The sequence below is a fragment of the Chiloscyllium punctatum genome, chromosome 28 (assembly GCF_047496795.1).
Source record: "Chiloscyllium punctatum isolate Juve2018m chromosome 28, sChiPun1.3, whole genome shotgun sequence".
In the NCBI taxonomy this organism is placed as follows: domain Eukaryota; kingdom Metazoa; phylum Chordata; class Chondrichthyes; order Orectolobiformes; family Hemiscylliidae; genus Chiloscyllium; species Chiloscyllium punctatum.
In genome coordinates this window covers 36504325-36792682 of record NC_092766.1, presented here as the reverse complement: position 1 = coordinate 36792682, position 288358 = coordinate 36504325, and positions in this window count along the sequence as shown.

The window sequence follows — 288358 nt, the reverse complement described above, 5'->3', positions numbered from 1 at the left end:
CCCTGTTACCCCCCTCACTGTCCACCCATTCTGACCCCTCTCTGTCCCACCTCTCTTCCCCTCTCTCTTCCCCCGTCCTCCCTTTCTGTCCGCCTGTCTCTGTGCCCCTCTCTCTGTCCCACTCTCTCTGCCCCCCGTACCTCCCCTCTCTGTGTTCCCCTCGTCCCCCCCCTCTGTACCCCTCTCTCTGTTCACTCGCTCTCTGTCCCCTCTCGCCGTCCCCCCTCTTTCTGTTCCCCCCTCTGTCCATCCCTTTCTCTGTCACCCCACTCTCTGTCCCCGTCTCTCTCTGTCACTCGTCTTTATGTCCCCACTCCCCCATCGCGCCCTCTATCTCCCCTCTCTGTCCCCATCTCTCTGATCCCCTCTCTCTCTGTTCCCCTATCTGTTGCCCATCTCTATGTCGCCCCTCTCTCTGCCCCTTCTCTCAGTTTCCCCACTTCCTGACCTCTTCTATCTCCCCTCTCTCTGTTCCCATCTCTCTGTCCCCGCTCTCTTTCCTCCTCCTCTGTTCCCTCTCTCTGTCCCCTTCTCTCTGTGCCCCCCTCTCTGTCCACACCTCTCTGTCCACCTCTCTGTCCCGCCTCTCTCTCCTGCTCTCTCTGTCCCCAATCTCTGTCCCCCTTCTCTGTCTCCCCTCTCTCTCCCCGTCTCGTTGGCCCACTCTCTCTCTCCCCTCACTGTTCTCATCCCCATCTCAATGTCCCCCTATCTCTCTCCGCCTTTCTCTGTCCCCCTCTCTGTCCCCCTCTCTCTGTTCTCCAGCGTCCCCCTTTCTCTCTGTACCCCTCTCTCTGTTCACTCTCTCTCTGTTCCCCTCACTCTGTTCCCCTCCCTCTGTTCCACCTCTCTCTGTCTATCCCTTTCTCTGCCCCTGTCTCCGTCCCCCCTCTCTCTGTCCCCTGTCTCTCTGTCGTCCCTCTCTCTCTGTACCCCCGCCCCCTCTCTGTCGCCCCCTCTGCCCCCCTCTCTGTCCCCATCTCTCTGTCGCCCTCCCTCTCCCCTTTCCCGGTTCCCCTCTCTCTCTGTTCCCCTCTCTCTGTCGCCCTTCTCGCTGTTTCCCCCTCTCTGTGTCGCTCGTCTCGATGTCGCCCGTCTCTCTGACCCCCCTCTGTGCCCCCACTCCCTGACCTCTTCTATCTCCCACCTCTCTCTTTTCCCCTCTCTCTGTCCCCCACTCTCTTTCCCAACTCTCTCCCCTCTATCTGTCCTCCCTCTCTCTGTCCCCCTTTATGTCCGCCTCTATATGTCCCCCTCTGTCTGTCCCCCTCTCTCTGTCCCCCTCCCTGTACTCCCTCTCTCTCTGATCCCCCACCCCTCTCTCACTCTGTACCCCTCTCTCTGTCCCCCACTCTCTTTCCCCTCTCTCTCCCCCTCTATCTGTCCACCTCTCTCTGTCCCCTCTGTCTGTCCGTCTTTCTCTCTCCTCCTGTCTCCGTCCCCCTCCCTGTACTCCCTCTCTCTCTGATCCCCCGTCCCCTCGCTCTGTACCCCTCTCTCTGTTCACTCTCTCTCTCTCGCCTTCCTCTGTCCCCCTCTCTTTGTTCCCCTAACTCTCTCTGTCCACCCCTTTCTCTGTCCCTCCTTTCTCTGTCCCCCTCTCTCTGTCCCCTGCCTCTTTCTGTCGCCCCTCTCTCTCTGCGCCCGCCCTCCTCTCCGTCGTCCCCTCTGTCCCCCCTTTCTGTCCCCATCTCTCTTTCCCGCCTCTCTCTCCCCTCTCTCTGTTCTCCTCTCTCTCTCTTTTAACCTGTCTCCGTCGCCCATCTGACTGTGTCCCCCTCTCTCTGTCGCCCGTCTCTATGTTGCCCCTCTCTCTGATCCCCCTCTCTCTGTCCCCCCACTCCCTGAACTCTTCTATCTCCCCCTCTCTCTGTTCCATTCTCTCTTTCCCCCACTCTCTCTCCCCCGTTCTTCTCTCTCTGCCCATCCTCTCTCCGTGCCCCCGTCTCTGTCCCCACCTCTCTGTCCCCCTCTCTGTCCCGCCTCTCTCTCTCCCCCTCGCCCCCTCTCTCTGTCCCCAGTCTCTGTCCCACCTCACTCTGTCTCCCTCTCTCTGTCCCCTATCTCTGTCCTCCACTCTCTGACCCCCTTTTTTCCCCCTCTATCTCTGTCACCCCCTCTCTGTCCCTTCCTTCTCTGTCCCCCGTCCCCCTCCCTCTGCCCCACTCTCTGTCCTGCCTCTATCTGACCCCTCGCTCTCAGACCCCCTCTCTCTCACCCCCTCTGTCGCCCTCTCTGTCCACTCTCTGTCTGCCCACCTCTCTGTGTCCCCCACTCTCTTTCTCCCTCTCTCTCTGTGCCCCCTCTCTCTGATCCCCCTCTCTCTGTCCCTCCACTCCCTGACCTCTTCTATCTCCCCCTCTCTCTGTACCACTCTCTCTTTCCCCCGCTCTCTCTCCCCCCGTTCCCCTCTCTCTCCCCACCCTCTCTCTGTGCCCACGTTCTATCTGTTCCCCCCTCTCTGTCTCTCCTATCTCTCTCCTCTCTCTCTCTCTCCCCCATCCCCACCTCTGTCAGCCTTTCTCTCCTCCCCCCACTATATATCCTCCCACTGTCTGTCCCCCCACTCTCTCACCCCCTCTTTGTCCTCCTCTCTCTGACCACCTCTCTCTGTCACTTTCTATCTCCACCACTCTTTGTCCCCCTCTCTCTGTCCCCCCTCTCTCTTCCCCCTTTTCTCTGTCCACCTCTATCTGTCCCCTGCTCACTCTAACACCTCTCTGTCCCCTCTCTCTTTTCCCCCTCTCTCTTACACCCTTTCTCTTTCCCCCTTTCTCTGCCCCACTCTCTCTGTCCCCCGATCTCTGTTGCCCTCTGTCTGTGCCTCCTCTCTTTGTTCCCCTCTCTCTGTCCCTAATCTCTCTGTCCCCCTCTCCCTGTCTCCCTCCCTCTGTCCCACTCTTTCTGTCCTCCTCTCTCTGTCCCCACTCTCGCTGTCCATCTCTATCTGGCCCCCGCTCTCTGTCCCCCCTCTCTCTGTCCTCCTCTCTCTATCCCCACGCTCTGTCCTCCTCTCTCTCTGTCCTCTGCTCTCTGTCCCGCCCTCTCTCTGACCCCCATCTCTCTGTCCTCCTCTTTCTCTCCCCCGCTATCTCTCCCCATATCTCTGACTTCCACTCTCTGGCCCTCTCTCTCTGTCCCCCTCTCTCTTTCCCCCTCTATCTCTGTTGCTCCTCTCTCTGTTCCCCTCTCTCTGTCCCCCTCTCTCTGTCCCCGACTCTCTGCCCCCATCTCTCTGTCCCCCGCTCTCTGTTCCTCTCTCTCTGGCCCCCTCTTTCTGACCCCTCTCTCATTATGTTCTCCCCTATTTCCCTCACTCTCCCTCCCTCACCATATCTCTGCCTTGCCTCTGTCTCTCACTCTCTCTCTCTCTCTTTCTCTCCGTCTCTCTCTCTCTCACTCTTGCCCTGCTCCTTAACTCTCTCTCCACCTTCTCTAACTCTCGATTCCCCTATCTCGGTCTCTCTTTCTCCCCACCTTGCTCTGTATCTCTCAGACTAAATCTCTCTCCGTTCTGCCCCTCCCTCTCTCTCTGACACACTCTGTCTCTCTGACGTCTCGCTCGTCCACTAATCCAGATGGGGGTGGGGGATGGGGAAGGTTGGTGCTTTGGCTGCATGTGGTTGGATGGGTGGTTTTGATAAGATAGAGAGATATGGGAGATGGGAGGAGGGGGAAAATGGAGCACAGACGGAATTGCGGGAGGGAGGCAGATTGCAGGAGAGAGTGAGTGCAGGGGAGTGGGAAAGGAAAGAGTGGAGGCAGGTGGAGAAATCAGGGTAAGTGGTGTGTGTGAGAGAGAGGGTGGACGAGGGAGAGTGAAAGGGAGAGGTGGTGAGAAAGAGAGAGTGTGCAGTGAGAGAAATGAGGAGAAAGAGTAGGGGAGAGAAAATGTGGAGGTCAGATTGGAGTGGGTGGACAGATGGAGTTAAATCCAGCTCCTGAGCTAAGGGCGCGGTGCCCTCCCCTTTCCTGAGGACCAGTACTTGAGGCTGGGTCTGTCTCTCTCCAGCTCAGCTTCTCCAACACAAAGACACACAACAACATCAGTCACTCTGCTGCTCGGCACGCTTTAATCAATATTTTTATTGTTTACAAATGGAAGTGATGGATACAGTCAGTGGGATGGTACCTTTTGTCACTGGCCCCTGAGTTGTGAGAAACATTGAAATGTTTCCCTGTAACCCCACTGCGGGATAAGGATGGACAAACCAGCTCTACCCTCAGTCTGTTACCATAGCGACCGGCTGCTCCATCGCTGAAAAACTGAACTGAAATGAGAAAATCCCGGATGGATTGATTCATGAGGGAATTTGATGGATGGATGGATTCGGGTGAAGGGATATTTCAGCACATTCTTCAGCTGCTGCCTGAACTTAGTCTGGGTCACGGCATAAATCGCGGTGTTTGTGCAGCAACTGAGGAGCTGCAGCATGAAGCCCAATTCCTGCACAAAGGCATCGAGATACACAGACCGATACCCAATCCACCACATCCGTACCCATATAGAAAACAGCATTAACGTTGACCATAACAGGATGAAATTGGCAGAGATCACAAACAGTAAAATGATGGATTTTTTTCGGATTCTCATTTCAGTGTCAGACTGAACGTCCCCATTGGTGTGAGCGCGGAGTCTCCTGCGGGCTCTGCTGGTCACTAAAATGTGTCTGACGGTGAGAACATTGAGCAGCAGAATCAGGAGAAAAGGGACACACGGGGTTAGAAGGTTGTGGAGAAACTCGATTGTGACCCAGACACTGGAGGATAAAGCAGCGTCTGTTACAGAACAAAACCAGGGCTGGTTCCACAGCCGATACCGAGCCGTAAGCATAAAATACCAGGAAATGTTCTTTAACCAGCTCAGCACAGTCACTGCTCCCAGAACCACAGCCGCCGTTTTCTCACTGCAATATTTACTTTTCAGCTTCTGGCAACAAATGGCCACAAACCGATCAAAGGTGAAAGTGACGGTGAACCAGACAGAGCAGTCAGTGGCTGCATAAAGCAGGACGGCGTGGATATTACACACGGGGACGGAGTACAGGAAATAAAACTGTTCCTCATAAACAATGGGAATGTGTCTCAGGATCAGGTCGAGGATAATGACCAGGAGATCCGCCGCTGCCATGGCCCCCAGGTAACGTCTGACACATGGAGACAATCCACAATCTTTATAAAGCAGGACGTAGATGGTCACTACGTTAACTGTGAGGAAGGAAAACAAACCCATTATCCATCAGCCTGGAGGCAAAGGGACCCGTTTGATCGGGGACCCAGTGAGATTTTCAAATGTGTCCCTGTATTCAGGGATTTATTAAAATAATTGGAGCTGGAATAACAAATGGGAAGGTCGGAATTACTGACAAAAATGTCAGTTTTGGAATGTTGGGGGCAGATCGTTCCAGGGAATGTCAGTTATAGAATATCGGGGGCAGAACGTTTCAGGATCTCTTTCAACTGTCCATCACCTTTCCCCTCTACCCACTCCACCAACATGATGTACTGTGCACAGGCTGCATATCTGTCCAGCACTGGGAGCTACACTGACCACATCATTGCATAATCGATAAACGTCAACCAGATAGTCTGTTCAGCACAGCGACCTGAACTAATCTGTAAACCAGGAGCAGTTACCCTCCCAGTACGTAGGACTGTGTACACCACACCCCAGTGCATTGATCTGTAAACCAGGAGCAGTTACCCTCCCGGCATGTAGAGCTCTGTACACCAACCCATTGCATTCCTCAGTAACACTGTGTTAGATCCCTGCGCAGTATGGGGAAACTTGCAGCCCATGCTGGAAATGATAGGATGTACAGCTCCCACCAATTTACAGCTCCATCTCTCCATTGTTACCCTGACAAGGGGGTGCTGTGGGTGTGAACATCACTGCCAGAGAGAGATGGCGGGGGAATCAGTTTAAATACCGCCACATGGGAGGGGTTTGGGGTATAGACAGAGAGGGGTAGACTGTGAGACAGTATCATGGAAGGATGTGTTCCCAGGTTTCAGAATGCTGAAATGTAGACACTTCGATCGCATCCTGTAACATGAACCTGTCTTGACCGGAATGATGGGAAAAGAGGTGTGAGGCCAGATGAGCATTTGTTCTCCATCTTTGTTAGTGCAATTGCTTTGAACCGAATCTATGACTCATTGGGCAGATTCTAACAATAATTTATCTTTGATTCATTTTTCTTGAGTTTGACAGAGGGTACGTCCGCACGAGGCTGAGCTAATTTCCTGGTGCTATCGGATCGGACTCATCTCATTAACTACCCAGCCCACCCCAAGTTGTTCCTGTCATTCAATACCAGCCCGATTCTCCCACCCATCATGACGGGTGGTACTCACCATCGCCCGGATGCCCCGGGATATTCCGTGATCCGTGGCACTGGTGCCACCTTTAAAAGGCCAATGGGCACACGATTGAGCTTTCTCAGTTCGGTGCTGCCCTGCACAGTTTACCCCGAGCATGGCAGATCATGGGCAATTACACAGCGGTTTGTCGACAGGGGCACGGAGGTCCTGGTGGATGAGCCAGTACAGAATGAGACCATTCTCTTTCCAGAGGAGGCCACACCACCAGACCCACCAAGCATGGTCTGTGCTCACCACCCAGCTCAGTGCAGTATCTGCGGTCTGAAGAAATGCCCAGCAATACAGGACAAGCTTCAGTATCCTTCCCCTTCTTTCAAGATAAGTGTCACCGTATTCTCTCTGCTCCCTCACACTCACTGTATATCTATCATAACACCGACCCCCGAACAAGACTAATGCTCCACCGCTCTCACTGCTGCATGCAGCACCTTCGCCCCCCCCCCCCCCCCCACCTTCCCTCTACTTTACCCCATTCCGCGACACTAATAATGCTGCATGCATACAACACTGTTGACTGACTCATTCCGGACACCTCACCATGACACCGTCCCACACCTACACCAGCACTAACAGCAGGGCCACCCAATCCCACCCTCCCTCCTCCCTTTCTCCCATTCCAGGAGAAACAGCCTGGAATAGGACAGAAAGGGCCAAGCCGGGTTGTGGGGTGCCCAATATCCGTTCCCTCACCACGCTCCCCCCCCCCCCCCCCAGCCATGTGGGAAGGACCCTGGTAGAAGCCGGAGAGGACAGGGACGCCTCGTGTGGAGATTCTGAAACATCCACGTCCCACCGACCGAGTAATGAGCCATGTTTAGTGAAGGGCAATTCTCACTTTAAACCCACTGGCAGCTCCGTCTCCCCCCGGCACAACTTAGAAGCCATGGCCCTGATGCCATCTTCCTTTTGTGTCGAGCTGGTACAAATGGAATCCCCACAGTCTCGGTGGGCAGGAGGGTGGGCTCACAACACATCGTCATCACCACCTCCCAGGAAGGGAGCACCGAATTTCCCTCCTACGCCTCCCCCTGTAAACAGCTCAGATACTGAAACTAATCTGTGATAGTAACTGCTCTCCCCACTTGTCCTGACATCTTCAACTATCTGTGCTCATATACACGCAGCGCCCTCTGCTCCTGCACCCCCTATTTAACGGAATGGCCTGTTTTATATGGTCTTTTGTTGTCTTTCCAACCAAAGTGCATCACCTCACACTGCTCTGCATTGATCCCCAGATGCCATACACCTGAACACTACATCAACGTGTGATTGTACTGTTAGAGTTCCACACTCTCCTCCATAGACTTCAGAGTTCTTGCAGGTTTGGTGCCATCTACAAACATTGAGATTGTTATAGCGTCACAGTTCCCATGCAACAACTGAAATTCTGCGACTCTCACTAGTATGAGCAAGTGTAATACCGCTATATTCCCACAGACAGAGTCGAATAATGACATGCTGTCAATGGAGCAACAAAATTCCTGATACAAACCAGATGGAGTAAATGAAATATTGACAAACCATAGAGAAGAGAATTCCAGATTGGCTCCAAATTTCTGTATTGACATCAGGATATTAATGTCATGAAATCGAAAGTGTGTATGTACTTTTAAGAGAGAGGGAAAGCTGTTCTGAACTGAGAGCTTCCAAGCACCTGTGATATGAGAGGATGGCAGACCCATAGTGTGAATTACAACTGAAAATATGTCACATTTGGCTGTGAAATAGATCCCTGAGGTGGTTGCACCTTGGACAACATTTCGAATTTTACCAATCAGTTTAAATTATGCCACAGGATACTAAAACCAAATTAAGTTTGAATATATTGGTTTTCAGAAGTTGAACCAATGAGATGATCCGACGTTGTGCATATTAAAAATGCAGGCATTTAAAAAATTGCAGACAGAGTAAATGCCATCAACACAGATCCAAGAGATTAGGAAACACTCTCTATCAAAGGTACCTCTTCACATGGAACATATTCGCAGTAAAAAGAAAGAAGGTGACCCAGGGAGATCCATGGCCACAAGAAGGCACACAAACAACAGCTGCTGTGTGATTTTGAAATTAAATGAGTGCAATTATAATAAGTGTCATATTGAAACAGTATATCATTTTAGAGTTGGAGTCGGGTAATAAACAGTTAAGAGAAAGGGGATCTCAGATTTCAGAATGCTTGATGTAAAATGTTCACTATCAGAGTTAAAAAATAAATTGATGTTATTATGTAAACAGTGGAATTTGAGAGTTCTCTGTCACTCGTATTTTAACAGTTTACGAGGCAAATTGAGCATTCCTTTATGTTTAGTTTAATTTACCAGATGAGCTTCACGCCGCGCTCTGACAATTCCTGTGTGTGTGTGTATCTGTGTGTCTCTGTGTGGGGCAGATGTGGCAATCTCTGTGGTGCTTAAAGTAATGCAATGCCACCCTCTGCTGGCCTCCTCACCCCACTGCACCGGCATTGGTAGAGTGTGAAAACGAACAGAGATTCATTCAGAGAGGGGGCGGGAGAGGGCAGCTGCTCACAGCACCATCCAAACTGATGTCTTATCCATGGACTGATCTAAATGTCATTCAAACATTGTAACTGTCCCTGCTTTCACCACTTGCTCTGGGAGTTCATTCCACACATAAGGCAGATTCTGACCAAAATAATTACCTCTCAGGACTTCTGTAAATCTTTTTCATCACACCGTAAAATATCCCTCAGTTTTGAATCCCCAACTCACGGGAAAGGACACCAGCCCTTCAGCTTATCTGCACCCATCTTTATTTTAAAAACCTCTGTAAAGTTACCCCTTAATCTCATACTCTCCATTGAACAGAGTCCCAGTCTACCCAGCCTCTTCTTATCGCTCACTCCCTCTATTTCCAACAACATCCAAGTTAATGTCTGCTCAATCCTCTCCAACTTAATAATATCAAGGTCAGTAATATCAAAGTGAATAATCAAGGTATTTTCTATGGGTGGGGAGACCAAAACTAGACGGTACAGGTTTAAGGTGATAGGGGAACATTTAAAAGTGACCTAAGGGGCAGCTTTTTTACCCAGAGGGTGGTGTGCCTGTGGAATGAGCCGGCAGGATGACCAGACTGGACACAGTATTCCAGAAGAGGCCTGACCAATGTCCTGTACAACCTCAACATTACGTCGCAATTCCAATACTCAAAGGTCTGACCAGTGCAGACAAGTGTGTTAAACATCTCCTTAACCATTCTATCTATCTGAGATGCACATTTTAAAGAATTATACCTGATGGCTTTGGTCTCTGTACTACAACACTGACAAAGGCCCTACTTTAAATTGTATAGGTCCTGCTCTAGTTTGATTTCCCAAATCTAATGCCTCACACTAATTCAAACTAAACTCCATCTGCCAGCCCACAGCCCAGTGTGTGATAATACCACCTCCTCACTCTCCCCCTTTAAAATATCCTCCCCATCTCCAGGATACCTGCACACTCCGGCCTTGAGTTTCACAAAGAACCTGAGCTTGGGTTGCCTTGTGTGGTTTGGGGGAGGAGGGACAGATTGCAGACACAGTCAGTGGGGAGGATAGGCTGGACAGTAATCAGCGGCCTCGTGTCATTTCATTGTTTTAGGAAGAGGGCAGTTGCACGTTAGAGGTGGGTAATAGTGATCGATGTTTGGGACCAGAAATTATGCTTTTTCGTTGTCTGTGGTGTTCAGTGATAACATCTATTCGAAACCCTTCATTGGGCGGACTGTGACTGCAGGATTTCTTTCCTTCATATTGTAGATTACAGATAATAGCGATTGAAGACGTTCATAGTTAATTTCAGTAGCACAACACGTACACTCAATATCCTACAGTTGAGACAAATATCTTGCATTTATTTAACAATACAAAGTGTTTTGTGTAGTTCAGTAATGGTAAGCTGATTATAATAAATCCACACCGAGCAGAAAGCTGGCACTTAAAATATGACCCAAGTCTGGGTATGGTAGTGTAGTTGGTAGTGTCCCTGGCTCTGAACCAGAACTCTGGATTTGATCTTAATTCCTGAACTTGTGTGGTAGTGTTCCTAGCTCTGGACTAGTAGGACTGCATTCAAGTCCTGCCTGTTGCAGAGGTATGTCACAGCATGTCAGAACAGGCTGATGAACAAACACACAGGAGAATACTGTTACAGCTTTATGGGTATTGCCCAGTGATGCTAGTGTCCCTACCTCCGAGCGCAAAGGTCTCGGTGTAAATCCCACAGAAGTGTTTCATGATATATCTGAACAAACTGATTAAACTGGTTGTAGAATTGTGATCTGATGGAGAAAGAAGTGTCAGAATTGAATTTCAGAATTTAGGCTCAGAATGACTGAAAGCACAGCTATTCGTGTTGATTGGAGTCACATCTTGCAGCAGTAGAGGTTTATAAAATCAGAATGGTCATGGATAGAGTGAGTAGCTCGGGGTTTCCCCCAGGTTAGGGGCGTTCAAAACTAGAGGGCATTGGATGAAAGTGAGAGGGGAAAGGTTTTGAAGAGGCCTAAGAGGAACCTTTTCACGCAGAGGGTGGTGTGCATATGGAATAAGCTGCCAGAGGAAGTGGTGGAGGCTGGTACAACTACAGCATGTAAAAGGCATCTGGGTACTGACAGGCCTGCCGAGGTTTTCCAGCAATTTCTGTATTTCTTAAAATGAATGCATTTTTTAAACACAGGTATTCTAAATAAATTAAATATTTTATTTTTGTAATGACGCAGGGGCATATAAACATATTTTCAAATTGACCAAGACCATTTTCTGCTCAGGGTATGTACGAGATGGCAACAATGATGCATCGACATGGAAAAGGGAATGTGATGGAAACATAGTTTGGACATTATACAAGGAGAGCTCACATGATCCAGTTTGGGAGAGGATGACATTATTGTGTGATTCAACTCAGAGAGGGAGACAATGTCATCTTCCTGAGAAGGAATGGCCTATCACACGCTCTCTCTCCCTCATTATTCCTCATCACAGCAATGTGTGTGAGCTAAAAAAAAACACCTATACAGTCATTACCATTCTCATTTTTAAAGAATTCGTGCAGTGTGGAAGCAAGCCCTTCGGCCAAACATGTCCATACCAAACAGTAATCTTGCCAGTCCCGTTCCCTGAGATTTAATTCTGACTAATGCACCTAACCTAGAAATCCCTGAATACGACAGACAACTTAGCATGACCAACCCACCTAATGTACACAGTTTGAGCTGTGGGAGGGAACTGGAGCACCTATTAGAAGCTCACGCAGTCAAAGGGAGAATGTACAAACCCCACACAGATAGTCGCCCGAGGCTGGAATAGAACCTCTGTTCCTAGTGCTGTGAGGTAGCAGTGCTAACCACTGAGCCACTGTGCTACCCTTTGGGTGATTACTGACCAGAATTCATTGGAATCTTCTCACTGCCTAATGCAAAGTGAATTCAGCCAAATCCAACTGTCCCAGGATGAAATCCCATTGCTCGCAGCTTGTGTGAGTAGAATATCTTCAGAAGCTGAATCACATTTTGGACAATCTCTCAATTTTTCATTTTGTCATAAGTTACATAAATATTTGGACAAAGTTCTTTCAACTTCAAATTGCAGAGATTATGTGTGTGTGTGTGTCTCAGCATTTTAAACAGGGAAGTTTTGATTATATATTTGCAATACTCAAAAAGTTAGCCATTCATCTTTCCATCATAGTTTGAGTAACATTGCTCTGGATCATAAACGTTCTATTTGAGCAGATTAAAGAAACTAGCCTGACTTGTTCCTAAAACTGACCCTGACCCAGTCTAAGACCTTTATCATCGGCCATATCACCAACCTGGTCACATTTAACATTTGTTGTGAGCAGTGGAGGGGTGGGACAAGAAAAGGAAACAGTGACCTAAAATGTCGGGGAACTATAGACCGGTGAGCCTGATGTCAGTGGTGGGTAAGTTGTTGGAGGGGATTCTGAAGGATAGGATTTACATTCATTTGGGAAGGCAAGGGGCTGATTGGGGTAGACAACGTGGCTTTCTGCATAGGAAATCATGTCCCATTGATTTGGTTGAGTTTTATAAAGAGGGAAAAAAGAAGATTAATGAAGGCAATTTGGTAGACATTGTCTATATGGACTTCAGCAAGGTATTCATAACATTCCAAATTGGTAGACAGATTAAAGGTTCGGTCACATGGGACACAGAAGAAGCTCGTCACAATTGTCTTGAAGGAAGAGGGATATTTTTCAGACTGGAGGCTTGTGACCAGCAGTGTGCTGCAAGAATCAGTGCTCAGTTCACTGCATTTCATCATTTATGAAAAGAACTCAGATGTGGATATCGGGGCCATAGTTAGTAAGTTTACAGATGACATCAGAAATGTGGTATAGTAGATTATCTCAGAGTACAGCGAGACCACAATTAGATGGGACTAAGAGGCAAGGAGTCACAGATGAAGTTTATTTAGATAAATATAAGCTTTTGCATTTTAGGAAGAAATTAAACACTTAATGGCAAGGTGCTAGGGAGTGTTGTGGAACAAAGGGACCGAGGGCTGCAGGTACATTGTTCCTTGAAAGTGGAGTCGCAGGTAGACAGAGTGGTCCTGAACATATTTGGCACATTTGCCTTAATCAGACATAGCATTGAGTAAAGGGTTTGTGGTGGCATGTTTCATCTGTCCACCGTGTTGGGAAGGCCATTTTAAGAAAAGTGCATACAACGCGGTTGTCTGCTGAAAAGATTTACACTGATGTCCCAGGGAGAGGTTGATTAGGTTGCGGTGTTTCTCCTTGGAGTGTCAGAGGCTGAAGGGTGACATTATAGATGTTTATAAAATCATCAGGAGAATGGATATTCTGAACAGCCACGTTCTGCTCTTCAGGGTAGAGGAGACCAGATTCAGAGGAATAGGTTGAAGGGGAGAGGGCGAATGATTTAGAAGGGACCTGAAGGTAAATGTTTCACACAGAGAGTGTTGTGTGTACAGAAAGTGCTGTCAGAGGAAGTGCTCAAGGCGGTTACGATCACACATTTAAAACGTATCTGGAAGAGGAGAGATATTGGCCAAATGCTGTCAAATGGGACTGGATCAGATTTGATATCTGATCGGAGTGAAAAAGGTTGGACTAACGGGTCTGTTTCTGTTCTGCATGACACTCTGATTCTCTAAGAGGAACGAGGAAAAATTCTAAAATTACCTTTCAAGTGGGAATGCTCTTCACTGGAAGTTTATCATGCCTCTATGTTCACATTGATTGAAAGCTGCATTACTAAATATTTGACAGGAAAGTAAGTCACGGATATTGGGATACAGACAGGAAAGTAGGGCTGAGTCCACAACTTGATCAGCCACAATCGTAGTTCCTGGTGGAGAAGGCTCAAAGTATCTAATGTTCCACTCCTGCTCCTCAGTCCCATGTTTCTGTGTTCCATTCAGCCCCTCATATCTGCTAGACAGTTGGAGGCCACTCACTCCTATAATCTGGTGCACAGAAACAGAGGAGACCATTCAGCCTCTCAAGACTGTCACACACGCTTTGAAGTGATTTGGGAAATGTAATTGGAAAATCCAGGCACAGGTATGAAAGAGGACCCTCATCTCTCCTCACAGAGCTTCCCCTCTCTGCAACTTGGGCTTCATTTGTTGGTCATGCTGTCGACGCAGACTGACTCTGAATACAGCCCATGTACTCACCAGAGATGGCTCACAAAATCATCTGGTCTCCCTGACCGCAATATTCAGTAATTGCATATTTATGACAATAATACTCACTAACCCTCCAATAACAGAATGTGAGAACATCAGAAACAGGGAAAGGTCGTTCACTCCCTAAGCCTGCCTTGCCCTTCACTAAGATCATGACTGATCTGCTGTTGGTCTCAAATCCTCTTTTATACCCAATTCTTCATCGCCCTCAACTCTCTGTCAGGTCCATACCCATCTACCTCTTCTTCAAATACTTTCAGTCGTCTTGCTCCCTAACATTCTTGAGAAGAGAAACCCTGACATTCAATACCATTTGTTTGTAGAAAACACGTGTTGTTCCTATACCATGGCCTATTGATATGGACAAAAGAAGTTGGCTCAAGGGTTCAGGTAAAAATGACTGGCCCAGATATCAAGGCAGTGGTTGGCTTTTGTTGACATCAAGGAGCTTAACAAAACTGGACTTAATGGGAATCAGAGTAACCTCTCCAGTGTTTGGAGTCAAACATGGCACAAAGGAAGATGTTCACCATCTCAGTCCTGAGTCACCTCTGTGCGAAATCCTCAGGGTAGCTTCCTCTTCACAAACAGCTTCAGCTGCTTCATCAATTTCTTCCCGCCCCCACCCTTCGCAAATTAAGATCAGAAGTAGGGATGGTCACTGAAGATTCCACAATGATCAGAACATTTGTCGCCTGTCAGCTCCTGAACCAGTCTCTGTCCATGTGCAGCAAGACCCAGACACCAGTGAGGTTTGTGCTGTTAAATGGTCTGTAACATTCATGTAACAGCACTGCCTGGCACTGCACATTGCCACAATGAAATAGAGTTCATTCAGCAGCTCACCCTGGTTTCACAGGAATATGTGGAAGTCATTCAGCCCATTGACAGTATTAGAGTAGAACAGGGACAGCACATTCAGTGCCTCCAGCCTATTACTCAGGAAGAGAAGGAGTCTAGAGACGGACCACACCCGAGCCCCTCGAAAATATTTGAAGGCGGTAGCCGAGACTCTAATGTTTTCGTATTTTAAAGGATACATGAACTGTCTGTTCCAGATACAATGTGACAGGTCAAACTACTCCGTGTAAAGCAAACGCCATTTAATTAAACACGGAAGATAAAATGAAACCAAAGAAAGAGGAATCTAGAATAACGTAATTCCATTGGGCAACTTAACAGAATAATAGACCGCGGAGCTATTACTAATGAACTCTTCCAATATAGGAAAATCCCATAAACACAGCCCTTGGCAAAAAGGAATATTCAGACACAGATCGTCACGAACATTTCTCCAATCCAGGAATTAACAACAGCAGCAAGAGAAAATTCAGAGAGAGTAGCAGCCAAGAGATAGTCACTGAAGCTTTCAACTCAGTGTAGGCCCGAATATTTTCTGATATTACTGAGAAAACAAAACCCAGAGATCCTAATCTGTGAGAGTTGGCCACACCCATTCAAGCTGCATTAAAATAAACCCAAGGATTCCCTTGCTGTTTACCCAGTGATCTTAACTAGCCAACTCGTTCAATCTCTCTCTTAAAAGAAACCAGGACAAAATAATCTCTTAAAGTTGCAGCAACATCACACTTGTCAGCATATCGAGCTGTCAAACAGGAACCAAGGGTAACTCAATCCGGCCCTTGGCCATGTCCAACCAGACAAGGAAGAAGTCATTCAGTCCTCTGAGTCAATTGCACAGAAACAGAATGAGGCCCTTCAGCACGTTGAGCCACTTATACGGGAACAGGTGGAGGCTATTCAGTCAGTTGAGCCACTTATATAGGAACAGTAGGAGGCCATTCCCACCTCAATGCACTGACACAGGGGCAGAATAGGGTAATTGATGCTGATCCGGATGAATGGCTTATGCACAAAACGTCGACTCTCCTGCTGTGCTTTTCCAGCACACCACTGTCTACTCTGATCTCCAGCATGGGCAGTCCTCACTGTCTCCTAATTGATGCTCTAACATGATGAACAATTGGAGCAGAGGCTGCACAGACAGACTGCTCCACGTTGCACCTCGTGGCGCCATCGCTCATGATACACACATGGGACTTTAACGTGGTTTACTCGCGGTGAGGAAGGAAGCCATATGTCTTGTGTGAAGTCTGATCTGCTGTGCAATCGAGGTTCTACTCTGATCTCCAACATCGGCAGTCTTCAGTGTCTCCAGATTGATGCTCTAATTTGATGAACAAGTGGAGCAGAGGCTGCACAGACAGACTGCTCCACGTTGTTCCTCTTGGCTCCGTTGCTTATGATACACATGTGGGACTTTAGTTTTCTAGTGGTGAGGAGGGAAGCCTTATGTCTTGTGTGAAGTCTCAAGAAGGCATCTTCCATCACCGAGGCGACAGCCTGGTGTTATCTATGTAGGGCGGAAGCTGGTGAGAATAGCTACCTGTTTCAGATGGAAGGTATTGTGGCTGCTGTTGGGGATTGTGAACAGTTTAACGTTCAGTACGGGTTCACACGCCGATTAGATTAGATCATTTACGGTGTGGAAACAGGCCCTTCGGAGCAACAACGCCACACTGAACCGCCGAAGTGCAACCCACACTGACCCATTCCCTACATTTACCCCTTCACCTACCACTGCGGGCAATTTAACTTGGCCAGTTCATCTAACCTGTACATGTTTGGACTGTGGGAGGAAAGCGGAGCACCTGGAGGAAATTCACGCAGACACGGGGCGAATGTGTCAACTCCACACAGAGAGTCGCTTGAGGCGATAATTGAACCTGCGTCTCGGGCGCTGTGAGGCAGCAGTGCTGACCACTGTGCCACCGTGCAGACTTCGCTTGGGGAGAGTTAATTAAGGCATATAAACTATTAGGAAAGTCACGTTCGTCTGATGAATGGACTCTCTAAGTTCAAAAAATGCTGATCTTATTCATGTTGATCTTGTCCAGTGCTTGTCCTATTCAGTGTAACCTGTGTGCCTTACTCTGTCCAAGTCTATTTCCACCCTATGATCTGTCTGGCCATGCTTACTATGATCTGCCTTCACTGCTCATAAATAAAGTGTTTCCCTGTACTGAGGTACACGTGACAATAAATCAAACCAATCAATCCTGGGTAAAGTATGGAATTTCTCACCCTATCAATGTCTCTTTTTGAAATAAGTGATCGCTGCCACTCCTCATGTTTCAGCATCACCATTTCTTCGTCTCTCACAGCTCGACAGATTAAACACTCAGCCAATGTGCCAAAAGCCTTTTTCACTGCCCTGTCTACCTGTAACTCCACTCTTAAAGAACCGTGCACTGAACACCAAGGTCTCTCTGCCCACTACACACTTTAAGACCCTTCCATTCACCATGAAACTCCTACCTTGATTTGAGTTTCCAACATTCAAGACCTCACACGTCTATATTAAACTCCATTTGACATTTCTCAACTTACATCCCCACCTGATAAAGGTCAAGCGGCAATTTCTGATAAACGACCTTCAGCTGGCATCTGTGGCTGTCCTTTCTATTCAGAAAAACCTGTTCTGTCTTAAAGTGACCGGACATGATTTCGGCTTCATAATACCTCCCCCATTCAGGAAAAAAAAAACATGAAACAGCAGAATGAAAAGATGGCTTCATTTCTTTTCCTCTAATTCTTAATCCCATTATTATGAATTACAAAAGTATTAATCTCGGCTATACCATACATATTAACTCTGCACACATAACTAACATTGCAATAAGTCAAATCTTATCTTAACTTTTTCCTTTAAATCTGCGATAACACAACTGCTATCACATTTTAGGAAACACAGCATGTACATTTTGTAAGTTTAAAGTCGGTAAAATAAGACTCCAATGAAATACTCTCATATTCTGTTTTTTAAATATTCAAAAAAATGCGAGAGGTTTGTCGTTGTCCACGATCATCTCTGACAATTTGTTTATCATATAAACATTAAAATATTGTCAGTCCAGTGCGAAACTTAATCATTCTTTTTCAATAATGTAGATGTTGCATTTTTTTCTGGTGGATATTGAGTTTTTTTCGGCAAGTAGCTAATTGGCCATTCAATTCCATCATCATCTTACTGTATCAATACATCTCCGAGCCCTATATCCCGAGCATCAAATGCAATTTTGAAAGGGTTTGAAAATATTTGGTTCAGCTAAAACTGGTGCGGTGATTAATCCTGCTTTAAAATTCTCATAGCCTCCTGGCATTGTTCTGTCCACCACAATTCTGTGTTCTTCTTTAATAAATACAGCAGTGGTGCCAATACGCTGCTGACTTTTGGAACAAACTTTCGATAGAATCCACACGGTTCCAAAAATTGAAGCACCTCTTTCTTCGAGGATGGTCGTGGAAATTCCTCAAAGCCCTTCGTCTTTGTGTTCCATGGGGTCAACCTTCCATGTCCAATGTAATGTCCCAAGAACGTCACCTCTGCCTTCAAGAATTCTGTTTTCTTTAAGTTTATTACCAAGTTTCCTTCTTGTAATCGTTCAACATGGTCTGCCAACTGTAACATGTGAGCTTTCAATCACTTGCTAAAGAACACTACATCATACAGATAAACTACACAATTTGTACGTCTGGCTACAACTCTGTCCTTGAGTCTTAAATGTGTCTGGAGCATTATTCATTCACATGACGTACTCTAACTTTTTTTGTCATCTCCGGTATCTTTACCAGATAGTTGAACTGACTCAACACTTTTTTTTATTTAAAAGGAGCCACTAAACCTGGCTTTGAAGGGATTTCCTACCACTGGTGGCAATACTAACACGTCATCCCCACGGGAAATCTTCAAAGTTTCAGAGTTTTTATCTGCCACCTGCTTCATTCCATGCTATGTCCTCTTCAAGTGCTGTTTAGCTAACTCACCTACTCCATCTAATCTCTCCCCCACCTCAGATACATAATCCTGGTCTGAGATTTCCGATTTCGGTCCTATCAGTTTATAGTTAATTAATTTCAAAGGACCTCTCACTTCATGTACGAATATTAACTCAAAGCAAGTAAAGTGAGTATCTGGGGCATCTCTTTTTTTTTTACAGACATTTTTATAAGAGATTTAACATTTTTACAAGTTTACAAAAATAAACAAAACTCTCAAATACAAACATTAATATACAATTAAATCAAATATACAATAGCCAAAATTTAACAAAAGAAAAAATACCGAAAAAGGAAAAAAACAAAACTCAACTATCTACTAATCTAACCTACAACTAACAAGAGTGTATATTTAAGTCTCTTACATGCTCGGAATGTGTTAACATCAAATGTAACAAAATCCGTATTCGTGCGTGATTCCTCTTCTAAGAGGCCCCGGACCAGCCAGGTTTGTATTCTCAATTAAATAAAAGCCCTTGTTAGGATAGCCGAAAGATCTGTATTTAAGTAATTCAGGAAGGGCTGCCATATTTTATAAAATAACTCGGTCTTTCGGTGCACCATATTTGTAAGGATGTCAAGGGGAATACATTTCATTATTAATCTGTGCCAATTTGAAAGTCCAGGGGGGCCTTCAGCCACCCAGTTCACCAAAATATTTTTCCTTGCACAGAAAGAGAGATTAGAAAATCGTCTCTTCCCGTACATGTCCAGGGAGGGAAAGTTCGAAAAGCCCAAAAGGAGAGATACAGGGTTCTCTTTAATTTCCGTTCCCAAAATTTCTGTCAGGGTACTTGCTACTTTAGTCCAATATCTACGCATCTTATGAAAAGTCCATAGGCAATGTACAAGAGTACCCATCTCTATTTTACATTTGGGACACGTTGGAGATGCTCCTGCCTTAAATTTTGCCAATCGAACCAGTGCTATATGGGCCCTATGAAGTATCTTCCACTGGATAGCCTGGGTTCTGTTACAAATAGTCATTCTTCTAGCGTTTTCCCAAATATCATTCCATATTTCAATAGAGATTTCTAGTCCCAAATCCTGATCCCATGTTTTTAGCTGATTATCCATAACTCCCGATACTTCATCATGTAGTAATAGATAAATAGTACTGACGGAAGATACCCCCACTGGTCGTCGGACACTACATTCGCTATCTGATTTATAAAGACTGTCTAATAACGTAGTCTTCTTCTGTATATAATCTCGAATTTGAAAGTATCGAAAGAGGTCTCCATTTGATTATCCGAATTTCTGACGCAGCTGTTCAAAAGACATCAGGACCCCATCTTTAAATAGGTCCCCTATACATGAGATACCCCTGGATCTCCAGAGTTTAAAAGCGGCATCTGTAAACCCCGGTTGGAATTCCCATGCTCCCACTATCGGTGCATAGGGGGATGTTTTATGTGAATTACCCTCATTTTGCCGCATTATATTCCAAGCATTAATTGTGTTTAGTATTATTGGGTTTTTACAGTGATCTGTAATGAATTTCCTCTTGTCTGAAAATAAGAGGTTAATAAGTGGGTATTTTACTTGAGAGGCCTCGATGTCCAACCAGATTGATTGTGGATCAGACAAGACCCAATCGGCTTTGTAACATAATAGGGAACTTAACTGATATTTCCTAAAATCTGGGAAGTCCAATCCTCCCCTTGCCTGTGGAAGCTGTAGCTTCTTCAGCTTAATGAGGGGCCGTCTATGATTCCAGATAAAGGAACCCAGCCAGCCATATAATTTACATAGAGCCAGCCTCGGCAGCATCACCGGAAGCATTCTCATAGGATACAGGAGACGGGGCAGGACATTCATTTTAATTAGTGCTATTCTACCCAACCAGGAAATTGGAAGGTCACCCCATCGCTGGAGGTCATGCCTTATCCTTTCCAGTAAATGCACAAAATTAGCCTTATATAACTGACCAAATACTCGGGTAATAAAAATGCCTAAATATAAGAAGCCCTCCAGGGACCAACGAAAGGGAAAATGGGATCCGTCCACTAAGTGGGGTGTCATAGCAAGGCCACCCATTGGCATAGCCTCCGATTTTGAAAAATTAATTTTATAGCCTGAGAATGCGCTAAATGTATTAATAACTTGGATTAGGCGAGGTAGGGACATCAGAGGATTACTGAGGAATAGAAGAACATCATCCGCATAAAGGGTAATTTTATGTTTACCTGTACCAATCCTCGGGACTGTTATATTAGGATCAGCTCGTATAGCTTCTGCTAGTGATTTAATTATTAACGTAAATAACAATGGCGAGAGAGGACATCCCTGACGGCAGCCCCTACCCATTATGAAGCTATCCGAACCTAATCCATTGGTAACCACACTGCTTTTGGATCACTATACAATGGTGAGAGCCATTTGATAAATACCTGTCCAACGCCAAACCTTTCCAATGTGTAAAACAAATATGACCATTCAACCCTATCAAATGCTTTTTCCGCGTCTAATGAAACTACTACTCCTGGTATCTTTCCCTGATGACAGGCTTGAATCATATTCAAAACCCTTCTAATATTACTGGATGATCTACGGCCCTTAATAAACCCCGTTTGATCCTCCTTCATAATATGTGGCAGTACCCTTTCTAGTTTTAATACTAACGTTTTAGAAAGGATTTTAAAATCTACATTTAGCAAGGATATTGGTCTGTATGACGTGCAATCTTCTGAATCCTTTCCGTTTTTAAGGATAAGAGAGATATTTGCCTCTTTCAGCGAAGGCAGGAGACAGCCCTGACAATATGCATAGTTATACATGTCCATAAGTAGACCAGCCAATATTTCTGTGAATTCTTTATAGAATTCAGCTTGAAAACCATCTGGGCCCGGTGCCTTACTGCTCTGAAGTTGCCTAATTGCATCAAGTATTTCTTGGACTGTTAGAGGAGCATTTAGGACCGATACCTGTTTCGGAGTTAGGCCCGGAAAGGTCAAAATTTTTTAAAATGACTGCAGCCTCCTCGTCCTGTCTTCACAATCCTGCGATTTATATAACTCAGAATAAAATTCTCTAAAGATCGCATTAATCTTTTTATGATCTTGAGTCAAAATACCGGTACTTTCCTTGATAGACGTAATAGTCTGAGGGGCCTTTTTTTCCTTTGTGAGAAATGCTAATTATCTCCCCGGTTTGTCGCCATATTCATATAACCTTTGTTTTGCAAATACTATTTCCCTCTTAGCCATTTGAGTAAGAGTAGTGTTTAGAGCTGCCTAACAGCCGTAATCATTTGCAATTTAATAATAGAAGGTCTATCAGTGTATGCTGTTTCAGCTGCTTTTAAGCAAGCTTCAAGCAGACGCTGTTGTTCTTCCTTCAATTTTTTCTGGGTCGCTGAATAGGAGATGATCAAACCTCGCATGTAAACTTTGATGGTCTCCCACATCATTGATGAGTTGCTAGCCGTACTTGAATTAATTTCTAAAAAAGTTCTAAATTCTTGAGAGAAGTACTTTGCAAATTTACTATCTTTCATTGGGAAGGGGTTCATACGCCAATGCCGAGGGGATGTCCCATTGTTCCTCGCCCTAGTTTCCATATATACAGCAGTGTGGTCGGAAATTGCTATACTGCCTATTTTACAGGATGATACGGAATTTAAAAAAAATCGAGGGTGCAAAAAACATATCAGTTCTGGTATGACATTAATGTGGATTGTAGTAGAAAGAAAAATCTCTGCCCTGTGGATGAAGACATCTCCATCGTAATTCTCTGTTCAGATCGACCAATTTTCTAGATCTGGGAGATACTTCTGCAGTACTGTTGGGAATCCTATCTATTTCCGGATCCATAATACAATTAAAGTCTCCCCCTATAATTGTATGACGGACACCAAAAGCCATCAATTTTGAAAAGGCTTCCGTTATAAATTTAAAGGGATGTGCCGGGGGGCAGTACAAATTTAAAATCCCATATTCCTCTCCATTTATAAGGGCTTTAATCAAAATATATCGTCCAGGTTCATCTTTTATCTGATTTAGGATTTTGAAAGGGAAATTCTTCCGAACGAGAATAAAAACTCCCCTGCTCTTTCAGCTAAAAGAAGAAAAAAAGGCCTGATCAAATCGACCCTGTCGTAATTTCAAGTGTTCTTTATCCGACAGGTGTGTCTCCTGTAGGAGAGCTATATCAATTCTCTCCTTCTTAAGATTTGATAATATTTTCTTCCTTTTGACTGACGAATTACTCCCCTTGACATTCCCGGAGCACCACTTAAACGACTGATCAGCCATAATCATCCGGGCAAATCCGAGACCTCTCGGGAGGGGAAACCCTATCCAGAACATCCCGAGCATAGAGCATATAAAATTTACAAAAATAGAGGCTCTTTAATACACTCACAACAGTATCCTAAAAAGCTATTTCTAAATAATAAAAAAAATTAAATCATATTTAAGTGGAGATATTCCCCCTTGTGCCCAGGGGGTGTCACTTCCTTTCCAAAAGTCCATCATGTCTTCTCCCAACCAATGCCCCACCGTTGACCCAGGCGCTCCTCAATAAAATGAGGAGAAAAAAGAAAAAAGTGGTTGGAGGGGATATCAACCAAAGCGGGGGGAAAGGCAAACTAACATCCATTATCTCTTACAATTTATCTAAGAGAGTCCAAGAATTCCTTAGCCTTTTCTGGCGATCCGAAGTTATACACGGATCCTTCATTGTTAAAGCACAGCGTCGCTGGGAAGCGTAAGGAGTATTGAATATTTAAGTCCCTTAAACACCTCTTCGCCTCCTCGAATGCCTTCCTCTTTCGGACCAGAGCTGGGGAAAAGTCCTGAAATTACATGATCTTGGATCCTTTATCGGTCATAGCTTGGGGGTCCTTTCCAAGATTTCTAGAAGCCTCTACGAGTATCTGCCTCTCTCTATAGCTCTACAGCCAGAACATGACCGAACATGGGCGCTGGTTCGAGCTGGGCCCGCGAATTGCGACCCAGTCGGCCCATTCCACCCTTACCTGGTCTGATTCAGCTTCAAGATTTAAAAGCTGTGGTAGCCACTGCTCGAGGAATGCTGTAAGCTGGCCTTGCTATTCCCATTCGGGAAGGCCCAGCAAATGAATATTTTTTCGACGACCTCGATTATCAAGGTTGTCAATGTAATTCTGTAATGTCCGGACTCACTGTTCGAGAGTCCGGACCTGATCCACGGCCGATTGTACTGTAGTTTCGGAGGTCGCGGCCTTTAGCTCTGCCCCTCCTATCGATTCGGCGCTCGATTTCCTTAATGTCTTGGTCGTGCTTCTGCAGCGCGGCCGAGAGTGAGTCCCATCGATTTCGGGACTCCTCGCTAAAAGCGTCGATCTTCGCATCCAGCTTGGAGATCATCTCCACAAGGCTTGTCATTGTAGGTAAGTCCCCCAGGGCGGCTGTGGACGCCTCAGCTACAGCTGAGGAGGGTAGGGGAGGGGTTCCTGCTTGCTGAGAGCTGCGGGTCCCTTCCCTTTGGTCATTTTTACTAAATATTAGTCTGTTTAAATGTAATACTTAGCAACTAATTAAATTAAACAGCTATTATGAATGATTTGTTGAGTGTGGTGGGGGTGGGTGACCCACTTTACTCAAGTCTTGGGAAGAGCACTATACACTCAGACTTGCTGGATCGCCGCCATCTTGGTTCCACCATTTGGGGCATCTCTAATGGAAAACAATATAATGAGACACCTTTATTCCAATCATTCTCTGCACCGTGAGAGTGTCAGTACTGATGGAGTGCTGCCCTGTCAGAGGGTCAGTGCTGCGGGATTGTCACACTGCCAGAGGGTCAATACTGAGGGAGTGCTGCACTGTCAGACGGTCAGCACTGAGGGAGTGCTGCAATGTCAGAGGGTCAGCACTGAGGGAGTGCTGCAATGTCAGAGGGTCAGTACTGAGGGAGTGCTACAGGGCCAGAGGGCCAGTAATGAGGGAGTGCTACACTGCTGGAGGTTCAGTAATGAGGGAGTGCTACACTGTCAGTACTGAGAGAGTGTTGAAATATAAAAGGGTAAGTACTGAAGGAATGCTGCACTGCTAAACGGTCTGTACTGAGGGAGTGCTGCAATGTCACAGGGTCAGCACTGTGGGAGTGCCACACTGTCAGAGGGTCAGTACTGAGATAGTGTTGCTCTGTCAGAGGGGTCATTACTGAGCGAGTGCCACACTGTCAGAGTGTCAGCACTGGGGGAGTGTCACACTGTGAGAGGGTCAGCACTGAGGGAGTGCTGCACTGTCGGAGGGTCACATTGAGGGAGTGCTGCACTCTTAGAGGGTCAGTACTGAGGGAGTGCTGCAATGTCAGCGGTCAATACTGAAGAAGTGTCACACTGTCAGAGTGACAGTATTGAGGGAGTGTTGCACTGTGAGAGAGTCAGTACTGAGGGAATGCTGCACTGTCAGAAGGTCAGTACTGAGGGAGTGTGACACTGTCAGAGGGTCAGTGCTGAGGGAGTGCTACACTGCCAGAGGGTCAGCACTGAGGGAGTGCTGCACTGTCAGAAGGTCAGCACTGAGGGAGTGCTGCGCTGTCAGAGGGTCAGTACTGAGGGAGTGCTGCACTGTCATAAGGTCAGTACTGAGGGAGTGCTGCGCTGTCAGAGGGTCAGTACTGAGGGAGCGTTCCACAATCAGAGGGTCAGTACTGAGGGAATGCTGCAGTGTCTGAGGGTTCAGTACTGAGGGAGTGCTGCACTGTCAGTGGATCAGTATGCAAGGTGTGCAGCATTGTCTGAGGGTCAGGACGGAGGAAGCACTGCAATGTCAGATGGTCAGTACTGAGGGAGTGTTGAAATGTCAGAGAGTCATTACTGAGGGAGTGCCACACTGTCAGAGGGGTCAGTACTGAGGGAATGGCACACTGTCAGAGGGGTCAGTACTGAGGGAGTGCTACAATGTCAGAGGGGTCATTACTGAGGGAGCGCTGCGATGTCAAAGGGTCGGTCCTGAGGGAGTGCTGCAATGTCAGAGGGTCAGTACTGAAGGAGTGCTGCACTGTCAAAGGGTCATTACTGAGAGAGTGCAGCACTGTCAAATGGTCATTACTGAGGGAGTGCTGCACTGTCAAATGGTCATTACTGAGGGAGTGCTGGACTGTCAGGGGGTCACTACTGAGGGAGTGCTGCCCTGTCAGGGGGTCAGTCTGAGGGAGGGCTGCACTGTCAAAGGGTCATTACTGAGGGAGTGCTGCACTGTCAAATGGTGATTACTGAGGGAGGGCTGCACTGTCAGGGGGTTACTACTGAGGGAGTGCTGCACTGTCAGAGGGTCAGTACTGAAGGAGTGCTGCGCTGTCTGGGGGTCAGTACTGAGGGAGTGCTGTGCTGTCAGGGGGTCAGTAATGAAGGATTCCTGCAATGTCAGAGGGTCCATATGGGTGCAGCGTTGCACTGTCAGAGGGTCATTACTGAGGGAGCGCTACACTGTCAGCGCATCAGTCTGTGGGATACCTGCATTGTAAGAGAGTCAGTACTGAGTGAGTGCCACACTATCAGATGGGCTGAAAGACCTAGTTTCTGCTCCCATGTCTTGTGGTCTAAGAGGAATATCTGAAATTGTTCAGTATATTTCTGCCTCTGCTTCCTACATACCCTGCTCAGCAATGATTCCCACGTCCAGATTCCAGAGACTATGTTCAAATAGAATATCTTTAATTGGTTATTGAACCTGAAGAGGTACCACCCTCTTTTCCCAGGGATCGAGTTTTTGTTTTATTCCTCAGTTTCCATGTGCTTATCCCAAATGAATCCCACTGCTCCACACTCAGCACAATTGTGTGTTCCTTATTTCTGAGCTTCCCAATGCTAATCCACATCCAGAATGACATCCCACACTCTTCCAAATCGTATCGCAGGCTAATTGCTTGGGAGAGAGGAGTGCTAAGAGGGGAAATAGAATTCTGAAAGTACCTTACAGTGACATTAAGGATGAATTGCTAATGAGAGAAACACAGTGAGAATTTGTGCATGGACCCAGAGGCTACAGTGAATGGATGCATTTTGTCAATGCTCATTGGGACAGGGTTGATATGAAATCGTGGAGATGCTCTGTGATACAATTAAATGAATTAGCATATATATAGAGAGAGATGGTTCTGAGTGGTCTGGCCTTCTTAAAACCCAATAAATCTCCAAAGACGGTGGAAATCTATCTCAGTTTACCGAATGAGGTGATGGAGGAAGTAGCAGGTACACTTGCAAACATTTTCAAATCCCCTCTGGCCACAGGAGAGGTGTCGTCGGACTGACCATGTGGTACTGTTATTCAAGAAGGAGCATGAGACATACCAGGCAGCTACAGGCCAGTCAGGCTAATATCGTGGGTGGGACGTCTGTTGGAAGCAATTTTGGGAGAGAGAATTAATCAGCATTTAAAGAGACTGGAGTTCATGAAGAACAGTCAGAATGGTTGTGTTAAGGGGAGCTCAGGTCTGACCAATGGGATTGCACTTTTTATGGAGGTGACCAGGTGTGTAAATAAGGGCCATACTTTCCTGTCCCCTGCTTGGATGTCAGTAAGGCTTTTATCAGGATCCATATTGGAAACTGATAGTGAACATAAAAACTCAAGATCCAATGAATTTGGCGCAGAATGCTGAGTAGCAAGAAGCAGACAGTGATGGCCCAATTAGAAATCTCTGTCTGTTCATGTCTCACTGTTGGGGTCTTGCTGATGTGGTTGATAAAAAAGATTTCGATTTGAATGGTGGATGGTTAATCATTGGGTTCATGAATGATATGAAGATTGCTTGGGTGATAAATACTGAGGAGGATAGCCTTAGATTACAGAAGGATGTAGATGGCCTTGTCTGATGGACCGATCAGTGGCAACGGGTGAGGTACCTGAAGACTGGAGGGTGATTAATGATGTGCTATTATTGAAGTAAGGCTGCAAGGAACAGCCATTGAACAATGGAGCTGGGAGCCTGATGGCAGTGGTGGGTAAGCTGTTGGAGGGCATTCTGAGAGACAACTTACATGCATTTGGAAAAGCAAGGATTGATTAGGGATGGTCAGCTTGGCTTTGTTTGGAAATGATGTGTCCAACTTGATAGAGCTTTTGAACGGATGACCAAGGAGACAAATGAGAAGGTTTCACATTGGAGGTTGCTTCGTAAAAGTTAGATGAGTTGGCATCCAAGGAGAGAGGACAGCACAGTGCCTCAGTGGTTTGATTCTAACTCCCGGTGATTGTCTGTGTGGAGTTTACACATTCTCTCTGTATCTGTGCGGGTTTCCTCCGGGTGATACAGTTTCCTCCCACCGCCCAAAGATGCCATGGGAAATGCAGCATTACAGGGACAGAGTAGAGGATGTGAGTCTGGGTGCAAAGCTGTTCAGACAGTAAGTGTGGAGCTAATGGACGGAATGGCTTGCTTCGACACTTTAGGAATTCTAAAATTAATCGAGAGAGACAAGTAATGTTCTGGGGACCTGGGCTCCAATCTTGGATAGGGGTGGATGTGGGTCCTTACAGTCTGAAGGGGTTTGAACGCAATCTGAGGGGGGAGCTGGGCTGAGCCCTGAAGTGTTGAGGATGTGAATGTTTTGTGGAGCTACTGTCTACGGGGCTTTGGGGGTTAAACACAACAAAGTGATGCTTTCTTCGGTATTGAGGGAGAACTTTCTGAGGTACTGAGGGAGCACTTTCCGAGGTATTTAGGGAGTACTATCTGAGGTACTGAGGGAGCACTATCTGAGGCATTGAGGGAGCACTTTCTGAGGTATTGAGGGAGCACTTTCTGAGGTTTTGAGGGAGCAATATTTGAGATATTGAGGGAGCACTTTCTGAGGTACTGAGGGAGCACTTTCTGAGGTACTGAGGGAGCACTATCTGAGGAATTGAGGGAGCAATATCTGAGGTACTGAGGGAGAACTATCTGAGGTATTGAGGGAGCACTTTCTCAGATATTGAGGGAGCACGATCTGAGGTACTGAGGGAGAACTATCTGAGGTATTGAGGGAGTACTATCTGAGGTATTAAGGGAGCACTTTCTGAGGTATTGAGGGAGAACTATCTGAGGTATTGTGGGAGAACTATCTGAGGTATTGCGGGAGCACTATCTGAGGAACTGAGAGAGAAAAATGTGAGGTACTGAGGGAGCACTTTCTGAGGTATTGAGGGAGCACCATCTGAGGTACTGAGGGAGAACTATCTGAGGTATTGAGGGAGCACTTTCTGAGGTATTGAGGGAGCACTATCTGAGGTACTGAGGGAAAACTATCTGAGGTATTGAGGGAGTACTATCTGAGGTACAGAGGGAGAACTATCTTAGATATTGAGGGAGAACTATCTGAGGTACTGAGCGAGCACTTTCTGAGGTACTGAGGGACCACTATCTGAGGTACTGAGGGAGCACTATATGACGTATTGAGGGAGAACTATCTGGGGTAATCAGGGAGAACTATCTGAGGTATTGAGGGAGCACTGTCTGAGGTACTGGCGGAGCACTATCTCGTGGTACAGAGTGCAGAGGATAGAAAGGAACAGATGCAATTCCCTGATCATTTCGTCACAGTCCCTGAGGCGCTCTGGTGTCGTAATTTGAAATGGAAGCCACTCCCCATTTCAGAAGATTCAGATCATTTTAAACAATCAGTGAAAAATAACAGCAGCATGTGTCTGAAACATGGTTTGGGGGAAAACTTTCATCAATCTATTGTCAATTGTTGCTTGGAGACGTTTTAGAAAAGCAGGCACCCAAACAGACTAACGCTGTCGATGCAAGAGGTGGTGGACAGGAAGATCCAACAAGTCATCTGTAGCTGCTGTCTGTCTCCCTGGAGCAGTCATCATGTGAGATCAGGGTTCAGTCCTCGGAGAAATCATTTCTTCATCAATACCTCAACCATGCCTTTACAGCCGTGTGTGTGTGTGTGTGTGTAATACGAGTGAGGGTGTGTGTGAGAGAGTGTGTATGTGTGTGAGAGAGAATGTGTCTGTATGTCTATGTGTGTGTGTGTCTGTGTGTCTATGTGTCTGTGTGTCTTATGTGAGAAATAGTGTGAATGTGTGTGTGAGAGAGTATGTGTCTGTGTGCATGTGTGTGTGTCAGTGTGTGTGAGAGGGAGAGTGTGTGTCCATGTGTGTATGTGAGAGAGAGTGTGTCTGTGTGTGTTTGAGGGAGCGTGTGTCTGCGTGCGTATGTGTGTGTGAGAGAGAGTAACTGTGTATTTATGTGTGAGTGTGAGAGAGTGTGTCTGTGTGTCTGTCTGTGTGTATGTGTGTGAGAGAGAATGTCTATCTGTTTGAGAGACAGAGTGTGTGAGAGAGAGAGAGAGAGTGTGTGCGTGCGAGTGAGTGGGTGTGTGATATAATGAGAGAGTGTGTGTGAGAGTGTGTGTAAATGTGAGAGAGGGTGTCTGTGTGAGAGAGAGTGTATGTCTGTGTGTGCGTGAGAGAGAGAGTTCTGTGTGTGTGAGAGAGACTGTGTCTGTGTGAGAGAGATTGTGTGTCTGTGTGTGCGTGAGAGAGTGTGTCTCTGTGTGTGTACGTGTGTGTGAGAGAGAGAGTGTGTGTCCGTGTGTGTATTTGAGGGAGCGTATGTCTGTGTGTGTATGTGTGTGAGAGATATAGTGTGTGCTTGTGTGTGTATGTGTGTGAGAGAGTTGTGCCTGTATGGATGTGTGTGTGAGAGTGTATCTGTGTTTGTGTTTGAGGGAGTGTGTGTGTGTGTGTGTGTCTGTGTTTGAGGGAGCGTGTGTCTGTGTGTGAGAGAGCCTGTGTATGGCGGGGTCCTTTGTTTATGTGTGTGTGACAGTGTGTGTTTGAGGGAGTGTGTGTGTGAGCGTGTCTGTGTTTGAGGGAGTGTGTGTGTATGTGTGTGTGATTGTGTCTGTGTGTGTTTGAGGGTGTGTGTGTGTGTGTATGTAAATAACCAATCTTATTGGGTGCTCATGAATATAAAATCCAACTGCTGTTTCGGGTGAATTGGTCCTTGTGTCTCCAAAGACACAAAGGCTGCAAGAGTGAATTAACTGGGGGAAAGAGAGTGCTGTTCATTCCAGTGGGGATTCATCCAGTAAACCTTCCCCACACACTAACATCCCTCTGGCAATTCAGTGACTAGTCCTGCACACTGAGCTCTAGGTACAAACCAATGTAATGTTACCGTAGTCTTACCAGAGCATGGGACAGCTCCTCATTACAGAGCGGTGTCTGGTGTGGGAATTAAACACACGCTATTGGTTTTACTCTGCATTATAGACCAACTGTCCAGCCAACTGAGCTAACTGACTTCACTCCAGGGGCATGCCCTCTATAAACCAATCATAGCCAGCCTGCACCTCAATAAGAGCCAGGAGCAAGGCCATTCGGCCCCGACTCTAACCCAGAAGGGAGAGCACGGGAAGCTGATGAAGGAAACAAGCCCCTCCTATGTGGCCTTCTGAAATGGAGCTGGAGGACATGGCAGACCTGGCCTGCTGTTTGCTTCCCTGAGACTGGCCTGCTCCACCTTACAGTGAGAGACTGAGGGGAACCTCAAGGAGATTTCACTTCTCACTGAGAGGCTGCAACTCCAATCCAAATCAGGCTGGTTCCCTCCGAGACTCACGGAAGAGTGCAGCACTCTACAGATCAGGGCCTTGTGGAGTCATAACCTCCAGTGTGGGGGCCAAGAGCTGGGAGGTAGTGTTAAGAATATAAGACCATCCGAAATAGGAACAGGAGCAGACCATTCAGCCCCTCGAGCCTGCTCTACTATTCAATAGGATCGTGGATGATTTAGCATTTGATTTGGGATTGAAACCCGGACAGTAGAGAGACAGAGAATCAAATTATTCTGCTATACGGAATCATCAGGCAGGAGCTGGAACCAGAGAGAGTGAACACACACACACACACACACACACACACACATTGTGGGATTCAGGCTGTCTGGGAATTTTACCACAAGATGTGAGCTCTACACTGAGGAGAGACAAAGGCACAAAATGCTAGAATGGGCAGCTGCACAGTCTGATCCCACCGATCTCACTGCTTCCCACTCCCATGAGAGCTCTTATGTATATTTCTGTGTTCCCAGCTGTATCTCCCACATTTTCCCTTCAATCCCTATCTCACACCATCCTCCATATCTCTGCCCTGTTGCCATTTCCCTGCAGATTCCCTTCCTCCAACACTCTGCCCCTTTCACACCCCATCATGTTTTTCAGGAATGTTTCATCATTCAATCTTCCCCAAAACCAACACCTTGCTCATCTCTCTCTGTATCTTTCTCTCAGCTCTGGGGGATCTTGCCGTTCTTGTCTGTAAATCATTCTCATTGCATCACAGCAGCCCCCCCCCCCCGCCACACCCCCCACTCCACTCTCTCAGCTCTATGCTGCTGCTGCAACTCCTCTCTCTCTCGACCCTATATCTCTCCCTGGGTTTTCACTCTTTTGCTGTCTATTTGACCTTCACTCCCTGTCTTTGCCTCCCCTTTTCCCCCTTGTATCTGTCTGACATTGTATTTCTCTTCCTGGGGTTTTACACTCTCTCTCTCGCCCTTTCTCTCTCTGCCTCTCTCCTGCTCTTTTCAGTTCTTCTCACTTTCTCTCCCACCTTCTGCCTGCCCGTCTTTCTCTTATTCTCTCCCTCCCTCTCACTGTCTGTCTACCCATCTCTCTTTCTCTCTTGTAGTTTCTCTCCCTCTGTCTCCCTAGACCTCTGTCCCAGTGACTGGGGAAGGGACATGGGAAGAGTTTGTCTCTGTGTCCTTGGATGCTGTACAGTTAATGCGGGGGATCAACCTTTTCCTGTTCTCTCCCGAACGTTACCCCGACTGTGGGGAGGGGGTTAGTGTAAGGGACATAAAAGTACTTTTCTCATTGAGTCTGAAATGAAGAAAAAGAGAAGGGGAGGGTGACAAAAAGAGAAAGAGAGACATGGAGAGAGTGGGGATGGAGAAATTGAGGAGAGAGAGAGAGATGGACAGTGAGAAACAGGGAGAGGAAGAAGGACACATATGAAGGGAAAAGGACAGTGTGTGTGGCTGGGGAATGGTTGCAGAGTGGGATCTTTCTGTGCATGACAGCAGTCAGTCAAAAGGTGTGTTAGTCTCTGAACCATGTCCTCCAGCCCAGGAGCTGTGGGTCTACATGGGAAGGGGGAGATTGGGAGACAAGGGGGGAGTGGGACAGCCAGAGATGGGAGACTGTTTGATGGGGTTTTGGGGTTGGTGGAGAAAGGAGAGGCTACTGTGAGAGACAGAGAGATTGAGGGAGGGACAGCATGAGACGCAAAGTCTGAGACAGGATGGAGAAGAGGTGTTCAAAGTTTGTGAGAAGATTTGTAGCTCGGGTGCTCGTTGTTGTGATTCTGTTCACCGAGCTGAGAATTTGTGCTGCAGACGTTTCGTCCCCTGTCTAGGTGACATCCTCAGTGCTTGGGATCCTCCTGTGAAACACTTCTGTGTTGGTCTCTCCGACATTTATAATGGTTTGTCTCTACCGCTTCCGGTTGTCAGTTCCAGCAGTCCGCTGCAGTGGCCGGTATATTGGGTCCAGGTTGATGTGGTCAACAAAGTCAGACTAAGACTGAGGAGTTAAAACATGGACAGACTGAAGGGGTGACACTCGTTATTGTGTTTGTTAACACAGCAGACAGCTGGAACTGACAACCAGAAGCGGCAGAGGCAAATCAGTATAAATGTCGGAGGAAACAGCACAGAAGCGCTTCACAGGAGGCTCCCAAGCACTGAGGATGTCACCTGGACAGGGGACGAAACGTCTGCAACACAAATTCCTAGCTCGGCGAATAGAACCACAACATGGAGAAGAGATCTCCACAGAAAGGATAGTCAGTGAGGCCATTCAGGAGACAATCCTGAGGATCCTGAACAGGACCAGGATCATTTAATGGGGGAGGGGGGAAATGGGCAGAAAGGACTCCATCTGTGGTATAAGCCTTCTATAATTCTGGGACTGGGATCTTGCTGTGCATTTAAACAGCGAGAGGCCAGTCAGTCTACCCAGACTCATTTACCTGCGTGAGAAAGTGAGGACTGCAGATGCTGGAAAGTCAGAGTTACAAAGCGTGGAGCTGGGGAAGCACAGCGGGTCAGCCAGGAGAGTCGACGGTTCTGGCCTGACCTGCTGGGCTTTTCCAGCTCCACACTTTTCCACTCATTTCCCTCTGCCCCAGGGAGTGGGGCTCACAGCAATGTTGGGGGCAGCAAAATATTTGAGGGGAGCTAATTTGGTGAGGTAATTATTTGGGAGGGAAGATATTTGGGAAAGGGGATAAATTTGGGAGAACAGTGAAAATGAAGGGCATAGTATTTTTGAGGGGGGACAAAATTGGATGAGATCTTTAAGGTGATAAATAGCGAAAAACAGAAAGGGAGGGTGAGAAAAAGAGAGAAATGGAGAGTGGGGATGGAGAAGGGGATGGGAGAAAGATGGGCAGAGGTAGATAGGGAGAGGGAGGGAGTGAGAGAAAGAGTGTGTGTGAGAGAGAGACACGGACAGAAGGACAGAGAGAGGGAGAGGAGGGGAAGTCAGACTATGACTGAGGAGTTAAAACATGGACAAACTGAAGGGATGACACTCGTTATTCCAGTTGGTTCCAACTCTCTCTCTCAATGGATTTTCACATTCCCTCTCTCCCATGCCCCTGGGTTTTGCTTCAGCCTGTCTCTCTCTCTCTCTCTTTCTCTCTCTCTCTCTCTCTCTCTCTGATTCTGCTTCTGGGTCTGCAAAACTGTTATCTCTCGCCCTCTCTCTCTCTGGATGGTCAGATGGTCTCTGTCTCTTGCCATGCTGGTCTCCTCAGAAGGCCTCCAGAGATTCAGGCAATCAGTCTGCAGATAAACCCTGTTTTTGTTCATTTCTGGATGGTTTTCCGGAACATTCTATGTTGTGGCCAATTAGGAGAATCCGTTAATATTTTGAAGCATTGCCAATCATTTGGATGGCTTGTTGCTGTTAGTTTCTTTGTGTAGCTGGAGCCGGTGCCTTCCTGTCTGGGCCCTCATTTGTTTCGTGGATACGTCTGTCCAGAATAACTGTTGCCTTTTACATTATGCTGTGTTTGCGCTGTGCCTGGTGTGTGGGTTTTGTGATTTGGGAGATTTCCTTGGCCAATAAAACATGGCTGTCTCTCTGTGTTTTAGCCAGGAGGTTATGACATCTCCCCCAACTCATCCACTTGAATGGAAAGACAAGAAGCTTATGCAATAAATTACAAACCTAATTTTAAAAGCTGGTTATGCTTGTTGTCAGAGTAGCCAGCTGTCTTTGCAAAAGCAATTGTGTACGTTTTCCAAACTGATGGTCTTATAGCTGATAAGTGATATCATAAAATCTTGACAGAACAGAATCAGGCCATTCGGCCCACTGAGTCCACAATGACCCTCTGAAGAGATTCCAACTCAGACCCACTCCCCCAATGATATCCCTGAAACCCTGCATTTCCTATGGCTATTCCAGCTAGCCCGAATATCCCTTGACACCATGGGCAATTTAACATGGCCAATCTGTCGTAATGGCAACTATGGGCAGGAAATCAATACTGGCCCAGCCAGCAACACTCAAACACTGCAAATGAATGAAACTAAGGTGATCACCCGGGGAGTTCCATCTTCCTTCCAGCCCCTGGGGGGTGTATCCAGGCATTATTCACCATGATCGTACCAATCTGTTAGAGCCTGCAATCCTAACCACCGGTATCCCGAGATATATCAAGGTGAGTGCGGTTAGGACCACAGCTGATGTGAGAGGAGCCGAATTCTTGGATAACAGACTATGGGAATGTCATGGTATGACCTGGTCCTTCCCATGTACGTAAATATGGTTCCTGTCAATGTTCCCTCTATCTCCACAATAAGTGGGAGGTAATCATGGTAGCCCATCCAAATACATTTTTGATACAACTCCGATAATTTGGACTTCGTCCGACCTTTGGTCACTTGGGTTAAGTGGAATCCCTCATACCAAGCCCAGGTGTCCCACCGACAGTGTCCTTACAGCTGTTATTAACCCAGCCATTGGTGAGCTGCTGTCACTGATAGTGAGAGACGTTGGTGTGGGTGTTCTCCTGGAACAAATATTTATGCTGTTTGTCAGTAACCCGGGATGGGACTTTCCCTTGGCTGGCCTGCCTGAGCTCCTCCCTCAGCTGTTCCATCATCCCGTTACTGCACAGGGTGTGGTTTCACTGCTCACCATAATCTCTGAATGGGCCGTGGATTATCTGGTTAATCGTGTTGGCGTGACCCTCCAGTTTGGTCACGAAGTGATGGTTAGCCTGATTCTCCACGAGTTGTCCCATGATCTCCTCTGGGTTTTCTGTATTAAGTCTTTCTCAGGCTCATTAGAGAGTTGTTGGGTCAGGATCCTGAGTTTATTCTCCAAATTAGCCAAGTCAGCGTACTGACCAGTAACACTCCTGCCCTGGGGGTGGACTCGTATACTGTGGTTCAATCATTAAGGAGTTCCCTTTTCTTTTGTCTGTTAATTACTTTTCTGGGTTCTGTGTTTTCCCTCAAATATCCCTGTCTTTTGTCCCATTATCCTGTGGGTCAGTTGGGAACATGACTATTTTAATGGGGAAGGACGCCACTCTGATTACTGTATCCCTGATACATTCATTATGATTAGTGTCAGTTTGTGATAAATGTTCGTGAACAAGGAATTCCCTGTGAGTTTAATGCCTAGTCCATTGTGAGAGCCTGGTATGTGTGGGACAAGCTGGGGGAGGAGCCTTCCCTCCTGGTCACAGCCCGTTTTAAATTTTGTTTCTGAGGAATTCTCCCTGGTGGGCCTCCTTGGATATCACTGTCTGAAAGTGACCCCGAGTCCAGGCAGGGTGCTTGGTATCCGACTACCATTCTCAGGCACACCCTACCAATCGCTTCTGATCCCTGAGCTCCTGTCACACAATGTGGAAATCCCTAAAGTCTATTTCGTATTCAGCAATTATTTAGCAGAGAGCCCAAGCCTCATTACGGGCGCGATATTGGGTCGAATCCCAGGTGTCCCTCCTCCTTTCTGAGACATGGGAGACAAAGGGTCTGGCCCTGTTTCTCATCGCTAAGAGAGGTGCAGGTCATAACCCCAAAAATCCAGACAAATTGGACCCAGAGTCTCCGGGTGAAGCTGACCGGGGGAGGGGAGGGGCATTCCCCTGGTTGTTGTTCTGCAGTTATGTAGCGCCTCTGCAGGATATGCCTTATCCTGCCCTCGAGCAGTGAGGATCGCTGCTTTCATCTCATCTTGGATGCCCCTCCCAAGCTATTGGCCCTCAGGGAGGGCTGAATGGCCTGCTGGACTAAGGCACATGGCGATTCATTTGGTTTGTCCCTCAGCGTCCACTCTGTGTATGACAGACTGTCAGTCAATCTCATCCAAACATGTATCTGGGTCAGAGACGGGATCTTTTTTGTGCTGCCCACCAGCTGGGTGGCTGGAATGGCTGTTGTGTACGGAGTGAGACCATAAGCTGCTTTACACTAGGTAACCACATGATTCATGGAATCTGAGTTCAGCTGTGGGTCAGGGCTGGGGACAAAAGGTGCAGTTACCTGGGAGACAGGCAGTTGGAGTCCCCATCTGTGAGCAGGTGTGGATGTGTCACTGTGGGGCCTGTCATTATCTCCCTGGGGAGGTAGAACCCCAAGAGCACACATTATCCCATTCTGGGAGGAGTCCTAATTCCCTAGGGATTGTATTTGCTCCTGGCACCTCCTACTAGGGCCTGATGTGTGTTGCTCCATGTTGCAGGTGTACAGGACCCATGCAGCTGCTTGGAGCTCATACACTGTCCTTCCAGTTTGTCAATGTATCCTGAGGCTGCCTCCCCATCCCCAGAGACCCTCCTTTCACTGGATTGGGCTCTGCCCAATTGGAACCGGAGTAGTCCCATGTGGGTGAGATTTTCCTGCACCCTTCTATCCTGCTCATTGTGTAGGAGACCTAGCTCGGTCACAGCCTGTAGTTTTCCCTGGGGTGACCGGATCCCAGCTGCCTTATCCCAGCCAGGGGTCCTCCAGGCTATCAGCAGTGGAGTGAGCTTTCCAGTTTCCTTCCCCAACTCTCTATGGGCATCTCACCACAGCTCCTGTACCAGGAATCCTTCACTGCAAGGCCAGGCTGGCTTCCTGCCAAATTCTGCAGGACTGTTTCACATTTGTACCGGCTCGTGTTCATGTTGCATTGGCCGCTTCTGGATGATGGGACGCTTAGGTATGTTCATAGAGTTCTACAGCATGGAGACAGGCTCTTTGGCCCAAACTGGTCCATCCACACTAACCCCGTTTCCCTGCACTTGGCCCATATCTTTCCAATACGTTCCTCTCCATGTATTTGTCTAAGTGCATTTTAAATGTTATTAAATGTATCCTCCTTGACCACTTGCACTGGTAGTTCATTCCGTATGTGTACCACCCTCTGGGTAAAAGCATTGTCCCTCAGGTTCCCTTTTAATTGTTCCCCTTTCAACTTAAACTGATGCCCTTTCATCCTTGATTCCCCAAGCCTTGGATAAAGACTGAGTGCATTCACCCTATCCATGCCTCCCATGACCTTATACAACTCTATAAGGACACCCCCTCAGTCTCCTACACATGAAAGAAAATGACCTTGCTTGTCCAACTTCTCTCTATAACTCTAGTTGAGTTCTGTCAATATCCTTGTAAATTTGTTCTGCACTCTTTCCAGTTTAATAACATCCTTCCTATAGCAAGGTGGGTAAAACTGAACACAATATTCCAAGTGCGGCCTCACCAACATCCTGCCCAATTCCAACAGACCTTCCCACCTTCGATATTCCATGCCCTGACTGGTGAAGGGCTCAATGTGCCAAAAGCCTTCTTCACTGCCCTGTCTCCCTGAGTTCAGAGAGCCGTGCTCCTGGAATCCAAGGTCCCTCTGTTCCACCACACTCCTTCAGGCCCTACCATTCACCATGAAACCCCTGTCTTGATGTGACTTTCCAAAATGCTAGATCTCACACTTGTCTGTATTAAACTCCATTTGCCATTTCTCAGCCCAATTCCCCAGCTGATCAAGGCCCTGTTGCAATTTCTGAGAACCTTCCTCACTTATTTTAGTTTAATCTGCAAACTTACTAATCATGCCTTAAACATCCTCATCCAAATCACTGATATAGATGACAAACAGCAATGGGCCTAGCACTGACCAGCTCAGTGGCACAATGGCTCAGTGGTTAGCACTGCTGCCTCACAGCACCGTGGATCTGGGTTCAATTCCAACCTCACAGGATGGTCTGTGTGGGTTAGATCCTGTTCGGGTTAGATTTCCTACAGTATGGAAACAGGCCATTTGGCCCAACAAACCACACCGACCTGCTGAAAAATAACCCACCCAGATCCATTCTCCCTACCCAACATTTACCCTTAACGAATGCACCTAGCAATATGGGCAATTTAGCCCTGCCAATTCATCTGACCTGCACATTGTTGGAATGTGGAGGAAACCAGAGCACCCAAAGGAAACCCATGCAGACACAGGGAGAATGTGCAAACTCCACACAGTCACCCGAGGCTGGGGTCGAACCCCGGTCCCTGGCGCTGTGAGGCAGCAGTGCCAACCACTGAGCCACCATGCCAGACCAACTGAGTTTGTACGTTCTCCCCATGTCTGTGTGGGTTTCGTCTGGATGCACCGGTTTCCTCCCACAGTCCAAAGCTCTGCAGGTCAAGTAAATTAGTCATGCTCAATTGCCGAGAATGTTCCTGGATGTGTAAGTAAGTTGCATTACTCAGGGGAAAATGTAGAGTAATAAAGTAGGGGAATGGGTTTGGGTGGAATAAATTTCAGAGAGCCAGTGACTTGTTGGGCCGGAGGGCCTGTTTCCACAGAGGGGGGATTCTATGATTCAATGACCGCTGAGGCACACCACGAGTCACAGGCCTCCAGTCTGACTGTTACCCTCTGCTCCCTACCATCAAGCCAATTGTGTACTCAGCTTGCCAACGCCCCCTGGATTCCATGCGATCTAACCTTCCAGAGCAAGGTACCATGTGGAACCTTATTAAAGGCCTTCCTGAAATCTGTAGAGTCTACATGTACTGGCCTGCCCTCGTCAAACTTCCTGATCACTTCAATAAAGAACGCTAACAAATTTGTGAGGCATGGTCTCCCATGCACAAGGCTTTGCTGACTACTCCCAATCAAATGTTGTATTTCCAAATGCATGTCTATCTAATCTCTCAGCATCTTCTCAAGTAACTTACTTACCACGGATGTTAGGTTTACTGATCTATAGTTCCCAGGTTTATCTTTGCAGCCATTCTTGAATAAGGGCGCAACATATACTGTCCTCCAGTCTTCCGGGACCTCACCCGTGGCTAACGGTGAGGCAAAAAGATCAGCAGGGACCCAACAAGTACTTCCCTCGCCTCTTGAGGTGCAGTTCAATATGTTTGGTCAGGTCCAGGAGATTTATCCACCTTCATACATTCTAATGCATTCAACACATCCTCTCCTGTGATATGGTCTGACCACAAGAGATCATCACTAACTTTCCCAAGTTCCCAAGCCTTCATGTCCTTCTCCAAGGTCAACACAGAGGAGAAATAACTCCTGCGATTCTGCACAAACATGTCCACTCTGATCCTTGAAGGGTCCTATTTTCTCTCTAGTTATTCTTTTTTCCTTGGGAGGGGGAGATTGCAGTGTTGAGTAGGGATCAGTCAGGGGGGATATTGCAGTGTTGGGTAGGGATCAGTAAGGGAGGGGAGATTGCAGTGTTGGGTAAGGATCAGTCAGGGGGGATATTGCAGTGTTGGGTAGGGATCAGTCAGCGAGGGGAGATTGCAGTGCTGGGTATGGATCAGTCGGGGGGATAGTGCAGTGTTGGGTAGGGATCAGTAAGGGAGGGGAGATTGCAGTGTTGGGTAAGGATCAGTCAGGGGGGATATTGCAGTGTTGGGTAGGGATCAGTCAGCGAGGGGAGATTGCAGTGCTGGGTATGGATCAGTCGGGGGGATAGTGCAGTGTTGGGTAGGGATCAGTCAGGGAGGGGGTGAGTGCAGTGTTGGGTAGGGATCAGTCAGGGAGGGTGTGAGTGCAGTGTTGGGTAGGGATCAGTCAGGGCGGGGAGATTGCAGTGTTGGGTAGGGATCAGTCAGGGAGGGGGAGATTGCAGTGTTGGGTAGGGATCAGTCAGGGAGGGGGAGATTGCAGTGTTGGGTAGGGATCAGTCAGGGAGGGGGAGATTGCAGTGTTGGGTAGGGATCAGTCAGGGAGGGGGTGAGCGCAGTTTTGGGTAGGGATCCCAGAAATGTTCTCGTTCTCACAGTCTCTGGTTAGAGAATTCAAGACTTGACAGATTGCCCTCCTGGTCTCTGTACGTTGAGGTGTTTGTCATGTACAGATGTGTAGATTTAGAGTGCAAATATCACCACAGTGCAAACACTCCCTTGTTGTCACTAAGGGAGTCCTGAATGCTCTGATATACTGCACTTAGTCATAGAGATGTACAGCTTGGAAACAAACCCTTCGGTCCACCTCATTCATGCCAACCAGATATCCTAACCTCATCTAGTCTCTTTTTCCATCACCTGACCTGTATCCCTCTATTCATATACCTGTCCAGAGGCCTTTTAAATGCTGTAATTGTACCAATCTCCACTACTTCCTCTGGTAGCTCATTCCATACACACACCATCCTTTTTGTGAAAAAGTTGTCTCCTTAGGTCCATTTTATATCTTTCCCTCTTACTCTAAGCCTATGCACTCCAATTTGGGACTCTCTCACCCCAGGGAAAAGACTTTGTCCGATCCATACCCCTCGTGATTTTATGAAACTTGAGAAGCCTCCGATGCTCCAGGGAAAACAGCCTCAGCCTATTTCAGCCTCTACCTATAGCTCAAATCCTCCACCCTGGCAATATCTTTGGAAATATTTTCTGAACCCTTTCAAGATTCACCACATTCTTCGTTTGGAAAGAGACCATAATTGCACATGGCGTAACCAATGTCCTGTACAGCCACAACATGACCTCATAATTCCGATACTCAATCATCTGACCAATAAAGGAATGCATGCCAAATGCCTTCTTCACTATCCTATCTGCCTGCAACTCTACTTACAAAGAACTATGAACTTGCACTCCAAGGTCTCTTTGTTCAGCAACGCACCCTTACCATTAAGTAGATATGACGTGCTCTGATTTGCTTTTCCAAAATGCAGTACCTCGTATTTATCTAAACTAAACTCCAACAGCCACTGCTCGGCCCATTGGCCCGTCTGATCAAGATCCCATTGTACTCTGAGGTAACCTTCTTCACTGTCCACTGCACCTCCAATTTTGTTGCCCCCTGCAAACTTGCTAACTATACCTCCTACGTTTGCATCCAAATCATTTATATAAATGATGAAAAGCAGTGGATTCAACACCGATCCTTGTAGCACATCAGTGGGCATAGGCGTCCAGTCTGAAAAGCAACTTTACACCAACACCTCTTGCCTTCGAGCCAATTCAAATGGCTATTTCTCCCTGTATTCCATATGATCTAAGCTTGCTAACTAGTATCCCATGGGAAACCTTGTCAAACACCTTACTGAAGTCCATACAGAACCCGTTCACCGCTCTGCCCTCATCAATCCTCTTTGTTACTTCTTCAAAACAATCAGTCAAGTTCGTGTGACATGATTTTCCACACACAAAACCATTGCTACTTTAAATTTAATCAAACTTTGGTCACTGGCCAGAAAGTATTCCCCCACTGACACCTCAGTCACCTGTCCTCAGTCTGTTATCATTGTGAGAGGCTGCTTCATTGCTGTGAATTTGAATTAAAATGAGAAAAACCTGGACTGACTGGACGCTGCTCCTCCATCAGATAGCGAGTGGGGCAGGATCACAGGACACCGAATTTATAGTAAATTCTGTGTTCCATGATCTTGCCCCACTAACTACCCAATGAAGCTCTCGAAAGGTAGTATACTTCCAAATAAACCAGTTGGACTATAACCAGGCGTTGTGTGATTTTTAACTTTGGCCAGTCCAACACTGCCACATCTATGTCCTCATAGAATCCCTACAGTGTGGAAACAGGCCGTTCGGCCCAATAAGTACACACCAAATGAATTTGATTGATTCACTCATTGATTAGAGTGAAGGGATGTTTCAGCACCTTCTTCAGATGGTGCCTGAACTTTGTCAGGGTAAGGGCAAAAATACTATGCAGCAACTGAGAAACTGCATCATGAATCCCAATTCCAGCACAATTCATGTTGATTCGTAGACCAATAGCCTATCACAAACATTTGGCTCCATATTGAATACATTGTTAACACTAACAGTAACAAGATGGATTTACTTCAGCATTGCATTTCGGTGTCCCTGTGAGACTCTCCACTGGTCTCCTGTGGGCTCTGCTGGTCATTAACATGTGTCTAGTGATGAAATCATTGAGCAGCAGAATCGGGGAAATTGGAAAATCAGGTTTGAATGTGGTGGAGGAACTCAATTATGACCCAGTCTCAAGAGTAATAAACACCGATTGTTATATCACAAATCCAGGAGGTGTTATCCAGCCAATACCGAGCTGGGAGAATAAAATACCAGAAGATGTTCTTTAAACAGCTCAGCACAGTCGCTGTTCCCAGAACAGTTTTCTAACTGGAATATTTAAATTCAGCTTCTGGCAACAAATGGCCACAAATCAATCGAAGGTGAAAGTGATGGCCAACAAGACAGGACCGTCCGCCCCAATATAAAGCATTACAGCATAGATATTACACATCGGGACGCCCAAGAGGAAACTGTGGTGTTTTCAATCAACAATCAGAATGTGTCTCAGGATCAGATTGAGGATAACGACCAGTCGACCTGCCACTACCATGGCCACCAAGTAATGGGTATCACATCGAGACAATCCACATTCTTTATCAAGCAGCATGAAGATCATCACTACATTAACTGTGAGGAAGGCAAGCAAACAAGTTATACATTAATTTGGAGGTAAGGTTACAGTACCTTAATGGTTAGTCCTACTGCCTCACAGCGCCAGTGACGGGGCCTTGATTCCAGTCTGGGTCAACAGTCTGTGTGGAGTTTGTACATTCTCCCTGTGTCTGCATGGGTTTCTACTCAGTACTCCAGTCCGAAAATGTACATGTTAGATGATTGGCCATGGTGTATTTGTCCTAGAGTGACCAGTATTGTGCAGGTTCATTGGATTAGCTCTGGGAAATGCAGGGATAGGATGGGGTGCTGGGCTTGAGGTCAGTGAAGACTTGAGGGGCAACTTGGCATCTTGTGCACTGTAAGGATTCTATTCTGTAACTCTATGCCTCACAGCACATTGAGAAAAGCAGAAAAATCTCTTCATCTCTTTCGCCAATCAAAGTTGCCTAACTTCAGAGAAAACAACAAGTGCCCTCTAGCTATTGTCACAATTTTAATGTTTCTTGCAAGGAGTCACCCATGAAGGAAGCGTTGCTGTAGCTGTTCCCAGTTTTACTGAGATCGCAGCTGGAAGACTGTATGAGACTGTTTTTATCTCCTTGCCTCAGAAAGAATTTAATTACATGAGAAAGTGTATGGACACAGCTCACTTGGTTGATTCCTGGGATGACGAGTTCATCCCATGCGCAGTTTGGATGTATACCCTTTGAAGTTCAGCAGAAACAGACATGATCATACTGAGATATAACTGACCCTGAGAGGACTTCACAGGCTGGATGCTGAGATGATGCATCCCCACATGAGGTTGTGTCGAACTAGGGGAACTGGAGAATGTTTGAAAATGTAGCCTCTTCCATTTCAGACCGAGATAAGGATATATCTGATAATGTGTTGCCCAGAGAGCAGTGAAGGCTGAATTTGATAGATATTTGATCAACTAGACAGCCAGTGCTTATGGGGGCCAGGTTTGAGGGGGTTGAATGGTCTATGTCTGTTCTGATTTGTTGTGCATCATGTCACAAATAGGAGGTGACTTGGTCCAAGGACAATCACTTTAAATGTAAGGGTGCTCCCATTTCAGATTGAGATGAGGATGCTCCTTTGTCCTGAGGGATGTGCTAACTGTGGCATTCTCATCTGCAGGGAGCAGTGCAGATATTCAAGGCTGAGCTCAGTAGCTCCTTGATAGTAAAAGGAGCCCGTGGCTATTGGGAACAGAGATGGACAGGGGGTTCAGCCACAGTCAGATCAGCTCTGGTCTGTCTGAATGGTGTATCAGAGACCGAATGGCCAACTGGTGCTCCTACCTCCCGCGTAATGCCACACAACACGTCTCTGACAGAATTCCTCAAGGCTATTACTGAGGCACAGGAATAAACCATTCAGCCCGTCTAAAGAGTTGCATAGTTACTTGTATTCAGCACTTAGAACGTACTGCACAGTGTACCAAGGAGATGATTTAACTATTTTAAACAACTCCTCCTCATCTGACCAGATTCTGTGTATGTTTAGGGCTTGTCCATAGGGTCTGCATGTTTTAATATGTTGTGGGTGGAAGCTGGAGAAGTGTAGCATTGTGAGGTTATCTGTGGGTTTGCGGTAGAGTGAGGTGCCCATCCTTGATGGAGATACATTTGTCCAAGAATGAGACAGTAGAGATTAGTCCATTGTGAGTGTGATGGTGGGATAAAACTTGTTGATATCACTGTGTAGTTTTATCAGTGACTCCTCGCCATGGGTCCAGAGGAAGAAAATGTCATTGATGTACCTGGTGTATAGTGTTGGTTGGAGGTCCTGCGTAGAGAAGAAATCTTGTTCAAACATGTGCCTAAAGATGTTGGTATATTGGGGTGCAAATTTGGTCCCCATGGTTGAACCGTGTGCCTGGATGAAGAACCTGTTGTCAAAGGTGAAGACATTGTAATTGAGGATAAAACGGATGAGTTGTCGGACGGTGCTCGGAAATTGGCAGTTGTTGCTCGTCTTTAAAGAACTCCCAAACCTCAAACAGGTGAAGGGGTAAATGTAGGGGAATTGGTCGGTGTGGACTTGTTGGGCCGAAGGGCCTGTTTCCACACTGTAAGTAATCTAATCTAATCTAAACTATAGAGGAAACAGAGAGTAATGAATAACGAACAGTACAGCACAGGAACAGTCCCTTCAGCCCACCAAGACTGTGCTCACACTTGATGCCTTCCCAAATGAAAAACCATTTATCTTTTCATGGTCCATATCACTCGATTCCCTACCTATTCAAGAAATTGCTATTGTATCCACCTCCACCATTACCTTTCAGAAGCACATTTCAGGTAGCAATCACCATCGGTGTAAAAAAGCTGTCTCACATCTCCTTTAAACTTTCCCTTCTTACCTTAAATCTATGTCCCCTTGTAATTGAGATGAGTATCCTGGGAAAAAAGGCTCTGACTATCCACAGTAATAGCCTGGGGCTCTGATTGCAAGTGTAGTGATATTATCACAATCCCACTGACTCTCCTGAAGTCAGCACCTTTCAGGGAGAACACACAATATTTCTAGTCAAATTATTTGTGGCAGGAAGAGAATAGGAACCGTTGAATCTGGATAGAACAAAGGTGCAGATGATGGTTTATTCAGCAGCTAGACTGAGACAAAATGGTAGACCTGAGATATTGCGGAGTTGATAGTGAACAGGATTGGTGCAGGAGAGAATATGGAAATAGATATCAGCTTAGAGCCGAAGTACATGTTTGAGTTATACGCAGTTTGATTCCACTTCAGATATTGGCATTAAAATTGTTTGGTTAGGAATAGAGTTTGTGGACAGAAGTCATGGCAACAGCTTCCTTTTTTTCAGTATTTAAATTATGAGGACAGTAAGTTAGTTCAACAAAGTTTATTGAATTCATAGTCAGATAGAAAGACTTACCAGGAATAATAGTGAGGAGAGGATAGAAATCAGCTTGAATCAGCCAAAGCACTCTTAAGGTCCACCCAATCTTGAGGAAGATTGTGAAGACCCAAATGTAAACCCCTGGTCAGTATTGGAACATTCCAGTCTATTGTTCTCATATTCTGGTCCATTGTTGGAACAATCCAGTGCATTGTTCTCAGACTCTGATCTCTTCTCTCCCTCACTCTTGAACTGTTGATCCTGGTTAGTGCTGCAAGTGAAGTTCCTACTGATACTATGTGATAATATTGTAAGACCCCTCCTTATTAATATGAAGTAAACCTTTTCGTGAAATAATTTGATGCATGGAGACTGACATTAACTACAGTCACTGAACGAGCAGGTTCACTTAACCCCATTCAAACCAATTTGTTCTATACCATGGTAAATTAATACATTTGCTCAGTCTGGATGGGATGTCTGAGTGTTTCTGAGGAATGGACACAACAGCAAAGTGATTGATCTTAACTATTTAATGCTCCATAGATAGGGAAGTGTTGTCAGAGGACTGAAGAGTTTTCAATTACCATCTCTTTTCATAAAAGAAGAGACAAACCCTGTAATAAAGAATAGCCAATATAATATAATTAAAATATTGAGGAGACTTCTAGAGTCTACCATTTGGGGAGAATAATTTGTTCCTCAGAAATATTGGATTTGCAAGAAGCAACTAGAATAGAGACACAAATAGAAAACACATGTATAGACAAGAAAGGTCAGTTTATTAAGCTAGTATCAGAGCAGATCAATGAAGATGGTCCTGTAAATTTTCTCAACTAAAATATAATCAAGGGTCATTGTCGTGGAAATTAAATCTACTCAACTATTAGCAGGAGCAAAGAAAGGATCCTTATTTTGAATCTTGCATCATTGACTCACTACGCTACGCCAGATGCCTTAATGCAAAGAGCACTGAAACATTGTACAGATGCTTGCCAGAAAGTGTTCCTTATCACACTCTCAAGGGCAACTCCCTGGTCTTTCAGACATAATGGTTCTTCAGCCTTCGCTGAGTTTTACTATTGCAAGGTCAAGTAGAATGTTTACAGAATTCACACTGAGTTAAGCTGACGGCAACCCTTCATCAAAGCATCGTTTACAAAGATCAGTACAGTGTTGAATTAAAGAAAAGCATTCTCTTTAAATTTCATAGTAAATGGATAATTAATTTCACAATAAATGGATAATTTCCCATTTCATTTTCCCCCTTTTTGTCATTTTATGACATCAAGCCCAACTACAAAGAAATAAAGAGCCATAATAGCTATACATCAAAAAAAGTTTAGGAAACACCAGGCCTTTCCTCAGACACCACCTCCCCGAAACACAGCTTTGTGGTAGTATCTTCCCGTGCTCTGGTGTGCCCTGTACATAGCCCATGTGTGAGCTGCGGCAGCCCCATAACCGTATGAGACTTCTAATCACTACTTGCACTAAATTGGTTCTGGTACTGTCCGATATCTCCTCGGGCCCAGCTACACGCTTGTAATGCCTGGTGTGTACCCACGTGGCTCTTTCTGCGATCTTAACTGCTGTCTGTGTTACAAGGAGCACTTGAAACGGTCCAAGCCACCTGTTCGCCTTCCAGTTGTTCCTCCTGAAGTCTTTCACCACAGTCCAGTCTACAGGTTCGAGATCATGCAGCTTCCCTCCTGCTATCTGGGGTAGTTCTGCTTTCACTTGATTCTGTATTTGAGACAAAAGTGCAGCGAGTTTTATACAGTATCACAACATCTCATCCTCACAGCGGCCTGTTATCTGTCTTACCTTAGGTCTTGGGCCCATTCCTGTGTTGGGCGGTCTACCAAACAAAATCTCAAACGGTCTAGGATTAACTCTTCCTCTCCTCCTCGATCTCATATACATTAGCACAACCGGAAGTGCCTTTGTCCATGTCACCCCTAATTCCTCACAACATTTTGTCAATTTATTTTTTAGGGGAGCATTTTCACTCTCCCCTGCCCCACTACTCACTGGGTGGTAGGCACAGGGTTGTCTCATATATTTTACCAAATAATCACTGATCTGTTGTAAGACATTATTGACAAATGGTGTCCCATTGTCACTATTGATCCTTTCAGGGATGTCCCATCTCAGAATTATCTCAGTTAGCAAAGCCTTGCCTACTGCACTGACATCCTGTTTAGACGTGGGGAATGCTTCCACCCATTTGGAAAACATATCAACTATTACCAGACAATAGCTTTTCACTTCGCTGGGCGTTAGCTCAATGAAATCCGTCTGTAAATGTACTAAAGGTTTTTGGGGTTGGGGGTGTGCTGCATGACTTATCTGTTTTCCCCTTCCCATATTATTAGTGACACAGATAAAACAATATTTCTGGGATTAATAAGTAAATCCCTTAGTGTACCAGTGTGCCAAAATACTGTCGTACGCCCACCCTTTGGACACATGGTCCTTACCGTGTGTCAGTTTGGCATGTAATGGAAATAATGATAGTGGTAGACATAAGATCATTATTTTTTGTGTGAGCTTCACACTTACACACAGCGATTGATTTAGGCAACAGGGCTGCTTCCAGGAGGTCGCAAATCAGGTCGCGGTGTGTGATGGGCTTTCTGGTGGAGGCCAAGAATCCCCTGTGTTTCCACAGGGTTCCATAATCATGTACAACCCCAAAGGCATATCTGCTATCGGTGTAAATATTCACTGTCCTTCCCTCAGCCAACTTACAGGCCTCAGTCAAGGCAATCAGCTCTACTGCTGGCCCTGACAGATGAGAAGGGAGTGATCCCACTTTGACTACCTCGTAGATAGTCACTGCATCATACCCAACACAATCCTGGCCTGTCCCCTTGCTCCTGAATGCTGACCCAACCACAAACAAACTCCATGTCTGGATTCTGACATGGTCAATCCTGCAAATCTGGTCTGGGGCTACAAATTTCATTAGTTACAGCAACACAATCGCGTGGGTCTCTGTCTCCTTCTGTGGGGAGAAGGCTAGCAGGGTTAAGGGCGTTACATCGCTTTATTGTAATATTAGGCGTCTCCAATAACACAGTATTGTATCGGAGCCAACGTGCTGCTGACATGTGTGCGGTCTTTTGCTCGGACAGCAGTCAGGATCCTGCATGTGGGACCAGGAGGGTTAATTCACCACAGCCGACTATATCCCTGGATGCTACAACAGTCGTTTCAGCTGCGGCCACAGCTCACAGGCATTGAGGCAATCCTGCCACTACAGGGTCAAGTTTACCTGAAAAATATGCTACCGGCCTCAATCTTCCCCAATGATCCTGGAACAGCACAGATGTCATGCAGCCACGCTAATCATCTACCGTTTGTACAAAAGGCTGGTTTGGGTTCAGAATCCCCAGTGTAGGTGTAGTTTGGAGCGCCCCTTTTTAATTCAGCAAAGGCACTCTCGGCCTCTGGGGTCCACTCTGGTTCTGCAACCCTTTTCCATGGGCTATGTCACTTAGGAGACCCTCAAGGGTTGTGTAATGTGTGATAAACATCATACAGTAGGAGCACATACCCAAAAAGGAGAGCAATTGTCTCTTCGTGTGAGGCTTTGGAATACTTGCTGGATTGCTTGAACTCTGTCTTGACCAATAGCCTTCCCTTATTCAGATATTAGGTGACCTATGAACTTCACCTGTTGTTGCACAAATTGTAGCTTTGCGAGACTGGCTTTGTGCCCTTCCCGCGCTAGATGGCAGAGCAATGCAAAGGTCTCCTTCCACATTGTTCCTTTGTTGGTGCCGCAGTCAAGCAATCATCTCCATACTGCAGCAGCACTGACCCCGGGATTTGAACAAGAGTCTCCAGACTCCTGCGTAGAGCCACATTCTATATGGTGGGAGACTCGCTGTAACCTGGCGTGAAGGTATATGATTTCCTTTTGAATGAAAAAGTGAACCACAATTGACTATCTGGGTGTACCGGTACACTAAAGAAGGCATTTGTTAAATCCACAACAGGGAACCATTTCCTGTCCGGTGGAATTTGAGCCAATATAGTATAGGGATTGGGAACGTTTGGGGCATGTGGAACAACAGCGTCATTGACAGCCTGCAGGACTTGAACAAATCTCCATTCCTCCGGTTCACCGGGAATGTTTGTCTTTTTGAACGGATAAATGGGGGTTCTCACCGGTGAGTTTTCACAGGGGATTATCACTCCAGCATTTAGGAGGGATTCAAAGACTGGAGTAATTCCTTCTATGGCTTTGGGTTTTAACAGGTATTGTGCTCTGCGAGGACGATACTCAGACTTCGGGGTTATCCTTATGGGCTCACAGCCCATATGAGCCCCATATCATGTTTGCCCTTTGTTCACAACACAGTAGGGACCATTTCTAATCTTGGGTTTGAGACTTCTATTTTCGGGAAACGCCAGGCTATCCCCCTCGGCTTCTCAGGGCGAGCGGGCGTTACCTGGACTGTCCTATCTGCCTGAGTTAGCCAATTTAATTTCTTCTTATATGTCCGCATATCTGCATTTAACCAGATACCCACATCGTCCCTGAAGACCCAACCTTTCATTCTTTGTGCCTTTAGCACTCATGCTCCTCAATCCTACCACCTGTCACTAGACGCCTTCGCCAGTGACACGTGAGACCAGAACTTTCCACATCAACAAGATAGGGTCTACTTGCCGTCACAGATACTTTAGATAAGTTCACACGGATTGCACATCTGTGATAACTCCAATAAAATTCACACAATAACAACTGATCTGGTTTCACCAATCTCCTGAAACAATCCTTCTCCTATGGTTCGTCAGGGCCATCACGGTGTATGTGTTCTTTGCAGTGCAGCATGTCTCCAGCAAGAAAATCGGTGTTAGTAGGATTAACATAGTTAATTGCTTCCAGGGTGAGTGAATTGCTGACTGAACTTTTCTCTCTCTGGATTAATAGCCACTTATAGACATGCATCAGGGGTCGTAGGTCATATTTTACAGCCTGCACTGGGTAAATCGTTTCTTTGAATTATCTGCAAGCCCGTTGGAGTACTGACCAAATCCAATCCCAGTCTCCGTATGAGATCCCGGCCCATCAAATTTAAAGGACAAAATTCCAATAACAAGAAGGAGAATTGGAATGTTTCCCCTTTACTAGAGCTGCAGAAAATCTCTCCCGCACCATGACTCCTGATGCACCCATTGTGTTCAGGAACCTTTCACTCATCTTTATTTGTGTCGATTGTCTAAACGGGCCTAATGTAAGGATTGAGTGTGTTGCCCCTGTATCTACCAAAAAGGGAACTGATGTACTTTCACATAAAACATAGAGGTGGGCATCGACTTATCCACATCATTGTGATATTGGACATACCATCCACACTTTGCAATCTCAGTGCTGAACATTGAGGTGTGGTATGTCTCAGTGTGTGAAAGGTTAGTAGAAGAGATTAGCAAAAGCGAGTCTTCGTTGCCAAGCATAAAGGAAAGAGGCTTACCTGTACCTTGTGGGCTGCCCACGCCTACCTCAGCCTTCCCCTGTTAGTCACCCTCATGTCCCACCTCTAGGGCCGAGTGAGGCTGTCTGTGTGGGCACCGTCTCACCCAGTGGTCCATTGCTCTGCAAACAAAGCACCCGCCAGATCTCCCTCTATCAGTGCCTCTTTTGTGACCTCTTCCTCTTCCGTGACCTCCCCGTCTGCCTCTCTCTCTTCCTGCAGCACCTCCCTCCAACAGCTGGGTGACCATTTGCATCATAGTAAGCTGAGCTTTATGCGTTTGCTGTTCCATCTTTAGTTTCTGATTATCCTTCTCTTGGGTAAGCAATATTTCAGCATGTATTGCATGTTGTTCTATCAAATTCAGCTTTCCCGTGTCCCAGGTCTTTTACCTTTTTCGCTATTTCTTCCTTCTTTCCATTGATGAAGCTGTTCCTCAGGTGTGCCTCATACAGTGTGATTTCTGCAGTCGTTATGTCCTCATGTCGTCTCAGTGCACTATGGGTGTTATGGACTTCAGTGAGGTACTGGGACACTTTCTCACATTCCCATTGTTTTCACATTGCTGTTTTGGTCATGTCTATTCGCACTGGGAATGCATCCCGACAGGCGGTTGCCAGCGCTGCAACAAAAGCATTAAAGTCTCCCTTCTCTTTCACTTGCGGGTTGGCTGCTCTTGCATGGACGTTTGCAGCTGGCCAGGTATCCTTGTGTTTGGTGACATTGGCACCTAGTTTTCATCCCAGGAGACGTCTCATATCTTGTGATGTGGGACGGAACTCAGTACAGAACTTTGTCACTTCTTATTAGCTCCAACCTCGTGTGGGTCAGGCAACTGCCCACAGGCACTTTCCAGATCCGTCATGGTCCATGGCTGGTGGGCCAACACTGTGCGCCCTTCTGGACCTGCAACTTCAACCATTGGGGCTTGCAGAACGACCTGGTTAGATAATCGTACACCAGTGCACTCACGGACTCATCATCCGTCGGGGGGTGATCACGGACAGGCCTTGGATGCCTTTCCATCTTGGAGTGGTCGTCCTTCTTTTGGCCTTCTTGCTTCGGTCTGTTGCGGGTATGGTGGGCTATCGGTGATCTAGCAGGCCCTGAGGTGGTGGTCGCTGACGTGGAACTTTCACCTGGCAGATCCCGTTGGGGGGCTGCAGGTCTCGGAGGGAAGTCATCAAGGTCAGGGTCTGAAACAGATTTAAGACACTGTACAGCTTCTTTAGGTTGTTTCCCACATGGGCACTGGTGGTTGTACGTTTATTTGATCTATCCTTTACTTGAGAATTCCTTTCTCTGATATCAGCCTCAGAATTCCACATACAAGAAGCACTCCAATTCATAGCTTCGATCTTTCCGTCCCTTTTCTCCTTCTCTCTCTCCTCCTACCTCAACCTTCATATTTCCAGCTGATTTTTCCTAAAACGTCCTCCCTCCGGAAAACCACATTCCTTTATCCACGATTCTAACTGCTTTACACATTCTGGGCGGTACTTATTTAGCATGTATTGTATTTTTGGTTGGCTATTCCAAATTTTGTGAGGACTCCCCCTTTGTTTGCTCTTGCCAGAACCCATTTTTAGTGTAATTGGAAAAGTGTTCAGCTCTCTTTCTCTCTCTCTCTCTGTCTCTCACTCTCGTGGTACGGTTATCTTTTCCCTTTTGCCTTGCTTTTACCTCCAGAGTTTCCCCTCTCACAATGAGCACGTCCACCTCAAGGCCTTGGTTTTCGTAAACCAAGAAACCACATACCTGGTACGTCTTCGGTGAGTCCAACTCAGCCAGTGGTGGTTCCAAGTCTAAAACCACCCTTAACATTGCTGTCTCCTAAACACTCTTCAGACAGCAATCCCCTTCCCTTGGGGTTTTACTCTAATACCACGTGAGAGTTCACTGGACCCTTTTCCTGCTGTATTTATTCTCTATGAATGACTCTCTATGTAGGATTATACAAACCATGACTCTTAACCGACCTTAATTGATTTGAAACCCCGGCGCTAGGGCAATCTACAGATTCCCAGTCCTCTCACGCAAAAGGGCCAATTCAGCGCTCGAGATGAAGTGAAAGAACTTCAAGGCGCTGGCACCTGCGCTTCCTGGGAATCTTCAGAATTTCATCCAATCGCGGGATCCCAGGACGAGCCCCCAAGTTTACTGTCATGGAAATTAAATCGACTTGACTCAATAATTAGCAAGAGCAAAGCAAAGGTCTTTATTAAAAATTTTACAAGATTGACCCATTACACTAAGTCAGATGCTCAATGCAATAAGTACCCAAACATTTACACAGACACCTGCCTTATAGCGTTCCTTACCACACTCTCAAGGGCAGAGACTGGGGAAACTCAAGTTGTTAACCTCTCATCCCCTGGTGCTAGATGTAACAATTATTCAGCTTTCGCTGAGTTCGACTATCGCAAGGTCGAGTTGAATGCTTACAGAATTCAAACAGAGATAAGCTAACTGCAACCCTTCATCAAAGCATCGTTTACAAAGCTCAACACAGCATTGATTTAAACAAAGCATTCCCTTTAAACTTTACAGTAAATGGATAATTAATTTCACAGTAAATGGGTAGTTTTCTATTATAGTCACAGTGTGTTCAGAGAGTCAGAGGGTGTCACAATGTGTCTCAGAGAGAGTCACAGTGAGTCAGAGTGTCATAGTGTGTCTCAGGGTGTGTCTTAGAGAGCGTCTCAGTGTGTCCCATTGTGTCTCAGAGAGTGTCACAGTGTTTCAGAGAGAGGCAGGGAATGTCATAGTGTGTCAGAGAGTGTCGCAGTGTGTCAGAGAATGTCACAGTGTGTCTCAAAGACAGTCAGAGAGTGTCAAAGTATATCAGAGAGTGGCACAGTATGTCCCAGACAATGCCAGAGAGTGTCACAGTAGGACTCAGAGATTGTCAGAGAGAGTCGGAGAGTGTCACAGTTCGTTACAGAGAGTGTCAAAGAGGGTCAGACAGTGTAACAGTGTGTCTCAGAGAGTGTCACAGTGTGTCTCAGGGAGTGTCAGAGAGTGTCAGGGAGTGCCACAGTGTGTTTCAGAGAGTGTCACAGTGTGTCTCAGAGAGTGTCACAGCATCTCAGAGAACGTCACCCAGTGTCAGAGAGTGTCACAGTGTGTTTCTGAGGGTCAGACAGAGAGACAGAATGTGTCACAGTGCGTCTCAGAGAGTGTCACAGCATCTCAGAGAACTTCACCGTGTGTCAGAGAGTGTCACAGTGTGTTACAGAGAGTGTCAAAGAGGGTCAGACAGTGTAACAGTGTGTCCCAGAGAGTGTCACAGTGTGTCTCAGGGAGTGACAGAGAGAGTCAGGGAGTGTCACAGTGTGTCAGGGATTGTCACAGTGTGTCGGAGAGAGTCAGAGAGTGTCACAGTGTGTCAGAGAGTGTCATAGTGTGTCTCAGAGAGTCAGAGAGTGCTTCATACAGAGTCAAACAGTATCACAGTGTGTCACAGTCTTTCAGAGAATGTCACAGTGTTTCTCAGAGAGTGACAGAGAGAGTCGGAGAGTGGCACAGTGTGTTTCAGAGAGTGTCAGAGAGAGTCAGAGAGAGTCAGAGAGTGTCAAAACTTGTCACAGTGTGTCACAGTCTGTCGGTGAGTGTCACAGTACGTTTCAGAGAGTGTCAGAGAGTGCCACAGTGTGTTTCAGATCGTGTCAGAGAGAGTCAGAGACAGTCAAAACTTGTCACAGTGTGTCTCAGTCTGTCAGAGAGAGCCACAGTGTGTTTCAGAGAGTGTCACAGTGTGTCTCAGAGAGTGTCACAGTGTATCAGAGATTGTCACAGTGTCTCACAGTCGGTCAGAGAGTGTCAGAGAGAGTCAGAGAGTATCACAGTGTGTCTCAGAGAGTGTCAGTGAGAGTCAGATAGTGTCACAGTTTGCCAGAGAGTGTCACAGTGTGTCTCGGAGATTTTCAGGGAGTGTCTCAGTGTGTCACAGTCTGTCAGAGAGAGTCAGTGTGTCTCAGAGAGTGTCAGGGAGAGTCAGAGAGTGTCACAGTGTGTCTCTGAGAGTGTCAGAGCGATTCAGAGAGTGTCACAGTGTGTACCAGTCTGTTAGGGAGTGTTACATCGTGCATCAGAGAGTGTCAGAATGTGTCACAGTTTGTCACAATCTGTCAGAGAGTGTCACAGTGTGTTGTGTTGTTCCTCAGAGAGGGTCAGAGAGTGTCACAGTGTGTTGTGTTGTTCCTCAGAGAGGGTCAGAGAGGGTCAGAGAGTGTCACAGTCTGTCTCAGATAGAGTCAGATAGTTTCACTTTGTGTCTCAGAGAGAGTCACAGTGTCACAGTCTGTTTCAGAGAGTGTCAGAGAGTGTCACAGTCGTCTCAGAGAGGGTCAGAGTGTGTCACAGTGTGTCACAGTCAGTCAAAGAGCGTCATAGTATGTCTTAGAGAGTGTCACAGTGTCACAGTCTGTCCGAGAATGTGACAGTGTGTTTCAGAGAGTGTCACAGTCTGCCTCAGAGAGTGTCAGAGAAAGACAGAGAGTGTCAGAGTTTGTCACAGTCTGTCAGAGAGTGTCACAGTGTGTTACAGAGTGCATCAGAGAGTGTCAGAGAGTGTCACAGTCTATCTCAAAGCGGGTCAGAATATGTCACAGTGTGTCACAACATGTCAAAGAGTGTCATAGTAGGTCTCAGAGTATGTCAGAGAGAGTCAGAGAGTGTTACAGTGTGTCTCAGAGAGTGTCACAGTGTATTTCAGAGAATCAGAGAAAGTCAGAAAGTGTCACAGTGTGTCTCAGAGAGTTTCACAGTATCTCAGAGAATGTCACAGTGTGTCAGAAAGTGTCACAGTGTGTCTCAGAGTGAGTCAGAGAGTGTCACAGTGTGTCACAATCTGTCAGAGAGAGTCACAGTGTGTCTCAGAGAGTGTGAGAGAGAGTCAGAAGATGTCACAGTGTGTCACACTCTGTCTCAGAAAGTGATCGAGTGTCTCAGAGAGAGAGGCAGGGAGTGTCACAGTGTGTGTCAGAGAGTGTCACAGTGTGTTTCTGAGGGTCAAAGAGAGAGACAGAATGTGTCACAGTGTGTCTCAGAGAGTGTCACAGCATCTCAGAGAACGTCACCGTGTGTCATAGAGTGTCACAGTGTGTTACAGAGAGTGCCAATGAGGGTCAGACAGTGTAACAATGTGTCCCAGAGAGTGTCACAGTGTGTTTCTGAGGGTCAGACAGAGGTAGAATGTGTCACAGTGCGTCTCAGAGAGTGTCACAGCATCTCAGAGAACGTCACCGTGTCTCAGAAAGTGTCACAGTGTGTTTCTGAGGGTCAGACAGAGAGATAGAATGTGTCACAGTGCGTCTAGGAGAGTGTCACAACATCTCAGAGAACTTCACCGTGTATCAGAGAGTGTCACAGTGTGTTACAGAGAGTGTCAAAGAGGGTCAGACAGTGTAACAGTGTGTCCCCGAGAGTGTCACAGTGTGTCTCAGGGAGTGACAGAGAGAGTCAGGGAGTGTCACAGTGGGTCACAGTCTGTCAGAGAGTGTTACAGTATGTCTCAGAGAGCGTCAGAGATTATCACAGTGTCTTAGAGAGGGATACAGTATGTCTCTGAGAGTGTCAGAAAGTGTCACAGTCTCTTAGAGAGTGTCACAGTGTGTCAGAGATTGTCATAGTGTGTCAGATAGATTCAGACAGTGTCAAAGTGTGTCAGAGAGTGCCACAGTTTGTCTCACAGAGTGTCAGAAAGTGTCACAGCGTCTCAGGGGGGGGGTGTCACAGTGTGTCAGGGATTGTCACAGTGTGTCAGAGAGAGAGAGTCAACGAGTTTCACAGTGTGTCAGAGAGTGTCATAGTGTGTCTCAGAGAGTCAGAGAGTGCTTCATACAGAGTCAAACAGTATCACAGTGTGTCACAGTCTATCAGAGAATGTCACAGTGTTTCTCAGAGAGTGACAGAGAGAGTTGGAGAGTGGCACAGTGTGTTTCAGAGAGTGTCAGAGAGTGCCAAAACGTGTCACAGTGTGTCACAGTCTGTCAGAGAGTGTCACGGTGCGTTTCAGAGAGTGTCAATGATAGTCAGCGAGTGTCAGAGAGAGTCAAAACGTGTCACAGTGTGTCACAGCCTGTCAGAGAATGTCACCGTACGTTTCAGAGAGTGTCAGAGTGAGCCACAGTATGTTTCACAGAGTGTCACAGTGTATCAGAGATTGTCACTGTGTATCAGAGATTGTCATAGTGTCTCACAGTCGGTCAGAGAGTGTCAGAGAGAGTCAGAGAGTGTCTCAGTATGTATGAGAGTGTCAGAGAGAGTCAGAAAGTATCACAGTGTGTCTCAGAGAGTGTCACATTGTCTCAGAGAATGTCACAGTGTGTCAGAAAGTGTCACAGTGTGTCTCAGAGTGAGTCAGAGAGTGTCACAGTGTGTCACAATCTGTCAGAGAGAGTTACAGCGTGTCTCAGAGAGTTTCACAGTGTGCTACAGTCTGTCAGAGAAGGTTACAGTGTATTTCAGAGTGTCTCAGAGAGTGTCAGAGAGTGTCAGTGTTTGTCTCAGAGAATGTCACAGTCTGTCAGAGAGTGTTACAGTGTGTCTCAGAAAGTGTCAGAGAGGGTCAGCATTTGCCTCAGAGAGGGTCGCCATTTGTCACAGAGTGTTGCAGTGCGTCTCAGAGAATGACAGAGAGGTTCAGAGAGTGTCATAGTGTGACTCAGAGAGTGTCATAGAGGGTCAGAGAGTGACACAGTGTCTCTGAAAATGTCACCGTGTGTCAGAGAGTGTTGTAGTGTTTCACATGTGTTTCAGAGTGTGTCAGAGAGAGACTGAGAATGTCATAGTGTGTCATACTATATCTCAGAGAGTGTCAGAGAGAGTCAGAGAGTGTCTCAGTATGTATGAGAGTGTCAGAGAGAGTCAGAAAGTGTCACAGTGTGTCTCAGAGAGTGTCACATTGTCTCAGAGAATGTCACAGTGTGTCAGAAAGTGTCACAGTGTGTCTCAGAGTGAGTCAGAGAGTGTCACATTGTGTCACAATCTGTCAGAGAGAGTTCCAGTGTGTCTCAGAGAGTGTGAGAGAGAGTCAGAAAATGTGACAGTGTGTCACACTGTGTCTCAGAGAGCGACCGAGTGTCTCAGAGAGAGGCAGGGAGTGTCACAGTGTGTCTCAGAGAGTGTCACAGTGTCTCTGAGAACATCACCGTGTGTCAGAGAGTGTCACAGTGTGTCTCAGAGAGTGTCACAGTGTGTCTCAGACAGTGTTGAAGCAAGTCAAACAGTGTTATAGTGTGTCTCAGAGTGTCAGAGAGAGTCACAGAGTGACACGGTGTGTCTCAGAGTGTCAGAGAGAGTCAGAGAGTCTCATAGTGTGTCTCAGACAGAATCAGAGAGGGCAGTGAGTTTCACAGTATGTCTCTGAGAGCGTCAGAGTGTGCCTCATAGTGGCAGAGTGAGTCAGAAAGTGTCACAGTGCGTCTCAGGGAGTTTCGCAGTCTGTCAGAGAAGGTTACAGTGTATTTCAAAGTGTGTCAGAGAAAGTCAGTGAGTATCACATTGAGTCGTACTGTGTCTCAGAGACTGTCAGAGTGGGTCAGCGTTTGTCCCAGAGTGAGTTGCAGTCTGTCAGAAAGTGTCACAGTGTGTCTCATAGGGTGTCAGGGAGAGTCAGAGAGAGTCATAGACTGTCACACTGAGTTTCAGAGAATGTCAGAGAGAGGCAGAGCGTGTCACAGTTTGTTACAATCTGTCAGAGAGTGTCACAGTGTGTCTCAGAGAGTGTCACAGTCTGTCTCAGAGATTGTCTGAGAGTGTCACTATGTGTCTCAGATAGTGTGAGAGAGAGTCATAAGATGTCACAGTGTGTCTCAGAGTCAGAGAGAGACAGAAAGTGTCACAGAGATTGTCATAGTCTCTCAGAGAGTGTCACAGTGTGTCTCAGTGAGTGTCAGAGAGAGTCAGTGAGTATCACAGTGTGTCTCAGAGAGTGTCAGAATGTGTCACAGTGTTTCACAGTCTGTCAGAGAGTGTCATAGAGTGTTACAGTGTGTCTCAGAGAGGGTCAGAGAGTTTTACAGTGTGTCTCAGAGAGTCAGAGACTGTCTCAGTGTGTCACAGTCTGTCAGGGATTGTCACAGTGTGCCTCAGAGAGTGTCAGAGAAAGTCAGCGAATGTCACAGTGTGTCATAGACTGTCAAAAAATGTCACAGTTTGTCTCAGAGCGTCAGAGAGAGTCAGAAAGTGTCGCAGTGTGTCTCAGAGAGTGTCACAGTATGTCACAGTCTGTCAGAGAAGGTTGCAGTGTATTTCAGAGTGAGTCAGAGAGAGTCAGAAAGTGTCAAAGTGTGTCATACTGTGTCTCATAGAGTGTCAGAGAGTGTCAGTGTTTGTCTCAGAGAGTGTCACAGTCCATGAGAGAGTGTGACAGTGTGTCTCAGAGATTGACAGAAAAAGTCAGAGAGTGTCACATTGTGCCTCAGTGTCAGAGAGTGTCACAGTCTGTCTCAGAGAGTGTCAGAGAGAGACAGAAGTTGTCACAGTGTGTCTCAGAGAGTGTGACAGTGTCTCAGATAATGTCACCATGTGTCAGATCGCATCGCAGTCGGGCAGAGAGTGTCAGAGAGTGTCACAGAGAGTGTCACAGTGTGTCAGAGAGTGTCAGAAAGATCAGAAAGTGTCACAGTGTGTCTAAGTGAGAAATTGTCACAGTCTGTCAGAGAGTGTCACAGCATGCCTAAGAGAGTGTCATAGTGTGTCACAGTGTGTCTAAGAACCAGTCAGAGACTATCACAGTGTGTCTCAGAGAGAGTCAGAGAGTATCACAGTGTGTCACAGTCTGTCAGATAGTGTCACAGTGTGTCTCAGAGAGTGTCATAGAGAATCAGAGAGCGTCACAGTGTGTCACAATCTGTCAGAGACAGTCACAGTGCGTCTCAGAAAATGTAAGTGAGTGTCAGATAGCGTAACAGTGTGTCTCAGAGAGTGCCACATGTGTTTCAGAGAATGCCCGAGAGCGTCAAAGAGTGTCATAGTGTGTCATACTGTGTCTCAGAGCGTGTTAGGGAGTGTCACAGTCTGTCTCAGACAGTGTCACAGTGTGTCTCAGAGTGTCAGATAGAGTCAATGAGTGTCATAATGTGTCTCAGACAGAGTCAAATAGGTCAGAGAGTGTCACAGTGTGCCTTTGAGAGCGTCAGAGTGTGCCTCAGAGTGGCAGAGTGAGTCAGAAAGTGTCACAGTGTGTCTCAGGGAGTGTCAAAGTTTGTCAGAGAAGGTTACAGTGCATTTCAGAGTGTGTCAGAGAGAGTCAGTGAGTGTCACACTGAGTCGGACTGTGACTCAGAGAGGGTCAGAGAGGGTCAGCGTTTGTCTCAGAAATTGTCACAGTCTGTCAGAGAGTGTCACAGCATGCCTAAGCGGATGATACGAAAGTCGGAGGAGTTGTAGACAGTGAGGAAGGATATGGCAGGTTACAGCGGGATATAGAGAAGCTGCAGAGCTGGGCAGAAAGGTGGCAAATGGAGTTCAATGTAGCTAAGTGTGAAGTGATTCACTTTGGTAAGAGTAATAAAAAGATGGATTACTGGGCTAATGGTAGACTACTTGGTAGTGTGGAAGAGCAGAGGGATCTTGGTGTCCATGTACACAGATCTCTGAAAGTTGCCACCCAGGTAAATAGTGCAGTGAAGAAGGCATATGGCGTACTGGCTTTTATTGGTAGAGGAATTGAGTTCCGGAGTCCTGAGGTCATGCTGCAGTTGTATAAGACTCTGGTGCGGCCGCTTCTGGAATATTGTGTGCAGTTTTGGTCGCCATACTATAGGAAGGATGTGGAGGCACTGGAACGGGTGCAGAGGAGGTTTACCAGGATGTTGCCTGGTATGGTAGGAAGATCCTATGAGGAAAGGCTGAGGCACTTGGGGTTGTTTTCTTTGGAGAAAAGAAGGTTGAGGGGTGATTTGATAGAGGTGTACAAGATGATTAGGGGGTTAGATAGGGTTGACAGTGAGAACCTTTTTCCGCGTATGGAGTCAGCTATTACAAGGGGGCATAGCTTTAAATTAAGGGGGGGTAGATATAGGACTGATGTTAGGGGTAGGTTCTTCACTCAGCGAGTCGTAAGATCATGGAATGCCCTGCCAGTAGCAGTAGTGGACTCTCCCTCTTTATGGGTATTTAAGCGGGCATTGGATAGGTATATGGAGGATAGTGGGTTAGTGTAGGTTAGGTGGGCTTTGATCGGCGCAACATCGAGGGCCGAAGGGCCTGTACTGCGCTGTATTGTTCTATGTTCTATGTTCTATGTTCTAAGAGAGTGTCATAGTGTGTCACAGTGTGTCTAAGAACCAGTCAGAGACTATCACAGTGTGTCTCAGAGAGAGTCAGAGAGTATCACAGTGTGTCACAGTCTGTCAGATAGTGTCACAGTGTGTCTCAGAGAGTGTCATAGAGAATCAGAGAGCGTCACAGTGTGTCACAATCTGTCAGAGACAGTCACAGTGCGTCTCAGAAAATGTAAGTGAGTGTCAGATAGCGTAACAGTGTGTCTCAGAGAGTGCCACATGTGTTTCAGAGAATGCCCGAGAGCGTCAAAGAGTGTCATAGTGTGTCATACTGTGTCTCAGAGCGTGTTAGGGAGTGTCACAGTCTGTCTCAGACAGTGTCACAGTGTGTCTCAGAGTGTCAGATAGAGTCAATGAGTGTCATAATGTGTCTCAGACAGAATCAAATAGGTCAGAGAGTGTCACAGTGTGCCTTTGAGAGCGTCAGAGTGTGCCTCAGAGTGGCAGAGTGAGTCAGAAAGTGTCACAGTGTGTCTCAGGGAGTGTCAAAGTTTGTCAGAGAAGGTTACAGTGCATTTCAGAGTGTGTCAGAGAGAGTCAGTGAGTGTCACACTGAGTCGGACTGTGACTCAGAGAGGGTCAGAGAGGGTCAGCGTTTGTCTCAGAAAGTGTCACAGAGAGTGTCACAGCCTGTCAGAGAGTGTGACAGTGTGTTTCAGAGAGTGTCAGAAAGATCAGAAAGTGTCACAGTGTGTCTAAGTGAGAAAATGTCACCGTGTGTCAGAGAGTGTCCCAGTCGGTCAGAGAGTGTCATCGTGCGTCTCAGAAATTGTCACAGTCTGTCAGAGAGTGTCACAGCATGTCTAAGAGACTATCACTGTGTGTCCCAGAGAGAGTCACATTGTGCTTCAGAGAGTGTCAGAGAGAGTCTGAGTGTGTTACACTGTGTCTCAGAGCGTGACAGAGAGGGTCAGAGAGTGTCACAGTGTGTCTCAGAGAGTGTCAGAGTGTGTCACAGTCTGTCCGAGAAGGTTACAGTTTATTTCAGAGTGTATCAGACAGTGTCAGAGAGGGTCAGCATTTGTCTCAAAGAGGGTCACAGTCTGTCAGAGGGTGTTACTGTGTGTCTCAGAGAGAGTCAAAAGTGTCGCAGTATGTCTCCAACAGTGTCACAGTGTCTCAGAGAATATCACCGTGTGTCTGAGAGTGTCACAGTGTGTCAGAGTGTGTCATAGTTTGTCAGAGAGTTTCATAGTGCGTCATAGTGTGTTTCAGAGAGTGTCAGAGAGAGTCGGAGAGTGTCACAGTCTGTCTTAGAGAGTGTCAGAGAATCCACAGTATGTCTCGGAGAGCATCACAGTGTGTCAACGAGTGTCACAGTCTGTCTCAGAGTGAGTCAGATAGAGTCAGTGTCTCACAGTGTGTCACAGTCTGTCAGAGAGTGTCACAGGGTGTCTCAGTGTGTCAGAGAGAGTCACACAGTGTCACAGCATGTCGAAGACAGTGTCACAGAGCGTCAGAGAGTGTCATAGTGTGTCTCAGAGAGTGTCAGACAGAGTCAGAGAATGTAATACTGAGTCTCAGAGAGTGTCACCTGTCTCAGAGAGTGTCACAGTCTGTCAGAGAAGGTTATAGTGTATTTCCAAGTGTGTCAGAGAGAGTCTGAGAGTGTCATAGTGAGTCATACTGTGTCTCTGAGAGTGTCAGACAGGGTCAGCAATGGTCTCAGAGAATGTCACAGTCTGTCGCAGAGAGGATCACAGTGTGTCACAGAGAGTGACAGAATGAGTCAGAAAGTGTCACAGTATGTCTCAGAGAGTTTTTCCGTGTGTCACAATCTGTAAGAGAAGGCTACACTGTATTTCCGAGTGGGTCAGAGAGAGTCAGACGTTGGCATAGAGCGTCATACTGTGTCTCAGAGATTTTCCGAGACAGTCAGCATTTGTCTCCAAGAGGGTCACCGTCTGTGAGAGAGTGTTATAGTGTGTCTCAGAGAGTGAGAGAAAGGGTCAGAGAGTGTCACAGTGTGTCTAAGAGTGTGTCAGAGAAAGTCAGAGAATGTCACAATGTGTCACAGTCTGTCAGAGAGTATCATAGTGTGTTTCAGAGATTGTCAGAGAAAGTCAGAGAATGACACACTCAGTCACAGTCTGTCAGACATTGTTACAGTGTGTTTCAGAGAGTGTCAGAGAGAGTCAGAGAGCATCACAGTACATCGTACTATGCCTCAGAGGGAGTCAGAGTGTGTCACAGTCTGTCTCAGAGAGGGTCAGAGAGTGTCACACTGTCTCAGAGTCTGTCACAGAGTGTCGGAGTGAGTAACAGTGTGTCTCAGAGTCAGTCAGAGAGTGCCACAGTGCGTCTCAGAGCGAGTCAGAGAGAATCAGAGAGTGTCACAGACTGTCAGAGAGTGTCACAGTGTATCTCAGAGAGAGTCATTGAGAATCCGAGAGTGTCACAGTGTGTCACAGTCTGTCAGGGCGTGTCACAGTGCATCTCAGAGAGTTTTATTGAGAATCAGAGTGTCACAATGTGTCACAGTCTGTCAGGGAGAGTCAGTGTGTGTCTCAGAGAATGGCAGACAGTGTCAGATAGAGTCACAGTTTGTCTCAGAGAGTGTCACAGTGTGTCATACTGTCTCTCAGAGCGTGTCAGAGTGTGTCACAGTCTGTGTCAGAGAGTTTCAGAGGGGGTCCGAGTGTGTAACAGTGAGTCACAAAGTGTCCGAGAGTCAGAGAGAGTTACAATGTGTCTCAGAGAGAGTTAGAGAGTTTCACAGTGTGTGTCAGAAAGTGTCAGAAAGTGTCACGGTCTGTCAGAGAGTGTCATAGCGTGTCTCAGAGCGTGTCAGAGAGGGTCAGAGAGTGTCACAATGTGTCTTAGATAGACAGAGATAGTCAGAAAGTGTCACAATTTGTCTCAGAATGTGTCAAAGTGTGTCTCAGAGAATGTCACAGTGTTTCACAGTCTGTAAGAGAAGGTTACAGTGCATTTCAGAGTGTATCAGAGAGAGTCAGAGAGTGTGACATTGTGTCATACAGTGTCTCAGAGAGTGTCAGAGAGTGTCAGCATTTCTCTTAGAGAATGTCACAGTCTGTGAGAGAGTGTCTCAGTGCGTCTAAGAGTGTTAAATAGAGTCACAGTGTGTCTCAGAGAGAGTAAGAGAATGCCACAGTGTGTCTCAGAGATTGTGAGAGAGATTCAAAAAATGTCACAGTGTGTCTCAGAGTGTCAGAGATAGACAGAGAGTCTCACAGTGTGTCTAGGAGAGTGTCACAATGTGTCAGAGAGTGTCAGAGTGTGCCTCAGAGAGAGTGAGATAAAGTCAGAGAATGTCATAGTGTGTCTCAGAGAGTGTCAGAGAGTGTCACAGTGTGTCACAGAAAATGTCACAGTCTATCACAGTGAGAGAGTGTCACAGTGTCTCAGAGAATGTCACCATGAGTGAGAGAGTGTCACAGTTGGTCAGAGGGTGTCACAGTCTGTTACAGAGAGTGTCACAGTCCGTCACAGTCTGGCAAAGAGTGTCACAGTGTGTCTCAGAGAGTCAGAGAGAGTCAAAGAATGTCACAGAGTGTCACAGTCTGTCAGAGAGTGTCACAGTGTATCTCAGAGAGAGTCAGAGAGAGTCAGAGATTGACACACTCAGTCACAGTCTGTCAGAAATTGTTACAGTGTGTTTCAGAGAGTGTCAGAGAGAGTCAGAGAGCATCACAGGGCATTGTACTATGCATCAGAGGGAGTCAGAGTTAGTCAGAGAGTGTCACAGTCTGTCTCAGAAAGGGTCGGAGAGTGTCACACTGTCTCAGAGTATGTCACAGAGTGTCGGAGTGAATAACAGTGTGTCTCAGAGTCAGTCAGAGAGTGCCACAGTGCGTCTCAGAGCGAGTCAGAGAGAATCAGAGAGTGTCACAGTCTGTCAGAGAGTGTCACAGTGTGTCACAGTCTGTCAGGGAGTGTCACAGTGCATCGCAGAGAATGTCATTGAGAATCAGAGAGTGTCACAGTGTGTCACAGTCTGTCAGGGAGAGTCAGTGTGTGTCTCAGAGAATGGCAGAGTGTGTCAGGTAGAGTCACAGTTTGTCTCAGAGAGTGTCACAGTGTGTCATACTGTCTCTCAGAGCGTGTCAGAGTGTGTCACAGTCTGTGTCAGAGAGTTTCAGAGGGGGTCCGAGTGTGTGACAGTGTGTCACAAAGTGTCCGAGAGTCAGAGAGTGTTACAATGTGTCTCAGAGAGAGTTAGAGAGTTTCACAGTGTGTGTCAGAAAGTGTCACAGTTTCTCAGAAATTGGCAGAGAGAGTCAGAGAATCTCATAGTGTTTCTCAGAGAGTGTCAGAGAGTGCTACAATGTGTCCCAGAGAGTGTCATATTGTTTCCCTAAGAGTTTTACACTGTGTCTCAGAGAGGGTCAGAGTGAGTCTGAGAGTGTCATATTGTGCCCCAGAGAGTGTCAGGGAGAGAGTGAAAGGGTCACACGGTGTCTCAGAGAGTGCCAGAGAGTGTCATAGTGTGTCTGAGTGTCAGAGCGATTCAGAGAGTGTTACAGAGTGTCTCACAGAGTGTCAGAGTACGTCTCAGAGTGTCAGAGATAGTCAGAGAGTGTCACAGTGTGCCTAGGAGCGTGTCACAGTCTGTCACGGTCTGTCAGAGAGTGTCACAGTGCGCCTCAGAGAGAGTCAGAGAATGTCACAGAGTTTCATAGTCTGTCAGAGAATGTCATGCTTTGTCATAATGTGTCTCAGAGCGTGTCACAGAGTCTTACAGTGCGTCTCAGAGAGTGTCAGAGAGTGTCAGAAAGTGTCACAGCCTGTCAGAGAGTGTCGCAGTGTGTCACAGAAAATGTCACAGTCTATCACAGTCGGTCAGAGAGTGTCCAAGTGTGTCAGAGAGTGTCACAGTGTCTCAGAGAATGTCACCATGTGTGAGAGAGTGTCACAGTCGGTCAGAGAGTGTCACAGTGTGTCTCAGAGTGTGTCAGAGAATGTCACCGTGTGTAATCGTCTGTCAGAGAGTGTCATAGTGTGTCTCAGAAAGGGTCAGAGAGGGTCATAGAGGGTCATAGTGTGTCTCAGATAGACAGAGATAGTCAGAAAGTGTAACAGTGTGTCTCTGAGAATGTCACAGTGTGTCACAGTCTGAAAGAGAAGGTTACAGTATATTACAGAGTGTATCAGAAATGTGTGAGAGAGTGTGACAGTGTGTCATACTCTGTCTAAGAGAGTGTCAGGCAGGGTCAGCATATGGCTCAGCGAATGTCACTGTCTGTGAGGGAGTGTCACAGTGCATCTCAGAGAGTCAGAGAGAGTCAGAAAGTGTGTCACAGTGCATCTCAGATTGTCACAGAGTGCCACAGTGTGTCTCAGAGAGTGTGAGAGAGAGTCAAAAAATGTCACAGTGTGTCTCAGAGAGTGACCGAGTGTCTCAGCGAAAGAGACAGAGAGTGTCACAGTGTGTCTCAGAGAGTGTCACAGTGTGTATCAGAGTGTCAGAGAGGAAAGGTAAGTGTCACAGTGAGTCTCAGAGAGTGTCACAGTGTCTCAGAAAATGTCACCGTGTGTCAGAGTGTAACAGTGTGTCAAAGAGTATCACAGTGTGTCAGAGAGAGTTAGAGAGTGCCACAGTGTGTCTCAGAGAGTGCCAGAAAGTGTCATAGTGCGTCTCAGAGAGACTCAGAGAATGTCACAGTGTGTCTCACAGAGTGTCAGAGTGTCATAGTGTGTCTTAGTGAGTGTCAGAGCGATTCCGAGTGTGTTACAGCGTGTCTCAGAGAGGTTCAGAGAGTGTCACAGCGTGTCTCAGAGTGTCAGAGAGAGACAGAGACTGTCACAGTGTCTCAGAGAATGTTACCATGTGTGAGAGAGAGTCTCAGTCAGTCAGAAAGTGTCACAATGTGTCTCAGAGAATCAGAGAATGTCACAGTGTGTCACAGTCTATCAGAGAGTGTCACAGTGTGTCGCAGAGAATCAGAGAATGCCACAGTGTGTCACAGTCTGTCAGAGCGTCTCACAGTCTGTTATGAGAGTGTCACAGTGTGCCTCAGAGAGTGTCAGAGAATGTCACAGCGTGCCAAAGTCTGTCAGAAAGTGTCATGGCATGTCTCAGAGAGTGTCAGAGAGGGTCAGAGAGTGTCACAATGTGTCCTAGATAGACAGAGATAGTCAGAAAGTGTCACAATGTGTGTCAGACCGTGTCACAGTGTGTCTCAGAGAGTATCACAGTGTGACACAGTCTGGAAGAGAAGGTTACAGTGTGTTTCAGAGTGTATCAGAGAGAGTCAGAGAGTGTGACTTTGTGTCATACTCTGTCTCATAGAGTGTCAGACAGGGTCAGCATTTGTCTCAGAGAATGTCACAGTCTGTCAGAGAGTGTCACAGTGCGTTAAGAGTGTCAGAGAGAGTCACAGTGTGTCACAGAGAGAGTAAGAGAATGTCACAGCGTCTCTCAGAGATTGTGAGAGAGATCCAGAAAATGTCACAGTGTGTCTCAGAGTGTCAGAGATCGACAGAGAGTGTCACAGTGTGTCTAGGAGAGTGTCACAGTCTGTCACAGTCTGTCAGAGAGTGTCAGCGTGTGCCTCAGAGAGAGTGAGATAAAGTCAGAGAATGTCATAGTGTGTCTCAGAGAGTGTCAGAGAGTGTCACAGTGTGTCACAGAAAATGTCGCAGTCTATCACAGTCAGTCAGAGAGTGTCTCAGTGTCTCAGAGAATGTCACCATGAGTGAGAGAGTGTCACAGTTGGTCAGAGGGTGTCACAGTCTGTTATAGAGAGTGTCACAGTCCGTCACAGTCTGGCAAAGAGTGTCACTCAGAGAGTTAGAGAGAGTCAAAGAATGTCACAGTGTGTCACAGTCTGTCAGAGAGTATCATAGTGTGTTTCAAAGATTGTCAGAGAAAGTCAGAGATTGACACACTCAGTTACAGTCTGTCAGAAATTGTTACAGTGTCTTTCGGAGAGAGTCAGAGAGCATCACAGTGCATCGTACTGTGCCTCAGAGGGAGTCAGAGTGTGTCACAGTCTGTCTCAGAGAGGGTCAGAGAGTGTCACTCTGTCTCAGAGTATGTCACAGTGTGTCGGAGTGAGTCACAGTGTGTCTCAGAGTCAGTCAGAGAGTGCCACAGTGCGTCTCAGAGCGAGTCAGAAAGAATCAGAGATTGTCACTGTCTGTCAGAGAGTGTCGCAGTGTATCTCAGAGAGTGTCATTGAGAATCAGAGAGTGTCACAGTGTGTCACAGTCTGTCAGGGAGTGTCACAGTGCATCTCAGAGAGTTTCATTGAGAATCAGAGAGTGTCACAGTGTGTCACAGTGTGTCAGGGAGAGTCAGTGTGTGTCTGAGAGAATGGCAGAGAGTGTCAGATAGAGTCACAGTTTGCCCCAGAGAGTGTCACAGTGTGTCATACTGTCTCTCAGAGCGTGTCAGAGCGTGTCACAGTCTGTGTCCGAATGTTTCAGAGAGGGTCCGAGTGTGTGACAGTGTGTCACAAAGTGTCCGAGTGTCAGAGAGTGTTACAATGTGTCCTAGAGTGAGTTAGAGAGTTTCACAGTGTGTGTCAGAAAGTGTCACAGTTTCTCAGAGAGTGGCAGAGAGAGTCAGAGAATCTCGTAGTGTTTCTCAGAGAGTGTCAGAGAGTGTTACAATGTGTCTCAGAGAGTGTCGTAGTGTTAAGAGTGTCAGAGAGAGTCACAGTGTGTCACAGAGAGAGTAGGAGAATGTCACAGCGTGTCTCAGAGATTGTGAGAGAGATCCAAGAAATGTCACAGTGTGTCTCAGAGTGTCAGAAATAGTCAGAGTGTCACAGTGTGTCTAGGAGAGTGTCACAGTGTGTCACCGAGAGTGTCACAGTGTGTCTAGGAGAGTTTCACAGTGTGTCACAGTCTGTTAGAGAGTGTCACAGTGTCTCTCACAGGGTGTCAGAGAGTGTCACAGCAAATTCACAGTCTATCAGTCAGTCAGAGAGTGTCACAGTGTCTCAGAGAATGTCACCATGAGTGAGAGAGTGTCACAGTTGGTCAGAGTGTCACAGCGTGTCAGAGAGTGTCACAGTTTGTCACAAAGAGTGTCACAGTCCGTCACAGTCTGTCAAAGAGCATCACAGTGTATCTCAGAGAGTCAGAGAGAGTCAAAGAATGTCACAGAGTGTCACAGTCTGTCAGAGAGTGTCACAGTGTATCTCAGAGAGAGTCAGAGAGAGCCAGAGATTGACACACTCAGTCTCAGTCTGTCAGAAATTGTTACAGTGTGTTTCAGAGAGTATCAGAGAGAGTCAGAGAGCATCACAGTGCATTGTACTATGCCTCAGAGGGAGTCAGAGGGAGTCAGAGAGTGTCACAGTCTGTCTCAGAAAGGGTCGGAGAGTGTCACACTGTCTCAGAGTATGTCACAGAGTGTCGGAGTGAGTAACAGTCTGTCTCAGAGTCTGTCAGAGAGTGTAACAGTGTATCTCAGAGAGTGTCATTGAGAATCCGAGAGTGTCACAGCAACTTCACTGTCTATCAGTCATTCAGAGAGTTTCACAGTGTCTCAGAGAATGTCACCATGAGTGAGAGGGTGTCACAGTTGGTCAGAGAGTGTCACAGCGTGTCAGAGAGTGTCACAGTTTGTCACAGAGAGTGTCACAGTCCGTCACAGTCTGTCAAAGAGTGTCACAGTGTATCTCAGAGAGTCAGAGAGAGTCAAAGAATGTCACAGTGTGTCACAGTCTGCCAGCGTGTGTCACACGATGTTTCAGACAGGGTCAGAGATTTTCACAGTGTGTCTAAGATAGATTCAGAGAGAGATTCAGAGTGTGTCACTGGGTGCCACAGTCTGTCAGACAGTGTCACAGTGTGCCTCAAAGAGAGTCAGAGATTGTCTCAGCGTGTCTGAGAGTGTCAGAATGAGTCAGAGAGTGTCACAGTCTGTCAGAGAGTCTCACAGTGTATTTCAAAGAGTGTCAGAGAGAGTCAGAAAGTGTCACAATGTGTCATACCGTGTCTCAGAGAGTGTCAGTGAGGGTAGGCATTTGACTCAGAGAGGGTCCCAGTCCGTGAGAGAGTGTCACAGTGTGTCTCAGAGAGTATCAGAGTGAGTCAGAGAGGGTCACAGTATGTCATACTGTGCCTCAAAGAGTGTCAGAGAGTCAGACTGCATCACAGTGTGTCTCAGAGAGTGTCAGAGAGTGTCACAGTGTGTCACGGCGTGTCACAGTCTGTCAGAGAGTGTCACATTGTGCCTCAGAGAGTGTGACAGTGTGTCACAGTCTGTCAGAGAGTGTCACATTGTGCCTCAGAGAGTGTCACAGTGTGTCACAGTCTGTCAGAGAGGATCACAGTGTGCCTCAGAGAGTGCCAGAGAGAGTCAGAGAGTGTCACAGTATGTCATACTGTGCCTAACAGAGTGTCAGAGTGGGATAACGAGTGTGACAGTGCGTCACAGAAAGAGTCAGAGAGTCAGAGCAGATCAGAGAGTGTCACAGTGAGTCTCAAAGAGTGTTACAGTGCGTCTAAGAGAGTGTCAGAGAGAGTCAGAGAGTGTCACAGTCTGTCAGAGAGTGTCACAGTGTACCTCAGAGAGTGTCGCAGTGTGTCTCAGAGAGAGACAGAGAGTGTCACAGTGTGTCACAGTGTGTCACAGTCTGTCAGAGTGTCGCAGTGTGCCTCAGAGAGTGTCACAGTGTGTCTCATAGAGTGTCAGAGAGTGTCACAGTGTGTCACGGCGTGTCACAGTCTGTCAGAGAGTGTCACATTGTGCCTCAGAGAGTGTGACAGTGTGTCACAGTCTGTCAGAGAGTGTCACATTGTGCCTCAGAGAGTGTCACAGTGTGTCACAGTCTGTCAGAGAGGATCACAGTGTGCCTCAGAGAGTGCCAGAGAGAGTCAGAGAGTGTCACAGTATGTCTTACTGTGCCTCACAGAGTGTCAGAGTGGGACAACGAGTGTGACAGTGCGTCACAGAAAGACTCAGATAGTCAGAGCAGATCAGAGAGTGTCACAGTGAGTCTCAAAGAGTGTTACAGTGCGTCTAAGAGAGTGTCAGAGAGAGTCAGAGAGTGTCAAAGTCTGTCGGAGAGTGTCACAGTGTACCTCAGAGAGTGTCGCAGTATGTCTCAGAGAGAGACAGAGAACGTCAAAGTGTGTCTCAGAGAGAGTTAGTGAGTGTCACAGTGTGTCTAAAAGAGTGTGAGATAGAGTCACAGAGTGTCGCAGTGTGTCTCAGAGAGTCAGAGAGAGTCAGAAAGTGTCAAAATGTGTTTCAGAGAGAGTCAGAGAAGGTCACAGTGTGTGTACGTAAGTGTCAGAGAGAGTCATAGAGTGTCACAGTCTGTCAGCGAGTGTCACAGTGTGTCTCAGAGAGTCAGAGATGGTTAGAGTCTGTCTCAGAGAGGTTCACAGTCTGTGAGAGAGTGTCACAGTGTGTCTCAGAGTGTGTCAGAGTGAGTCAGAGAGTGTCGTAGTGTGTCATGCTGTTTCTCACTGAATGTCATACAGAGTCAGACTGTATCACAGTGTGTCTCAGAGAGCCAGAGTGTGTCACAGTCTGTCTCAGAGAGTGACACCGGGGGTCACGGTCTGTCATAGAAGGCTGCAGTATATTTTCGAGTGAGTCAGAGGGAGTCATAAAGTGTCACAGTCTGTCTTTGAGAGTGACAGTGTGTCACAGTCTGTCAGAGAGTGTCACAGTGTGTCTCAGATAGGATAAGAGAGTGTCACAGTGCATCTCAAATTGTCAGAGTGAGTCAGAGAGTGTCCCACTGTGTCTCAGCGAGTGTCAGAGTGTGTCGCAGTGTGTCACAGTCTGAAAGAGCGTGTCGCAGTGTGTTTGAGAGAGTGTCAGACAGTGTCACAGTGTGTCTCAGAGTGTGTCAGAGTGTGTCTCAGAGAGTGTCCGCGTGTGTCACAGTGTGTCTAAAAGTGTCAGAGAGAGTTAAAGAGTGTCTCAGGGTCAGCGAGCATCACAGTGTGTCGCAAAGTATCAGAGAGAGTCAAAGAGTGTCACAGTGTGTCTCTGAGAATGTCTGATAGGATCAGAGAGTGTCACAGTGCATCTTAAAGTTTCAGAGAGTGTCAGAGAGGGTCACAGTGTGTAATAGCCTGTCAGAGAGTGTCACGGTGTGTCTCAGAGAGTGTCTCAGTGTGTAACAGCCTGTCAGAGAGTGTCACACTGTGCCTCAGAGAGTGTCAGAGTGTGTCACAGTCTGTCAGACAGTGTCACAGTGTGTTTCAAAGAATGTCAGAGAGAGTCACAATGTATCTCAGAGAGTGACAGAGTGTGGCAGAGTGTGTCACAGTCTGTCAGAGAGCATCACACTGCGTCTCAAATTGTCAGAGAGGGTCCCAGTGTGTCTCAGAGAGTGTCACAGTGTGTCGGAGTACGTCACGGTCTGTCAGAGAGTGTCACAGTGGGTCTCCATTTGTCAGAGAGGGTCCCAATGTCTCAGAGAGTCTCAGAGAGTGTCACAGTGTGTCACAGTCTCTCAGAGAGTGTCACAGTGTGTCACAGTCTGTCAGAAAAGGCTACAGTATATTTCAGAGTGAGTTAGAGAGTCAGAAAGTGTCACAGTCTGTCTTTGAGAGTGCCTAAGTGTGTCACAGTCTGTCAAAGAGTGTCACAGTGTGCCTCAGAGAGTGTCCGAGAGAGTCAGAAAGTGTCACAGTCTGTCTTTGAGAGTGTCTCAGTTTGCCACAGTCGTTCAGAGAGTGTCATAGTGTGTCACAGAAATTGTCTCAGTCTGTCAGAGCGTGACACAGTGTGCCTCAGAGAGTGACAGAGAGAGTCAGAGAGTGTCACAGTGTGTCTAAGAGAGTGTCAGAAAAATTCAGAGAATGTCACTGTTTGTCACAACCTGTCAGAGAGTGTCACAGTGTGTCGTGCTGTGCCTCAGAGAGTATCAGAGAGTGTCACATTCTGTCTCAGAGAGTGTCAGAGAGAATCAGTATGTGTCTCAGAGAGTCAGAGAGTGTCACAGTGTGTCACAGTCTGTCACAGAGTGTCTCAAAAAGTGTCTTAGAGTCTCACAGTGTGTTTCAGAGAGTCAGAGCGTGCCCCAGTGTGTCTCAGGGAGTGTCAGAGTGTCACAGTCTGACAGATCATGTCACAGTGTGTTTGAGAGAGTTTCAGAGAGTGTCACAGTGTGTCTCAGCATTTGTTGGAGAGTGTCACAGTGTGTTTCAGAGAGAGTCAGACAGTGTCACAATGTGTCTCAGAGAGTGTCACAGTGTGTTTCAGAGAGTGTCACAGTGCCTTGCAGAGAGAGTCAGCGAGTGTCACAGTGTGTCTCTGAGAATGTCCGATAGGATCAGAGAGTGTCACAGTGTTTCTCAAAGTGTTAGAGTGTCAGAGTGTCACAGTGTGTAACAGCCTGTCAGAGAGTGTCACGTTGTGCCTCAGAGAGTGTCACAGTGTGTCACAGTATGTCAGAGAGTGTCACCGTGTGTTTCAGAGAGAGTTAGAGAGTGCCACAGTGTGTCTCAGCATTTGTCGGAGAGTGTTACAGTGTGTTTCAGAGAGAGTCAGAGAGTGTCACAGTGTGTCTCAGAGAGTGTCACAGTGCCTTTCGGAGAGAGTCAAAGAGTGTCACAGTGTGTCTCTGAGAATGTCAGATAGGATCAGAGAGTGTCACAGTGCGTCTCAAAGTGTCAGAGAGTGTCAGAGTGTCACAGTGTGTATCAACCTGTCAGAGAGTGTCACAGTGTATTTCAGAGAGAGTTAGAGAGTGTCTCAGTGTGTCACATTCTGTCAGAGAGTGTCACAGTGCTTTTCAGATAGTGTCGGAGTGTGTGACAGTGTGTCTCAGAGAGTGTCGGATAGGATCAGAGAGTGTCACAGTGAGTCTCAAATTGTCAGAGAGGGTCTAAATGTATCTCAGAGAGTGTCACAGTGACACAGTCTCTCAACGAGTGTCACCTTGTGTTTCAGAGAGAGTCAGAAAGTGTCACAGTCTGGCTCAGAGTGGGTCACAGTGTGTCACAGTCTAGCAGAGAAGGCTACAGTATATTTCAGAGTGAGTCAGAGAGAGTCAGAAAGTGTCACAGTCTGTCTTTGAGAGTGTCTCAGTGTGTCGCAATCTGTCAGAGAGTGTCACGGTGTGTCTCAGAGAGTGTCAGAGAGAGTCAGAAAATGTCACAGTCTGTCTTTGAGAGTGTATCAGTGTGTCACAGCCGTTCAGAGAGTGTCATAGTGTGTCCCAGAAATTGTCTCAGTCTATCAGAGCGTGACACAGTGTGTCTCAGAGAGTGACAGAGAGAGTCAGAAAGTGTCACAGTCTGTCTTTGAGAGTGTCAGAGAAAGTCAGAGAATGTCACAGATTGTCACAACCTGTCAGAGAGTGTCACAGTCTGTCGTGCTGTGCCTCAGAGAGTGTCAGAGTGTCACATTCTGTCTCAGAGAGTGTCACACTCTGTCTCAGAGAGTGTCAGAGAGAATCAGCAAGTGTCTCAAAGATTCAGTGTCACAGTGTGTCACAGTCTGTCACAGAATGTCATAGTGTGTCTCAGAGAGTGTCAGAGAGTGTCACATGGGGTCTCAGAGAGACAAAGAGTGTCCCAGTGTGCATCAGAGAGTGTCAGGTAGGATCAGAGAGTGTCACAATGCATCTCAGAGAGTGTCAGATAGGATCAGAGAGTGTCACAGTGTGTCTAAGAGAGAGCCAGAGAGTGTCACAGTGTGCCTGAGAGTATCACAGTATGTCTCAGTGAGTGGCACAGTGTGTCTAAGAGAGTCTCAGAGAGTGTCAGAGAGAATCAGCAAGTGTCTCAAAGAGTCAGAGTGTCACAATGTGTCACAGTCAGTCACAAAGTATCACAGTGTGTCTCAGAGAGTGTCAGAGAGTGTCACAGTTTGTCTTTGAGAGTGTCACAGTGTGCCACAGAGAGATTAGGAGAGAGTAAGAGAGTGTCTAAGAGAGAGTCACAGCGTGTCTCAGAGAGAGTCACAGTGTGTCTCCGAGAGTGAGAACGTGTCACAGTCTGTCTCATAGAGTGTCACAGTGTGTCACAGTCTGTCAGAAAAGGTTACATGTATTTCATAGTGCGTCAGAGATTGTCACAGTGAGTTCTACTGTGTCTCAGAGAGTGCCAAAGTTGGTCAGTGTTTGTCTCTGAGAGGATGACAGTCTGTGAGAGAGTGTTATAGTGTGTCTCAGAGTGACAGAATGACTCAGAAAGTGTTACAGAGTGTCTCAGAAGGGTGTCAGAGAGTGTCAAAGTGTATCTAAGAGAGTGTCAGAGAAAGTCAGAGAATGTCACAGATTGTCACAACCTGTCAGAAAGTGTCACAGTGTGTCGTGCTGTGCCTCAGAGTGTCAGAGAGTGTCACATTCTGTCTCAGAGAGTGTCACATTCTGTCTCAGAGAGTGTCAGAGAGAATCAGCAAGTGTCTCAAAGAGTCAGTGTCACAGTGTGTCACAGTCTGTCACAGAGTGTCATAGTGTGTCTCAGAGAGTGTCAGAGAGTGTCACACGGGGTTCCAGAGAGTCAAAGAGTGTCCCAGTGTGCCTCAGAGAGTGCCAGGTAGGATCAGAGAGCGTCACAATGCATCTCAGAGAGTGTCAGATAGGATCAGAGAGTTTCACAGTGTATCTAAGAGAGTGTCAGAGAGAGCCAGAGACTGTCACACTGTGTCAGAGAGTATCACAGAATGTCTCAGTGAGTGTCACAGTGTGTCTAAGAGAGTCTCAGAGAGTGTCAGAGAGAATCAGCAAGTGTCTCAAAGAGTCAGAGTGTCACAATGTGTCACAGTCAGTCATAAAGTGTCACAGTGTGTCTCAGAGAGTGTCAGAGAGTGTCACAGTCTGTCTTTGAGAGTGTCACAGTGTGCCACAGAGAGATTAAGAGAGAGTAAGAGAGTGTCTAAGAGAGAGTCACAGCGTGTCTCAGAGAGAGTCACAGTGTGTCTCCGAGAGTCTGAACGTGTCACAGTCTGTCTCATAGAGTGTCACACAGTCTGTCTCATAGAGTGTCACAGTGTGTCACAGTCTGTCAGAAAAGGTTACATGTATTTCATAGTGTGTCAGAGATTGTCACAGTGAGTTCTACTGTGTCTCAGAGAGTGCCAGAGTTGGTCAGTGTTTGTCTCTGAGAGGATCACAGTCTGTGAGAGAGTGTTATAGTGTGTCTCAGAGAGTGACAGAATGACTCAGAAAGTGTTACAGAGTGTCTCAGAATGGTGTCAGAGAGTGTCAAAGTGTGTCTAAGAAAGTGTCAGAGAAAGTCAGAGAATGTCACAGATTGTCACAACCTGTCAGAGAGTGTCACAGTGTGTCGTGCTGTGCCTCAGAGTGTCAGAGAGTGTCACATTCTGTCTCAGAGAGTGTCACATTCTGTCTCAGAGAGTGTCAGAGAGAATCAGCAAGTGTCTCAAAGAGTCAGTGTCACAGTGTGTCACAATCTGTCACAGAGTGTCATAGTGTGTCTCGGAGAGTGTCAGAGAGTGTCACATGGGGTCTCAGAGAGTCAAAGAGTGTCACAGTGTGCCTCAGAGAGTGTCAGGTAGGATCAGAGAGTGTCACAGTTTATCTAAGAGAGTGTCAGAGAGAGCCAGAGAGTGTCACAGTGTGTCAGAGAGTATCACAGAATGTCTCAGTGAGTGTCATAGTGTGTCTAAGAGAGACTCTGAGACCTACAGAGAGAATCAGCAAGTGTCTCAAAGAGTCAGAGTGTCACAGTGTGTCAGAGTCAGTCACAAAGGGTCACAGTGTGTCTCAGAGAGTGTCAGAGAGTGTCACAGTCTGTCTTTGAGAGTGTCACAGTGTGCCTAAGAGAGTGTCAGAGAAAGTCAGAGAGTGTCACAGTGTGTCTCTGAGAGTGTCACAGTGCGTCACAGTCTCTCAGAGAAGGTTACAGTATATTTTGGAGTGAGTCAGACAGAGTCAGAGAGTGTCACAGTTTGTCACAATCTGTCAGAGAGGATCACAGATGTCGTGCTGTGCCTCAGAGAGTGTCAGGGAGAGGCAGAGAGTGTCGCGGTCAGTCTCAGAGAGGGTCAGAGTGTGTCACAGTGTGTCACAGTCTGTCAGAGTATGTCAGAGAGTTTCACAGTCTGTGAGATAGTGTCACAGTGTGTTTCAGAGAGTGTCTCAGTCTGCCTCAGAGAGTGTCAGAGAGAGTCAGAGAGAGTCACAGTGTGTCAAAGAGAGAGTCACAGCGTGTCTCAGAGAGTCAGAGAGAGTCGGAACGTGTCACTGTCTGCCTCTGAGAGTGTCACAGTGTGTCACAGTCTGTCAGAGAGTGTCACAGTTTGCCTCAGAGAGTGTCACAGTGTGTCTCAGAAAGTCAGAGAGAGTCGGAACGTGTCACAGTCTGTCTCTGAGAGTGTCACAGTATGTCACAGTCTGTCAGAGAAGGTTACAGTGTATTTCGCAGTGAGTCAGAGAGGGTCAGAAGTGTTACAGTCTGTCAGAGAGTGTCACAGTGTGCCTCAGAGAGTGCCAGAGAGAGTCAGAGAGTGTCACAGGATGTCATACTGTGTCTCACAGAGTGTCAGAGTGGGTCGCATTTCACAGTGCATCTCAGAAAGTCAGAGAGTCAGAGCAGATCAGAGAGTGTCACAGTGTGTCTTAAAGAGTGTTACAGTGTGTCTAAGAGAATGTCAGAGAGGGTCAGAGAGTGTCACAGTGTGCCTCAGAGAGTGTCACAGTGTGCCTCAGAGAGAGTCAGAGAGTGCCAGAGCGGGTCAGAGAGTGTCACAGTGTGCCTCAGGGAGTCAGCGAGAGACAGAAAGTGTCAAATACTGTCTCAGAGGGTGTCACAGTGTGTCACAGTCTGTCAGAGAGTGTCACAGTGTGCCTCAAAGAGTGTCAGAGAGAGACAGAAAGTGTCACAGTCTGTCTTTGAGAGTGCCTCAGTGTGTCACAGTCGTTCAGAGAGTATGCAAGTGTGCCTTAGAGAGTGTCAGAGAGAGTCAGAGAATGTCAATGTGTGTTTAAGAGAGTGTCAGAGAGGGTCACAGTGTGTATCAGACAGTCAGAAAGAGTCAGAAAGTGTCACAGTATTTCTCAGAGAGTGACACTATGAGATACAATCTGTCAGAGAATCTTACAGTGTATTGCAGAGTGTCTCAGAGAGAGTCAGAAAGTGTCACAGTATGTCTCAGAGATTCAGAGGGAGTCAGAAAGTGTCACAGTCTGTCCCAGAGAATATTACAGTGTGTCACAGTGTGTCAGAGAGTGTCATAGCGTGTCTCAGAGAGTATCAGAAAGTGTCACAGTGTGTCACCGACAGTAAGAGCGCGTCACAGTGTGTCGCAGAGATTCAGAGGGAGTCAGAAAGTGTCACAGTCTGTCTTTGAGAGTGTCTCAGTCTGTCAGAGAGTGTCACAGTGTGTCTCAAGAGTGTCAGATAGGATCAGAGAGTGTCGCACTGCGTCTCAGTGAGCGTTAGATAGGAACAGTACGTGCCACAGTGTGTCTAAGGGAGTGTCAGAGAGTGTCACAGTGTGTCACAGTCTGTCACAGAGTTCCTCAGAGAGTGTCCGATAGGATCAGAGATTTTCACAGCGTGTGTCAGTGTCAGAGTCAGAAAATGTCACAGTCTGTCTTTGAGAGTGTCACAATGTGTCACAGTCTGTCAGAGAGTGTCACAGTGTGTGTCAGAGACTGTCACAGTCTGTCAGTGAGTGTCAGAGCGGGTCAGAGAGTGTCACAGTGTGTCTCAGAGAGAGTCACAGTGTCTCAGAAAATGTCACCGTGTCTCAGAGAGTGTCACAGTCGTTCAGAGAGTTGCATAGTGTGTCACAGAAATTGTCACAGTTTGTTAGAGCGTGACACAGTGTATCTCAGAGAGTGACACAGAGAGTTAGCGAGTGTCACAGCGTGTTTAAGAGACTGTCAGAGCGGGTCAGAAAGTGTCACAGTGTGTCTCCGAGAGAGTCAGAGAATGTCACAGTGTGTCTAAGAGAGTGTCAGAGAATGTCACAGTTTGTCACAAACTGTCAGCGTGTGTCACAGTGTATTTCAGAGTGAGTCAGAGAGTGTCACAGTGTGTCTCAGAGAGTGTGAGATAGACTCAGAGAGTGTCTCAGTCTGAGTGTGCCTCAGGCAGAGTGTGCCTCAGAGAGTGTCAGAGAGTGTCACAGTGTGTGTCAGGGAATCAGAGAGGGACAGGAAGTGTCACAGTGTGTCTCGGAGAGAGTCACAGTGTCTTAGAAAATGTCACCGTGTGTCAGAGAGTGTCACAGTCGTTCAGAGAGTGTCATCGTGTGTCACAGAAAGTGTCACAGTTTGTCAGAGCGTGACACAGTGTATCTCAGAGGGTGACAGAGAGAGTCAGAGAGTGTCACAGTTTGTCTAAGAGAGTGTCACAGAATGTCACAGTTTGTCACAACCTATCAGAGTGTGTCGCAGTGTGTCATGCTGTGCCAAAGAGGCTATCAGAGAGAGTCAGAGAGTGTCACAGTCTGTCTCAGAGAGTGTCAGAGAGAGTCAGCGTGTGTCTCAGAGAGTCAGAAAGTGTCACAATGTGTCACAGTCTGTCACAGAGTGTCACATAGTGTCTCAGAGAGTTTCAGAGAGCATCACAGTGTGTCTCAGAGAGAGACAGACAGGATCAGAGAGTCACAATTTATTTCAGCGTGTCAGACAGGATAAGAGAGTGTAACAGTGTGTCTAAGAGAGTTCAGAGAGTGTCACAGTGTGTCACAGTCTCTCAGAGAGTGTCACAGTGTATTTCAGAGAGAGTCAGAGAGTGTCACAGTGTGTCTATGAGATTGTCAGAGAGTGTCACAGTCTGTCAGAGAATGTCACATTGTGTCTCAGTGAGTTTCACCGTGTGTCTCAGAGAGTCAGAGAGAGTCAGTGAGTGTCACAGTCTGTCTCAGAGAGTATCACAGTGTGTCACAGCCTGTCAGAGAGTGTCATAGTGTGTCTCAGTTAGTTTCACATTGTGTCTCAGCGCGACAGAGAGAGTCAGAAAATGTCACAGTCTGTCTCAGAGAGTGTCACAGTGTGTCAGAGCGTGGAACAGTGTGCCTCAGAGAGTGTCAGAGAGTGTCACAGTGTGTCTATTATAGTCTCAGATAGAGTCAGAGAGTGTCACAGTCTGTCAGAGATTGTCTCAGTGTGTCTCAGTGACTGTCACGTGTGTCTCAGAGAATCAGAGAGAGTCAGAAAAAGTCACAGTCTCTCCCAAAGAGTATCACAGTGTGTCACAGTCTGTCACAGAGTGTCACAGTGTGTCTCAGGGTGTGTCAGAGAGCATCACAGTGTGTCTCAGAAGGTGACAGGCAGGATCAGAGAGTGTCACAATGCCCTCAGAATGTCTGACAGGATAAGAGAGTGTCACAGTGTGTCTAAGAGAGTTCAGAGAGTGTCACAGTGTGTCACAGTCACTCAGAGAGTGTCACAGTGTATTTCAGAGAGAGTCAGAGAGTGTCACAGTGTGTCTATGAGATTGTCAGAGAGTGTCACAGTCTGTCAGAGAATGTCACATTGTGTCTCAGTGAATTTCAGAGAGTGTCACAGTGTGTCACAGTCTGTCAGAGAAGTCTACAGTATATTTCAGAGTGAGTCAGAGAGAGTCAGAAAGTGTCACAATCTGTCTTTGAGAGTGCCTCACTGTGTCACAGTCTGTCAGAGAGTGTGACAGAGTGCCTCAGAGAGATTAGATTACAGATTAGATTAGATTACTTACAGTGTGGAAACAGGCCCTTCGGCCCAACAAGTCCACACCGCCCCGCCGAAGTGCAACCCACCCATACCCCTACATCTCAGAGATTGTCACAGTGTGACACAATCTGTCAGAGAATCTTACAGTGTATTGCAGAGTGTCTCAGAGAGAGTCAGAAAAGTCACAGTGTGTCAGACTGTGCCTCAGAGAGTGTCAGCATTTGGCTCAGAAACAGTCACAGTCTGTGAGAGAGTGTTACAGTGTAATTCGCAGTGAGTCAGAGAGGGTCAGAAGTGTTACAGTCTGTCAGAGAGTGTCACAGCGTGCCTCAGAGGGTGGCAGAGAGAGTCAGAGAGTTTCACAGTGTGTCATACTGTGCCTCACAGAGTGTCAGAGTAGGTCAACGAGTGTCACAGTGCATCTCAGAAAGAGTCAGAGAGTCAGAGCAGATCAGAGAGTGTCACAGAGAGTGTCTCAAAGAGTCTTACAGTGTGTCTAAGAGAGTGTCAGAGCGAGTCAGAGAGTGTCACAGTGTGCCTCAGGGAGTCAGCGAGAGACAGAAAGTGTCACAATCTGTCTTTGAGAGTGCCTCACTGTGTCACAGTCTGTCAGAGAGTGTGACAGAGTGCCTCAGAGAGATTAGATTACAGATTAGATTAGATTACTTACAGTGTGGAAACAGGCCCTTCGGCCCAACAAGTCCACACCGCCCCGCCGAAGTGCAACCCACCCATACCCCTACATCTACCCTTACCTAATACTGCGGGCAATTTTGCATGGCCAATTCACCTGACCTGCACACCTTTGGACTGTGGGACGAAATCGGAGCACCCGGAGGAAACCCACGCAGACACGGGGAGAATGTGCCACCGTGCCGCCCACTTGCCAGAGTGTCAGAGAGAGTCAGAAAGTGTCGCAGTCTGTCTTTGAGAGTCTCTCAGTGTGTCACAGTCTGTCAGAGAGTGTCACAGAGGGTCACAGTGAGTCTGAGAGTTTCACAGGCTGTCTCAGAGTGTCAGAGAGAGTCAGAAAGTGTCACAGTTTTTCTCAGAGATTGTCACAGTGTGACACAATCTGTCAGAGAATATTACAGTGTATTGCAGAGTGTCTCAGAGAGAGTCAGAAAAGTCACAGTGTGTCAGACTGTGTCTCAGAGAGTGTCAGCATTTGGCTCAGAAACAGTCACAGTCTGTGAGAGAGTGTTACAGTGTGTCTCGGAGAAAGACAGAGAGTGCCACAGTGTGTCATACTGTGTCTCAGAGAGTGTCAGAGTGTCAGCATTTGGCTCAAAGATGGTCACGGTCTGTGAGAGAGTGTCACAGTGTGTCTCAGAAATGTCAGAGTGAGTCAGAGAGTGTTACAGTACGTCATACTGTGCCTCAGAGAGTGTAATAGAGAGTCAGACTGTATTCCAGTATGTCTGCGAGAGTGTCAGATAAGATCAGAGACTGTCACAGTCCATCTCAGAGAGTGTCACAGTGTGTCACAGTCCATCAGAGAGTGTCACAGTGCCTCTCAAATTGTCAGGGAGTGTCCCAGTGTGTCTCAGAGAGTCCCAGAGAGAGTCAGAAAGTGTCGCAGTCTGTCTTTCAGAGTGTCTCAGTATGTCACAGTCTTTCAGACAGTGTCACAGAGGGTCACAGTGAGTCTAAGAGAGTTTCACAGTGTGTCTGAGAGTGTCAGAGAGAGTCAGAAAGTGTCACAGTGTGCCTCAGAGAGTGACACAGTGTGTCTCAGAGAGTCAGAGAGAGTCGGAACGTGTCACAGTCTGCCTCTGAGAGTGTCACAGTATGTCACAGTCTGTCAGAGAAGGTTACAGTGTAATTCGCAGTGAGTCAGAGAGGGTCAGAAGTGTTACAGTCTGTCAGAGAGTGTCACAGCGTGCCTCAGAGAGTGTCAGAGAGTGTCACAGTGTGTCTATGATAGTCTCAGAGAGAGTCAGAGAGTGTCACAGTCTGTCAGAGATTGTCTCAGTGTGTCTCAGTGACTGTCACGTGTGTCTCAGAGAATCAGAGAGAGTCAGAAAAAGTCACAGTCTCTCCCAAAGAGTATCACAGTGTGTCACAGTCTGTCACAGAGTGTCACAGTGTGTCTCAGGGTGTGTCAGAGAGCATCACAGTGTGTCTCAGAAGGTGACAGGCAGGATCAGAGAGTGTCACAATGCATCTCAGAATGTCTGACAGGATAAGAGAGTGTCACAGTGTGTCTAAGAGAGTTCAGAGAGTGTCACAGTGTGTCACAGTCACTCAGAGAGTGTCACAGTGTATTTCAGAGAGAGTCAGAGAGTGTCACAGTGTGTCTATGAGATTGTCAGAGAGTGTCACAGTCTGTCAGAGAATGTCACATTGTGTCTCAGTGAATTTCAGAGAGTGTCACAGTGTGTCACAGTCTGTCAGAGAAGTCTACAGTATATTTCAGAGTGAGTCAGAGAGAGTCAGAAAGTGTCACAATCTGTCTTTGAGAGTGCCTCACTGTGTCACAGTCTGTCAGAGAGTGTGACAGAGTGCCTCAGAGAGATTAGATTACAGATTAGATTAGATTACTTACAGTGTGGAAACAGGCCCTTCGGCCCAACAAGTCCACACCGCCCCGCCGAAGTGCAACCCACCCATACCCCTACATCTCAGAGATTGTCACAGTGTGACACAATCTGTCAGAGAATCTTACAGTGTATTGCAGTGTCTCAGAGAGAGTCAGAAAAGTCACAGTGTGTCAGACTGTGTCTCAGAGAGTGTCAGCATTTGGCTCAGAAACAGTCACAGTCTGTGAGAGAGTGTTACAGTGTAATTCGCAGTGAGTCAGAGAGGGTCAGAAGTGTTACAGTCTGTCAGAGAGTGTCACAGCGTGCCTCAGAGGGTGGCAGAGAGAGTCAGAGAGTTTCACAGTGTGTCATACTGTGCCTCACAGAGTGTCAGAGTAGGTCAACGAGTGTCACAGTGCATCTCAGAAAGAGTCAGAGAGTCAGAGCAGATCAGAGAGTGTCACAGTGTGTCTCAAAGAGTCTTACAGTGTGTCTAAGAGAGTGTCAGAGCGAGTCAGAGAGTGTCACAGTGTGCCTCAGGGAGTCAGCGAGAGACAGAAAGTGTCACAGTCTGTCTTTGAGAGTGCCTCAGTGTGTCACAGTCGTTCGGAGAGTATGAAAAGTGTGCCTTAGAGAGTGTCAGAGAGAGTCAGAGAATGTCAATGTGTGTTTAATAGAGTGTCAGAGAGGGTCACAGTGTGTCTCAGAGAGTCAGAAAGAGTCAAAAAGTGTCACAGTATTTCTCAGAGTGTGTCACTGTGAGATACAATCTGTCAGAGAATCTTACAGTGTATTACAGAGTGTCTCAGAGAGAGTCAGAAAGTGTCACAGTCTGTCTCAGAGAGTGTCACAGTGTGTCATAGTGTGTCAGAGAGTGTCTCAGAGAGTATCAGAAAGTGTCACAGTGTGTCACCGACTGTAAGAGCGTGTCACAGTGTGTCTCAGAGATTCAGAGGGAGTCAGAAAGTGTCAAAGTCTGTCTTTGAGAGTGTGACAATGTGTCACAGTCTGTCAGAGAGTGTCACAGTGTGTCTCAGAGAGTGTCACATAGGATCAGAGAGTGTCACAGTGCTTCTCAGAGAGTGTCAGATAGGCTCAGAGAGTGTCGCAGTGCGTCTCAGAGAGCGTTAGATAGGAACAGTGCGTGCCACAGTGTGTCTAAGGGAGTGTCGGAGAGTGTAACAGTGTGTCACAGTCTGTCACAGAGTTCCTCAGAGAGTGTCCGATAGGATCAGAGATTTTCACAGCGTATGTCAGAGTCAGAGTCAGAAAATGTCACAGTCTGTCTGTGAGAGTGTCACAATGTGTCACAGTCTGTCAGAGAGTGTCACAGTGTGTCTCAGAGAGTGTCAGAGAGAGTCACAGCGTGTCACAGTCTGTCGGAGCCTGTCACAGTGTGCCTCAGAGATTCAGAGGGAGTCAGAAAGTGTCACAGTCTGTCTCTGAGAGTGTCACAGTGTGTCAGAGAGTGTCATAGTGTGTCTCAGATAATATCCGAAAGTGTCACAGTGTGTCACAGTCTGTCAGAGCGTGTCACAGTGTGTCTCAGAGATTCAGAGGGAGTCAGAAAGTGTCACAGTCTTTCTTTGAGAGTGTCACGGTGTGTCACAGTCTGTCACAGAGTGTCACAGTGTGTCTCCCAGAGTGACAGATAGGATCAGAGTGGGACAGAAAGTGTCACAGTGTGTCTCGGAGAGAGTCACAGTGTCTAAGAAAATGTCACCGTGTGTCAGAGAGTGTCACAGTTGTTCAGAGAGTGTCATCGTGTGTCACAGAAAGTGTCACAGTTTGTCAGAGAGTGACACAGTGTATCTCAGAGAGTGACAGAGAGCGTCAAAGAGTCACAGTTTGTCTAAGAGAGTGTCAGAGAATGTCACAGTTTGTCACAACCTATCAGAGTGTGTCACAGCGTGTCGTGCTGTGCCTCAGAGGGGATAAGAGAGAGTCAGAGAGTGTCACAGTCTGTCTCGGAGAGTGTCAGAGAGAGTCAGCGTGTATCTCAGAGAGTCAGAGAGTGTCACAATGCGTCACAGTCTGTCACAGAGTGTCACAGTGTGTCTCAGAGAGCATCAGAGTGCATCACAGTGTGTCTCAGAGTGACAGGCAGGATCAGAGAGTGTCACAATGCATCTCAGAGTGTCAGACAGGATAAGAGAGTGTAACAGTGTGTCTAAGAGAGTTCAGAGAGTGTCACAGTGTGTCACAGTCTCTCAGAGAGTGTCACAGTGTATTTCAGAGAGAGTCAGAGAGTGTCACAGTGTGTCTATGAGATTGTCAGAGAGTGTCACAGTCTGTCAGAGAATGTCACATCGTGTCTCAGTGAGTTTCACCGTGTGTCTCAGAGACTCAGAGAGAGTCAGTGAGTGTCACAGTCTGTCTAAGAGAGTATCACAATGTGTCACAGTCTGTCAGAGAGTGTCATAGAGTGTCTCAGTTAGTTTCACAGCGTGTCTCAGAGCGACAGAGAGAGTCAGAAAATGTCACAGTCTGTATCAGAGTGTGTCACGGTGTGTCAGAGCGTGGCACAGTGTGCCTCAGAGAGTGTCAGAGAGTGTTACAGTGTGTCTAAGATAGTCTCAGAGAGAGTCAGAGAGTGTCACAGTCTGTCAGAGAGTGTCTCAGTGTGTCTCAGTGACTGTCACGTGTGTCTCAGAGAATCAGAGAGAGTCAGAAAAAGTCACAGTCTCTCCCAAAGAGTGTCACAGTGTGTCACAGTCTGTCACAGTCTGGCACAGAGCATCACAGTGTGTCTCAGAGAGTGACAGGCAGGATCAGAGAGTGTCACAATGCATCTCAGAGTTTCAGGCAGGATAAGAGAGTGTCACAGTGTGTCTAAGAGAGTTCAGAGAGTGTCACAGTGTGTCACAGTCTGTCACAGAGTGTCACAGTGTGTCTCCCAGAGTGACAGATAGGATCAGAGTGTGTCACAGTGCATCTGAATTTGTTAGAGGGAGTGAGACAGTGTCCCAGTGTGTCTCAACGAGTGTCAAAGTTTTTCACAGTGTGTCACAGTCTGTCAGAGCGTGTCACAGTGTGTTTCAGAGAGATTCAGAGAGTGTCACAGTGTGTCTCAGAGATTGTCAGATAGGGTCAGAAAGTGTCTCAGTGCATCCCAAAGTATCAGAGAGAATCAGACACTCTGACAGTGTGTCTCAGAGCGTGTCAGGTAGGGTCAGAGAGTGCCACAGTGCGTCATAAAATGTCGCAGTGTGTCACAGTCTGTCAGAGAGTGTGCCAGTCTGTCTCAGAGCATGTCAGATAAGATCAGACAGTGTCACAGTGCGTCTCAGAGAGTGTCTCAGTGTGCCTCAGAGAGTCTCAGAGAGAGTCAGAAACTGTCAGTCTGTCTTTGAGAGTGTCTCAGTTTGTCACAGTCTGTCAGAGAGTGTCACAGAGGGTCACAGTGAGTCTAAGAGAGATTCACAGTGTGTCTCAGAGTGTCAGAGAGAGTAAGAAAGTGTCACAGTTTTTCTCAGAGATTGTCACAGTGTGACACAATCTGTCAGACTGTATTCCAGTATATCTGCGAAAGTGTCAGATATGATCCGAGACTGTCACATTCCATCTCAGAGAGTGTCCCAGTGTGTCACAGTCCATCAGAGAGTGTCACAGTGTCTCTCAAATTGTCAGAGAGTGTCCCAGTGTGTCTCAGAGAGTACCGGAGAGTGTCACAGTGTGTCACAATCTCTCAGAGTGTCAAAGCGTGTTTCAGAGAGAGTCAGAAAGTGTCACAGTCTGTCAGAGAGTGTCACAGTGTGCCTCAGAGAGTCCCAGAGAGAGTCAGAAAGTGTCGCAGTCTGTCTTTCAGAGTGTCTCAGTATGTCACAGTCTTTCAGAGAGTATCACAGAGGGTCACAGTGAGTCTGAGAGAGTTTCACAGTGTGTCTCAGATTGTTAGAGGGAGTCAGAAAGTGTCACGGTTATTCTCCGAGAGTGTCATAGTATGACACAATCTGTCAGAGAATCTTATTGTGTATTGCAGAGTGTCTCAGAGAGAGTCAGAAAGTGTCACAGTGTGTCATCCTGTGTCTCAGAGAGTGTCAGAGTGTCAGCATTTGTCTCAGAGATGGTCACAGTCTGTGAGAGAATGTCAGTGTGCCTCAGAAATGTCAGAGTGAGTCAGAGAGTGTAACAGTACGTCATACAGTGCCTCAGAGAGTGTAATAGAGAGTCAGACTGTATTCCAGTATGTCTGCGAGAGTGTCAGATAAGATCAGAGACTGTCACATTCCATCTCAGAGAGTGTCACAGTCCATCAGAGAGTGTCACAGAGCCTCTCAAATTGTCATACTGTGCCTCAGAGAGTGTCAGATAGAGTCAGACTGTATCACAGTGTGTCTCAGAGAAAGTCAGAAAGTGTCACAGTGTGTGTCAGAGACTGTCACAGTCTGTCAGTGAGTGTCAGTGCGGGTCAGAGAGTGTCACAATGTGTCTCAGGGAGTCAGAGAGAGACAGAAAGTGTCACAGTGTGTCTCAGAGAGAGTCACAGTGTCTCAGAAAATGTCACCGTGTCTCAGAGAGTGTAACAGTCGTTCAGCGAGTGTCACAGTGTCTAAGAGAGTGTCAGAGAATGTCACAGTTTGCCACAACCTGTCAGCGTGTGTCACAGTGTATTTCAGAGTGAGTCAGAGAGTGTCACAGTGTGTCTCAGAGAGTGTCAGATAGACTCAGAGAGTGTCTCAGTCTGAGTGTGCCTCAGGCAGAGTGTGCCTCAGAGTGTGTCAGAGAGTGTCACAGTGTGTCTCGGAGAGAGTCACAGTGTCTAAGAAAATGTCACCGTGTGTCAGAGAGTGTCACAGTTGTTCAGAGAGTGTCATCGTGTGTCACAGAAAGTGTCACAGTTTGTCAGAGAGTGACACAGTGTATCTCGGAGAGTGACAGAGAGCGTCAGAGAGTCACAGTTTGTCTAAGAGAGTGTCAGAGAATGTCACAGTTTGTCACAACCTATCAGAGTGTGTCACAGTGTGTCGTGCTGTGCCTCAGAGGGTATCAGAGAGAGTCAGAGAGTGTCACAGTCTGTCTCGGAGAGTGTCAGAGAGAGTCAGCGTGTATCTCAGAGAGTCAGAGAGTGTCACAATGCGTCACAGTCTGTCACTGAGTGTCACAGTGTGTCTCAGAGAGCGTCAGAGTGCATCACAGTGTGTCTCAGAGTGACAGGCAGGATCTGAGAGTGTCACAATGCATCTCAGAGTGTCAAACAGGATAAGAGAGTGTAACAGTGTGTCTAAGAGAGTTCAGAGAGTGTCACAGTGTGTCACAGTCTCTCAGAGAGTGTCACAGTGTATTTCAGAGAGAGTCAGAGAGTGTCACAGTGTGTCTATGAGATTGTCAGAGAGTGTCACAGTCTGTCAGAGAATGTCACATTGTGTCTCAGTGAGTTTCACCGTGTGTCTCAGAGAGTCAGAGAGAGTCAGTGAGTGTCACAGTCTGTCTCAGAGAGTATCACAATGTGTCACAGTCTGTCAGAGAGTGTCATAGAGTGTCTCAGTTAGTTTCACAGCGTGTCTCAGAGCGACAGAGAGAGTCAGAAAATGTCACAGTCTGTATCAGAGTGTGTCACAGTGTGTCAGAGCGTGGCACAGTGTGCCTCAGTGAGTGTCAGAGAGTGTCACAGTGTGTCTAAGATAGTTTCAGAGAGAGTCAGAGAGTGTCACAGTCTGTCAGAGAGTGTCTCAGTGTGTCTCAGTGACTGTCACGTGTGTCTCAGAGAATCAGAGAGAGTCAGAAAAAGTCACAGTCTCTCCCAAAGAGTGTCACAGTGTGTCACAGTCTCTCAGAGAGTGTCACAGTGTATTTCAGAGAGAGTCAGAGAGTGTAACAGTGTGTCTATGAGATTGTCAGAGAGTGTCACAGTCTGTCAGAGAGTTTCACAGTCTGTCAGAGAATGCCACATTGTGTCTCAGTGAGTTTCACCGTGTGTCTCAGAGAGTCAGAGAGAGTCAGTGAGTGTCGCAGTCTGTCTCAGAGAGTATAACAGTGTGTCACAGTCTGTCAGAGAGTGTCATAGTGTGTCTCAGTGAGTTTCACAGTGTGTCTCAGAGCGACAGAGAGAGTCAGAAAATGTCACAGTATGTCTCAGAGTGTGTCACAGTGTGTCAGAGCGTGGCACAGTGTACCTCAGAGAGTGTCAGAGAGTGTCACAGTGTGTCTAAGATAGTTTCAGAGAGAGTCAGAGAGTGTCACAGTCTGTCAGAGATTGTCTCAGTGTGTATCAGTGAGTGTCACAGTGTGTCACAGTGTGTCACAGTCTGTCAGAGAGTGTAACAGTGTATTTCTGAGAGAGTCAGCGAGTGTCACAGCGTGTCTCAGAGAGTGGCACAGTGCCATTCAGAGAGAGTCAGAGTGTCGCAGTGTGTCTCAGAGAGTGTCACAGTGTGTCTCAGAGTGTGTCAGATAAGATCAGAGAGTGTCACACTGCATCTCAAAATGCCACAGTGTGTCACAGTCTGTTAGAGAGTGTCACAGTGCGTCTCAGAGAGTGTCTCAGTGTATCTAAGAGAGTCTCAGAGACTCTCACACTCTCACACTCTGTCAGAGAGTGTCACATTGTGTCTCAGAGAGTTCAGTGTGTCACAGTCTGTCAGCGAGTGTCACCGTTTGTCACAGTCTGTCAGAGAGTGTCACAGTGCTTTTCAGAGAGTGTCAGAGAGTGTAACAGTGTGTCTCAGAGTTTGTCAGATAAGATTAGAGAGTGTCACAGTGCATCTCAAAATGCCACAGTGTGTCACAGTCTGTTAGAGAGTGTCACAGTGCGTCTCAGAGAGTGTGTCAGTGTATCTGAGAGATTCTCAGGGACTCTCACACTCTCACAGTCTGTAAGAGAGTGTCACATTGTGTCTCAGAGAGTTCACAGTGTGTCACAGTTTGTCAGAGTGTGTCACAGTCTCTTTCAGAGAGTGTCACAGTTTGTCACAGTCTGTCAGAGAGTGTCACAGTGCTTTTCAGAGAGTGTCAGAGAGAGTCACAGTGTGTCTCAGAGTGGGTTGGATAGGATCAGAGAGTGTCCCAGTGCATGTCAAATTGTCAGAGAGGGTCCCGCTCTGTCGCAGAGTGTGTCACAGTCTGTCAGAGAGTGTCACAGTGTGTTTCAAAAATGTCAGAGTGTCACAGTGTGTCTTATAGAGAGTCAGAGTGTGTCACAGTGTGTCACTTTCTGTCAGAGAGTGTCACAGTGCATCTCAAAATCTCAGAGTGTCCCAGCATGTCTCAGAGAGTCTCAGAGAGTGTCACAGTGTGTCACAGACTTTCAGAGGGTGTAACAGTGTGTTTCAGAGAGAGTCAGAGAGTGTCACAGTGTGTCTCAAAGAGAGTCAGATAGGATCAGAGCGTGTCATAGTGCGTCTCAAAGTGTCAGCGAGAGTCAGAGAGTGGCACAGTGTCTCTCAGAGAGTGTCAGAGAGTCAGAGAGTGTCAGAGAGTGTCACAGTGTGTCTAAGAGAGTGTCAGAGAGAGTCAGAGCGTGTTTCAGTATGTCTCAGTCTGTCAGAGAGTGTCACAGTGTGCCTCAGATAGAGTCAGAGAGTTTCACAGTCTCTCTCAGAGAGTGTCACAGTGTGTCACCGTTCGTCAGAGAAGTTTACAGTATATTTTAGTGTGAGTCAGAGAGAGTGTGTCACACTCTGTCTTTGAGACAGTCTCAGTGTGTCACAGTCGGTCATAGAGTGTCACAGCTTGCCTCAGGGAGTGTCAGTGGGAGTCAAAACGTGTCACAAACTGTCTAAGAGAGTATCACAGTTTGTCTCAGAGAGTCAGAGAGAGTCCAAAAGTGTCACAGTGTGTCTACGAAAGTGTCAGAGTGTCAGCATTTGGCTCAGAGATGGTCACAGTCTGTGAGAGAATGTCAGTGTGCCTCAGAAATGTCAGAGTGAGTCAGAGAGTGTTACAGTACGTCATACAGTGCCTCAGAGAGTGTAATAGAGAGTCAGACTGTATTCCAGTATGTCTGCGAGAGTGTCAGATAAGATCAGAGACTGTCACATTCCATCTCAGAGAGTGTCACAGTCCATCAGAGAGTGTCACAGAGCCTCTCAAATTGTCATACTGTGCCTCAGAGAGTGTCAGATAGAGTCAGACTGTATCACAGTGTGTCTCAGAGAAAGTCAGAAAGTGTCACAGTGTGTGTCAGAGACTGTCACAGTCTGTCAGTGAGTGTCAGTGCGGGTCAGAGAGTGTCACAATGTGTCTCAGGGAGTCAGAGAGAGACAGAAAGTGTCACAGTGTGTCTCAGAGAGAGTCACAGTGTCTCAGAAAATGTCACCGTGTCTCAGAGAGTGTAACAGTCGTTCAGCGAGTGTCACAGTGTCTAAGAGAGTGTCAGAGAATGTCACAGTTTGCCACAACCTGTCAGCGTGTGTCACAGTGTATTTCAGAGTGAGTCAGAGAGTGTCACAGTGTGTCTCAGAGAGTGTCAGATAGACTCAGAGAGTGTCTCAGTCTGAGTGTGCCTCAGGCAGAGTGTGCCTCAGAGAGTGTCAGAGAGTGTCACAGTGTGAGCCAGAGAATCAGAGAGGGACAGAAAGTGTCACAGTGTGTCTCGGAGAGAGTCACAGTGTCTAAGAAAATGTCACCGTGTGTCAGAGAGTGTCACAGTTGTTCAGAGAGTGTCATCGTGTGTCACAGAAAGTGTCACAGTTTGTCAGAGAGTGTCACAGTCTCTTTCAGAGAGTGTCACAATGCATCTCAGAGTGTCAGACAGGATAAGAGAGTGTAACAGTGTGTCTAAGAGAGTTCAGAGAGTGTCACAGTGTGTCACAGTCTCTCAGAGAGTGTCACAGTGTATTTCAGAGAGAGTCAGAGAGTGTCACAGTGTGTCTATGAGATTGTCAGAGAGTGTCACAGTCTGTCAGAGAATGTCACACTGTGTCTCAGTGAGTTTCACCGTGTGTCTCAGAGAGTCAGAGAGAGTCAGTGAGTGTCACAGTCTGTCTCAGAGAGTATCACAATGTGTCACAGTCTGTCAGAGAGTGTCATAGAGTGTCTCAGTTAGTTTCACAGCGTGTCTCAGAGCGACAGAGAGAGTCAGAAAATGTCACAGTCTGTATCAGAGTGTGTCACAGTGTGTCAGAGCGTGGCACAGTGTGCCTCAGAGAGTGTCAGAGAGTGTCACAGTGTGTCTAAGATAGAGTCAGAGAGAGTGTGTCACACTCTGTCTTTGAGACAGTCTCAGTGTGTCACAGTCGGTCATAGAGTGTCACAGCTTGCCTCAGGGAGTGTCAGTGGGAGTCAAAACGTGTCACAAACTGTCTAAGAGAGTATCACAGTTTGTCTCAGAGAGTCAGAGAGAGTCCAAAAGTGTCACAGTGTGTCTACGAAAGTGTCAGAGAGTGTCACAGTGTATCACAGTCTGTCAGAGAGGGCCACAGTGTGCCTCAGAGAGAGTGCGATAGGATCAGAGAGTTTCACATTGTGTGTCAGTGAGACAGGGAGTGTCAGAAAATGCCACAGTCTGTCAGAGAGTGTAATATTGTGTTTCAGAGAAAGTCAGCGAGTGTCACAGTGTGTCTCAGAGACTGTCACAGTGTGTTTCAGAGAGTGTCAGAGTGCATCACAGTGTGTCTCAGAGAGTGACAGGCAGGATCAGAGAGTGTCACAATGCATCTCAGAATGTCAGACAGGATAAGAGAGTGTCACAGTGTGTGTAAGAGAGTTCAGAGAGTGTCACAGCGTGTCACAGTCTCTCAGAGAGTGTCACTGTGTATTTCAGAGAGAGTCAGAGAGTGTCACAGTGTGTCTATGAGATTGTTAGAGAGTGTCACAGTCTGTCAGAGAATGTCACATTGTGTCTCAGTGAGTTTCAACGTTTGTCTCAGAGTCAGAGAGAGTCAGCGAGTGTCACAGTCTGTCTCAGAGAGTATCACAGTGTGTCACAGTCTGTCAGAGAGTGTCGGAGTGCGTCTCAGTGAGTTTCACAGTGTGTCTCAGAGTGACAGAGAGAGTCAGAAAATATCACAATCTGTCTCAGAGAGTGTCACAGTGTGTCAGAGCGTAGCACAGTGTGCCTCAGAGAGTGTCAGAGAGTGTCACAGTGTGTCTAAGATAGTCTCGGAGAGAGTCAGGGAGTGTCACAGTCTGTCTCAGAGAGTGTCCCAGCATGTCTCAGAGAGTCTCAGGGAGTGTCACAGTTTGTCACAGTTTCTCGGAGAGTGTCACAGTGTGTTTCAGAGAGAGTCAGAGAGAGTCACAGTGTGTCACTTTCTGTCAGAGAGTGTCACAGTGCATCACAAAAACTCAGAGAGTCCCAGCGTGTCTCAGAGGGTCTCAGAGAGTGTCACAGTTTGTCAGTTTCTCAGAGAGTGTCACAGTGTGTTTCAGAGAGAGTCCGATAGGATTAGAGAGTGTCATAGTGCATCCTAAAGTGTCCGCAAGAGTCAGAGTGTCACAGTGTGTCTAAGAGAGTGTCAGAGAGAGTCATAGCGTGTTCCAGTGTGTTAGTCTGTCAGAGTGTCTAGTGTGCCTCAGGGAGAGTCAGAGAGTGTCACAGATTTTCATACTGTGTCTCAGAGAGTGGCAGAGAGTGTCAGCATTTGGCTCAGAGATGGCTACTGTCTGACAGAGTGTCTCAGTGTGTCTCAGAGATGTCAGAGTGAGTCAGCGAGTGTCAAAGTACGTCATACTGTGCCTCAGAGAGTGTCAGATAGAGTCAGACTGTATCCCAGTGTGTCTCCGAAAGCGTCAGATAGGAACAGAGAGTGTCACAGTGCTTCTCAAAGTGCCGGAGAGTGTCAGAGAGCATCACAGTGTGTCACAGTCTGTCTGAGAGTATCACAGTGTGTGTCAGAGAGTGTCAGATAAGATCGGAGAGTGTCACAGTGCGTCTCAGAGAGTTTCTCAGTGTGTCACAGTCTGTCAGAGATTGTCACATTGTGTCTCAGAGAGTGACAGACTGTATCACAGCATGTGTCAGAGATTCTGAGAGAATCTGAAAGTGTAACTATCTGCTAGAGAGTGTCACAGTGTGTCACAGTCTGTCAGAGAGTGTCACAGTGCTTTTGAGAGAGTTTTAGAGAGTGTCACAGTTTGTCTCAGAGAGTGTCAGATAGGATCAGAGAGTGTTACAGTGCGTCTGAAATTGTCAGAGAGGTTCCCAGTGTGTCTTAGAGAGTGTCAGAGTGTGTCACAGTTTGTCAGAGAGTGTCACAGTGTGTATCAAAGAATGTCAGCGAATGTCAGTGTGTGTCAGAGTGTGTCACAGTCTGTCAGAGAGTGTCACAATGCGTCTCAAATTGTCAGAGAGGGTCACAGTGTGTCTCCGAGACTCTCAGAGAGTGTCACAGTGTGTTTCAGAGAGAGTCAGAGAGTGTCACAGTGTGTATCAGAGAGTGTCATAGTGCATCTCAAAGTGTCAGCGAGAGTCAGAGAGTGTCGCAGTGTGTCTCAGAGAGTGTTGGATTGGATCAGAGAGTGTCCCAGTGCATGTCAAATTGTCAGAGAGGGTCTCGCTGTGTCGCAGAGTGTGTCAGAGTGTGTCACAGTCTGTCAGAGATTCTCACAGTGTGTTTCAAAGAATGTCAGAGAGTGTCACAGTGTGTCCTATAGAGTGTCAGGGTGTGTCACAGTGTGTCACTTTCTGTCAGAGAGTGTCACAGTGCGTCTCAAAATCTCAGAGAGGGTCCCAGTGTGTCTCAGAGAGTCTCAGAGAGTGTCACAGTGTGTCTCAGCATGTGTTGGATACGATTAGAGAGTGTCCTAGTGCGTGTCAAATTGTGGGAGAGCGTCCCGCTGTGTCACACAGTGTGTCAGAGTGTGTCACAGTTTGTCAGAGATTGTCACAGTGTGTTTCAAAGATTGTCAGCGTGTGTCACAGTGTGTGTCAGAGTGTGTCACAGTGTGTCGCAGTCTGTCAGAGAGTGTCACAGAGCGTCTCAAATTGTCAGATAGGGTCCCTGTGTGTCTCAGAGAGTGTCACAGTGTATCACTGTCTCTCAGAGAGTGTCGCAGTGTGTTTCAGAGTGAGTCAAAGAGTGTCACAGTGTGTCTCAGAGAGTGTCAGATAGGATCAGAGAGATTCATAATGCGTCTCAAAGTGTCAGCGAGAGTCAGAGAGTGGCACAGTGTGTCTAGCAGTGTGTCAGAGAGAGTCATAGCGTGTTTCAGTGTGTCACAGTCTGTCAGAGAGTGTCACAGTGTGACTCAGAGAGAGTCAGAGAGTGTCACAGTGTGTCATACTGTGTCTCAGAGAGTGTTAGCGAGTGTCAGCATTTGGCTCAGAGATGGTCACAGTCTGTGAGAGAGTGTCACAGTGTGTCTCAGAGATGTCAGAGTGAATCAGAGAATGTCTCAGTACGTCATTCTGTGCTTCAGAGAGTGTCAGATAGAGTCAGACTGTATCCCAGTGTGTCTCCGAGAGTGTCAGATAGGATCAGAGAGTGTCAAAGTGCGTCTCAAAGTGTCAGAGAGTATCAGAAAATGTCACAGTGTGTCTCAGAGTGTGTTTGATAGGATCAGGGAGTGTCATAGTGCGTGTCAGATTGGCAGAGAGGGTCCCCGTGTGTCGCAGAGTGTGTCGAGTGTGTCACAGTCAGTCAGAGAGTATCACACTGTGTTTCAAAGAATGTCAGAGAGTGTCACAATGTGTGTCAGAGTGTGTCAGAGAGTGTCACAGTGCGTCTCAAATTGTCAGAGAGGGTCCCAGTGCTTCGCAGATAAAGTCAGAGTGTGTCACAGTCTGAGTATCACTGTGTGTTTCAAAGAATGTCAGAGAGTGTCACAGTGTGTCTTATAGAGTGTCAGAGTGTGTCACAGTGTGTCACCTTCTGGCAGAGAGTGTCACAGTGCATCTCAAAATCTCAGAGTGGGTCCCAGTGTGTCTCAGAGAGTGTCACAGTGTGTCACAGTCTGTCAGAGAGTGTCACAGTGTGTTTCAGAGATAGTCAGAGAGTGTCACAGTGTGTCTCTGAGAGTGTCCGATAGGATCAGAGAGTGTCACAGCGCAACTCAAAATGTCAGAGAGTATCAGAGAGTGTTACAGTTTGTCTGAGAGAGTGTCAGATAGGATCAGAGAGTGTCACAGTGCGTCTCAAAGTGTGAGAGAGTGTCAGAGAGTGTCAAAGTGTGTCACAGTCTGTCAGAGAGTGTCACAGTGCTTTTCAGAGAGTTTTCTGAGAGTGTCACAGTGTGTCTCAGAGAGTGTCAGATAGGATCAGAGACTGTTACAGTGCATCTCAAATTGTCAGAGAGGGTCCCAGTGTGTCGCAGATAGTGTCAGAGTGTGTCACAGTTTGTTAGGGAGTGTAATAGTGTGTTTCAAAGAATGTCAGATAGTATCTCAGTGTGTGTCAGAGTGTGTCAGAGTGTGGCACAGTCTATCAAAGAGTGTCACAGTGCGTTTCAAAGAATGTCAGTGAGTGACACAGTGTGTGTCAGAGTGTGTCACAGTGTGTCACAGTCTGTCAGAGAGTGTTACAGTGCGTCTCAAATTTTCAGAGAGGGTCCCAGTGTGTCTCAGAGAGTCTCAGAGAGTGTCACAGTGTATCACAGTCTCTCAGAGAGTGTCGCAGTGTGTTTCAGAGAGAGTCAAAGAGTGTCACAGTGTGTCTCAGAGAGTGTCAGATAGGATCGGAGAGTGTCACAGTGCGTCTCAAAGTGTCAGCGAGTGTCAGAGAGTGTCGCAGTGTGTCTCAGAGAGTGGCAGATAGGATCAGAGAGTGTCACAGTGCGTGTGAAATTGTCAGATAGGGTCCCGGTGTGTCGCAGAGTGTGTCAGAGTTTGTCACATTCAGTCATAGAGTGTCACAGTGTGTCTTATAGAGTGTCAGATTGTGTCACAGTGTGTCACTTTCTGTCAGAGTGTGTCACAGTGCATCTGAAAATCTCAGAGAGGGTCCCAGTGTGTCTCAGAGAGTCTCAGAGAGTGTCACAGTGTGTTTCAGAGAGAGAGTCACAGAGTGTCACAATGTGTCTCCGAGTGTGTTAGATAGGATCAGAGAGTGTCACAGTGCATCTCAAAATGTCAGAGAGAGTCAGTGTGTTACAGTGTGTCTGAGAGAGTGTCAGAGAGAGTCAGAGAGTGTCACAGTACGTCATACTGTGCCTCAGAGAGTGTCAGATAGGATCAGAGTATCATAGTGCGTCTCAAAGTGTCAGAGAGGGACACAGTGTGTCTAAGAGAGTGTCAGAGAGAGTCAGAGCGTGTTTCAGTGTGTCACAGTCTGTCAGAGAGTGCCACAGTGTGCCTCAAAGAGAGTCAGAGAGTGTCACAGTGTGTCATACTGTGTCTCAGAGAGTGTCAGCATTTGGTTCAGAGATGGTCACAGTCTGTGAGAGAGTGTTACAGTGTGTCTCAGAGATGTCAGGGTGAGTCAGAGAGTTCACAGTACGTCATACTGTGCCTCAGAGAGTGTCAGATAGAGTCAGACTGTATACCAGTGTGTCTTAGAGAGTGTCAGACAGGATCAGAGAGTGTCACAGTGTGTCTCAAAGTGTCAGAGAATGTCGCAGTGTGTCACAGTCTGTCAGAGAGTGTCACAGTGTGTCTCAGACAGTGTGAGATAAGATCAGAGAGTGTCACAGTGCGTCTCAGAGAGTGTCACAGTTTGTCACAGTCTGTCAGAGAGTGTCACAGTGCTTTTCAGAGAGTGTCAGTGAGTGTCACAGTGTGTCGCAGACTGTGTTGGATAGGATCAGAGAGTGTCCCAGTGCGTGTCAAATTGTCAGAGAGGGTCCCGCTGTGTCGCAGAGTGTGTCACAGTCTGTCAGAGATTGTCACAGTGTATTTCAAAGAATGTCAGAGAGTGTCACAGTGTGTGTTATAGAGAGTCAGAGTGTGTCACAGTGTGTCACTTTCTGTCAGAGAGTGTTAGCGAGTGTCAGCACTTGGCTCAGAGATGGTCACAGTCTGTGAGAGAGTAACACAGTGTGTCTCAGAGATGCCAGAAGAGTCAGAGTGTCTAGGTATGTCATTCTGTGCCTCAGAGAGTGTCAGATAGAGTCAGACTGTATCCCAGTGTGTCTCCGAGAGTGTCAGATAGGATCAGAAAGTGTCACAGTGTGTCTCAAAGTGTCAGAGAGTGTCAGAGAATGTCACAGTGTGTCACAGTCTGTCAGTGAGTGTCACAGTGTGTCTCAGAGTGTGTTGGATCGGATCAGAGAGTGTCCCAGTGCGTGTCAAATTGTAAGAGAGCGTCCCACTGTGTCGCAGAGTGTGTCAGAGTTTGTCACAGGCTGTCAGAGATTGTAACAGTGTGTTTCAAAGAATGTCAGAGGGTGTCACAGTGTGTCTTATAGAGTGTCAGAGTGTGTCACAATGCGTCTAAGAGAGTGTCAGCGAGAGTCAGAGCGTGCTTCAGTGTGTCTGAGAGAGGGTCAGAGAGTATCACAGTGTGTCTCAGAGAGCGGCACAGTGTGTCACAATCTCTCAGAGAGTGTAAAAGCGTGATTCAAAAACAGTCAGAGAGTGTCACGGTGTGTCTCAGAGTGCCAGAGAGAGTCAGAGAATGTCACAGTGTGTCTCAGTGAGTGTCACAGTGTGTCTCAGAGAGTCAGGGAGAGTCAGAAAGTGTCGCAGTCTGTCTGAGAGAGTGTCACAGAGTTTCAGATGTGGTAGAAGGTGTCGCAGAATGTCACAGAGAGTGTCACAGTGTGTTTGAGAGTGTCAGAGAGAGTCACAGTGCGCCTCAGAGAGAGTCAGAGAGTGTCACAGTGTGTCTCAGAGAGTGTCACAGTGTGTCTCAGAGAGTCAGAGATAGCCAGAAAGTGTCACAGGCTGTCTCAGAGAGTGTCAGATAAGATCCGAGAGTGTCACAGTGTGTTGGAGAAAGTGCCAGAGACTGTCACAGTGTGTCTCAGCATGTGTCAGAGAGTGTCACAGTGTGTCTCAGAGATTCAGGGAGAATCAGAAAGTGTCACAATCTGTCGGCGAGTGCCACAGTGTGTTTCAGAAAGAGTCAGAGAGTATCACAGTGTGTCTCAAAGCGTCAGATAGGATCAGAGAGTGTCACAGTGCGTCTCAAAGCGTCAGATAGGATCAGAGAGTGTCACAGTGCGTCTCAAAGTGTCATAGAGAGTCAGAGAGTGTCACATTGTGTCTCAGTGAGTCTCACAGTGTGTCTCAGAGAGTGAGAGAGAGAGAGACAGAAAGTGACACAATCTGTCTTTGAAAGTGTCTCAGTGTGACCCAGTCTGTCAGAGAGTGTCACAGTGTATCTCAGAGAGTCAGAGAGAGTCAGAAAGTGTCACAGTTTGTCTCAGAGAGTGCCACATTGTGACAGTCTGTCAGAGAATGTTACATTGTATTTCAGAGTGTGTCAGAGAGAGTCAGAAAGTGTCACAGTGTGTCATACCGTGTCTCAGAGAGTGTCAGAGAGTGTCAGCATTTGGCTCAGAGAGGGTCACAGTCAGTGAGAGAGTGTCACAGTGTGTCTCAGAGAGTGTCAGTACGAGTCAGAGAGTGTCACAGTATGTCATACTGTACCTCAGAGAGTGCCATAGAGAGTCAGACTGTATCACAGTGTGTCTCAGAGAGTGTCAGAGAGTGTCACAGTGTGTCTCAGAGAGTGTCAGAGTAAGTCAGACAGTGTCACAATATGTCATACTGTGCCTCAGAGAGAGTCAGTGAGTGTCACAGTGTGTCTCAGAGAGAGTCAGAGATTGTCACAGTCTATCTCAGACAGTGTTGCAGTGTGTCTCAGAGAGTGTCACAGTGTCGCAGAAAATGTCACCGTGTGTCAGTGAGTGTCACAGTAGGTCAGAGAGTGTCATCGTGTGTCTCAGATATTGTCACAGTCTTTCAGAGAGTGTCACAGTGTTTCTCAGAGAGTGTCAGAGAGCGTCACAGTGTATCTCAGTGTGTCAGAGAGAGTCACATTGTGTCTCAGAGAGAGTCAGAGCGTCAAAAAATGTTGCAGTGTGTCTCAGAGATTGACCGAGTTTCTCAGAGAGTCAGAGAGAGACAGCAAGTCTCACAGTGTGTCTCAGAGAGTGTCTCAGTGTCTCAGAAAATGTCACCATCTGTCAGAGAGTGTCACAGTGTGTCAGAGAGTGTCTCAGTGTGTCCCAGAGAGTGTCGTAGTCTTTCAGAGTGTGTCACAGTGTGTCTCAGAGAGGGACAGAGAGTGTCATAGTGTGTTCCAGTGTGGCAGATAGAGTCACAGAGTGTCACTGTGTGTCACAGTCTGACTCAGAGAGAGTCAGATAGTGTCACAGTGTGTCTCAGACAGTGTCAGAGAGAGTCAGGAAGTGTCACAGTGTGTCTAAGAAAGGATGACAGTGTGTCTCAGAGAGTTTCAGAGAGTCAGAAAGTGTCACACTTTTTCTCTGAGAGTGTCACATATTGACAATCTATCAGAAAATGTTACATTGTATTTCAGATTGTGTCAGAGAGATTCAGAAAATGTCACAGTGTGTCATACTGTGTTTCAGAGAGTGTCAGAGTGTGTCAGCATTTGGCTCAGAGACGGTCACAGTCTGTGATAGAGTGTCACAGTGTGTCTCAGAGAGTGTCAGAGTGTGTCAGAGAGTGTCACATTATGTCATACTGTGCCTCAGAGAGTGTCATAGAGAGTCAGACTGTATCACAGTGTGTCTCAGAGAGTATCAGAGAGTGTCACAGTGTGTCTCAGAGAGTGTCAGAGTAAGTCAGAGAGTGTCACAGTATGTCTAAGAGAGTTTCAGAGAGAGTCAGAGAGTGCCACTTTGCGTCTCAGTGAGTGTCACAGTGTGTCTCAGAGAGTCAGAGAGAGTCAGAAAGTGTCAAAGTTTGTCTCAGAGAGTGTCACATTGTGACAGTCTGTCAGAGAATGTTACATTGTATTTCAGAGTGTGTCAGAGAGAGTCAGAAATTGTCACAGTGTGTCATACCGTGTCACAGAGAGTGTCAGAGAGTGTCAGCATTTGGCTCAGAGAGGGTCACAGTCTGTGAGAGAGTGTCACAGTGTGTCTCAGAGAGTATCAGAGTGTGTCAGAGAGTGTCACATTATGTCATACTGTGCCTCAGAGAGTGTCATAGAGAGTCAGACTGTATCACAGGGTGTCTCAGAGAATGTCATAGTGTGTCTCAGACAGTGTCAGAGTAAGTCAGAGAGTGTCACAGTATGTCATACTGTGCCTCAGAGAAAGTCAATGAGTGTCACAGTCTATCTCAGAGAGTGTCACAGTGTGTCTCAGGGAGTCAGAGACAGACGGAAAGTGTCACAGTGTGTCTCAGAGAATGTTGCAGTGTCGCAGAAAATGTCACCGTGTGTCAGAGAGTGTCACAGTAGGTCAGAGAGTATCATCGTGTGTCTCAGAAATTGTCACAGTCTGTCAGAGTCTGTCAGAGAGTGTCACAGTGTTTCTCAGAGAGTGTCAGAGAGCGTCACAGTGTATCTCAGTGTGTCAGAAAGTCACATTGTGTCTCAGAGAGAGTCAGAGAGTGACACAGTGTGTCTCAGAGAGTGTGAGAGAGAGTCTAAAAATGTTACAGCGTGTCTCAGAGAGTGACCGAGTGTCTCAGAGAGTCAGAGAGAGACAGCAATTCTTACAATGTGTCTCAGAGAGTGTCACAGTGACTCAGAAAAAGTCACCGTATATGAGAGAGTGTCACAGTTTGTTTCAGAGAATGTCAGAGAGTGTCACAGTGTGTCTCGGAGAGTGTCAGAGAGTGTCTCAGTGTGTCACCGTCTGTCAGAAAGTGTCACAGAGCATTTCAAATGTGCTTGAAAGTGTCACAGTATGTCACAGAGAGTGTCAGAGTGTGACACAGAGTGTCTCAGAAAGTGTCACAGTGTGTTGGAGAGTGTCAGAGAGTGTCACATTGTGTCACCGTCTGTCAGAGATTGTCATAGTGTGTTTCAGAGAATGTCAGAGAGTGTCACAGTGTGTCTCAGAGAGTGTCAGAGAGGGTCACAGTGTGTTTCAGTGTGTCGCAGTCTGTCAGAGAGTGTCACAGTGTGTCTCAGTGAGTGTCACAGTGTGTCTCATAGAGTCAGAGAGAGTCAGAAAGTGTCACAATCTGTCTCAGAGAGTGTCAGATAGGATCAGAGAGTGTCACAGTGTGTTTGAGAAAGTGCCAGAGTGTCACAGTGTGTCTCAGCGTGTGTAAGAGAGTGCCAAAGAGAGTTTCAGAGAGAGTCATAGAGTGTCACAGTGTGTCTTAGAGATTCAGGGACAGTCAGAAAGTGTCACAATCTGTCAGTGAGTGTCACAGTGTGTTTCAGAGAGAGTCAGAGAGTGTCACAGTGTGTCTCAGAGAGTGTCAGAGAAAGTCAGAGAGTGTCACAGTGTGTCTGAGAGAGTTTCAGAGAGAGTAAGAAAGTCTCACATTGTGTCTCAGTGAGTGTGACAGTATGTTCCAGTGTGGCAGATAGAGTCACAGAGTGTCACAGTGTGTCTCGGAAAGGATGACAGTGTGTCTCAGAGAGTCCGAAAGTGTCACCGTTTGTCTCAGTGAGTGTCATATTGTGACAATCGGTCAGAGAATGTTACACTGTATTTCAGAGTGTGTCAGAGAGAGTCAAAATGTGTCACAGTGTGTCATACTGTGTTCAGGGAGTGTCAGTGAGTGTCAGCATTTGGCTCAGAGACGGTCACAATCGGTCAGAGAATGTTACATTATATTTCAGTGTGTCAGAGAGAGTCAGGAAGTGTCACAGTGTGTCATAGTGTGACTGAGAGAGTGACATAGAAAGTCAGACTGCATCACAGTGTGCCTCGGAGAGTGTCAGATCGAGTCAGAAATTTTTACAGTATGTCTGAGAGAGGGTCAGAGAGTGTCACAGTGTGTCTCAGAGAGCGGCACAGTGTGTCACAATCTATCAGAGAGTGCAACAGTGTGTTTCAAAAACAGTCAGAGAGTGTCACGGTGTGTCTCAGAGTGCCAGAGAGAGTCAGAGAGTGTCACAGTGTGCCTCAGAGAGTCAGAGAGTGTCACAGTGTGTCTCAGTGAGTGTCACAGTGTGTCTCAGAGAGTCAAGGAGAGTCAGAAAGTGTCGCAGTCTGTCTGAGAAAGTGTCACAGAGTGTTTCAGATGTGGTAGAAAGTGTCACAGTATGTCACAGAGAGTGTCACAGTGTGTTGGAGAGTGTCAGAGAGTGTCACAGTGCGCCTCAGAGAGAGAGAGAGAGTGTCACAGTGTGTCTCAGAGAGTGTCACAGTGTCGCAGAAAATGTCACCGTGTGTCAGTGAGTGTCACAGTAGGTCAGAGAGTGTCATCGTGTGTCTCAGAAATTGTCACAGTCTGTCAGAGAGTGTCACAGTGTTTCTCAGAGTGTCAGAGAGCGTTACAGTGTGTTTCAGTGTATCACCGTCTGACAGAGAGTGTCACAGTGTGCCTCAGAGAGTCAGAGAGTGTCACTGTATGTTTCAGTGAGTGTCGCAGTGTGTCTCAGAGAGTCAGAGAGAGTCAGAAAGTGTCACATTGGGTCTCTGTGAATGCTAAAGAGTGTCTCATAGAGTCAGAGAGAGAGAGTCAGAAAGTGTAACAATCTGTCTTTGAGAGTGTCTCAGTGTGACACAGTCTGTCAGAGTGTGTCACAGTGTGCCTCAGAGAGTGTCAGAGAGTGTCACAGTGTGTCTAGGAGAGGATGACAGTGTGTCTCAGAGAGTCAGAGAGAGTCAGAAAGAGTCACAGTTTGTCTCAGAGAGTGTCACATTGTGACAGTCTGTCAGAGAATGTTACATTGTATTTCAGAGTGTGTCAGAGAGAGTCAGAAAGTGTCACAGTGTGTCATACTGTGTCTCAGAGAGTGTCAGTGAGTGTCAGCATTTGGCTCAGAGAGGGTCGCAGTCTGTGAGAGAGTGTCACCGTGTGTGTCAGAGAATGTCAGAGTGAGTCAGAGAGTGTCACAGTATGTCATACTGTGCCTCAGAGAGTGTCATAGAGAGTGAGACCGTGTCACAGTGTGTCTCAGAGAGTGTCAGAGTAAGTCAGAGAGTGTCACAGTATGTCATACTGTGCCTCAGAGAGAGTCAGTGAGTGTCACAGTGTGTCTCAGATAGAGTCAGAGAGTGTCGCAGTCAATCTCAGAGAGTGTCACAGTGTGTCTCAGGGAGTCAGAAAGAGACGGAAAATGTCACGGTGTGTCTCAGAGAGAATCGCTGTGTCGCAGAAAATGTCACCGTTTGTCAGAGAGTGTCACGGTAGGTCAGGCAGTGTCATCGTGTGTCTCAGAAATTGTCACAGTCTGTCAGAGAGTGTCACAGTGTTTCTAAGAGAGAGTCAGAGAGTGACACAGTGTGTCTCAGAGAGTGAGAGAGAGAGTCAAAAAATGTCACAGAGAGAGGCAAAGAGGGTCACATTGTCTCTCAGAGAGTATTACAGTGTGTCTCAGAGAGTCAGAGAGAGACAGAAAGTGTGACAGTGTCTCTCAGAGAGTGTCACAGTGTCACAGAGAATTTCACGCTGTGTCAGAATGTGTCACAGTCGGTCAGAGAGTGTTTCTATGTGTCAGGGAGTGTCACAGTCTGTCACAGTCTGTCAGAGAGTGCCACATTGTGTTTCAGTAAGTGACAGAGAGAGTCACAGAGTGTCACAGCCAGTCTCTGAGTGTCAGAGAGAGACAGAGAGTATCACAGTGTGTCTCAGAGTGTCACAGTGTCATAGAGAATTTCACCATGTGTCAGAGTGTGTCACAGCCGGTCAGAGAGTATTACAGTGTGTCAGGGAGTGTCACAGTCTGTCACCGTCTGTCAGAGAGTGCCACATTGCGTTTTGGAGAGTGTCAGAGAGAGAGTCAGAATCACAGTGTATCACAGTGTGTCTTAGAGTGTCAGAGAGAGACAGACAGTATCACAGTGTGTCTCAGAGTGTCACAGTGTCACAGAGAATTGCACAATGCGTCAGAGTGTGTCACAGTCGGTTAGGGAGTTTTACAGTGTGTCAGGGAGTATCACAGTCTGTCAGAGAGTGCCACATTGTGTTTCGGAGAGTGTCAGAGAGAGTCACAGTGTATCACAGTGTGTCTCAGAGTGTCAGAGAGAGACAGAGAGTGTCACAGTGTGTCACAGTTTGTTAGAGAGTGTCACAGTGCATCTCAGAGAGTGTCACAGTTGTCCCAGAGAGTGTCACAATGTCTCAGGAAATGTCATCGTGTGTCAGGGAGTGTCACAGTCAGTCAGTGTAACAATGTGTCAGAGAGTGTCGAAGTGTGTCTCAGGGAATCAGAGAGAGAGATGGAACGTGTCACAGTGTCACAGAGAGCATCTCCGTATCGCAGAATATTTCACCATGTGTCAGAGAGTGTCACAGTCTGTCAGAGTGTCACAGTGTGTCTCAGAGAGTGTCAGAGAGAGTCAGAGAGTGTCACCGTGTGTCTAAGAGTGTCAGAGAATGTCATAGTGTATCACAGTCTGTCCGAGAATGTCACAGTGTGTTTCAGAGAGAGTCAGAGAGTGTGACAGTGTGTCTAAGAGAGTGTCAGAGAGTGTCACAGTGTGTCTAAGAGAGTGTCAGAGAGCATCAGAGAGGGTCACAGTCTGTCTCAGAGAGGGTCAGAGTGCGTCACAGTGTGTCACAGTCTGTCAGAGAGTCTCACAGTTTGCCTCAGAGGGTGTCAGAGAAAGACAGAGAATGTTAGAGAGGATCATAGTGTGACTCAGCGATAGTCAGAGAAAGTCAGAGATTGTCACAGTGTGTCTCCAGGTGTCAGAGAGAGTCACATACTGTCACAGTGTGTCTCAAAGTGTCAGAGAGAGTCAGAGAGTGTCACAGTGTGTCACAGAGAGTCTCACACTGTGTATCAGAGAGTGTCACAGTGTGTCACAGTCTGTCAGAGAAGGTTACAGTGTATTTCAAAGTGTGTCAGAGTGAGTCACAGTGAATCATACTGTGTCTCAGAGAGTGTCAGAGAGGGTTAGTGTTTGTCTCAGAGAGGGTCACAGTCTGTCAGAGAGTGTTATAGTGTGTCTCAGAGAGTGACAGAAAGAGTCAGAAAGTGTCACAGTTTTTCTCAGAGACTGTCAGAGAGTGTCAAATTGTGTCACAGTGTGTCTCAGAGTATCAGAGAGTGTCACTGTGTGTCAGAGAGTGTCACAGTCTGTCGCAGAGAGGGTCAGAGTGTGTCATTGTGTGTCACAGACTGTCAGAGAGTGTCACAGTGTGTCATAGTCTGTCAGAGAGAATTATAGGGTGACTCAGAGATAGTCAGCGAGTGTCACAGTGTGTCTTAAAGAGTGTCACAGTGTCACAGAGAATTACACCATGTGTCAGAGTGTGTCACAGTTGGTCAGAGAGTGTTATAATGTATCAGGGAGTGCCATAGTCTGCCACAGTCTGTCAGAGAGTGTCATATTGTGTTTCGGGGAGTGTCAAAGCGAGTCAGAGAGTGTCACAGTGTGTCTCAGAGTCTCAGAGAGAGTCACAGAGTGTCACAATGTGTCTCAGAGTGTCAGAGAGAGACAGAGAGTGTCACAGTGTGTCTAAGAGAGTGTTACAGTGTGTCTGAGAGCGGGTCAGAGTGTGTCACAGTCTGTCAGAGAGTGTCACAGTGTGTCATCGCCGGCCACACACCGGCGCCTGCCTGACCCTCACTGCCGTCCACACACCACACACAGCCTGATGCTCACCGACATCTACACACCGCCCCCGGCCTGACCCTCCCTGCCATCCGCAAACCGCTCCCAGCCTGACCCTCACAGCCATTCACAAACTGCCCCCAGCCTGACCCTCACAGCCATCTACACACCGCTCCCAGCCTGACCGTCACAGCCATCCACAACTGTCCTCAACCTGACTCTCACCAACGTCCCGCACAACCCCAGCCTGACCCTCACCACCATCCACACACCACCACCAGCCTGACTCCACCGCTGTCCACCAACTGCCTCCAGCCTGACCCCCACCACCATACAACACTGCCACAGCCTGACCCACACTGTCGCCCTTACACTGCTCCTAGCCTGACCCTCACCACCTCCACACACCGCCACCAGCCTGGCCCTCACCGCCACCCACACAATATCTCAAGCATGACCCTCATTGCTGCCCGCACACTGCTCCCATCCTGAACCCCACTGCCGTCCACACACCGCACCCAGCCTCACCCTCACTGCTTTCTACACACTGCTCCCAACCTGACCCTCACTTCCGTCCACACACCGCTACCAGCCTGACCCTCATCACCGCCCACACACTGACTCCAACCGGACCCTCAACATCACCCACACACCATCCCCAGGCTGACCCACATTGATGCCGAACACACCATCCCCAGCCTGACCCTCACCACCTCCCACACATCCACCCCAAATTGACCCTCACCGCCGTCCAACACCGCCCCAGCCTGAACCTCACCACCATCTACACACAACCTTCAGCCTGACTACTGCCGCTGTCCACCCTCTGCGCCAAACCTGATCCCCACCACTGTCCACACACCGCAACCAGCCACACCCTCCCCGCCGTCCACACATCGCCCCTAGCCTTACCCTCAACGCCATCAACACACCACCCCCAGCCTGACCCTCACCACCGTCCACCAACCGCCCCCAGCCTGACCCTCACCGCTCTCCTCACACCCCCCCAGCCTGGAATTCACCACCATCCACACGCCGCCCGCAGCCTGACCCTCACTGCCGTCCACACACTGCCCCCAGCCTGAACCTGACCACCGTCCACACGCCGCCTCCATCCTGAACCTGACCACCGTCCACACACTACCCCGAGCCTGACCCGCACCATCGTACACACACCGCCCCAGCCTGACCCTCACCACCATCCACTCACCACCCGCAGCCTGACCCCCACCATCGTTCACACGCTGCCACTAGCCCGATTCTCCCTTCCGAACACACAGCAACACCTGCCTGACACCCATCGTCACACAACACCGCCCCCAGCCTGACACCCACCGCAACACAACACTGCCCCTAGCCTGAACCTCAAAGCCACCCACACACCACCCCCAGCCTGACCCTCACTGCAGTCCACACAATGCCCCCAGCCTGATGCTCACCGCCATCTACATACTGCCCTCATCCTGACCCTCACCGCCGCCCACACACCGCCCCCAGAATGATCCTCGCCACCATCCAGACACCGTTCCCAGCCTGACACTCAACGCCGTTTACACACCGCCCCCAGCTTGACCCTTAATGCCATCTACACACCACCCCCAGCCTGACCTACTCTGCCGTTTACACGCCCACCCCAGCCGGACCCTCACCGCTGTCCACCAACCGCCCCCAGCCTGACACCACCGTCGTCCAACACTGCCACAAGCCTGACCCTCACGGCCGCCCACACACCGGCCCTAGCTTTATCCTCATGCTGTGGCCCAACGCACCACCAACAGCATGACCATCACCGAGAACACACAACGCCCCGAGCCAGACCCTCACCACCGCTCACACGCCGCCCCCAGCCTGATGCTCACCACCGTCCAACACTGACCCAAGCCTGACCCTCACCACAGTCCACACGCCGCCTCCAGCCTTTCCCTCACTGCCGTCCACACGCTGCCCCGAGCCTGTCCCTCACTTCCATCCACACATCGCCACCAGTCTGACCCTCAATGCCATCCTCACACCGCCCCAGCCTGACCCACACTGCTGTCCACACACCGTCCCCGGGCTGACTCTCACCGCCATCCAGCACCGCTCCAGCCTGACCCTCACTGCCGTCAACACACCGCCACCAGCCTGTCCCTCACCACCATCCACACACCACCCTCAGCCTGACCCTCACAGCCACCCACACACCGTCACCAGCCTGACCCCCCCACTGTCATTCACACATTGACCACAGCCTGACCGTCCCCTTCAAACACACACCACCCCCTGCCTGACACCCATCGCCACCCAACACCGCCCCCTGCCTGAAACTCACCGCCGCCCACACACCACCCCCAGACTGAACCCCACCACTGTCCACACACCGCACCTAGCCTGACACCCACCGCCACCCAACACCACCCCCAGCCTGAACCTCACAAACACCCACACACCATTCCCAGCCTGACCCTCACCGCAGTCCACACAACGCCCCCAGCCTGAAGCTCACTGCTGTCTACCTACCACCCCCAGTCTGACCCTCACCGTTGCCCACACACTGCCCCGAGAATGACCCTCACCACCGTCTAGACACCGCCCCCAGCCCGACACTTAATGGTGTTCCCACACCGCCGCCAGCCTGACCCTGAAAACCATCTACACGCCACTCCCAGCCTGACCTTCATTACCATGTATATGCCGACCCCAGCCTGCCCCTCACTGCTGTCCACCAACCGCCCCCAGGCTGACACCACCGCCGTCCAACACTGCCACAAGCCTGACCCTCACGACCGCCCACACAACGCCTCTAGCTTTATCCTCACTGCCGTCCACACACCACCCACAGCATGACCCTCACCACAAACACACAACACCCCGAGCCAGACCCTCACCACCGCCCACACGCTGCCCCGAGCCTGACGCTCACGGCCGTAGAACGCTCACCCAAACCTGACCCTCACCGCCGTCCACACACCACACCCAGCCTGACCCTCATCGCTGTCCACACGCCACCTCCAGCCTTTCCATCACCGCCGTCCACACACCGCCCCCAGCCTCACACTCACAGCCGTCCACACGCTGCCGCCAGCCTGACCCTCACTGCCGTCCACACACCGCCCCCAGCCTGACCCTCACTGCCATCCATACACTGCACCCAGACTGTCCCTCAATGCCATCCGCATACCGCTCCCAGCCTGACACTCATTACTCTCCACACACCGTCCCCAGGCTGACTCTCACCACCGTCCAGCACCGCCCCAGCCTGACCCTCACTGCGGTCAACACACCGCCACCAGCCTGTCCCTCACCACAGTCCAACACCGTCAGCAGCCTCTCGCTCAGCACCATCCACACACCACCCACAGCCTGACCCGCACCACCATCCACACACCACCCCCAGTCTGACCCTCACCGCCACCCACACACTGTCAACAGCCCGTCCCTCACGGTCACCAACACACTGCCCTCACCCTGAACCCCACTACCATCCACACACCGCACCCAGACGTACCCTCACTGCTGTCTACACACCGCATCCAGCCTGACACTCTCCACCGTCCACACACTACCCTAGCCTGACCCTCACCACCACCAACACACAGCCCCCACAATGACCCTCAGTACCGTCCACACACCACCACTAGCCTGACCCTCACCGCCATCGACACACCACCCCAAGGCTGACCCTCAGCACTGTCCACACACTGTCTCCAACCTGACCCTCACCAACATCCACACACCGTCCACAGCCTGACCTTCTCCGCCGTCAACCAACCGCCCCAGCCTGACCCTCACTGCCGTCAACCAACCAGCCACCTCCTGATCCTCACTGCCGTCCAATAACGCACCAGCCTGATCCTCACCACTGTCCAATAACTCCCCAGCCTGACACTCACTGCCGTCCAATAATGCCCCAGACTGACCCTCGCCACTGTCCAATAATGCCCCAGCCTGACCCTCGCCACTGTCCAATAATGCCCCAGCCTGACCCTCGCCACTGTCCAATAATGCCCCAGCCTGACCCTCGCCACTGTCCAATAATGCCCCAGCCTGACCCTCGCCACTGTCCAATAATGCCCCAGCCTGACCCTCGCCACTGTCCAATAACGCCCCAGCCTGACCCTCACCACCATCCAATAATGCCCCAGCCTGACCCTCGCCACTGTCCAATAATGCCCCAGCCTGACCCTCGCCACTGTCCAATAATGCCCCAGCCTGACCCTCGCCACTGTCCAATAACGCCCCAGCCTGACCCTCACCACCATCCAATAACGCCCCAGCCTGACCCTCACCACCGTCCAATAACGCCCCAGCCTCACCCTCACCACCGTCCAATAACGCCCCAGCCTCACCCTCACTGCCGTCCAATAACTCCCCAGCCTGACCCTCACTGCTGTCCAATAACGCCCCAGCCTGACCCTCACTGCCGTCCAATAACTCCCCAGCCTGACCCTCACTGCTGTCCAATCACGCCCCAGCCTGACCCTCATTGCAGCCCACACACCGGCCCTAGCCTTATCCTCACAGCCGTTCACACTCCACCCCCAGCCTGACCCTCACCTCCATCCACACACCGCCCCAGCCTAACCCTCACTGCCATTCACCCACCGTACCCAGCCTGACACTCACCGCCGTCCACACGCCACCACCAGTCTGTTCCTCACTGCCATCCACAAACCGTCTGGCACCGCCCCAGCCTGACCCTCACCACCTTCCACACACCTCCACCAGCCTGTCCCTCACCGTCGTCCCGCACTGCCCCAGCCTGATCCACACCACCGTTCATCAACCACCCACAGCCTGACCCCACCGCTGTCAACCAACCACCTGCAGCCTGACCTCCATCGCCCCCCAACAGTACCACAGCCTGACACTCAACTCCGCCCATACGCCTCCCCTAGCCTGACCCTCAACACTGTCCAAACACCACCACCAGCGTGACCTGCACCGCGTCCACACACCACCCAATTCTGACCCTCACCACTGCCCACACACTGCCCACAGCCTGACCCTCACCGCCACCCACACACCACATCCAGCCTGACCCTCACCCCTGTCTACACACCGCCCCTTAGCCTGACACTCTCCACCGTCCACACCCCACCCCCAGCCTGAACCTCACTGCCATCCAATAACTCCCCAGCCTCAGCCTCACTGCTGCCCACACACTGGCCCTAGCCTAATCCTCACAGCCGTTCACACTCCACCCCCAACCTGACCCTTACTGCCATCCACACACCGCCTCCAGCCTGTCCCTCACTGCCATCCACACATCAACCCAGCCTTAGCCTCACCACCGTCCAACACCATAACAAGCCTGTCCATCACCGCCGGCCACACGCCAACCCCAGTCTAACCCTCAGCGCCATCCACACGCCGCCACCTGTGGGTCCCTCACTGCCATCCGCACACCTCCCCCACCCTGATCCTCACTGCCATCCACAAACCGTCCCCAACCTGACTCCCACCGCCGTCCACACACCGCCACCAACCTGACCCTCACCACCATCCAACAACCATCCCCAGCCTGACCTCACTGCTGTACACCAACCGCCCCCAGCCTGTCCCCACCGCCGTCCAACACTGCCACAGCCTGACACTCGCTGCCACCCTCACACCACAACTAGCCTGACCCTTACCACCGTCCACACACGACCACCAGCCTGACCCTCACCGCTGTCCCACACCGCCCCAACCTGACCCACACCACCGTCCACCAACCATCCCCAGCCTGACCCCATCGCTGTACACCAACCGCCCCCAGCCTATCCCCCACCACCGTCCAACACTGCCACAGCCTGACTCTCACTGCCACCCTCACACCGCAACTAGTCTGACCCTCACCACCATCCACACACCACCACCAGCCTGACCCTCACCGCTGTCCCACACCGCCCCAACCTGACCCACACCACCGTCCACCAACCATCCCCAGCCTGACCCCATCGCTGTACACCAACCGCCCCCAGCCTATCCCCCACCGCCGTCCAACACTGCCACAGACTGACTCTCACTGCCACCCTCACACCGCAACTAACCTAACCCTCACCACCATCCACACACGACCACCAGCCTGACCCTCACCGCTGTCCCACACTGCCCCAGCCTGACCCACACCACCGTCCACCAAGCACACCCAGCCAGACCGACTGATGTACACCAACTGCCCCCAGCCTGACCCCCACTGCCGTCCAACACTGCCACACCCTGACCCTCACTGCCGCCCACACACCGCCCCGAACCTGACCATCACAACCGTGCACACACCGCCACCAGCTTGATCCTCACTGCTGTCCACAGACCACCCCAAGGCTGACCCTCGCCACTGCCCACACAGCGCCCACCGCCTGACCGTCACCACCACCCACACACTGTCTCCAGCCTGACACTCACTGCCACCTGTACACTGCCCCCAGCATGAACCCCACCGCTGACCACACACCACACCCAGCCTGATGCTCACCGCTGTTGACACACTGCGCCAAGCCTGACACTCTCCACCGTCCACACACTGCCCCTCACCACCGTCCACACACCGTCTCCAGCCTGACACTCACTGCCATCCAACAATGACCCCAGCCTGACCACCACCACCGACCACACACCACCCCCAGCCTGACCACCCCCCCCACCGTCCAACACTGCCACAAGCCTGACCCTCACTGTCGTCCACACAGTGGCCCTAGCCTTATCCTAACAGCCGTTCACACACGACCCCCAGCCTGACCCTCACCGCAGTCCACACAACGCCCCCAGCCTGATGCTCACTGCCGTCTACATACCGCCCCAGCATGACCCTCACTGTCGCCCACACACTGCCCCCAGAATGATCATCACCACCGTCCAGACACCGCCCCCAGCCTGACCCTCACTGCTATCCAAACACCGCCCCCAGCCTGATGCTCACGGCCGTCCATACGCCGCCCACAGCCTGACCCTCACCACCATCCAGTCACCACTGCCAGCCTGACCCTCACTGCTATCCACACACCGACCCGGCCTGACTCTCATCACCGTGCACACACACCACCTGCAGCTTGACCCTAACCACTGCCCAATACAGCCCCAGCCTGACGTCACCACTATCCACCAACCTCGCCCTGCCTAACACCCACTGCCGTCCAACACTGCCACAAAACTAACCCTCACCACCGTCCAACACTGCCCCCTGCCTGACCCTCCCCACTGTCCACAGACCCCCCGCAGCCTGACCCTCACCACCGTCCAAACACCGCCCACAGCCTGACAATCATTGCCGTCCACACACCGCACCCAAACTGACCCTCACTGCCATCCACACACCGCACCCAGACTGACCTTCACTGCCATCCGCACAGCGCACCCAGACTGACCCTCACTGCCATACACACAGCGCACCCAAACTGACCCTCACTGCCGTCCACACACCGCACCCAGACTGACCCTCACTGCCATCCACACACCGCACCCAGACTGACCCTCACTGCCATCCACACACCGCACCCAGACTGACCCTCACTGCCATCCACAAAACGTACCCAGACTGACCCTCACTGCCATCCACACACCGCGCACAGACTGACCCTCACTGCCATCCGCACACTGCACACAGACTGACCCTCACTGACATCCACACACATCACCCAGACTGACCCTCACTGCTGCCTACACACTGCCCCCAGCCTGACCCTCCTCTCCGCCCATGCACCACACCCAGCCAGATGATCACCACCTTCCACACGCTGCCCACAGCCTGATGCTCACCACCATCCACACACCACCCCCAGTCTGATCCTCAATGCCGTCAAACACAGCACCCCACCTGACCCTCACTGCCGTCTGCACACCGCCCCCATCCTGACCCCTCTGCCGAACACGCACCACCCACATCCTGACCATCACTGGCGTCCACACACCGCCCAGCCTGACCCTCATTGATGTCAAACATACTGCCCCCAGCCTGACCCTCACTGCCGACCACCAGTAACCCCAACCTGACCCTCACCACAGTCCACCAACCGTCCACAGCCTGAACCCCACCACCGACCAAAACTGCAACAAGCCTGATCCTCACTGCCGACCTCACACCACCCCCAGCCTGACCCTCACTGCTGTCCACACACGGCACCCAGGCTGACCCTCACTGCCATCCCCAAACCGCACGCAGACTGACCCTCACTGCCATCCACACACCGTACCCTGACTGACCCTCACTGCCATCCACACACCGCACGCAGACTGACCTTCACTGCCATCCACACACCGCACCCAGATGGACCCTCAATGCCGTCCACACACCGCACCAAGACTGACCCTCACTACCATCCGCACACCGCACCGAGACTGACCCTGACTGCCATCCGCACACCACACACAGACTGACCCTCACTGCCATCCACACACCACACCCAGACTAACCCTCACTGCTGTGCACACACCGCACCCAGACTGACCCTCACTGCCGTCCGCTCACCACACCCAGACTGACCCTCACTGCCATCCACACACCGCACCCAGACTGACCCTCACTGCCATCCACTCACCGTACCCAGACTGACCCTCAATGGCGTCCAAACACCGCACCCAGACTGACCCTCACTGCCATCCACACACCTCACCCAGACTGACCCTCACTGCTGCCTACGCACTGCTCCCAGCCTGACCCTCCTCTCCGCCCATGCACCGCACCAAGCCAGTTGATCACCACCTTCCACACGCTGCCCACAGCCTGACGCTCACCTCCGTCCACACACTGCGCACAGCCTGATGCTCACCACCATCGACACATCACCCCCAGTCTGATCCTTAATTCCGTCAAGCACAGCACCCCACCTGACCTTCACTGCCGTCTGCACACCGCCCCCATCCTGACCCCTCCGCCGTCCACACACACCCCCAGCCTGACCCTCATTGTCTTCAAACACACTGCCCCCAGAATGACCCTCACTGCCGTCCACACACCACACCCAGACTGATCCTCATTGCCATCCGCACACCACACCCAGACTGACCCTCACTGCCGTCCACACACCGCACCCAGAATGACCCTCACTGCAATCCGCACACCACACCCAGACTGACCCTCATTGCCATCCGCACTCAGTACCCAGACTGACCCTCACTGCCGTCCACAAACCGCACCCAGAATGACCCTCACTGCCGTCCACACACCACACCCAGAATGACCCTCACTGCCGTCCTCACACCGCACCCAGACTGACCCTCACTGCCGTCCACAAACCGCACCCAGAATGACCCTCACTGCCATCCGCACACCGCACCCAGAATGACCCTCACTGCCGTCCACACACCGCACCCAGACTGACCCTCACTGCCATCCACACACCACACCCAGACTGACCCTCACTGCAATCCGCACACCACACCCAGACTGACCCTCACTACCATCCACACACCGCACCCAGACTGACCCTCACTGCCATCCACACACTGTACCCAGACTGACCCTCACTGCCTTCCACACACCGCTCCCAGACTGACCCTCACTGCCGTCCACACACCACACCCAGAATGACCCTCACTGCCATCCACACTCCGTACCCAGACTGACCCTCACTACCATCCACACACCGCACCCAGACTGACCCTCACTGCCATCCACACACCGCACCCAGACTGACCCTCACTGCCATCCACACACTGTACCCAGACTGACCCTCACTACGGTCCACACACCGCACCCAGACTGACCCTCACTGCCATCCACACATCATACCCAGACAGATCCTCACTCCTGTCCGCACTCCGTACCCAGACTGACCCTCACTGCCATCCACACACTGCCCCAGCCTGACCCTCACCACCATCTGCAAACCACACCAAGCCTGACCCTCACCTCCAACCACACACCACCCCTAGCCTGGCAATCACCACCATCTACACACCACCCCGAGCCTGACCCTCACCACCGCCCACACAAGCTCCCCAGCCGAACTCTCACCACCGCCCACACACCACTCCCAAAATGTCACTCACCGCCGTCCACATAACACCTCCACCCTAACCGTCATTGACGTCAAACACAACACCCCCAGCCTAACCCCCACCACCGTCCACCAACTGCCCTGGCCTGAATCCCACCGCAGTCCAACACTGCCACAAGCCTGGCCTTCACCGTCATCCAATCCCGCCATAGTCTGACCCTCATCGCTGCACACACACCGCCCCTAGACATACCCTCACCATCGTCCACACACCACCCACAGCCTGACCCTCACTGCCGACAACACACCTCCCCTATCCTGACCCTCACCTCCACCCACACACCGCCCATAGCTTGACGTTCTCTGCCATCCAACAATGACCAAAGCCTGACCTCATCGCCATTCACATGCCCTCCCCAGACGGACACTCACCGCCATCTGCCCACTGCCACCAGCCTGACTCTCACCACTATCCACACACTGCACCCAGCCTGACTCTCACCGCCATCCAGCATCGCACCTGGCCTGACCCTCACTGCCATCTACACACCGCCATCGGCCTGATCCTCACCATCGCCCACACACCACCCCAGACTGACCCTCATTAATGTCGAACACACTGCCCCCAGCCTGACCCTCACTGCAATCCAACAATGACCCCAGCCTGACCGTCATCGGCATCAAACACACCGTCACCAGCCTGACCCTCACCATCGTCCAACCACCGCCCCCAGCCTGACCCACATCACTGCCCACACACTGCCCTCAGCCTGACCCTCACCATCGCCCAAACACTGTCCCCAGACTGACCCTAATTGAAGTCAAACACACTGCCCCGAGTCTGACCCTTCACCGCCGTCCACCAATGACGCCAGCCTGACGATCTCCACCGTCCACACACAAAACCTCAGCCTGACCATCATCGACATCAAACGCACTGCCCACAGCCTGACCCTCACCGCTGTCCACCAACCGCCCCCAGCCTCACCCCCACCACCGTCCACCAAACGCACCGGCCTGAAACCCACTGCTGTCCTACACTGCCACAAGCCTGACCCTCACTGCTGCACAATACCGCCCCAGCCTGACCCTCACCGCCGTCCACCAATGATCGAAGCCTGACCATCTCCACCGTCCACACACAACCCCTGCCTGACCATCATCGACATCAAACACACTGCCCCCAGCCTAATCCCCACCACCGTCCACCAACTGCCCCCAGCCTGATGCCCACGGCTGTCCACCAACCGCGCCCTGCCTGACACCCACTGCCATCCAACACTGCCACAAAAGTGACACTCACTGCCATCCAATACTGCCCCCGCCTGACCCTCATCACCGCCCACAGACCACCCCCAGCCTGACCCCCACCGTCATTCACACACTGACCCCAGCCTGACCGTCCCCTCAAAACACACAGCGCCCACAGCCTTCCCCCCACCACAGTCCAACAGTGCCCCCAGCCTGAAGCTCACCGCTGTCCACACACTGCCCCCAATCTGACCCTCATCACCGACCACAGACCGCCTAAAGCCTGATCCTCACCACCGCCCACACGCAGCCCCCCGCCTGACCCTCACTGCTGTCCAACACCGCCCCAACCCTAACCCTCACTGCCGTCAACACACCGCCCCAGCCTGACCCTCACCACCGTCACACACTGCCCCCAGCCTGACCCTCACTCCCGTCCAACACCGCCCCAACCCTAACCCTCACTGCCGCCCACACCTGCCCCCAGCCTGAACCTCACGGCCGCCCACACACCGTCCCAGCCTGACCCTCACCTCTGTCCATACACCGCTCCAAATCTGACCACGACTGATGCCCATTCGCCGCCTCCATCCTGACCCACACCACCGCACAACACCACCCCAAGCTGACCCTCACCACCGTACACACAACGCCCCCACCCTGACCTTCAACGCCATCCAACACCACCCACAGCATGAACCTCACTGCCCCCCAACACACTGCCCCCAGCCTGACCCCTACCACCGTCCAAACCTGCACCCAGCCTGACTCTCACCAGCATTCAACACCACTCCCAGTCTGACCCTCACTGCCATCCACACACCTCCCCCAGTCTGACCCTCACCACCGTCCACACAGCACCCTCATCTTGACTCACTACCGTCCACACACCACCCCCAGCTTGATCCTCACTGCTGTTCACACACAACACCCAGCCTGACCCTCACCGCCATCCACACACCGCCCCAGCCTGACTTTCACCACCGTCCACACATACCACAGCCTGACCCTCACCGCCGTCCAACATGAGTCCCGCCTCCCGCACTCAGCACCACACCCCACACCCAAACCCATGCCCGCTGCTCCCATCCAACACTGCTACCCTGCCACGAATCCACTCCCCAACTCCGTCCATCACCGCCATCTCCCCTACCCCGTCCAACACTGCCCCCTCCCACAACCCTGTCCAACACAGCCCCCTAACCCAAACACATCCAACACTGCCCTCTCCCATAACCCCATCCAACACTGCCCCCTCCCACGTCCCCGTCCAACACCGTCCCTTCCCCCAATCCCATCAAACATTGCCCCCTCCCCAAACCCGTCCAACACCGTTCCCTTCCCCAACCCAATCAAACACTGCCTCCTTCCCCCAACCCCGTCCAACACCACACCCTCCCCAACCCAATCCAACACCACGCCCTCCCCAAACCCGGCCAACATCGCCCCCTCCCCAATCTCATCCAACATTGCCCCCTGCCTCAACCCCCTCTCTCACACTCCCTCTCCCCTCTCTCCACCCCTCTCTCCCCCTCTCGCTCTTCCCTCTCTCTTCCCCTCTCTCTCTCCCCCTCACTCTCTCGCCCCCCTCTCTCTCACCCACCTCTCTCGCCCACACTCGCTCTTTCCCTCTCTCTCTCGACCCCCTCGCTCCCCTCTCTCTCAACCCCCTCTCTCTCTCTCCACCCCGTTTCTCCCTCTCTCTCAACTCCCTCTCACTCTCTCGTCCTCACTGTCTCTCACTCGCCCCCCACTTTCGCCCCCCTTTTGCCCCCCTTTCGTCCCCCTCTTTTGCCCCTCCTTTCGCCCCCCTCTCTTTCGCCACACCCTCTTTTGCCCCTCCTTTCGCACACTCTCTCTTTCACTCCCCCTCTCTTTGCCCCCCCCTCTTTCGAGCCCCTCTCCTTTCGCATCCCCTCTTTTGCCCCCTCTCTTTCTTCCCTGTCTCTTTCGCCATTCCTTGCCTCCGCTCTCTCTCGCCCCCCTCTCTCTCTCGCCCCCTCTCTCTCGTCCACTCTCTCTATCATTCCCCTCTCTCTTGCCCTACTCTCTCTCTGCCCCGTCTCGCTTGCGCCCCTCTCTCTCCCCCTCACTCTATCTCTCCCTGCTCATTCACTCTCCCTGCACATTCTCTCTCTCTCGCCCACTCTCACTCTGTCGCTCTCTACCCACCATCTCGTCCCTCTGTCTGTCTCTCTCTATCTCTTTCTCTCTCTGTCACTCTCTCTCTCTCTTTCTCTCTCACTTTGTCTCTCTCTCTGGACCCATCTCCCCCTTGCTCATTCTCTCTCTCTCTCTCAAGTCACTATCGCCTCATCTCTCTCTCTCTCTCCCCCCTTCTCTCTCTCGTTATCGCCCCCTGTCTCGATTTCACTTGCTACCATCCCCTCCCTCTCTTGCCCCCCCCCACCGTATTGCTCAGCTCCTCTCTTTCTCTCGCTCAGCCTCTCTCTCTCAATCTCTCTCTCTCTCATTCTCTGTCTCACCCTCTCTCTCTCTACTGTTCGCCTTCTGTCTGTCCTTCTCTCTCGCTCTCTCTCCTTGCATGTCTCTCTCTCACTATCTCCCTCTCTCAGCTCCTCTCTCTTGCCCCACTTTTTCGCTCCCTGGCTCCCACCCTCTCTCTTCCGCTGCCCCCCTCGTCCCTTCTCTCTCACTCTAGAAAACCCTCTCGCAGACTTCTCTCCTTCTCACCCATCCTCTCTCTTTCCTCTCTCTCACCATCGCTCCATAATTCTCTCACTCGCCCTGTCTCTTTATCTCTCCCCTAACTCATTCTCTCTCTTTACCTTGCTCTCGCTGACTCTTCGGTCCCCTTATTCTCTCTCTCCCGTTTCTTTTCTCCCTCTTTCTTACTCTGTCTCTCTCTCTTTCTGTCTCTCCCTGTCTTGCCCCTGCGCTCTCGCTGTCACCCTTTCTCTCTCCCACCCCCTCTCTGTCACACCCCCTCTCACGGAGACCTCTCTGCTTCTTGACCTTCCTCTCTCTCTCTCGTCTCTCTCTTGCCCTCGCTCTCTCCCAACAAAACACTCTCTCTCTTGTCCTCTCTCTCTCGCGCGCGCGCCCTCACTCTCTTTCATGCCCTCGCTCTCTTTCTTGCCCTCGCGCTCTCTCTCGACCCCTTTCTCTCTCCCTCGCACCCTCTGTCTTACCCCCTCTATCTCTCTTTTGCCTCCATCTCTCTCAAACCCCGTTACTCTCTCTCTTGCTCCTTCTGTCTCTCTTGCTCCCTCTCCCTCTCTCGCCCCTCAATCTCTGTTACTTTTCTCTCTTTCTTGATCTCTTAATGCCTCCCCCTCTCACTTCTTCTTTCTCTCACTGCCCTGTCTCCTTGCCCCTCCTTCTCTCTGTCTTGCCCTCCCCTCTCTCACTCCCTCTCTCTCACCTCTATGTCTCTCTCATCCCGTTTTTCTCTCTCACTCATCTCATCATTCTCTCACCCACTCTAACTCTCTCTTGCCCGTTTTCTCTCGCCCTCACAAACTCTCTCTCACTCGCCCTCTCACTCACTCTCCCGCCTGCTTCCTTGCCCCTCTCTCTCTCGATCCCCTCCTCTCTCTCTAGATCCCCTCTTTCTCGACCCTCTCTCTTGCCGCCTCTATCTCTCTCAACCTCCCGCTTTTTTGCCCCTCCCTATATCTCTCACCCCTGCCTCTCTCTCATTCTCTCAGCCCTCATTTTCTCTCTCTCTTCCCTCTCTCCTCTTCTCTCTCTCTCGCCTCCCCATCTCTCTCATCCACTTTCTCTCTCCTTTTCCCTTCTCTCTAAGACTTGCCACTTTTCTCTCTCGTTCCTTCCCTCGCACCTCTCTGTCTCTCTCTCTCTCTCTCTTGCCTTTGTCTCTCGTTATCTTCTCCCCTGTCTCTCTCTCTCCCTACTTCCCCCTATCTCTCTCTTGCCCCCTGCTCTCTCCCTGCTCCTTCACTCTCTCCCCGTTCTCTCACACTCGATCCCCCGCCCTCGGTGTCTCTCTCTCCCCACCTCCCTCAGTTTCTCTCTGACTAAATCTCTCTTTCTTCTGTCCCTCCCTCTCTCTGACACAATCTGTCTCCCTGGTCCTTCCCTCTCCCTCTAACCCAGAGACTGGGGGTTGGTCGGGAGTCTGCGTGTGGGAGGTGTGGTGAGATGATAGAGAGAGGTGGGAAATGGCAGGAGGGGAAAATAGGGTAGAGACGGAATTGCGGGAGGGACACAGAGACGGCAGGAGAGAGAGAGTAAGGGTGAGGGGAGAGGGAAGAGTGGAGGCAGGTGGAGTATCTCGTGTTGGGGGTGTGAGAGGGAGAGGGGGAGGGTAAGGGAGAAACAATATTTAAGGCAGGTGGAGAAATCGGGGTTGAGGGGTGTCTGACAGGGGACAAGAGAATGAAAGGGAGAGGAGGTGAGAAAGAGACTGTGCAGAAAGAGAGAGAGAGGGAGAGAAGTGATGAGAAACAGTAGGGGAGAGGAAATGGGAAGGCCAGGTTAGAGTGGGAGGGGGCAGAGGGAGTTGAACACAGCTTCTAAGCTCAGGGCGCGGTGCCCTCCCCTTCACTGAGGACCAGGACTTGGGGCTGAGTCTGTCTCTCTCCAGCTCAGCTTCTCCAACACAAAGACACACAACAACATCGGTCACTCTGCTGCTCGGCACGCTTTAATCAACATTTTTATTGTTTACAAATGGAAGTGATGGATACAGTCAGTGGGATGGTGCCTTTTCTCACTGGCCCCTGGGTTGTGAGAAACATTGAAATGTTTCCCTGTAACCCCACTGTGGGATAAGGATGGACAAACCAGCGCTACCCTCAGTCTGTTACCATATCGAGAGGCTGCTCCATCGCTGAAACATTGAACTGAAATGAGAAAATCCTGGATGGATTGATTAATGAGGGAATTTGATGGATGGATGGATTTGGGTGAAGGGATATTTCAGCACATTCTTCAGTTGCTGCCTGAACTTAGTCTGGGTCACGGCATAAATCGCGGTGTTTGTGCAGCAACTGAGGAGCTGAAGCATGAAGCCCAAGTCCCCCACAAACCAATCGAGATACACAGAGTAATACCCAATATCATACATCCGTGCCCATATAGAATACAGCATGAACGTTGACCATAACAGGATGAAATTGGCCGAGATCACAAACAGTAAAATGATGGATTTTTTTCGGTTCCTCATTTCAGTGTCAGACTGAGCGTCCCCATTGGTGTGAGTGCGGAGTCTCCTGCGGGCTCTGCTGGTCACTAAAATGTGTCTGATGGTGAGAACATTGAGCAGCAGAATCAGGAGAAATGGGACACACGGGGTTAGAATGTAGTGGAGGAACTCGATTGTGACCCAGACACTGGAGGATTGAACAGCGAATGTTAACTCACAAAACCAGGGGGCGTTATCCAGCCGATACCGAGCCGTGAGCATAAAATACCAGCAAATGTTCTTTAAACAGCTCAGCACAGTCACTGCTCCCAGAACCACAGCCGCCGTTTTCAAACTGCAATATTTACTTTTCAGCTTCTGGCAACAAATGGCCACAAACCGATCGAAGGTGAAAGTGACGGTGAACCAGACAGAGCAGTCAGTGGCTGCATAAAGCAGGACGGCGTGGATATTACACACGGGGACGGTGTACATCAGGAAAGAAAACTGTTCCTCATAAACAATGGGAATGTGTCTCAGTATCAGGTCGAGGATAATGACCAGGAGATCCGCCGCTGCCATGGCCCCCAGGTAACGTCTGACACATGGAGACAATCCACAATCTTTATAAAGCAGGACGTAGATGGTCACTACGTTAACTGTGAGGAAGGAAAACAAACCCATTATCCATCAGCCTGGAGGCAAAGGGACTGTTTGATTGGGGACACAGTGATATTTTCAAATGTGTCCCTGTATTCAGGGATTTATTAAAATAATTGGAGCTGGAATAACAAATGGGAAGGTCGGAATTACTGACAAAAATGTGACATAAACCACAAAAAACCCTTCTCCCCCCAAAAAAGAGACACATCCATTAGGACAGATGGTTTCTAGAACATTCCAACACTCTCCATCACTCGAGAGCAGACACAGGTCACTCCTCCCCAGTTCCTTATACAGAGGGTGGGAATTTTGCTGTCCTGAAGGATTCTCTCCCAGTTTCCTGAAGACAAACGGAGTTTGGGAATTTCTGTATTTTGGTCTAATTTGTGGTCGATCCTGTGTCGTGAAGAAATGTAAACGCAGGGAAAATGTATTCAACCCTTTAACTGCCTGAGGGGCGTTCGGAACAGTGTCTCCTTCTCTCTGAAATGGGATCTCTTCCCTCGGGATCTTATCGTTTGTTCAATTCACTGACGTCCGGACGTTCACAAACAATGTCAGGGACAGAACGTTCCGGGGAATGTCAGTTATAGAATTTCGTGGACAGAACGTTCCGAGGAATTCCTTGACCTGTACATGACCTTTCCCCCATCCATCCCACCAACATGATGTACTGTGCAATGGCTACTTATCCATCCGGCGTGGGGAGCTGCACTGACCACATCATTGCATTCTCTATCAACCGCAGATAGTCTGACCAGCACAGCAGGATGTGCAGTGATCGCACGGGAATTAATCTGCAACCCAGGAGCAGTTACCCTCCCAACATGTAGGACTATGTACACTACCCCAGTGCATTGATCTGTAAACCAGGAGCAGTTACCTTCCCAAAATGTAGGACTGTTTACCCCACCCCAGTGCATTGATGTGTAACCCAGGAGCAGTTACCCTCCCAGCATGTAGGACTGTGTATCCCACCCCAGTGCATTGATCTGTAAACCAGGAGCAGTTACCCTCCCAGCATGTAGGACTGTGTACCCCACCCCAGTGCATTGATCTGTAACCCAGAAGCAGTTACCCTCCCACCATGTAGAGCTCTGTACACCACCCCAGTGCATTGCTCTTTAACACTGTGTGAGATCCCTGCCCAGTGTGGGAAAACTTGCAGCCTTGGCTGGAAGTGACAGGATGTGCAGCTTCCATTCATTTACAGCTCCATATCTCCATTGTTGCCATGACAAGGGGTGCTGTGGGTGTGAACATCACTGCCACTGAGAGGTGTCGGGGGAATCAGTTTAAATATCACCACATGGGAGGGGTTTAGGAAATAGACAGAGAGGGGGAGACTGAGAGACAGTGTCATGGAAGGATGTGTTCCCAGGTTGCAGAATGCTGAAATGTAGACACTTTGATAGCATCCTGTAACATGAGCCTGTCTTCCCAGGAAAGATGGGAAAAAAGGATCTTGGTGTGAGGTCAGATGAAACAACAGCTGCTGTGTGGGTTTGAAATTACGTTTATGTAATTTTAATAAGTGTCTTTTTGAAACAGTACATTGCTGTAGAGTTGGAGTAGGGTAATAAGCAGTTAAGAGAAAGGGGGTCTCAGAATTGTGAATAGTTGATGTAAATTGTTCAGTTTCATAGTTAAAAAAATAAATTGATGTTTTTATTTAAACAGTGGAATTTGAGAGTTCTCTGTCACTCATATTTTAACAGTTTACAAGGCCAATTGAGCATTTCTTTATATTTAGTTTATATTACCAGATGAGCTCAATGTTGTGTCCTAACAATTGCTGTGTGTATCCGTGTGTCTGTGTGTGGGCAGGTCTGGCAGTCTCTGTGGTGCTTAAAGTGATACAATGCCACCCTCTGCTGTCCTCCACACGCCACTGCGCAGGCATTGGCAGAGGGTGAAAACCAACAGGGATTCATTCAGAGAGGGGGAGGAAGAGGGCAGCTGCTCACAGCACCATCCAAACTGATGCCTTATCCATGGACTGATCTAAATGTCCTTTAAATGTTGTAACTGTCCCTGCTTTCACCACTTCCTCTGGAAGTTCATTCCACACCCAAGCCAGCTTCTGTCTAAAATATTTACCTCTCGTTACTTTTGTGAATCTTTTTCCTCGCACCTTAAAGTATCCCTCAGTTTTGAATCCCCAACTCTAGGAAAAAGACGTCAGCCCTCCCTTCAGCTTCTCTGTACCCCCCCTTATTTTATAAACCTCTGTAAAGTTGCCGCTTAATCTCATATTCTTCAGTTTAAAAAAATCCCAACCGATCCAGTCTCTCCTTATAGATCAATCCCAGCAACATCCAGGTTAATCTCTTCTGAACCCTCTCCAGCTTAATAATATCAAGGTCAGTAATATCAATATGAATAGTCAAGGTATTTTCTTAGGGTACGGGGAGACCAAAACTAGCGGACATCGGCTTAAGGTGAGAGGGGAAACATTTAAATGTGACCTAAGGGACAGCTGTTTCACCCAGAGGGTGGTGTGCCTATGGAATGAGCGGACAGAATGACCAGACTGGACACAGTATTCCAGTAGAGGTCTCACCCATATCCTGCACAACCTCATCATGACGTCACGATTCCGATACTCAAAGGACTGACCAATGAAGACAAGTGTGCTAAACACCTTCTTAACCACGCTATCAATATGAGATGCAAACTTTAAAGAATTAGACCTGACGACCTAGGTTTCTGTTCTACAGCACTGCCAAAGGCCCTGCATTTAATTGTATAGGTCCTGCTGTTGTTTGATTTACCAAATCCAATGCCTCGCATTAATCCAAACGAAACTCCATCTGCCACCCCTCAGCCCAGTCTGTGATATTACTGCCACCTCACCCTCCCCCTTCAATTTTAAAATGCCCATCCCCCTCTCCAGACGGCCTGCACACTCTGGCCTTGATTTTCACAAAGACCCTGAGCTTGGTTTGCCTTGTGTGGTTAGGGGGAGGAGGGACAGATTGCAGATACAGTCAGTGGGGAGGAGAGACTGGGCAATAATCAGCGGCCTGGTATCATTTCATGGTTTTAGGAAGAGGGCAGTCGCACTTTAGAGGTGCGTAAGAGTGATCGGTGTTTTGGGGTCAGAAATTAAGCTCTTCCTTCGTCTCTGGTGTTCAGTAATAAATATCCATTTGAGACCTTTCATTGTGCAGAGTGTGTCTGCAGGATTTCTTTCCTTAATATTGCAGACTTCAGGTAATAGCAATTAAAGATGGTCATACTTAATTTCGATAGCATAGCATATACACTCAATATCCTACAGTTGAGACAAATATCTTGCATTTGTTTAATAATACAAAGTGTTTTTTGTAATTCAGTAATGGCAACCTGATTATAATCATCCACACCGAGCTGAAAATGGGCACTAAAATATGACCCAAAATCTGGGTATCGTAGTTGTATTGGGTAGTGTCCCTGTCTCTGAGCCAGAGCTCTTGGATTTTATTCCAATTCCTGAACATGTGTGGTAGTGTTCCTAGCTCTGGACCAGAAGGCCTGGATTTGAGTCCTGCCTGTTGCAGAGATATGTCCCAGCATGTCAGTGCAGTCTGATGAACAAACACACAGGAGACTACTGTTACAGCTTTATGGGTATTGCTGAGTGATGCTAGGTTAGGTGGCAGTAATATTACACATTGGGCTGAGGGGTGGCAGATGGAGTTTAGTTTGCATTAATGCGAGGCATTGGATTTGGTAAATCAAACAAGAACAGGACCAATACAATTAAAAGCAGGGCCTTTGGCAGTGCTGTAGTACAGAAAACCTAGGGCCGTCAGGTTTACATCTTTAAAATTTGCATCTTTTATAGATAGTGGGGTTAAGAAAGTGTTTAACACACTTGTCTTCATTGGTCAGACATTTGAGTATCGGAATGGGGACGTCAATGTTGAGGATGTACAGGATATTGGTGAGACCTCTTCTGGGCACAAAGGTCGAGGTGTAAAACCCACAGAAATGTCTCAGGATACATCTGAAAAAACTGATTAAAATGGATTTAGAATTGTGACCTGATGGAGAAGGAAGAGGTGTCAGTATTGCATTTCAGAATTTAGGCCCAGAATGACTGAAAGTACAGCCATTCGTGTTGATTGAAGTCACATTTCGCAGCAGTAAAGGTTTATATAATCAGAATGGTCATGGATAGGGTGAGTAGTCAGGGGTTTTTCCCCAGGTTAGGGGCGTCCAAAACTAGAGGGCATTGGTGGAAAGTGAGAGGGGAAAAGTTATGATGAGGCCGAAAGGGCCCCTTTTCACACAGACGGTGGTGTGCGTATGGAATGAGCTGCCAGAGGAAGTGGTGGAGGCTGGTACAACTACAGCATGTAAAAGGTATCTGGATGCTTACAGACTTGCCGAGATCTTCCAGCAATTTCTGTATTTCTTGAAAAAATGCATTCATTTTAACACAGGTATTCTGAATAAATTAAACATTTTTATTTTTTAATGACACAGGGACATATAAACATATCTTCAAATTGACCGAGACCATTTTCTCCTCAGGGTATTGCTCTGTGTATGACAGCAGCAATGATGCACCTACATGGAACAGGGAATGTGATGGAGACATAGTTTGGACAATGTACAAGGAGACCTCACATGGTCCAGTTTGGGAGAGGATGACATTACTGTGTGATTCAACTCAGAGAGGGAGAAAATGTAATCTGCCTGAGAAGGAATGGCCTATTACACTCTCTCTCCTTCATTGTTCCTCATCACAGTAATATGTGCGAGCTAACAAAAACTCTAAAGTCATCGTTACCATTCTTATTTTTATGGAATCCCTACAGTGCTGAAACAGGCCCTTCGGTCCAACAAGTCCATACCAACCTTCCCAACCCATTTCCCTATATTTACCCCTGACTATTGCACATAACCTAGAATTCCCTGAACACTACAGACAATTTAGCATGACCAATCCACCTAACCTACATAGTTTGTGGTAGGAAACTGGATCACCCATTAGAAGCTCACACAGACAAGGGGAGAATGTGCAAACTCCACACAGACAGTCACCCAAGGCTGGAATCGACCCCAAGTCCCTGGTGCTGTGAGGTAGCAGTGCTAACCTTTGGGTGATCCCTGACCACAATTCACTAGAATCTCCTCACTGCCTAAAGCAAAGGGAATTCAGCCAAATCCAACTCTCCCAGGATGAAATCCCATTGCTAGCAGCTGTGTAAGTACAATATCTTCAGAAGCAGAATAACGTTTTGGCCAATCTTGCAATTTTTCCTTTGTCACGTGTTCCAATAATATCTGGACAAAGTTCTATCAAGTTAAAATTGCAGAGATTTTGTGTGTGTGTGTGTGTTTAGAAAGGGAAACATTGATTACATATTTGCGAAACCCAAACAGATTGCCGTTCATCTTTCCATCATAGTTTGAGTAACATTGCTCTGGATCATAAACGTGTTGTTTTAGCAGATTAAAGAAACTAGCCTGACTTTTTCCTAAAACTGACCCTGACCCAGTCTGAGACAAATATCATCGGCCATATCACCGACCTGGTTACATTTAACATTTGTTGTGAGCAGTGGAGGGGTGGGACTAGAAAAGGAAACAGTGCCCAAAAAGCCAGGGAACTATAGACGGGTGAGCCTGATGTCAGTGGTGGGTAAGTTGTTGGAGGGGATTCTGAGGGACACGATTTACATACATTTGGGAAGCCTAGGGCTGATCGGGGTAGACAACGTGTCTTTCTGCATGGGAAATCATGTCTCATTAATTTGATTGAGTTTTTTGAAGAGGTGACAAAGAAGATTGATGAAGGCAGTTTGGTAGACATTGTATATATGGACTTCAGCAAGGTGTTCATTTAAAGAACAAAGACCAAAGAAAATTTACAGTCCAGGAACAGGCCCTTCGCCCTCCAAGCCTGAACCGATCCAAATGTACAGTCTAAACCTGTCGGTCAATTCCTAAGCAACTGTATCCCTCTGCTCCCCACCTACTCATGCATCTGTCCAGACGCATCTTAAATGAATCTACCGGGCCTGCCTCTACCACCTCTGCTGGCAACGTGTTCCAAACGCCCACCACCCTCTGTGTGAAGTACTTACCGCGTGTATCCCCCTTAAATATTCCACCTCTCACCTTGAAAGCACGACCTCTCGTTACTGAAGAATCCTTCACCCTGGGAAAAAGCTTGTCTCTATCCACCCTGGCGATACCCTTCATGATTTTGTAAATCTCAATCAGGTCTCCCCTCAATCTCCTTTTTTCTAGGAAAATAAACCTAACCTACTCAGCTTCTCTTCATAGCTAGTATTTCATTCTGACTGGTAGACAGATTAGTAAGTTTCAGTCACATGGGATACAGAAGAAGCTCGTCACAATTGGCTTGAAGGAAGAGGGGTATTTTTCAGACTGGAAGCTTGTGAGCAGCAGTGTGCTGTAAGAATCAGTACTGAGTTCACTGGATTTCATCATTTATGTAAAGTATTTAGATGTGTATATTGGGGCAATAGTTAGTAAGTTTACAGATGACATCAGAAAGGTGGTGTAGTAGATTATCTCAGAGTACAACAAGACCGCAATTAGATGGGACAAAGGGGCAAGGATGGGCAGATGAAGTTTGATTTAGATAAAGACGAGGTTTTGCAGTTTGGGAAGGTAAATCAGGGCAGAAATTATACACTTCATGGTGAGATCCTGGGGAGTGTTGTGGAAAAAAGGGACATAGGGCTGCAGGTATATTGTTCCTTGAATGTGGAATCGCAGGTAGACAGAGTCGTGCTGAACACATTTAGCACATTTGCCTTAATCAGTCAGAGCATTGAGTATAGGAGTTGTGGTGGTATTTTGTATCTGTACAGGATGTTAGTGAGGCCACTTTAAGAATACTGCGTACAATTCGGTTTTCTGCAGAAATAACTTACCCGGATGTTCCAGGACTGGAGGTTTGAGCTTTAGGGAGAGGTTGATTAGTTTGAGGTGCTATCTCCTGGAGTTTCAGATTTTGAGGGGTGACATTATAGAGGTTTATAAAATCATCAGGGGCATGGATATTCTGAAAAGCCACACTCTGCTCCACCAGGATAGGGGGTTCCAAAACAAGAGGACATAGGTTGAAGGTGAGGAGGATTGATTTAGAAGGGACCTGAAGATAAATGTTTCACACGGAGAGTGGTGTGTGTACAGAAAGTGCTGTCAGAGAAAGTGCTGAAGGCGGTTACAATCGCACATTTAAAAAGTATCTGAGTGAAGGGATATTGACCAAATGCTGGCAAATGGGACTAGATCAGATTTGATATCTGATCGGAGTGGACAGATTGGACTAACGGGTCTGTTTCCGTTCTGCATGACTCTCTGAGTCTATAAGAGGGATGACAAAAAATTCTGAAAGGACCTTTCAAGTCATAATTCTCTTTGCTGGAAGTTTATCGTGCCTTGATGTTCATGTTGATTGAAAGCTGCGTTAGGTAAATATTTGACAGAGAAGTCAGTCATGCATAATGGGATGGAGACAGGAAAGTGAGGCTGAGTCCACAACCTGATCAGCCACAATCTTAGTGCCAGGTGGAGAAGGCTCAACGTATCTAATGCCCCACTCCTGCGCCTCAGTCCCATGTTCCTGTGTTCCATTCAGCCCATCAAACCTACTAGACAGGAGCAGTTGGAGGCTATTTACTCCTATAACCTGGTGCACAGAAGCAGAGGAGACCATTCGACCCTTCAAGACTGTCCCACACGGTTTGACATGATTTGGGAAATGTAATTGGAAAGCCCAGGCTGGGTATGAAAGGGGCCCGTCATCTCTCTTTACAGAGCTTCTCCTCTCTGCAACTTGTGCTTCATTTGTTGGTCATGTTGTAGACCCAAATTCACTGTGAATACAGCCCCCATGCCTCACCCAGAGATGGTTCACAAAATCCTCTGGTCTCCGTGACTGCAACATTCAATAACAGAACATCCATGAAAATAACACCCACTAACTTTCCAATAACAGAATGGGAGAACATCAGAAACAGGGGAAGGTCATTCACTCCCCAAGCCTGCCTTGCCCTTCACTAAGATCATGGCTGATCTGCTCTTGGTCTGAAATCCTCTTCAATACCCAATTCTTCATCGCCCTCAACTCTCTGACAGGTCAATATCCATCTCCCTCCTCTTCAAATACTTTCAGTCGTCTTGCTCCCTAACATTCTTGAGAAGAGAAACCCTGACATTCAATACCATTTGTTTGAAGAAAACACGTGTTGTTCCTATACCATGGCCTATTGATATGAACAAAAGAGGTTGACTCAAGGGTTCAAAAAAAATCAGACTGGCCCTGATATCAAGGCAGTTGTTGACTTGTATTAACATAAAGGAGCTTAACAAAACTGGAATTAATGGGAATCAGAGTAACCTCTCCAGTGTTTGGGGTCAAACATGGCACAAAGGAAGATGTTCATCATCTCCGTCCTGGGTCACCTCTGTACGAGATCCTCAGGGTAGCTTCCTTTTCACAAACATCTTCAGCTGCTTCATCAATGTCTCCCCACCGCCACCCTCCCCACCATAAGATCAGAAAGTGGGGATGGTCACTGAAGATTCCACAATGTTCAGAACATTTTGTCCCCCGTCAGCCCCTGAACTGGTTTGTGTCCATGTGCAACAAGACCCAGACTCCATTGAGGCGTGTGCTGTTAAAATGTCCACAACATTCATGTAACAGCACTTCCTGACACTGCACATTGCCACAGTATAACAAGAGTTCATTCAGCACCTCACGCTGTTTTCACAGGAAGCCATTTAGTCCATTGAAACTGTTGGAGAAGAACAAGGACAGCCCAATCAGTGCCTCCAGCCTATCACTCAGGAAGAGAAGGAGTCCAGTGTGATGGTCCACACCAGCGCCCCTCGAAAATATTTGAAGGCGGTAACCTAGACTCTAATGTTTTCTTATTTTAAAGGAAATATAAAGTGTCTGTCCCAGATGCAATGTGACTGGTCAAAATACTCGGTGTGAAGAAAACGACATTTATTTAAACACGGAAGATAAAATAAAACCAAATAAAGAGGAATTTAGAATAACGTAATTGTATTGGGCAACTAAACAGAATAATCGATTTAGGAGCTATTACTAATGAACTAGTCCAACATAAGAAATTCCCATAAACACAGCCCTTAGCAAAAAGGAAAATTCAGGAATTGAAAACAGCATCAAGAGAAAATTCAGATAGAGTAGCAGCCAGGAGACATTCCCTGAGGCTTCCAACTCTGTCTAGACCACTATAGTTTTTGATGTTACTGAGAAACCAAAACCCACAGATCCTAATCTGTGAGAGCTGGCCACACCCATTCAGGCTGCATTAAAACTAACCTAAGGCCTCCCTAGCTGTTACTCAAGTGGTCTTAACTAGCCAGCTTGGTAACGATCGTTAAATCTCTCTCTTAAAAGAAACCAGGATAAAAATAACCTCTTAAAGCTGCAGCATTGTCACACTTGTCAGCACATCAAGCTGTTAAACAGGAACCAGGGGTAACCAGTCAGGCCCTTGGCCCTATCCAATGGACGAGGAAGAAGCCAGTCAGTCCCTTGAGTCACTTATACAGGAACAGCAGGAGGCCATTCCCACCTCAATGCACTTACACGGGCGCAGAATGAGGTAATTGATGCTGATTCCTGATCAATGTCTTATGCCCGAAACATCGATTCTCCTGCTTCTCGGATGCTGCCTGAACTGCTGTGCTTTTCCAGCAATCGAAACTCTACTCTGATCTCCAACATCGGCAGTCTTCAGTGTCTCCAGATTAATGCTCTAACTTGATGAACAAGTGGAGCAGAGGCTGCACAGACAGACTGCTCCACGTTGTTCCTCTTGGCTCCGTTGCTTATGATACACATGTGTGACTTTAGTTTTCTAGTGGTGAGGAGGGAAGCCTTATGTCTTGTGTGAAGTCTCAAGAAGGCATTTTCCATCTCCAAGAAGACAGCCTGGTGTTCTTTATGCAGGGCGGAAGCTGGTGGGAATGGCTACCTGTTTCAGACGGAAGATATTGTGGCTGCTGTTGGGGATTGTGAATAACCTGATGTTCAGTACAGGGTTCACACGCCGACTGCACAATAACGTGGGGAGAGTTAATTTAGGCATATAAACTATGAGGAAAGTCACAATAGACTGATGAATGGACTTTCTAAGTTCAAATAATACTGATCTTGTTCATGTTGATCTTGTCTAGTGCATGTCCTGTGCAGTTTAACCTGTATGCCTTACTCTGTCCAAGTCTATTTCCACCCTATGATCTGTCTGGCCATGTTTACTGTGATCTGTCTCCACTGCTCATAAATAAAGTTTTTCCCTGTACTGAGGTACACGTGACAATAAATCACACCAATAAATCCTGGGTAAAGTATGGCATTTCTCACCCTATCAATGTCTCTTTTCGAAATAAGTGATCGCTGCCCCTCCTCGTGTTTCAGCATCACAATTTCTTCATCTCTCACAGCTCTACAGGTTAAACACTCAGCTTATTCACTCTATCCTCATGTTACCATCACCCGTGTCTGTGGTAAGGAGATCATGCCTTACAAAGAAGATCAAATCTGTACAGAGTGCCCCAAATGCTCTCTCAGCAACGTTCTACAACAGCAGGAAGATGGCTTTACTTATGTACTCGAATCATCTTCCAATGAAGGACAGCATACCATTGACTGCACCCATTACTTGCACAGGGTTTGATTCGGAGGAATCAGCATAGTCTCGTGAGTGGGAGACCATGCTTCCCAAATTTCATAGAGTCCTTTGGTGAAGTGACCAAGAATGTTGATGAGGGCAGAGCGGTTAACGTAGTCTCTATGGATTTCAGGAAGATCTTTGATCAGCTTCCACATGGCAGGCTGCTCTGGAAGGTTCCATCACGTAGAATACTGGGGGGAACTGGCCAATTGGATACACAGTTGGCTTGTTGATAGGAAGCAGAGGGTTTAGTGGAAGGATGCTTGTTACACTGGAGGTTGGGTCCATAGCTTTTTGTTATCGATGATTTGGTTGAGAATGTACAAGGCATGATTAGAAAGTTTGCAGACGACAGTAAAATAAGTGGGAGCATGATCAGTGAGGAAGTTTATCAGAAATTGCAGCAGGACCTTAATCAGGTGGGAAAGTGGGCCGAGAAATGGCAAATGGAATTTAATATAGATGTGTGAGGTCTTGCAGCTTGGAATCTCAAATCAAGGTAAGAGTTTCACGGTGAAGGGGAGGGCCTTAAGGGGTGTAGTGGGCAGAGAGACCTTGGTGTTCAGGAGCACGGTTCCCTGAGGTTGGAGTCACAGGTAGGCAGGGCAGTGAAGAAGGCTTTTGGCACATTGGCCTTCATCAGGTAGGATATTGAGAATAGCTGTTGGGAATTTATGTTGCAGTTACACAGGACTTTGGTAAGGCCGCACTTGGAGTATTGTGTTCAGTTTTGTCACCTTGTTATAGGGAGGATGTTATTAAATTAGAAAGAGTGCAGAAGAAATTTACAAGGGTATTGCCAGGACCCAATGGTCTGAGTTATTGGGAGAGGTTGGACAAGCTAGGACCTTTTCTTTAGATTGTAAGAGACTGAGGGGGGACCTTATAGAGCTGTATAAGATCATGAGGGATATGGATGGGGTGAATGCTCTCAGTCTTTTCCAAAGTTTAGAGAATCGAGGACGAGAGGGGATCGGTTTAAGGTTAAAGGGGAAGGAATAAAAGGGAACCTGAGGTAACACTTATTTACATAAATGGCTGGTACGTGGATGAGCTGCCAGAAGATGTAGCTGAGTGGGGTACATGAACAACATTTCAAAAGCATTTGGATAAATATGTGGATAGGAAAGGACTGGAAGGATGTGGGCCAACTGCAGGGAATTGAGGTTAGCGTGGATGGATATTTACAATGTGGAGTCGAACCTCTCTGTTAATTAAAATAAAACACCCAGAAAAGCTCACCTCACATTGAATGTTAACATACGACTGACACAGATCTCCTACGTTCCACTATTGAAACAAAAATTAGCAAGTTAGTTTCTTAACTTTAATAGTGAACACTAAACAAAAACTATTCGCAAACACAAGCCCCTCTTTTCTTAGCTACTTACTATCTGACTCCAACTCTGTAAAAATATGCTGTTCCAACAACACACATATTAATCGTTACAATCTCAAGACCACACAGTCTCTATCTTCTCCGCTGTCTTCACTCTTTCAGCTGCTGATCTCCCTGGGTCATTTTCTTATTGCAAATAGGTTTACATGAACATGTGTCTTTGATGGAGAGTGTTTGAGATGGTCAGTTAGCACTCCTGCTCTACAGCAGTTACTCTGCTGTTGGATGGCAGTGGCTCTCCCTCTAGAGTTCAAAATGCTGGAATTATATACTTCCCATGATACAATAATTCTCATACTTTGATTGTTTTCCAAGTGTACAAACAATAATATTCAAATTCCATTGGCTTCTGGTATCCTGAGCGTTATTTCAACTCTTTGGTTGCATTTGAATTGCTGTCAAAACAGCAACCAAAACTCAGGCTTCAATTTCGCAGCGAATTGTTATATTTGGAACAGTCTGACCTTTAACTGGCATCTGCGGCTGTACTTTCGATTCAGCAAAACCCGTCCTATCTTAAAGTGAACAGATATTGATTAGATTCCAGGCAGTAACACACCCCGGGCTGTCCGTTATTCTGTATACTAACCTCCTTGAACCCCTCGATTAGATTCCAGGTTGTAACACACCCCAGAATATCTGTTATTCTGTTTATAAACCACCCTGAACACCTCGATTCGATAGCAGGCTGTAACTCACTCCAGCGTGTCTGCTGTTCTGTATATAAACTACCCTGATCCGCACAATTAGATTCCAGGCTGTAACTCACTTCGGGCTATCTGTTATTCTGTATATAAACCACCCTGAACCCCTAGATTCGATTCCAGGCTGTAACTCACTGCGGGCTATCTGTTATTCTGTATATAACCCACCCTGAACGCCTCGATTCGATTCCAGCCTGTAACTCACTCCGGGCTATCTGTTATTCTGTATATAAACCACCCTGAACCCTGCGATTAGATTCCAGGCTGTAACTTCCTGTCAGGGTTGAAAGGGAAGGCTGGTAGTTATAGGGAATGCTGGCTGACTAAAGTAATTGAGGGTTTCGTTCAGAAAAAGAAGGAAGCATATATCAGGTATAGACAGGATAGATCTAGTGAATCCTTTGAAGAGCATAAAGGAAGTTGGAGTATTTTAAGAGGGAAATCAGGAAGACAAAATGCGGACATGAGATGGCTTTGGCAAATAGAATTAAGGAGGATCCAAAGTGCTTTTACAAATATATTAAGGACAAAGGGTAACTAGGGAGAGAATAGGACCCCTCTAAAATCAGTAAGGCGGCCTTGGTGTGGAGCCACAGAAAATGGGGGAGATACTAAATGAATATTTTGCATCAGTATTTACTGTGGAAAAGGATATGGAAGATATAGGCTGCAGGGAAATATATAGTGACATCTTTCAAAATGTTGCAGATATACAGAGGAGGAAGTTCTGGATGTCTTGAAATGGTTAAAGGTGGATAAATCCCCAGGACCTGATCAGGTGTACCTGAGAACTCTGTGGGAAGCAAGAGAAGTGATCGCTGGGCCTCTTTCTGAGATATTTGTATCATCGATTGTCAGAGGTGAGATGCTGGAAGACTGGAGTTTGGCAAATGTGGTGCCACTGTTTAAGAAGGGTAGTAAGGACAAGCCAGGGAACTATAGACCGGTGAGCCTGAACTCGGCGGTGGGAAAGTTTTTGGAGGGAATCCTGAGGGACAGGATGCACATGAATTTGGAAAGGCAGGGACTGATTCGGGATAGTCAACATGGCTTTGTACTTGGGAAATCATGTCTCACAAACTTGATTGAGTTTTTTGAAGAAGTAACAAAGAAGATTGATGAGGGCAGAGCAGTGCATGTGATCCATATGAACTTCAGTAAGGCGTTCAACAAGATTCCCCATGGGAGACTGATTAGCAAGGTTAGATCTCATGAAATACAGGGAGATGTAGCCATTTGGATACAGAACTGGCTCAAAGGTAGAGGGTGGTGGTGGAGAGTTGTTTTTCCAGACTGGAGGCCTGTGACCAGTGGAGTGCCACAAGGATCAGTGTTGGGCCCTCTACTTTTTGTCATTTATATAAATGATTTGGATGCGAGCATAAGAGGTAGATAGTAAGTTTGCAGATGACACCAAAATTGCAGGTGTAGTGGACAGGGTTTCCTCAGATTACAACAGGATCTGGACCAGATGGACCAATGGGCTGAGAAATGGCAGATGGAGCTTAATTCAGATAAATGCGATGGTGCTGCACTTTGGGAAAGCAAATCTTAGCAGGACTTATACACTTAATGGTAAGGTCCTAGAGTGTGTTGCTGAACAAAGACACCTTGGAGTGCAGGTTCATAGCTCCTTGAAAGTGGAGTTGCGGGTAGATAGGATAGTGAAGAAGGAGTTTGATATACTTTCCTTTATTGGTCAGAGTACAGTGTACAGGAGTTGCGAGGTCATGTTGTGGCTATACAGCACATTGTTTAGGTCACACTTCGAATATTGTGTGCAATTCTGGTCCCCTTCCTATCGGAAATATGTTGTGAAACTTGAAAGGGTTCAGAAAAGATTTACAAGGATGTTACCAGGGTTAGAGGATTTGAGCTACAGGGAGAGGCTGAACAGTCTGGGGCTGTTTTCCCTGGAGTGTCGGAGGCTGAGGGGTGAACTTATCGAGGTTTACCCTGGGGTAAGGGAGTGCAGAATTAGAGGGCATAGTTTTAGTTTGAGAGGGGAAAGATATAAAAGAGACCTAAGGGACAACTTTTTCATGCAGAAGCTGGTACGTGTATGGAGTGAGCTGCCAGTGGAAGTGGTGGAGGCTGGTACAATTGCAACATTTAAGAGGAATTTGGATGAGTATATTAATAGGAAGGGTTTGGAGGGACATAGGCCAGGTGCTGGCAGGTGGAACTAGATTGGGTTAGTATATCTGGTCGGCATGGACAGGTTGGACAGAAGGGTCTGTTTCCATGCTGAACATCTCTATGATTCTCTGACTCTATAACTCACTCCGGGCTATCTGTTGTTCTGCATATAAACCACCCTGAAACCCTCGATTAGATTCCAGTCTGTAACTCACTCTGGGGTTTCTATTATTGTACACATAATCGTACCGCATCCCCTTGATAAAATTCAAATCTGTAACTGACTTCCAATTTTAAGGGACTCTGTACATTAGCCACCTCAATCCTTTGATTAGATTCCAGTCTGTATCACACTCCTGGGTATCTGTTAGTCTGCATATTAACCATCCAATCCAAACCCTGTTAAAATTGCCCATGGTATTCAGGGATGTGTAGGTGAGTTGCATTAGTCAGGGGTAAATGTGGGGAAATGGGCCTGGATGGGTTATTGTTCTGAGGGTCAGTGTGGTCTTGTTGGGCTGAAGGGCTTGTTTCCCCACTGTCAGGATTTTATGAATCACCTGGAACCCTCTCGATTAGATTCCAATGTGTAACTCACTTCCATCTATGTGTGACTGGCATGTTTCAAAAACACCCCAAAACCTTCAATTCTATTCCACTTGATGGAATTTGATTTCGATAAACCCGAGGTGCTGCATTTTGGGAAAGCAAATTTGAGCAGGACTTATACCTTAATGGTCAGGTCCGAGAGAGAGAGTTGCTGAACAAAGAGACTTTGAAGTGCAGGTTCGTAGCTCCTTGAAAGTAGAGTGGCAGGTGGATAAGAAAATGAAGGCAGCGTTTGGTATGCTTTCCTTTAATGGTCAGAGTTTTGAGTATAGGCATTGAGAGGTCATGTTGTGGCTGGACTGGACATGGGCTAGGCCACTGTTGGAATATGGCGTGCAATTCTGGTCTCCTTCCTATCGGAAGGATGTTGTGAAACTTGGAAGGGTTCAGAAAAGATTTACAAGGCGGATGCTAGGGTTAGAGGATTTGAGCTGAAGTGGCTGAATAAGCTGGGGTTGTTTTCGGTGAAGCATCAGAGGCTGAGGGGTGACCTTATCGAGGTTTATACAATCATGACGGGCATGGATAGGATAAATAGACAAAGTCTTTTCCTTGGGGTGGGGAGTCCAGAACTAGAGGGCATAGGTTTAGTGTGAGAGGTAATATGAAAGAGACCTAAGGGGCAACTTGTTCACTCAGAGGGTGGTATATGAATGGAATGAACTGTCAGAGGAAGTGGTGGAGGCTGGTACAATTGCAACATTTAAAATGCAGCCCAATGGGTATATGAATGGGAAGGTTTGGAGGGAGATGGGCCAAGTGCTTGAACAAGAAAGACTAGAGTAGGTTAGGATATCTGGTTGGCATGGATGGGTTGGACCAAAGGGTCTGTTTTCATGCTGTACATCTCTATGACTGTATGACTCCGCGATTTTGTGACTCACTACTTGTTATCTGTGATTCTGTATGTAAACCACCTCAAACCTCTCGATTAGATTCCACTCTATCCCTCACCCCTGGGTGTCTCTTATGCTGTATGTAAACCCTAAACCCCTCAATTAGATTCCAGGCTGTAACTCACTGCTGGGGATCTGTTATTGGATCTGTGAAGTGATCCTTGTTGGATGTTAGACTGAAGATAACATAAACTAAATGGTCAAATGTTACATTGGGAGCAGGAACACAGAAAGCTGCTGGTTCATTTCTGTTCTGTTACATATTTCCAAGTTTCAGATTGGGGCTGAATTTCTGTCACAATGGGGAAAGTCTCAAAAGCTGTTTACTGTCCTGCATGAATGCATCATCATAACATGAATCCCCTTGCAAGAAAGGAAATGGAGACAGCTTCTGGAAGGTGTCTGTATCCCTGTGTGTGTGATTCTATGTGTCTGCGATTCTGTGAGCATGTTCAATGTTTTCTTTATTTTCAAACTGTATTGATGTTGCCAGTCTCTCTTGCTTTTCCTTATTTATAAACTCAATGTCATCGTTTTGTTGATATACAATGATGGCTGTGGACAAATCTAAAATGTCTGCCTGACTGTTTTGTGTCAGGAATACTTCAGCAAGGGAGAGGGGGCAATGTGTCAAAAGCCATTTCAATTCATTGATGCTAGCAGAGATAGGCAATGGAGACAGCTCTTTGAAGGTGATTAAAATGCAAATCCCAGAACCTGTTTACAGTGAATGCGGAGAGACAATGTGACATTCCAGTAAGGTCTGCCTTACTTTCCAAGCTCCTAATATATGAGAGAAACATAATATACAAAACCTGAAAGATCTCAGACACTGAATTGTAGATTTGGAGCATTGGATCAGAATAATGCCTGGCGAGGCGTTATCCCAAATTGAAGGGTTTCTCAAATCCCACACTGACCTTCTGTGGATTCAAATTGTGTTTTGTCTACAAATAAAAGAAAATAATGCACCTGCAATTGAACAAATCTCTTTCTGGAACTTTGTATGTCTGTTGGTTTAAGTATGTTTCAACAGGATTGAAGATAAATGAGACAGTGAGAGATAGGTAGCACTGTAACCAGAATGGCAGTGCATTATAAATGATATATTAATATCTTCAGTGAAAGGGGAAACAGAGGAGGATAGTCCTCAAACTAGGAAAGTTGGGAGTCAGTAAAGTTGTGTAGTTTGTGACTGCATTGTGTTTATGTAAGTCAAGATTTGAAACCACTTAGCCAATAGTACACTTTGTGACTCACTCCCAGTTACAAGTTATTTCACATAAAAAGGTTAACATATCCCTTGATTGGATTCCAGGCTGTAACTCACTGCGGGCTAGCTGTTATTCTGTATATAAACCACCCTGAATTCCTCGATTAGATTCCAGGCTGTAACTTACTCCGGGCTATCTGTTATTCGTATATAACCCACCCTGAACCCCTTGATTAGATTCCAGATTGTAACTCACTCCAGGTTATCTGGTATTCTGTATATTAACCACCCGAACCCCTCGATTAGATTCCAGTCTGAAACTCACTCCGGGCTATCTGTTATTTTGTATATTAACCACCCTGAACCCATTGATTTGAATTCACTTCCTGACATGTTAAGCTCATGTTCCCAACACAATCTAATCTCAATAATGATCAATGTATCACTAGTCCTCCTATCTGCTGGCACTACCATCATGTTAACTTTCTGATGTTTATGTACATGATTACCTGTAGCAGTGAGTCGCAGGTAGATCGAGTGGTGCTGAACACATTTGGCACATTTGCTTTAATCAGTCAGAACATTGAGTATAGGAGTTGTGGTGGCATGTTGAATCTGTACAGGATGTTGGTGAGGCCAACTTTAAGAATACTGCGTACAACTCGGTTTTCTGCAGAAATGACTTACACGTATGTTCCAGGACTGGAAGTTGAGCTATAGGGAGAGGCTGATTACGTTGAGGTGTTTCCCCCGGAGTGTCAGAGGTTGAGAGGCAACATGATAGAGGTTTATAAAATCAACAGGGGCATGGATATTCTGTACAGCCATGCTCTGCTCCCAAGGATAGGGGAGTCCAGAACAAGACAGCATAGGTTGAAGCGGAGAGGGCGAATGATTTAGAAGGGAGCTGAAGGTAAATATTTCACACAGAGAGTGGTGTGTGTACTGAAAGTGCAGTCAGAGGATGTGGTCAAGGCGGGTACAATCACAGGAGGATTATTGGCCAAATGCTGGCAAATGGGACTAAATCAGATTTGATATCTGATCGGAGTGAACAGATTGGACTAACGGGTCTGTTTCCATTCTGCATGACTCTCTGATTCTCTAACAGGGATGACGAATAATTCTGAAAGGACCTTTCAAGTCGGAATTCTCTTCAGTGGAAGGTTATCGTGTCTCTATGTTCACATTGATTGAAAGCTGCATTAGTTAAATATTTGACAAAGAAGTGAGTCACGGATAACGGGACGCAGACAGGAAAGTGGGGCTGGGACCACAACCTGATCAGCTACAATTTTAGTTCCTGGTGGAGAAGGCTCAAAGTATCTAATGACCCACTCCTGCTCCTCAGTCCGATGTTACTGTGTTTCATTCAGACCCTCAAACCTGCTAGATAGGAGCAGTTGGAGGCTACTTACTCCTATAACCTGTTGCACAAAAACACACGAGACCATTCAGCCCCTCAGTACTGTCGCACACGGTTTGAAGTGAATTGGAAAATATAATTGGAAAACCCAGGCTGGGTACGAAAGACGGCCCTCATCTCTCTTCACAGAGCTTCCCCTCTCTGCAACTTGTGCTTCATTTGTTGGTCATGTTGTACACCCAGATTCAGTGTGAATACTGCCCCCATACCTCACTCAGGGATGGCTCACAAAATCCTCTGGTCTCCCTGTCTGCAACATTCAATAACTGAACATTCATGAAAATAACACCCACTAACTTTCCAATAATAGAATGGGAGAACATCAGAAACAGGGGCATGTTGTTCACCCCCCAAGCCTGCCTTGCCCTTCTTTAAGATCATGACTGATCTGCTCTTCATCTCAAATCCTTTTTCATATCCAATTCTTCATAGCCCTCAACTCTCTGACAGGTCAATTTCCATCTACCTCCTCTTCGAATACGTTTAGTCATCGAGCTCCCCGAACACCCTTGAGGAGAGAAATCCTGACATTCAATCCCACATGTTTGAAGAAAACACTTGCTGCTCCTATATCATGGCTTATTGATATGAACAAAAGAGTTTGAGACAAGGGTTCAGATAAAAACTGACGGGCCCCGATATCAAGGCAGTGGTTGACTTCTGTTGACATCAAGCAGCTTAACAAAACTGAACTTAATGGGAATCAGAGTAACCTCTCCAGTGTTTGGGGTCAAACATGGCACAAAGGAAGATGTTCATCATCTCAGTCCTGGGTCACCTCTGTGCGAAATCCTCAGGGTAGCTTCCCCTTCACAAACATCTTCAGCTGCTTCATCAATGTCTCCCCTCCCCCACCCTCCCCACCATAAGATCAGAAGTGGGGATGGTCACTGAAGATTCCACAATGTTCAGAACATTTTGTCCCCCGTCAATTCCTGAACTGGACTTTGTCCGTGTGTAGCAGGATCCAGACTCCATTGAGACTTGTGCTGTTATATGGTCCATAACGTTCACGTAATAGCACTGGCGGGCACTGCACATTGCCACAGTAAAACAAGAGTTCATTCAACACCTCACGCTGGTTTCACAGGAATATGAGGAAGTTATTCAGCTCATTGACACTATTGGACAAGAACAGGGATAGCCCATTAAGTGCCTCCAATCTATTACTCAGGAAGAGAAGGAGTCTAGTGTGATGGGCCACACCAGAGCCCCTCGAAAATATTTGAAGGAGGTAGTCTAGACTTTTATGTTTTCTAATTTTAAAGGAAATGTAAAGTGTCTGCTCCAGATGCAATGTGACTGGTCAAACTACTCTGTGAAGCAAAACACCATCTACTTAAACATGAAAGAGAAAATGAAACCAAAGAAAGAGGAATTTAGAATAACTTAATTCTATTAGACAAGTTAACAGAAAAATAGATCTAGGAACTATTACTAATGAACTGTTCCAATACAGGAAAATCCCATAAACACAGCCCTTGGCAAAAAGGTATATTCAGACACAGATTGTCACAAACATTTCTCAAATCCAGGAATTAAAAACAGCATCAAGAGAAATTTCAGAGAAGGTAGCAAACAGGAAAGATTCACTGAAGCTTCCAACTCTGTGGAGACCCCAATAGTTTCTGAAGTTACTTAGAAACCAAAACCCAGTGATCCTAATCTGTGAGAGCTGGCCACACCCATTCAGGCTGCATTAAAATAAACACAAGGCCTCCCTAGCTGTTACTCAAGTGGTCTTAACTATCCAGCTTGCTAATAATCGTTCAATCTCTCTCTTAAAAGAAACCCGGACAAAATAACCCCTTAAAGGTGCAGCGTTGTCACTCTAGTCAGTGCAATGAGCTGTTAAACAGGAACCAGGGGTAACCAGTCAGGCCCTTGGCCCTGTCCAATCGGACGAGGTTGAAGCCAATCACTCCCTTGTGTCACTTACACAGGAACAGCAGGAGGCCATTCCGAACTCAATGCACTTACATGGGGGTGCAGAATGAGGTATTTCTTTCTGATTCCTGATGCTGCCTGATCCGCTGTGCTTTTCCAGCAATTGATGCTCTACTCTGATCTCCAGCATCGGCAGTCTTATGTGTCTCCTAATTGATGCTCTGACATGATGAACAAGTGGGGCAGAGGCTGCACAGACAGACTGTTCCATGTTGTTCCTCCTGGCTCCGTTGCTTATGATACAGACGTGGGACTTTAACGTGGTTTTCTAGTGGTGAGCAGGGAAACCGTATGTCTTGTGTGAAGTCTCAAGAAGGCATCTTCCATCTCCAAGAAGACAGCCTGGTGTTCTCTATGTAGGGCGGAAGCTGGTGGGAATGGCTATCTGTTTCAGACGGAGGTATTGTGGCTGCTGTTGGGGATTGTGAACAACCTGACGTTCAGTACAGGGTTCACACGCCGACTGCACAATAACGTTGGGATAGTTAATTTAGGCATATAAACTCTTAGGAAGGCCACGTTGGACTGATGAATGGACTCTATAAGTTCAAATAATGCTGATCTTGTTCATGTTGATCTTGTCGAGTGCACGTCCTGTTCAGTGTAACCTGTGTGCTTTACTCTGTCCAAGTCTATTTCCACCCTATGATCTGTCTGGCATTTCTTACTATGATCTGCCTCCACTGCTCATAAATAAAGTGTTTCCCTATACTGAGATACAAGTGGCAATAAATCAAGCCAATCAACCCTGGGTAAAGTATGACATTTCTCTCCCTACCAATGTCTGTTTGGAAATAAGTTTTCGCTGCCACTCCTCGTGTTTCAGCATCACAATTTCTTCGTCTCTCACAGCTCTACAGATTAAACACTCAGCTGATTCACTCTATCCTCATGTTACCATCACCCGTGTCTGTGGTAAGGAGATCATTCCTTACAAAGGAGATCAAATCTGTACAGAGTGCCCCAAATGCTCTCTCAGCAAGGCTCTACAACAGCAGGAAGATGGCTTTACTGATGTACTCGCATCATCTTATAATGAAGCACAGCATACCATTGACTGCACCCATTACTTACACAGGGTTTGATTCGGAGCAGTCAGCATAGACTTGTGAGTGGGAGATCATGCTTCCCAAATTTCTTTGAGACCTTTGATGAAGTTACCAGGACGTTTGATGAGGGCAGAATGGTAGACGTAGTCTCTATGGATTTCATTAAGGCCTTTGATAAGGTTCCACATAGCAGGCTGCTCAGGAAGGTAACAACTCGTAGAATGCGGGGGGAATTGTCGAATTGGATACACAGTTGGCTTGATGGTAGGAAGCAGAGGGTTGAGTGGAAGGATGTTTGTCAGACCGGAGGCTTGGTCCATTGCTGTTTGTTATCTATGATTTGGTTGAGAATGTACAAGGTATGATTAGTAAGTTTGCAGATGACACTAAAGTAATTGGGAGCATGATCAGTGAGGAAGTTTATCAGAAATTGCAGCAGGACCTTAATCAGGTGGGAAATGGGCCGAGAAATGGCAAATGGAATTTAATATAGAAGCGTGAGGTCTTGCATTTTGGAAACTCAAATCAAGGTAGGAGTTTCATGGTGAATGGGAGGGTCTTAAGGGATGCAGTGGGCAGAGGGACTTTGGTGTTCAGGTGCACGGTTATCTAAGAGTGGAGACACAGGTAGACAGGGCAGTGAAGAAGGCTTTTGGCACATTGGCCTTCATCAGGCAGGATATTGAGTATAGAAGTTGGGACGTTATGTTGCAGTTAAACAAGACTTTGGTAAGGCCGCACTTGGAGTATTTTGTTCAGTTTTTGTCACCTTGTTATGGGGAGGATGTTATTAAATTAGAAAGAGTGCAGAAGAAATTTACAAAGACGTTGCCAGTACCCAATGGACTGAGTAGGGTGGACAAGCTAGTACCTTTTCTTTAGCGTGTAAGAAACAGAGGGAGTCCTTATAGAGCTGTATAAAGTCATGAGGGGTGTGGATAGGGTTAATGCTTTCAGTGTTTTTCCAAGGTGTAGAGAATCGAGGATTAGAGGGGATCAGTTTAAGGTTAAAGGGGAAGGAATAAAAGGGAACCTGAGGGGCCAAGTCTTTACACAGACGGCTGGTACGTGGATGAGTTGCCAGCAGATGTGGTTGAGGGGGTACATTAACAACATTTCAAAAGCATTTGGATAAATATGTGGATAGGAAAGGACTGAAAGCATATGGGCCAACTGCAGGGAATTGAGGTTAGCGTGGATGGATATTTACAAGGGGAGTCGAACCCCTTTGAGAATTAAAACCAAACACCCAGAAAAGCTCGCCTCACCTCGTAATCTGTTAATATATGAACGACACAGATCTCCTACATTCCACTATTTAAACAAAAAGTATCAAGTTAGTTTCTTTACTTTAATAGTGAACACTGAACAACAACTATTCGCAAATACAAGCCCCACTTTTCTTAGCTACTTACTATCTGACTCCAATTCTGCAAAAATATGCTGTTCCAACAACCCACATATGAAACATTACAATCTCAAGACCACATAGTCTCTATCTTCCCCGCTGTGTTCACTCTTTCAGCTGCTGATCTCCCTGGGTCATTTTTTTTATTGCAAGTAGGTTTACATGAACATGTATCTTTGTTAGAGAGTGTTTGAGATGGCCAGTTAGCACTCCTGCTCTACAGCAGTTACTCTGCTGTTGGATGGCAATGGCTCTCCCTCTAGTGTTCAAAATGCTGGGTTTATATACTCCCCATGATACAATAATTCTCATAATTTGATTTCTTTCCATGTGCCCAAACGATAATATTCAAATTCCGTCGGCTTCTTTATCCTTTGGTTGTATTTGAATTGCTGACAAAACAGCAACCAAAACTCAGGTATCCATTTCCCAGCTAATTGTGACATGTGCAACAGACTAATCTTATATACTCCCCATGATATAATAATTCTCATAATTTGATTGCTTTCCAGGTATCCAAACAATAATATTCAAATTCAGTTGGTTTCTGGTATCCTGCGCATTATTTAAACTCTTTGGTTGCATTTGAATGGCTGTCAAAACAGCAACCAAAACTCAGGTATCCATTTCTCAGCTAATGGCGACATGTGGAACAGTGTGACCTTTAGCTGGCATCTGTGGCTTTAATTTCTATTCAACAAAAGCCATTCTGTCTTAAAGTGCCCATACATGTTTTTGGCTTCATAACATCTTCCTGCTTCAGAAAAGAAAATGAACCAGCAGAATGAAAAGATGGCATCATTCCTTTTCCTCTAATTCTTAATCCCAATTATATGAAATACAAAAGCATTAATCTCAGTTATATCATTCATATTAATCCTGCACACCAATACAACACTGGAATAAGTCAAATCTTATCTCCACTGCTTTCCTGTAAATCCGCGAAAACCCATCTGCTATCACATTGTAGGAGCCACAGCATGTACATTTTCTGAGGTTAAAGTCGGTAAGGTAAGACTCCAATTAAATAGTCTCATATTCTGGTCTTTAAATATTCCACAAAATGCGAGAGATTTGTCGTTGTCCACAACCAACTCCGCCAATTTCTTTGTCAGGCCAGTGTGAAACTTAAACATTCTTGTTCAATAATGGAGATTTTGTATTTTCTTTCTGGTGGATATTGAGTTTTTTCGACAAGTAGCCAATTAGGCATTCAATTCCATCATCCTCTTTCTGTATCAATACATCTCCGACCCCGATATCCCGAGAATCAAACACAATTTTCAAAGGGTTTCAGAATATTTGGTGTAGCTAAAGCTGGTGTGGTGATTAATCCTGCTTTAAAATTCTCAAATGCCTCCTGGCATTGTTCTGTCCACCACAATTCGGTGTTCTTCTTTAATAAATCCATCAGTGGTGCCAATACGCTGCTGAAGTTTGAAACAAACTTCCGATAGAATGCACTCAGTTCCAAAAATCGAAGCACCTCTTTCTTCGAGGATGGTCGTGGAAATTCCTTAAAGCCCTTCGTCTTTGTGTTCCATGGGGTCAACTTTCCATGTCCAATGTAATGTCCCAAGAACGTCACCTCTGCCTTCGCGAATTCTGTTTTCTTTAAGTTTATTACCAAGTTTGCTTCTTGTAATCGTTCATCATGCTCAGCCAAATGTAACATGTGAACTTTCAATCACTTGCTAAAGGTCACTACATCATACAGATAAGCTGCACAATTTGTTCATCTGGCCACAACTCTGTTTCTGAGTCTTAAATGTGGCTGGTACATTATTCATCCATATGAAATACTCAGTAAAGTTTTTTGTCATCTCTGGTATCTTTACTAGATAGCTTAACTGACTCCACGTTTTTTTTTAATTTGAAAGGGGCCACTAAACCTGGCTTTGAAGAGATTTCTTACCAGTGGTGGCAATACTAATACGTCATCCCACGGGAAATCTTCAAAGTTTCAGTGTTTTTATCTGCCACACACTTCACTCTATGCTGTGCTCTTCAGATACTGTTTAGCAATCTCACCTACTCCATCTGCTCTCTCCTTCACCTCATACACATAATTCAGGTGTGAGATTTCTGACTTCGGTCCTGTCAGTTTATATTTAATTAATTTCAAAGGACCTCTCACTTCATGCATGAATATTAACTCAAAGGAAGTAAAGTGAGTAGATTTATTTGGGGCATCTCGAATGGCAAACAATTTAATGGGGCACCTTTATCCCAATCATTTGGCCAACCCTGAAAGTACGCTATTAACATGGTCTTCAGCATCTGATGCTTACTTTCCAAGGCTCTCTGGGATTCAGGATGGGATGCACTTGATTTGACGTGCTGTCTGCCTAAGCCATCCATTACTTCCTTAAACATCTGAGCGGTAAAATGAGACCCACTGTCTGACTGAATCTCTCTGGGCAGCCCACAGCGAGTCAAGAAAGCTAACAACTCCTCCACCTCCCTTTTTGCCTTGACATTCCAATAATGAAATTTCCTCTGGAAATCTGGTAGACACATCCATTATGGTCAGCAAATATTGGTTTCCACTTTTACTTTAGAAAGGGGAGCTACACAATTAATCATAACCCACGTGCAAGGTTCTTCGAATGCAGGAATTGGCAAGAAAGGTGCTGGTTTTATTACTGCCTGTTACTTACCTACTATTTGGTGTGTATGTCATGTACAACAAAAATGAACAGCGTCCTTGTGCATCCCAGGCCAGTGGAAATGCTTCTGTACCTTATCCTGAGTCTTCTGTACACCTAGGTGACCGCCTGCAGTTAGTTTATGAGCTCCCCATAACACTGTACGTTACTGCTAACACAATCTGGTGCACTTCGGCCCATTTCCCTTCTGCAGTAACCTATGGGGGTCTCCATTTTAATTTTATGATTCTATCTTTAAGTTAATAACATTCAACAATATATTCTGATTCCTTTTCTGTGTGTGTGTGTGTGTATGTGTGTGTGAATGTGTGTGTATATATCTGTTGTAAGTCCATTACCCTTTCTGGACTAAACCTCCCTGCCTGATCCTCTGCCTGTTCAGGTTTTTCCTGCACCATTACATCAAACAGGGGGTCAGTTCACTGAGCATCAACCCATTCGTCTTTTTCGTACGTTTTTCCTTCCTGCTGTAACTTATGACAGTGGGATCTTGTTACTTCACAGTCTGGAAAAATTCCTGGGTAATTTTCTTTTAAATCACCAATTCCCTATACTTCCTTTGGCTTCTCCACCATAAGGGGTGCCTATCCCACCTCGCCTCCTGCTAAATCGTTCCCAAGAACAAACTGTATTCCTGGAACTGCCGCTCTGTTACTCACTGTCACTGTTACTTCCCCAACCTTGATTTGCATTCCAAGGGATGTTCCGCAAGGCAATGCTTAATTTCTGTCCCCATTCCACAAATTAACACACTCTTGATTAACATGCCAGAAAGAGTGAAAAAAACTTTCATCTCTTACTATTAGAGGCCGAGAGAAAGTGAGGGCTGCAGATGCTGGAGATGAGAGTTGAAAAGTGTGGGGCTGGAAAAGAACAGCACGTCGGCCGCATCCGAGGGGTAGGAGCGTTGACGTTTCAGGCATAAATCCTTCATCAGGAAAGTGGGAGGTAAGGGAGCGGGAAGGAGGTTGAGAAATAAATGGGAGGGTGGGGTTGGAGCTGGGGTGGAAGGGAGCTTGGGGTGCAAGATGCAAGTGGGGTGTGATGGTGGTAGGTCAGAGAGGAGGGCGATAGGACTCCTATCGGTGGTAGGATAGCTGGAACCCTCAAACTGTACAGCATCAACGTTGACTTCACCAAATTCCAAATCTCCCCTCCAACAAACTCTCCCGGATCCAACCGTTCAATCTAGCACTGCCCTCTTGGACTGCCCTAACTAGCCATCTTTCTTTCCACCTACCCTCCGACATATCACTATCACTCCCACCTACATCTTCTTATTGCCTTCCCAGTGACCCTCCCACCAGCTCAGCTACTACCCTCGTATTTATCTTTCAGCCCCCTTGTCCCCCCACCATGTTCCTGACGATGGGTTTCTGCCTGATATTCGATTGTCCTGCTGTCTGGATGCTGCCTGATCTGTTGTGCTTTTCCGGCGCCTCACTTCTCAACTATTAGAGACTGAGCAGATCCCGTATCTCACAAAATTATAACTTCTTGTCGTTCTCCCCCTGTTCTTTCTGAGTAAACTTTATCTACAGAGGTGAATTCTTTAGAGAGATCAGGCACTGCCTCCGTACCCAGCCCTGGCCTAGGCTGTGCAATTTCCTGCAGCTCCTCGGCTCCACTTGGGGTCTCCTTTACCAGTTTCACTAATGCCACTGGGCTTAGCCTCTTCTACTGCATCTTTCCCCAAAGTGTCTTCCTTTCACGCCCAGCACGGTGTGTCCCAGCTTAGTGCAGTGAAAACAACTTTTTCCCTGTGCCTTTCTTAAACCACCAACACTGCAATTTTATGTGTTCTACTCCCTTATAGTGAGAGCACCTGAGGCCTTTCACCACCTTTCAACCCCCTTGGGCTTCTTTCTTCACCTGTGGTAAAATATTGTGATCTACTGTTCGCTTTGTAATGTGTGATCGTCCCTTCTCCCAATTTCTATCCCTCACAGGATGAAATTCCTGCCAGAAGATAAATTTCGTCACATGCCACAATGCATATTTACCTGCCATTTCTGCCGCGCTTCTCACTGCTTGAACTTTCTATTCATTCACATGAATTCTTACTATCTCTGGAAGTAAGTCTTTTAACTTCTCCAGCAGATTAATCTCCCTTCAAGCCTCACAGGTCTTATCCATTTTTAAGGCCAGCACCCACCTGTCAAAATGACTGTGGTTAATTCTTTCAAACTCAATATAAGTCTGACCTGTTTCCATCTCTATTTTTCTGAACTTCTGTCTATGTGCTTCTAGTAACAATTCATAACCAATCAAAATAGTCAATTTGATAATCTCTTGATCCCTCATCGGACAGCGCTGTAAATACCTCACCAGCTGTGCCCACCAGCTTAGTCTGAACTCGCATTACCCACAAGTTGACTGGACACGTCATCTGACTCGCCATTTTTTCAAATGAAATAAAAAAGGTTTTGACCATTTTCTCACCGAAGTATAGCAAGTTACTAACCTAGTTGTATACATCCCTACGTTCTCCCTTCATCTCCATCCTGTTAATTTAAATTTCTTGTCTAATTCCCAACTTCTGAATTTCAAATCCCCTCTCTCTTTCTTTTTCCTCCCTTTCTCTTTCGTCTCTCTCTGTTTCCGTCCCTTTATTTGTCTTCTATCTCCAGTTGCCACATTTGCAATTTAAGTTTTTATAACTCTACTGCAATTACCTATTTCTCTGATACATCAAAGTGCTTAACCAACTCCATTACAATTTCAGCTTCCCTTTTCTCCCTGGTTAAACCCAATTCCAACCTATCTGCTAATTCTAAAAAATGTCCTCCTTCTGTCTTTCTAAACTTCCTTGGAAAATTTGGGACCCTCTTTAGTTATGATAAAAACCATTTCCCTCACTTTTCATTTAACTAACCACAAGTAACAAAATTAAACGAACTTTCCCACTGGTTTTATTTGAAGATCAAAATCAGTAATTGCAATGAGTTGGAATTTGCTGTGACTTGTATCTCAAATCTGTTCAAGTCGGTCCAAGTGCCACACGACAAGGCCCAAACTGTTATGACATCAATGTCGAAGCCCTCTGTTAATTAAAATCACACACCTAGAAAAGGTCATCTCAGACCATAATCTATCAAAACATGAGCGACAGAGAACTCCTAAATTCCAGTAATAAACAAAAAATAACAATTTATATGTGTGCAAGTTAGCTCGCTGAGCTTGAAGGTTTGTTTTCAGTATTTCGTCACCATGACTAGGTGTCATCATCAGTGAGAGTATCTGCTGAAGTGCTCGTGGGATGTCCCACCTCTCTATTTATAGGTCTTGGTTCCTTAAAGTGGGTGATGCCATTTCCGGTTATTTTAACAAGAGAATGTAGACAGGATCTAATTTGTTACATTTATTGATGGACTTCTGGTTAGAATACCATTCGTCTAAAAACGTCCTTGCGTGTCTTAGTATGTGTGTGTGATTTGTCCCAGGCAAAGTGGTGTCCTTCTTTGTCTGTATGTATGGAACATAGTGATAGTGGGTCATGTCTTTTGGTCGCTAGTTGGTGTTCATGTATCCTCGTAACACGACAACAGGACAGTTTCAATGGTGGAAAAATGATTTTATATACACTGTTTAATCAATGTGTGTGTGCAGATAAGTCGCATTTTTCAAATGTGCACAGCACATTGTAAATGAACAACAGAGACGCAGTTAAAGAAAAATGATGCATATGATGTATAAAATTGATAAAAGATTAAAACATGATTTGATCCCCTCAACGAACCCTCCTTTTCTGGGATTCCCAACTCTAATCTCTCATTCTTACCAGGATGTGTGCTCCAGATTCTTGATTCTGGTGTCACAACTTATTTCAGTTAATCCCCTTTCTACCAGGACTTCAGTATGTTGGCCTACTGGGTTCTTTCCAAAGCTTGTGTCTGTCATATTATTGGAAATAAATATTCTGGCATCAGACTCAGCATTTGAACATATTACTCTGTTGTACATGCACGGTACAACGGACCACAGCACACAGGCATTGCCAAAAAATTGGGGGATGTTCATCGACTTCTTTCCATAATGTAGTTTTCTCATTTTCCACATCTCCATATCTCTATCCTCTCTCTCGTTCTCCCTTTGTATCTAGTTAAGAAATCCACCAATTATTCTTCGTGTCCCATCTCCCAAAACTCCTTCTTTCAGTTTATATCTAACGCTCTCTTCAAGATGTAATGTGGTTATAATTAAGCAATGTAACTATAAAGGCATGCGGGCGTAGTTGGCCAGAGTTAATTGGAAGGGGAGATGAGCAGGAAAGACCATGGAGCAGCAATGGGAGGAGTCTGGGGATAATTCGGAAGGTAATACCAGAAGTGCAACCCAAAGAACTTGAAGCATACTCATGGGAGAACAAGGCAGCCATGAGTGATAAGGCATCAAAACAAAAGAGAAAATATACAATGTGGTGAAGATGATTGGGAATCCAGAGAATTCATTGGCTCTGAAACTACATAACGCTGGCATTACTGACACTACAGAGCTCTTAATCATGGTCAGGGAAAGAAACAGAGGAAAAACATTCACTTTAAACACAGAAGATGGTATTTCTCACGGAAAAAGTTTCAGGTGAATTAAACATTTGAATTAAGATCAGTTAAATGCTTTTGCGGAATGTGTCAGGTTGGAAGCAAGACCCGGGGAGACAGATCCTCAGCAGAATGAGAGTGTGAAAATGGAAGTATTGCCACATCAGAAACCAGGTTAGGTCACTGAGTGCAGGGCTGATGGGTGAATGGGTCTCAGTGAGAATTGGGGAACAGACAGCAAAATTGCAATGCAGATATTGCAGCTCGAAACTGCGTATTCATGTAGGCTGTAGACCACAGCAGCAGGAGAAGCAGACGTGCATTCAACCACAATCTGTAACCTTTTGCCAGGGTAACACCTCAGTCTGTCATTGCCATCAACACCATCTATGGCTCAGTGACGAGTGTGGGTGAAGATGTCAGGGTCAGAATCACATGAACTTTAACCTAATGCTAACTCATTAAAGCTACCAGACTTGACCAACAGATTTGTTCGAAGCCCTGCAGTCCTGTCACATTCAGTCATAAATGATGATGGACGATTAAACAAATGACTGGAGGAGAGGGCTCCAAAAACATTCCCACCCTAAATAATGGAACAGACCTGCACATCAGTGTAAAAGGGAAGGATGTTTTATCTTTTATCTGGCACCATCTTCTGCCAGAAGTGTTGAGTCGATGATACACCTCACCCTCATCATGATGCCCAAAAAATCACAGATGCCAGTCTTCAACTAATTTGATTCACTGCACGTGACATAAAGAAACAGGTGAACACAGTAGATACGACACAGAGGATGGGTCCTGACCCCATTACTGCAACAGGACTGAAGACATGTACTGCACAGCAAGCCGTGTCCCTGGGGAAGCTGTTTCATTCCAGCTCCAACTCTGACATCTCCCTGGCAATGTGGAAAATTACTCAGCTAAGTCCCGTCCCCTAAAACGGGAATAATTACAATCTGACCAATTACCACCTCCTCAGTCCCATCATGACAGTCACATTGGTGGGAGTTCTTTTTGACAGAGCTGTCAAGCAGCACAGAAATAACCTGCTCAGTATAGTTTTTGACAGGTCCCCATGTGGAGATGGTGCTGTTGTGGAAATGTTACTGGATTACTAATCTAGACCAGGCTAATGATCTGGCAGCAGGTGAAAGTTAAATACAATTAATAAAATATCGAGATCTAAAATCTGGGGTCAGTAACAGTGACCTTGAAGCCAATACCGATTGTAAACAGAATTTCCTTCTCCAATGTACTTTTAGGAAGTGAATCTCCCATGATTTCCTGGGCTGGGCTAAAAGTGACTCAAAAGACGCTGACATGTGAGAAACATTTCAATGGTTTCTGAAATTGCCAAGCAAGGGCACTCATTTGTATCAAACTACTCGGAGGTCTGAAAGGATGAAACCGGACAGAACACCCGGCCTCAGCATCAATGTCGGAAAAGGGAATGGGAACACAGTACTGTCGACCCTGCAGAAACCTCCTTCCTAACATCTGAGAGCTTGTGACAACATTTACAGAGCTTTCCCACAGACTGCACAGAAACATCGGGAATGGAAAACACATTGAGCTTCCCCATACTAGTTCATGGAAAAAAATCTCCTCAATGCACTTACCCCACACGATATACATATCCGTTAATGTGTGTAACCTTGGGAAGTTATAAAATAGGAAGTGCAGTAGTACGTTTGGTCCATCGAGTTTGCTAACCAATTCAATATAATGTTGGTTGGCCCTTCATTTCCATACCATACTCCTGCTCTCCCACCATCCCTTAACTGTCTCTAAATCCTCATTTATAATCAGTGTCTCGGTGTCCAGGTGCGAGCGAATTCCCCCGGTTCCCCAGTCAGCGACAGCAGACATTTATTATCATCTCAATGCAGAGTGACTGCCTGTACCTAACATTGTGGCCCCTTGTTTTAGACGTCCCAGCCAGGTGAATTATCATCCCTGCTTTCAATCTGTCTCACCCTGTCAGAGTTTTGTATATTTCACTGAGATCTCCACTCATTTTCCTAAACCCTATGGAATACTGGCCAAGTCACCCCAACTCTGCTCCCAAAACAAGCCCGTCATCACAGAGGTCAGTCTGGTCATCCTTCACTGCTCTCCATCAATGTCAGGTTTGTCCTTTATTAGGTAAAGAGGCCAAAACTGCCCACAATAATGCACAATGTTTGAGATGGGGTCTCTCCAAGGGCCTGTACAGCTGCAGTAAGTCACCCTTTCTCCTGGACTCACATCCCCCTGAATTGAAGGTCCACACACCATTTATCTTCCTCACTGCTTTCTGTTTCTGAAATATTGCTTTCAGTGATTTGTGTACAAGGAGATGCAGATCCATTTTAGTGTTATAGCTCCCCACTTGCTGGTTCTATATACACTGGTCAGCGTGGCAATGTCATTCCTAGTATTGAGTTCTGGTTGCAGAACTCGCTGCGCTGCAGGGTCCTCAGAGGTTTATGCAGAACGAAACAACAGAAAGGAACATACGTCCCTTTGTAGATCAACATGTTTCAACTAATCCCTTTCAAATGGTAGGCTGCCAATTTATCGTTTCCACCAAAGAGCACACCGTCACCTCTATCCACATTGTTCTCCAACTGTCACATATTTACCCATTCACTCCACTTGTCTTCGTCTTCTTCGTGCTTTTTTACATCTTCCTCATCCACTCACAATCCCACATCCGTGAGTGCTGTCAGCAGGCTGGGATATATTGTATCTGATTCCAGCATCCAAATGTTTAAAAGGCATTGTGGACAGCTGGGCCCCAAGCACCGATCCCTGCGACACCTCAGCAACAGCCCTCTGTTAATTTCTATTTATTTATTTCGTGAATCTGTGTGTCATTGGCTGGGCCAGCATTTATTGCCTGTCACTATTTGCCCTTGAGAAGGTGGTGGTGAGCTGCCTTGTTGAACGCTGCAGGCCATCTGCTGTGGTTGACCTCCAATGCCATTAGGGAGGGGATTCCAGGATTCTGACCCAACGACTGTGCAGGAGCGATGATATATTTTCAAGACAGGATGCTGAATGGCTTGGAGGGAAAACTAAAGGTGATGGTTTTTCCATACATCTGCAGCCCTTGTCCTTCTAGATAGACGTAGTCGTGATTGGGAAGATGGTACCTTAGGATCTTTGTTGAATCATTTCATAGCAGCATGTCGATAGTAAAACACTGCTGCTGCTGAGCGTTGATGGTGGAGCATTGTGGATGAAGGGACAGTCAAACAGGTTGCTTTGTCCTGGATTGTATAAAGCTTCTTGAGTGTTGTTGGGGGCTGCACTCATCCAGGCAAATTGGGAGTCGTCTATCACACTTCTGACTTATGCATTGTAGATGATGGACAGACTTTTGGAAGTCAGGATGTGAGTTACTCGCCGCAGTATTCAAAGTTTCTGACCTGCTCTTATAGTTACTGTGTTTATGTGGCGAGACCAGTGAGTTTCTAAGCAATGATTACCCACCAGGAATTTGATACAGGAGGATTCAGTGATAGTAACACCATTGAATGCCAATGGGATTTATTGGTGATGGTTATGGTCTGGCATTCGTGTGGCCTGAATATTACTTGCCACTTGTTAGCCTGGATACTTTCCAGATCTTGTCGCATTTGAACATGGACTGCTTCAATATCTGAGGAGCCACAAATGTTGCAGAATATTGTACAATCATTAGCGAACATCCCCACTTCTGACCTTAAAATGGAGGGAAGGTCATTAATGAAGCAGCCTTGAAGAAGTTTTCGGCCACTGCTCGAGGGACTCCTACAGACTTGTCCTGGAACTGAGTTGACTGACCTTCATCAACCATGACCATCCTCCTACGTGTCAGGTATGATTCTAACCAGCGGGGAGTTTGCCCCTGATACACATTGATTCCAGTTTTGCTAAGGCCCCTTAATGATACACTTGGTCGAAGGCAGCCTCGTTTTAAAGGGCTGTCGCTCTCACCCCACCTCTGGAATTCAGCTCTTTTGTCCATGTTTGAACCACGGTAATGAGGTCAGGAGCTGAGTGGCCCTGGTGGAGCCCGAACTGGGCGTCATTGACCAGGGTATTGCAGAGCACGTGCTGCTTAAAAGCACTGAGACCTTCCACCACTTTACTTATGATCGAGAGTAGACTGATGGAGTGGGAATACCATCATCTTTAGGTTCCCCTCCAAGCCATTCACCATCCTGACTTGGAAATATATTTGCGTTTTATAAACAGGAGATACTTGGGGTAATTTTCCACATAATCGGGGAAAGCCATTGTTGTAACTGTATTGATACAGTTTGGCTTGGGGAGTGGCAAGTTATAGAGCACAGGTTTTCAGTACTATTGCCAGAATGTTGTCAGAGTATGGACCCTTTGGAGTATCCAGTGTCTCCAACTGTTTCTGGATATCACGTGGACTGAATCGAATTGGTTGATGACTGGTAACTGAATCGCTAAGGACTACTGGAGGAGGCCGAGAAAGATCATCCACTCAGCCTTATCTTATACACTGAAGTGCTGGGCTCTTCCATCATGGAGGAAGGGGTTATTTGTGGAATCTCTTCCTCCAATGAATTGTTTAATTGTTTAATTGTTTAATTGTCCCCAACGTTTCTCGACTAGATGTGGAAGGACTGCAGAGCTTAGATCTGATCCTTTGCTTGTGGGATCACATAGCTCTGTCTATCACTTACTGCTTCTGCTGTTTGGCGCACACGTTGTCCTGTTTGGTGGCTTCACCAGGCTGACACCTCATTGTCAAGTATGGCCAGTTCTGCTCCTGCCATCCTGCACACTCCATTGAACCAAGGTTGATCCTCTGGATTGATGGTAATTGTTGTGAGGGGGATACGCCAGGCCATGAGGTTGTGTGGGTGTACAATTCTGCTCCTATAGATGAACCACAGCACCTTATGGACACCCAGACTTGAGCTGCTAGATCTGTTCGAAGTCTGTCCTATTTAGAACCGTGATAGTACCACCCAAATTTTTGAGGTTATTCTCAATGTGCAATTGTGACTTTGTCTCCACAATGGACTATGCGGTGGCTACTTTTACCGATACTGTCATGGACAGATACTTCTGCAACTGGCAGATTAGTAAGTCTGTGATCAATATGTATTTTCCTCTTGTTTGTTCCTTCACCATCTGCCACAGTACCAGTCTTGCAGTTATATCCTTTCGGACCCGGCCAGCTCGATCAGTAATGCTGTAGCTGAGATACTCTTGGAGGTGAACATTGAAATCCTCCACCCAGAGTACATCTTGCATCCGTGCTACCCTCAGTGCTTCCTCCAAATGTTGGTCAGCATGGAGGAGTACTGATTCTTCAGTTGAGAGGGGCTGGTACACGCTTATCTGCAGGAGGTTTCCTTTCCCATGTGTAAACTAATGCCATGAGACTTCATGGGATACGCAGTCAAGAGCAATTCCCTTCCAACTGTATCCCAATGTGTCGCCACTTCTGCTGTGTCCGTCCTGCTGATGAGACAGGAGATATCCGGGGAAGGTGATGGGGAAACTGGGACATAGGCTGAAATAGATCATCCACTCAGCACTTCTGACTGAAGATTGTTGCGAATGAATCAGCCTTATCTTATACACTGATTTGATGGGCTCTTCCATCATGGAGGAAGGGGTTATTTGTGGAATCTTTTCCTCCAGTGAATTGTTTAACTGTCCCCAAAGTTTATTGACTAAATGTGGAAGGACTTATACCTTACAGGATATACCTTACAGACAATGTCAGGCTGTTGCTTGACGAGTCTGTTTATTTCTATTCACTGTTTCCTGCCAGCTGTCCCATTCTAGAAACATGCCCATACATTAGCCCCAATCCACTCAGATTTGATTTTGCAAACTGGACTTGGAGCTTCACCAAAACTTTTCTAAAAATCAAAATGTTTAACATCCATTGCTTCTCTTTCAATTCTCTCCCAGTCTGTTTCTCAAACATAATTCCCATTTCATAAATCTATGTTAGTGTTGTCTATGAGAATTACTTTCAGTCCCAATAATTTCTCCGAAACCATTTCCTTACTATGTTCTATGTTCCATGTACTCTATCATTTCCCCACACCAGACTTGGTTTTCCTTGTGTTGTTTGAAAGTTCTGTGAAGACAGAACTGAAGTAGTAGCTTCATAGTTCTGCCATTTCCCTGTTCCCCATTCTCCATTCTCTGGTTTCAAACTGTAAGGAAACTGCACTTGTTTTCTCATATTTCTCATATTGACATGATTTATCAAGTTATTACAGATCACTCTTATAACCCTTGCGAATACACTCTTCAGAAATTCATCAATTCCTGCCTTAAACTGCTCAATAATTGACCTTCAACACCATACACTCACAGGAGCATAGACTCTGTGCCAACAGAAATACAACACGATCTATATTAGTCCCACTTTCCTACAGCAGGCCCATAGCCTGGAATGTTATGACAAAGTGCTCGTCCAAGTACGTTTTCACGATTGTGAGGTTACCCGTGATAATTCCCCTCTCAGGAAGTAATCCCAGAACACAACACCCTCTAGGTGAAAAAAAAGTTTAACTCCTCTCTAAACCTCAGACTTTTCACTTTAAAAGTGTGATCCTTTGTTCTGTACCCTCTGATTAAAAGGAGCAGCTGCTGTCTATCCACCCTGTCCATGTCCCTCATAATCTTATCCTTCTGAATCACGGACCCCTCAGCTTTCTCTACTCCATTCTGAACAACCTGAGCTTATCCAGCCTCTCTCCATAACTGATATGCTCCATCCCAGGGAACATCCTGGTGAATCACCTCTGCACCCTCTCCAGTGCAATCACATCCTTCCTGCAATGTGGCACCCAGAGCTATATACAATACTCCATTTTGGCTGAACCAGAGCCCTGAAAGCTCTTATAATCTACGCCCTGATTAGGAATCACAACACCCAAGGTCCAATTCTTAACTAGTCCATTAACCTGTCCAGTCACATTCAGGGATGTGTGGAGAAGCACAATCTGAACTTCCCAGTGTGCTGCCATTCATTGAGTCCTCCCCTGCCTGGTTCCTTCTCCCAAAGTGCATCACCTCACATTTATCAGGGTTACATTCCATCTGCCAGTGATCTGCTCATCTGACCATTCCATCTGCATCTTCCTGTAACTTAAGGCCTTCCTCCTCACTGCTAACCACCCAGCCAATCTTTATGTCAAACATACACTTACTTGTCACACCTCCCCCACTCTCCACCGAGCCCCCTCCACATTCACATCTATATTTTGTTATGAATAACACAAACAATAAGGGACACAGCACTGATCCCTGTGGCACACCAGGGGACACTGGTCTCCAGTCACACAAACAGCCTTTTCCCACCACCCTCTGTCTCCTGCTAATCAAATAATTTTCGTTATAACTTGTCAAGTTACCCTTCATATTGTGAGATTTTACTTTATTTTTCAGTTTCCCAGGTGGAAATTTGTCAAAGGCCTTCCTACAAAACTAAATAATCCACCTCCTCAAACTAATTCAATCAAATCAATTGGATGTGACTTCCTTCTGATAAAGTCATGATAATTATCCCTGATCAAACCTTGCGACACTAATTGGAGTTCGATTTTCTCCTTCCCTATTTTCTCCTGTCGTTTCCTTAACAGTGATCTAATACTCGCTCTTCTACAGTTCCCTGGTCTATCTCTCCCACCCTTACTGTGAAGTGAAATCATATTAGGTGTTCTCCAGTTCTCTGGCACCTCCCCTATGGTCAGATTCGAATTAAAATATTCAGTCAGGGTGTTTCCTCCCTTGGCCCCAACAGCCACCTGTGATACAACTCATTCAGACATGGAGATTGGTCCACATTTATACAGAACAAAGCCTCAAATCCCTGCTCATATTTTACATCCATCTGTTCAAGAGTTTCCCCGTTCATCTTCTTGAATTCTGTACCTGCATCCTCCTACTCCCAAGTAAACTGGATGTGAAGGTCTCATGTAACAATCCATCAATGTTCTCCAGCTTGTCATTCAGATTGCCCCTTTGGTTTCTAATGGACACTAACTGTTTGCTGATTATTCTGTTCGACTTGTCCGTGTAGAATATCGTGGGATTCTTCCTGATCTCGCGTACTTGTACTTCTCCATGTCCTTCTGTTATTCAGTCCCCTTATGTTTCTATATTTCACTGCAATCACCTATTATGTTTTGAAACTCGAGATCACAGGCTGATTTTCCACATCAGACAATCTTGCCATATTAGGGATTAATCTGGATAATACATTTTGCAGTTCCTCTGTAGTCAATATATTCTTTCTTAGATTGGGACACCAAACGATACAAAATACTCTAATTGTAGTCTCATGAACACTCGATACAACTGATGCACGACATCCTCTATATTCCAATTACATTCACATGAATGTAAACCTAATTTTTACTTTCCCATTTGCATATATTCTTCCTAATACCTCTCGCTTTAACTTTTCTTATGAGCTTACTGTGTGAGTTCTTTGAAAAAAAAGCTCATGAATATCCAACTATACGTTATGCATTGGTTCTTCATTGCCTATGTCCACAAGAATCATCTTCAAACCATTCCAAAAAAATGTTTGCCACTTCTGGTTTTCCTTTCATCGGTACATTCTCACACTCCCCAGTTATGTTATTGCCTTCTATATATCTAGTAGCATGTTCTTTGTAATGGAGTCCAACAGATACCTGACGGTGGATGACAAGATAACTGGTCTGTAGGTCGCCATTCACCAAATTAACCTTTTCTTAACCTGTTAGATAATACTTGTAACCTTATCCAGATTGGCTAAATGCCTTTCGGGAAGGTGTTGGAAAATAAAGTGAAAATCCACGATGCACTCAACATGTCTATTGCTGCTTCCTCTGAAATTCTTGTATGAAGTACATATAGTCTGTCAGATTTATAAATACTCAATCCAGCTTTCTTTTCAAAGATAACCTCAACACTGATAATAATGATGTTAGAATTTACTTACACAAGTCCCATGGTCATTTGGTATTTCTGGAAGATTTTCTGGACATTCTTCCATGAAGATAGACACAAAGAAACTGTTTCTATTCCCTGCGATTTCTCTGTTCTCTGCAATAAATTATCCTGTACGCACACCAACTGATCCACATTTGACCTTGTTTTTATTTTTTTTTCATACATTGATAGACGCTTTTTAGCAGTCTTTATGTTTTTCTTTCGTTTGCACGCTTTATCTCTTCTTGATTTTCTTCTCAGTTTCTTGGTCATCCTTTGCTGGGTCCTACATTTCTCTGAATCCACTGGCTTGCTACAACCCTTGGCATTTTTCTAAGCTGCCTCCTTTCGTCGAATAGGAAGATGAAGGTGGAGTTGAAAGTGATAGTCGGAGGGGTGGGTGGACCAGACTGATAGGAAGGAAGATGGACACACAGGAACGTTCAAATGGGCGGTACTGACTTGGAGGTTTGGAGCGAGATAAGATGGGATTAGGGGAAATGGGGAAATGGGGAAATCCACTATGATCCCCTATGGTTGGAGGGTCCCAAGGCAAAAGAGAGGCTTTCTTCCTACAGGCTTCTGGTGGCTCAGATTTGGTGATAGAGCATGTCTAGGACCCTCATGTCATTGTCAGAGAGGGAACGGGAGTTAAAGTGCTCAGCCACAAGGCGATGGAGATGTTAAATGTGGCTGTCCCAGAGATGTTCTCTGAAATGTTCCACAAGTTGACATCCTGCCTCGCCAATGTAGAGAAGGCCACATTGGTTTTAATGGATGCAGCAGATGAGGCGTCCTCTCTCCCTTAATCACCTATCACTTTCAACCCCACCGTCATCTACCTACTGCAATCCCAGCTACCTCCCCCTGTCACACCCCTTTCTCATTTATCTCTCAGCCCTCTTGGCCCATAAGCTTCATTCCTGATGAACGGCTTATGCCCGAAACATCAATGTATCTGCTCTTAGTATGGTGCCTGACTGTGCTTTTCCAGCACCACATTTTTTGACTCTGATCTCCAGCATCTGTAGTCCCCACTTTCTCCTCACACTTTCATGGCTTGCATGACTCAGATTTATCACGGTTACTTCAAATAAAACAAAAACTGTCGTGTACTCAAACAGCGTAAAAGAAAACCAATACATTGTGGTCACTGTTCCCAAAAGATCCTTTCCAGCAAAAGTTTCAATTAGCTCTTCTGATCACTCAACACCAATTCCTAAATAACCTGATCTCGAGCTCAGTGTTCACCATAATGTTAACAAAAACCATCTCACACGTGGTCATGAAATCCATTTTTCCCAGCATCAGCATTCAATTGGGTTAACAAAGTTTAGATATAATTTAAACAGTACATTATTACTGAAGTATCCACAAATGTGTATATATCATTTCCTGTTTTATAACATGTCCAGCATTTATACTGCAGCTTTTACTTTGAAATATAACTCCCATCAAATTTTAATCCTCTTTGCTGTTTACTAGATAACTTCTTAATAGATTCCGTGGAATCTGAGCGACGTGGGCTCTGGGGAGATTAATGGTGGATATCATCTCGCTACATCATTTCTGATCTTCTCAAACTTTAATTTCTCCAGATCTCCCGTTATGCTGATGGAGTAGAGAAGGACAATGATCTTCCAACAATGCTCTGTATTCCCCCAGAGAGCTGAGACTGCTCTAACCTGGGTGGGAACCTTACAACAGGCTGGTAAAGTGTTGCTGCCGCTGTACAGGGTCTTAGTGAGATCACATCTGAAGTAGTGTGTACAGATTTAATCTCTTCAATGAAGAAAGGATGTTGTTATATTGGAAGCAGCTCAGAGATGGTTCCCTCAATTGATTCCTGCAATGAAGGTGCTAACGTATAACAAAAGGATGATCAGGTTGAACCAGTAGCCATTGGAGTTTACAAAAATAAAGGATGATCCTATTTCAACATAGATGACAGAAGTAGTCAACAAGTGAAGTGAATTACACAGATAGTGGAGGAATCCATTCCGTTCTCCAGCCTGTTATACAGGAACAACAGGAGGATATTCAGGCCTTCGAACCTGTTACACCAAAAAAGGACGAGGCTAGTCAGCCCCTGGAGCCTGATATACATTTAGAGAAGGAGGCCAATCAGCCACTCGAGCCTATAACAGTAGGCCATGCTGCACCAGTATCCTGTTAAACAGCAACAGGATCAGTCCTTTCAGCCTCCTCAAGTCTGTAACATAGGAACTGGAAGAGGTCACACAGTGACTGGGGGTTGTTACACTGGGATAACAGGAGGCCATTCAGACCCACCGTGTCTATTGTAAGGGAATTGGATAAGGATAAAAACTATCTGAGACTTCTTTCATGAAAAAGGAAGAGGTAATTTAGACACATGTCTTTTGTATGGGAACAAGAGAAGACCAATCAATCCCTCGGTCCTATCTCCGGGATACATGAGGAGACTGTTCAGTGTTTCCATATGTTATGGAGAAATATGAGAAGACCCATCAGCTCCTCAAAATGTTAGACAGCAACAGGAAGATTCCATAATCTCACAATCCTCTAAAACATCAACAGGAGGAGGTCATTCTGGCTTTGGAAATGACAACATGGGAACACCAGAAAGACATCAGCCCATCGATTTTGTACATGAGCAGGATGATGAGTCCATTCAGCCATACATGACTCTTACACAGTAATTGGAGCAGATCTCTTTAAAACGTTTGTCCATTACATAGGAATTCAAAGAAAACGCAAAGGGTTTCGAAAGGAAAGAACTTATAATAATGGTATACATTACTAAAGTGTGACAATAAACTATTGTAATTTAAGGCAAATTGTTAGAGTCCATTGTTCAGGATATTTGCAAAGTTAAACCACAATCCATCAGAGTCAACATGGTTTTACGAAGGCTAAATCATGTTTGAATTGTTTGCTTGAGTTATTTGAAGATGTCACAAACAATATGGATCGTGGGAATCCTGGAGATGGAACATATCTAGTGTTCCTGAAGGCATCGGATATGTCTATTCTCCAAAGAGTAAGTGATAAGATTAGACAACTTGGGTTTAGGAGTAATTTATTAGCTTGGATGAAGGATTGGTTAATCAACAAAATGGAGTCAGTTGGAATAAATGTGTCATTTTTCTTGTGGCAAATGCAATTTGTGGCGTGCCATTGATTTCAGTACTCATGCCTCATACATTTGCGATCGATGGTATTACTGTACTCGGTTGATGGGATAGAAAATGCAATGTCACATTTTCAGATGACACTAACATTGGTTGGGAAATTACTTCGGAATGATGATGCAAGAGATTTAAAACTGTATGGATAGATTGGATGAATGGACCAACATTTAGCAAGGAAAATTAAAGTGAATAAATATGGGCTATTCAAGTTGGCCAGTATAATAGAAAGACAAATTATTATCTAAATGGAGAGAAAGATCAAAGTGCTTAGGTGCAGAGGGATCTGGGTGTCTGCTTGCATATCACAGAAAACCTGCCTGCGGGTACTGCAAGTAATGCAAGCATAATTTCAGTGTTTATTTATAAAAGGATAGAGTAGAAAGGGAGGGAGTGTTGCTGTAGCTATGCAAGGCCTTAGTGAGGCTGCAATTGGAGTACAGTTTGGGTATCCTGCAGAATGAGGTATTTCCATTGGAGGCAACTCAGAAGAGCTTCATTAGATTGATTCCATATTGGAAGTGTTTGTCTTATGAAGAGAAATTGAGCAGTTTAGGCCTATACTCTCGAGTTGAAAAGAATAAAAGGAGGTCTCATTGAGGTCTGTAAAATGCTAAAAGTAATTGACAGTGTAGCTGTGGAGTGTATTTTTCTCATGTGTCGCAATCTCCAACAAGAGTCTAGAGTTTTAGGATGGAGAGATAGCAGGAAAGTGGAACAGAGGCGGTGTTGACATCAGTCTCATTGAGGGGTTGGATTCCTCACAGATGCTCCGTGTTCTTCTTCAACCCTACGACTGTGTTGGACAGGAATGGGGGAGGACTGGGTATCATACAGGAAGCAGGCACTCAGGATAAATCAGTCTCAATCAGTTAGAGAGAATGTAACCAGTAGGGTCACACAGTGACCAGCGCCGGGTTCTCAACTATTTACAATCTATATTACTGATCAGGAGGATGGAACAGATATACAGGTGCTGAGTTTGGTGATGTCGCTGTGGTAAGCAAGAGATTAAATAATCAAGAGAGGGTGGACAGTCAGCAAATAGATTTAGAGAGGTAAAGGCAATAGATAATAGATTGGCAGGTGGAATTTAAGATGATATAACCTGTCATTTATTTTACAAGAATAGCCTGTCATTTCTTTTACAGAAAGCAATATGTTACTGAAATAGAGAGGGCTTACAGGACTTAATGATACTGTTACTGGGGGGTTCACTCAGATCCGTTCAGACATGGGAGGTTTTGCTGATCGTCAGCTCCCAGGCACCCCAAGTGACCCTTTTGCTCTCCGTACACATGGAATACTTTGATGTGGTTGATTGGCGGTGGGGGTGGTGTTTTGAAATGTACATCAAGGGGACGTCCTTTTTCCAAGATATATTCAATTCTTTCTACGTGAAGACCCAATGACGATGGGAATGGCTGATTGCTCCTAAAACAAGAGGCCGTGACTGCTGCCAGGGCAGGGGATATTCACCAACATGATGTACTGTGCATGGATACACTGTAACATTAATAGAGAGAGATAGAGAGAGAGAGCTCCTTCAGTTCCTCTACCTCTCGCCATTGACAAGGATACTCCGCAGATGCCATGCACACCATCGGGAATTCCACTATACTGAATACACCCGGGAGCTCCCTGCTGTAGGAGAAACAATGCTTCTCATCCATCATATATATCCTCCATCACCGAATGGTGACATTGATGTTGAGATACTGGAAGATGATGGATATGTCACCTAGTCCTGCCTGGAAAGTTCCAGATCATAGAAGCTGAATGAAACAGTGACCCTAACAGCCACTGGCACCACCATCTTCCCCCTAGTGTGAAGCTGCAGGTCGTATTGAAGGAGGTGATACCGTTCTGTGACCAGCTCCTTGTTCAGTCAGGGTCCCCTCACACTCTGCTCCTGGGTTAAGTGGAGCTTGGGAAGCTGGTGCTGGAAAACTCGGGGTGGACACAGCAGATCCCTTTCCTCACACACACTCACTGCGTGGTTTCAGAGCTTCCCCTCTCTGCAGCCTCTGCTCCATTTGTTGTTCATGTTACAGACCCAGATGTTGTAACTACAGTCGCCATGCGCCATCCAGAGTTGGGTCGCCAAATCCTCAGGTCTCCCTGAATGTCTGAGGCAACTTACAGCACAACCTCCAGCAAACCATCCCCTGCCCCTCCACTAAATTTTCAAATACAGGAGCCAGTCAGAAACCCCTCGGTACAAGTGTTGTGAACCAGACCAGATCCCTGCAAAATATTTTAAGAAGGCTGTTTAGATCCAAACCTTTCCTTATTTTGAATATAGATGGGAAGTGTGCTTTACAGATATGTTGTGACTGGTCAAACCACTCGACATTAAGCAAACTATAATCTATTCATATGCTGTAGTTAAAATAAAATCAAATAAAAGAACATTTTGGATAGCTTATATGTTGGAACACTTACACAAACATTAGATACCGTACCTTCTTGGTATAGACCGCTTGGCACAAAGATATATTCAAATACAGATCCTTACAGCAGTTTTCCAATCCAGGAGGAAACAACATGAACAGAGATTTCAGAGAGACAAGCAGGTGGGGATCATTTATCGTAACTTCCAACTCTTTTGGGATCCCAAGCAGCTTCTGAATGCTGCAGCAAAAAACAAAATGAGAAAAACTGGTCTGGGAGAGCTGAAGCTCTGCCCTTCCATCGTTACTACCGTTTTAATGAAACCTAAAATCTCAGTTATTTACTTAAACTGTTTTCAGACAGCAGTTCTGCACCTCTACCTTTAAAACCTCTCTTCAAAAAAAAAACACCCAGAGACAATAACCTTTTTACAGTGATAGTATACTCACAACCCCATCTTTAATACAATAATCCATCAATATACAACGGTGGATTCATTTTAGACCTCCTAATCTTCCTCTATTAGTAGACTGAAATGCATATGCATTAACTTGACTGTGAGCATATAAATGTTCACAACTAGTTTCGATTTCAATCATTTTATTCCGGCCAAGTCTCCACAACCTGTCAAAACGTAGGTTTTCTCGCCCTGTCACCTGTATAATTTCAAACTGAATGGCAGCAATAATAAGCTCAATCGAAACAGACTGGTATTTTTCTCCTTAGACTTCTGCAAAAACTTTACCGGGTCAAGATCAGTGATAAAGGTTTGTCTCATGTATGTTATTCGCAATTGAATTGCTGAAATGTTGCAACACCAACACTAAGCTCAAGGCCTCCTTCCCCATTGTGGAATAAATCTGTTGGTGTTTCCACTGGACACTCCAAAAACACGTTACATAATGTAGCACTTCTCATGTTTCCAACAGTCCTTCTGAAAGACATAGCTCCACATGTCTCAGCATAAAAGAGTTACATACTTCTGTACCGCTTAATGCTCTAACCTCTTTACCTGCTACTCCTGGCCTATGCCAGTTAATCTTACTCTCACAGGTATATGTTTTAAGAAGATCTCGCACATTCTTCTCAATCCCTCACAGAAACCAGCCTTTGATTTCTGAACCAAATCATTATCATCAGCCATTTCAGCTTCTAATCTTGCCATTGTAACTCTCTGTTCTTCCACACGAGTTCTCACGACTGCAGGAAGTGAATTATTGAACTTCTCCAAAATAAGATTCTCTCTGAGAGTGTCATAGGTTTGCTCTGTTTTAATACCCTTTTCCACTTTTCTAAATTACTTTGTTTGATCCTTTCAAACTCAATGTGCGTTTAACCAGGGAAACCTTTTTAGACTCCTGAAATGCTCTCTATCGGCTTCTGGCACAAGCTCATATGCACTTCAGATGACTTTCTTCACCACCCCATACTAGCCAGATACCTCCCCCGATAGGGATGCAAATACCTATCAGCTTTGTTTGGATAAACTAAATCCACATGGTCACTGGTCACTGCATTTGTTTAGCCACTTTCTCAAATGAAATTCAAAAGGCTTCCACATCCTTTTCATCAAATTTAGATAATGCCTGAATGCATTTAAACAGAACCCCATTAGTCCATTGGTAACAATAGGGTTGTTCAGCCTCACTATCCTCCTCATCCAGCCGACCGTCTACCTTCATCTCCGCCTTCTATGTCAAATTTCCTCTCTAATTGCTAACTTTTTAAGTTAAAACTCTCTGTTTTTCTTCTGTCCTGTTCTCTCTTTCTTCTTTATTTCCTTTTCTTTTATTTCTACTTTTCATCATAATTCAAACTGTTTCAATTCCTTCTCATGTTCAAAGTGCCTCATTTGAAATTGAATTCCTCCCGTTTCCAAAGAGTCTGATGGCAGTTCTACCAAATGTAATTGCCAAGCTCGAGCTGTAATTATCTCTCATTTTCTCACAGACAAAAGCAACCCCAACTCCACCTTGTCTGCCAATTCCTACAGCTTTGCCTTCATTACCTTTTGTAAAACCCCCAACTTCACTTCCTCCACACCCAGAGAACTCTTAATGACTGAAAGAATCTTTATACACAAAACACTGTTTAAACCAACCGAATTTAACATCCACAACAAAAGACACTAACAGCGACCATACACGACCTTTGAACCCAATAGTCTCCCGGTGCATACTCTCCAGTGTCTGCATGAGCTTATTCTGGATTCTCTGGTTTCCTCCCACAATCCAAAGATGTGCATGTCAGGTAAATTGGCAATGCTAAATTGTTCATAGTTTTCAGGAATGTATAGGTTAGGAGCCTTAGTCGGGGTAAATGTGTAATAATAGGATAGATGAATGGGTCTGGGGAGGTTCCTCCTCGGAGGGTCGGTGTGGACTTGGTGGGTCGAATGGCCTTTTGCACACAGTAGGGATTGCAATTCTAAACCCAATTTGGTATTATCGATTTAGAACCAGACAAGAATCCCCAAGTTGCCATAGACCAACCAGACTGCATCAAACTATTTTAAGAGGGTCGCTTGGATGCCAACCTTTTCTTATTTTAAAGGTAGATGTGAAGTTCGTGTTCCAGATGTGATGTTATTAGTCAAATCACTCACCATTAAGCAAAACACAATATATTTAAACACTCTAATGAAAATCCATTCAAAATGACGAGAAATTAGAATAATTTAACTATTGGAAACCTTAACTGAATAATGGATACAGTACCTTCTACAGATGAACTGTTCCAATATACTAACATCCCATAAACGCACCCCTTGGCAAAAAGGAACATCCAGACATGCATTCTTGCTTACAGTTCTCCAATCCAGGAGGAAACAGCATCAAGTGAGGTTTCAGAGAGAGTAGCAGCTGGGGATAAGTTACTCGGCCATTGCTACAACTATTTATTAAAAACCCTAAAAGCGTCGTAAGTTATTTACTTGAACCGTTTTCAGCAGGCAGTTTGGCCTTTAAGACTTCTTATTTTAAAAAAAGGAGAAAATAACTTTTTTTTAAAGTGACAGCATTGTCACACAATTTAGATGCCTGGTCCTTTTTCTAGGGGCTTCCTCGTGCTACTGATCGCAAGGTCACCTGAGAGGGACAAATTCAGCTACAGACCAAGTTACAAGGATGTGTCTCACAACTTCTGAAACACACCTGTCCATGGACCATGCATGGGACATACCGGGAAGTGAACAACAGCCTGACACACACCATTTCAATGTTTCTCAGCTTCACAATGATTGCACTCGATACACTAGGGAGCCAAAAGCAAAGGCCAAGGAAAGATACAGAGGGACAGAAAGATTCACACTAAAGACAGAAACAGACAGTTAATTAACTGAAAAGATGTTGTGGAAATATGGGGAAAAAGACAGGGCAGTGGGACTAATTGAAAAAATGAGATCTTCGACAGAAAACTTACAAGAATGAGAACATTGAATAAAAGCATTGTCAGATCAGCTGGAATGGTTTGTTACATCAAATTCTGAATCTGCTTGACAGAACACAACAAACAACATAAACTGGGAGATGATAACAGCCCAGCATGGAGAGCTGTGCAGAGCATGCTAGTGTGTTGCTCAGTAAACTGCACTATCTGCACAGCATGAGAGCATTGCAGACTTTACTATCATATTCTAACCATACTCGCATCAGATTACGGCCGACAATGGGAAGATTTGCTGCGTGTGTGTGTTCATCAGAAACTGAGGGAGAGTGCGTGTGTGTGTATGATAGGCGAGGTTGAATGCAAAACTCATTGTTTGAGAAGGAACGCACATGGAGGAAATTATTTTAAATAAGAACAACTAGCAGGCTTTTTATTAATCAACAGAGAGAACGAGAGAAATTTCATGGACAAATGAGATAAAGTGTTTGAGAATGTCAAAATAAAGGCATTGCCAGACACAATAGCAATATACATCGGCGTGCACATGAATGACAGATGGATGGGAGTTTGGTGTGAGTTCGAATCAGATTTGCTTCGGCAAATTTTGGCTTCCTTAAGCCTGTATTTCATAGCTCAAGTATCAAACAGGAGATGGAATAAGCCAGTGAGATATATTCTGGAATGGTGAGTATTTCAAGTTAGAAATAGTCAGGGTATGGTGTCAGGAATCAGCTCATGGTCAAAGGGATCACCCACAGTTGTGATTTGTCTGCTTCAGTCGCAGATATTGGCCAGGGATGGGAGGGAAACAGTGGAAGGAAGTGGAGTTTGTATCCAGAACATTAGAGAATGATCTCCATGCTGTTAATACTTCACTAACAAGGGCAATGATACAATAAATTGTAGTTCTCCGCTGAAACTGAGTAGGTCAACATCGAGACCCATGAGTAACACTGCCAGAGCGGAGAGGGAGACAGGAATGGCACACATTCCTTGATGTAGTTAGTAGTAGTGTGTAGAGTGAATCTATGGATTGAGAGTTTCAACAGGAAGATAATAGGGACAAGACGTGTAGACGATATAAAAGAACTGTAATACATCATAACCGCTTTATAGAAAGAAAAATCTGGACAGTGACACTCACCAGGAACACCAACGATAGCCAGGAAAGGATAATAAAAATATTGAATAATGAGAAGAGCGTAATAGATCCACAATGATAATGACAACCAATTAAATGCAGAAAGATACCAAACATAATTGGATAAACTCCTGTCTGTTGTTGGAACATGCCAGTCTAATGTTCCCAGATTCTGATACATTTTTGGAACATTCCAGTCTAATGTTCTCAGATTCTGATCTCTCCTCGCCCTCTCTCCAAATCTGCTGATCCCTGTCAGTGCTGTCGGTGATGCTCCCGCTCATGTTATGGGATACCACATTGAACGGAGCCCAATTATCATTTAAAGATGGAAACCCTCCACTGGAATAATTAGAATCCATGGAGATTGGCATTAATCACAGTCACTGAACAAACACTGGGTAACCGAGCAAAGGCTACGACAACAAATGAATGGCCACCGCACAACAATCAACAGACAGGAGGGTTCCCTCCCAGTTGGTGAACACTTCAGTGGTCTAGGATCTTCAACATCGGGCCTTCTGGTGACCAGCCTCCAAGGCGGACTTCAGGAGAGGCAGCAGCAAAAGTTTCGGTAGACGTAGGGAGGGCCTCAACCGGGACCTTGAGTTCATGTCACATTACAGGTGACCACCATTGCACTATACACACACACACACAGACACTCCTATACACACACATACATACGGACACACATGTATGCAGACACGCACACAGACACTCACACACACCCTTACAGACACACACACTGCCAAACTCACACGGCATCCTCTCAGAGACTGGGACCACTCTACACTCATGCACACGCATATACACTCTCTCTCACTGATAGTCAAAACCCCCCATCCCAGACACGCACACACACTCCCACACTCACACATGCACCCCGTCACAGACTTAAGACACTCTACATCACTCCACACATATATACATTCTCTCTCACACTCACAAACCCCCTAACCCAGACACACACAGACACACAAACCGACAAAGACCCACATGCACACATATATGTTGTGGGATGAATTTGTACTTGCAGAGTTACATTGTAGTTTGCTCAAAAACTGCACGAATTCATTTAAACCTCTGAGCTCAAAAACTGTATGGATTCATGTAAAACTCTGAGCTCAAAAACTGCATGAATTCATGTAAAACTCTGAGCTCAAAAACTGCATGGATTCATGTAAAACTCTGAGCCCAAAAACTGCATGGATTCATGTAAAACTCTGAGCTCAAAAACTGCATGGATTCATGTAAAACTCTGTTATCTCACTTTTCAGATTAGAATCAATCTAACCATCATGGCATAGACAGAGAACACATATTGTCCATCTAAAACTCACTATTACAGCTAACCTGAGAATGCAACTTATTTTTTAAAAAAGGTTTTGTGATTTACACAAGAAAGAAGTGAAACTTTCATGGTATTCGAACAGATGAAAAACCCAACAGAAAATCAATGCATTTTTAAATGTATAATTTCAGTTACATCACACTATAGATTTTTGCTATAAATTCTGTGCCTTCGAAGTGTCTCCTGCACTATCACCTGATGAAGGAGCGTCGCTCGGAAAGCTGGTGTGCTTCCAATTAAACCTGTTGGACTATAACCTGGTGTTGTGTGATTTTGAACTTTGTACATCCCAGTCCAACACCGGCATCTCCAAATCATGATTGAGCAAACAGGCTCAATTAACCAGTTTCACGAGTCACTTTTCATATAACTACAAAAGAGAACATGTACTGGGTTTGGATGGAATGGATAATAAAAAATGGAATGGACCATAAATCTTTAAATCTTTTTTTAAAACTTGGATATGAGAGTATTAACAGAACACTGCAGGGGTCTATATATGTTCCACTCTGTTTATGAAAGAAGCAGTTATAAAATATCAGATCGGTTGCATAAAGAAAGGTCGGGTGGGCAAGTTTCTAGATTCCTTATTGACCAGTGTGAGGCTACTCCTGGTTTTACGTGCCCTGCTACCAAATCCTTTCATAACCTTGAGACAGAGCATTGAGAGTGCTGCTCAACAACAGGCCGAAGCAATTCTGCCCCTATGGGCCTCTTATAGAGGGATAAGAGAAGGCCATTCAGCTCATATTAGCTTGTTGCTACTTGAAAAGGAGGAAATCTAGAATATTGGCACATTTTGCCAACAAGGAGAAAGTGAAGACTGCAGACGCTGCAGATCAGAGCTGAAAAATGTGTTGCTGGAAAAGCGCAGCAGATCAGGCAGCATCCAAGGAGCAGGAGAATCGACGTTTCGTGCTGTTCCAGCAACACATTTTTCAGCACATTTTACCAACAGAATCATTCAAAGCAAAGAGATGTGTCGCTGCAGCTGTATGAGGTGTTACTGAGTGGGCACCGGGAATATATTGTGTTGGTTGTGTTTCTGTAATTGAGAAGGGATGGACCTCCATCAGATACAGTTTAACGGCTGCTCGTAATCCACGGGTTGTGTCTCATTTAATGTCTCGGGTCTGTTACACAAGGACAGGAGGAGGCCATTCAGCCTTTCCAGTCTATTACACAGGGCCACGGGGAGCCCATTCAGCCTCTTGAGCTTGTTACAGAGGGGCAGGAAGTGTTTCTTTAACTTTCTGTTACACATTAATATTAGTTTTAAATTAGTTGTGGAATAGGAAAGACCTGATGTAAACATTAAAGTTCTAACTTTGAACAAGGCCAATTTTGAAAGTGTTAGGAGACCCCGGTGAAAGGCTGATTGGAATACCCTACTCGCAGGTAAAGGGATGGTTGGAAAACGCGAGGCCATCAAAATGTGGTTTCAGAGAGTCCAGAGCCAACGTGTTCCTATTAGTGAGAGGGGCAAGGCTGGTGGGTGCAGGGAGTGCTGGATGGTTAGATATATTGATGTTATGGTCAAGGTAAGGAAGGAGGCATATGTCAGGCAAACAGAGCTGAGATTAAGTGAATCCAGAGAGGTGAATAATGGCAGCAAGTGCATAGTCGATGCGGAAATCAGGCCAGAAAAACGTGGACATGAGATGGCTTTAAAAATAGGGTTAACGAGGCATTGAAGAAATTCTACAAATCCTTTAATGGTAAAAGATTAACTAGGAGGAGAACAGGGCCTCTAAAAGATCAGTAAGACTACCTATGTGTGGAACCACACGAGATTGGAGGGATATGAAACAAAAATTTCTCCTCAGTATTTAATGAGGAGGTGGTTACAAGAGCGAGAGAATGAATAAATATACAGTGATACATTGAAAGGTTTCTATATTACAAGGAGGGGTTTGACATTTTAAAACACATAATGGTGAGCAAATCCCTGGGACCTGATCAGTTATATCCCAAATGTTTGTGGGAAGCCAAGAAGGAGATTGGTCAGCATTTTGATGATGTATTTGTATCATTGATTTCCACAGGTGAGGTGTCAAAAGACTGGAGGGCTGCTGACATAGTGTCATTATTTCAGAAAGTAAGTTAAAAACAGATAACCATAGATCGCTGAGCCTGACGTCAATGGTGACTAAATTGTTGGAGGGGATTTTGTGGGACAGGATGTATATGCATTTGAAAAGACAAGGACTGAAGAGGGCTTTGTACATTGGATATCATGTCTCACTGACTCGGTGTAATCTTTTGACGAAGTGATGAAGATGATTGATGAAGGCAGGAGAGTGGATGTTGTCTTTATGGAACTCAGTAAGAAAACCAAAATGTTCTCCATGGTAGACTGGTTAACAAGTTTAGACTGCCTGGGATCCAGGGAGAGCTCACTATTTAGATCCAACATTTGCTTGAATATTGGAGACAGGCCGTGAGAGTCGACATTTGTTCATTAAACTTGGAGACCTGTGACCAGTGACGTGTCGCAAAGATCAATAGTGGCCCACTGCCTTTTGCCACTTATACAAATAATTTGCATTTGAGTATATGAAGAATGGTCTGTAAGTTTGTAGATAATAACAAATTTTGTGACCGTGAAGAATGATCTCTCAGACTATAATGGGACCTTGTTTAGGTGAACCGAGGAGTGGCAGATAGAGTATATTTTAGTTTCATGTGAGGTGTTGCATTTTGGCAAGACAAATCAAGGCAAGACATGATAGAACTTCATAGAAAGTATTGAATCCCTACAGTTAGGAAACAGGCTTTTCGGCCCATGGAGGCCACATCCACCCTCTATAGAGTATCCCAATGGATAAACCCATAGCCTATCCCTCTGAACCTGCATTTCCCATGGCTAATCCACATTCCCTGCACATCCCTGGGTACGGTGCGCAATTTAGCATGGCCAATCGATCCTTATACTGTCGGAGTAAAACATATCACCCGCAGGAAACTCACACAGACACGGGGAGAAAGTACAAACTCCACACAGCGAGTCATTCAAAGATGGAATTAAACCCAGGTCGCTGCCCTGTGAGGCAGCAAAGCTTGCCTCGTGGTGCAGGTTCTCCGTTCCTTGAAAGTGCTGTCACAGGTAGACAGCGCAGTGATGAAGGCATTTGGTGATCTTCCCTTTATTGGTGCGTACTTTGAGTCGAAACATTTGCATGACAAAATCTGTACGGGACATTGGTTTGGCCACTTTTGTAATACTGCCTTTAATCCTGGTCTCCGTGCTGTCGGAAAGGCGTTGTCAAACTTGAAAGGATGCAGAAGAGATTTAAAAGTATGTTGCAGATGTTGGAGGGTCAGAGTGACAGGAAGAGTTTGAATAGGCTGGGACTATTTTCAAGTGTTGAGGCTGAGGGGGGACCTTAAAGGGATTTCTAAAATCATGAGGGGAATAGATAAGGTAAACAGTCAATGTCTTTTCCCAGGATAGACGAGTCCAAAATTAGAAGACAAAGGTTTAAGGTGAGAGGAGAAAGATTTAAAAAGTGACATGAGGGACAACATTTTCACACAGAGACCGCTGTGTGTATGGATTGAACCGACAAAAGAGGTGGTGGAGGCAGGTACAGTTACACAATTTAAAAAACATTTGGATGGATATATGCATGGGAAGTGTGTAGAGGGAGATGGGCCACCTGCTGACAAGGGGGACGAGATTAATTTAGGATATTTGACGGTATGGATGACATCTTTTCCTTGCTGTACATCTCTGAGAGTCTATTGACTCTTCAGTGTATAACACTGGAACAGGAAGAGGCTATTCAGCTTCTGAATTCTGCCAGTCGGCTTTTTTGCTCAATTACTGAGAGTCAAATACAAAAATACATCATTCAGAATTTGATGATGTTTTACAGAAACAGGAGAAAGGATTTTTGTCAAGAAAAGCTGCAAAGAATGTGAAGAGGCCATTCAGTCCCTCACCTCAATTCCACAGGAGCAGCAGGTGAGCACAGAGCTAATGGAGCCTGTTACTCAGGAGCAGGAGGAGGACATCTATTTTCACAAACTTGGGATCAGGAGGGAATCACTCAACTGCTCAAAACTGGGGCACAGGGAAATCTGGAGGCGACTGAGGCCCGACGATCCTGTTTCGCAGGAACAGGAGGAGGTGACTCACTCCCCACCTGTATGGGACACTGGGAGAGAAGGGGAGTTTGCTTGGAACAAACGCAAATATATGAATAAGTTGCATCAGTGGTCCACCCAATCCTGCCCCACCATTCAATAAGACCACGGCTGATCTGATGGTGATTCCCTCATTCCATTTTACGGAGACTGTCCTCTGTGCAGCCTCTGCTCCATTTGTTGGTCATGTTGCAGACCCAGATGCTGCAACAACAGTCACCATGACTCATCTAGAGGGTCGGGTCTAACCGGATGAGTTTGGATTTGAAGGGTCTACTAACAAGAATTAAAACACAAAATAAAGGCATTGCCAGATGTTTAGTTCTCTCACATTCGCAATTTAACTCACATAACCAGCCCGTCCTTTACATATTCAGGATGGAGCACTGTGTAGATCCGGCTAGTGTACAGCTGTATGTAACCCAGCAATGTCCAGAGTGAAACTCTGTGCAGCCCACACCAATGCTGGATCTATAATCCTGGACTAAATGTCCAGCATGGGGAGCTGTGCAGTCCGCACTGGTTCATTCATATATAAACCCAGGCTGTTGCATTGTTCGGTAAGACTGTGTTAGATCGCAGCCCAGTGTGGAGAAACTTGCAGCCAATTTTGGAACTGACAGGATGTGCACCTCCCATCCATTTCCAGCTCCATATCTCCACTGCACCTTGGCAAGGGGTGCTGCAAATGTGAAAGTCACTGCGAGGAAGAGATGTAAATGGAAACAATTTAAATATCAATAGTTCTGATTAAGGTGCGTATCACTCTAATATTTAAAGATGAAATAACTGAGATAATATCCAATGAGATTTTGTAAACGATGCAAACAATTAAGAGGGGGATGGTGATGTTGTAGTGGTTGTACTATACGCCTTCAAATAATCAATGGGAATTAGACGAACAAATATCCAGGGAGACTGGCGAGACTTGCAGGAGCAATTGGGTTCTCATCATAGGTGATTTTAATTATCCTAACATAGACGGGGACTTCCAGAGGGTTAAGAACTTAGATGGAACGTAATTTGTTAAGTGTGTTCGGAAAGTTTCCACAAGCAATATATAGAGTATCCTACTCGGGAAGGGACAAACTCGACCTACTGTTGGGAAATAGGAATGGATAGGTGACGGAGGTAAACTGGGGGAGCATTTTGGGAAAAGTGACCAGACCTGTATTAATGTTAAAATAGATGGTAGGGAAAAAAATTGGTCCACAGTTTCAAGTTCTAAATTGGGGCAAGGCGAATTTTGTTGGAATTAGGCAGGGGATTGCAGGGCTTGATTGGAGTAGTGTGTTTCCAGGTAATAGGATCCCGGGCAAGTGGGAGGGCTTCAAAAGTGAGATAGCTCGAGTTCAAGGTCTGCATGTTCCTGTGAGGGTGAAGGGAAAGTGAGGCTGGAAGAGAGAACCCTGGATGACAAGAGATATTGAGGCTCTGACCAGAAAAAAAAGGAGGCGTCGCTCAGGTAGAGGCAGCTGGGACCAAGGGAATCTCTGGAGGTACACAGGGGATACAGGAGTTTACTGAAGAAGGAAATCAGCAAGGCGGAAAAGGGGGTATGAGATAGCCTTGTCTGAGCAGATTAGGGTGAATCCAAATTCAGTGTAATCAAGAAAAAGAACAACTAGAGAGATAATACGACGCCTTAAAATCCAAAATAGGCATGCATGTGTAAAACCTCAAGAGATGGGTGAGGTCCTCATTTTCCCCTCTGTGTTAATCATGAAGAAAGACATGAAGACCTGTCACCTTTGGGAGGTTAGTTGTGATATCTTGGCACAGTTCATATCCCAGTAGAGGTGCTGATGGACATATTAGAATGCATAAAATCAGATAAATCTCTTGGTCCTGACCAGATATATCTAAGAGCACGGCACGAGGCGAGAGAAGATAGTTCAGGGGTAAGGTCCCAGAAGACTGGGCAGTAGCAAATGTTGTGCCCTTATTCAGAAGGCTGCAAAGAAAAGCCTGGGAAATGTAGACCAGCAAGCTTCACTTCTGTTTCTGGAAACCACTTGAGAAGGTATGGAGATATAAGTCTTGCATGCATTTGGAAAGACAGAGTTTGACTTGGAGCAGTCAGCATAGATTTGTGCATGGCAGATCATGCCTGAGAAATTTTGATAGACTTTTTGAGGAAGTGACCAGGAAGGTTGACGAGGGCAAGGTGGTAGACATATTCTATATGGAATTCAGTAAGGCCTTTGATAAGGTTCCACATGGTAGGCCGCTCTGGAAGGTTAGATTACATGGACTCCAATGTAAACTGGCAAATTGGCGACACAGTTGGCTTGACGTTATGAAGCAAATGCCTATGGTAGAGGTATGCTCGTCGGACTGAAGGCCTGTGACTGGTGGACTGCCTCAGTGATCGGTTCATGCCCATTGCTGTTTGTTATCTATATCAATGATTTGGACCAGAGTGCACAACGCAACGTTAGTAAGTTTGCAGATGACACTAAATTGGGAGACATCATTTATAGTGAGGAACGTTATCAGAAATTGCAGCAGTATCTTCATCAGCTGGGGAAGTGGGCTGAGAAATAGCAAATGGAGTTTAATTTAGATAAGTGTCTTGCATATCGGAAAATCAAATCCAGGTAGGAATTTAATGACGAATGATAGTGCCTTCAGGCGTGTAGTGCAACAAAAGGACGTTGGAGATCAGGTGCACGGTTGTCTGAAATTTGAGTCACAGATACACAGGACAGTCAAGAAGGCTGTTGGCACATTGGCCTTCATCAGCACATTGAGTATAGAAGTTGGGACGTTATGCTGAAGTTGTACAGGATGTTGGTAAGGCTGCAGTTGGAGCATTGTGTTCAGTTTTGTTCAGCTTGCTCTAGAAAGGATATTATTGAACGAGAAAGTACGTAGAACAAATTTTCAAAGATGTTTCCTGGGCTAAAGGCTCTAAGTTATAGGCAGAGGTTGGACAGGTTCGAACTTATTTCTTTACAGCGTAGGAAAGTGAGAGGGTTCTTATAGAAGTGTAGCCCTTATAAAATCATGAGAGGTGTGCATGGGGTGAATACTTCAAAATTTGTTCACAAGGTTGTGGAATCGAGGACGAGAGGACATCCATTAATGTTTGGAAATGATAAAAAATACTAAAAGGAAACTGAGGTGCAACTTTTTTACATAGAGTGTGATACGCATATGGACTGACCTGTCAGTGGAAGTGATTGAGGTGGGTACAATAACAACATTGAAAAGGCATTTGGACAAATACACTGATAGGAAAGGATTAGAGGGATACAGAACAAGGACAGGGGAATGGGGTGAGTCTGGATGGACATTTTGGTTGCCATGGACCAGCTGGGCCAAATGGCCAATCATACTGGCAGTCTCGTGCAATATGACTGTAATGAGTGTGTTTTGGTGTGAAGACAGGGTTGGGGGGCGGAGACTGAGATAAAATGTCATGGAAGGATATGTTCACAGGTTCAGAATGCTAAAATGAAGACATTTCAATAGTATCATGTAACACGGGTCAGTATTTCGAAGAATTATGAGTGAAAGGGATATTGGTGTGAGTTCAGCCGATGGAGAGTTTTGGATGAGCATTTGTTCTGCAACTTTGTAACTGGGAGTGAGGACAGCAGAGTCTTCGCGTCACTGGGCTGAAACTAACAAAAAACTGTCTCAGTGACATTTTCATTGAGTGTGACAGAGGGGTTGTCGGCACGAGGCCGAGCTAGTTTCATGGTGCTATCTTACCAAACTGATCTCATTAACTACACATCCCACTCCATAGTGTCCCTCCCATACAATGCCAGCCCTATTCTCCCACCCATCATGACTGGAAGTACTCACAGTCGCCCGGATGCCCCTGGATATTCCGTAATCCCTGACACTGGTGCCACCTTTAAAAGATCAATGGGCACACGGTTGCGCTTTCTCAGTTTGGAGCTGCCCTGCACATTTTCCCCAAGCATGGCAATGAAGGGGAAATTACACTACGGTTTGTCGACAGCAGCACGGAGGTCCTGGTGGATGCGCTAGCATCTCTTCCCAAACGGGGCCACACTACCAGATCAACCGAGCATGGGCTGAGCTCACCACCCAGCTCAGTGCAGTTTCTGGGGTATGAAAAAATGTCCAGCAAAACAGGACAAGCATCAATAAGCTTCCCCACTCTGTCAGGATAAGGGTCACCATATTTTCTCTGCTCCCTCACACTCACTGTATATCTGTTACAGCACCGACCCCCGAACAAGGCTCATGCTCCACCACTTACACTACTGCATGCAGCACCTTGCGTCTCTTTCTCTCTTGCCTTTCTAATGCCCCCCCCCCCCCCACATAGTTAGAGAATATTCTGCAGAATGTCAATTATGGAATGTTCCAGGTATTGTTCCAACTTATTCCCAGTTTCACGAAAACGGCTGTGCCCCAGTGTGTAACACGTAAGAGGATGGAGTAGAGATGTACGTTATTCAAATTACACACAATTAAAATCCATCATGAGGCCATTCAGTACTTCAAATATGCTCCAACATTCAATACGTTTGGGGGTAATCTGATGGTTTTCTCTGCTCCATGTTACTGGAACTTCCAGTCATTCAACCCCCAGGTTCCTGTTACTGAGCAGACGATTCTCAGACACTTCATACCCCGGGTTTCTTCTCGCATGTGTTCAGAAGGCATTTCCCATGGGGACAGACTCTCCTTACAATATATTTCATCTGATTTATAAATTCATGCAACAGTCAGCAGGCTTTCCACAGACCAATCAAAAACATGTACTTACTTTATGGCTATCGGTATTCAACCACAATTAGTCATTCTGGTTATTTCACTTGTCCCACCTTATTGTATTCAACCAAAGTCAGCTTCCAAACACTTGCCTCATTATAAAATACAATTTCGAACAGAGAACATTTTTATCTCAAATATACCCTTTTCCTTGTCATTAAAATTTCTCTTGCCTTTTTTTGTGACTCATTCTGTGTGTAACAGTTACACAGTCTCCCACTCAGTTGGATGGATGTTTGGTTTGTGATGCAGGATATCAGCGCAGGTTCAATTCCACACACTAACAGAGGTTACCATGAAGGGGATGTTCTCTCAACCTCACCCCATCACCCGTGTGGTGACCTTCAACGTAAACCATCATGAGTTGTGTCTCTAGTGAGAGTTATTTGGGACTCTAATCTATCAATGTTAGCATTTTAATTTTTTAACAAAATATTTTTTCTAAAAGTTATTTTATTATTTATATTAAACCAATAACAAAACAAGTCAAATAACTGAACACGATTACACCCATGCGCATGTATATAAAAAAATAAGTTAAAGTCTCTAAGCGGACAGAAGAAAAACAAAAATAAACAATAAATAATAAATAAATAATACGGCTCAGCATAACAAAGTGATAGCTCTCGTTATTTGAGAGCATGAACTGATACACATACATACGTTCATAATTCTTAATATGTGATTCATTAGACAATATCGTCATGGCGATATAAAAACCCTTTTTGAGTGGCAGATAAGCCTGTATCGCGGTAATCCAAAAGGGGTTGCCATATCTTATACAAATCTCTGCTTTTCGGTGCACCATACTGGTGAGAATGTCCAAAGGAATATTCTCCATGACGAGCTTACAACCACCCAACAGACCCGGAGGTTTTTCAGACATCCAACACACAGAATATTTTTACTTGCACAGGAAGTATGGGGGAGATACTAAAGGAGTATTGTGCATCAGTATTTACTGTGGAAAAGGATATGGAAGATAAAAAATGTCGGGAAATAGATGGTGACACCTTGCAAAATGTCGATATTACAGAGGAGGAAGTGCTGGATGTCTTGAAACGGGTAAAGGTGGTTAAATCCCCAGGACCTGATCAGGTGTACCCTAGAACTCTGTGGGAAGCTAGAGAAGTGATTGCTGGGCTTCCTGATGAGATATTTGCAGTATGGATAGTCACAGGTGAGGTGCCGGAAGACGGGAGGTTGGCTAACGTTGTGTCATTGAAAAAGAAGGGTGTTGAGGACAAGCTAGGGAACTATAGACCAGTGACCCTGACGTTAGTGGTGGGCAAGTTGTTGGAGGCAATCCTGAGGGACAGGCTGTGCATGTATTTGGAAAATCAAGGACTGATTAGGGATAGTCAACATGGCTTTGTATGTGAGAAATCATGTCTCAAACTTGATTGAGTTTTTTGAGAAAGTAACAAAGAGGATTGATGAGGGCAGCGGGTAGATGTGATCTATATGGATTTCAGTAAGGGTTTTGATGAGGTTCCCAATTAGATCTCATGGAATACAGGGAGAACTAGCCATTTGGATACTGAACTGGCTCAAAGGTAGAAGATAGAGGGTGGTGGTGGAGGGTTGTTTTTCAGACTGGAGGTCTGTGACAAGTACAGCGCCACAAGGATCGGTGCTGGATTCACTACTTTTTGTCATTGACATAAATGATTTGGATGCGAGCATGAGAGGTACAATTAGTAAGTTTGCAGATGACTCCAAAATTGGAGGTGTAGTGGAGAGCGAAGAGGGTCACCTCAGATTGACCAAATGGACAGTGGGCTGAGAAGTGGCAGATGGAGTTTAATTCTGATAAATGCGAGGTGCTGCATTTTGGGAAAGAAAATCTTAGCAGGACTTATACACTTATAGGTAAGGTCGCAGGGAGTGTTGCAGAACAAAGAGACCTTGGCGTGCAGGTTCAAAGCTCCTTGAAAGTGGAGTCGCAGGAAGATAGGAGAGTGAAGAAGGAGTTTCCTTTATTGGTCAGAGTATTGAGTATAGGAGTTGTAAGACCATGTTGCGGCTGTACAGGACACTGGTTAGGCCAGTGTTGAAATATTGCGTGCAATTCTGGTCTCCTTCCTATCGGAAAGATGTTGTGAAACTTGAAAGGATGCAGAAAATATTTCAAGGATGTTTCCAGCGTTGGAGGTTTTGAGCTATAGAGAGAGGCTGAACAGACTGGGGCTGTTTTCCCTGGAGCGTCGGAGACTAAGGGGTGACCTTATCGAGGTTTACAAAATTATGAGGGGCATGGATAGGGTAAATAGGTAAAGTCTTTTCCCTGGGGTCGGGGAGTCAGAACGAGAGGGTATAGGTTTAGGGTGAGAGGGGAAAGATATAATAGAGAACTACGGGGCCACTCTTTCATACAGAGAGTGGTACGTGTATGGAATGAGCTGCCAGGTGATGTCAGGGAGGCTGATACAAGTGCAACATTTAAGAGGCATTTGGATGGGTATATGAATAAGAAGGGTTTGGAGTGTTATGGGCCAGGTGCTGGCAGGTGGGACTAGATTGGTTTGGGATATCTGGTCGGCATGGACGGGTTGGACCGAAGGGACTATTTCTATGCTGTACATCTCCATGACTCTATGATTCTATGACTTATATTAATTTCTGTTTTTTTGGTGCACCATGCTGGTGAGAAAGTTCAAAGGGATATTCTCCATGATGAGCTTACAAAGACCCAACAGACCCGGGGAGTTTTCAGACATACAACACAACATAATATTTTTCCTAGCACAGAAAGTAAGGATATATTTTTTCCTCATGTGCATCTGTGTAAGATACTCTGGGCAGGCCCAGGAAAAGAGAAACCAGGTCCATCTCCAATTCGATCCCCAAGACCCACTCTACCACACCGAACACAGTGCTCCAATATATACGAAGCCAGCAGCAGCACCACATGCAATGAGTGAGAGTGTCTGTAGTCATTCTGCATTTAGGACATGCTGAAGATAATCCCACTTTGAATTTTGAGAGAAAATCTGGGGTCAGACAGAACCTATGAAAATGTTTCAACTTCATGGAATGGGTTCTATTACAGATCAAAATCCTTCGAGCATTTTCACAAATATCCTCCCATGTCTCCGAAAAGATCTAAACCCCCAACTCTCTCGCACAGACGTCACGAAGCTGCACAGTCTTGTCTGCGGGGACCCTCTCCAACAAATGGTAAAGGGTACTGACAGAGAGTGTATTCTTTACAATAATCACCTGCTTCTCTGTATCGGATCTATAAGTGTCTTTAAAAATTGTGTTTTTTAATCAAATCTCTAGTCTGGAAAAAAAAACAGAAGGCAATACAGCCAAAACCATGTTTACTTGGTCGTCCATACTTACGAATTATTTGATCAAATGGTATCATTGTTTCTCCTTCAAGTAACACGTGGTGGCTCAGTGGTTTGCACTGCTGACTCACCGCACCAGGCTCACAGATTTGGTTCCAGCCTTGGGTGACTGGCTGTGTGGTGTTAGTATATTTTCAACTGTGACTGCAAAGTTTTCTTCCCACACTCACAAAGATGTGCAGGTTAGATGACTTTGCCATTGCTCAATCGCTCATAATGTTCCAGGATCTGTAAGTTGGGGCATTAATCAGGGTAAATATAAGATGGTAGGGGAATGGGTCTGGGTGGGTTACTCTTCAGAGGATCGAAGTGGACTTGCTGGGCCCAAGGACCTGTTTTCACATTTTAGGGATACTACTAATTCTAAATCACCCAAACAATGTATCCCCCTCGCTGCCCACAGTTTAAACCTGCAATCCATTATCCCCGGTATACCAATTATAGGGGTAAGAAACATGGTTTTGGCTGTATTGTCCTCAATCTGACGCATTGTCCTTCAAGTTTTAACAGTATTGATAATCATTATTTTATGACAATATTCCATAAATGTTGTCATTTTATCTAAGAACAACAGACTAATAAGGGTTCACTTTGTCTGAGAGGGCTCAATGTCTAGCCGTATTGATGCCGAGACCTCAGCAGCACAGGCACTAACATACGATGAAAAAAAACTTAATTGATTGCTTTTAATCGGGGATATCTATTCCTTACAATCTGTGGGGCAGTTGCAATTTTGTTAGCTAGATAAAGAATCGCTTATGGTCTCAAATAAAAGAGCTAAACCAGCCATTATGTTTCCGAAATATCTGTCTGGGAAACATCATAGAAATCATTTGAACTGGGTGTAGGAAATGAGGAAGGACTTTCATTTTAATAACAGCTATCTGACCGAGCCAGGATATTGGAAATGCCTCCCATCTTTGAAGGTCTTGTTTAATTTTGTCAAACAAATGGACATAGTTCGTGTTAAATAAATGATCAAAGACAAATGTAATGAATATACTGAAATAGGGAAACCACCCCCGTGACCATTTAAAAGGAAACCAGGATTTAGCCTCAGTATCAGGTATTTCCCTAAGACCTCCCATAGGCATGGCCTCCAACCTTGTAAAATTAATCTTATCGCCCGGAAAAGCAACAAGCGAATCAATGCATTGCATCACATGAACTACCGAAATTGCGGGATTTGACAAAAACATAAGACCCTCATCTGCATACAATGTAATCTTTCGAGACTTCGATCCCACCTCTGGGGCAGATATGGTGGCATCCCTACGGATGGCCTCCACCTGTGGCTCAATCCCCAACGTAAACAACAATGGTGAAAGGTGTCAACCTTGTCGGCTGCCTTGGTAAATATTAATATTACTGGTTGACACACCATTAGTGAGAACCGCAGCCAGAAGATGTCACTCACCAGCTTGATAAAAACTCTGCTTATACCAAGACATTCTAATGTACAGAAGAGATCCGGCTACTCAACCCAATCAAATGCCTTCCCTCATCTAAAGAGATCAATAATTCCTGGACAGATTGTTGTTGACACTCTTGGATCATATTGAGTAAATTCTTAACATTGTAGGAAGATCTGCGGCCCTTTATAAAGCATGTTTGGTCCTCTTTAGCAACGGAAGCCAGCAAGGTTTCCACCTTAATGCACGGATCTCAGATAGGATTTTGAGACCAACATTTTAAAGTGAGATTGGCGTGTAAGAAGCACAATCCTCCGAAGTCTTCATTTCTTCAGCATCAGAGAGATATCAGCCTCTCTTAAGGATGGAGGGAGGGGTTGGCGATTGTATGAGTGACGGAACACGTTAAACATCAATCCTGACAATAGGTTTATAAATTATTTATAAAACTCACTAGGAAATCTGTCAGGAACATGCACCTTTACATTCTGAAGCTGCTTAACACCCTCCTGCGCTGAAATTGGTGCATTAAGCCACAACACCTATTCAGGGATTACTCCTGGAAGACCCAGGTTCTTGAAAAATGACTCCATCGTAATCCATCTAACCTCAAAATGTTCAGTCTGTAATAATTCGGTGAAACATCTCGGACAGGAGATGTTAATCTTTTTGGAATTGATGGTAAGGATCCCAATAACTTCCCTGATTGAGGTAATGGCTTAAGAGGGGCGATCGTTTTCCTGGCAAGATAGAATAAATACCTGCCTGGCTTATCACTATGTTCAAACAGCCTTTGTTTTGCAAAGTAAGTTCCTTCGTGGCTGTCTGTGTGAGCGTGGAATTCACTGTAAGCGGAAGCGTTGTTATCCTCTGCAGCTTAGCCACTGAGGGACAATCACAGTATGTACATTCGGCTGCCCACAGCTTTGCCTCAAACCAGCGTTCCTGCTCCCCCTTCTACAACATCATAAGGAATAATTATTCCTTTGGCATAAGCCTTAGCAATTTCCCATAGAGTGGATGATTTACTGGTTGAATCTGAATTAATGGCTAAGAAAGACCTGAATACATTGCAGTGGTCAGCACAGTGGCACAATGGTTCGCACTGATGCCTCACAGCGCCAGAGACCCGGGTTTAATTCCTGCCTCAGGTGATTGTTTGTGTGGAGTTTACACATTATCCCTGTGTCGGCGTGGTTACCTCCCACAGTCCAAACATATGCAGGTTAGGTAAATTGGCTATGCTTAATTGCTTGTAGTGTTAGGGGTAAATGTGGGTGGGTATGGACTTTTTGAGCCGAAGGGACTGTTTCTACACTGAAAGTAATCTAATGTAACTACTCAATTAACCAACTAATCTTAAGAACAAAGGGATACATTCGCTAGTGCCTCGAATCTGTTATATTGCCCTTAATCTTAATCAATAAGTATACTGCATCATGGTCAGAAATGGTAATATTCCCAATTGTACAGGATGCCACCGAATCTAAGATTATTTCAGGAATGGGGAAGATATCAACCCTCGTGTGGCATTTATGCCAGTTAAAGAAGAAAATAAAATCCCTAATTGTGATGTGGATCTGCCACCAGATATCCACCAGCTCTCGTTCTGCACACATGACCACTAATTTCTTACCTTATAACGAGGGTATTGGGGCACCTTTGGACGCTCTGTCCACCGTGGGGTCCATAAGACTTTTGAAAACTTCTAGAATAATGTGCCACGATGCAAGATAACTGAATTTTGAAAATGCATCTACCAGGAATTTAAGAGGGCACGCTGGGAGGGAGGGGGGGGGGGGGCTGCGGGTGGGCAATAAACATACAAAATACTATATTCTTTACTATTGTTCAAGGCTTTTGGTATTATGAGCCTCGCGTAAGTGTCAAATACAATCTAGTAGGTTAAATGGAAGATTCTTTTTATCCATTATGACTTCTCCCCTTCTCGTAATATTAAAAGACGAGAAATAAACCCGATCAAGCCCGACCTGCTGTAATGTCAAATGTTCATTGTCATCAAGGTGCATCTCTTGCAATAGGACAACTTCCACCCTCTCTTTTTAAGACAAAAAAGTAAATGTTTCCTCTTTTCTGGCCAATGGCTCACCTTAATGCTCCAGGTAGACCATTAAAGCACATCATTACTCAGAACACACTGTAGCAACATTTGAACTCGAGAGAGGAAGAACTCGAATTACTGATCATTAATAAACAAGATTTCTGAGATGCCGGTGTTGGACTGAGGTGTACAAAGTTAAAAATCACACAACACCAGGTTAGAGTCCAACAGGTTTAATTGGAAGCATGCTAGCTTTCGGAGCGACGCTCCTTCATCAGGTGAATACCGGAGGAAAGATCACAGAAGCGCTTCACAGGAGGCTCTCAAGCACTGACGAAGTCACCTAGACATTGGACGAAACGTTTGCAACACAAATTCCCAGCTCGGCGAACAGAACCACAACATTTTAAGTAAATGGCTGGGATGGAGTGGGTTAGGGAACCATTTTGCCCGTGCTGTGATGCAGAGCCCAACAAAGCAGACCTTCCAGATCACCACCATCTTGTATTTCCCCATAACATTTATCGATATTATCATTTCATTTTGCATTACAATCCTGGATATGCTGGAGCAGTGTGATTTTTTTACCACTGTCAGCATTTCCCCAACACTGCACATTCCTGCCATTCCCCGATAATCCTTGACTCTGTTATTCTTTATGAACCTTCTGTCTGTGCCTCAAACATATTCAATATCTCTGCCTCCAATGGTCTAGCAGGGAAGAGAGTTCCAAATACTCTCACTATTGAGAAAACAAAAAATAACTTCATCTCTGTGAGAGATTATTTTTGCCTCCTTACCTGAGAAAGAATATAATTAAATTGGAAGCAGTTCGGAGATGTTTCACTTCATGTATTCCAGGAATGTTGGTCTTATATTATGAAGGCTTTAACAGGTTACTCTTGGAATGAGAGGCGATCTTATTGAAACATACAAAACCTAGAGGATAGTGATCAGATAGATACCCACTGGATGTTTGCATAGTCCAAACTTCTTGTTGGTTTTATTGAATCTCTACAGCGTGGAAGCAGGACATTCCGTCCATCATGTCCACATTGACCCTCGGAACAGTATCCCCCCGGACCTGCCCCATGTAACTCTGACAGTGGTAAAATAATCACACTGCTCCAGCACATCCAGGAATGTAATGCAAAATGAATTGATAATATCGATAAAATGTTATGGGGAAATACAAGATGGTGGTGATCTGGAAGGTCTGCTTTGTTGGGCTCTGCATCACAGCATGGGCAAAATGGTTCCCTAACCCCCTCCATCCCAGCCATTTACTTAAAATGTTATGGTTCTGTTCGCCGAGCTGGGAAGTTGTGTTGCTAACGTTTCGTCCAATGTCTAGGTGACATCCTCTATCCTTGTAACCCTGCATTTCCCATGACTTATCTATCTAACCTACACATCTCTGGGCACTATGGGCAATTTAGCATGGCCAATCGCTCTAAGGACGATGGGTGGAAACCCGCACAGACATAGGGAGAATGTCCAAAATCCACATAGAGGGTTACCCGAGGTTGGAACTGAACGCAGCGACTTGGTGACGGGAGGTATCAGTGCTAACCACTGATACACCGTTAGTTCTATTAGTTAGTTCCGTTAGTTCTATTAGTTACTTATGGCTAACTAAAGAAATGTGCCTGACTTGTTCCTGTCACTGAACCTGACTCGGTCTGAGAACTTTATCATCGGCCATATCACCAACCTGGTTACATTTAAAATTTGGTGTCAGCAGTGGAGGAATGGGTCGAGAAAAGGAAACAGTGACACCCTCCAACATCCGTCAGAGCAGGAATTAGGATAAATCCACAAAGTGGGATTTCAGTCAAGTGGGAATTCTCTTTCCCAGAAGTTTGGGGTGGCTGGACCTTTATATTACATCGAAGCTGGCTTTGTCTGATTTTCCATGGACAGGTGAATCAGGGATAATGGAGCATGGAAAGAAAAAGTGCAGCTGGAATCACAATGAGATGAGCCATGACCTTATTTATTGGTGGAGTAGTGTGAAAGGTCCGAATGGCCCACCTGTGTCCCTCAGCCCTATGTTCTCATGTTCCATTCAGCTCTCGGATCTGCTAAACAGGGGCAGATCGAGGCCACTCAGATGGTTAGGTGTAGTTTTGGAAATGTACTTGGAAAATCCAGGCTGGATCAGAAAGTGGCCACCACCCCCACCCCCCAGTCCCTGTTTCCATGCTTCCCCTCTCTGCAACTTCTGCTCCAGATGTGGGTCATGTTGCACACCCAGATACGCTGGAAATACAGCCACATACCCCACCCAGGGTTAAAATATCAAATCCTCTGCTCTCCCTGAATGCAACATTGTACAACACGATTTCCAGCAAAATAACCCGTTACTTTCCAAAAGCATAACATGTGAAATTAATAAATAGGAACAGGAGTAGGTCAATCGGCCCCTCAAGTTAACCCTGTCATTTAATAAGGACATGAATTACCTACTCCAGGGCTCAACTCCACTCTCTTGCCGACTCCTAGTCTCCCTCCACACCTCTCCGAGTTAGGGAATTCCAGACATTCACTACCTTCGGAGAGAAGCAATGACTCTGCATCTCAGATTGAAATTGATGTTCCTTATTCGGTATCTACAGCATCGAGTTCAACACTTTGCTCAAGAATGGAAAAAACACTTCTCAACATCTCCCTTCTCCAACCCCTTCTGTGTCTTGTATGTTTCAGCATTATCACTCCTCATTCATTTAAACCCCAATGAATTATCGCTTCACCATCTTAGAGATTCTCAATAACACAACCCTTTCTTCCCAGGAAACCGCCTAATGTACCAACCAAGTTACTTGCTGCATCAGCATGCTGACTTTATGTTTAATACACAGGAAGACTTTAAACCCTTTTTACTGCTCCTTTTTTGGAACACTTCTCCATTAAGTAACAGCCTGCCTTTTGATTCTCAGTGTCATCCTCAAACTCGGATGTGTATTGCACTCAGCTCCCTCCTTCAGGCTATCAGTATAGATTGTAAATAACTGATGCCGTCAGACTGATATTTGTGGTACTCCAACAGATACACCCTTATCATAAAGATCCATTAATCCTGACTCTCCGATTTCTGTGTTAAACAATCATCATCCCATGTTAATACAGTATCCGACGTCCTGAAGCTCCTGTTTTGTGTAAGAATTTTTGTTTATTAATACCTTGTGGAAAATCTCTGAAAAGCCAGATCCCCTTTATCAAGTCCGTTGTTACATTTTCAGGCATGTCCAGAAATACTTTGCATGATTTTACAGGGCAAACTATCATTTCCCTTTCACAAACACACCCTGACTCTGCGTGAAGCTTTTCTAAATGTCCATGCTTGCCAGGTTTTCCGAACTATACTAGTCCTATCTGTTTTTATTAGGTCCATGGGCCTCTAAATGTTTCCCATTCATATGTTTGTCCAAATGAGTTTTACATGTTGTAGCTGTCCTTGCATCTCCCACTCTTCCTATGGAAGCTCATTCCATACCCACACCGCCCTCTGTGTAAAAAAGCTGCCCCTTAGTCCATTTTAAATCTACCCTCTTTCACCTTAAACCTATTCCCTCTATGTTTGGATTCCCCTACCCTTTGGAAAAGACCTTGGCTATTCACCCTATCCATACCTCTCATGACTTTATAAGTTTCTATAATGTCACTCCTCAACATCCTACAGTCCATCTGATGCTAACTTCAAGAACAAGCGTTTAAAGATAAGCACTGCAAAATTGAAGTAATATTAAAAATGACAGGTAACCAACACTCAGCCCAAACGTCATACTGTGATTTGTTTTTCTCCATATTACAGTACTAAGGCAGCATGAAACGCTTACTAGTGCCAATAAGAAGTCAAGCACCTGAATTCCTTTGTCTAAAGGGGGTAATGATCACGACAGTGAAAACGTTTCTGTGGCCAGATTTATATAATACCACATGGTCAACATTCTCCCTCCTGGCCTCCGTATGACTTTGTTTGGTTGTGTCTTATTTATCTTGCATTCAATAGAGAGAACCCCTTACCCCCATTCCCACCTTAATTGCGACCCGTTATACAGAATCTTCTCATTCACCACTGCGAAAAGCCCGTTTTTCTTTTGGCACACCCACTTTTCACTGCCACCCAACCTCCACGTCTGGCAAGGGATTAAAAGACCATTTTGCAATTGTATTCAGTTTTGAAGAATTGTCACACTGGACAGGAAACGCTAACTCTGTTTTTCTTTCTCTGCAGACGTTGACAGACCTGCTGAGTTTCTCCAGAAATGAATAGGCACAGAACGATTTTTCATTTAAACAAATAATTATGAATACTGGAAATAAAAATTAAAAAAAACTTTATAGAAGGTTCACTGGACCTGAAAAGTTAACTCTACATTCACACCAGAATATTCTACAGCATCTTTCGCAATTTCTTCAGCAATTTCTATTTTTGAACAATTTCCAACGACATATTGTCAAAGATGCCCAAACATCCTGTCCAACATGGAGCGCCATACACTGGGAACTGAACAGTAAGGCATGGTGACAAGTTCCTTGACTCTGAAACTGCATAAGGCTGGCATCACTGATGCTGCAGAGCTCTGATTCATGGTCAGGGAGAAAAACAGAAGGAAACACATTCACTTCAAATACAGAAGATGGCATTACTGAAAGGAAACGTTTCAGATTAGCCCCTTAAATGGATATTGTTTCTGTAACAAATTGGAAGCGTGGCACCAAGGAAAGACTTCCAACAGAATGAGAACATGAAAATGAAAGTATTTCCGCATCAGAAACCAGAGTAGGTCACTGAATACAGGGCAGATGGGTGAATGGGTCTCGGTGTGAACTGGGGGTGGGGGTGTGGGGGGGTCAGTGAGTAGAATTGAATTGTAGATATTGCAGCTAAAACTTGGTTATCATCTGATGCGGTAGATTTCAATGACAATCTGTAACTTTTCCCCCAGGGTAGTCCACCCGTCTACCATTTCCATCAAGCCGATCCATTGGTCAGTGACGAGTGTGGGTGAACATGGTCGGGTCGGAATCACGTGCATCTAAACCTGATGACAATCCATTAAAGCTACCGCACTTGACTGGTTACACTACAAACAGCAGGACTAACATCTGATACAAAGAGAGAGATGATCCCAAGACTAACAAATCAGATCTGAGCTCTCTCGTCCTTTCAAATCCATGCATAAAAGTTGATGAACCATTAAACAACTTACTGGAAGAGAGGACTCCACAAATATCTCTATCCTAAATAATGGAACAGCCCGGTGCATCCATGTAAAAGATGCAGTATCTGCAGCATCCTCAGTCAGAAGTGTTGAGTCGATTACCCACCTCACCCTCACTATGATACCCTCAGAATCACAAATGCCCGTCTTCAACCAATTCAATTCACTGCACGTGATATGAAGCAACAGCTGGACACAGTAGATACGACAAAGGCATTTGGCCCTGACACCATTCCTGCAATAGGACTGAGGACTTTTGCTACACAACAAGCCGTGTTCCTGAGGAAGCTGTTTCATTCCAGCTCCAATTCTGACATCTCCCTGGCAATGTGGGTAATTACTCAACTATGTCCCATCCCCTAAGAAGGGAATAATTACAATCAGACCAATTACCACGCCCTCAGTCCCATCACGATAGTCAAATTGGTTGGGTTATTTTTTACAGAGCTGTCAAACAGCACAGAAATAATCGGTTCAATGTGGTTTTACGATAGGCCCCCAGGTGGAGATGGTGCTGTTGTGGCATTGTCATTGGATTGCTAATCCAGACCAGGATAATTCTCTGGCATCTGGTGCAACTTAAAAACAATTAATAAAATATCAAGATCTATTATCTGGTGCCAGTAATAGTAATCTTGTGTTCAATGTTGATGATAGATGTCGATCTCCTTACCCAGTGTACTTTCAGGAAGTGAATCCCTGTGCTTTCCTGTCTGGCCTAAAAGTGACTCCAGACACACAGACATGTGCTAAACTCTTCAATGGTCTCTGAAACGGCCAAGCAAGGCACTCAATTGTATCAAACTGCTCCGAGGTCTTAAAGGATAAACCCGGAGAGAACACCCGGCAACAGCCTCGTTTTCAGAAAAGGGAAGGGAAACACAATCCTGTCAACCCTGCAGAGACCTCCTTCCTAACAGCTGAGAGCTTGTGACAACATTTACAGAGCTTTCCCACACACTGCACAGAAGCATCGGGAAAGGAATACTTCATACAACTCATTGAGCTTTCCCTATTCTATTTAAATGTCGAACATCTCCTCAACGCAGTTTTCCCCATACAATATACATATCCCTTAATATGTTTAAACATTGTGAAACATAAAATGAGAACTGCTGTAATCCATTCAGCCCACCAGTTTTGCGCCTCCATTCTACGTACAGGCAGTTCACTGATAACACGTGTTGATTAAATACAATTAGACTGCAATGCAATTCATGAACCTTTTTCTATAAAGTGAACTCGGATTCACTGTGACGCGATTCCTTGGCTGGCACCAGCTGAACAGCAAATCCTGCCTCATAAACCCTCTATCTACAAAAGGTGCAATCAATGTGTTCAGCAAAAACAGGAATGCAATCGACTCTGCAGGCTTTGAAACTGAGCCTCAATCTGGGAATTGTAGTCTATATTTCGAAAGAACTTTATTTCAAACTGTGGGGAGAATCTTGGAGAGAACTGGAATTCGGCATCGGCATCACATGGTCCGTCAGCCCCCGCGTGCTTTCTGGTGAAGATTGTGGTGAAAGGTACGGTGCCCCAGTGAGTGACTGTAGTGTGAAAGCGTTACATTTACAGCACTGTTCCATTACAACATGTAATTTAAAGATTTATTTAGACTGTCCTATTGTGTGTTAGATCAAATTTAATGTTTGGTTTTTACTGATATTTTTGGGGGTTCGCCAATTTCCCTCTTTTTTCCATAGGCCCCATTATTAATATTGCACGATTTTGTACAACACAGTGTTGCACAGGAACACAGTTATTGCGTTATTGGAGAACAACCTGGAATGATAGCTGATTCTTCGATCTTCACACCATACTCCTGCTCTCTCCCTATCCCTTTAGTTTCCAGAAATCCTTATTTATATTCAGCCCCTTGATTTCCACAGCCTGATCTGGGAGAGTGTACCCCTGGTTCGCCAGTCTCTGAGTGCAGGCATTTATTCTCATCTCAATGCAAAGTGGCCTATCTGTACCTTGTATTGTGGCCCCTTGATTTAGACGTCCCAACCACAGGAATTACCATCCCTGCTTCTCATCTGTCTCGCCCTGTCAGAGTGTTATATATTTCATTGAGATTTCCACTCATTTTCCTAAACCCCATTGAATACAGGTCCAGTTACCCCAAACTCTGCTCCCACGACAAATCTGTCATCCCAGAGGTCAGTCTGGTCATCCTTTGCTGCTCTCCCTCAATGTCAGTTTTGTCATCTGTTAGGAAAAGAGACTAAAACTGCACACAATACTGCACAATGTTCGAGATGTGTCGAACCAAGGCCCTATACAGCTGCAGTAAGATAAATTTACTCCTGTACTCAAATCCCCCTGAAATGAAGGTGAATACAACATTTTTCTTCCTTCCTGCTTTCTGCTCCTGCAATATTGCTTTAAGTGATTGGTGTACAGGGAGATCCAGATTCCTTTCAAAATTACAGTTCCCCACGTGCTGGGCCTACATACAATGATCAGCGTGCCAATGCCATTCCCAGTATTGACTTCTGGCCTCAGAACCCACTGCCCTACATGGACTCGGAGGGCTACGCAGAAATAAACAAAAATTACGTTCATTTATAGTGCAACATTTTTCAACCACTCCTTTTTCAAATGAGAGGCTGCCCGTCCATTGTTCCCATCAATGTACACAACATCTCATCTCACCCATTGCTCTCCATCTGCCAGGTATTTGCCCGGTCACTCCACTTGTCTCAGTCACCTTGGAGCTTTTTTATATCCTCCTCATCCACTCACAGGCTGACATAGTTTAGTGGTGTCAGCAGATTTGGGAGTATTGCATTTGCGCCCCTCACCCAAAGCTATTATGTATTGGGAATAGCTGGAGCCCAAGACACGATCCGTACAATATCCTCCAAGCCTTCCATTTAAAAATACAACATTGTTTTATTCCTACTCACTGTTTCCTGCCAGCTCTCCCATTCTAAATCTATGACCATATATTAGCCCGAGTCCCATAGGATTCGAATTTGCACAATAGGCTTGGGGCTTTATCAAAAATCTTTCTGATAATCCACTCGCATGGCATTGATACCTCCTACATAATTTTACTGAAAGCCACTTTCTCAAATATGATTCCCATGTCATAAATCTCTGTTGCCTTTGTCTATGCCCATTAATTTCAGTCCAATACTTTCTCTAAACTGTTTAGTTGCTATTTACATTCTATTCCCGTTTTCTCACAAGACTGAAATTCCCTCGTATAGCGAGGAAGTTTTCATTTTTGTTTTGTTTTCTTCTGTGAAGGCATAATTAAAGTATGTGCTCCATAGTTCTGCTATTTCCCGGTCCTCAATTATCTGGTATCAGACTGTAAGAAATCTGCAACTTTTTTCTCTTAATTTTGCCATTGACGTATTTCCAGAAAATATTACAAGTTCTCTCTTATCAACTTTGTTTAGATAATCTTAAGAAACCCATCAATTCCTACCTTAAGCTACTCAATGATTGACCTTCCACAGCCATACAATCACAGAAGCACAGACTCTGTACTACCAGAAATACAGCACAGTCTACATTCGGCCCACTTTCCGAAACAAGACCGTAGCCGTGAATCTTAAAGCATTTGAAACGCACAGCCGTGTCGTTACTAATGGTTTGAGGTTAGCATGACAACTCCACTCTCAAGAAGTGCATTCCAGACCCCAACACGCTCTGGTTGAAAAACAATTCTCAAATCTTCACCAAACCGTAAATCTTTCACTTTAAAAGTGTGACCCTTTGACTAAAATCAACAGCTGCTGTCTATCCAACCTATCCATGTACCTCGTAATCCTATCCTTCTGAATCACAGACCTCACAGCCTTCTCTCCTCCAAACTGAACAACCCGAGCTTACCCAGCCTCTCTACGTAGCTGTTATGCTCCATCCCAGGGAACATCTCTGCTCCCCTCCACTACAATCACATCCCTCCTTTAGCGTTGGTCCCAGACCGACTCACAGTATTCCATCTTGCCCTCACCAAAGTTCTGCATAGTTCTTATAATCTATGCCTCGATTAATAAAGGCTATATTTACAATCCCCTAGCCTTTCCCAGATTGTATATTAACCTGTGCAGTCACATTCAGCGATGTGTGGAGAAGAACCCTCTGAGCTTCCTAGTGTGCTGCCATTCATTGAGTACTCCACTGACTGGTTCCTTCTTCCAAAGTGCATCACCTCATAGTTATCAGGGTTACATTCCATCTGCCATTGATCCACCCATCTGACTATTCCATCAGTATCTACCTGCAACATAAGGCCTTCCTCCTCACTGCCAACCACCCAGCCAATCTTTGTATCAAACACAAACTTATTTATTACACATCCCACCCCTCATCCATATTCACAGCTGCATCATCTATGAATACCACAAATAATAAGGATAAAAATCTCTCATCAATTACATCACGTGGTTGTGCACGTTGATGAAGAAGCTACGTTTCGAAAGCTCGTGCTGCCGAATAAACCTGTTAGACTATGGTCCAGTGTTATGCTATTTTTAGATTTGTCCACCGCAGCCCAACACGAGCACCTCCGAATCACAAATAATAAGGGACGCAGCACTGATGTCCGTGGTACACCATTGGACACTAGGCTCCAGTCACACAAACAGCCTTCTCCCACTCCCCTCTTTCTCCTCCTATTAAATTTGATTTAGATGCAACTTGGCAAGTCACTAATGAGTCGGACGTGTTTACTGGTTTTTCTGTTAAACTTGACACACTTGTAAGTTATCTGGGGATTCTCTGTAATCTTGTCCTGCCTTGCCCCTGTGTGAGTCAGTCCCCTCCACGTGCAGAATTTCCTCCTTATTGCAGTCTTCAATGGTTTGTCCCTTATCCTGTCATTATTTGCCTTGAATGTGGATTAGACAACCTGATAAATTTCCTGTTAATTTCCAACTTGCTGGATGTTTTGTGAGTTTTATAAGTTTACAGTGACCCACCGCTGGTTCTTTGAACCTCTAGAGAACATAGGCTATTGGATACAGACGGGGAGGCAGCGCATCTGCAATAGGAGACAGACAGGGGGAGAGCAGTGCTTCTGCAATGGGACACAGACGGGGGAGGTTAGAGCATCTGCTGTGGGATACAGACAGGGAGAGGACAGAGCGTCTGCAATGGGATACAGACGGGGGGAGGGCAGAGCATCTGCAATAGAGACAGACAGGGGGCGGGCAGAGGGTCTGCAATGGGACGCAGTCAGAGAGAGGACAGATCATCTGCAATGGGATACAGACGAAGGAGGGCAGAATGTCTGCAATGGGATATGGACGGGAGAGGGCAGAGCATCTGCTGTGGGATACAGAGAGTGGAGGGAAGACTGTCTGCAATGGGATACAGATAGGGGGAGGGAAGAGTGTCTGCAATGGGATACTGATGGGTGAGGGCAGAGCATCTGCAATGGGATACAGACAGCGGAGGGCAGAGCGAGGGCAATGCATCTACAATGGGAGACAGGCAGGAGAAGGGAAGAGTGTCTGCAATGGGATACTGATGGGTGAGGGCAGAGTGTCTGCAATGGGATACAGACGGGGAGACAGAGCATCGGCAATGGAATACAGATGGAGGAGGGGAGATTGTCGGCAATGGGACACAGACAGTGGGAGGGCACAGCAACAAGCAATGGCATACAAACAGAGGATGGCTGTGAGCAAAGCTTGAACAGAAAAAAAATCAGTACAATACATATGTGATGGAAATCTTCTGTTTTGGGGAAAAGACAAAACAGCAGAAATGTATTTAAATGCAAGGAGAATGCAGAACTCAGTGTTACAGAGGGATTTGTGTGTCTTAGTACATGAATCACATCAAATTAACCTGAAGATGTAGCAAGTGATTTGGAAGGTAAATGTCGTGATCCTGTTTCATGCAAGGGGTGTTGGGTATGATCTTAGCGATGTTTTCTGCATCAGTACAGGGCATTGCTGAGATTACATCTGTTGTATTATGTGTAGTTATAACTGTCTAAACTGAAAATTCATAAAAAACAAAATTGTTTTCGAAACGTATCAAAGATATTTCTCTTTACCCATTCTTGGAATGAAGGCATTACGTTGTGAAGAATTACCAGTTCGGCCTGAGAATGAGGGATGTTTTCTTGACCATATAAGACCTTGAGAAGAGTGTAGTTGGTGAATACAGGATGGATATTTCTTCTTGTGTAAGAGAATAAAACTGGGGAAATTCTTTAAGAATAAGTCAGTTTCAAAGGAAAGGTCACCGGACAGAAAAATTGAACTGTGAATTCTCTTCCTACATGCTGACAGACAAGCTGAGCTTTTCCAGCAATTACTGTATATGTTTAAGAATATTCATTTTAACACAGATATTGTGAAGAAATGAAACGCTTATTTTTACATTATGCAAGCACATATTGACAGATCTTCAAAACAATTACGACCATTTATTGTGAATGAATTTATTCTGCAATAACGCACTGACCTGGAGTCAAGAATGTAATTGAGTCATATAGTTTGGACAATGTTCAAGAAGAGCTCACGGAGTCCAGTGTGGGACTGATAACGTTACGGATTGAACTTACAGATGGAAAATATAGCCTATCAGTGGAGAAACATTCTATTGCTCCCTTTCTGTTTCTCTGTCGCTCATCACAGCAATGTGTGGAGTGAAAAAAGCCCAGTCGTCTTTCCCACTAATGGAGGATTCCTGATGAGGATTCATTAGAATCTCCCCATTACCTGAAGCAAAACTGTTCAGCCAAATTCAATTGTTTCATGAAGAAATCCCATTGTCAGAAGGCAGTGCAAGTAAAATAACCAGAGAAGTAATTACCCGACTCGATAGTGAAGGGAACAGACAGGAGATTCTGTGGCTGCAAATGGGAATCCGGAATGGTGTGTAGCCTCCCACATGCCAGGGTCCAGGATGTCTCAGAGTGGCTGTAGAACGTTCACACCGGGGGTGGGGGGGTGGGGGGTGGAGCGGGAAGCAGCCAGAAGTCATTGTGCACATTGGTACAAAGGACAGAGTGACACAGGTAGAAATAGTGATGACATCCTGCAGAGTGATTGTAGAGAGCTAGGGAAAAGGAGAAAAGACAGGACCATGACAGTGGTAATATCCAGTTTAATTCCAGTGCTCCATGCTAGTGAAGGTAAGAACAGGAGGATATGGCAGATGAAGGAGTGGCTAAAGAATTGGTGCAGGGGGCAGAGATTTTTGGATTACTGGTATCTTTTGTGGGGCAAGGTGACGTGTTCAGGAAGAACAGGTTGTGCCTGAGCTGGGAGGGGACCAATATCCTGGCATGCAGGTTTGCAACTGCTGCAAGGGAGGGTTTCAACTAGATTGGCTGGGGTTGGGGAGTGGTGGGATCCTCAACAGCAGGGAGGCAATTGCGAGGCTGGAAGGAGATACAGTAATCAGAAACAGTAAAATGAAAAGACCAGTCAGGCTAGACAATGACAGGGAGCAAGAAATGCCTGTTGGATTAAATTGCTACTGTTTCAATGCAAGATGGCTGACAGGTAAGGCCGATGAACTCAGGGCATGGATCGGTGCGTGGGACTGGGATATTATAGCCATTACTGAAACATGGCTAAGGGAGGGACAACACTGGCAGCTTAATGTACCAGGGTACAGGTGCTTTATGCGGGACAAGATGGTGGAAGGAGGGGACAGGGAATTTCATTTTTGATTCAGGTAAGTAACACAGCAGTAATCAGAGATAAAGTGACTGATGGATCATCCAGTGCGGATTTGTCTGAGGAGCTAATAAATAAGAAGGGAATGGTGATAGGATTTGGATTGTACTAAATAATAAACATAGAATTAGGGGAACAAAAATATGTAGACAGACTGGGGAGACTTGCAGGGCCAATAGGATTGCATTAGTAGGAGATTTTAATTTTCCTAACATAGACTGGGAATGACAGAGAATTAAGGACTGAGATGGGGTGAATTTATTAAGTGTGTTCAGTATAATTTCCTCAAGCAGTAAATAGAGGATGCAACTCGGGAAGGGACAAAACGTGACCTACTCTAAGATCTAGGGCAGGAAAGGTGACTGAGGTGACAGTGGGGGAGCACTCTGGGACCCGTGACAATAGTTCTATTAATTTTTAAATAGTTACGGAGAAGGACAAAACTGGTCCACATGTTCAAGTTCAAACTTGGGGCAAGGCGAATTTTGATGGAATTACTCAGGAGCTTGTAGAGGTTGGTTGGAGGAGTTTGTTTGCAGGCGAAGGGACCTCCTGCAAGTGGGAGGACTTTAAAAGTGAAATGTTACAGTTGAAGGTCTATATGCTACTGTGAGGGTAAAAGGCAAGGTTAGTAGGAAGAGGGAACCTCGGATGTCAGGAGATATTGAGGCTTTGACCAGCAAAAAAGGAGGCGTGGCTCAGGTCCAGGCAGCTGGGTTCGAGGGAATACCTGGAGGTATACAGGGGATACAGTAGTTTACTGAAAAAGGAAATCAGGAGGGCGAAAAGGGGGCACAAGGTAGCTTTGGCTGAGAAGATTAGGGTGAATCCAAAGACGTACTTTAAGTATATTAAAGAAAAAGGAATAACTAAATGAGAATATGACTCCTCGAGTTCCAAAGTGGACATGCACGTCTAGAATGGTAAGAGATTTGCGAGATTCTCAACGAATATTTCTCCTCTGCCTTTACCGTGGAGAAAAGCATGAAGACTAGGGAGGTTAACAAAGATAGTAGTGTCATCTTGGGGTGAGTCAGTATCACAGGAGAAGACGTGTTGGATGCATTGGAACGTATGAAGGTGGATAAATCTCCTGGTCCTAAACAGATACATCCAAGAACACTGCAAGAGGCTACAGAAGAAACTACGGGGACCCTGGTTAATACTTTTGCATCATTGTTAGCTACAGTTTAGGCTCCAGAATATTGGAGATTAGCAAATGTTGTGCTATTATTCAAGAAGGGAAGCAAAGAAAAATCTGGGATCTATAGACCAGGAAACCTAACAACTGTGGTACGTACGTTACTTGAGAAGACTCTGAGGGATGAGAAATACATGCATTTTGAAAGATAAGATTTGTTTAGAAATAGTGTTTTGACAGATTCCCTACAGTATGGGAACAGGCCATTTGGCCCAACAAGATCACACCGACCCTCCAAACAGTAACCTACACAGTCCCATTCCCCTGCCCTATATTTACACCTGACGAATGCACAAAACACTATGGGTAACTTAGCATGGCCAATTCACCTGATCTATGCATCTTTGGATTGTAGAAGGAAAATTGAGCATCCAGAGGAAACACACAAAAATACAGTGAGAATGTGCAAACTCCACACAGAGAGTCACCCGAAGCTGGAACCAAACCTGATCCATAACACTATGAGGCAGCAGTACTAACTACGGAATCACCATGCCACCTTTACCTTTTTCAACACAGTTCAATGACACAGGTACAAAATCTATTCTGCCTTTCATGCATGATGCACGTTCCAATATTACATACCATGGATAATTTATTCTCCACAGAAAATGTCATCTTATTATTATTTACTAATTCGTATGTTATCATTAATTTTAGTAAATATCATTAATAGATGTTTTTAGACTGGAATGATTTGTGAGTGGGAGATCATGCCTCTCAAATTTGTTTGAGTTCATTGATGAAGTGACCAGAAATGTGGATGAGGGTGGGGCGGTATACGTAGTCTGTATGGTTTGTACTAAGGCCTTTGACAAGGTTACCATTGATAGGCTCATCTGGAAGGTTGGCATCGCATGGGAGAGGCAAATTGGACACACAATTGGCTTCATGGTAGTAAGCAGAGGGTAATAGTGGAAGGATGCTCTCGGACTGGAAGCCTGTGACACATGAAGTGCCTCAAGGGTCCATTGCTGCTGGGTCCATTGCTGTTTGTTATCTGTGTCAATGATATTCTTGCGAATGTACAAGGCATGATTAGGAAACTTGAAGATGACACTAAAATAGGTGGTATCGTGGACAGTGAGGACGTATATCAGAAATTGCAGCAGGACTTGATCAAACTGGAGAAGTGGGCCGAGGAATATTGTGGCAACGTTAGATCAAGGTAGGAGTTTCATGGTGATTAGTCGGAACTTAAGGAGTGTAGTTGAGCAGAGGGACCATGGAGTTTAGGTCCACCGTTCTCTGAAAGTGGGGTCATAGTTAGACATGGTAGTGAAGAAGGCTTTTGCCACACTAGCAAGCATTGGTCAGGACATGGAGGAGAGCAGTTGGGAAGTTATGTTGCAGTTATACAGGATGTTGGTGATGCTGCACTTGTAGTGCTGTCTTCAGTTTTAGTCACATTGCGATCAGGAAGTTGTTTTTAATTTGGAATGTGTGCAGACGGATTTTACAAAAATATTGCCAGGATCCAACAGTATGAATTATAGGGAGAGGTTGGACAAGCGAGGACTTTTTTCTTTAGAGAATAAGAGACTGAGAGGGATCTTATAGAAGTTTACATCGATAGGATAGATCCAGCATTTTTTCCCGAGAGTTGGGGAATCGAGGAGGAGAGTGCATCAATTTAAGGTGACAGGGGAAAGAATAAAAGGTAAACTGATGGAAACTGTTTTACGCAGAGAGTGGTACACAAAAGGAATGAGCTGCCAACGGACGTGGTTGCAGCATTTATATTAACGATATTTAAACGGCATTTGGGCAGTATCATGAATAGGAAAGGACGAAAATGCTAAGGTCCAAGTGCTGGGAAATGAGGTTAGTGTGGTTGGATATTTGGGTCAGCATGGACGAGTTTGGGCCAAAGGGCCTCTCTGCCTCTCTCCATGCTGTCGGACGTGATGACTCTACAAATAGAACAGCATTTGGGTCAAACTCTCATTTTTCCTTTGGTCATGAGTTCAAATCATATTTCGACAATGTTCTTTCAAGTTAACTTTGCAGATATTTCACTTTTCAGTTTATTATCGACAAAATGTGTGTGTGTGTGTGTGTGTGCGCGCGCGCGCGCGTGCGTGTGTGCGCGCGCGTGCGTGTGTGTACATGTGCGTGCATGCGTGTGTGTGTGTGTGTGTGTGTGTATCTGTGTTTACTTCTCAGCAAAATATCAATGTATATATTTGCAATACCCTCTCGTCATTCCCCTTTCCATCATAGTTTGAGTACATTTATTTTGGTCATAAACATGTTGTTTCAGCAGATTAAAGAAATCTGCCTGACTTGTTCCTAACACTGACCCTGACACACTCTAAGAACTATATCATTGGCCATATCACCAAATTAGTTATTTTTTTTGTGGCCAGCGGAGGAGTTGGGCTAGAAAAGGGAGAAGCAAGCCAAAACAACACAGGGAATTATTGACTCAATCAGCCAACGTTAGCGCCGAGGCGTTCGTTGCAGAGGATTCTGAGGGAATGGATTTACATCTATTTTGAAAGACAAGGACTGATTAGGGATAGTCAATATGGATTTGTGCGATGCAAATCATGTCTAATTAATGTGATTGCGTATTATGAAGAGGTGACAAAGAAGATTGAAGAAGACACTGTGGTAGATATGGTTTACACAGACCTCAGCAAGGCATTTAATAAGGCACTTCAGCGTAGACAGATTACTAAAATTAGGTTATATGTAATCTAGGACAAACTAACCAATTGGATATAAAATTGGATTATTTTCCAGACTGAAGACCTGTGTCCAGCGGTGTGCTGAAAGAATCAGTGCTAAACTCACTGCTTTTCATCACGGATGTAAACAATTTTGATATGATTATCGGAGGCATGGTTATTAAGCTTACAGATAACATCACCAAGGTGGTTCAGTGGACAGTGAAGAAGATTATCTAAGAATATAACGGGATCCTTGACGATCAATGAGCCAAGGACTGGCAGATGGAGTTTAATTTAGATATTTGTGAGGTTTTGCATTTTGGTAAGCTAAAGCAGGGTAGTGCCCTTGGGATTGTTGCTGAGCAAAGAGACCTACGGGTGAAGATTCATAGTTCCTTGAAAGTGTAGTTTAGGTCCATAGAGTGGTGAGGAATGTAGTCGGCATGCTTGCCTTAATCGGTCAGAACATTAAGTATAGGAGTAGGGGTAGCGAGTTGTTCTTGTACAGTACGTAGGTGAGGCCACTTTAAGAACACAGCGTACATGTCAGTTGACTCTGCTAAAGGATGGATGTTGTTAAGCTTGAACGGATGCAGAAAATATTTACAAGGATTTTCTGGAACCTGAGGGTTTGAGCTACAGGGAGATGATGAACAGGTTGAGGCTTTTTTCCCTTGGACTGTCAGAGGCTGAATGGTGATATGACAGATGTTTAAAAAAGTCCTGAGGGGCATAGATAGTCTGAATGGGCAGTGGCGTACAGAACTAGACCGCATAGTGTGAAGATGAAATGGCAAAGACTTAGAAGAGACCTGAGGTGAAACCTTTTCATACAGAGGCTGGTGGGTGTACTGTCAGAGGAAGTAGTGAAAGCGGGTACAATTACATGTTTAAAATGTATCTGGAAAGGTACATTAATAGGAATGGTTAAGAGGGATGTGGGCCAAATGCTGACAAGTGGGACGAGATCTGATTAAGATGCCTGATTGGCATGGACAATTTGAACAAAAGGATCTGTATCCGTGCTGTATGACTCTCTTATTCTCCCAACGGGATGACGGAACATTCTAAAAGGGCCATTCGAATGGGAATTCTCTTCCCCGGAAGTTTGTGGTGCCTCTCTGATTACAAGTATTCACAGCTGAGTTAGTTAAATATTTGACAGAGAAGGGCGTCACTGATAATGGGACACATGCAGGAAGATGAGGCTGAGACCACAATCTGATCAGCAACAATCTTAATGCCTGGTGGAGAAGGCTCAAATTCTCTAATGACCCACGCTTGTTCCTCAGTCACATGTTTCTGTGCTCCATCTAACCCCTCAAACCGGCTAGACAGGAGTTATTGGAGTCCACTAACTGTTATAGCATGGTGCACAGAAACAGAGGAGACCATTTCGTCCCTCAAGACTGTCCCACATGGTTTGGGAGCTTTGGAGAATGTAACTGGAAGACACAGGCTAGATTTAAAAGAGGCCCCTCATCTCTCTTTACAGGGCTTCCCCTCTCTGTAACTTGTGCTTCATTTGTTGATCATGTTGTAGACCCAGATTCACTGTGAATATAGCCCCAAAGGCTCACCCAGCGATGCCTCGCAAAATCCGTTGGTCTCCCTGATTGCAATATTCCATAAAAGACCTTCCAGGAAAATAACACCAACTAACTTTCCAATAACAGAATGGGAGAACATCAGAAGCAGGGGCAGGTCATTCACATCCTAAGCCTGCCTTGCCCTTCACTAAGATCACGGCTGACCTGCTCCAAGTCTCAAATATTCCTCAATGTCCAAGTCTTCTTGAGCACTTCCATAGAATACAGAAAAAAGAACAGTGTTGATTTGGAGATGCCGGTGTTGGACTGAGGTGTACAAAGTTAAAAAGCACAAAGCACCAGGTTATAGTCCAACAGGTTTAATTGGAAGCACACTAGCTTTCCTTAATCAGGTGATAGTGGAGGGTTCAATCCTAACACAGAATTTATATCAGAAATTTGCAGTAAGATGTAACTGAAATTATACATTGGAAAACTGATTGCTAAGCCTTCCATCTGTTAGAATACCATGATAGTTTCATTTCCTTCACATGTAAATCACAAAAACCTTTTTTTAAAGTTGCATTCTCAGGTTAGCTGCTAACAATGGTGATAGCTAGACAATATGGTGAAGGTGTTGCCCCCTGTGTTCTCTGTCTAGGCCATGATGTTTAGTTTGATTCTAATCTAAAAAGTGAGATAACGCAGTTTTACATGAATTCATGCAGTTTTTGAGCTCAGAGTTCTACATGAATGCATACAGTTAGGACCTTCAGCCCTCGACGTTGTGCTGTTTATCCTACTCTAAGATCAGACTAAACTACATTCTTCCATACACTTTGTTCCATGTGCCGATCCAAGAGTCTCTTAAGTTTCCCTCACGTATTTGACTCTACTACCACCTCTGGCAGTGCATTCGACACACCCACCACTCTCTGTGTAAAAACCCGATCGCTGATATCTCCCATAAACCTTCCTCCAATTGCATTAAAATTATGCCACTTAGTCACAGACATTTCTGCCCTGGGAAAATGCTTCTGGCTATTCACTTTCTATGCCTCTCATCATCTTGTACACCTCCAGTGAGAAAAGCCCTCGCTCCCTCATGGTTTCTTCAGAAGACCTGCCCTCGAGTCCAGGCAGCATCCTGATAAATCTCATCCTGGTCAATCGCACTTAATGAGAATTAACTAAGACCTCTACACTTTTTGGAGTTATTCATGGCACAAGGGAAGATGATTATCATTGGTGGGCATCAATCACCTCAGCCGTGGGACACATCTGCAGGAGATCCTCAGCGTAGCTTCCTCAGCTCAGGTATCTCCAGTTTGTAATCATAGAATCCCTACAGTGTGGAAGGAGGCTATTCAGCCCACTCATTCCAAACTGAGCAGTTTCGATTCCCTACAGTGTGGAAACAGGCACTTCGGCCCAACCAGTCCACACCGACCCTTCGAAGATTAACCCACCCAGACATATTTCCCTCTGACTAATGCACCTAACATATTGGACAACTTAGTATGGCAAATTGACCCATCCTGAACATCTTCGAACTGTGGGGTGAAACCGGAATACCCGCAGGAAACTCATGCAGACAAGTGGGGAATGTGCAAACTCCACACAGACAGTTGCCCAAGGCTGGAATCGAACCTGGGACCCTGGCGCTGTGAATCAGCAGTGTAAGCTACTGAGCCACCGTGCCAGCAGAAGAGGGGGTATTCACTGAAGTTTGCAAAGTTTTCAGAACAAGTTGTCCCTCTTCAGCTCTTGAAACAGTCTGTGACCATGTGCAGCAAGACTTGGATAACATTCAAGATCGTGCTGTTAAAGTCTGGGTAACATTTATGTAACAGCACAGTACATTTCCACAGTAAGAGGAGGAGTTCATTCAGCACCTCAATCTGGTTTCACCAGAATGTGAGGAAGCCATTCATCCCATCCCATCAAAACTATTGGACAAGAAGAAGGATAGACCACTCAGTCCCTCTTGCCTGTTGCACAGGAAGTCAGGGAGTCTACTCTCTCCCACATGTCACATACATGGGAACAGACAGAACCATTTCACACTCGGAGTCACTTACAAAGGAACAGGAAGAGGTATTCAGCTTGTCAAACCACTAACGCAGGAACAGGAAAGTGTCAGAGATGCTCCAACATCACAAACAAATGGAGCAGGGGTTGCACAGACAGACTGCTCCAAATTGATCCACATGGTTTAATTACTCATGGTACATATGTGTTACTTTAACATGGTTTTCTGGCAGTCGGAATGGAGCCAACATTTTTTAGCCATTCTCCAAGTTTCCTTCCATCTCCAAGAAGGCAGACCCATGGTCTCCGTGGAGGTCAGAAACCGATGGGGAATTACTAACTGTTTCAGAATGAAGGTATTTTGGCTGCTGACAGGATTGTGTACAAAGTGACATTCAATGCAGTTTCACACAGGAACTGTGCATTAAAGTGTTCAGAGTTCATTCAGAGCCTGCACCTCGCTGTCAATCGACATGGCGGCTCTGCAGATGCACGTAAACTGTCGTGAATCAGACATCAAATGAAAAACATGAAAGTTTCACCCTATCCAGCTGTTTGGGACATAATGAGTTTCTGTCCATATCCATCAAGCTTCAACTTCTTATTCTCTCACAGCGCTACAGATTAAACACAGTTACTGCACCCTCTCCTCATGGTAACATCATGCCAGTGTTTAGTCTGGTCAAAATACTTTCCACTCTCTCAGTGACAAAGGGATTATTGTTTATAAAGCAGACCAAATCTTTACAAAATGCATCAAATACTCTCTTAAAAACACGATCAGTGGGAAAGATATTATAACTTTGGTACTTCGATCATTTTGCATGAAGAACCACATATCATTTACTTCCTGCCCCCGTATGAATTCTGTCAGTGACTTATCACCAAGGACATTCAGGTCCTTTTCAAAAAAAGCACTCGCCAACTTCTCTACCATTTAATAAATATAAATGTACATGATGATATCTGTTGTTCACATCTGAATCATTTTTATACCTTGTGAACAGCTATTGCCCGAACATTGATCCTGCTGCCACCCATCAATCCTTCATTCCAGAGACAAACAGAATTCTCGTATCTCCTTTACCCAATTTTTAATCCATGTGGTATATATTCCACGCCTACCTACCCATGGACTCTAACATTCCCCACTCACCTGTATTCAAAAATGTCAAGCATCTTCTAAAATTACAAATACTCCACTCCAATTAGTTCTCAACTGTCGATGTCACAACGGACAATGTCCACAAACAGGTTTATCAAAGATCATTTCCCTTTCCTGAATCTAGGCCGAATGAACCAAATCAAATCATTATTCTTCAAGTATGTAGTTGTCACTTTCCTTATAAAATGTTCCAATATATTATTCTCACAGGTGACATCAAGCTATTTAGTTTTCTGTTTTCCCTCTCCATCCTGTTTTAAACAATGAAGTTTACAATAGTTGTTTTCCAGTCTGCAGCATCCTTTCCAGAATCTAACTCGCTTTGAAGAATAATCAGTAATTCTTTCACTAGCTCTGTTCTGATCTCAATCACTCTGGGATGGAGCTCATCAGATGCAGCAACTTATGAAACTTCAATTCAATTGGAATTTCAATAACTCTACATTAATTCTGATTTCCTGCAGTCTCCCATTTTTACCAATCACTCTGTTCCTTAATATTTCTGCAAGTTAGTTTCTGTACCCTCCGCTGTGGAGATGGAACCAATGCATTCCTCTCACAGGCAGATGGTTTCTGACTGCTTGTGAATACATTGGAGGACTGCACTTCGGAGATTGATATATTACCCATTGCTGCCTGCAAAGTTCCAGAATCAATCCAGTTTAATTCATCGTGAGTGTCAGCACAGTCCTGTCCTGGGTGTGAGACGACAGGTTATACTGAAGGAGGGGATATAGCTCAATGACCACCTCAATTTTTAGACAAGCTGGTTTTATACTTTACACCTGAATAGGTGCAGTATAGACAAATTTTCCTGGAAATCCCAGAGAGTATAGTACAGTGCCCTGCTCCTCCCTATTTACACAGCTTCCCTTCTTTGTAGTCATAGCTCCATTTGTTTACCATGGACCCAGACACACTGTAAATGCAGTATTCAGAGTCAGGTCCCCAGACCCTCGGGGTTCCCTGAATGAACCCAGTAGCTGACATCACAATCCTGAGAACACCATCCACAGACCCTCCACTGACTTTCTTGATGACAGCAGCAAGTCAATTCCCCACTGAGTGCATTCACTCAGTGTTGAAAATGCCTCGGTCTCCTCAGTTTCTTTTCCTGGCTGAGAAAGCTCTTACATCTCCACACAGTCGCACAGTAACAGTTCCTCTCTCCAAAGAAGCAGTTGACAATGGAACATTACGTTTCTCTCTATCTCAGCGACTATAAGTATTGCTGATGGAGTTGATCACCACACTCAGAGTGGAGAGATAGAGGAACATAACTCACGGTAAGCAGGGACATCCCATAATAAATTAGATATTCAGGAATATGTGGAAAGGGGAATTGTTAGAATAACATCCCATTCTGTTTTCCTTCCAGTCCATCATCAGCAATCCTTTTGCTTACTTTTCCTTTCTCTCTCTCTTGCTGGACATCATCCACTCAACACAAACCGCCCGCTCACCCTTCCAACCATCCCTGATATCATAATATTATTTTTCAGTTGCATTCAGTTTTGATAGGTTCACTGAACTCGAAACACTATTTGTGTTTCTTCAGACAGACGGCCATACCTGCTGAGATTCTCCAACATTCTTTCAGACGGTGGAGAATTTTATTTCAGATCGCCAGCATCCGCATTTCCTTGGTTATTTCACCTTTAATGTCTTTGTTTCGCGGGATGCCAGCATCACTGGCAAGGGCAGCATTTTTGTCCATCCTAACTGCCATTGCCAATGCGGCCATTTGTCAAGGCAATATGGAGACAACCAGATTGTTGTGGTTCTGAGGTGACACTTAGTTCAGACATGGCAAACATGTTAGGTTTCTTTACCAAAGTTTATTCATAAAATAAGAAAAGAAATCCTGATGGTTTATGGTTGCTATGAGTGAAATTAGGTTTCATTCCAATTTTTGTCATTGGAATTTAAATTTAGTCATCGACTGTGGTAGGATTTCAGACAATGCTTTTAGAGTCACAACCCGTGCCTCTGGATTACTCAGTCAGTGATATTATTACTCTGTTTAAGAGTCCCTGTTGTGAAGTAACTGTACGGAAAAGAACAAGTTTGTGGTCAAACTATTTGTAACTGGAAGAGAGGTCAGAAGAGAACTGGAGCCATACAATCTGTCGTTAACGAAGGGGTAGGTGATGGCGAAGTCAGCAACAGAACTCAGGCAGAGCTGGAAATTGGGGATATTATTAAGGGGGTGTCAGCAGGTTTGATGACAGAGAGAATATGGAGACATAAAACAGTTCATGGTAAATGGAGACTCAAGGTTCCGAACAGTCTTGTTCCTTCTCAGATGTTTATGAGTAAGTATTTGGAAATGCATGAGAAGGAAGTGGCGTTTGTGACTGAAAGTTTATGTATTTGTTAAATATAATCAACCAGAATAGCAATTACATTCATTATCATTTATAGAATTGACAGAGATCGACTTACCAGGAACACCAATAATAGCGAGGATGGGATAGTACCCAGCTTGAATAATTTTCAGTACGGCTCGTATCCGCAACTCTAACCATGCCCATTCCTGAGAAAGCCAATAAAGACCCCAGGACAAACTCCTGTCCATTGTTGGAACATTCCAGTCTAATGTTCTCAGATTCTGATCAATTGTTGGAACATTCCAGCCGAATGTTCTCAGATTAAAATCCATTGTTGGACCATTGTAATGTTCTCAGATTCTGATTTTTCTCTCTTTCTCTGTAGCTGCTGATCCCAATCTTGTTGAGGTTGACTCTGCGCCGAATAATATGGCATAACAAGGTGAAAGAAGTCCCTAATTATGGAAGAGGGAAATCCTCCAGTGACCCAGTTAGGTCCAGGAAGACTGATATTAATCACAGTCACTGAACAAACAATTCCAGTTAACCCATTTCACAGCAACTCTGATATATCACAATAATACTTGGTTTGGGTGCGATTTTGATATCACTGATTATTGGTCTAATGGCATATCTCCAGTTGTAAACATAGAGGTGAGGGAGCGACATAATTCTTTCTCTTCACAAGCTCGATGATTCTACTGTGTTTTGGCAGCGAAGGAATTGCTGGGCTCCTGAGGCTGTCTGTGTCTGATCACCAGGTCTGCTGCATCTTTTCGTTTTATTTATTTATGGTTAACTTTGACTTTTGTCTGTCCAGCATTTAACTGCTTAGGTGGGTTTAAGCATTTTTCAGAGACACCTACGGAGCCATAGACGATGTAGATACAGTCCATTCCTTGTGTTCTTTCAGCCACGGCCTGGTTCTGTGGAGTGATGGTCAAACTCTCACAGAACCAGGATTCTTAGTTTTACCTTTCGGTAGTTATTGCTGGGGTCTCAGCAGAGTTGGAAGGCAGAAAATCTCTCCCGGGTGCTACACACTCTCTGTGTGATTTCTCTCGGAACTGTCTTTTGATGTTCTTTCCTCCTGTATTGGGGAACTGCATGTGAGACAATCTGTTTCCTGCATTTGTTTTTTGACATTTGTGTGCTTATTGAACGATACCATCTTGGAGCAGTTACTGGAAAGCTATTAAGTAAACTATTATTCTGCTAAGTTTTCTAACAGAATTAAGTTATTGGAAGTTCCTCTTCCTTTTGCTGTCTTTTATGGACAGTATTCGAATAAATTGTGTTTTGCTTAATGTTGAACATTTTGACAAAGTAAATTTGATCTGAAAAATATCACCTCACATTTACCAGCAGAATGGGCCAAGCTGAAGGAGTGATAGTCATGTCAGGAATTATATCAGATACTCAATCCATCTCTCAGATCCAGCCCGGACACGTTTTAGACCAGATGAGGTACCTGATCAGCATGAAGCACTGCGTAGACCAGGCTGGTGTACTGCTCAGCAATCCGTCCAGGATCGAACACTGTTTAGAACTCACCAGTTCACTACTTATCGGTCCAACATTGCACTGATCTATAAACTTGGATAGATAATCTTTTCAGCACAGGGCGTTGTGCAGGACACACAAAGGCATTGTTCTATACACACGGACTGGATATCTGTGCAGCATGGGGAGCTGTTCAGTGAATAGCAGTGAATTTATCTATTGATCTGGAGCAGTTACCTACCCAGCATGCTCAGCTGTGTACACCAATCACTGCATTGCTCAGTAACACTGTGTTCGGTCACTGCCCAGCGTGGGGAAATTTGCAGCTCAGAGAGAGACGGCGGGGAATCAGTTTTAATACCACCAAATGGGAGGAGCTTGGTTTAAAGCGAGGGGCAGATTGAGAGAGAATTTCAGAGAAGGATCTGATGGTAGGTTTAAAAATTGTGAAATGAAAGCATTTCGATAGCATCTTGCAATATTGGTCACTGTTTCCAGGAATGATGGGTGAGCAGGATATTGGTGTAAGTTAAGATGATGGAGAGTTTTGGATAAGCATTTGTCCTGCAGCTTTGTAACTGGGAGTAGGGTCAGTAGAGTCTTCGACTCATTGGACAAAATCGAACAATAATTTGTCTCAGTGCCATTTTCATTTAGTGCGACAGAAGGAATGTCTGCACGAGGCAGAGCTAATTTCCTGGTGTTATCTTATCGAACTCACCTCATTAACTACCCACCGCATCCCATGGTGTCCCTCTCATTTAATACCAGCCCGACACTGTGGGGCACTGCTGCCATCGTTAAAAGGACAATGGGCACACGGTTGAACTCTCTCAGTTTGGAGCTGCCCTGCACAGTTTACCCCAAGCATGGCAGATTAGGGAAATTACACCACAGCTTGTCGACACGGGCACGGAGGGCTGGGTGAATGGTCTGGTATAAAGCGGGACCATTCTCTTCCCAGAGGGATCCGCACCACCAGACTCACCGAGCATGATCTGAGCACACCACTCAGCTCAGTGCAGTATATGCGGTCCGAATAAAAGTCCAGCAATACAGTAAAAACATCAATAACCTTCCCTGCTCTGTCAGGACAAGGGTCACTATATTCTCTCTACTCCCTCACACTCACTGTATATCTGTTAGCGCCTTCCCCAGAATAAGGCTCCAGCACTCTCACCACTGCAATGCATCACCTTCTCTCTCTCTCTCTCTCTCACCTACCCAATACCGCGACATGGTTATAAAATGTTCTTATGAGTGCAGTTTCTCGAATTCTCTGGATGATGTCATTTGTACAATGTTCCAGATAATTTTCAAAATAATTCAACTTTAGCAAACTGTTCATTTCCCAGTATGTAACCCATCAGAGGAAGGAGCAGAGTTTACCTTTTTTAAAAATCACTCAGGATGAAAGTGCCTCATGAGTCCATTAAGCCTCTTAAATATGCTCCGCTATTCAGACAAAGAGAGCACTTAGACACTTGAAGACTCACTCTCTTCTTGAAGACAGGCGCCACTCTGGAGTTATAGCCAGTTTCACTGGAACACTCCTGTAATCTTGAGAGTTATGGAATATTTCACACAGTGCCACCAGTCACTCTGTAAACACTTGTATTCAAGCAAGCTATGAATTGCTGGTGAGCTGTTTACCCTTGGTCTTTTCTGTTTGAGAAAGGCCTTGTACGTTTTGTTAGAGACAATGCAAAACTTTCATCTGACTACAATTTTGTATATAATGTTGAAACACTTTGTGCCTTCCCCTGTGAGGAACGATGTAAAATACTGTTTTAAATTATCTGCCTGTTCCCTGAAACCAGTTCCCCAGTCACAAGCTCCCGGTGTCCCACATATTCTCTCCTGCCTTTCTTCCAAGGGTCACACATACATCATAAATGTTTTTTATTTGATATGGGAAAACTCTTGCGGTTAGTTTCTTTTCATATTTCTTGCCAGTTTTGGAATATTTTTCTTTGTATTTTGTTTTGTACAATCTGCTTCTGGTTCCAAAAGTAAACTTCCCAAATATGGCCGACGCCAGAGCGCTCCAATCTGCATTCAAGAAGAATGTGATTGATTAGCATACTTCACAGTCTTTGTACATCATGGGTGGTTCATCTTCACATCTTCATATCATCTTCTTTTTGATCGGAGTCAATCGTTACTGAGCGTTATTAAGCAGTACCTGCTTAAATGTTCACCACACACACACACACACACACACACACACACACACACATCTGCTGACCTTCACCTATGTCTGTTTTCACACTCCGTGTTTGACCAGATATATGACAAATATCTGCATTTGAAATGCCTGGCTCTTCTCAATCATTGAGGGGGAACCTACTATGTGGCTGAACACATGATCAGCTGAGGGTGTCTCCATTCTCACAGTTTCCCTGCCTCTGTCATTTCTGTAATATGATGCCGCATTCCTTTGGGAAGGTTCATACATGTCATCCTTTTCACTCAAACGAGAAATCCCTTCACTCTGATGGACTGAGCTTTCAGCTGTGACTGTCCCGTCTCCGTCACTTCTGCTCTCACTCCGACCCCTCCTTCACAGAACAATGATAGATCTCCCTTGTCCTCACTTCCTACTGCACTAGGATCTACATTCACTGAATCAATGCCGCTTCCACCACCTCCAGCAGGACAGCACCATCAAACACATCTTCCCCTCCCGTCCACTCTCAGCATTTCACAGTGATCACTCCTTCTGTGGCACCCTCCATCATCCCGAACACTTCCCCACACCCCCACGGCACCTTCCCATGTAAATGCAGCAGCTGCAGCATTTGCCCATTCACCTCTTCCCTCCTCACTGTCCAAGGCCCTAAACACACCTTCCAGGTAAAGCAGCATTTCACTTGTACTCTTTCAATCCAGTTTCCTGTCATTGCTGCTCACACTGCAGTCTCCTTTACACGAGTGAGCCAAAAGCGAAACTGTTTTCAGGAACATCTCCTCTCTGTCTATAGAAATGATCCTGTCCTTCTGATTGCACCCCATTTCAATAACCTACATTGCTCTCATGATTATGAGAATTCTTTGAGAAGTTAATGATGGGTTGGACCAGAGAGCGATACCTATCTGAACTTCCAGAAGGCCTCTGATATGGTACCGCACAGAGTAAGATAAGGACCCACGGTGTCAGAGACCAGGTACTAGCATGGATAAAAGGTTAGCTCTCTGATGGATACAGAGTGAGGATAAAATTGTCCCTCTCAGGACGGCAGCCGGTGACTACCAGTGTTCCACAAGAGCCAATGTTGGGACCACAAAATTTCACTTTATAGGTTACTGATCTGAGTGGCGGGGCAGAAGGCATTCTGGCTAAGTTTGCAGATGATGAAAAGATAGGTGGAGGGGCATGTAGTATTGAGGAGGCAGGGAGCCTGCAGAAAGATTTCGACAGTTTAGGAGAGTGGGAAAAGGATTAGCAGATGGAACACAATGTGGGAAAGTGTAAGATAATGCACTTTGATATGAAGAATACAGGCATGAACTATTTACTAAATGGGAAAATAAATCAGAAATCTGAGTAACAAAGGGACTTGGATTCCAAGCCCAGGATTCGCCTTAGATAAACTTGCAAGTTGCGTCAGTTAAGAAGGAAGATGCAATGTTGTCGTTCATCTCGAGAGGAGTAGGATATAATGGTGGGGATTCTGAGGCTTTCTAAGGCTCTGGTCAGACCACACTTCCAGTATTTTGTGCCTCATACCTCAGGAAGGATGAATTAGCCTTGGTGTGTGTCAAGAGAAGGTTCACCAGAAATGAAAAGCTGAACACATGAGGAACATTGGAAAACACTGGGTTTATAGTCATGGAGATTAGAAGGATGAGGGGGGCTCCAATTGAAACTTACAGACTACTGAATGGCCTGGATACATACAAAATTGGGAGCCCGTTTGCACTGGCAGGAGGACACAGGTTTAGAGCAAAGGGAAAATCCATTAGAATGAAGATAAGATGAAACGTCTTTATTCAGAGAGTGGTGAAATTGTGGAATTCCTTACCACAGAGGGCTGTGGAAACCAGATCATTTGGCACCAACGATATAGCCAGGAAAGGGACTGCGGATCTGAAAAGTGACTACAGAGAGTTAGTTTGGAAGCTGAAGAGCAGGACGAGTAGAGTAGTGATCTCTGGTTTGCTACCAGTGCCAGAGCTAGTGAGATGATTAACACTCAGCGAATGCAGCTTTAGACGTGGCTGCGAGGCTGGTGCAGGAGGGAGGGCTACAGATACCTAGACCATCGGGATACCTTCTGGGTAAGGTGGGACCTGTACATGAAGGACGGGTTGCACCTGAACTGGAGGGGCAAAAATGACCTGTTTGGGATGTTTGCTTGTGTGATTATGGCGGGTTTGAACTAGTTTGGCAGGGGGGTAGGAATCAGACCACATGCCTGAGAGGGGGTTAGTTGCAAACGGGACAGTGACAGGGTATATTGAACCTATCAGGAAGATTTCTCACGCGATGAAACAAAGGGATCAGTTAAAGTGCGTCTGCTTTAATGCAAGGAATGTCTGAAATAAGAGTGACAAACTTAGAGCATGGATCAGTACTTGGGGCTACAATGTCATGGCCATAACCGAGACGTAGATTTCACGGGGGCAGGGATGGTTGCCTAATGTTTCAGGGTTTAGAACGTTTAAAAATCTTTAGGGGCGGCGCGGTGGTGCAGTGGTTGGCACTGCTGCCTCACAGCACCAGAAAACCGGGTCCAATTCAATTGGAGGACAGTGTTGATAGGGATCTCACAGGGCTATGTCCTTGGGCCTCTGCTCTTTGTAGTTTTTATAAATGACTTAGATGAGGAGGTTATGGGGTGGGTTAGTAAATTTGCTGATGACACAAAGTTTTGAGGTGTCGTCGATAGTATTGAGGGCTTGTGTAGGCTGCAGCGTGACATAGACAGGATGCAGAGCTGGGCTAAGAAATGGCAGATGGAGTTCAACCTGGGTAAATGCGAAGTGATGCATTTTGGAAGGTCAAATTCGAATCCTGAATATAGCATTACTAACGGGATTCTTGGCAGTGTGGAGGAACAGAGGAATGTGGGTGCGCAAGTGCATAGATCCCTCAAAGTTGCCACCCAAGTGGATAGGGTGTCAAGAAAGCATATGGTGTGTTGGCTTTGATTAACAGGGGGATAGAGTTTAAGAGCCGTGAGGTTTTGGTGCAGCTCTACAAGTCTCTGGTGAGACCACACTTGGAATATAATGTCCACTTGTGGACCCCATACTATAGGAAAGATACAGAGGCTTTGGAGAGGGTGCAAAGAAAGTTTACCAGGATACTGCCTAAACTGGAGGGATGCTTTATGAAGAAAGGTTGAGCAAGCTCTGTTGGTGGAAGCAGAGTCATTGGGGACATTTATGCGACTGCTGGACATGCACATGGATAGCAGTGAGGTGAGGGGTGGGTAGGTTAAATTACTACATTTTACATTAGGATTAAATCTCGGGATAACATCGTGGCCCAAAGGGCCTGTTCTGCGCTGTACTGTTCTATGTTCTATGTTCTATTTAGTATATGTAAAACAGACTCAGATAAGTTCTTGATTGACAAGGGGATCAAAGGTTACTGAGAGGAATCGCAAACCACGCTCGAGTAACACCTCACTTTACACTTTGGTACGTTACAGTCTGTAGGAGTTAATATTCAATTCCATAAATGCCCAGCCTGCACCCACTATGGCTGTTCTCCATTTTCCGTACACTCTCCCTCCTGGGCTCCCTAAGTTCGTGTCTTGTTTATGTTCCATTCAACAGAGAAAATCAATTTCTAATATTTACACATTAGTTTACACCCATTATATATCTGTGTCTCTTTCACCACAATTTCAAGCCTATTTGTCTTTCACAGTGGGCCTCCAAACACTCTTTCCCACCTCTGCCAAGATACTAAAGCGCTCACTTTCCAATCCTTTACACGTCTGAAGAAGATTTTCACTGGACTTGAAACATTAACATTGTTTCTCTGTCTTTGCAGATGTTGCCAGACCCACTGAGTTCCTTCTAAAATGAAAACTTACAGAATACCTTTTCAATATAGCTTACTGGGTGCTTTGAGGAACAGTCACAGAACCCGAAAGATTAACTCTGCTTTCACTCCACAGATGCTGTCAGACTTGGCAGTGTCTTCAGCAATTTCTGTTTTTGAATAAGTTTCAAACATGTGTGTCAAAGCTGCTAATACACCCTGACCAACATGGAGCGCCATACACCAGGAAGTGAATGATAATGCAGGTATACAAATTCATTTGATCTGAAACTACATAAGGTTGTCATTACCGACACTACAGAGCTCCGAACCATGGTCATGGAGAGAAACAGAGGGAAACACATTCGCTTTAAACAGAAGATGGCATTACTGGAGGAGAAAATATTCAGGTGAAAACGTTAAATGCGTTTGAGGAATGCGACAAATTGGAGGCATGGCATCATGAAGATACCCTAACAGGATGAGAACCTAATAAACATGGATGCGTTACCACATCAAAAACCGGGATAGGGCACTGTGGACAGGGGAGAAGGGTGATTGGGTCCACGTGCGAATTGAGGACAGGCAGCAGAATTGTACTGCAGATATTGCAGCTCAAACTGGGCATTCATGTGATACTACAAATCATAGCAGCTGTAGTAACAGCAGCAGTAGTAGAATTATATTCAACCACAATATAATCTCTCAGTCTACCATTACCATAAAGCCGATCTCCGCCTCAGTGATGAGTGTGGGTGAACATGCCACGGTCAGAACTGTGTGTACCTAAACCTGAAGACAATCCATTCAAGCTACCACAATTACTGCTTACATTAACAAACAGCAGAACTAACATTTTGTAGAGAGGACGCCATGACCCCAAGACTGTGACCACTTCTTTTAAAACCAGCTGGGAATTACTGCTGGCCTGTCTACTCTTACTCTTATCTGTTAGAAAAATCCTTGTTTCTTTTGTTAGAGACGGTTCAGGAACTTCCCTCCTATTACCATTTGGTTTACATCATTGAGACACTTACTGTACCTTCCCCTGTGAGGAAAGATGTAAAACATGGGTGTAAATTATCTCTCTGCTTCCTGTAGCCACTTATTCAGTCATACCCTCCAATTATGCGCAATATACTTTCCTGCTTTAATTTCTACCTCAGGTCACACACTCATCTTGAACTTTTTTTATATGCTCAGAAAAGCTCATGCTACTTGTTTTTGTACTTCATGCCAATTTACTACATCATGTCTTTTCTCCCCTTTTCCTTGCTTTCTAGATTCATACAGTCATATCGCACACAAACAGACCCTTTGGTCCAACTTGTCCATGCTTACCAGGTTTTCCAAACTAAACTGATCCCATCTGATTGCATTTTGTCATTATGCCTGCAAGCTTTTCCCATTCGTATGTTTGTCCAAATGAGTGTTAAATGTTGTAGCTGCACTTATTCCTCCCACTCTTCCTCTGACTGCTCATTCCATATACACACATCACCCTCTGTGTGAAAGCATTGACCCCTCGTCCATTTCAAATCTTCCCTCTTTCACCTTTAACCTATGCCTTCCATGGTTGAACGCCCCCATCCGTGGAAAAAAAAAACCTTGGCTGGTCACTCTATTCATACCTCTCATGATTTTATAAACTTCTACAATGTCATCCCTCAACCACCTACATGCTATCTGACACCAGCTTCACGAACAAGCGTTTAAAGATAAGCACTGCAAATTTGAAACAGTATTCAAATGACAGGTAAATAACACTTAGCCCAAGCTTCATACTGTGATTTGTTTTTCTCCATGTTACAGTAACTAAGGCAGCATGAAACTCTTAGGAGTACCAATAAGACGTCAAACACGTGAATTGCTTTGTCCAAATCGTGTGATGATCTCTACAGTGAAAGCGCATCTCTGGCCTGAACCATATAAGAAGGGGAATTCTTGTATCACACGGTCAGCGTCTACCTTTAGCATAGTGAGATGAAGGCTGAGTATACTTTTTGAAATTTGGATCACAGTGTGAATTCAGTGCAAAGGGGGAGAGGTGTTTTCAATAAGGTTTACGCCAATAAGGAAACTTTCCAGAATGAGATGTGAGTGGGAGGGTGTCAAGCAGCATGAATGGAGAGGCCGAGCCACACTGAGACCAGAGCAAAGTGGCAGCACAGAACGCAGCTTGATGCAACAGCAGAGTAGGTAGACTTGATCAAAGAGTTTCAGGTGAAGTGGGTTGCGGACCATAATGTGAGAGAATGTACTCTGTAATTTGAGACTAAGATCCTGCAATCAGGAAGGGGAGATGGACAGGGAAGAGGATGGAGCAGCAATGGTAGTGTTTTCTGGAGAGTAAATCAGGAAGCACAGCTGAAATGCATGCCTAACATCAGCTTATGGTCCCTGAAATAAACATTATAAATCTGGACCTCCACTATTCCTCATCAATAGTATCCTTGAGAGCTTTTGTCAACCATGTGTGGTTCGTCTGCTTATCGAGTTCTTCTTTTGAACAGAAACAATAATTACTTAGAGGTTTGGTTTCAGATAGATCCCCATGTGGAGATGGTGCAGTTGTGGAAAAGTCACTGGATTACTAATCCAGACCAGGCTAATGCTGTGGCAGCTGATGGACGTTAAAATTAATAAAATATCGAGATGTAAAATATCGAGATGTCGATTGTAAACACCAATCTTCTTCCTCAATGTACTTTCAGGAGGTGAATCTCCCGTGCTTTCCTGGTCTGGCCTAAACGTGACTCCAGACACACAGACATGTGATACACTCTTCAATGGTCTCTGAAACGGACAAGCAAGACACTCTATTGTATCAAACTGTTCAGGGGTCTTAAAGGATAAAACTTTACAGATCACCCGGCACCAGCCTCAGTATTGCAACGGCAAATACTACCGTATTGACTCTGCAGAGATTTCCTTCCTAACATCTGAGAGCAGGTGGCAGGATTTACAGAGCTTTCCCACAGACTGCACAGAAACATCGGGAAAGGAGTAGGTCATTCAACACACTGAGCATCCTTTATTCTAGTTCATGGTGAAAATCTCCTCAATTCAGTTTTCCCCACACAGTGTTCGTAACCTTTAGTATGTTTAAACATCGGAACATATAAAATCGGATCTATTGTAATCGCTTTGGTCCATCAATTTTGATCCTCCATTCACTATATAGGCATTTATCCAATAAAGGTGTGTTTATTAAATGCAATTTCGCTGCAACACAATTAGTGAATTGTGCCCCTTTCTTTATAAAGCGAGCTCCCGTTCACTGTTATGAGAGACCGTCTCTGGCACCAGCTGAACAGCAAATCCCAGCCTCAGGATCCCTCTGTCTGCCAAATGCACCCTCAGTGTATTCAGCTAAAGCAGGAATATAATCCGCTCTGCAAGCCTTACAGCTGAGCGTGAATGTGGGATTTGTAGTCTACATTTAGAAGGAAATTAATTTGAAACCCAGAGGGGAATATGTTGGAGAGAACTGAAATTCCGCATCGGCATCACGTGGTCAGTCAGCTCGCCCGCTTTCTGAAGAAGATCTTGGTGAAAGGTGCAGGGTTGTAGTCAGTGACTGTAGTGTTAAAGTCTGGCATTTACTGTCCTAATTCATTACAAAATACGGTTTAAAGATTTATGCAGCCTTGGTTTGGATGGAATGGATGAGGGTTGCTGAGGGATAGACTATAAATTTTTAAATCTTTTTAATCTGTCTTCCCTGTATGTGGGAGTATTGTAGGAACACTGCACTGTTGTTAATGATTCACCCTGTTTATAAAAGGGGGCAGGAATAAAATAACAGACGGGCTGCATAAAATGTTTAGTGGAGATGTTTCTAGATCCCTTTGTCTAATGCTGCTCCAAGTTTGAAATTCCCTGTTATCAAGTCCTTTCTTAACCTTGTGACATCATTCAGAGCATTCAAACTGCTGCTCAGGAACAGGGAGAAACAGGAGGTAGTGACTCAACTGCTCGATACTGGGACACAGGAGCAGGAGACAGTCTTAGAACTGTTCGAGATTGGGACACAGGAACTGGAGGTAGTCACTCAACTGCTCGAGACTGGGATACAGGAACAGGAGGCAGTCACTCAACTGCTCGAGACTGGGATACAGAGTAATCTGGAAGCTAGTGAGGCCCCAGATCTCTGTTCCCCAGGAACAGGAGGAGGTGACTCACTACCCACCAGTCTTGGACACTGGGATAAAAGGGAGATTGGCTTGTTACTAACAGAAATATCTGAATAAGTTGCGTGAGCAAGCCATTCAATCCTGCTCCAACATTCTTTAAAACCATGGCTGAGCTGATTGTGATTCACTCATTCCATTTTACAGAGATTCCCCTCTCTGCAGTCTCTGCTCCATTTGTTGGTCATGTTGCAGATCCAGATACTGTAACTACAGTCACCATATTTCATCCAGAATTGGGTCACCAAAGTTTAAAACACAGCCTCCAGGAAACCATCCCCAGCACTTCCACGAGGGTACAAAAACTAGAGTTAAGTCAAATGTCAGTAAAATGCAAGTGAGAAGCCTGGTCTGAATCACGAACAGTTATGGGGATTCCTCATGTTACTGAGCACATGAGCAGCAGAGAATGATTAACGCAGGCATTCAATGGATAGGCACAGAGCAAGTTACAACGATGTGCCTCAAAACTGCTAAAACCCCACTCTCCAACATGGAGTACAGGGCAGGACACTGGACACACAGAGAGACAACACATGCACACAGACCCACACGGACACACAGACACATTAGCATCTTTTGGATATAACTAGATAAGTTATGCTTAAATGATGGGATCAAGGCTTGTTATGAGAAGGCAGGAGAATTGGCTTGAAAAGCATGTCAACCATGATCAATAGCTCAGTAGACTGGATGGGCCAAATGGCCTTTTTCTTGTAATTATTTACAATTATTTACTGTAATTATTTACGTTCTATGGTACATGCATTTGTCTGTGTTTGTGTGTATACTTGTGCGCGTGTGTCCGTGTTTTTGTGTCTGTGTTTTTGTGTGTTTGAGTGTGTCTGTGTATGTTTGTGCTCCTCTGTATTTTCAGAAATGGAAATGTTAATGTACATTTTTTAAAAATTTCTATTCTGTTTGACATTCACCTTGCCATCATAGTTTGAGGAACTTTGTTTTCGTCATGAATTTGTTGTTTAAACAAATGAAGGAAATCAACCTGACCTCTTCTTAGGATGACCCTGATCCAATGTGAAACCTATAACATTGGCCATATCATCAAAATGGTTATACCGATAATTTGCTGTAACCAATGGAAGAGTGGCTGTAGTAAATAAAACAGTTACCCAACAACCCAAGGAACTCTGGACCAGTGAGCCTGACATCAGTGGTGGGTGAGTTGTTGGAGGGGACTCTGAGGGATAGCCAATTGCATGCATTTTCAAAGGCAAGGATTGATTGGGGATAGTAACCATAGCTTTTTGCATGAGAAATCGCGTTGTACGAATTTGACTGAGTTTGTTAAAGAGGTGAAAAAGCAGATTGATGAAGGCAGTGTTGTAGATGTTTTCCATTTAGACTGGAACAAGTTGTTCGACAAGATTCTGCATATTAGGCAAGTTAGTAAGGTTAGATTACATGGGAACCAGCGCACCCAAGCCAATTGAATACAAAATTAGATTGAAGGGAGGAGACAGAGGTTGGTAGAGGATTGCTCTTCAGACTGGAGGCCTGTTTTAAGGTACGAGGGGAAATAATTTAGAGGGAAGTTAGATACAATGTTTTCATTCAGAGGGAGGTGTCCGTATGGAATTATCTCCCAGAGGAAGTGGTGGAGTCTGGCATCTTGATGGGTATCTGAACAAGGAGGTTTAGATGAATATGAGCCAAATACTCTCAAATCAGACTCGATCATAATGGGATATCTGGTCAGCACTTACATATTTACATGATTTATGACTCTATAAGAGGGATGAGCAGAAATTCTAAACAGGCATTTCAAGTGAGAATTCTCTTCCCCACAAGTTTGACATGTCTCTTTGTTTATATTTATTCAATGCTGAGTTAGTTAAATATTGGATAGAGAAGTGATTCTTGGATAATAGCACACAGACAGGAAAGTGAAGCTGAGACCACAACTTGATCAGCCACAATCTTAGTCCCTGGTAGAGAAGGCTCAAAGTGTCCATTGTCCCACTCCTGCTCCTCAGTCCCATGTTTCTGTGTTCCATTCAGCCCATCAAACCTGCTAGACAGGAGCAATTAGAGGCTATTTACTCCTTTCACAGAAAACGAGGAGACCATTCAGCCTCTGAAAACTGTCAAACCCAGTTTGGTCTGGTTTTAAAATGTAGTAGGAAAATTCAGGCAGGGCTATGAAAGAGGGTCCTCATCACTCCTAACTGAGCTTCCCCTTTCTGCAACCTGTGTTTCGTTTGTTGGTCAAGTTGTAGATCCATTTTCGCTGTGAATACAGCCCCCATTCCTCACCCAGAGATGGTCCAGACAATCTGGTAATATTCAATAACAGAACTTCCAGGAAAATATCAGCCACTACTTTCCAATAATAGAACGTGAGGAGGCCACAAACAGGGATATGCCAATCATCCACGGGCCACCCACCCCCCTCACCCCCCCCCCAACCCACAAGCAGATCTTCTCCCACGATAAGATCATAAGGTCTAATATCCTTTTTCGTGTCCAATTCGTGTCTGAGCCCTCAACTCTGACTGGTCAAAAAGCACTCCCTGCCCCACACTGTAGCCCATATTTTGTCAGACCGTCTATAACTGAATTGCAGCCCTTCAGACTGCTCTGAATGCTGCACTCACCCAGTGAGCAAAGAGAGAGATTTCCTTTGTGAAACAGAAGGTATTCGAGCATGGTGATCACCATGTAGATATGAGGCGTACTTGGCCAGAAAGAAGATTGCCGTTACTATCACCCGCGATCCCAAGAAGATTAATGCAGCATTCAGGAAGCTCTACTCTGGGTTGTTCCATTCAGCGGGCTGGGAGGACAGATTGGCGACCGATGGTGTCCTTTATTAAGACTTTGGACATCCCAGGTGGAAGTTCAGAGCCGGCGTCTATTTAGAATGCCCCTCTCATAATCAGAGAGATACAGGACACAAAGAAGCTGCTCCAGAGTGGTAAAGCCCCCGGTGCAGATGGATTTTCAGAGTGACATTTAGAAGGAGTTCATTGACGTGCTGGCTGGGCCAGTGTTGGATATGTACAATTATTCGTACAGTCAGAACTGCCTCCCATCCTCTTTGAGAGAAGGAAACATTCATCTTATTCTCAATACAGGGAAAGTCCCAGAGGATTGCACTTTGTATGTGCCTATTCATTATTAAACGTGGACTTCAAAATTTTGTCTAAAATGATGGCTTTGAAGGTCCATTGTGAAAGAGGACCATTTTTATTAGCGGCCGTAGGTCCTTTGATAATATTAGAGGAGTGGTAAATATGGTTCCAGTGTGCCAGCAAGGTTCGATTCCAGGTTTGGTAGTCTCCCTGGATGCAGAGAAAGCATTTGACCAGATGGAGTAGATGTGCATCTTTTATGTCTTTGAATGGTTTGCTCTTAGAGGGGTCTTCGCCAGGTGGGTGGCAGTGTTATATGGTGACCTGAAAGCAGCGGATTTCCCTAATGGTATAAGATCTGACAATTTTAGTATTGACAGTGGCAGCCAACAAAGTTGCCCCCTTTCACTGTTATCATTTACATTAATGATTGAGCCGTTGGCATCTGGGGGGGGGGGTCGCCAATATCACTGGCAAGGAGGTAGGACCAGGAAGGAATAAGATCAGATGGCGTTCCTCTCTTTCTAACTAACCCAATGATATCTGTGTCCTGTTTAATACGAATGATTAATTTATTTGGATCTTTCTCAGGGTATAAAATCAATTTATGAGATCGGAGGCCATCCCTGTTGGGGGTCGTATTGGAGTACCCGACCTTGGGTGGAATCTGATTCCCTTCCAGATGGTCACAAGGAGGTTTAGGTGTTTTTATCATCCAAGCCTTCGATTAATTATATAAAACTAACTTCGTGCAGTTCCTAGAGAAGATAAGACAGAATCTTCCAATATTCTGTTTGGGTTAGCTCTGGTTAAAATGAACGTCCTTCCTTGTTTATGATACCCATGCCAATTCTCCCTTTGACGTTGCCTAGGCAGGCGCTATGGAGGATTAACAGTTGGCTTTGATCTGTCATCTGGCGTCACAGAAGGCCTCCTATTAACCTGGACAAATTGCAGCTTCCACAGTGAATGGGGGCGTGTAGATTTTCCATAGTTTAAGAAATACCAACCAATTTCCTTGCTTTCCGATGTGGCTGATTGGACTTGTCAGGACCCATGGTCACTTTGGCTGGACATCGAGGCCTTCTAGGCAAATTGTCCCCTCATTCATCTGTTGTTCATGGACAAGATGAGGACTGTTATGGAGAATTGCAGAAACCGATTGTCCTGAACACAGTGAAAGCATGGAGAATGGTGGGACAATACTGGATTAGTGGTGCTGGAAGAGCAGGCAGCAGTTCAGGCAGCGAAATCGACGTTTCGGGCAAAATCCCTTCATCAGGAAGTTTAGGGCACTTTACTAAACAAAAACTTCGGCTTTCACTCCCATTGTAGGATTGGTAGGATTCCAGCGGGATTTATGGATTCTGGCTTTAGGCTCTGGGAGTGCAGATGAGTTTCCTGTTTGGGAGAACTTTTTGACAGGGAGGACATGATGAATTTTGAGCAGCTGAGCCAGGAATATGAGGTATCTGGGAGGGACCTCTTTTGTTAAATTCAGCTTCAGGACTTGATACAGAAAAAATACTATATTATAGTTCATCTCTGTAAGTCAAATGTGGAGACGATAGTGCTTCAGAGTACGGGCATTCTGTCGTTCAGCGTGTTCTGTCATTTATTAGTAAGTAGTGTCTCAAAGGACATTGACCCTGTTACAACAGCACAGGAAGAGGCTATTCAGACCCTGGAGCCTGATATACAGTTACAGGAGGAGGCCAGTCAGCTCCTCGAGTCGATAACACTGGGCCCAGAGTAAGCCATGCACACCAGTATCCTGTTATGCAGCAATAGGATCAGTCTATTCAGCCTCCTCAAGTCTGTAACATAGGAACTGGAAGAGGGACTGGAGATTGGTGCACTGGGATACCAGGAGGATATTCAGTCCCATCGAGCCTGTTGCACGGGAATTGGAGAAGGATGCAACCTATAAGATTTCTTATGGTAAAGGAGGAAGAAGTTTACCTCACGTGTCTCATGTATGGGAAAAGAAGAAGGCCAATCATTCCCTCAGTCCTACATCAGGGATGCAGGAGAGACCGTTCAGTATCTCCAGCCTGTGATGGAGGAATATGATAAAGTGTTTTCAGCCCCTCAAACTGTTACACAGCAACAGGAAGATTGCATAAGCCCTCACGACTCTGATGCATCAACAGGAGGAGGACAGGCAGACCATCGAGATGGTGATGTGGAACACCAGAAAGACATCAGCCCACCGATTTTGTGCACAAGGAAGAGAATGACTCCATTCAGCGACTCCGACCTCTTACAGAGCAATCAGAGCAGGTCATTTCACGCCACGTGCCAATTATACAGGATTGGAGCGAACAAAGAGATGATAGAGAAGTAAGAATTGAGAATGATCACCTTCGTGATGGAATATATAGTAGTGAGAAAACTGTTGAAATTTAAGAAATATTGTTAAAGTCGATTATTCAGGAATTAATGACAAGAAATTTGAAAAGTCAAACCACAATCCATCAGAATCAACATGATTTTGATCTTGGGGATCCTAGAGATGAAATATTTGGACTTCCAGAAGGCATTGAATAGCTCTTCACAAATGATTAATCTGCAGAATAAGATCGTTTACAATTAAAAGTAATTTATCAGCTTGGATAGAGGCTTGGTGAGGCAACACAATGCAGTGAGATGGAAAAATACGGTTCATTTTCTGTTGACAAAATTCAACTTTTAGGAAACCATATGTCTTGGTCCCCAGGCCCCAACCATTTACAATCTATAGTCTTAAGTAGTTGAGAGGCTAGAACATGTTATAACCAAATTAACAAATGACACTAACTCAGTTGAGAAATTGCAATGAAGATGCAAGAAAGTTAGAAAATGTATATGGATAGGTTGGGGCAACATTTGACAGAAGAAACTGAACAACGAAAAGTATTAGTGTATCCGTTTGGATCAGTGTGGCAGAAAGGCAAATTATTATGCAAATGGAGAGAGACTTCAGAATGATTCGGTACAGAGGGATCTGGCTGTCCGCGTCCATACTACAGAATACTCCGATGTAGGTACAGCAGATAATGAGAAAGGCAAGTGCAACTTTGGCATTTATTTCTAAAACAATGGATTATAAAGGGAGGGAGGTGTGAAATCCCAACTGAGTACTGTGTGCAGTTTTGGTGTCCTGACTGTAGGAGGGATATATTTTCCATAGAGGCAGTTCAGAAATGGTTTACTCGATTGACTCCAGAGATGAGGAGATTGTCCTCTGAAGAGAGATTGAGCAGTTAATGCCAACACTGCCTGCAGTATAGAAAAACGAGAGGAGATGTCAAAGGTCTGGACGATGTTAAAGGTGATTGACAATGTAGATGTGAAGTGGATATTTCCTCATGTGGGACAATCTCGAATGACCCTAAAACCATATTTTTAGGATGAGGTGGGGGGGAAATGGAACAGGGCTGAGGAGAACATACTTCTGTCACAGGGTTGGGAATCTGTGTAATTCACTGCCCCAGAGTGCAGTAGGTGCTAGGATATTCAGTAAGTGAAGGAATATGGAGAGCGGATAGGAACGTGGAACTGAGGCCGCAATGACATCAGCTAAGATTGTATTCAATGTCGGAACAGGCCTGAGGGGTTGGATTGCCGAACTGATGCTCCTCGTTCTTATTCAGCCCTTTGAATGTGTTACACATAAATGGGAGAGGACTGGTGATCAAACAGGAAGCAGAAACTCTGGATAAATCAGCCTTAGTCAGTTTGACAGAACGTCACCAGTGACCAGTGCTAGGTCCACAGCTCTTGACAATCTGTATCAATGATCAGGAGGAGTGGAACAAATGTACTGTAACTATGTATGCCGATTAAACTAAGATAAACAGGAAACTAAATTATCGAGGGAAGGTGGAGAGTCTGTAATTGGATATGGACAGGTGAAGTCAATGGATAAACATTTAGCAAATGGGATTAAAGATAATATATAATCTGTCATTTTCTTTAGGAAGAATGGTTTGTTACTGAAGAATGGTATGTTACTGAAACCGAAAAATACTACAGGACTTAGTGATGCAGTGTGTACAGGAGGGTTCATTCTGACCCGATCAGACACGGGAAATGTTGCTCCATCTTCCTGATGTTCCCAGGGACCCAATTGCTCTCAACCACCAAATATATCCTCCGTCTCCAAGTGGTGATGTTGACGTCGGCATACTGGGAGATGATGGACATATCACCCACTCCTGCCTGGAAAGATCGGGATCATAGAAGCTGAGTGAAACAGTGACCCTGGCAGCACCGTCCTCCCCCGGTGTGAAGATGCAGATCGTCTTGAAGGAAGTGACACCACTCTGTGACCAGCTCCTTGTTCAAAAAGGGTCCCCTCACACTCTGCTCCAGGGTTAAATGTAACTTGGGAATCTGTTCCTGGAAAACCCAGAGTGGATACAGCAGATCCCTTTCCCCAAGCACACTCACTCCATGTTTTCAGATCTTCCTCTGTGTGCAGCCTCTGCTCCATTTGTTGTTCATCTTACAGACGCAGGTGTTGTAACTACAGTCCCCATGCTCCATCCAAAGTTGGGTCACCAAATCCTCAGGTCTTCCTGAATGTCTGAGGCGGGTCACACACAACCTCCAGCAAACCATTCACTAACCTCCACTAACATTTCTATAACAGGAGTCAGTCAGAAGCCACTCAGCTACAAGTTCGATGCCTGCTCTTTTACAATAATACTCGAGAGGTTTCCTCGTGTTATTGACCACACAATCATCTGAGAGGGACAAGCACAGGTGTTCAGTGGACGCGCACAGTCCAAGGTTCAAAGGCGTGTCTAAAGCTGCCGGAACCCCTGACCAACATAGAGCACCACATGGGGCACACCAGGAAGTGAACAATAGACCAGCATGCGCACACACCTGTCCAATGATCACCACATGGGGCACACTGGGAAATGAACAGCAGCCAAACACACACCCCCCCTGTCCATGGAGCAGTACATGAGACACACCAGGAAGTGATCGACAGCCCAGCACACACCTCCCTGTCTATGAACTACCACATGGAACACACCTGGAAGTGAACAACAGCCCAGCACACGGACCCCTGTCTATGGAACACCACATGGAACACACCGGGAAGTGAACAGCAGTCTGACACATACCATTTCATTGTTTCTGAGCTTCGCAATGCCAGCTCTTGATACACAAGGGATCCAAATCGGACACACAACCGGGACGTACAGGAGACCACAAGCCATACGTTTTGCACATTGTTTCTGAGCTTCATAATGATTACCCCGGGATTCCAGGGATATGAGCACCAACGGCCAGGTTAAGGTACAGAAGGACGGATATTCATGCTATAATTGGATGATTACTTGATCGACAAGTTCAGTAAACGTGGCTCTTCTCAGACAAATGGAATTAACTGGATGAGTAGTATTTTCTTATGTCCAATAACAAAAATAAGAATATAAAGTAAATGAGCTGACAAATCAGCTGAAATCCACGTCACAGAATCAGGCACAATAATCCAGATGATATATCTGTGCAGCATGTAGCAGTGTTCAGACCAGGCTAGTGTACTGCTCAATACAACCCAGCAATCTGTGCAGACCACACCAGTCCATGAACTGCCTCTCCAGCAGTTATATAAAACAGTAGTATTTACCCTCCCAGCATGTAGAGCAGTGGACGCCACCTCAGGGCATGGATCTGTAACCCAGGAGCAGTTACCCTACCAGCATGAAGGACTGTGTATCCCACCCCAGTGCATTGAACTGTAAACTAGGAGCAGTTACCCTCCCAGCATGTAGGACTGTGTACACTGCCCCAGTGCATTGTTCAGTAACACTGTGTTAGATCACTGCCCAGCGTGGGGAAACCTGCAGCCCATGCTGGAAGTGACGGGATGTGCAGCTCCCATCTATTTACAGCTCCATATCTCCATTGTGTCAGTGGATGTAGAATATCTCAAGAGGAAGAAGGAAAATGACTTAGGGGTAAGTAGGCAAGGATCAGACAAGGCTCTAGAGGGTTACAAGGTAGTCAGGAAGGAAGTGAAGAATAATCTCAGGAGAGCGAGAAGCGGTTCATGAAAAAGACTTGGTGAGTAGGATGAAGGTAAAACTTAAGATGTTCGATACTTTTGTGAGGAACAAGATGATGGATTTAGTGAGGGTGGAGCTCATCAGGATAGTGGAGGGAACTTGTGCCAGGAGTCGGAGGAGGTAGGGGAACATACAACATAGAACACTACAGCGCAGTACAGGCCCTTCGTCCCTCGATGTTGCGCCGACCTGTCATACCAATCTGAAACCTATCTAACCTACACTATTCCATGTACGTCCGTATGCTTGTCCAGTGACGACTTAAATGTACTTAAAGTTGGTGAATCTACTACTGTTGCAGGCAAAACATTCCAATGCTCTCTCTTTAGGTCTTTCCTGTCTACCTTGTAACCCTCAAGTGCCCTAACTGAGCCTTCACATCTCATCCTAACATAAGTCGCCGTCTTCCTCTTGACCAGAGATTCCACTTCATTCGTAAACCATGGCTCCCACACTCTACAGCTTCCTCCCTGCCTGACAGGTACATACATATCAATGACAAACAGTAGCTTTTCCTTGAATAAGCTCCACATTTCTAATGTGCCCATACCCTGCAGTTTCCTTCTCCATCATATGCTTCCTAAATCTTGCCTAATGGCATCGTATTTGCCTTTCCCCCAGCTGTAACTCTTGCCCAGTGGTATACACCTATCCCTTTCTATCACTAAAGTAAACATAACAGAATTGTGATTGCTATCACCAAACTGCTTCCAAGTCTAACACCTGACCAGGCTCATTATCCAGTTTCAAAACTAATGTGGCTTCGCCCCTTGTAGGCCTGTCTATACACTATGTCAGGAAGCCCTCCTGCACACACTGGACAAAATCTGACCCCTCTATAGTACTCGTACTATAGTGTTCTCGGTCAATATTTCAAAAGTTGAAGTTGCCCATTACATCTGCCCTGTCTCTGTCACTCCTACCGAGAATCATCTTTGCTATTCTTTGCTCTACATCTCTGGAACTATTCGGAGACCTATAGAAAACTCCCAACGGTGACCTCTCCTTTCCTATTTCTGACTTCAACCCATTCCACTTCAAATGACGAGTCCTCAAATATACTTTCTGCAACTGCAATACTGTCCTTGACCAAAAATGTAACATCTCCCCCTCTTTTACCATCTTCTCTGTTCTTACTGAAACATTTAAATCCTAGAAACTGCAACAACTGTTCCTGTCCCTGCTCTAACCATGTCTCCAAAATGGCCACAACATTGAAGTCCCAGCTACCAACCCATGCTGCAAGTTCACCCACCTTATTCCGCATGCTCCTGGCGTTGAAGTGGACACACTTCAAACCAACCTCTTGCTTGCCGGTGCCGTCTTGCATTCCTGAAACTGGATATTGGACCGCCCTACTCTCAACCCTTTCTATATAACTACAATTTTGGTTACCATCCCCCTGCTGGATTTGTTTAAACCCACCCCAATAGCCTTAGCGAAATCCCCCCCCCCCGCCAGGATATTGGTACCCCTCTGGTTCAGATGAAGCCCATCCTGCTTGTAGAGGTCCCACCTACCCCAGAAAGAGCCCCAATTATCCAAGAATCCAAAACGCTCCCTCCTGCACCATCCCTGTAGCCACGTGTTCACCTTCTCTCTCTCTCCCTATTCGTTGCCTCACTAGCACGTGGCACAGGCAAGAAACCAGAGCCTTGAAGAGTATTTTCACTGCAACTGCATCCAAGCAATTCTGATCAAACCATTTGTAAGGTGATGCGATTAATTTATTACACGTTCTTTAAATTGAAATATTCTATAATTCTCCCCGAGAAGGTGTAAGTGAGAAAGGATTGAAAAGTCCTGAAACTGGCCCAGTGGTGGTGGTAATATATCTAGGTATCAGACAAAACTGTTCTGTGCATCCAGAGATATTTGCAAAACCAAACAGCCGTGCAATGTGAGATATTCCCAGTATTTAATGCCCTCTGGGAGAAAAAAATGACACTTGTGCAGTGGCTTGGGGAGACCAGCAGAGGGTGGCATTGCATGACTATAAACTTAACAGGGACAGACGTAGAGGTGGAGGAGGGGAGTACGGGTTTGTCTCAATTTCAATGGATTTACTTCCAAAATCACAGAGCCATCATTTCACAGAGATGCACACAAACATACATAGACACATTAAAGACACAACACGTATACATACAGATATGGACATTTACACATAAACACATGCACACGCCTGCACACACAGTGGTTTCTTTAAGATTGAGATAAGTATGTTTTTAATGAATAAGGGAATCAATGGTCAGTTGGTGAGGGAAGGAGAATGTGGCTGAGAAACATTTTAACTGTGATCAAACGGCACAGCAGATCCAAGGGGCTAAATGGCCTAATTCTGTTCCAATTTCCTATTTTGTGAAGGGATTCATTTTGGAAGTCGAAGTTGCATGCAGATTACTGGGTCAAATGTAGGATTCGTAGCAGTGTGGAGGAATAAACGGATCTTGGGGTCCATGTCTGCAGGTCTCTCATTTGCCACCTAGGTTGATTGGGTTGTTAAGAAGGCGTATGGTGTGTTGGTTTTCATTAGCGGGGGACTGAGTTGAAGAGTCGCAAGATTATGCTATAAAGCTCTGGTGAGACCACATTTGAAATGTTCTGGTTGCCTCATTATAGAAAGGATATGGAAGCTTTAGAGCAGGTGCAGAGGAGATTTACCAGAATACTGCCTGGACTAGAGGGCTTGTCATATGAAGAAAGGTTGAGGCAGCTATGAATTTTCTCATTGGAGTAAAGAAGGATGAGAGGGAACTTGATAGAGCTGAACAAGACGGTGAGGGTTACAGACAGAGTAAATAGCCAGATTCTTCTTCCCAGGGTGAAAATGGTTGTCACGAGGTGAGCATAATTTTAAGGTGTTTGGAGAAAGGTTTTGGAAGATGTCAAAGGCAGTGAGACACCAGCCCCCCTCCCCTCCCCACAAACCGGGCCCGTAGGTACTGTGAGACAGCCGTGCTAACCATAGAGACATCATGCCCCTCTCCCCCTCCCCAAAAACGGGACCCCTGGTACTGTGAGACAGCCGTGCTAACCACCGAGACACCATGCCCCCCTCCCCGCCTCCAAACCGGGTTCTTGATACTGTGAGGCAGTCCTGCTAACCACTGAGACACCATGCCCCCCTCCCCCTCCTCCCAAACCGGGTCCCTGATACTGTGAGGCAGTCCTGCTAACCACTGAGACACGATACCTCCCTCCCCCTCCCCCCAAACCGGGTCCCTGGGATTCTGAGGCAGTCGTCCTAACAACTGAGACACAATGCACCCCCCATACCCCCGAAACCACGTCCCTGGTACTGCGAGACAGCCGTGCTCACCACTGAGACACCATGCACCCCCTCCCACTCCCACTCTTCCCCAAACCAGGTCCCTGGTACTGTGAGACAGCCGTCCTAACCACTGAGACACCATGCCCCCCTCCCCCTCCCCACAAAACCGGGTCCCTGGTACTGTGAGACAGCCATCCGAACCACTGAGACACCATGCCCCCCTCCCCCACCCCCAAACCAGGTCCCTGGTACTGTGAGACAGCCGTGCTAACCACTGAGACTCCATGCCCCCACTCCCCCTCCTGATTAAACCAGGTCCCAGGTACTGTGAGACAGCCGTGCTCACCACTGAGACACCATGCCCCCCTCCCCTCCCCCAAACCGGGTACCTGGTACTTTGAGACACCTGTGTTAGCGACTGAGACACCATGTCCCAATTCCCCACCCCCATCCCTCCAACTGGGTCCATGGTACTGTGAGACAGCCGTGCTAACAACTGAGACACCATGCCTCCCTCTCCCTCCCTCCAATCCGTGTGCCTGGTACTGTGAAACAACCATGCTAACCACTGAGACACCATTCCCTCATCCCCGCCCCCTCCCCAAAACGGATTCACTGTGCGCGGTAATACAGGGGAAAATGTGAATAAAAGTGATGAGCTTTAGAACATTTAAAAATAATAGGGAGGAGGTAAAAAGAGGAGGTGTGTAGCACTGCTAATCAGAGAGGGTATCACAGCTACAGAAGTTACCATTATCGTGGAGGGTCTGCCTACTGAGTCAGTATGGGTGGAAATTAAGAGCAGTAAGGCAGCAATCACCTCATTACGGGTTTACTACAGGCCCCCCAATAGGAGCAGGGAAATTGAAGAAAGCATAGGTCGGCAGAATTTGGAAAGGTGTGAATGGAATAGGGTCGTTGTAATGGGTGACTAACTTTTCCAATACTGTTTGGAACCTCCTTCCAGCAGATGGTTTGGAAGGAGCTGTTTTTGTAAGGTGTGTTCAGGAGGGTTTCCGAACTCAGTACGTTGACAGGCCGACGAAGGGAAAGGACATTTTGGATTTGGTGCTCGGCAATGAGCCGGGGCAGGTGTCAAATCTTGCAGTGAGAGAGCATTTTGGTGAGAGTAACCACAACTGCCTCATATTCTACTTAGCTATGGAGAAGGAGAGAAGCAGGTAGAATGGGAGGATATTTTGCTGGGGAAAAGGAAACTATGATACTATCAGACTGCGTTGCGAAGCATGGACTGGGAGCAATTGTTCCATGGAAAGGCCACTCCAGACATGTGGAGACAGTTTAAGGAACAGTTGTTGCGAGTGATGCATAAATGCGCTCCTTTGAGACAGGCAAGAAAGGGTAAGATAAAGGAACCTTGGATGAAGAGAGCGGAGGAGCTTCTCGTCAAAAGAAAGAAGGCAGCTTACGTAAGGTGGAGGAAGCAAGGGTCTTGCTCAGCTCTACAGGATTACAGGCAGGCGAGGAAGGAGCTCAAAAATGGCCTGAGGAGAGCCAGGAGGGGGCAGGAAAAAGGCTTGGCAGGAAGGATTAGGAAGAATAATGGTCAAAGAAAGAGTAGGGTCGATCAGGGATAGCATCGGGAACTTGTGTACAGAGTCTGAGCAGGTAGGGGAAGCCCGAAATGAGATTTTTGCTTCTATCTTTACGAAAGAAAAGGACCTTGTAGTGAATGAAACCATTGAGGAGCAGGTAATCATGCTGCAACAGATCGTTTGAGGAAGCTGATGTGCTGAACATTTTGACAAACATTAATATTAACAAGTCGCCAGGGCCAGACCAGAATTGTCCTCGGCTGCTTTGGGAAGTAAGAAATGTGATTGCTTCGCAACTTGCGAAGATCCTTACATCCTCGTTCTCTATTGGAGTCGTACCTGAGGACTGGAGGGAGGCAAATGTAATTCCTCTCTTCAAGAAAGGAAATAGGGAAATCCCCGGAAATTACAGACCTGTCAGTCTCATGTCTGTCATCTTCAAGGTGTTAGAAAGGATTCTGAGGGATAGGATTTATGACCATCTGGAAGAGCATGGCTTGATTAAAGGCAGTCAGCACGGCTTTGTGAGGGGCAGGTCATGCCTCACAAATCTTACTGAGTTCTTTGAGGATGTTACTAGACAAGTTGATGAGGGTCGAGCGGTGGATATGGTGTATCTGGACTTCAGTTAGGCATTTGATTAGGTTCGACATGGTAGGCTCGTTCAGAAGGTCAGGAAGAATGGGATACAGGGAAATTTAGCTGTCTAGATACAGAATTGGCTGTTCGACAGAAGACAGCGAGTTGGAGTGGAAGGAAAATATTCTGCCTGGAAGTCAGTGGTGAATGGTGTTACACAGGGCTCTGTTCTTGGGACTCTACTGTTTGTAATTTTTATTAATAACTTGGATGAGGAGATTGAAGGATGGGTTAGCAAGTTTGCAGAGGACACAAAGGTTGGAGGTATCATTGGCAGTATACAGGACTGTTGTAGGCTGCAGCATGACATTGCCAGGATGCAGAGATGGGCTGAGAGGTGGTAGATGGAATTCAAACTGGATAAATGCGAGGTGATGCATTTTGGAAGATTATAATTGAATGTTGAGTACAGGATTAAAGGCCGGATTCTTGGCAGTGTGGAGGAACAGCGGGATCTTGGTGTGCAGGTACATAGATTCCTTATAATTTCCACCCAGGTGGACAGGGTTGTTAAGAAAGCATATGGTGTTTTGGCTTTCATTAACAGGGGGATTGAGATTAAGAGCCGTGAGATCTTGTTGCAGCTCTATAAAACTTTGGTTAGACCGCACTTGGAATACTGTGTCCAGTTCTGGTCGCCCTACTATAGGAAAGATAAGGATGCTTTGGAGAGGGTTCAGAGGAGGTTTACCAGGATCTGCCTGGACTGGAGGGCTTATCTTACGAAGAGAGGTTGACTGAGATCGGACTTTTTTCGTTGGAAAAAAGAAGGAGGTGTAAAAGATAATGAGAGGCATCGATAGATTTGATAGCCAAAATCCTTTTCCCAGGGTAGCAATCGTTAACAAGAGGGGTCATAGTTTTAAGCCGTTGGGCGGAAAGTATAGAGAAGATGTCAGAGGCTGGTTCTTTACGCAGAGAGTTGTGAGAGCATGGAATGCGTTGCCAGCAGCAGTTGTGGAAGCGAGGTCATTGGGGATATTTAAGGGTCTGCTGGACATGCATATGGTCACAGACATTTGAGAGTTCATACATTAGGTGTACCTCACATGAGGATCAATGGTCGGCACAACATCGTGGGCTGAAGGGCCTGCTCTGTGCTGCACTGTTCTATGTTCTATGTTCTAAACAGTAAACAGTGACAAAACACCACAGATGAGTCAGGATCTGGAGGTAGAAACATAGGCAGCATTTTGAGTCTGATATGATCCTCTTCTGAAAAATTCAAATTGGAATCAAAAAGTTAATTGTGTTTCTCTCTGATCAGAACCTGCAAATGTTTTCCTGCACTTGCAACTTAGTTACTCTTCTGGACAGTGGATATTTGTCTGATCTGAAAGGGAACAGCAAAGCTGCCATTTGTGTTGACGCTCAAGAATTTGGTTATGGTTTATGAATGAAAAATTAAAAACTATGTGCCTGACAGCTCCCCAAATACCGATAGTTTATTGCCATTGTCATAAGGCATTATGAAAATGTTGAACTCGGTGGTCATGAAATTACATGATCAATTCTCTGAAAGTAACTGATTGTTCACAATTGGGATCAGTACTTAAATGTCTTATCATGCTCCTGATGTCACTGGCATTGTACTCATCCAGCAAGATCTTACCTTTCCGAGAGTTTCCATATATCTATGAAAACATAAAATATCTTTGTATTTTTTAACAAGACATATTCATCCAGGGTTTTGGAAGGCGCTAGCAAGGGTAGAGTTTATTTGTCATCCTCAATGGCTCTGGAATAAGTGACACAGAGTTGCCCTGTTTTACCTCTACAATCCAAAGTGATGCAGATCCAGACAGAGCTGTTTATCGGGGCATTCCAAGATTTTTAACAAATACTTGTGAAGGATCAGCAAATTAGTCCCTAGTCAGGATGACATGCAACTTGGAAGATACCTTTCAGAGACTGATTTTTCTCTTGTTCCCATTCCCATTGCAGAATGTTCTCTAATTCCCATTAACCACAGTTTAGCTCAGGGTCTTTGATTCTACCTTCAGTCAAGTCCTGCTTCGATTGAAAGGGAAGTAACTCTGATCTCACCTCAAATTACACGGGAACTTCAGTTGAAAGAATAAGGAGCAAAAGACAAGAACACTGTTTGTTTGAGCAATATCCTCGCAATATTCAAAAGAAGATTGATGCATGATCTTACTTAATGCATTATTTCAACATGACATCACTTTTCAAACAATATTCAAAGCGGTGGGTGTTTGTTCTTTTAACTTGCTTCCAATTCAGTGTAGGAATGAGAACGTGAATTATCTTCTATAGTGTGTTTATAATCCAGAATTTAATTCAATCTTTATCATCATTGCTCTAGCTCTTTCAAACAAAATTAATGAATGAGCCTGTGTCCATCCTGCAGATGAAAAAGTTCTTTCAGCTCTGACTATTGCAGCGAATGCTGTAAAGAATAAGCTGCAGGCCGACGTAAAATGAAAATGCTGCAGGGCAAGGTGCCAAACGCTAGGCTAAGATTAATTATGTCCAAGCATTATGAATAATACATGCAGAGGGGCGGAGTATAAAAGCAGGATTCAGCTCCCTGTCCAAAATACTGTTTGTGGCTCCCTCACAAAAGACCACAACTGATTCACGGTGTAAATTCACCAAAACAGGAAAAACAAGAGACTGGAATTCCCAATTCTGCAACTACATTGGTAGAACAGGAAGAAAATCAAGGTTTGTTTCTGAAATTCATGCATTGTGATGTTCAGAATGTGAGGAATGAGGGGGTGGGACATGTTAATGGATGATAAACAATGTTGTAGATGACATAATGATTATCCAAGTGGGTCACAGTGAGCAGGAACGTGTTGGTTACAGGAGGGTACAAACAGATTTTCAGATGGCCAGATCAATGACTGATAAAAGGTTACACTGAGATGTGTGAGATGCTGCACTTTGGAAGATGTAACAAGACAAGGGAGAACACAAACCATGAAGATAGGTTAGATTTGCTTTTGGAGCAGAGAAAGGTGAGGGGTGAACCTGACAGAGGTTTATAATAGCATGAGAGGTATGGGACGAGTGGACAGACAACAAATATTCCCCTTAGTCAAACGGTCAAAAACAATGGGAAATAGGTTTGGAGTCAAAGAGAATATACTAACAGAGGATTTGTGAAATCTGTTTCGAACCCAGAGCATGATATGTGTCAAAAATGCATTGCCTGGGAGGATGGTTCATGAAGGTAACCTCACAAACATTATAAAACACTTGTATCAGCACTGGGTGGTGCAGACCCGACGGCCCTTGTCTTTATTACATGATTCCATGTGGTGGCAGCCATGAAATGTCTGTTATATTCTGAAGCAGCAACCAATTGGACTTGGTTTGTTCCAACGAACTGTGCTCAGTAAGTGGTGGGATTACAAACCAGCATCATCCCATGGAGTATCAGCACTTACACAACCTAGGACAGCCCAGCCATCTCTGAAATCATACAGGATAATTCACATGCTCAGTGTAAGAATCGTCCAAAACAGCATCCACAGTATTCCAGCTGTTAGACACCATTATTTTAAGTTCACCAAGAAACAGACTTCACTTCATTATTATATAGACTTCTCGTGTAAGGTTGTTATTTCTCTGAAGACTAATAAATTCCTTCCCATATATTCGTATTGACAAATAGTCTGTTATCCTGCGAGATGTTCCTCACCAGTAATATTTACTCCCAGTTAAACCGGCACATGAGATGCACTGCTGGCACTCCCTCCCAACAGCCACTTGGATGGACCAACATCAACTGGACTGGAACGTCTCAAGGGCAATTAATGCTGGTCTAGCTTCATTACAATCCCAAATGAACTATAAAGACAATCCGATTTTATAATAATTATTAAACAGCGAGGGCATTTTGTTGATCTGAAGATTTTGTCGCTGTCTTTGAAATTGTGAGAACTGTGTTATTTTATTTTCAGTATCTAAAGACAACAGAAATGTAAAACCTAGCATCAGGAGTAAGGAATCAAAACAACTCCATCATGTGATAAGGTCGTGGATGATCTGATTGTGACCTCAATCACACATTCCTCATTTGCCCTTACAATGTTCGTGCATCACTCTTAGTCAAGAATCTGCCTGCCTCTGCCTTAGGAATATTTAATGCCTTATCCTCCATCGCTATCTGGGAAGAGAATTGTACAAACACACAACACTCTGAGAGAATGACACCAAATCACCATCTTCTTAACAGAGACATTTTTCTGTTTTACTCTCCATCCACTCATGGTAATCTCTCACACAAGGTGAAATATTGTTTTAGAATTCAACTTGAAAGACTACTTGGAATATTTTGAGGTTAAGCAAGACCACATGTTGTTCGCCTAAACCCCAGCAGATTCAGAGCCAGTCATTTCGAGATTTCCTCCTGAAATAAACGCTCCTCACAAGAGTCAGCTGAGTGAATATTCTCTGGGTTGCATTTCATATCATTGTGGCCATCGCTCTCTCGATGTGGTTACACCACTACATGGTTAATCTGTACAAAATCGTCCCAACTTTTAAATATATTCTGTTTCAGAAAGTTTCAACATTTGTCTTACTTCCCAAAAAATTTGATGTTCACATAAAATTTTTATTTTGTAATTCAATTGCCCGGTTCCTCTGTGCCTAAATCCAATCTCTCCACTGAAATAATACACTCCATTTCCATTCAACCCACCAATATCTTTTAGCACAGACACATTTTTCCTTCTATATTCCATACACCAATATTTGCCTGTTCACTTGACCCACCTTAATCTCCTTATCGACTCATGTCCTCTTCATATCTTCCTTCTCGGTTTCAAGTTTTTTTAGATTAGTTACAGTGTGAAGACAGGCCCTTTGGCCCAACAAGTCCACACCGACCCGCCGAAGCGCAACTCACCCAGACCCATTCTCCTACATTTACCCCTTCACCTAACACTACGGGCAATTTAGCTTGGCCAATTCATCTAAATTGCACATTTTTGGACTGTGTGAGGAAACCGGAGCACCCGGAGGAAACCCACGCTGAAGTTTGTATTCTTCCGTAATAAAGACAGAATATTTGGCCAAAGAAATACACTGTGGCCATATTGCAAAGTAATTGACAATGAAATATTGTTATTTCATGTCTAAACTATAAATTTGAGACAATGCTAAAATGTTTTGCATTCGCATCACTCAGTTCCATTACTTAAAATAGAGTCAGATGGTGTGGAATGTGTGTGGGTAGAATTGAGGAACCGTCAAGGTGAAAACCCGCAGTTGAAGTTATGTCCAGGTCTACAAATCGTAGTCAGAAGCTTGGGCGCATGATAGACGAGGAGATAGAAACGATATGTAGGAAAGGCAAAGTTACAGTGACTGGGGAGATTTAAATATGCAGGTGGACTGGGAAAATCACTGGTAGTGGTTTGCAAGGAAAGGAATTTGTGGAATGTCTACAAGATGGCTTTTTGGAGCAGCTTATGGTGCAGGCAACGAGGGAACGGGCAATACTGGATTTAGAGCTGTGCAGTGAGGCAGACTTGATCAGGAAGCTTAAGGTGAAGGAACCTTCGGAGGCAGTGATCATACTATGATTGAACCTACTCTTCGATTTGAGAGGGAGAAAGTAGAATCGGAGTTAATATTACCGCTAACTAAAGATACCTTCAAAGACACAAGGGAGGAGCTGGTTAGAATTGACTGGGAGAGGAGTGAAGCAGGAAACACAGTGGAACAATAATGGCGGGAGTTTCTTGGAGCAATTTAGGAGTCACAGCAGAGATTTATCCCGAGGTAATAGATGCATTGTACAGCGAGGATGAGGCAACCATGGATGACTGGGACATTCAATGGCTAGGGTAAAAGGAAAATAGAAAGTAGATAATGTAGCACAGAGCAGTGCGAAACCAGAGGATTTGGAAGCTTCAAAGATGAACAGATGGCAACAAAATAAGAAACAAGGACGGAGAAAATTAAACACGAGGTTAAGCTATCCAGTGATATAAAGGACAACTGTAAGAGTATCTTTAGACATATAAAGGGCAAAAGAGAAGCAAAAGTGGATATTGGGGCACTGGAAAATGACGCTGGAGAGATAGTCACGTGGAACAAATAATAGATGAGAAACTGAATAACTATTACGAGAGTGGGCAAAGAAGTGGCAGATGGAGTACAACTTGGGAAAGTGCGAGGTGATGCACATTAGTAGGAAGAATACAGGCATAGACTACTTTGTAAGTGGAGAGAAAAATCAGAAGTCTGAAGTGCAAAGAGAGTTGGGAGTTCCAGTTCAGGATTGTCTCTGGATAAACTTGGAGGTGAAGTCAGCAATTAGGAAGGTGTTGTTTCTGGTGCACAGTGTGATTGAAATCTTATATTCAACAAAAGAACCGAGTAAACTCTTACAAACAATATTTGTTTTTTGAACGCAATTAATATTAGAACAATAAAACGTATTATAACGCAATGATAAACGCTACACATTATCTTATGCTTTAACTTAACTTTGGATGATCACAAACCACCCCACGAGAAGTTGAGCGGTCTCGACTTGGTGATGTGTTCTTGTTCTTCTTATGATCTTGGAGGTGTCTTCTCTTTCACTGGTTATTCTCCAGTTACTGCACTGTGTGGGGTTTTGTGGTGATTCTTATCCTTCCAAGTCTTTACGCCCTTTTGGGAAGGTAAGGAGGATCTGTCAATGGAATGATCAGGTTCATTTACCCGGATCAATCAGACTCAATCATGGGTTGGCTCAAGGGAAACATTCCATTGTCCCATTCAGGTCCAACTTCAGGTGAGTATTTCAGGATCTGTAGTTTCAGGTTTGTTTGCAAACCGTCTGTGGGTAGCTGCAGCCTGTCTGGATTCTGCAGCATGTGGATTAGCACAGAGACTTTAGTCAAAGCTGGGGTCCATTTCACAGCATGCTTTAATAATTGTTCATTTTTGTAACTCCATGGACAATTTATTATTGCCCATCGTAAGATTATTCTTTCAGGTGGCCCGTCCGGTTAGAAGCGCCTTCAGCCTGAGAGTGGTGAATCTATAGTAAGGATGGCAGTTTCCTTACCTAAAGGACATTAGTGAACCAGGTGGGTTTTCTTGGCAATCGATCCATAACCACCATCAGTCTCTTAATTCCAGATTTGAATTCATGCTCCACTACTTGCTGTGGCAGGATTTGGACCCAGGTCACCAGAACATTATCTGGGCTTATCACATAAGAATTCAGTTATAACACGACGAGGCCACTAACTTGCCCAATCCTCCATAGTGTGACTAACATGTGCAGTATGATATGCACTAGGATTTGCCTTCATGTTATCCTTGACTTCCTTATCAAGATATGGATGTTTTTTTCCCCGTTATGCAACTCCTGTTCGGTCTTCAGTATATCCCTAATTATTTGCCAAATTTCTACATCTGCCTGCATTTGACTATTCTTTTCTCCCACCAAGGCCAAATCCTTCCTTAGGTCAGTATAATTACCATTGCCTTACACTAAAACTCTCAAGTATGACTCAGTCTTCACCCTTCCAATATGAATGTGAAACTCCAGCATGTTGTGTTTACTCCTTCCAAGGTAAAGCTCATTCAAAAATCCTTCCTTGTTACATAATATCAAATCTAAATTAGCCCATTCTCTGGTTGGTTCCATGCCATCCTGCTCTCAGAAATAATCTCTCATACACTCCATGAATTTTTATTCGAGGATATCACTCTCAAGTTGATTAACTGAGTCAATTTGCATGTTCAAAATACCCATAATTAAAATTGTGCCCCTATTACAAGCCCTCACTGTATTCTACCTCAGAAGTACTTTGGGGGGACAGTGGCAGAAAATTCCTCTTCCCAAGAGGTTTCTTCTTTTGCGTTGTATTTGCACTGAGACGGATTTCAAATATTTTTTGGCACAAAACAGTTTGGAAAGGTCTGAGTTCCCACTCGCACAAACAAATGTTTATTTTCTTTACATGAACCACATTTCACAGTAAATATTGAGGAATTAAGAGGGCTAAAAGTGGTCATGAGATATCTTTAGCAAACAGGGTTGAGAAAAAATCCCAAAGACTACGTTTCATATATAAGCAACAAGAGGGTAACTCGAGAACTGTTTGGCCCACACAAGGACAAAGGAAGAAGTTTATGCATGGAGTCGGAGAAAATGGTTGAGATTCTTAGCGAGTACTTTGCTTCTGTATTCACCAAGGAGAGGGACATGATGGATGTTGAGGTTAGGGATAGATCTTTGCGTACTCTGGGTCAAGTCGACATAAAGAGGGAGGAATTTTTGGATATTTTAAATGTAGTCAAGCTCCCAGGTCTGGATGAGATCTACCACAGGTTACTGAGGGATGTGAGTGAGGAAATAACTGGGGCTTTAACAAATATCTTTGCAGGACCCTTGTACATGGGTGAGGTCCTGGAGGACAAGAGCATTGCTAATGCTGTCTCCTTGTTTAAGAAGGATAGCGGGAATTATCCAGGTATTTATAGACCAGCGAACCTCAGATCAGTGGCAGTGAAGCTTCTGGAGAAGATACTGAGGGACTTGAGTAAGGTATTTTATTAGGTTCTCCAGGGTAGGCTGATGGAGAAGGTGATGCCGCATGGGGTCCAGGATGTTTTATCTAGATGGATAGAGAACTGGCTGGCTAATAGGAGACATACAGTAGTAAGGGGAAGGGGATTTCTCAAAATTGAGACCTATCACCAGTCGTATGCAACAGCGATCTGTGCTGGGACCACTTTTGTTTGTGATATATGTCAATGATTTGGAGGATCAGTTGCCTGATTAGCAAGTTTGCAGATGACACCAAGATTGGTGGAGTAGCAGATAGTGAAGGAGAATGTCAGAGAATGCAGCAGAATATAGAGAGATTGGAGCGATGGGCACAGAAATGACATGTGGAGTTTAGACTGTGCAAATGCGAGGCGATGCATTTTGGAAGATTAGGTTCAAGAGCAACAATACAGTAAACGGAAAAGTCTTGGGAAAAATTGACATACAGTGAGACCTGGGTCCATTGTTTCCTGAAAGGTCAGTAAACTGGTCAAGGCAACATAAGGCATGCTTTCCTTCATTGGATCAGCTGTTGACTCCAAACGTTGGCAGGTCATGTTACAGTTACATAGGACTTTGGTTTCACCACATTTGAAATACTGCATATATTTCTGGTCACCACGTTACCAAAAAGATGTGGATGCTTTGAATAGAGTGCAGAATAGGTTCACCAGGATGTTGCCTGGTATGGAGGGTGCTGGTTATGAAGAAAGATTGAGTAGATTAGGATTTCTTTAATTATAAAGATAAAGCTTGAGGGGGACCTGATTGAGGTCTACAAAATCAAGAGAGTTATAGACAGGGTGGATAGCAAGAAACTTTTCCCCCAGATTTTGGAACTCAATTACTAGGCGTCATGAGTTCAAAGTGAGAGGGGAAGGGTTTAGGGTTGATATATGTGGGAAGTTCTTTATAAATATGGTGGTGGCAGCCTGGAATATGTTACAAGCAGAGGAGATCGGGGCAGGTACAATAGCGTTATCTAAGATGTATCTGACAGATACATGAATGGCCAGGCCGCAGAGGGATACATTCTCTTAGAAAACAGGTGGCACGTTTAGAAAATAGGAGGATCTGGATCAGCACAGGCTGGGAGGGCCAAAAGGTCTGTTCCTGACTTGGAATGTTCTTTGTTCTTTATCATTCATTCTAAAAATAGCAAGATTTCAACTTATTGTATGCTACAATTTAATGATATAAACCATTTATTTGACAGTACATATCAAATTATTGTCATTTCTAAATTACAGCCACAGAGTCAAAGAGATGTACAGCATGGAAACAGTTCCTTTGGTCCAACCCGTCCATGCCGACCAGATAACACAAACCAATCTAGTCCCACCTGTCAGCACTCAGCCCATATCCCTCTAAATCCTTTCTATTCATATACCTATCCAGACACCATCTAAATGTTGCAATTGTACTTACTTCCACTACTTCCTCTGGCAGCTCATTCCATATACAAACCACCCTCTGTGTGAAAAGGTTGCACCTTGCATCTCTTTTATATTTTTCCTTCCCAACGTAAACCTATGCCCTCTAGTTCTGGACTCCCCCACACCAGGGAGAAGACCTTGTCTATCTCCCCATTCATGGCCCTGATGATTTTATAAACCTCTTTAAGATCACCCCTCAGTCTCCAACGTTCCAAGGAAAATAGCCATAGCCCATTCAACTACCAGCTAAAGCTCAAACCCTCCAACCTTGGCAACATCCTTGTAAATCTTCTTAGAACACTTTCAAGATTCACAACATCCTACCGATATGAAGGGGGACAGAATTGCATGCAATATTCCAAAAGTCGCCTAACCAATGTCCTGTACAGCTGCAACATGACCTCGCAACTCCTGTACTCAATGCTCTGACCAATTAAGGAAAGCATACCAAATGCCTTCTTCACTAACCTACCTACCTGTTCCTTTACTTTCAATGAACAATGAACCTGCACTCCAAGGTCTCTTTGTTCAGCAACACTCCATTGCACCTCACCATTAAGAGTATTAGCCCTGCTAAGATTTGCTTTCCCAAAATGCAGCATCTCACATTTATCTAAATTAAACTCCATATGCCACTGCTCAGCCCATTGGCCCATATGATCAAGATTCTCTTGTAATCTGAGGTAACCTTCTTCGCTGTCCAGTACACCTCCAATTTTGGTGTCATCAACAAATTTGCTAACTATACCTCTTATACTCATATGCAAATCATTTATATAAATGACAAAAAGTAGTGGACCCAGCACCGGTCCTTGTGACATTCCACTGGTCACATGCCTCCAATCTGAAAAACAACACTCCACCACCAGCCTCTATCTTCTACCTTTAGCTAGTTCTATATCCAACTGGCTAGTTCTCCCTCTACTCCAATGAAATCTAACCTTGCTAAACAGTCTCCCATGGGGAACCTTATCGAATGCCTTACTGAAGTCCATACAGATCACGTCCACCGCTCTGCTCTCATCAATCCTCTTTGTTACTTCTGCAAAAAATTCAATCAAGTTAGTGAGACATCATTTTCCACACACAAAAGCATGTTGACTATCCCTAATCACTCTTTGCCTTTCCAAATACATGTTCATCCTGTCCCTCAGGATTCCCTGCAATAACATGCCCTCCAATGACGTCAGTCTCACTGGTCTATAATTCCCTGACTTGTCCTTAACACTTTTCTTCAACAGTGACACCACATTCGCCAACCTCTAGTCTTCTGGCACCTCACCTGTGACTATCAATGGTACAAGTATCTCAGCAAGAGGCCCAGCAATCAGTTCTCTAGCTTCCCACAGAGTTCTAGGCTACACCTAATCGATTGGGTCCTGGGGATTTATCCACTTTTATGCATTTCAAGACATCAGTACTTCCTCCTCTGTAATATGAACATTTTTAAAGATGTCACCATCTATTTCTCTGTATATCTACATCGCCATGTCCTTCTCCTGAGTAAACACTGATACACAATACTCATTTAGTATTTCCCCTAACTCCTGCAGCTCCACACAAAGGCTTTCTTGCTGAACTTTGAGAGCTCTATTCTCTCCCTATTTACCCTTTTGTATTTGTATTTGTAAATTCCTTTTGGATTCTCCCTAAATCTATTTGCCAAAACTATCTCATGTCCCCTTTTTGATTTCCTGACTTCCCTCTCTAGTATACTCCTCTTGCCTTTATACTCTTCTAAGGATTCACTCGACCTATCCTGCCTGTACCTGTCATATGCTTCCTCTTTTTTTCTTAACCAGACCCTCAATTTCATTAGTCATTCAGCATTCTCTATACCTACCAGCCTTTCCTTTCATCCTAACAGGAATATAGTGTCTCTGGACTATCGTTATCTCATTTCTGAAGGCTTTCCATTTTTCAGATATCCCTTTCCCTGCTAGCATCTGCTGCCATCAGCTTTTGAAAGTTATTGCCTAATACCATCAAAATTGTCCGTTCTCCAATTTAGAACATTAACATTTACATCTACTTTATCCATTTCCATCATTATTTTAAAAGTAATAGAATTGTTGGCAAATAGCTGAAGCTCACATATTTCAGGTGAGAAATTAAATCGATTGATTATATTTAAATGTGTAAGAGTTGCAAGTCGATTTGATTTTTCAATCATTTGTTCAATCTGAATATGTAATCAGTTAGAGGTCAGCCACTTTGTAAATGATAGAGCGACAATGTATGTATTTGAATACTGAGATTCAATGTGTAATTGTGATCACCAAAATAGCCAGACATGTTCGTTTTCGATACAAAACAAAATGTGATTCCTTACGTTTGTATAATAAAAGGATTTTCGTGTTCATATTTTAATTCCATCAATATAGAATCAACTTAATTGTTTTCAGAGATGATGCAGTTATTGTTCACTTGAACAATTGTAGCTCATATCTTATTATTGCCCAATTCACAAACATGGCAAACTCCTGATCATTGTTCAGATCAGTAAACCCATGACTTTGCATCATGACCAACATTAAAAGTAGATTCCAAAAGGCCTGAATTCGGGTACAGTGCGACTGGACCTCACAGCTGCCTGTGGCACTGGGTGAGACACTGGCCTGCCTCCTGAATCTGTCCAGACAGTTTCCAACCTGGGTCAGGGCAGTCATTCAAACATTCTCTGACGGAGATTCATTTGTGATCCGCCTTGAGCAGGAGTAAACTAGCCAACAGGCTAACACTGCTCTCAGTGTAGGTACAAATGCTGTCTAAATTAGATACCAATGACTGACCAGGAACTATACCTTATAAATTCATCATCAGTCAGAGCCTGGCCCAGGGAGCAGATGTATGGACATGGAGAGTCATTATCACACCGCACACGTTCCTTATGGCGATGACATCTGGCATGACCTCCAGATTCCATACATCTGCCCCTGAACCAGACACTGGGTGAAAACGTTCACATTTGACATATTGCAGCATCTTGTGTCTCAAAGTGAACCCTCTGAAACTATATCCACTGAATGTACCTTCACATTAACCAGGATCAAAAGGAAATTGTACATGCCTGTGGATGCTCAGATACTAAGTATAGGTCATCCAACAGAATGTATCTGAAGAAACCAGGAGCAAATAGCAAGCGAAGAATCGTTTTAATAACTGAACTTTGTGGATTTTGTCTGGTCTTGGAAACCTCACATATTGTGCTGACATTCAGGTGAATGTAACAAAGCACATCGAAACTGGAAGACTTGGTCTAACGCCCCACCCCAGATTCCTGACCTCACACAACTCACTCCCTCACCCGCCTCAGTTCCTCCCACATTCACCAACCGACGAGAATCCACAAACTGAGTGAAACTTGGAACATAGAACAGTACAGCACAGTGCAGGCACTTCAACTCTCAATGTTTTGGCAGCCTTTTATCCTACTCTAAGATCAGACTAACCTACATAACATTCAATATACTAACTTCCATGTGCCTATCCACTCGACTACCACCACTGGTGGTGCATTTCGTCCCCACCACTTTCTGTGTAAAGAACCTATCTCTGACAGCCCCCAAAACCTTTCTCCAATCACCTTAAAATTAAGCCCGTTGTTGATAGCCACTACTGCCATGGGAAAAGACTTTGGCTATCCAATCTATCTATGTCTCTCAACATCCTGTACACCTCTATCAAGTCACCACTCATCCTTCTTCGCTGCAGGGAGGAAAACCCCAGCTCCCTCAAACTTTCTCCCTAAGACGTGCCCTCCAGTCCTGGCAGCATCCTGGTAAATCTCCTCTACACACTGACTGAGGCTTCCACATGTTTTCTATACGGAGGCAACCAGAACTGAACACAATACTCCTAGTGTGGTTGAACCTCAGCTTTAATTACCTAAGCATTAACCCTGCCGCTCTTAATCACAATCCCCCATAATGAAAGCCAACACACCATACACCTCCTTAACAACCTTATTAACGTCGGTGGTAACACTGAGGAAACTATGGACATGGACCCCAAGATCCCTCTGTTGCTCCATACTGCCAAGAATTATGCCATTAACTCTGTATCCTGTATGCAAATGCAACCTTACCAAATTAAATCAATTCACACTTTTAACAGTTTAACTCTATCTGCCACTTTTCAGCCCAGCTCTGTATCCTGTCAATGTCCTGTTGCAAACTACAGCAGCCCTCCACACTATCCAGAACTCTATCAACCTTCATGTCATCAGCAAACCTTCTTCCCCACCATTCCACTTCCTCATCAAAGTCATTTATAAAAATCACAAAGAGCACAGGTACAGAACCGATCCCTGTGGAACGCCACTGCTCACTGAGCTCCAGGCTGAGTACTTTACATCTGCTACCACCCTCTGTCTTCTATGGGCCAGCCACGCCCGTATCCATAGAGCCACATTTCCCTATGTCCCATGTCTCCTTACCTTCTGAATGAGCCCACAACGTGGAACCTTATCAAACGCCTTCGAAAATTCGTGTTCACCACATCTACTGGTCTATCTTCATCAACATTTTTTTTTCACATCTTCAAAGAATTCAATAAGGTTTGTGAGGCATGACCTTCTCTTCTAAAAGCCATGCTGACTACCTCTGATCATACTATGGTTTTTCTAAGTAATTGTAAATCCTGTCTTTCAGAATCGTCTCCAATACTTTGCCCTCCACTGATGTAAGACTGACTGTTCTATCATTCCCAGGGTTATCCCTATTCCCTTCTCTGAACAAGGGAATAACATTTGCCACCCCCCAAACATCTGGCACTACTCCAGTGAACAGTGAAGACGCATATATTATTACCAAATTCACACCAATCTCTTCCATCACCTCCTGGAGTAATCTTGTGTATACCCCAACTGGTCCCGGGTATTTATCCATCCTTATGTTTGTACTTCAATCAATCTGTATTTCCCCTCAACCTGTCTACACCCTGTCCAACCAATTGATTGACAGCTTTCCTTTTCAGTGCTATATACAGTGCTACCTTACTGAGCAAGTAGGTTTCCCAACATCCTGCAAATCACGGAAACAAAAAAAAAGGAATGCACCAATTCCTTCCTGATAAAGGGCTCATGCCCGAACTATCAAATCTCCTGCTCCTCGGATGCTGCCTGACATGCTGTGCTTTTTCAATACCACACTTTTCGACACTGATCTCCATCAAGTGTAGTCCTCACTTTCCCCATTACTGAGGGCTGTCCCCTCTGCACACTGATGGGGGGAATTAACCATCAGAAACTCATTGTATGTGGAGCTGACTGCTCAGTTCTGGAAAGATGCACTTGATGAATAAATTTTTTTTAAAAAAGAAATTACAATTCAACAAATATTCATTCAGTCCCAGAGTTACAATTTTGGTTCAAGGTTTGGGAAGCCTGATAACAAATAGTGAATGATTGAGGAACTCCAATACACAGAGTATTCCAGGTGTTATATTCCAGCTTACATTAATGCTGGGAGTATTATCAGACAAACTGTTGTGACAATTGCATGACTCGACCTGTGGTGGTGGAATATTTTTGCCATCACAGAGACGTGTTTGAGGGAGGTCAGGGCTAACAACTCAGTATTCTGTTGTTTTGGAACTATACGCAGGACAGGAGAGGGTGTTAAAGAGGAGGTGGTGTTGCATTATTAATTAAAGAACAGTTACTGCAGTAAGGAGGGACGATATCTTGGATGTGTCTTCAAATGAGGCTTTATAGGTCAAGGTTAGGGTCCAAACGATGACAGGCACACTGCTGGGGATATTTTATAGAGCCCCAGAAAGACGAAAATGCAGGAGCAAATATATAACCAATTCACTGAGGTGTGTAAAAACCAATTCACTGAGGTGTGAAGGAAACCGGATGTTACAGATTTACAAGGTGGAGATGTTACAGGGAGAGAGGAACGCAATGCTGGAGAGGCTACAGAGAGAGGAAAAACAAGGCAGGAGGTGTTACAGAGAGATGGGAAAGCAAAGCTGGAGATGTCACAGGGAGAGAGGAAAGCAATGTTTGAGATGTTACAGGAAGAGAGGAAAGTAAGGCTGGAGATATTACAGAGAGATAGGAAGGCAAGGTTGGAGATGTTACAAAGAGAGGAAAGAAAGGCTGTAGATGTTACAGAGAGTGGAAAGCAAGGTTGGAGATGTTACAGAGAGAGGAAAACAAGGCTGGGGATGTTACAGAGATAGGAAAGCAATGCTGGAGACGTTACAGGGACAGAGGAAAGCAAAGCTGGAGATGTTAGAGAGAGAGGAAAGCAAGGCTGGAGATGTTATAGATAGAGAGGAAAGCAAGGCTGGAGATGTTACAGTGATAGGAAAGCAAGGCTGGAGATATTACAGAGAGAGAGGAAAGCAAGTTTGAAGATGTTTCAGAGAGAGGAAAGCAAGGCTGGAGATGTTACAGTGATAGAAAAGCAAGCCTGGAGATGTTATACAGAGATGCGAAAGCAAGGCTGGAGATGTTACATAGAGAGGAAAGCAAGGCTGGAGATGTTACAGAGAGAGGAAAGCAAGGCTGGAGATGTTACAGAGAGAGGAAAGCAAGGCTGGAGATGTTACAGAGAGAGGAAAGCAAGGCTGGAGATGTTACAGAGAGAGGAAAGCAAGGCTGGAGATGTTACAGAGGTGCGAAAGCAAGGCTGGAGATGTTACAGAGGTGCGAAAGCAAGGCTGGAGGTGGTCGAGAGATAGCGTGGCCTGTGCATACTAGAACATGTTTTTGAGATATTTTATAATTCATTCACAGGATATGGGGAGAGGTGTAGCAGCTGGATATTAGAGAGACAGGGAGTGGTGTAGCGGCTGGCGGAATTTACAGTGAGCGGTGGGGCTGGAGTATGTGATAAAGATTGTGGGGATACGGAGGGCTACTGAGATACAAATGGATGTAACGGCTGGAGGAGATGACAGGGAAAGATACAGAGATACACGTAGATAGTTTAAAAAACGGACTTATGCAATATCTTAATAGTGAAAATATTGTAGAAATATGTGGAATAGACAAGGCACTTGGAAGAACTGAAGGAGTGAGACCTGGACTGTCCAATCACAAGAGTCATAGAGTGAGTGTCATACAGTACAGAAGAGGCCATTCGAATGATAGTGATGAAAGTTAAAAGCACTGCAGACACTGGAAATCCCTCCTTCCTAATGTCTGGGGACTAGGGCTAAATGTGGGGGAGGCGTCCTACAGACTCCTCAAGCAACAATGTGACATAACGAAACCTCATGGTATCAGATCAAACAGTGAAACGGAAATCTCCTGATGACTCCCCTGCCTGAGCTGGTGGATCAGTGTCCCTCTTCGTTGAACAACACTTGGAGGACGCACTGACAGAGTGAATGAGCTGGTGAATGTATACTGGGTGGGCCATTTCAAACCTCACCACCAAGAGGAGCTCAGCAGCAGCATTGCTGATAGAGATGGTTGGGTCCAACAGGACATAGCTGCTGGACTGGGGCTGCACCGAATCGGGAGGGACCGACTGACAGGCAGAAACATACTTGACCTCATCCGCACCAAACTACCGGCTGCAGACACATTGATCGCGGACCATTTTGGGAATGGTGACAGGGCATACAGTATTTCTACAGAGAAAGTCCCACTTTTACATTGTCAATAGTGTGTGTGCGTGTGTGTGTACACACATGCATGAGCGCACATGTGAGGAATACAATCACCATGCTAAATGGTAAAGATTTGAAAGAAACCTAGAACACAGCACTGGCCTGTGTGAGGTGATTCTGGTCATTACCGACAGCAGCAGAATTGTACTCTAGCACAATGTTCACTGTCACTGCCTGGCATATGCTCCACTTTGCCCTGACCATCAGGCCAGGGGTTAAACCCTTGTTCTATGAGGAACACAGGGGGACCGGTCAAGAGCAGCACCAGGTATACCTCACAATGTAGTGACGTTACCAAACAGGATCACTTACTTACCAAATGGCATAAACAGCCAGTGACAGACTGATCTAACCAACAAATCATACCTAATTTCTGCAATCCCGACACATTGAATCAGCGTGAATTGTGTGGTCAATCAAACAACTCACTGGAGGAGTAGGATCCACAAATATCACCCTCCTCAACGATGAAGGGCCCAGTACAACAATAGAAAAGCTCAGGCTGAAATATTCACAACAATGTTCAGACCAAAGTGTCGGTGGGATGATCTATGTTAGTCTTCTCCAGATGGCAGTCATCAGCTAAGTCTATTCACTGTGTGTGGTAACTCCAAACGGCTGAAGGGATGGGGAATGCAAAGGCTGTGGGCCCGGAGAACATTCCATTCAAGCTTTTCCTGCTGGGATACAGCACTGGCACCTACCTGACAATGTGGGAAACTATCAGGGTATGTCCTGTACACACACAGACAAAACATCAGACAATCAATGACTGCCCCATTGTTCTAGTTCCCAACATTAATAAAGTGATGGAAGATGTCATCCACAGTGGGATCAAGCAGCACTGCCTCAACACCAACCTGCTCGCTGAAGCTCAGTTTTGGCTCTCATCCCTTGGGCACATTGAAGCCTTGGTTTAACGATGTCCAACAAGAGAACACACAGTTGAATTCTCGAGTTGAGGTGACAGTGACTGCACTTAACATCATCATAACTGCATTTGACCAAGTGTCATATCTTGGATTAACAGCAAAATTGGAGCAAATAGGAATCGTCTGCACTGGCTGAAGTTATACCTGGTACAGAGGAAGGTGGCTGGTGTTGGTGGGGAGCAGCATCTCAGCTCCGCCGCAGGTCCCCAGGGGAGGGGTTTCTGAGTTAACCTGTAGCCAGAAATGGAAAGGCAGGGCACCATACACCAACAAGATGATAGGGTTGTTCTCTCGTCAGATAGATGCGACTAGCAGCAGTTTAACTGGACAGTCATCATGTCTCAAGCAAGGGAAAGGTTGTGTAAGACAGCCCTTTTAAGGCACCTCATTCAGTGCTGGAAGTGAATCCACACTGTTGGCATTAATCTGCATTACAAACTAGCCGTCCAACTGATTGAGCTAACCAAGTCCTCGCTCAGTCCTTGGGGAAGATACTGTAACATTATTCTGTTCAGATATGTTGTTAGACACCTTTGGAGCAGGTGGAACTAGAAGCAAGTTTCCTAGCTCAGAGAGAGGGACAGCATCAGTGAGCTGTAAGAGTTCTCTCTGCCCTTGGCCCAATAATCTTCAGCTGCTTCATAAATGACCACCCCCTACTCAAGGAAAGTCACAACTGGGGATGTTTTCCAATGATTGGACAATGTTCAACACCATTCGTGATTTACTCAGATACTGGAGCAGTCCTTGTCCAAATGCAACAGGTCCTGGAACTCTGCAGGTGTGTGCTTAACAGTGACAAGTACCATTTCCATTACACACATGTCAGACAACGATTACCTCTGACAATAGAAAAGTGTACCATATCATTTAATGTTCAATGCCACCACCATCACTGAACACCCACCTAGCAATATCCCGGGGATTACCGTTAACCAGAACTGGACAGACCATATAATTTCATTTCCCAGTCCTGTGAAGGTAATTTGCTAAAACGTCGACTCTCCTGTACCTCAGGTGCTGAATGACCTGTTATGCTTTTCCAGTGCCAAACTTTGACACATATTAATTCATTGGCTGCAAGAATATGTCAGGGACAAGAAATCCTACTGGAATGACTCACCTCAAAATTTCGGAAAGCCTGTCTCCCATCAAAAAGACTCATGTTGAATGTGTGTGTGATTAAATACCTCCATTTGCCTGTGTGAGTGCAGCTTCACCCCTCATCCACTGACACTCAGAAGCAGCAATGTCGGCCATCTACACGGTGCTCTGCAGAAATTTGCCAAGGCTCCTTACAACGTATCTCTGAACCCGCGACCATCAAGAAGGACAAGGGAAGCAGATACATGGGACTACCATGTTCGCGTTCCAACCCAAGCCATTTACCGAGCTGATTGGGAAGCATGTTGCCGTTCTTTCAGTGTCACTGTTTCAACATCCTCCCTGATGGTATTGTAAGTCTACCTACAGCACATGGGCTGTGGAACCGGTCAATGTGACAGCTCACCCCCACCTTCTCAAATGCAACGAGGGACAGCCAATAAATACTGGCCTTATCATATTCCATGAATAAATTAGCATGAAAAATATTGTCCAGTCCTGCCCAATTCTGGACACTGTACTTGGGGTTTTGTGAGCTCTGGCTGGTTGGGTCCAGGCAGTAACCTATTTGATGTAAACAGCTGAAGGAATATGCTGTTTGAAACAATCGGACAGTCTGTCAGAGGCATGGCCTACATACCGAGCATCACACAGACACTGACAGTCACATCCCACATTACTCGGCTCTGAGACAGACAGAGGCAATTGAAAATATACTTATATCTGACTGACTTGTTTAATCACACAGTGATATTGTTGCCACGAACTTGATTATGAGTGAATATTAGCAGGGGAAAGTTAGGACTGCAGATGCTGGAGATCAGAGTCAAAAAATGTGGTTCTGAAAAAAGCACAGCCATTCAGGCAGCATCTGAGGAGCAAGAGGGTCGACTATTAGTTCAAAATATTAATACAAGAGAAAATAATTGCATATCTTCAAAGTCCTTGTACGTAATAATAATTTGGTCTTGGGTGTGGGAATGAGATTTATCATTTCAATGCTCCTTACTGTGAGTTGTGCACTGTTTTCATCATAATGTTGTTATAAAAGTGAACGGAATAAATGGGTGGATTTTAGATTACATTACATTATATTGTGGAAATGTAATCTAATCTAAAATCTACCCATTTATTCCGTTCACTTTCATAACAACATTATGTTGAAAACAGTGCACAACTCAGGACGGAGCATTGAAATGATAAATCTCAGTCCCACACCCAAGACCAATTTATTATTAAGTACAAGGAATTTTGTGCTTATTGCACAATCTAAAAATTGGTATTATGAAAGGCTATTGAAACTTCAGTAAAGACATTTTGCTGTTAACGGTTAGAACAATGCTGCAAACTTTTGCACAGAGATTTCCAACTCAATTCACACACAAGATCATTGGGCTGGGATGATGCTGACCATCAATGGAGCTGCACAATTCTGTTTGGATACTGACATTGTGGGGCTAACATACACTGGATATTGTTTATGAGCGATTCAATGCAAGATGCCATGTGCTGCAGGAACCTTTCACCTTTATAACACCTTCATTCAGGATCGGGTCCAAGGTGCAGAATTACAGAGTTTAGATGCCATACTAGAAGAGATATACTTGCAGGACATGGCTGTTTACAGGTCATTGTTACAAATGTTGAACTGTGTCTGGATCAGTGCCTTGTGCTAGTTCATTGACCAGTTTTCCCCAATCACATCTCTCCGTTGTTTTGGTATGTCTCTAACTCGTCTATTGTGAGGGATTGTGACAGTAACTGCCCAGCTCCAGTTTGGAAACTATCTGGACAGATTTTGGAGATAGTCAGTGTTTTGCAGGTCATGGTGCGGGCCAGTAACACTGTGTCTGAATTCAGGCTTTTTTGCAAAGTCATTTCGAACAGCTTTGATGCCTGCAAGATGGTGTGTTCATTCATCTGAACATCAATCAGTTGTTTACTACAGTCACTGAATTGTGTAATAGTTAGCTGTGTGCTTTGGTAATTCAATTATTGTTCACTTCAATGGTTTTCAACTAAAAAAATGATGTTTGGTTTATTTTAAAATATGTAAGAAACAAAGTGATATTAACTCTTCATTATAGAAAATGTAAAAGTGACCTGTTTTATATATATATATATATATATCCCACAGACGAATCAGCAACAGTCAGATATTATCTGTAAAGCAGGAGTCTGTGAATACGACTAATACCAGGCAACATCACCACCCTCTCTGTTAGGGTATGTCACACTGACAGGACAAGCCAGGCAGAGGGGGGCAGCTCCATGGTATATAGTCAGTATCGTGCTCAGCATTGGTGCTGAAACCTGTGGCTGCTGGACTGCTCTGTGGCAGGTTATGGGGGAATCAATAAAAGGGAAACATATAATTGACAACATCATCACCGATCTGCCTGCTGCAGATCCACCTCTCCATTTCATATATCGGTAAGAATGGTCACCGCACAGTCCTTATGGGGAACAGGGGCTTCCTTCACATTTTACAGACGACCCTCACCATGACATGTGGCAACAAACACATTGAGAAATTAATGATGATGCATCCATGAGGTGCAGTGGGCCACAGTCAGGGTCAGAATCATACTCTGTACAACTCATACAGTCTGCAACCTCACAGCCCAATATAACCCCCACTGTACAATAACCATCACAGCCCGACATACCTCCCACTGTACAGTAACCGTCATGGCTCAACATAGCTCCCACTGTACAGTAACCATCACGGCCCGACAAACTTCCCACTGTACAGTAACCATCACACCCCGACATACCTCCCACTGTACAGTAACCATCACACCCCGACATACCTCCCACTGTACAGTAACCATCACGGCCCGACATACCTCCCACTGTAATGTAACCATCACACCCCGACATACCTCCCACTGTACAGTAACCATCACGGCCCGACATACCTCCCACTGTAATGTAACCATCACACCCCGACATACCTCCCACTGTTCAGTAACCATCACACCCCGACATACCTCCCACTGTAATGTAACCATCACACCCCGACATACCTCCCACTGTACAGTAACCATTAAAGCCCGACATACCTCCCACTGTACAGTAACCATCACACCCCGACATAACTACCACTGTACAGTAGCCATCACGGCCTGACATACCTCCCACTGTAATGTAACCATCACACCCCGACATACCTCCCACTGTACAGTAACCATCACACCCCGACATACCTCCCACTGTAATGTAACCATCACACCCCGACATACCTCCCACTGTACAGTAACCATCACACCCCGGCATACCTCCCACTGTAATGTAACCATCACACCCCGACATACCTCCCACTGTAATGTAACCATCACACCCCGACATACCTCCCACTGTACAGTAACCATCACGGCTCGACATACCTCCCACTGTACAGTAACCAGCACGGCCCCAAATACCTCCCACTGTACAGTAACCATCACGGCTGACATACCTCCCACTGTACAGTAACCATCACAGCCCGACATACCTCCCACTGTACAGTAACCATCACACCCCGACATACCTCCCACTGTACAGTAACCATCACACCCCGACATACCTCCCACTGTACAGTAACCATCACAGCCCGACATACATCCCACTGTACAGTAACCATCACACCCCGACATACCTCCCACTGTACAGTAACCATCACAGCCCGACATACCTCCCACTGTACAGTAACCATCACACCCCGACATACCTCCCACTGTACAGTAACCATCAAATCCCGACATACCTCCCACTGTACAGTAACCATCACACCCCGACATACCTCCCACTGTACAGTAACCATCACACCCCGACATACCTCCCACTATACAGTAACCATCACAGCCCGACATACCTCCCACTGTACAGTAACAATCACACCCCGACATACCTCCCACTGTACAGTAACCATCACACCCCGACATACCTCCCACTGTAATGTAACCATCACACCCCGACATACCTCCCACTGTACAGTAACCATCACGGCTCGACATACCTCCCACTGTACAGTAACCAGCACGGCCCCAAATACCTCCCACTGTACAGTAACCATCACGGCTGACATACCTCCCACTGTACAGTAACCATCACAGCCCGACATACCTCCCACTGTACAGTAACCATCACACCCCGACATACCTCCCACTGTACAGTAACCATCACACCCCGACATACCTCCCACTGTACAGTAACCATCACAGCCCGACATACATCCCACTGTACAGTAACCATCACACCCCGACATACCTCCCACTGTACAGTAACCATCACAGCCCGACATACCTCCCACTGTACAGTAACCATCACACCCCGACATACCTCCCACTGTACAGTAACCATCAAATCCCGACATACCTCCCACTGTACAGTAACCATCACACCCCGACATACCTCCCACTGTACAGTAACCATCACACCCCGACATACCTCCCACTATACAGTAACCATCACAGCCCGACATACCTCCCACTGTACAGTAACAATCACACCCCGACATACCTCCCACTGTACAGTAACCATCACACCCCGACATCCCTCCCACTGTACAGTAACCATCACACCCCGACATACCTCCCACTATACAGTAACCATCACAGCCCGACATACCTCCCACTGTCCAGTAACAATCACACCCCGACATACCTCCCACTGTACAGTAACCATCACACCCCGACATACCTCCCACTGTACAGTAACCATCACACCCCGACATACTTCCCATAATACAGTAACCATCACGGCCTGACATATCTCCCACTGTACAGTAACCATCACACCCCAACATACCTCCCACTGTACAGTAACCATCACGGCCCGGCATACCTCCCACTGTACAGTAACTATCGTGGCCCGACATACCTCCCACTGTACAGTAACCATCACGGCCAGACTTACCTCCTACTGTACAGTAACCATCACAGCCCGACATACCTCCCACTGTACAGTAACCATCACAGCCCGACATACCTCCCACTGTACAGTAACCATCACAGCCCGACATACCTCCCACTGTACAGTAACCACCACAGCCCGACATACCTCCCACTGTACATTAACCGTCACAGCCTGACATACTTCCCACTGTACAGTAACCAGTACGGCCCCAAATACCTCCCACTTTCTGGTAACCATCAAGAACAGTACGATGGCTCAGTGCTGAGCACTGCTGCCTCACAGCACCAAGGTCCTAGGTTCAATTCCGGCCTTGGGTGACTGTCTGTGTGGAGTTTGCACATTCCCCCCGTGTCTGCGTGGTTTCCTCCCACAGTCCAAAGATGTGCAGGTCAGGTGAATTGGCAATTCTAAACTGCCCATAGTGATAGGCGCTTTAGTCTGAGGGAAATCGGTCTGGGTGAGTTACTCTTCGGAGGGTTGGTATGGACTAGTTGGGCCGAAGGCCCTGTTTCCATACTGTAAGGAATGTAAGGCCCTGTTTCCACACTGTAAGGAATGTAATCTACTCTCCAAGGTTCAAGTCAGGAAAATGATGGAATAATCACTTGTCTGAATGAGTACAGCTCCAACAATACTCTAATCTGGATTTACTAGCAACCGAAAACACAGTTGTGTGGGGAGGATCATGTCTCACAAACATGACTGAATATTTTGAGGAAGTGACAAAATTGATTGATGAGGGAATGGGGCTGGATGTTGGCCATTTGGATGTTAGCAAGGCCTTTAATATGGTTCCTTATGGCAGGCTCATACAGAAGGTGAAGTGAAAGGGGATCAGTTAGTAAGATGGATAGAGAACTGCTTGTTCTGAGAAGACAGAGTAGTGGTGGGTCAGTGCTTTTGTGATCTGTAAATAGATTGGCAGAGGTGCATGTTGTGAGGATGATTGCCAGAGAATATAGCGGGATATAGGCCAGCCGCAGATTTGGACCGAGAAAACACAGATGTAACTTTATCTGGACAGTTGCGACATGATGCGTTTTAGAAGGTCTAAAGCAGGAGAGAAATATAAAATGTATGGAAAAACTACTGATTGCATCAACATCCGAAGGGATCTTGGTGTACAGTTCCACAGTTCCCTGAAAGTGGAAACACATGTGGATAGGGTGATCAAGACATGCAACAAGACACTTGCAGACATGCATCAGAGCATGCAGTATGAAAACTAACAGGTCATATTGCAGCTGTAGAGGAACTTATTTCGAGGTACATTTAGAATATTGTGTACAGTACTGGTTGCCACACAATGTTGAAGTGTTGGAGAGGGTATGGAAAAATTTTACCAGCATGTTGTCTGGTTTGGAGGGTATTAGTCAGAAGGAGAAATTGAACATATCGGGTCTGTGTGCACCTGGGCATCATTGGATATGGGGCTACCTGATAGATATTTACACAATTATCAGAGGCATAGATAGAAGGACAGTTAGAGGCTTTTTTCCCCCAGAGTAGAAGTATCAATTACTCAGGACTGTAGGTTTTAGGTAAAAGGGAGAAATTTCAGGAGATGTGATAGGTAAGTTTCTTTTGCTGTTACAGACAGAATGCAAAGTGCCTGGAATGCAATGATAGAGGGGAAGAAGCCAATATAGCAAGGTTTAAGAGGGATCTTGGCACAAGTATAAGTAAGTAGGGAATAGAATGACATAGAGGGTGTCGGAGCAAAAACTTTTGTTTTAACTTTAGAACGGCATCATGTGTCAGTGCGGGCTTGCTGGGCTGAAGGGCCTGTTCCTGTACTGGATTGTTGTTAAAGTCAAGATTTGAGCACGGGAGAGGCGAGATCCTCACTGAATGATTACTGATGATCAACAGTCACATTATTGTGGATCCACCCCCTCATCAACTTGCCGCTTCATATCCTCCCCCACTGTGGGGAAATTCAGTATGGAGAATTTGACATGAAAGTCAGACCTGTTACCTGGTGACTCCATCTCGGCGCTTGCTCCTGCAGACTTCTATCCTGAACAGCAACGTCTCGGGGGACACTGCACAGAGAGAAGCTGCATGTCCTCCACACCCACCAATGATGGCATCTGACACATGCCAGCCTCACCATGCCATCCCAGCACATTTCGGACCCACTGACAGTACGCTTCTGTACTTCAATGCTGCAGCTCAGGGTGCACTGACAACTCTCATTGCAATGCTGCTGCAAGGACACTGTGCTCAGGGGCACACACCCAGCTCATGTACTGTCCCTCTGGGCTGCTCACTCCGTGTTTGTACACACTCGCTTTGAACTGACTTGAATGCTCACAGAATTATTGCCTTGCCTTACCCTGTCTTTAGCAGCGTTTCCCCTCAGCTAGAGCTACCTGATTCACCCATCTGCTGTGTTGTCTTGGTGTTTAGCAGGGACACAAACTCAGGAAGCTTGATATCATTGTCCACAGTCAGTCACGGTGCCCAGCACAGTGAGTAAGGGGGAGTCTCAGATCCCAGTCCGGGAACTTGGACACGGTAAATCAGCCTCTCATGGTTGTTAGGGTCAGGATCCTCACCCTGTGAGGGGGTGAGGAGATGAATGTTAGGCTGCCACATATCCCTCTTTGCCCTTTGTGCCCGAGTGTGGGATGGTTCCTTCTGGAATGTGACAATTACCAAGTAGGATTCGGGAAATGGAAGTGGTTGGTACAGCTGTTAATGCTGGGACAGCTGGGGGAAAGGTGTCGAGGTGCCCTGAGTGAGTGAGTGGGCAGCACAGACACTAGGCAGAGTTGGGCAGAGGGGCAGAGAAGAGATTACAGAGAGACTGAGAGAAGGTGCTGCATTCAGTGAGAGTGGGAGAACATGAGCCTTGGTGTGAAGCGGGTGCAGTAACAGAGAAAGTGAGAGTGAGGTCACAAAGTGCAGATGGTGGCACTTACCCTGGCACAGGGGAGAAGGTCACTGACCTTCTTCCTATACTGCTGGATATTTACCCAGAAGGCTGGCACCTCACTGACCCAGGGAGCAGCCTCTGACCAAGCTGGCAGGGTCTGGTGTCATAGCTTCCCCTGCAAGCCCTGGAGGGAGATAATGTCCCTCTCATGCACCATGTCATACACCAGGACCAGGGCCTTGCCCACAAAGTGGGGCCCCAGTTTTACCACTTCTGCCATGTCCAGGCCAATTTCGACTTCACAATCTAAGAGTAAAATTACTTTTTAAAGATGGCTCCTGGAAACAGGGAGGCTGGTAAAATCTGGGGTATCCAGGCAGAGGGCAATTCTTACGAAGAAGGGGAAAAATCATCACGTTAGTGTCAGATGAGAGGAAGACCACGCAGGCAGGGAGGGTATAAGACAGATTGGGGATGGTATCATGAGAAAATGCAATTCACCTTGTCGAGAGAAACACCCCATAAAACCCGATTAAAATGAGACTTGACCAAATCATAAGATGGGTTTGGCCTCTGTCTGTCTGAATCAAAATAGGGATGAAATATTGGGAGCAACAAACTTGGAACGGAGAATTATACACGAGATTCAATTCCTTAAAAAGTGGTAACACAATGTTCCCGACTGTTAAAAGGTGCCGGGGAAAATCCCCTGCCTTATACTTACCTACATTATCAAATCCTTCCTGAATGCAGGGATGGTGCCGGAGGAATGGAAAACGGCTAACACTGCAACTTTGTTTAATGTGGAGCAAGGGACTAACTGAATAGGTCGAGGCTAGAATTCTGAGACAGTGGATAAACTGTCACTGAGGAAATCCCAGGGACTCCAGGACAGTCGGCCTTGATGTTTTCAAGGAAGATCGTGTGTAATTAATCTGACAGTGTCGGTTTGAAGCAGTTACTTGTACCTGCATATGACCTACTTGGATTTGACAAGAGATCCCATGGCAGACTGTTTAAAACCAGAAACTATGGGGTCCACGTGAATGGAGCAAACAACCCAGAGAAATGCAAGGCAAGGCATTTGGGGACATCAACAAGAGAGAGGAAGACACAATAAATGAGAGTATGGTCAGTGTGGGCAGATAAATGAAGGTAGCTGGACAGATCAATAATCTTTTTAATGCAGCAATTGGCATGATTTCCTCTGTCAGCTAAAATACAGAATTTCAGAGCAGGAAGCTTATGCAGGAACTGTATAAATAATGAGTTCAGTCACAGCTTGGGGAATGTATACAGTTCTGGTCACCCGATTACATGGAAGGATGGAATTGGACTGGAGAGGGTACAGAGGAGATCCGTTATACTGTGACAGTGGAAGTGCAGTTATGGGGAAAGATAGGGGAATGGAGGATGCTGAGAGGAGATTTGATTAGGGTGCACATATTGTCAGGAGCCTGGGTAGAAAGGGAGAGAACATTTTGCTCTTGTTGTAGAATTGCATTACAAACGGTGAATATTAAATGTAATTAATTGAAATATTAGCGAAGTGCTGAGGAAGGTTGTTATTTCACCCAGAGTATGGTCGAGATCTGGGAGTCACGCATGGAAGTGGAGTAGAGGTAGAAACTGTCAAACCATTTTAAAAAGGTGCCGGGAGCTGAACTGGAAGGCCTATCGTCTCTGGGGAGAGAGAACTAGGGCTTCAAAAATAACATTACATCTCGTCCAATGTAGACAGTGTGCAGAGTGATTTCCTCTATACTGTACTATTTTATGAAGTTTTCAAGGGTTACCAATATCTGACAGGATCAATACGCAGGAATGAAGGGAGAAAACAGGGAGGAGCAGTGTGTGAATTGATTATCATCACAATGATACTGATCCCAATCTTTATACACAGTGTACTTCACTGTGTTAGCCTTTTTATCCTTCCTGTGTAAATGGTAAACCCCTTTGATATATCCAGTTCTCGGTCATTGTCACACTGGAGCCACATCTCCATTATGACAGCTCCATCTGACCTGGTTCATGCTATTTAAAACTACCATTTCATTGGCCTTGTTGAAACGTTAGGAAGGAATTCAGGGATGGCAGCAAGTGCAAAGTCCAGGATTGCTGTAGGGTCCAGAGGTGGTTAGAGAGATAGGAAGTTGTGTGAAAGTTATGGGATATTGCAGGGATCTGGGTTGTTCTAGAGGCTGAAGAAGATTACAAAGACAAGAATAGTTTTAGGTTATGTTGAAGTGAAAATGAAGCTGGAGCAGCAAGATCAATATTCTGGCTACGAGAGCCTTGGAGAGAGAAACCCTCCCCGACACCTGATGAAAATGTTACCGGGACAATTTATCACATGATTTATTTATCTTTATTTCTCGGCTCCAGAATTAAAAAAAATCTGTCCACTGTGCCTGCATACTGCCAGTCTCTGAAACATCCTACATGTTCCATGACCCTTCCCACTTCTGTTAACCCACTAGTTTCTACAAACATTCCTATTTGTGTAAAGGTCTCCATGCCCTATGAAGCTCCCTGTTTCGAAACCCCCTTCCTCCTTATGGAGAACGTCACACACAAACGGCAGACCGAGTCTTTGGAACCAGTTAGTGATTAGGAAGAGACATTTTGGGTGGAGAACAGTGAGACGGAGAGTTTGTAGAAAACAGGAAAAAAAGCTTGTATTGGTCCTGCAGGAGATTGATAACAGGAGGATCGACTGAAAGGTACAGGACAACCATTGGGGACATTTACAGAGACAGCATTGGTGAAACTGCAGGAGGTTTCAGAGACGAGGGGATTTGTAGGTGTTAATTAACCTTAGAGATACGTGGAGTGTTTTTACAGTGATTGGAACGAGGTCAGTCAGGTAAATCTCATTGATACGTGTTACCTGATTGGGACTGTTAACTGGCTCTAATCAGGGAATCCTGGCTCATAAATAAACAGAAGCATCAGGGGCTCTGTTAACTATAAGAGCCGGCTCTGAGCGAGCTTGGGTCAGTGCCATGGATCATGCATGAAGAAATAAAAGGTGATTTGGTAACAGGATACCAGCCTCTGTGGAGTTATTTCAGTTTTAACATCTGGTAGATATTACAGAGAGAGGGAGGGTTGGGGGAATTTCCACAGATCAAGACAGGTTTAGAATCTGGAGGTTGCAGAGACAGTGAGCTGTGTCGGGCTGACGGTGGTTACAGAATCAGGAGCATGGTTGCGACTAGAGGATGTTACACAGCTGGTTAGGTATTGGATTAGGTTACACAACAGGGAAAATTGTAAGACCTTGAGCAAAGAAAATAGATTGGCAGTGTTGTCAGTGCTGGAGAACGTTGGAGACATAATGAACACTGTAGTGCCTGGAGTTTATGGAGATATTGCAATCTGTCAGGGCAGGAGGAGGTTAGTAAGGTTGATTGTTGTGTGGATTGGAGGAGATGGCAAAGATTAGGTTTCTATGGATCAGATAGTTGCAGAGAAGGGGAGAGCTGTAAAGACTTGAGAAATATTTTATAGAGAGAGGAAAGGTTATTGGGGCTGGAGGAGATTCCAGAGAATGAAGGTTTTTATGGCCTGTATGAGTTACAGAGATAAGGACGGCGACATTGGCTGATGGAGATTTAGAATGTATCATACAGGATCGATGAGGTTATAAAGACTGGATATTTATGGATTTGGAGGACTCTCAAGACATCACACGGAATGACACAGACGCCTTTTGGCACAGAAGGATGTCATATGGTCGATCATGGCTACACCAGCTCTTCAACTGAACTCTTTGCTGAGTAATGATCTCCTCCTTCATTCACATCCTCACATTTGTTTTGTATCAAATATCATCTAATCGCCTCCTGAATGTTTCAGGCAAACATGGATCTACAACGCATCTAAGTGCATCGTAACTACTTGCAAAGATCTTTTTCCAGGTATAAATCCTCTTTCTAATTTCGACGCAGCCTTACTCCATCTTTTGATGTGCTCGTTATGAGGGGCCCACAGGAGGATTCCGGGACAGCTCTACGGTGGCTCTGTTTTCCCATAATTCACCTCTGCTCTACCATCTCCCCTCTGAACCTCCAGCATTCCTCGTGGCTCTTAATTCAATTCTCCATCTGACACAAATTCTATTGTTATTCACACGAAGCAGCATTGGGGTTGTTTATCCTGCCGTTGCTATTTGAGGGACCATTCCTCAACTGGACCCAAGTCATCTCGTCTTTGCAGGGAGCCCATGGTTCAGTTTGTCATTTTCTGACCAAATTCGTGTTCCAGTCAAACCTTCCCAGCTTCATTCTTGCCCCACTGAAGGCTGCTCTCAGTCAACTAATGTTTCTCACTCTCAATTACTGATTTCATTCTCGACCATCATCCTGAACTTTACAATAAAATGATCTCTGCGCCCCAAAATCTTCCCCTACTGACACTGGAACTACTTGCCCCATATTTTTCCAAGGACCAGGTCCAATAGTACATGCTGTCTTGGGCTGGACACATACTCCTGCAGTAAGCTCTCCTCCATGTAATCTAGGAATACTCGAACCTCGTGACCCTGCAACACCAATAACACAGTTAATATCAGTTAATATTCTCTCCGTCATTTTTTTTTTGGTTTCTGGCCGACAGACTGTACCTCACAGTGTAATTGTATATTTTTTGTTCTGTAGCTCCAGCCAAATTAATTGTGTCCTTGGACGGATCAACTTTCTCTTGGACTCCTAAACTAATGCTAATTTAAACCAGTACTTTTCCCTTCATCCTTTCCCTTCACTTCTATCATTTTGTAATTCTGTATCCCCAGCAAGATTTGACACCCAGTCCTGCCATTTCTTGAGCCAGATTTAGACACACCAATCTGCATCTGTAACTCCACACACTCCGAGTATTAATGTCTATGCAGAGAACCTCAGATTAAGGCTTTCTTTCTTGCTCCATCTTCCACTGATAAACTTGTTGTTGTAAATTAGTACCAACTGTATCTCCCAGTATTTTGAGAATCCTGGTAGTCTCCTCTAATATTCCTTTTTGGATCCTAAGCACAGGCCAAGTTATTTTCAATCCCTCCCAAAAAACCCCGTAAGAAATTCAGTCCCGGCTCTGTCACGTTAGCCCATCCACCTTGCACAATTTTGCTGCCTTCCTCAGAACCAGTCCCAATGTCCCAGGGATCTGAAGCCCTTCCTGCTGCACCATCGTTCCAGTCACACTCTCATCTACCTAAAACTCAGAGTTCTGTTCTCACTTTGACACGGCACTGGCAGTAACCAGCGGGATTGCTACATTTGAGGTCCTGCTTGCTAACCATCCACCTAGCTCCCTAAATTCTGATTCCCAGACCACTTCACCCATCCTACCCAGGTCATTCCTACCAGCATGGACGTGACCTTGGACTGCTCACTGTACCCCAGACGAATGTCCTGCAGACACAGTGACATTCTTAACCCCACTATCCTGGAATTACAGAAACACAGACATCTTCTTTAATTTCTTGAATCTCCTGTGCCTATTGTTCCTCCTTCCTTCTCCCTCCAATCCTGTCCAGTCAGGCTGCTTGTGGGGCCACAGACATGGCTCTGACTGCCCTCCCTTGAGCAGCCTACATCTTAATCAGCTTCCAAATTGACAAACTGAATTGGCAGGGAGATATCACGGTATTCCTGGATTCCCTGACTGTTTCTCTTCGATTGCCTAGTCCCCCATTCCCTTCCTTATTCCAGGCTGTCATGTCTGCAGGGTGATCTGCTCTCTGTGTGTGCTATCCCCATAACTCTCAGCATCACAGAGTCTCGAGTCACTGTCTGATCTCAGAGACCCCGTGTTCATCTAGGACACGAGCAGGGGCTATGACTTCCCAATGTAACAGAACACAATTTCCATCTGACAAACGTGTCTTGCCATGTCGTAAAATGCAACAGTCTAGAATAACTTAAATAATTACTTAGAATGAAGTTAACATCCGGGAAATAACAATATGGTTAAGTCCCTTATTCCACTGCGGCTTACTGAGGGTAATTTACTATATTGGCTCAGAATTTCACATTCTCTCTTATTTCTGAGTTCAAACCTTACTTCAGAAGTTGAAAAAATAACTTTGCTGACTTACAGCAATTAACTGATAGTCGTTAATAACGGTGTATTTATCAGCCAATGAACTTACAGCATTTTCTGTGATGGCTCTTGCACTTCTTCCAAACTCAGTGCAGGCAGGTCGCAGCAGCAGAAAGTTATATCTGTGACTCCCAGGTATGTGTAATCCTCCAGCTCCCACTCCATTCTGCTTCCTCACAGGGTCACTGTCTCTGTAACTCCCAGGTACGTGTAATCCTCCAGCTCCCACTCCACCCTGCTCCCTCACAGGGTCACCGTCTCTGTGACTCCCAGGGATATGTAATCCTCCAGCTCCCACTCCACTCTGCTCCCTCACAGGGTCACTGTCTCTGTGAATCCCAGGGACATGTAATCCTCCAGCTCCCACTCCACTCACAGGGTCACCATCTCTGTGAATCCCAGGTACGTGTAATCCTCCAGCTCCCACTCCACTCTGCTCCCTCACAGTGTCACCATCTCTGTGACTCCCAGGTATGTGTAATCCTCCAGCTCCGACAACAATCTGCTCCCTCACAGGGTCACTGTCTATGTAACCCCTACTTACGTGTAATCCTCCAGCTCCCACTCCACTCTGCTCCCTCACAGGGTCACTGTCTATGTAACCCCTACTTACGTGTAATCCTCCAGCTCCCACTCCACTCTGCTCCCTCACATGGTCACTGTTTCAGTGACTCCCATGGATGTGTAATCCTCCAGCTCCCACTCCACTCTGCTCCCTCACAGGGACACTGTCTCTGTGACTCTCAGGTGTGACTCGGCCTTGATCCTCAGTGCTGACTTATGTCCTCCTACTTTGCTGCCTCTGTAACTCGCAGGTATGTTAGACTCATGCTCCTGCTCCAAGTTGGTCCCTCATATGGTCACTCCCTCTGTGACTCGGTGCTGGTTTCGAGCCTCCTGCTCTGCTTTTTCTCCAACTCCAAGTCCCTGTCGGTCCCGACCCTCGCTACTGATTAATATTCTCCCGCTCTCTCTCAGGTTCTCTGTCCTTGTGACTCCCCAGTAATGGCAGGCCTCAAGCCTCACCTGAGATTTATAACATCCCATTCTGCACTGCTGTCTTACAGAATTACTGTTGTGCCTGGAAAACAGTGGAAAAGAGGAGGATTAGACAGAGCAGAGGGTGTCACAGTGATTGAGCGAGCTATATGGAATGGAACAGGTTATCTGGGGAGCTAGGCAGATCTGCAGCAAATGAAGAAGTTTGCTAGAAGACACAGCGAGAGTTGCAGATACTGAAGAAGGCAAAGGACATAGAGAGATAGTGGCTTATTCATGACGGAGCTCTGTACAGGCTAAAGGGCTTTTTCTGTGTTGATTACAGAGATGTGTAGTCTTCAACAAATGCAAATTGATAGCCAGCAAGTTTCGTATGGTACTGGAGACTGCTGGATGTTACAGAGTTCGAAGACTTGCAGTAACTGGGGGGTAATATAAACTTTTGGAGCACTGGTGGTGTTCAAAATCCCTCAGGACATGAGGAGGTGCAGAGAATGGGAGCATTCCAAATAATGGGATTGCAGGGGCTGAAAGCCCTGAGTTGTATAAGGAGGAAGAAAATTGCCAATTTAGCACATTCAACCATTGTAATTACAGAGATTTAGGAAGGGAACCTGTGCTATCATTGATTACAGTAAAATGGAGTGTGACAGAAGCTGAAGGGGTTACACATTTTAAAAGGGAGAGATTTTGGGTGATCAGAAGTTTAAACAAGAATAAAGAAATTTCAGTGATCTCTAGCACAGATGGGAATGGAGGAGGTGAGATAGCGTGAGGAACTGTCAGATTTATATGGTAGGGAGGATGTCAGATATGAAAGGAAGAGCTGTGTTGTCTGTATGCAGTTACAGACGTGAGGAGTGTTGAAGCGCCTGCTGGAGGCTACACAGATAACAACAGTTCCAACGGCTGGTGCAGTGGCTCAGGAAGGCAGCTCACTACCACTTTCTCAGGGACAACTCCAAATCGCCAATAAATGCTGGCTCAGCCAACAAAGCTCATGTTCACCAATGAATGAAGGAATAAAAGATCTACAAGTAGCACTGAGGTCACTCAGGAAGGCCCTTTCAACAGTACTTCACAAACCCAGAACCATTATTCCCTGGAAGGACAGGAGCTCCAGGTGCACGGGAACACCAACATTTCCAAGGTGCCCTCCAAGACACGCTCCATCCTCCCAGCACTATGTCTGTCCCTACACCCAAAGGACTGCAATGGGTCAGGAAGACAGCTCCCCACCACCTTCTCCAGGGAATTACAGATGGGAAGGTAATGGTGAAACTCTGCTGTTTACAGCCAGACAGAAAAATAAATCCAGCAGTGGGTGTGAAATGACATTTCCGTTTCAGAACAACATGCTGAACATGGATAGATGATTTGTCTGATTGGCACAAGGCAGAGAGTGTGAAGAAAGGGGTCTTTTTCACAATGGGAACTGGTGATGGGGGAGCTCCGCAGGGGTCAGTGTTGGGACTACACTCAACACGTTATACATTAATATTCTGGACAAAGAATATGAAGCGTACAAGAAATGGCTTTCCAATAAAGATCCCAGGGATGAATTTTGTGTCATATGAGGAGCAGGTGAAGTCTCTGGGTCTGCACCTGATGACGTTTAGGTGGCAGCGGCTGTAGAATCTTATTCAAACTTACAGAATACTGAGGGGCCTGGATGGAGTGGATGGGGGCAAGATGTTTCCACGAGCAAGAGAGACGAGTGGCCAGGGGCACAGCTTCAGAGTGAAGGGAGGGCCCTTCTGAAGAAAGATGTGGAGGAATTTATTCAGCAAGAGGGTGATGGATATGTTTAACTCATTGCGTCATGGGGCTGTGGATGCTAAGTGATTCAGTGTATCGAATTCAGAGATAGCTCGGTTCTTGATGAATAAGGAGATCAAGGGTTACCCGGAGTCAGTCAGACACTGGGGTTGAGAAACAATTCAGCCATATTCAAATCGTGGAATAGACCCAATGGACCGAATGGCCTAATTCTGCTCCTATACATGATGGTCTTATGGTCTGCGTTTTTTCCATAGGTTTCTAAGTATGCAGTTATTATTTCTGGCATATTGTTTACCATACATTCCAGCACTTTCCTGATGATTGCTGTCACCTCTTGGTTTCAGATATACTGCAGAAAGCTACATCACAGACTAACTTGAGAATCATTGTGTATACATCTCAGAAAGGTGGCATACAGGGCCAGCAGGACATAGAGAAGGCAAATGGAATGCTGGCATTGATCTCAAAGGGAATGGAGAATTAAAATAGGGAATGCTTGTAATAACTATAGAGGACTCCAATCAGCTCACATTGAGAATACTGTGAACAGGTTTGGTCCCCTATCTGGAGGGAAAATGCCCTTGCAGTGGAGGCAGCCCAGAGAAGGTTCACAGACTGTTCTTCAAAATGGAGGGATATTGATGAGATGAAGTGGAGAGGTTGAACTTACAGTCATTAAAATTTAGAAAATGAGGCAAATTTATTGATATGCTGAGGACTATTGTGTTCTTACAGATTCGGCACTGAGAAATTGTTCCCCTGAGCAAGGATCTGTAACCGGAGATAAAGGGGAATACAGATACCAGAGAAGCTAACAGAGAAAAGCAGGGTTGTAGAGACTGGAGGATGTTACAGAGTTTGGTTTGAGATCACTGTTAGTGGTTAGAAATCAGATAGTTGTCGGGCTTAAATATGTCAAGGAAATATACAGGGTTATCAGTCCTGAAGGATTACAGCGATAGCGAGGAATATAGCGACTAGAGATTACACAGATGGGGTGGCCGTTGGAGCTTAAGGAGATACAGAGACTGGGAGTGTTCTCGGGACTGGAGATTACACAGATATTGGTGGTAGTTGGAGCTTTAGGAGAAAGGGAGGATTGTAGGCACTGATTGTAGACAGTTGGGGTGGTAGTTGGAGCTGGAGGAGTTTGTAGAGCCCGGGAGGATTGTTGGTGCTGGGAGTTACATTGACATAGACAAAAGTTGGAGCTGCATGAGAGAGGGAGATAGAGAGGGGTGAAGGGTCTGAATCAGTTCACACAGCCAGGGAGAAGTGTAGGGATTGGAGGAGCCAGAGATACTAAGGGTTGTAGGTCTGAAGGAGCTCAGAGAGCTAGTGAGGACTGTGAAGGCAGGTCTGCAGCATTCCCATCAGTTATACAGAGATGTGGAGTGCTGTTCTGGAGGAGGTTACAGAAATCAACAGGGTTGCAGATTATGGAAGATATTACAAAGACAGTGAGCTGTAGTATTTGAGGAGGTTACAGGGACAGGATTCATTGAGGAGTTGGAGGCTGCTACTGGTGTTAAACATGTTGCAAGAGATCAATATCCTTACATCAATCAGGGGGATTGGAAGCTCTGGAGATGAAAAATGAGAAATGCAGTAACTGAAGAATATCACAGAGATGGGGAGGAACATATGAGGGGCATTAATCACTCGGATGTGAAAGCAGAAGGTATCTTTAGTAGGTTTGCAAAAGACATGAATGGTGAGGGTAATGTCCAAGGTGAGGGGGATGGTCTCAGGCTGCAGTCTGAAGGTTGAGGCTGGGACAGAATTTCAGCAGAGCAATTTCAATTGATAACCAATTAAGACCACAGCAGGCAATGAGGGAAAACTGATGAACTAAGCTGCATTTATTTTGATGTAACATACCTGACAGGTCAGGCAGGTGAACGCACGGCATAGATGGGAATATGGGACTGGGAAATCACAGGAATTACAGAAACACAGCTGAGGGACGGACTGGACTCACAAATCATTGTTCCAGAGGACAGATTCAACAGGAAGGATAGAAGGGGAGACAAGAAAGTAGGGGGAGTGGATCAGTGAAAACATCACTGCTGCACTGAGAGAGGATATTCCTGAGGATCGCCCAGTGAAGCTGTGTTAGTGGATCTGAGAAATAAGAATGAATAATCAGTTTGATATGACGGTACTACAGGCCTACAGTAGTCAGCGGGATATTGAGCAGCAAATATGTCGGAGATCTCAGATATCTGTAAGAATGATAGGGATGTAATGGTCGGGGATTTTAACTTTCTAAACCTAGACTGGGACTGCCAGAGTGTTCACAGCTTAGATGGGAGGGATTTGTTCAGTGTGTTCCAGAAAACTCTCTCAATCAGTATGTAACTAGCCCGACTGGAGAAAGGGATAAAAGCTGACCTCCCCTTGAGAAACAAGGTAGAAAAAGGGGTTGAAGTGTTTGTGGTGGAGCACTTTTGCAAAGTCACCACAATTCTATTAGTTTGAAAATAGCGATGGAAAAGGACAGGCCTCGTCCACAAGTTAAAGATCAAAACTGGCCTTGCCCCGTCCAGAAGGTATTAGGCAAGACTGTCCAAAAGCTAATTTGTGGAGGCTGTTTGCAAGTAAAGGAACGTCGGGCAAGTGGGATTCTTTCAAAAGAGTGATAAATTAATATTTCAGGGCCAACATATTCCTGTTAGTGTGAAGGACAATGCTGACACAATTGGGATACACCGGATGACTGGGGATATTGAGGTTCTGGTCAAGACAAAAGGGGGCACATGTCATATACAGCCAGCTGGATTAAGTCAATCCCTTGAAGAACATTGTGGGTGTAGTATTACTCTAAAGATGGAAACCATGAGGGCGTAAAGGGGTACTGACAGAGCTTTGGCACAGAAGGTTCAGGAAAATCCAGAGAGATTCTACTAGTATATTGAAAACAGAAGAATAACTCGGGACAGAATGTGACCCCTTAAAGATTAATGTGTGTGAACCCACAGGAAATGGGTGTGGTCCGAAACAAACACTTCACGACAGAACTTACTGTGGAGAACACACTGGAATGCAGACAAATAAACAGTGATGTTTTCAAGAGAGTCCACATTGGAGAACAGGAGGTGCTGAAGGTTTTCAAACATATTAAAATTAGACAACTCCCTGGGAACTAATCAAGTATATCCCAGGACATTGGGGTAAGTTAGGGAAGAAACTTACAACGATTGTTCGATCACTGACAGCCAAGGGTGGTGAGCTCGGAGCCTGGAGGTTGCCTAATGTTGGGCCAGTATTTAGGAAAAGCTGCGACCGAAAGCTGGGGACAGAGACGGAAATCTGGGGACATAAACACCAATTAGCTTGATGTCAGTGCTGCCAATGTTGTTGGAAGCAATTCCACGGGACAGGACTTACATGCGTTTGGAAAGGCAACGATTGATTAGGGATAGTCAGCATAGCTTTGTGCATACAAAGTCATGTCTCTCAAACTTGATAGAGTTTGTTGAAGAGGTGACCAAGGAGATGGATGAAGGCAGAGCAGTGGACGTTGTCTATACTGACTTCAGCAAGGCCTGAGACAGGGTTTAGCGTGGTGCACTGGTTAGTAAGGTAAGATCACATGGGATCAGGGAGAGGGAGACAAACAGACACAAAATGGGCTTGACAGTAGGAGACAGAGGATGGTGGGAGAGGATTGTTGTGCAGACTGGGGGGCTCTGACCAGCGGTGTGCCATACGAATCGGTGCTGGGGTCACGCATGTGTATTATTGACATATTCAAGAATATATGAATTCTTGTTACTAAGTTTGTGGATAGCAAAATAAGAGTTATAGTGGGCAGTGAATACAATTATCAAAAGTGATATTAACCAATTGAGCCAGTGGGTTAAGAAATAAAAGATGGAGCTGAATTCAGGTATTTGATTTTGTTAAGACAAACCAGGGACGACTAATACAATCAATAGCAGAGCTCTGGACTGTGTTGTCGAACGGAGAGAGACCAAGGGCTGCATTTACATTGTTCCTTGGAAGTGGCATCACAGGTGGACAGGAAGGAGAAAGCAGATTAGGCAGACTAGCCCTCATGGGTCAGAGCATTGAGTACATGAGTTGGTCCATCATGATATGGCTGTATCAGACATTGCTGGGTCCCGAGTTGGAGTACTGTATAGAATTCTGATCCTCTTGCTTTAGGAAGCATATTCTGAAACTGTAAATGGAGCGAAGATTGCCGAAGATGTTACTGATACTGCAGGGTTTGACAGAAACAGAGAGGCTGGATAAGCTGGAAAGCAACATGGGTGAAATTAGATCGATTTGGCAGATAAGGTTAAGGATAATCCAAAAAGATTCTACAGCATACAAGTACAAAAAAGCTACTAGAGAGACAATAAGGTCCCTCAAAGATCAATGAGGCAATCTATGCCTAGAACCACAGGAGATGGCTGCGACCTGAAATGAATATTTCATGTCAGAAAGTACTGTGGACAAAGATTAGGAAACAAAAGAAAGAAACAGTGATGTCTTGAAAAGAGTCCCCATTACAGAAGAGGTAGTGATGGAGGTCTTAGAACACAAAGGTAGAGAAAGGTAGGAAAGGTAGGTCCTGAACAAGTGTATCCCAGAACATTTAGGCAAAGTCGCAGTGGGGACCGTGGCAGAGATATTTGTATCATTATCCTTCGTATTTCCATTAGGTGTAGGTGTCTGAGGGGCGACCTTATAAAGGTTTATAAAAACATGAGGGGTATACGTAGGGTGAATAGTGAAGGTCTCTACCCCAGTGTAGGGGAATCCATAACTAGAGGACATAAATATGAGGTGGGAGAGGAAATACTTAAAAACGACCAGAGGAGAAATTTTCCACACAGAGAACGGTGCACATATTGAATGAGCTGCGCTGAAGTGGTACAGAAAAGTACAATTCCATCATGGAAAAGACATTTGGGCAGGTAAATGGAGAGGAGAAGGTTTGACGGGATAGGGACCAAACGCAGGCAAATGCGACTCCTTCAGGAACCGTGGTCACAATGGACTAGTTGGATCGAAGGAACCATTTCTGATCTGCATGGCACTTTCTACAGTTATTGGAGGAGGAGACTACTGAGATAAGGCATGTTGTAGGCACTGAAGCAAGTTACAGCGATGGATATGGTAGTCTGGAATGCAGTATATTTCAAATATGTGGAGGGACTATCAGGAAGAGAAGAGGTTACAGGAACAGGAACTGTTATAGGAGTTAAAAATTATTGAAGACACTGGTCCACGAGACATGGTTTATGTACAGTGTTAGAGAGAGAACGTAGAACAGAAAGATCCCAGGCAGCATTCCCACACACTCATGGAAAGCCTGCTTTCCTCTCTGTTATACTAATGTTCTCTAAGACATCACAAGCCTGGATAGATATCTGTGACACTCCCGATGCTGTCTCAGTTCAACAAAACTTACACTAGGGGTGGTAATTGTCCTGGGGTGTGTCTGTACTGTGCTCCCCCTCCAACACTGTATCTAAGTCATGTCTTGTTAGCCAATGGTTGGAGCCCTCTCATTGCTCTCTGCTCTGTTCACTGTGAGTGATGTTAATTCACTGCAGGATTTCTTGAAGGTTCTAGATCTCCCTGCCCTTTGTCTCTCTGGCTGACCAGCCATCTTCAATGTGGTGATGGACGAAATACCCAGTAGTTGGGAAGTCTATTTTTCCTGAATACCTGCAGGAGAGAGAGAAATAGACAGGATGGGAAATTAGACTGATGCAGTGAGGATTACACATAGAGAATGGCAGTGAGTCCCACAGAGATCTGGAAAATCCCAGTCTCCATTCCTGGCCTGTGCTCTTGTGTCTCCCTGCAGTGGAGAATTCTGTTGGTTCAGGATCTGGAGTAGATCTGTAAGAGTGAGAGACACTGACAGAGGCAGAAATTGGACCCCCACAATGAGGAATACCACATGGAGAGAAACGGAGTATTATCACCAGATTGCAGGAAGGTATCAGGATCAAAAAATCATGAAGGAAAAGCAGGTTTAGCTCCATGATGCACTGGTATCAGTGTTCAGGGATGAATAGCCTGTGAGCAGGCGATGTGAACGCCTAGTGGTGTTATTGCTAGAGCAAGTATCCAAAACCTCAGCCAATGTTCAGGGGCAGAAGGTTTGAACCGCACCATCTGAAATGGTGGGATCTGAAATAAATTATTTTAAAAATGGTAATTGACAATCTAAAAATACCATAACAATAGATCCAAATACTTCGCCTTTCAAGAAGGACATTTGCCCACCATCACGTGGTCTGCCTGACATCCCCACAGCAAACGTTTGTCTCTCAATTACCCTCTGAAATGGCCGACCAAGTTTACTCAGCTGAACGGCAGCGAGGGCTGGGCAAGAAAGGCTGGTTAGTCAGATACATCCATATCCCATACTTGACTTTTAAAAAAAATCCATTCCGATGGTCCCACTGAAACTGTGCTGGGGCTAGTGTCCTGGCCAATCATGTCAGTAGGTTTATGGACAGGACTTTAAACTGACAGAGAGGATGCAGGGACAGGTGAAAGGAGCTTTCCAAATCGAAAGAGAAAAGGTGAAGCATAGGAACAGCATGGGGATGTGGCTGAAGACAAGCAGAAAGGAACAGGATGGGACAGTGTTTAACTAAAACTTTCCATCAGCGAATCGATTTGTGACAGGAAATTGTGGGAAAGAATAAATTACGCATTTTTTGGAATGGACAAAGTCTCTTCAATAAGGTGTTTGGATTTGTGACACAGAGGTGAAAGAGATTTAAACTCCACAGATACGTGGTGACAGGACGAACAAAAGGTGAACAGGAATATTCAATAGTTCACAAACTTGCAGAAATTCGGGCAAAATGGGTAACGCTAACAAAATTGGATACCAAAGGCATTACAGAGGAAGCATTTGGCTGCAGATCATGAAGTAGAGTCAGTTTGAATGTAAATTCTGGCTACTACTTGCCAAGGACACAAGCAGCAGAACAGTTTTAGCCACTGAACGGTATTCCATTGTTCATCACTGCATTGCACAGGAACTCACTGGAATTTTTTAACAAAGGCATTGTGATAATTTCGGAAAACTTCAATATTTGTATAATCTGGGACAAACACACGGTCAACATTGATATTGGAAGAGGAGATCGATTAATTATTTTTCAGTGTTTCTTTGAAAAACACATTGTGCAACTGGCTCGGGACTTAACTATCGCAGAGCGACGGTGTAATGAACTTAGTGAATGAGTAATGTCACCTGCAGAGATCCTCTGGGAAATTGTGATAAAGTGCAGTTTAAAGAAATATAAAGTTTTAAAGTGAATCACAGAAAGGACAAGCTACAACTAGAAACAAAAATAGCCATTAAATATTTGTGAGAGGAAAACTGTCCAAAGTAGACAGGCTAAACAGACTGAAACCTGAGTCTGTAATTGGACGGCAGAATATATTTGAAGGAACAGTGTAAAATACTCAACAGAAGGACATTCCACTTAAACAGTATAAACCTCAGCAAGAAATCCCCAATGGCCCCGCACTAAGGACATAAGGGATCATACTAGATTTGGAGGCTGAGAAGATCACCACAAAGTACTTGAAATCCTGAAGTGAGAGTGTGTTTTAGGAGTAAATGTCAAATGGTTTGCAAACGGTCTGCTGGCAGGAGGAGGGCTGTGGGAAGGGGAACCATGGTCAGAGTTTATTGACACGATAGGAACAGGGAGAGGTGAAGGTGCTGGAGGTGGAGAGAGTGTTACAGGGAGTGGTCAGGGTCTGAACTGTGTTACAAAGCCAGTACGGATCATTGCAGCTGGAGGGGTTTGCAGAAGTAGGGAGGGACATTGCATTTTTATTTATTCATTCCTGGGATGTGGGTGTCACTGCCTGGACAAACATTCTTTGACCCCACTGCTAATTACCCAGAGGGTAGCTCAGAGTCAGCCATATTGCTGTAGGTCTGGAGTCCAATGTTGGCCAGACCAGGTTAGAATATTTAGTGTCCTTCCTTAAAGGAAATAAATGAACGAGATGAGTTCTTCCTCCTGATCAACAATGTTATAATGGTGGCCCCACCAATGTCTTTTACAGCCACAACATGACATCCCAACTCTTACTCTTAATGCTCTCCCCAATGAAGGTAACCATCCCAAACACCTGCTTCACTAGCCTGTCTATCTGTTACACCATACTCAAATAACGGTGTACCAGCGTCTCTGGGTCACTGACTGACAACACTACCCAGGGCCTGAACATTAACTGTACAAGTCCTTCCCTGGTTTGTTTCACCAAAATGGAACACCTCACATTTATCTAATCAAACTCCATCTGCTATTCTTCAGCTCACTATCCCAATAGTACTGTTAATCTTGTTGTATCATATAATCTTCTCCACTAACCAATTTATTACCAATGTCAGTTTCACCCAAGAAGCTTACTTACCAGGAAACCAATATTCCCATCCAAACCATTTATCCAAATGACAAACAACAGGGGTCCCACTCCACCGCTGGTCACATGCCTCCAGTCAGAAAAACATGTCTCCCATCCCTCTCTGTCTCCAACCATCAGGTCAATTTTGTATCCAGTTCACGAGCTCCTCCAGAATGCCATATATTTTTAACACTGATCTGAGGTTATTACCCTGTTTACCAGACATAACATAGTACACAGAACAGTTCAGCCCAAGGCCCTTCGGCCATGATGCTATGCAAACTTTTTATCCGACTGTAAGATCAAACTAACCTACATACCCTTCATTTTACTATTATCCATGTGTCTATCCAAGAGTCTATTAAATGTTCCGAATGTATCTCATGTTACTACCACCATTGGCAGTCCATCCGACTACCTACCATTCTCTATCCTGTTATCCATCCTCCAATCACCTTAAAATTATGCCGCCTTATCATAGCCATTTATGCCATAGGAGAAAAAGTCTCTGACTATTCACTCTGTGCCTCTCATCACCTTGTTCACCTCTACAAAGTCACCCCACCCCTTTCTTCACTCCAATCAGAAAAAAATTAGCTCCCTCAACCTTTCTTCATAAGAAATGCCCTCCATTCCAGGCAGCATCCTGGTAAATCTCCTGTGTACGCTCTCTAAAACTTGCACATCCTTCCTATAAAAATGGGACCAGAATTGAACACAATATTCCAAGTGTGGTCTCACCAAGATGCTATAAAGATGCAGTAAAACCTCACGGCTCTTAAAATCAATCCCCTTCTAAGGGGAGTCAACACAACATATGCCTTTTTAACAACCCTACCAACGTGCGTGGCAACTTTGAGGGATCTATGGACATGGACCCCATGATCTCTCTGTTCCTCCGTACTGCCAAGTATTCTGCCTTTCACCCAGTATTCTGTATTCAAATTCGACCTTCCAAAATGAATCACTTCACACTTCTCCAGAGTGGACTCCATCTGCCACTTCCAGCCCAGCTCTGCATCCTGTCAATGTCCCATTGCAACCGACAACAGCCCTCCACATTACCCATCACTCCACCAACCTCCATGTTATTGGCAAACTTAGTAACCCACTCTCCAACATCCACATCCAAGTCATTTACAAAAATCACAAAGAGCAGAGTCCCAGAGCCGATTGTTACAGAACCCCACTGGTCACTGAGCTCCAGGCTCAATACTGTCCATCTGCTGCCATCCTCTGTCTTCTCTAGGCCATCCAATCCTGTATCCAGACAGATAGATTTCCCTGTATCCCAATCATCCTTCTTTTCTGAATGAGCCATTAAGTATTCTGTCATATCCTCAAATCATGCAATATGGTTTGTGAGGCATGACCCACCCCTTAAAAACCCATGCTGACCATCTCTAATTCAACTGCGGTTTTCCAAGTAGTCATAAATCCTGTCTTTCGAGTCCACATCAATAATCTGCACACCACAGACATTAGAACAAATGTGTAATTCCCAGGATTCTGCCTCCGTAATATGGTCCAGACTCTACAAATCTTCTCTCCCCTGCCATGTTCCTCAGAAGGGCACTGGAGGGTGGTGGGTGTTACAGAGGTAGGGAGGTATATCAGGACACCAGGACATTAGGAGGGTTGCAATGCCAAAAGGAGGCTTCAGTAATTGTGAGGTTTAATGGTGATGAAGGCATTCGAGGAGGGAGGTAGGATTGTAGGGAAATGAGAGGTTTCATAGTTTAGGTGTTTTGCTAGGGCTGCAAGAGGTTACTGAGTTGGGGAGGGTGAAAGCACTAGAGGGTGTGACATAAACATGTGATTTTGGTTGCAGTGACAGGAAGAGGATGCA